Raw genomic sequence first — 262,267 nt, forward strand, 5'->3', positions numbered from 1 at the left:
TTAATTATCAGCTGGATGCAGAAACGACTGTTCTTTAGTTTGTCACATGGTCACAGTGAGCCGTTCAATCAGTCAGAAACAGAGCTTGTGTTTGTCAGTGTCCTCTGATTTCCTCTCAGGTCACTGGACTTCAGTTCCGGCACACCGACAACATCAACCACTGGAGAAATGCCATGCTGGAAGTCGGGCTGCCAACGGTAAATCTCACATGTGTTCGAGTTCATCACATCCCTCCATTGCTTCGTCTCTCTCCACACAAACGGTGTTTTTGTGATTCCTGTTTTATTCTGCAGATGTTTCATCCGGAGACGACAGATGTTTATGATAAGAAGAACATGCCGAGAGCCGTTTACTGTATTCACGCTCTCAGGTCAGAACGAGATCATTTATTCTTGACTATACGATGATGAATGTCAAACTCTCACGATGTGTTTTTCCTGCTGTTTGATGAATATTTGTCCTCTGGTCTCTTGTGTTAGTTTGTACTTGTTTCGTTTGGGTCTTGCCCCTCAAATCCACGACCTGTGTGGGAAGGTCAAATTTACAGGTAAACATCTCGTTGCATTTGTCACGGATAACATGTTAACATTAATGCTGGGATTTACAGGCCCGGATGAATCATGGAAAACTCTATAGTGAATATAGACCGTATATTTAATAAAATGTTTTTTAATATTCTTCAGAGGAGGAGATTAATAACATGAAACTGGAGCTGGATAAATACGGGATTCAGATGCCGGCGTTCAGCAAGATTGGAGGAATTCTGGCCAATGAGCTGTCCGTGGACGAGGCGGCAGGTGGGTGGAAGCGTTTGTGAAATTGTGTTGCAAGCGGCAATCCTCAGGGTCCAAGCACATATGCCCAGGACATGGCCAAAATAATGCAAATGGACATAATAGATGGCGTGGACACGGCTGTTTTTGTGTAAATAAAATTTCAAAAGAATTTTGTCACAGTTGCAAAATTAGCATTTCATCCGAATGACCACAGAAGAGGAAAATGAAGGACATGTGACCTAACTGAAGTCCACATGACCATAAGATGTGTGGACACTGATGAATTCAGAAACATGTTTTTATTCTAGCCCTTGCGGTTTGGGAAGTTATTAGAAAAAATGCAAATTGGCTCATTGTAGCGCCACCTTGTGGCCAATTCTCACTAAATTTGGTACACAGCCTTATATTGGCCAATAGTCAATCATGTAGATTGACTATTCCCAATGCAAGTTATTGGCTGATACATTTTGATTGGCTGCTGGTGGCCATTTTTATTGATTTGTCTAATTTTTGTAAGCACGTGACCCAAAGATGGTGGCCAAGTTTGAACTTTTTCTCTCAAATGGTTGCAGAGTTGTAAGGACTTTTTAGCTGTAGCATCCCCTATTGGCAAAATTGGACAAAACTGGGAATGCATCCTCAAAGTGTTCTGATGTCACAGTGTGCCAAATTCTGTCAAGTTTGGTCTTTGCGTTCAGACAATATGGGCCATTGAGTGAATCAGGGCCACGGCCAAATAATTAATTGACTAATATCTTCGAAATGATTTCGCAAACCAAATATCGTAAAATGAAAATAATTACAGGGAATTTAAAGCAAATCGGAGTTCACAAAATTATTTTTTCAGGTAATTTAAAATGTCGTAAAATGTTTCTTGACTGATACATAATTGGAGATTCATCATGACTCGAGGAATCGGAGGGAAATTGTTTTTTGATTCTAGCCATTAGGGTTATGAAGATAGGAGCCAAAACGTAAAAGTGCTTATTATAGCGCCACCTAGAGTCGGTTGGGTGTGTGTGTATGTGCCTGGGTAGTGGGGGGGATTTGGCATCATCCTGCCAAGTTTGGTGTCTCTAGGACTTGCAGTCTTTGCCACCCATATGGTTTTAGGGCAGAATAATAATAATAATAAGAAAAACAAGAATATCGGTACAAATGCAATTTGGACCCCTAATTATGTTGACCGTAACGCACATACAATGGGACAAGACATTGCTAAGATATTAAAGCTAATATACACACTGATTTGAAAGTATATGTCCTTACTCAAGGACACAATGGTGGTGGCTGTGGGGATCGAACCAGCAACCTTCTGCTTACCAGTTCTGTGCTTTAGCCCACTACGCCACCACCACTCTATATGTGCTTGATCTATACAGTTAATATCATCAGATGAGTTTTATTGGAGAATGTTAAGACTGTGGGGATTAAAATGTGTCTTACATGGACTGAAATATACTTGATCACATTTGTGCTTGTTTTGCACATCAAATAATGCTAAGAGCTCTGACAGGGGAGCGCTGCCCCATGTGTTTTGGTGGGATGAGTGGACATATGTGCTAACTGATATCAGGTCACTGGTATAGAGCTTAACTTAAAAGTGGAACGTGAGTTTATAAAATTGTCTCTGTTGAAAATGATGCCTGTGATAATTCATGAGCGTCTCTTCCCCGTTCAGTGCACGCCGCCGTGATCGCCATCAATGAAGCCGTGGATCGGGGTTGTGTTGAGGTGACCGCTCGGGCCCTGCGGAACCCCAACGCCATGCTGAACGCGATGCAGGAGGCGCTCATGCCCGTTTACCAGGAGATGCTGCGGCAGGCGCGGGCACAGAAAGCAGGGCGGGCATGGACGAATGTAAGAACATCAGATGAGCTCAAATGAAAGATCATCAGAGCCGGTGACGACGGCATAAATGAGTTTATTTGATGTGTTTTAGGGAAACGGATCAGGAGAGAAAGACATTTATGAAGAATATCTGACACAGCGAGAAATACAAGACTCCATTTACAGAGTGAACGGTGAGTAACAAGAGTTGAACATCATGTGATGCCAGTAACAGCTGATGACTGTAGACACATAGTGTACAGTCTGATAAAATCATTTATATTAAAGTGTGTGTGTGTGTGTGTGTGTGTGTGTGTGTCAGATTGTTGTCATCAGCTGGAAATCAACAGAAGTTGTAATGCCAACTGTGACCAAAAGATGGCTGTAGAGATTCACTTATTGATGCCAAGTGTGTGTGCGCGTGTGTGTGTGTGTGTTCAGCGTTGTGAGTGTGCTATTGTCTCAACCCATCATTTCTGTGTGTTTTGCACTGAGGATGTTTTATAGTATCACCCTTTAATTTCTGTGTTTTTTCTGCATTGTGGCTGATTTATTGATTTTAATTGACTAAAATTGATTAAAATTTTCTTTGTTTTATGGTATTTCCCATTAATTTTCTATGGTCACTCAATTTTGACCATCAATACCAAAAGTGGCACTTTTCTTCTTTTTTTTTTTTTTTTTACACGACCACTTAGACTTATCGAATCAAGCCCATTTTTGGTTTGTAGGTTCAGATGGGAAATAGAGGAAAAGTGTTGTACTGCTCCAATAAATGAGGAAAATGCGGGTCTGTGTATGTTTGAATCCAGGGCGTGCTGAGTGAATCCAGCCAGGTCTCCTTAGCAACCAAATTGGCCTGGTTGCTAGGGAGGGTAGAGGCACATGGGGTAACCAAATTGACCTGGTTGCTAGGGAGGGTAGAGGCACATGGGGTAACCTCCTCGTGGTCGCTATAATGTGGTTCTCGCTCTCGGTGGGGCGTGTGGTGAGTTGTGCGTGGATGCCGCGGAGAATAGTGTGAAGCCTCCACGCGCTACGTCTCCACGGTAACGCGCTCAACAAGTCACGTGATAAGCTGCGCGGATTGACGGTCTCAGACACGGAGGCAACTGAGATTCGTCCTCCGCCACCCGGATTGAGGCGAGTCACTACACCACCACGAGGACTTGGAGCACATTGGGAATTGGCCGTTACAGATTGGGGAGAAAATAATAAATAAATATGGAAAAATTATTTCGGTCAAAAATCACAGAATATCATTGGAGGGTTAAATTCGAGTAGATGCTATGCAACAAATACATCAAGACTTATGCCTGCTTTACAATTTAAATATCATAATTCTCACTGTAGTAAAGAGAATTTGGGGCAGAAATGTGTTTAATTGTCTTATATCTGTGTGTTTGCAGTGCGAGCAGCAGTTGAGCGTGCCGATGAGGCGTTAGACTGTGCTGATGCGCTGGCGCTGCTGTGTGCTCTGCAGGACACGAGTCTCGGGCTCAAAGGGCTGGTGAGAGATCATGCAGGCTGGTACCTCGAGCAACTCACTGCTGACAGGGAACAAAAAGCTCTGGTGAGACACAGGAGCAACATTTTGCTTTTATCATAATGGATTTACCTGCTAAAGTCTGTTATTCCTGTCGATTTGACCCGGTCTGTTGTGTGTTTGTCAGGATCTGGGATGTGTGGACCCTCTGGAGAAAGATGAATTACAGGAGGGCATCAGTGTGGCAAATGAGGATGCACAGCGAGATCGAACCAGTCAGTGACGCCTCTATAACTCACTAATGTGATGTCTGTGTGTTTGTCCATCTGTTTATCAAAGAAATGCCATTGTTCTGGTACTTTGTTCTCATTCTGTTCCATGGTATTATCATCTGACTGATATACCATCTCTGTACCATGGTACAGTACTTTAGTAAGGGTGAGCATGAGAAGTAATGTGTGTGTTTGTGTGTGTGTGCAGTGCAGCAAGCAGTGTTTAAAATAAATGAAGCGGTGCAGCGTGGAGAAGCTCGTCAGACCGTTCGGGCACTAATGAATCCAGACGCTCATCTGCCAGACGTGTTTCCGTTTGCAGCAGAACTTTACCAGAGAGAGCTGGCACCACTGCAGCGCCAGTGCCCACAGGTAACACACACACACACACACGCACCAGTGCCCACAGGTAACACACACACACGCACCAGTGCCCACGGGTTACACGCGTGCACATGCACCAGTGCCCACAGGTAACGCACACACTCTTTTATTCTTTATTGGCTTCCACCACGTGAGAAACACACATTATATATAAGGTATAAATGAACAATAGAACAGATTTAGTCTGTAAATAAATATTTCAAACTTGTTAAAGTGCAGCAAATGTGTTTATAATACAGATAACAGCGTCTTTACAGGAAACTGAACAAAACAACTAATGACCCGTCTGTGTTATCAGTGTCTCTCTCTCTCTCTGTCTCTCATAATCATAACTCAAGTGCTGATGGGCAAAAGACCAGGAATGTGTGTTCTCTCTTTAATGAAGCTGCTGTCTCCGCTGCCTATTCCTGTTTGGATCATTGTCTTGTATTAGACCTTATTCACAGCGGTGTCATCTTCACACATATTCAGTAGACAAAAAACTACAGACAAAATGAGTTGTGGGAAATCAGATGTGATGTTGGCGCTTCATACCGTGTGTGTCATTTGAAGACATGGTTGTCATTCCTGTGACCGATGACGCTGTTGTGAATGAGGTCAATATAAGGACTGAATAAAGCGTTCAGTGTGTGTTGTGTTGTGTTGTGTTGTGTTGTGTAGGGCGAGCTGCAGCAGGAAGAGTTGTTTGTTGCCGTGGAGATGCTGTCGGCTGTAGCTCTGGTTAATCAGGCTCTGGAGGTCCGAGACTTTGGGGCGTTCAACGTTACGCTGATCAGTCCTGCAGCTGGACTCGCTGACATCGAGGACAGTTTCATTCAGAGGTCTGACCTTTAACCCAGAAGAATCACTGAATCTACAGTCATTACATACACACACACGATGCTTTTAAACGCAGGTGTAGCAATTTTGCTTCATATGGTAAAAACAATAATGCATGGCTTGATGCTGAAATATCCTGTGTGTCTGTGTGTGTCTCTCTCTGTATGTGTGTGTGTGTGTGTGTCTGTGTGTGTCTCTCTCTGTATGTGTGTGTGTGTCTGTGTGTCTCTCTCTCTCTCTGTGTGTGTGTGTGTCTCTCTCTCTCTCTCTCTCTGTGTGTGTGTGTCTTCAGGTATTTTGAGGAGTTGTGTGGTCTGAAGAAGAGTGCTGGTAAATCTCTTCTCACCTGGAATGACCTGCAGACGGGAATCAACAGCGTCAATGCAACAGCTCAACAGGAACATGAACGTCAGTGTATACACACACATTTAAAATGACTTCTAGGAACTGTGTGTTATCTAATTAGTTTGTGCAGCATCAGTAAGTTTGTGTGTGTTGTATTGTACAGAAATCCTCACTATCGGACTGATCAATCAGGCTTTGAGCCGCAGTGACCCTCAGAAAACTCTCGCGGCACTGATGCTGCCCTCTAGTGGCCTGCAGGAGGTCCTGCCACTCAACGGCAGACGATACCACGACGTGCTGACCAGAGTGAAGTCGCGCAAGGCGGAGGTGTGCAGCAGTTTGTGTATCTCTTGTATATTACGCTCTATATGCCGTGAGGAGAAAACACTAATTTGCTGTGTGTGTGTGTGTGTGTGTGAGCTGAGCCGTGACCCTGGAGCTGAGCTCTGGTTGGCTCACATTCAGGAAGGTGTGAGACTGGCCAATCAGGATGCTCAGAAAGCGCTGAAGAGTGAGTAATAGCACAAACGCACATACTCATGATTGTGAGAGCTTCCCATAGACTTCTAGTGTTCTTTAATTCAATGTAATTTAATTGTAATGGTAACTGGTCTGCACTTATATAGCGCTTTACACTGTGTCCCAATCACACACACTCATACACCAATGGTGGCAGAGCTGCCATGCAAGGTGCTAGTCTGCCATTGGGGTTCAGTGTCTTGCCCAAGGACACTTCGGCACGTGGAGTCATGTGGGCCGGGAATCAAACCACCAACCCTGTGATTAGTGACCGACCCGCTGTACCACCGGACCCACAGCCGCCCCCATTACAAAACTAATTTTCCAAAATGAGCCAAATGACTCCATTAATGCTTGTGCTGTGTGCATTTAACATATTTTGTGTTCACGGTCAGAAGTGACCGGCCCACTAAGATTGTTTATAAATCTCAAATGGTATTATATGATCACAAGATACTGCATTACATCTTTTCACAACTACCTTTTTAGTAACTGTAACACGTTTTGTCTTTTTTGTTTTTTTACATATTTAAAAAAAAATAATATATATATTTTTTTTTGTATTGAAATGAGCTCATAGTTGGCTAGTGGGGGTCACTCCTGGCAGATAAAATTACAAATTAAAATAATGGGGTATCTGGGTATCTCAGCGAGTATTGATGCTGACTATCACACCTGGAGTCGTGAGTTTGAATCCAGGGCGTTCTGATTGACTCCAGTCAGGTCTCCTTAGCAACCAAATTGGCCCGGTTGCTAGGGAGGGTAGAGTCACATGGGGTAACCAAATTGGCCCGGTTGCTAGGGAGGGTAGAGTCACATGGGGTAACCAAATTGGCCCGGTTGCTAGGGAGGGTAGAGTCACATGGGGTAACCAAATTGGCCCGGTTGCTAGGGAGGGTAGAGTCACATGGGGTAACCAAATTGGCCCGGTTGCTAGGGAGGGTAGAGTCACATGGGGTAACCAAATTGGCCCGGTTGCTAGGGAGGGTAGAGTCACATGGGTAACCAAATTGGCCCGGTTGCTAGGGAGGGTAGAGTCACATGGGGTAACCAAATTGGTCCGGTTGTTAGGGAGGGTAGAGTCACATGGAGTAACCAAATTGTCCTGGTTGCTAGGGAGGGTAGAGTCACATGGGGTAACCTCCTCGTGGTCGCTATAATGTGGTTCTCGCTCTCGGTGGGGCGTGTGGTGAGTTGTGTGTGGATGCCGCGGAGAATAGCGTGAAGCCTCCACACGCGCTACATCTCCACGGTAACACTCAACAAGTCACGTGATAAGATGCGCGGATTGATGGTCTCAGACGCGGAGGCAACTGAGATTCGTCCTCTGCCACCCGGATTGAGGCGAGTCACTACACCACCACGAGGACTTGGAGTGCATTGGGAATTGGGCGTTACACATTGGGGAGAAACTACATGTGTGTATATATATGTTTACATGTGTATGTTTGCATTCTCTGTGCACTGGGAACACAAGGAGATTGTTATGTTGAATGAAAAACATGCTGCTAAATATCTCATGTTGTGTTCCACATTAGAAAATCATGCTTGATTAAATGATGTCAGTCTTTTAATTTGGGGTGAACAATCTCTTTAAGGTGTTCCTGTATTTGTGAGGTTATATTAGTATCGCATTGGTGTGTTTGTCCATGTGAATGTCTTCTAATCCTTCATCAATGTGTTGTTGCGCAGTGTGTCTGGGTCTAGCCGCGGTCAATCAGGCTGTTAAAGAGGGTAAAGCGTCTCAGACTCTGCGTGTGCTGCGTCTGCCAGAGGTGGCGCTGCGGAGCGTGGTGTCCGAATGTGCTGCGGGATACCAAACGGAGCTGAATGCCCTTCTCCGAGCCAAGACACTGGAGGGTCAGTCGCACGCAATGCAAACACGCAGAACTCAACACTGACGGGACGTTTTGTGCACATCTGCTGAATGCGACGCATGTGTTGTTCACTGTGATACACATAACGGAACCAAATTAACAAAACGCACACATAGCAAACAGAGTTGTGTTCTCCATCTATAATGCAATTTATACAGAAATGTGTGTGCGTGTGCGCAGGTGATAACAGGAGTGCATGGATGAGGACGAAACTGCCGGACGGAAGCTCTTATTTCTTTCACCTGCAGAAACTGGAGGGCAGCTGGGAGAGACCTCAGGGGTTCGTCCAGAACAGCACCTGCCTGACGCATGACGAGATACAGGTATTGTTCATATGCAGTGAGTAACCATCAGACGCTCCGTTGCGAGTGTGTTGTGCATGAGGATTGCTCTGTCTCCCCCTGCAGGCCGTGTGCAGTAGTGTAACTGCGGCTCGCAGCAGAGAGGTGCAGTGGAAGGCCAGTGAGACGCTGGTGCTGCAGCTGCAGGCGCGCATGCGAGGATTCCTGCTGCGACAGACGTTATCTGAGCGGCTGCACTTCCTCAACACACAGCTGCCCGCAGTCATCACTATACAGGTGAAACTTACCTGCACATTTAAAGGGATAGGACGCCACAAAATATAGGATTGACTCGCCCTCATGTGGCGCACCTAACCGTGGGTTATCCGGATTATTCCATTATTACTTGCAATGATTTCAATGAATTAAAGCTGTATGAACAAATGGAAATTAGTTTTTTTGGAGACGCACACACACACACACACACACACACACTCACTGAATTAAAATGCACAATCCAGAAATAACAACAGTCCCACAATGTAGAAGGGGTGGCACTGGTTTTGGGCGTGACGGATGTAAAAGTGGCACTTGCATGATTAGGGGAAAAGGATCCCAAACGCTTTGACCTCGGAGACATCCGTATGGTTTCATTAATGCTGTATGATCGATTGAATTAAGATTAAAGTCACGATATGAACCCACACAATTACTAAACTGCAGAAGGCTGCGTTTGATAAAACGATCTGCAGTCAGCGCTGCGGGAGCAAGCACTGCCCTCTAATTATTACGACTTGACTCTTCTTTAAATATTACGACTTTTCTCGTAATTTTGACATTTATTCTCAAAATATTATGACTTCATTTTCAAATTATTTCGACTTTTCTCGTAATTTTGACTTTTCTGGAAATATTATGATTTTATTGTTGTAATTTTGACTTTATTCTCAAAATATTACGACTTGATTCCCGTTATTTTGACTTTTCTTGAAATATTATGACTATTCTCGTAATTGACTTTGTTTTCATAATTTTGACTTTATTTTCAAAATATTACGGCTTTATTCTTGAATGCTGAGCTTATGTCCTACAAAAAATTATTAAAAAATAAATAAAAATTGCACTAAAATAGTTTTTCTCTCTTTAAAATATTGACACACTTGACAACTTCCATATGAATCTTATGTGCTTCTGAATCTTAAACATTATGTTTCTGTCCTTAATTAAGATTCACAGTCTTGTTAGAGTATTATACAACTACAAATCAACAAACAAGTACCACAGCTGTCATCTGTCACCTTGTGCTTACTGATAGGGCCATCTGGTGGCCGAGGTTGGTACCGCATGCTAATTGTTAGCTAGCAAGCCAAAAAAAAACAAACTTTTTTTTGTATTTATTTTTTGTGAGAGAGAGAGAAAATATTTTATAGAACATTATATATATATATATATATATATATATATATATATATATAAAGGCTCATGATGGCAACCAAATTGGCCCGGTTGCTAGGGAGGGTTGAGTCACATGGGGTAACCAAATTGGCCCGGTTGCTAGGTAGGGTAGAGTCACATGGGGTAACCTCCTCGTAGTCACTATAATGTGGTTCTCGCTCTCGGTGGGGCGTGTGGCGAGTTGTGCGTGGATACCGCGGAGAATAGCGTGAAGCCTCCACACGCGCTACGTCTCCATGGTAACGCGCTCAACAAGTCACGTGATAAGTCACGAGGGTTGGGCGTTCCAAATTGGGGAGAAAATAAAATAATGCAATAAAATAAAGGAAAAAGTCTAATGCATGTTAGTCTGGTCGTCACGTAACGATGTATATGTTTGTGTTGTCAGTCTCACTGGAGGCGTTACCTGCAGCAGAGAGAATACAGAAGCAGACTGCAGTATCTGTACCAAAATTGGAGAGCTGTCGTGAAGGTAACACAAGACTCCATCAGAACACTCGGTTAAGAGGGTAACGGGGTGTTTGGACTTGTGTTTGATCGCTCTTCTCTCTCAGATCCAGGCTGCGGTGAAGATGTGGCTCGCCCGCAGGAGATATCTCGCCCGACTCAACTGCTTCCGGAGAAACGTGAGGGCCACTTCTGTTTCCTCTAAGATTTCTCCGGTTGTGTTTGTGATTTTAAATGTTTGTGTTTCACTTATGTGTCAGGTTGGAGCCATAATCCGCATCCAGGCGTTCTTCAGAGCCAACCGGGCCCGTGAGGAGTACCGGCTACTGGGTCAGTCCCAGTCTACTGTCCAGCCTTTTGACTATATTTAATGTACATTTCAATATTTGTATGTATTTCTGCTCATTGATTAATGTGTGTCGTTCAGTTCACTCCAGCACGCCGCCGCTGTCTGTGGTGCGTAAGTTCGCTCACCTGCTGGAGTTGGGCGACAGTGACATCCGTCAGGAGGGGGAGCTGCTACGTCTCCGAGAAGAAGTCGTGAGGTCAATCCGAGCCAACAGACAGCTGGAGGCCGACCTGGACCTGATGGACCTGAAGATCGGACTGCTGGTCCGGAACAGAGTCACTCTGCAGGTCAGAACCGAATCGGTGCACCGAACTCCTCCCACAGTGGTGTGACGGGGGTCTGAATGTTCACAGACGGTTTACAGTCTCGAGTCTTTAGAACTTCTTTTTACCCCTGAACGAAGAACGAAGAGGAACTTCTCCGGAAGTGTATCAGGCCTTAAGGCTCAACATCTGTCTGTGTGTGTTTGTGTAGGAGGTGGTGTCTCACTGTAAGAAGCTCACTAAGAAGAATAAGGAGCAGTTGTGTGATATGATGGATCTGGACCGACACAAGGGCCTGAAATCAATGAGTAAAGAGAAGAGAGACAAACTAGAGGCCTATCAGCACCTGTTCTACATGCTACAGGTACACACTCACACGCAACCTCACACACTCACCCTCGCGCACACAAACAAACACACACATGTGCACCCTCGCTCACTCGCGCATACACACACACTCTCACCAACAAACAGACGCGTGCACATGCACACTCTCTCACACAAACACGCACGCACTCACACACACGCGCACCCTTGCTCACTAACTCGCACACACACTCACAAAAAGCAGACGCGTTCTCACACACACTCTCGCGCACACACAAACACGCTCTCTCACGCACTCACTCTCTCACACACACACACACTCTCTCTCACACACAAACACGCTCTCTCACGCACTCACTCTCTCACACACACACACACTCTCTCTCACGCACTCACCCTCACACACTCACCCTCGCGCACACAAACACACACACGTGCACCCTCGCTCACTCGCGCATACACACACACTCTCACCAACAAACAGACGCGTGCACATGCACACTCTCTCACACAAACACGCGCACTCACACACACGCGCACCCTTGCTCACTCGCGCGCACACACACTCACAAAAAGCAGACGCGTGCGCACACACACTCACAAAAAGCAGACGCGTTCTCACACACACTCTCGCGCACACACAAACACGCACTCACTCTCTCACGCACACACGCACTCACTCTCTCACACACACACACACACGCTCTCTCACGCACACACGCACTCACTCTCACACACACACACACACGCTCTCACACACACGCACTCACTCTCTCACACACACACACTCACTCTCTCACACACACGTGCACACTCGCGCGCACACACACACTCACCAACAAACAGACGCGTGCACACGCACTCACACACACTCGCGCGCACACAAACACACTCTCACACACATGCGCACCCTCGCTCGCGCACACACACACACTCCCAAAAACAGACGCACTCACACACTCACTCTCTCATGCGCACCCTCCCGCGCGCACGCACGCACTCTCTCACACACACACACACTCTCATTTTCTCTCTCTCACATGCACACACACACACTGCTTAATCATTGAAGAGTGTTTGTCAAAACACTTTAATGATAATTCATCTGAAAGTTGGTCAGTAATGTGTGTGTGTGTGTGTGTGTGTGTGTGTGTTTAGACTCAACCGCTGTATCTTGCTCAGCTGATCTTCTTGATGCCTCAGAATAAAAGCACCAGGTTCATGGAGACGGTCATCTTCACTCTCTTCAACTACGGCTCAGATTGCAGGGAGGCGTTCTTGCTGCTGCAGCTCTTCACTGCCGCACTTCGCCACGAGATCAAGTACGTGCTTAATCACTCACACACTGATCGCAGCAGACTAGGACTGGCCGATGGGACGATGTAACAGGATATCAACAATGTATTACAAATCTGCCGATTGTGACAATCATTAACAGATAATGATCGGTGAATAGCAAAACCATGGATCTGGGAAGTCACCAGATACACTATATGGACAAAAGCATTGGGCCACACCTCTTAATCACTGAATTCAGGTGCTTCATTCAGTCCCATTGCCACAGGTGTATAAAATCAAGCACCGAGCAATGCAGTCTGTCTTTACACACATTTGTGAACGAATGAGTCGTTCTGAAGAGCTCACTGAATTCGAGCGTGGTACTGTAATAGGACGCCACCGTTGCAACAAGTCAGTTCAGGAAATGTCTTCCCTCCTAGATATTCCACGATCAACTGTAAGTTGAATTATTGCAAAGTGGAAGTGTTTAGGAACCACAGCAACTCGGGCACGAAGTGGCAGACCACGTAAAGTTACAGAGCGGGGTCGCCGAGTGCTGAGGCGCAAAGGTCGCCAACACACTGCTGACTCAATAACTCCTCTGGCATTAACATCAGCACCATAACTGTGCACCAGGAGCATCATGGCATGGGTTTGCATGGTCGGGCAGCTGTATGCAAGCGTTACATCACCAAGCACAACCCCAAGCGTCGGATGGAGCGGTATAAAGGATGCCGCCGCCACTGGACTCTGGAGCAGTGGAAACGTGTTCTGTGCAGTGACTAATCACGCTTCTCTATCCGACAGTCTGATGGACGAGTCTGGGTTTGGCGAATGCCCAGAGAACATTTCCTTCCAGACTGCACTGTGCCAACTGTCAAGTTTGGTGGAGGAGGGATAATACTATGGGGTTGTTTTTCTGAGGGGAAATGTTAATGCCTCTGCTTATCAAGACATTTAGGAAAATTCGATGCTTCCAACTCTGTGGAAACAGTTTGGGGAAGGCCCTTTCCTGTTCCAGCATGACGGTGCCCCAGTGCCAAAGCAAGGTCCTTAAATGCATGGTTGTATGAGATTGGCGTGGAAGACACTGGCCCGCACAGAGCCCTGACCTCAACCCTATCTAACGCCTTTGGGATGGACTAGAACGGAGATTGCGAGACAGACCTTCTCGTCCAACATCAGTGTCTGACCTCACAAATGCTCTTCTGGAAGAATGGGCAAAAATTCCAACAGACACACTCCAAAATCTTGTAGAAAGCCTTGCGAGAAGAGTGGAAGCTGTTGTAGCTGCAAAGGGGGGACCGACTCGATATTAATGCCTGTGGATTTAGAACGGGATGTCATAAAAGCTCCTGTAGGTGTCCCAATACTTTTGTCCATATAGTGCATTTTAAACAGTAGCCCAGGGTGCTATCCACCAAATGCAACAAGGCTGAATTCAGCTGCATATTTGCAAGCTCCTCGTCCAAACGCAGGTATTTCATGAGCAGGTAAGTGTGCTCATCTACCCACAACAATGGTGGACGACCTGTAAGACGTCGCAGAGTAACACACAACAAGAAATGTGTTAAACACAGACGTGCTTTATTCTATTTTTAAGAATGGACAAAAGAAAAGTCGTCAATGCCCGTGTCTGATGTGCTGTTTGTTCAGAGGCGTGCAGCGCGAGCGTCTCGTGGAACATGTGCCTGTATCACTCTTTCAGTCATCTGAAAACGGTTTGCTAGAATAGTGTTGATGCCCTCAGACCATCTCAGGAGGTGCTGTGAGTTTAGTTCACTTTATTTCCATGGATCAGTTCACGCTTAACATGCATTGTGAACGCAACTCTGCAGGTTAACTAAAATATGTCTTTGTATTAAAGAAACAAAGACGAATATGATTAAATCATAAAATAATACAATACCATGTTTACCTTGATCCTACAATTTTGATATATATTATTCTAAGCAGCATTAACTGTCTAACGAAATGCAATAGAGACAAAAATTCAATAAGACCAATATCAGTTGCCTCCGCTTCTGAGTTGTCAGTTGTCAATCGGTGCATCTGATCATGTGACTCGTTGTGCATGACACCGCGGAGACTCACAGCATGTGGAGGCACATGCTACTCTCCACGATCCACACACAACTCACCACACGCCCCATTGAGAGAACCACTAATCACCACCACGAGGAGGTTACCCCATGTGACTCTACCCTCCCTAGCAACCGGCCCAATTTGGTTGCTTAGGAGACCTGATTGGAGTCACTTAGCACGCCCTGGATTTAAACTCACGACTCCAGGTGTGCTAGTCAGTGCCAATACTCGCTGAGATAATCAGACCCCCTCATGTTGACAGTAGAGTCTGGACCGGAGCCCTACAGCCATTGGTGTTGAAATGTTGTCAAGCTGTGGCTCAGACAGGTCGGCTGCTAATCGCAGAGTTAGTGGTTCGATTCCCGGCCCACATGACTCCACGTGCCGAAGTGTCCTTGGGCAAGACACTGAACCCCAAGTTGATCCCAATGGCAGACTAACACCTTACATGCAGCTCTGCCATCATTGGTGTGTGAATGGGTGAATGAGACGCAGTGTAAAGTGCTCTAGTAAACCTCTAAGTGCTCTAGTAAACTCTTAAAAGCGCTAAATAAGTGCAGAACGTTTACCATTTTACTTGTTAATGTGTCTTTGTTGTTTAGAATATGATGCCTCCCAAAGAGATGACCTGAAATGCAGATTTCAAACGGCATCTAGCCAATTCTTACTGAAAGCTCTTTGATTTGTCTAAATTGCAAGTAATGTACTAAAAGTAATTACCCTCATTGTAATGTAAGTGCTAGAATTTCAAATGTAATGCTACTCTGGCTAAATGTAATTAGATTACAGTAACTAATTTCTTTGTAATCATATATCACCCAACACTGCTTCATATCAATAGCAAAACACCCACAATCACACAACAGATAATGCAACACAAGCGAGCTGTGGTTAGTGTTTCGATGTTGAATATATCATGTGACTTCCTGCAGTGTGAAGGTGGACCGTCCACAGGAAGTGGTGACGGGAAGTCCTACTGTCATAAAGATGCTTGTGAGTTTCTACCGCCACGCTCGCGGTCAGAACGCGCTGAAGGACATCCTGGGCCCTGCGATTAGAGAAGTTCTGCAGGACCGAACGCTCAACATCCGGACCGACCCCATGGAGATCTACAAGACCTGGATAAACCAGACAGAGAGCCAGACGGGACAAAAGAGGTCAGGATAACACAGTCACACTCTCTCATACACACAAACTGGCTTGTGTAAATAATGTTGTGTGTCTTTCAGTTGTTTGCCGTATGAGGTGAGTGTTGAAGAGGCGTTGAGTCACTCTGAGGTTCAGCAGAGATTAGACATCTCCATCATCAACCTGAAGAGCCTGACTGATCGTGTGCTGAACGCCATCATCAGCAACATACACAAACTACCGTATGTATCTCACACACACACACACACACACACACCAGTGCCCCCGGGTTACACACACACACGCCAGTGCCCCCGGGTTACACACACACACGCCAGTGCCCCCGGGTTACACACACACACGCCAGTGCCCACGGGTTACACACACACACGCCAGTGCCCACGGGTTACACACACACACACCAGTGCCCACGGGTTACACACACACACACACACGCCAGTGCCCACGGGTTACACACACACACACACGCCAGTGCTCACGGGTTACACACACACACACACACACACGCCAGTGCCCACGGGTTACACACACAGACGCCAGTGCCCACGGGTTACACACACACACACACACACACACGCGCAGTGCCCACAGGTTACTTACACACACACACGCACACACACGCCAGTGCCCACAGGTTACTTACACACACACCAGTGCCCACAGGTTACTTACACACACACACACACCAGTGCCCACAGGTTTTACACTCTGCCAGTCACATACATGTTCTCTCTCACAGATTTTGTGTGTGTGTGTGCATGTTTTCTAAATCAGGTATGGTTTGCGTTACACTGCCAAAGTTCTGAGAGACGCCCTGCAGGAGAAGTTTCCTCAAGCCAGTGATGACGAGCTGTACAAGGTGATTTTTTTTTTTTTTTTTCTCCCCAGACTTTATCTCTACAAGACTGGTTTATCCAGCTCACTCCTGAGTTTCATCGTTCACCCACCATCTTTGGCAAACTTCAGGCATGCAGAAATGTTTTTATTGGTATGCAGCGGCTTCCATCATGAACACATACCGGTTTAATGTTTTCTGTATAGTAGACTCATGAACCGAGATGTTCAGCAGCTCCAATGATTCCTTCAATCTTTATCTGTCACTCTGGGGTTCATTATTACATCATTGAGCATTCTGCAGTGTCTAACTGTGGACAGATGAATATCTAACGGCCACTTCTAGTGAGAGTACCAATAGTACTAAATCATCTCCATTTATAGACAGTTTGTCTAACTGTGGACAGATGAATATCTAACGGCCACTTCTAGTGAGAGTACCTATAGTACTAAATCATCTCCATTTATAGACAGTTTGTCTAACTGTGGACAGATGAATATCTAATGGCCACTTCTAGAGAGAGTACCTATAGTACTAAATCATCTCCATTTATAGACAGTTTGTCTAACTGTGGACAGATGAATATCTAACGGCCACTTCTAGTGAGAGTACCTATAGTACTAAACCATCTCCATTTATAGACAGTTTGTCTAACTGTGGACAGATGAATATCTAACGGCCACTTCTAGTGAGAGTACCTATAGTACTAAATCACCTCCATTTATAGACAGTTTGTCTAACTGTTGACAGATGAATATCTAACGGCCACTTCTAGTGAGAGTACCTATAGTACTAAATCATCTCCATTTATAGACAGTTTGTCTAACTGTTGACAGATGAATATCTAACGGCCACTTCTAGAGAGAGTACCTATAGTACTAAATCACCTCCATTTATAGACAGTTTGTCTAACTGTTGACAGATGAATATCTAACGGCCACTTCTAGTGAGAGTACATATAGTACTAAATCATCTCCATTTATAGACAGTGTGTCTCACTGTGGACAGATGAATATCTAACGGTCACTTCTAGTGAGAGTACCTATAGTACTAAATCATCTCCATTTATAGACAGTGTGTCTAACTGTGGACAGATGAATATCTAACGGTCACTTCTAGAGAGAGTACCTATAGTACTCTCATTATGAATAATTATCTTTTGCTGCTCTCCTACTAATGGTGCGTTCACATACAATGCGATGCGAGCGTTTCACGTCGCGTGAATGACGGGACTCGAACACGCAAAATCACTTCATTCGGGTATTTGCGCAAGTTGAAAATCGCATGACGCGTTGTTGCAAATGTCCGGATGTCACTGACGTAGTAGCAGAAGAAATCTGGAAAAATGGATGAAAAAATGGTTGTAGCATTTGACAACGTCATACATGTGCAGAGACCGGACGAATTAAGACGTCGCTTGGACGGAAGTGAGCAAGGAAGTTGGACGACCTGGTAAGTTCTGAAAATATGCGCGTCTACTTGATTCCAGCTATTGGTTGAACTTTACTATGAACCAAGTCGTAGAAGCCCCTCCTCCTGTCCTTTTCCGGAAAAGAAGTGGGAATACTCGCGGGTTCGCGTTACTCGCGCTAACGCCAGTTTAAACACACATTTATAATCCAGCGGTCAAACTCACGCGAGGTGAATTTTCTTTGTGTTGTATGTGAACGCATCATAATACATTTACATTTTAATATATAGTGATATACTTATCAATGAACCGGTAACTGAAATATCTTCCATGAACCTTTATAGTGGGAAACATGTCTTGAGTATTGTACATTTGAGTCCTTGTTTTGCCGATTAGTAATGTTGAGGCCTTTTTTAAATGTAGTCAACAAATCTAACTTTGTTCCCTGGGAATGTATAACTCTTGTTTTTTTTACTCTACATCTACATTTATTTTTCTGTGTGTGTGTTCAGATCGTGGGTAATCTCATCTATTATCGATATATGAACCCTGCTGTGGTGGCACCAGACGGGTTTGATGTGGTGGAGTTTGGGGTCGGTTCTGCTCTGTCTGCGGGTCAGCGGCGGACACTGGGCTCCATCGCTCGGATCCTACAGCATAGCGCCGCGCTCAAACACTTCCACGGAGACTCCGACCACCTGCGTGCTCTCAATGAATACATCACACGCACTCATGGCAAATTCAGGTGAGTGTTTTATTTCAGAGGAACTCAAGACTGCCCACTTCCTGTCTCATCGCTCTTTTCTCTCTCGTGCTGCAGGAAGTTCCTGCAAGCTGCCTGTGACGTGCCTGAGCCTGAAGAACGCTTTAATATCGATGAATATTCAGAGACGCTGATCCTCAACCGACCCATCATCTACATCTCCATCAGTGAACTCATCAACACTCACAGGGTCAGTGGCTCTACATGCGTTCTGTTTATTTTAGTGCCGGTGTCACAGGTGTTCAGGCTGCAAAGAGGACTTGTGTTGGGTCACATGGTTTCGGGTGCATTTTCAGGCCTGTGCAGACCTGTAGTTCATTGTGCAGATTCAGAATGCTGTACGGTAGTATTACATAATTCTTATTTTTTATTTATTTGGAATACTCAGTTCCCACTAATAAGAAGGTCCTCGTGGTGGCGCGGTTACTTGCCTCAATCTGGGTTGCAAAGGACAAGTCTCAGCATCTGAGACCGTCAATCGGTGCATCTGATCATGTGACTCATTGTGCATGACACCGCGGAGACTCACAGCATGTGGAGGCACATGCTACTCTCCATGATCCACACACAACTCACCACACGCCCCATTGAGAGAACCACTAATCACCACCACGAGGAGGTTACCCCATGTGACTCTACCTTCCCTAGCAACTGGCCCAATTTGGTTGCTAAGGAGACCTGACTGGAGTCACTCAGCAGGCCCTGGATTCAAACTCACGACTCCAGGTGTGATAGTCAGCATCAATACTCGCCGAAATACCCAGACCCCCTGAAATGTGTTTTTAAATTAATTCTAAAGTTTCTGTTGTGTAATCGTAAAAAAACCCATTAAGAGCCGATGGAGACGGTCGGACTACGTATTTAAAAAAGCTAAGTTCACACCTCAAGGTGCTAGCGTGGTGATGCGGCATTTATTGCTTACCTCAGGATGTAAATACATTTTTTTTAAAGGATTAGTTCACCCAAAAATGAAAATTCAGTCATTATTTACTCACCCCTGTGTTGTTATAACCCTACATGTTGTGCTCAGTGATGTCATACAATGGCAGTTTATGGTGACACCTCTTCAAGCTTCAAAAGTATAATCCAGAAGTCTAATTAATTATTCATGAGACTCATGATTGTTATGAAAGCATAAGATAAGATTTGATGAGAAACTGAAATCTAATGTATTTAGTGTAATTGTAGCGTAAATCAAACTAACCTAGAGAGCTACAGGCAGCCACAGTCACAGCGTGTCCTAAACTGACGGCAAACAGCACACGATAAAAGGTATATTCTCTGTTAATCGTAGTGAACTGCCCATCCAGAAGTGAGAAACTACCATCAAAAACAATCAACACCCAAATTAAAGCTTGACTTAAATGAACATGTGAAATAGAGATTAAAAAAGACAAAAATATATTACTATTATGTAGTAATGTTTACAATAATTAAATAATATTTTATTAAAGCAATATCTCATATCTGTGATGTTCTGTTGTGCAGCTCTACATTTCACAAAAATATACCCAGTGTTTCAGATTTTGGATGAATTTTAAATCTATAGTCTGTATGTGCTGCACACTTCAAAGTGAAGATGTTCTGCAAGCATGCAGGGCGCTCATGATAGTGTTTTACTGCTGATTTTTGTTTTATGACTATGTTCATTTTACAGCGTGTATATAGTAATGAGTTGTAGAGGATTGTTAGTGCATACTTTATTTCCCTTATCTGTTTGAGTGAGCTGCTGGGTGTACAGACATTTCAAAATAAGAGTCCCCGGTGTTTTCTCAGCTTGTTATACGTAATAAGTCAGTTATTAATTAGTAAGAAATTTGGTTTCGTGTTGCCACTATGTCTTTTCCCATCACAGTACCTAAATGTTAAGAAAGGGGTCTGTGTATCTCAGCGAGTACTGACGCTGACTATCACACCTGGAGTCGTGAGTTTGAATCCAGGGTGTGCTGAGTGACTCCAGCCAGGTCTCCTTAGCAACCAAATTGGCCCGGTTGCTAGGGAGGATATAGTCACATGGGGTAACCTCCTCGTGGTCACTATAATGTGGTTCTCGCTCTCGGTGGGGCGTGTGGTGAGTTGTGCGCGGATGCCGTGGAGAATAGCGTGAAGTCTCCACACGCGCTACGTCTCCATGGTAACATGTTCACAAGATGCGCGGATTGACTGTCTCAGATGTGGAGGCAACTGAGATTCACTACGCCACCACGAGGACTTGGAGCACATTGGGAATTGGGCGTCCCAAATTGGGGATATGCACAACATCATGACCACTCTTGATGTTTTTGCTGAAATATTACACCTGCTGGTTACTTAAAATGTTCTGGAAAATTGTGCCTTAAAGACATTGGGAACCCTGGTGAAGCAACATGCAGTAATTGTTTCCAACAGTAGTATGCTACTTTGTCACATGACTTCATCACATTGCATGTTTAATTCAGCAAGAGTTTACTTGTCATCTCAGAAATGGTTTTATTCAGTTGTGTGTAAAAATGCAGGAAACCACAGTTTAATTTACCTCCAGCTCATTCATTGCACTTTAAATGGATGGTCGCATTAAGTACACAATATTCATGCTGTATACTACAGAAAAGTATGAGTATTATGTCATTCTTAAGTGTCTTGAGTCTCTTTTTGCCCCTGTAGTACACTCTTTCCTCATGATGCTTGTATATTTGAACTGGATTTGTGTTGTCGTTATAGCTGCTGCTGGAGCATCAGGATTCTCTGTGTCCGGATCCGTCTGATCCTCTCCAACAGCTGCTGCAGGATCTCGGCTCCGTGTCGTCTGTTCAGGATATAGTAGGTACGTCAACACTCATGACACAATGGCCTTGTTACAAACCGTAGTGAGCTGCTTACATAGACAGCATTTCTGGCATCAGAAGCGTCCTGACCTTGAGGCTGTTGCATACAATAGATATCTCCGAGTGCATTGCAGTAATCTCAGTGTGGCGAGTTGTGCGCGGATGCTGCGGAGAATAGCGTGAAGCCTCCACATGCACTACGTCTCCATGGTAACTCACTCAAGTCACATGATGAGATGCGCGGATTGACGGTCTCAGACGTGGAGGCAACTGGGATTCGTCCTCCGCCACCCGGATTGAGACGAGTCACTACGCCACCACGAGGACTTATGGTGCGTTCGCTTACAATGCAAAGCGAGCGTTTCGCCAGGTGGCGCGAAGGGCGTGACTCGAACACACGAAATTGCAAACGTTTTGTCGCGAAAGCCAATCCGCATTGAGATTGTCTGGATGTCACTAAAAGAAGAAATTTGGAAAATCGATGTAACGATGGTTGTAGCGGTGTGCGGGCACCCGGAATTGTGTGATACAACGTCATACATGTACAGAGACCGGACGAATAAAGACGTCGCTTGGAGGAAAGTAAGCGAGGAAGTTGCGCGTGAAAATATGCGCGTCTACTTGATTGCAGCTATTGGTTAAACGTTACTATGAACCAAGTCGTAGAAGCCCCTCCTCCTGTCCTTTTCCGGAAGAGAAGCGGGAATACTTGCGGGTTCGCGTTACTCGCACAAACGCCAGTTTAAACACACGTTTATAATCCAGCAGTCAAATTCACGCAAGTTAAACATTTTCTTTGCGTTGTATGTGAACGCACCATTAGAGCACATTGGGAATTGGGCATTCCAAATTGGGAGAAAAAGTGTGGGTTGCTCTCTGTATGAGCTGCTCATTGCCTGTACAGCTGAAGTTTCATTTACTGCCCCCTGGAGAAAACAGGTGGTACTTCAAGCTTGAATTGAGTCTTATTACAGTCCAGGAACATGATTGCGTACATTTTTTTTAATGCATAATTTATATTATTAATCGCACAAATTAACGACAGCACTAGTATATATAATTCAGCCCATGTAAGATTGTGCTTCGTTCAATCCAACCCTCGACTTTACGTAATTGACACCCCTGCCTTAGGATTTGAGCATGCAAAGTTTTTTCGGACGTGTTCAAATGTTCAAATATACCCTCAATTTTGGTCCCATCGGTCACACATCCTCTCCTCATGCAGGTTCGCAGTTTGAACTTTGGTATGCAGTGGTCACACGTTTGTTTCAAAGAGCTTGCGTTTCCAGTCTCCCGCGTTCTGATGCGTTTGAATGGGAGTGAATCGAGTGCAAAGTGTAGTGTGACCTCCTTTAAATCCAAAGTATACGGCTGTTTTTACGTGTATTAGCATATGCGTACAGGTCGTGTGACATTAATTTCATCATCAGCTGGCTACGCTAGCGGTGTACCTGTGCAGCCTGATGTTTTCTAACCACACGTACTCCATTGTACACGTGCCTAGAATTGTTTGCACTACTTAGTGAGTCCACTAGGAGGCGACACAGAGCTGGTACTTTCACGAGGTAATTCAAGACGAAATGGAAACACAAGTGAACTTCTGGAGACCCATGTCACCGAGCACTTGTGCGAGGAAGGGTTAGGAGATACCAACCGCTTGTTCACGCACACGGTCAAATGGAGTGTACTTTGAAAGGCTAGAGCACTAGACTGCACCCATATGCTAGCGTACGCATTAAAACCGAAGTATACTTTGGGCTTTTGAAGGTAGGTGATGAATGGGGTGTAAAACGGCTCCTCTCATCCACTCTGTTCTGATCATGAGTCGTGTGTCCGTACAGGAGAGGGGCATCTCAACCCTTCAGATCCAAACGTGGAACAGACTTTAGCCAAGATGGAAGTGTCTCTGACGCTCACCAGTAAGTTTGACGTCTTCAGAAATTCTGATGACAAACCTGACGCACGAGGAATCCTGCTGAGGTGAGATGAAACCGTTCAGATGGAGTTTTGATTTGCTTTGATGCTAATGAGTTATTCATTGAGTTTATTTCCTGTCTGATCATCAGTACGAAGCAGCTGATAATTGATGTGATCAGAACACAGCCGGGTGACACGCTTGGTGAGGTGCTGCAGATCTCCGCCTCCAGGGATCAGGTAGAGATAACCCCGCCCACACACGTACACCCATCACTTCATCCAATCCAATGTCTGAGATTAACATTATTATAAATGCACAATATCTTCCCCTTAGAGCTGATTTCCTGTGGTTTTCTATGTAATGTTTCATGTTGTGGAGCATTTTCAAAGCTTTTTTCATTATTCTTATTATTATTATTATTTAATAGAATCCAAATAATTATATGCTACAGAATAAGTCAGGCCTCAAACAGAAGTTCGGCTGAAAGGCCTCTGGGGTCAGTGATTGGGCCACTGCGGTATTGTCACTATATCTTACATATCTTTGAAAATAAGACCTTAAAGGGACAGTTCACCCAAAAATGGAAATTCTCAGTTCATTTACTCGCCCTCATGCCATCCCAGATGTGTGTGACTTTCTTTCTTCTGCAGAACACAAATGAAGATTTTTAGAAGAACATCTCAGTTCTGTAGGTCCATACAGTGTAAGTGAATGGTGACCAGAACTTAGAGCATTTACGTGTGTGTGTGTGTGTGTGTGTGTGTGTGTGTGTGTGTGTGTGTGTGTGTGTGTGTGTGTGTGTGTGTGTGTGTGTGTGTGTTAATTTAGGAGGTGCAGCACGGGTGGATGATGCATCAACGTGCTCAGAGAGATGCACGAACCCCAGAGAAGATGAAGAGGAACCAATCACTGATCGCCGACGGGAACCTGACGCTAGAGGAGAAAAAGAGAAAAATCCAGAGGAACCTAAGGAGACTCGAGTCCATGGGTGCCCTCACACCACCTGACACACACACACAAATACTGCAGCTCATCGCAAAGGTAACACAAATGACCAGATGTTTGTTAGCTAGGGTCTGTCTGTCTGTCTGTGCTCATGGGCCACGTGTTTGTGTTTGCAGGATATTCGTCATCAGCGTGTGTATCGTCAGAGGCGTCAGGCAGAGCTGGTTAAACTTAAACAGACTTTAAACAGTCTGCACTGCAAGAGCAGCTTCCACTCTGAACAGGTGGATTATTACAGTCAATACATCAACACCTGCCTGAAGAACCTCACAGCTAGGTACAACACACACACATACTACAGCCTGTGTTAACACTGTAACACTGGTTCAACTCTGAGTTTCTCTGAGGTACATCAAACTGATCAAATATTCATGTGTCATATGTTGTTGGAAAGCTCTCAAAGAGTAAAATACAACCAGACTATTTGTTTTATTCACAGACAAAAATATAGCAAGGAATAGCTAAATGTATGTCTTTGACATATATGTTACATGTAAAAAGGTGTTGCTTGTCTGCCGCATGGAAAAAAATGTCATGGAAAATATGTAAAAATATAAAATACCATTAGTTAGAGGAGGGGATTCCCATTAAAACGAGCCCACACACAACGTCATCAGATGCAAAGATCATTAGATAATACACACAAAGCTAAATGTGCACACAGCTACATAAAAACACATTAGCTTTCCTGGATCAGATGACTTCATCAGAAATGATCATCGCTGCAACCAGAGATGGAAGTCTTCCAAATATGGGCGGAGAGGATCCTGCACTGTAATTACATAAAGCCACCAGGAGATGGCAATGATGACTCAAATGGCACAGAATGAAACTGAACAAGATCTTGATACTCATAACTGCATGTCATTATTATCTTTCAGTCGAGTCCACACACAAGATAATCAGATGTATAGATCATTAGATAATCCACATGAAGCACAATGTTACATATGACCACCAGGAGATGGCGCCAAATACACGACACAGACTCAATGATGACTCAAATGACACAGAATGAAACTCATTCTGTGAAATCTCATGACTAAAATCATGTCTGCATGCTATGCAAACCTTTAGTCATTGTTGTGTTTGCATGTGTAATTATTACTAATGTACAATTATTATCTTTTATTTTTTTAACAGCAGTGTTTTTAGAGAGTCCCAGAATTGATCATACCCTATATAATTGTATTATTTTTTACGTTTTCTTTAAAAATAACTAACCCTCGACCCTCCTTGTTTATTTGCTTTGTTTGTTTGTTTTGTTTTTTCGCCCCCGAGTTATAAGCCTTTTATTTTGCGTATGCCACTGAAACAGGAAATCTTTATAAACCCCTTCAGAGCCTAAAGAGTTAAGTAACTTGGGTAACTCAAAGTAACTAAGGAAGTCATTTGTAGGTTTATTTGACCTAAAACACACTGACTCTAACTTAAACTAACTTCAGTCATTTCTGATGGTCAATTTTCCACTGAGATTAAAAAGTCTCCGTTGGTAAGTGTTTTAGCCCCTGTATGTGAGTGTTTGATGTCGTCTGTCTGTTTCACAGTAAAGTCAATGGGAAGAAGGTTTCAGAGAATAAAGGGAAGAAGAAGAAGGCGTCTGCTCTCACGTACACCGCAGCACGTCTGCATGAGAAAGGAGTTCTTCTGGAGATCGAAGACCTGCCCGTCACACAGTAGGACAAATACACAACACACAAAGCATTAACTAGAGAACTATATTACTAATACTAGAGTATTATTATTATAATAACCCTTTTTTTTACAACTGATACTAAAAGAAAAGTATAAAAACTTAAAATGCATCATGGGAATGTTATCCGAATATATGTTGTAATAACAATAACGTTAAAATAATCTTCTGTTCTTTAATTGTGCTTGTACAACGTTCTTGGTGTATATATAGCACCCTCAGAACCGCCCGTCTCGCATTTCTCCTTTTATTTGACATTTTTTAATCCAGCGCTTTGAACGTGTCGTCGTCTCCGCTCCCGAGGCGATATGTGAAGTGTCCAGTGGATGAACACGTCAGAATCTTGCCAGATGGTGAAAGGCATCAGTGTATCTCTCGCCTACTGTTTTATGAATACTGAGGATTTGTATAGTGCTTTTCACAACGCACATCATTTCTAAGCAACACACTGCCGGCGACATCGCGCACGACAGCGACTCCATCCCATTCATTTTCAATGAGAGCACAGCGACTTCCGGCGACACGAGCTGTCGCGACTAGATGTGAGCGTGGTTTCTCTACGAATATCATTGTTAAAATATGGATACTGTAGTAAAATCATGGAAAATGTATTGTCAGATCACAAAGCTTTTACTCAAAAGGTATTCCAAGGGAACGCAAAACATATTGCACGGAAACTATTCTGAGCGAACACATGTTTTTCCGAGGGAATGCAAAACTAAGTCCAAGGGATTACAAATTATTCTTGGGAAGCGCAAACTTTATCCAAAAGGAACGCAAAAGGTGTTCCGAGGAAATGCAGCCCTTATCCCGATGGAACGCAAACCTTATCCCGAAAATATTCTCACCCTGTCCTCTAATGGGCTCAGTAGAACATTGTATATACGTCTGTTAAAAAGATCTCCTTTACTAAAGATGATGTAACTGTGGTCGTGAATCTGATTGGTCATTACAGCATTCCAGACATATTAAAATACACATAAGGAATCATCTGCAGTCAGCTGGTTATCTTCTGACGGTTCACTGTGTGTCTGTCTGTAGGTTTAAAAATGTGATCTTTGACATCGTGCCTGGTGAGGAGGACGGAACATTCCTGGTGAAAGCTCGTTTTATGGGTGTGGATATGGAAAGATTTCCTCTTAAATATCAGGTGAGCCACAAACAGCATAACATCAGCGTACTACAACAACTAGTACACATCTTAAGACATCTTAGCATTTCAGACAAGGAAGTGAGACGCCGGAGCTCAACAGTATACAGATGTTTTAATACTGAAGGAAGGTTTCAAAAGAATAATGTCTGTCTGTCTGTCTGTCTGTCTGTCTGTCTGTCTGTCTGTGTAGGATCTGTTACAGTTACAATATGAAGGAGTTTCAGTGATGAAGATGTTTGATAAAGCCAAAGTCAACGTCAATCTCCTCATCTTCCTCCTCAACAAGAAATTCTTCAAAAAGTGACGTGTTGCATCACACTTTATCAGCACATCGCTCCCTTTCAGAAGGCAGCACTTCCTCGAACTCTTACCGAGAGGTGAAACAACAGGAAGTTCTGTAGCGCTTTGATTTTCCTACATTTCATATTTGAGTTATATGCCAATATTCCTGAAACACTCAAAACTACTTTATTTCTCGCTTTCCTAGAGTAAGCCGTCAAACCAGTGTAACATCTGTACCGTTTGAAATGCTGTTTGATATTCAACACTATATACACTACAGATAATCCCTCATTTATTTATATCAAGCATTATAGTAATTATGTGCATCACAGGACATTCTGAGAATAATATTTATATTCATTTACTCCGATCATTTAAAATGCTTTTTTTATTACGAAGGCATTTACAAGCACAAGAGTTGTCCCGTGTGGTTCAGCGGCGTGTGTGAGCTCTTATGCCGTTTTAAAGCTGTTTTACTACATTTTGGTTACAACATTTTCAAACTAATAGTTGTGTAAATATTTTCTGTCTCATTTTTCCTTCTAAAATGATCTTTTTCTGCTTTTTTTTCATCATATTTGTGTTTTCATGTCATCATAAATGTTCAGTCGCTCCACTACTGTGTGTAATCGTCAGTGTTCGTCATATCATGCTATTTGTGTTTTTATTAAAAGTTAATTTTTGCATGAATAAAAACTAAATTCTCTCCACAAATGTGTCTTTTATCTGATTATCTAATAATGTTCAACATTATTTAAACGGCTACTTTTTTGTATTAATATATAATGTAATAATAATGTCTCATCTTTGCGCCTCTAAAGCGTGTGTTGCCAAACTTTACCATCACGAGTGTGTGGCAAATCCTCTAAATTCATTAGTGAGAATAAAGAATTTAACATTATAAAGACCGATCAACATGGGGGAACCACTGACGCCACGCAAGAAGCGGACGTGTGAGCGTCGAGCTCTGCACACTTTTTATTATTATTCTCATGTTAATATCTGGTGAAATTCGTTACACATTTGCCCTTTGAGGTAAAACATGGCAAAGAAGTCAAAATCCTCCGGCTCTGGAGACATTAAAAGACACTCACGTGGTCCGGATGAAAGCCCCGACAGGCCAACAGACCGGGGACTCCATTTGGATGTCGCAACGGGAGAAGAGATCCAGCGTCAACTGTCCAACATGTCTGTGATCCTGACGAAGATTCTTGTTGGCTTGGAGGATCTCGCTGTAATACGTCGATCGATTACGGCGATGTAAATCAAATTCTCTGAGTTGGTTACAAGAGTGGCAGATGTTGAGAATTGAGTTGATTATCTGGAGTCAACGGAGGGGGATTTATCCGCTAACCCCGACCGAGATTTTGAGAATAGAAGCCGCAGAAATAACGTCCAAATTGTTGGAATTCCTGAGCTTGAGGGCAGTGATATGGTGAAATTCCTAGACGAGCTCACAGATTTCCGGCTCGGAGATCGGCTGAGGGAGATGGGCCTCGATCAATCCTGGCCAAATTTCTGAGATCATACGATAAAGATCTCGTGTTGCGCCAGGCAATGAGCAAAGGAAAACGTTCTTGTTCCCAGACTTTGCGAACGGAAGATCGCTTTTGCGCAGATGTTTCGAGCCACACTCAGAATAGACACCAAAGATGGTCGCAAGGTATATTTGTGCCCAAAACGAGCATTGTCGTTCATAAAAACAATGGGTGAGTAACCACTGGGTGTTTCCCTTGTGAATGGATGCACTTGCTGTTGAGTGACTTGATTGTCGGAGGAAGCTTTTCGGCTAATTTTGAACCCATCTGGTAGGGACTATACATTTTTTTCATCAGTCCATAAGAAGGATTAGAAATCCCTCATTTCATCTGTTGTTGACCGCTCAATTGGAAACATCTTGGTCTCAGATCACATCCTGCTGAGTTTAGAGGTGTTGCCACACATGGAGAAAAAGAAAAGTTGGTGCTTAAATGTTTGCCTTTTGCAAAATCCTGATTTCCAACAAATGTTAAAGGCTGAAATCAATTAGTATTACCAGACAGGTTCTTTTAAGGGGTTGGAGGTCGGCTGGAGCGCCCTCATTTCATGAGCGGTGCTCAGAGATGGGTGTTGGTGGTGACCTTTGAAGATGGGCCATTTAGAAGGCTGGGTAAATCAGATTTATAGAGAAATGGAGAAAATACCTGACATTATTGTATGTGTAAATATTAAATTTTATATATATATATATATTAGGTGAGTTGGGGATTGGGAGGGGGTGTTTGTTGGGTTTGGGGATTGCGAGGGGGGTGTTGGTTGGGGATTGGGAGGGTGTTTGTTGGGTTTGGGGATTGCGAGGGGGGTGTTGGTTGGGGATTGGGAGGGGTGTTTGTTGGGTTTGGGGATTACGAGGGGGTGTTGGTTGGGGATTGGGAGGGGTGTTTGTTGGGTTTGGGATCTGAGGGGTGTTGGTTGGGGATTGGGAGGGTGTGTTTGTTGGGTTTGGGGATTCGAGGGGTGTTGGCTGGGGATTGGGAGGGGTGTTTGTTGGGTTTGGGATGAGGGGTGTGGCTGGGGATTGGGAGGGGTGTTTGTTGGGTTTGGGGATTATGAGGGGGTGTTGGTTGGGGATTGGGAGCGGGTGTTTGTTGGGTTTGGGGATCATGAGGGGGTGTTGGTTGGGGATTGGAGGGGGTGTTTGTTGGGTTTGGGGATTGAGGGGGTGTTGGCTGGGGATTGGGAGGAGGTGTTGGTTGGGTTTGGGGATTGGGAGGGGGGTGTTGGTTGGGGATTGGGAGCGGGTGTTTGTTGGGTTTGGGGATTGCGAGGGGGGTGTTTGTTGGGTTTGGGGATTGCGAGGGGGTGTTGGTTGGGTTTGGGGATTGGGAGGGGTGTTTGTTGGTTTTTGGGGATTGGGTGGGGGTGTTTGTTGGGTTTGGGTATTGCGAGGGGGGTGTTGGTTGGGGATTGGGAGGGGGTGTTTGTTGGGTTTGGGGATTGCGAGGGGGGTGTTGGTTGGGTTTGGGGATTCATGAGGGGGTGTTGGTTGGGGATTGGGAGGGGTGTTTGTGGGATTTAAATGTTTGAATGATCCCATTTGATATATGAATCTATTTTTTTTTTATATCTTGTTTTGCTCTTGTATATACGTTTTGTGGAATTAATAAAAGATGTTACTTACAAAAAAAGACCAATCAACATGTAATCCTTTGTATGTTTTATGTTCAAGATGGAGCACAGGTAACATAAATCCATTGTGTTCAACTTTCTGAACGGTATTTAACTTTGATTTTATGTAGAAATCCCCACTGCCATGGATCAAGCTTATGACAATTACCCATTTATTGTATACACCCTGATATCATACATCACCCAGATGTCTTGATGTATGTTACATTGTTTGCTCATCTGCATGTGTACAAGACATACACTGTCAATATGACATTCAGCAGATGTTTACTAGATAAATACAAAACATCTCAGATGTATATGTGCCATCTGGTCACATGTTTATGGATAGTGTGACGCTTAAAAAAAAAACATTCCTTGCATATTTAAAGGCGGAGTTTCATGGAGTGATTCATGCCAAGAGAAATAACCAGATTAAACAAAATGAACATTTCAAAGACGAGAGGAACATCAACCTCAAGGTAAAACATTGTTTATATTAATGTTTATATATACTGCTGATTATTATACTGTTAATATGAGCAGATGGAAGTTATGGGGAAACTCTTATCTTGTTAAATCAACCTTATTTAGACTGATTTGATGTTGGGAATATTATTAGTGCTGGTCAATCATTAATAAAGTATCATATAAGCTAGTAAATAAATGTGTGTGTGTGTGTGTGTGTGTGTGTGTTAAACATGTTTGGTGAACTAGATTTGTGTGAGTATTTAAGCTTGATTAAAAACCAGGATTACACATTAACAGTTGGAAGCTGCTTTATCATCACAAATTAAAGCTTCACATTCTCCATTGAGTGTCACTGACATACAGCAACTTTAAACCTATAACGCTTAAACCTTTACTTAATTACCATCAATTACACAAAGACCATCTGTAGGCACTGTGTTGGGTGTGAGTGACACCTCCAGTAAATCTGGTTTATCCACTTAAACATTCCAGTGAACAATGACATCTGGTTCCTGGCCTGAATAATGATCTTACCCGTTGACTTACAGTGACACGTGGGACTGACGTGTATATTTCACTCTGTTTTTAAAGATGTCAAGAAGAGTTGAAGTGATCATAAACTCTCCGGTGCAACTGGAACAGTCTGCACCACCGGTGTACATCACCGAATCAAAGCCAGGTGACCATCCGGGCGTGCTCGGATTCCTGAAAATCAACCCAGCAGTTCTGGGGGTAAAACATGCACCATCCTTTACTACTCCTGTGGATTTTTGGGGACATGGTGAAACCATTTCATCTTCTCTTACAGTGGCTGGAGATTCTGGCAGGTGCTGTTGCGTTTGGACTCGTGTTTTGGAATTATGAACGTTGGCTTTTAATACCAGTTTCCTATGTAAGTCTACCATTGAGTGATGTTCACTAATGTATGTTTGGATCTCTTAGAAGTATAATGTATATTGCTTTGCCTCTCTGCAGTTACTTTTGACAGGATTAATAACAGCCACAGCTGCATGCACCCGCAATGCATGTCTGGTATGACTTTATGCATCTTATATTTAAACGTAGACAATATAAATCCCATTATAATCCCAATCAAAAGCCTCACCACAGTGTGGGTCATTATATATCAAATATTTAGTTTGCTCAGTGTTGCCCTCTGTGTTGGAATCATGTTTTATATGTTGTTCAGGTCATCGCCGCACAAGTTTTAAACCTGCTGAATATCTTCAGTGCTTTGGCTGTCCTCATGGTGTTCTTCCTCTTGTTCTATATAATGTTTACTATCCGTGTGGTAAGTGCTGAATAGTTCTCGTGATTTCAAATGAGCACCTTTTGTTTTCCTGTTATCAGTGTTCTGATACTTTCTAAGTTCAGTCCTTAAGTTGAGCTCAATCGACAGTGTTTGTGGTATAATGTGTGTTCCAGTGAGACACTTCCAATGCAAGTCAATGGGGTTTAATCTGTAACATTCAAGTACTGTTTCAACAGTATAGACACAAGACATAAACAATATGAATTTAGTGCCATTAAATCACTTATAAACCACATCTGCGTGAAGTTATAGATGATTTTACAACTTTGTTGCCATGACGATGTAACGCTGTAAACCATAAATGGCAATTTAAACAACTTTACAGCTGAAATAATATACAAGTTGTAACAGAATTATTAATGTAAATGCTTTTATAAAATTATAGCATCACTTTTCTGTCATTAAACCTTCTAAAAAATACTGATAACCACAATTTACTTTTCTTTAATAAAGCACAAATGTGTGTTCCAGTGAGACACTTACAATGCAAGTCAATGGGGTTTAATCTGTAAACATTAAAATACTGTTTCATGAGTGTAGACACAAGACATAAACAATATGTGTGTTAATATGATTTTACTGTCATTAAATCACTTATTAACCACATCTGTGTGAAGATATAGACAATTTATAACTCTGTTGCCATGACAACGTAACGCCTTAAACCCTAAAACGACCAATTTTAACTACTATTGTACTGCAAGTGCTTTTATAAAATTATAAGCTTCAAATTTCTGCCTTTTAGTGGCATTAGATGCACATGGTTTTTTTAGGCTAAGATCCTTGCCATTTTTGGGGATTTCCGCCTGGATTTGGCCTACCCAAATTAAAAAGCTTCCCATTCCCACATACTTTGGCCTAAATACACAGTTTTGGTGTCATTTTACAGGAAACCCTTTGAAGTTGCATAAAACACTGCTAATAATAAAAAAAAATTAAATATATGTTGTCTGAACAGTAATAACCCTCCTAAAAAAGAGGCGCTTTTTGATTTTTTTTAATATAAATTCATTTTTGAAAGTGTATAACTCAAGCCCTGTAAGCCCTAGCAGCAAGCAGACAGTTTTGGCTGTTTCCACTAGATGTCAGCAAATACCTGAAAAAGGAATTTTGTCTGTATCATGTTTTATTTAATATCTATTTCAATTTATTTGAAGGGAGGAATATTACCTTTTTTTGGTGTACTTTCCGCCTACCCAAATCTAAAGTCTCCCCATACCCATATACAGTGCTATAAATGCAAAATCCCAGTGTAATTTTACAGAAAACCCTTTGTCATTACATAAAACACTGTTGAAAGTGGTAAATATGCGCTCTGGTGTCTGGTGAGACGCGTCTGTGTGTTTTGGGCACGTAACCTACCCAGTGATCACTTCACAGTCTGGAGGCAATATCACAGCCCCTGATTGGTCTATTTGATCTTGAGAGACATTGCCGGAAAGCGGAGGGTCTAAGCTTTACGGCAATATATGCTTTATCCGGATCGGATGTTTACATATTTTCGTGGATTTTAAGATATTTTAAAGGTCATTATCCTCCTGAGGCCCGGTGATTCATTTGTGTGCAGGACAGCGAATACTCATTTTAAAATATCAGTAACAGTATAATCATTACTGTCACTTTTACTTCAATTTAGAGTCACTTTTCGCACAAGCCATTTTGAATAGATCGATATAAACATTAAAACCACTTTTTTCACAATAACCGCTAGATGGCGGCATAAACATGTGGCATGTATGTACTATAGTTTGTTTGTCTCGTCAGCTTAAACAGAGTGAAACAGGAGCTTCAAACATAGTGCATCATATTTAATACAAACGCTTTTATAGGGTTAAACCCTCCAAAAATTAGCCTCATTGACTTTGACATTGTAAGTGTCGCCGTGTCTTTTTTTTTTTTTTTTTTTTATAAATGGAGGACGAGTCAAAATCATCGTTGTGGTAATCAACATTATGCCACAAATTCTGTTGATTGAGCTAAACTTGCACCAAATCTGGAATATTCCTTTAAAAGTGGTTTAATTATGCTGTTTTATACTAATCTGCTCTAATCCGTGTAATGTATTAATCATTTCATGTGTTGTGTCAGTTCTGACTCGACGTATTATTGATGTTGATATTGATTGTTGTTCTAGTATTTAGCTCGTTCCATGGGCTCGGCGGACATTGCCTTTGTGGTCTGCAATATTCTGGCAGTCATTTTGTCTCTTATCATCTTCTCAACATCGTGCTGCTGGTGTAAATCGGTAAAACACAAACTGCTTTAAAATACACATTTTATCCGGTCCGGCTCCAGTTCCAAGGCATGAGGTTTGCCATGAGCAGTGCTAGGGAGTAATCTGTTTATGTAATCAGATTACAAAAAACGAGCACTTGTAATAGTTACTTTTATGATTACTTTTTGATTACCAATCATCCAGTGACACAAACTAGTGCGTAATTTATGGATTATCCTCCTACATTTTAAAAGAGCGGTCTGAGCCAGATGAAATATACATTCATGTTTGTACACGTATCTGTATATAATATACGTATGGTCTCTAAAGTACTTTAATAATTATTACGTGTATCATCTAGCCATATGTGCACATAGCTATGAAGATTGATGCAGTGAAAGTGCTTTATACAATCCACAGATGCATACAGCTTCAAAAGAGACTGTTGAACTATAGAGAACAAAATGCTGTTGCTAGCATCCGAAGGTGGAGACGCTATCTGAGGCTGACAAGCACAGTAATATGAACGTATTTCGCCTCACAGAGGACTGCGCAAAGAACGTGGGTTCATCAGAGAGTACATGGGAAATCCCTAACTGATCCTTTCAGCTGTCGTGATATGTATTCATCCGCTCAGATGAAGAGAAGCGCGCTAGTTTCACTATCTGACCAGTTTGTTGAGTCACCGGTGCAGATTAATTGCATCATCTCCATCTGAACGTTCTTACGTCAGCGTGTCCTGACCTCGTACGAACTCAAACCGGTAATCTTCTGATATGACAAAGCAATCAAAAGTTCCAACATTACAAATATAATTAATCATAGTGTCCAAAAACATCTCCAAACAAATAAAAGATAATAATTGTACATAAGAACTAATTACACATGCAAACACAACAATGACTAAAGGTTTGCATAGCATGCAGACATGATTTTAGTCATGAGATTTCACAGAATGAGTTTCATTCTGTGTCATTTGAGTCATCATTGAGTCTGTGTCGTGTATTTGGCGCCATCTCCTGGTGGTCATATGTAACATTGTGCTTCATGTGGATTATCTAATAATCTATACATCTGATTATCTTGTGTGTGGACTCGTTTGAAAGATAATCACAGACTCGAAATAATCATATGTGATATTTGATGTTCCGGTTATATTTTGTGAAGTTTTAAGAGAACACGCGGCATATAAGCAGCACCAACATAATTGTCAAAGACATGTATTGAGTCAAGTCACTTTATATGTTCAATGCTTTTTACAACATGTCGTTTCAAAGCAGCTTTACAGAAAATGAAACTGGGTAATAACTATTTGAAATAATTGATAGTCGATATATTCCATTATAAGATCGTAGTCCATCAATAGAGTTTCGTTGAGGTCTATCCTGAGTCCAAGGTTCAGGCAGTGGCATATGAAGCATCCCATGTCTTATGATTGGGTGGGCGAGACCCGCACTGGCACCTCCTGGAGCTGGGCCTTACACATTTCTCTTTATCTTAAGTAATGTCTTCAGATAATATAACTTGTGACCGCGTCATATTGGCGTGTCAATATGTTTGTTCTTTTGCCATATTTCAGAGAAAACGTCTCATGATCATTCAAATGAACACAGTGCCAGCTGCAGTGCCCAATGACACCGTGGACCATCCAGAACCAGTGTTAGTTGTGACATCACCGCCAGCTTATAGTCCAGTTCCATCTTCAGAACCACCAGCCTATGAGGTGCGTCTGTGGCAGAACTTTCTCTAGATTTGTATTCTTATTTAAATGAAACGTGGCCATGATGAATGCATCATTTTCAGCGGCTGTGTGTTTTGTTATACTGCAGGATGAAAGACGTTCATTGGTCACTGTACCTTCTGCTCCAGTGTGGACATCAAAGAGATGGAAAGAGGATCTGCATCGCAGCCGAAAACCCATCCAAGTGTAAAGAAAGAAATTGACGTCTAGACAAATACAATTTCTATGCTCTAAAATAGAGCTGCAATTCACTGTATTTTACAAGGCTCAGTTATCGGCATTAACATGATGGACCATCTCTGTTTGTACTAAGAGCGTCACTTTATGAATGTCATACTTTTATTGTACTTTCAAGTGCGGCTCGTTTACAGTGGCGGGTAGTGCAGCGCCCTCTGTTCAAAGCATAGAACCGTACTATAACCCACATAACAGGGAACAACTTTATTTTTAAGGTTTGGAACAATTGTTGTAAATATTAATGGAATGTTAATGGAGCATTTTCATGTTTCCACAACCACAATGTAACGTTTGGAAAATGTTTTAAGAACATAAATCTGTTAGCTGGGGAACTGCCAATAATGTAATTTGTTTGCCTGTAAATGTGTTCAAAATGCAGTCGTGTATTTAAAAGCATGGCTAGTGTAAGTTTTTGTCTTATTTTAGTAGCTGAAAGCTTCGTTACACAGTGTTTGATGTGGATATACGAGCATGTGGTGCAGAGATCTGCTGAACTCCACAGCGCCCCCTCAGTGTATCCAATGGAAATCTGTGGTCAAATACGGTACTGCAACGAGCCCTCATTGAGACCCATTGAAATAAATCTGCCCATAAACATAGTGCCAAACCAAAGGTAACTTTAGTATTAGTGCACGCCAGCCTGAACATGGCGAGCGCTATCGTTAAACACGTGTATAACGGCGTGTCGCTTCTATGGCAAATTCAAGCAGTGTAAGCTTCTATAGCAAATTCAAGACAAACTGACATCAAACAACTCAGAAAGACTCTCGAAACTCTCTGTGTTCAATTTCCTGTGACCTAAACATTATTATCATTATAAAGCATTTCGTTATTTAGTACTGTGGAAACGTGTAAATGTCACGTAGATATTCTGTTTCTCTCCCTCTCCTCACTTGAGTTCTTCAACAACAATTAATGTTATAAAATAACATTTGATTTAGATTTTGAACATTTTAAGATGAAGAATATTAGAATCAACATCATGTTCTAAGAGTGCCACCTTGTGGTGGAATAATGCAAGGACAACATTGTGTCAGCACGTTTGTGTTTGAATAATGAGTTGAATGGGTATCGGCTCCAGCGCTAGGCTGAAAGGTGGGCCATTGGACCCTCCGGTTGGGCCAAAACGTTGGAGGGGTGAGTGGGGGTGGGATGCCAAGGTGGACCAGTCTCACCCAGACCGCCCTGTGGAGTCGGGCCTGCACCTTAGCCATGCTGTCACCCAGTGGTAAGTTCAACTCTTGGCACTTCTCTAGAGCCCATTACTCTTAAATTAAATTCTTAAACTATATTTAATTTATACTTTTAAAGCGTGATGTGCAGTGAGACGATATATTCTTTCGACGTCACCGCTGTGTTCTGTCACTAGAGGTCAGTGTTCTCAACATCACATTTCAGAAAATATTCCAGTTCTATTTGTTGAACTTTAATATGGATTTTATCTCTGGACTTTTGTTACTGATGACTCTGAGCCCCTACGCTAAATATAACTTATTTTAAGCAACGCCAAATATGGAATTCCCAGCCAAATCATTTTTATTGATTCAATCAGACCATTAAATAATTGATTTGGCTCTGATATGATCAGTGTTGGGTTAGCTACTTAAAAATAGTAATCCACTACAAATTACTAGTTATTTATTTACAATCGTAATCGGATTACTTAACTAATTACTTCATTTACAAAAGTAATCACATTACTAATTACTTTACTTTTAAGTTTCTTTCTGAAACACATTTCCACACACGTTATATATACGCATAACCCTATAATGTACAGTAAATAAAATTTATTTATTTTTATTTTGGGGAGATTTTCTCCTCTTTTTGTCCTCAATTTTGGAACGCCCTATTCTAGAGCCCGAAGCCATTTGTTTTGAGAATAATGGCTGGCTGATGAAGTTATTGGCTGGCTAGCCGGCTCAGCCAAAACATACATGGCTGCTGCAGCCGCCAAACTTTTCATAGCTGCAAATGGCTGAAGCTGCCACTTCATGTCTACAGATGTCTATGTTATACTGATTTACTAGATCTCAATATTTCCAAGCAATGCATGGCTTACACTATATTTCTACAAAATGCAATACAATGTAATAAAGAAAACACCAGATTTTACTTTCACAACGTATGTACATATTTGCTATAGTGTTGGCGCAATCAATAGCCACTGTAACGTTTGTGAATAATGTCCCTGATGCTGTGAATGCACACTTGTCAAACTTCACGGAGTAACGTTATGCATATATTTATGACATGTACAGTAATTCGCTGTTCAACTTTATAGTTAAGGCGAGACACTACGGGTGAATAGGGTAAAATTTTAACTAGCAGATATCACCATGAAACTTTCCCAGTTGATTACTTACATTAAGATGAGAAAAAAATGTATTACAAGTTTTCTTTAATTTAATGTTTAAATATGCATATATTTTAAAAAACGAAATCTGAGTATTGGATAAAGCCAGGTTAAAATATTTTTTTCATTGTGTTCACATATTAGATAGGGAAAAAATTACAGAGGGATTTATGGATATCTACTTTTGTTATCCTGTAAATCAGAATATAATGATTTTCGACATGTTTTTTGGAATAAAATGTTATATATATCAGGCTAGGAATAATATATTTACAAATCCCTCTGTAAATGTCTTCATAATATAACAAGGTACTACTGAAGTGGAGATTTCGGACTTGGAGTATGAGAGAAAGGTCATTTTGAGAAAACGGCTTTAAAGATTTATCATCAGCCAATGAGATCGCGCATTCAGTCTTTTTACTTTCACGATTGGTTGCTGATAAAAAGGAAATGACCATATTTGGATCCAACAGTATTGTACAGAAGCGAGAGAGTTTCCTAACGGTGCATGTGATGAGAGGGTGAGTGACGGCAGAGATCGCGGAGAAGTATGTTGATTAAGAACGCAAACTTTTGTTGAATTTATGAGAAATCTACAGACGCAAACAGACGAAGTGTAGTAAAATAAAGACCTAAATGTGTATTTCGGACTTTTTTTCACCACAAGTCTGAAAGAAGACATGTTATTGAAGACAAAAATCCAAAAATCTCAAAATTGACCAGTAAAAAAAAAACGATGTTTTTGCCTGCCGTGTCTCGCCTTAATATAAACACACACTGTTATCAGTATTATTTTGGACAAAGTTTTGCACATTTCACTTCAATGTACACTGAAGCATGCGTCGTGAATTAGCAATGTGGAAACGGTGGTTTGTTACTGCAGTAATATCACGTTCAGTGCTATAAATCTCTCCGTTCCAGAATATTTGGTTCATAACATCAATCTTTGATTCAGGTGTTTGTGCAACCGTGCCCTGAAGATTTAACAAAAGTCTGGGTAGGCCTAAGGTAAGAAAAAAGTAAGTAGGAATTAGGAAAGTATGTGAGAAGTGAGATCAAAATTACCTTGCTTGCTTCTTTCCGCCATTTCACCTCCGTGCGAGAAAAACATGCATCGCTTCTTCTGTACGGAAAACGAGCAATTTTAATTGGTCGTCAATTCACTGTGAGTCTTTGTATCGTAGCAACGAGCACAAGACTGTGCTGTTATGAATCCAGTGGGAAAATAGATCTCGTGTATTGTTTATATATTTCGTGTGTGTATGTCTCTATGTGATAGAATTATTATTTGATGCAAATAATTCTAGCCGGCTCAGCCAAACTTTATCAGATGGCGGCTCAATTTGGCTTACGAAATTATTGGCTGGCCGCGGCTGAAATTCTAAATGGCGGCGCCTGGCGGCGGCTTCAGGGTCTACCCTATTCCCAATGCGCTCCAAGTCCTCGTGGTGGCGTAGTGACTCAATCCGGGTGGCGGAGGATGAATCTCAGTTGCCTCTGTGCATCTTATCACGTGACTTGTTGAGCGCATTACCATGGAGACGTAGCGCGTGTGGAGGCTTCACGCTATTCTCTGCAGCATCCAGGCACAACTCGCCACACGCCCCACCGAGAGCGAGAACCACATTATAGCGACCACGGGGAGGTTACCCCATGTGACTCTACCCTCCCTAGCAACCGGGCCAATTTGGTTGCTAAGGAGACCTGACTGGAGTCACTCAGCAAATAAAAAGTTATTTAATTAAAAGTCAGTAATCGGATTACAAGAATTCAAAATGTAACGCATTAGACTTTTTGTGACGGAAAAGTAATTCAATTACAGTAACTAATTACTCAGTAATTGGATTACATCCAACACCTGATCTGAGTCCATAATTCATTTGGGTTTCTTTGTCTTTGTTCCGGTGTTGTTCACAATGCTTTGGATTTTCATTCCTTTAATGTGATATTTACAGGGCACTAATTGTGCAATTAAACACACATTCTTACACTGATTATGCTTAATAAGCCGAGAACGCATGTGGTCATGTAAACACAATAAACAGCATTTCTTTATCGGTGTAAGGTGGTAAATGGTTCAGAATAAACTGATCAGGGGTCTGTGTATCTCAGCAAGTATTGACGCTGACGATCACACCTGGAGTAGCGAGTCTGAATTCAGGGCATGCTGGGTGACTCCAGGCAGGTCTCCTAGGCAACCAAATTGGCCCGGTTGCTAGGGATAGTAGAGTCACATGGGGTAACCAAATTGGCCGGTTGCTAGGGAGGGTAGAGTCACATGGAGTAACCAAATTTGCTGGTTGCTAGGGAGGGTAGAGTCACATGGGGTAACCTCCTCGTGGTCACTATAATGTGGTTCTCGCTCTCGGTGGGGCGTGTGGTGAGTTGTGTGTGGATGCTACTGGAGAATAGTGTGAAGCCTCCACACGCGCTACGTCTGCATGGTAACACGCTCAACAAGTCCCATGATAAGATGCGCGGATTGACGGTCTCAGACACGGAGGCAACTGAGATTCATCCTCCGCCACCCAGATTGAGGCGAGTCACTACACCACCACGAGGACTTACAGTGCATTGGGGATCAAATTTAAATAAGAATAAACTGATCAACACAGGTAGATTTTTGGCCACTATGCCAATTTCATGTGGCATGGCTTACCCAGTGTGCGCACATGTTGAGCGCATCATCACTCTTCAAAAGCAGAGAATAACACGCATGTAATCGCATGTAAACATGGTTTTCTTGCTTTGTCAGATTTTTTTAAATAAGTTGATTTTTGGGAGTAATCAGCGTATTGGCGTGCATGTAAACACGATTGGTTACATTTCTGGATACATTTTCCCACATCTGTATCACATAGTGTTCCTTCATTCTGTCTCTTCCAAAAAACACTTTAAGAAATGAAAATGTACCGATCCAAAACATAGGAGGCGTTTAATACAGACACCACAACATTTTACAAACGTCTTTCTTACAACACTTTTGAGTGGCTTTTGGGTGAGCGTTTAATAAATTAAAAAAAGCAAAAAACATCTGAAAAAATGGATTTAAAGACCCACAATTCACTATCAAATAATCGGGAATTGAACTGTTTACGTGAGTCGTAACTCGGACAAAACACAGATAAGATTGCGTACAGAAACTCTATAATGGAGCGTCAGAAAAGCCGATTAATGACTCGTTAAGTCACTTTAGGTACTGGCATAGAACGCATAATACCCAACACCCCTGGCGGTGGACGAAATGTCTTTGTTAATGTTTTGGGAAGCTACAGAGTCCTCACACTTGATTGTTGGGGAGTTTTCGGTTCCGGACTCGCCGTGAGACGTTCTCCTCCTCTTGCATACGACCGAGTAAATACTTGGTTCAGAGTCCAGAGGTTTCAGCGGCGCTGCGGTCTCCATCCAGCCCGCGGTTTGAGTAAACGCACGTTCCTCTCTGGATTTGTCTTTGTCAGGCGTTTGTTCATCGGTGAAGTCTGTGGGACTCGGTCTGGGTGACCATGGCAAGCCAGAGGGCATTTTTCTCGGGTAGGAGCCTCGTGACCCCCATCCCGCAGTCACGGATGCAAAAGCGGAGTCTGAATAGTAGCCAAGAGTGTGAGGGCTCTGCAGGGGTAAAGATTTGAAACTGTACGGCAGCAGGGAACTGGAATAATCGCCCTCGTATGCGGTCAGTTCTAACTTGCTGGCGCTAGTTTGTTGGACGGAAGTAACCAGCCACCTCTGTGTGGCACCAGCATCATCCACTTGAGGCGATAACATGCCGTTTGTTTGCGGCACTGTCCGTTCACCGTTGTAAAGGCGACTCGGAGTCAGATTGTTGACGAACTGGTCCTGCAGGAAGGGTTGCATGGCGTAGCGTGCGCTCGGGACGATCTGTTGAGTGCGAGGGGAATCTGTCGGCGATGGTGTAAGTCTTTCCCGCTCTGGAACAGTATAAATCCTGCAATGCAAACGTGGGTCAGTTTTAACAGTAAATAAATCACAAGTCAGTGACCACAAGAACGAGATGTACACTCACGAATCATAATTGTCTCTGAAACCCTTCGCAAAAGGATTGTGGTCAATCTTGAGTTGAGTGATCTGGAAAGAATAACACGGAAGTCAGCTGGAGTATATCGTGTTTCTGTGTTCTCGTATTTGTGTCTCTATTTAAGCTATAAAGAAAAGACGCACATCTGTGTTTTGATATGCCGTGACGGCGATGAACTGGTTCTCGGGAAAGGTGAAGATCTGAGTTTTGGGATCTCTTCCTGTGCCCTCGGTGCCATCATCTGATACTTCAACCACATGAAGCCTCGGCTGGTACTTGTGTAGAGACTGAAGGACGATCATCTGCTTATAAGACACACAGAGATGAAAATATGACATTCATGTCATGCGTGTGCATTTATAAGTGGGCGTTTCACAAAGCAAATATCCAATTATATGAACTTGGTCAGTGGCAAAAACAATATGCAGGTTTATACTTGGTAAACTCTCTTTTTAGAACAATAAATAAATAAATAAATAAATGGCACGTATAACTGTGTATGTACTGTATAATGTGCCACATCTGCACATAATTGATGCAAATATAAGCTACGTGTTTTGTAAAAGAGCGTTCCGGGTTTAATACATGTTAAACTCAATCGAAAGGATAATTTGGGTTGACACAAAAATTAATTACGACATTACGTGTCCATCCTATTCTTTAATAAAAGCACAAATGTGTGTTCCAGTGAGACTCTTACAATGGAAGTCAATGGGGGCATTTATTAGGGTTTAAAGGCAGGAATGTGACGTTTATAATTGTATAAAAGCACTTACATTAATTCCTCTGTTAAACTCATGTATTATTTGAGCTGTAACGTTGTTTAAATCACCGTTTTAGGGTTTGAAGTTGTTCAAATTGATTATAACTATCCACAGATGTGGTTATTAAGTGATTTAATGACAGTAAAATCACATTAACACACATATTGTTTTATACACAGTGAGTATTTGAACATTTACAGATTAAACCCCATTGACTTCCATTGTAAATGTAACCCAGATTTCTGCATTTGTTTTGTAAAGAAAAGTACAAAAAGTTGATTAATGCAGAAATATTATGCCACGAATGGTTTGGATGTTTCGTATCTTGTATTGAAGGTGGAATATTCCATCAGTAATTGTTCCACTTCACTCACTATAATATTTGAGCCGATTTTTAAGATGCATCCATTTCAATTTAATAACTAATTTCCATCAAATTGAAGTGAATAGTCTTGAAGAAAATGTCATTAATAAAACTTGCATTTTTTTTTGTAAAGATTTATGCATTTTATTTAGTTAAAAATAAGGCAATTCAATCAGATGGAAATGTGTTATTACATTTAAATGGATACTTCTTAAAAATCGGCTCAAATATTTTATATAGTGAGTGTTTCTTTAAATATCATGTGTGAGGATAGAGCTTAATAAAGCACAGGAGCTATAGATGCAACTTTATGCATGTAAACAATAAAAAATAAAAAATATTAAATGACATAAAAACAAGCAATTGTGCCTTGAGAAGCAAGATTTAAACAATTTACTCAAAAGGCAAAAAAATACAAATTTAAGCATGAACAATTGTCCTGCTCCCCTTAAAAGCACATCAATATGAATATGCAAAATTATGTTTGTAGCATCATCTTCACCTGTGCATTATTAGTATTTGCCCCCTTGTTGTTCGTGAGTTTCAGTTTCCCGAAATTAGTTTCTTGTCTCATCCAGTGCGCGCCGGTGTTCGGGGACTCGGGGTGAATGTAAATCTTATTTCCTGTCATAATAATACAAATTATTATTATTATTATTATTATTATTATTATTATTATTTGTATTATTATAAGTTAAATATATCAACGTTTTTTTTAATGCATTTTTATTTAATTTTAATTGTATTATTTGTATTTGTGTCGTCCTTACCTTGCATGTTATTGTCGGCTTTCCCACAGGTGACCCATTTCCCGCCTTGAAATCTCCAGTGGTTCGGATCAGCCACAACAATCTCCACAAACACATTATAATGCGTCGTCAAGCTCAATCCGGTTATATTGAAACTCAGAAACGGAAACATCCGCCTGTCCAGAAAATACAAGAAATTATCCAAATTATTCATGACCTCCAAATCGGTGTAAATGCATTCGTGTCTATTCGATTAAAAAACTCCTCAATTAAGTTACATTCAATAATAATATTACTCTTATATTTTATATATATATATATATATCAAACTATTATGGGATGTTTCCATCCAGCCTATATGTCAAATATACTCTCATGGTAAACATAACCTAACTTTTCTTTTCTTTAGTTCATTTAAACAGTTTCCCCCCAAACGGAATAATGTGATTAATTGGAATATCTCACCTGCCCTGTTTGGTGATGATCATTTCGGTTTGGTGCCGGTGGAATTTGAGCCACAGCGGCCGGTTGCAGAGGTACACCTGCGCTCTCAGTCCCGCTCCAGACAGAGACACGGAACCGATTCCCGACCCGGGACCTTGATACGAGTGGTAAGTGTTTCCAGAACCGTGTCCAAACTGATACCCCGTGCCGAACTCACTGCGTCCTGCACACAGAGACTGACAGAATCCCGTGGACGGCAGAACCGAACCGTAATGGAGCGACGTCGCGTACCGCGATCCATCCGAACCGGCGTACATGGATCCGGTCTGACTCGCGCAGGGGAACAAGGAGCACGGGCTGGAATTCTCCTGTGTGTGTTGGGATGCGCCCATCATGAAATATCGGTTCGAACCGAGTCCGTCTAATATGTACCGACCGGTACCGAGCAGCTCATCTTCACAAATGATCGGTGAAACGTTCCCGTCGTCCACATCTCCGTGTGAGGACAGCGCAGAACCGGATCCTTCTCCGGGCATCTCCACAGAGGCACACTTACCCCGGACACTTTAATGATGCTTTAATTATTTATCTTCCTTAAATTCACTTCTCAGCATCACTAGAAATGACAGAATGAATTTATACATGTCAATAATATGATATAAAGTTTAAACTGATGTTTCATTTCTTCTAAAGACATTACAAATAAATACCAGAGCAGTGAAGAGTCCATAGGTGTGAATTTATTACATTTAATAAAGTTATACCAGTTATAAAACGATAAGCGTTCACTTGCCGTTATAGATCGACTTTTCGTTTTCGGATCGATTCACGGGGCTCGATTTAGAAGTCAAACATTTTGCGAGTTAAAACAATTCCCTATATTACACTAAAATGAACCATAATGGTTTTTATAGCGTTTATTTATTTTATTTGTATTAATTAGGTATTTTTTAAAATCAGTAATTAGTTGTTTTTTTTATTTATAATTCATTTGTTGTTGTTGTTGTTTTTATAAATGTTTTAATCGTTAATTCGTTTTTTTTATTTAATCTTTTCATCATTAATTAGGTTTTTACTTTTTTTAAACATTACTTTGGTTTGATTTTTTTTTATAATGAATTACTTTTCTATTTGTATTATTATTATTTTTTTTTTTAGCATTAATTCGTTTTTATTATACTTTTATTTTTGTCATTAATTAGTTTTATTTTTTAGTTTTTTTAAATTATTATTATTTATTATTAATTATAGTTCAAATGGCACTTTCTATTTCCCAATTTTGTTCTGCGAAATGAAATGTTTAGATTGTATTTTATAAATCAATTATTTAATAACGTTTCGGTGAAATGTGCTGTGCGACTATATAACGGGTTAGTTACATTTACAGGTATTTTAATATTAATAATCATTCAATTAAAAACGTCCCCGTTCGTCGGACTTCACTGCGCATGTGTTTGATTAAAAACACCTTAATGTCAATCTAATAACATCCGATACATCATTGCGATTGAAATGTTCCTTCACAATAACATTGCTTTGGCACTGCTGACATTAGAGTTATAAAATGATTGAAGGAATATAGAATTATCCTATTTGTGTCATGTGAACAAACTCTATTTAGCATCCATTATTGCCCTTAATATGCTTAAACTGTATTGTTAATTAAAAGTTATGCTTATGTTCGACATTTATACACTTTGATGTCTAAAGAGCATCTACTGGTAAAAACAGACTGTCTTGACACGAATGACTTGTGAGAACTTTGTCCTTTTTATTGGAATAAAATGTGAAATAGTCTATTATAATTGTTTTTATTGTCGGATGTGGTGGAAGTCGCTAATAGGAATACATCCCATTAAAAAGGACATGAATGTCCATCTAATCCTCAAACACATGTGATGCCAAATCCATGATCGTCTCTCACGAGGATCTCGACACACTGTATCTGAATGGAAGACACATTGAAGCTTGTTTAAAGGCAGAAACAAAGTAAGAATGACTCACCAGTTTCATCTGCATGTCGTTCAGTTCAGTCCTGCATGTAGACTGAAGAGTCAATGGCAGTGATGTCGACAGAATGAAGAGCTGCTCGTGTTCTCCTGGTACAGGATGAGGGGTGAGTGAGATCTGACTGTGGGCATCTGACATGCTGCCAACTTTATTCGTGCAGCTCTCTGGAGCCCCCTACTGATGATGATGATGAGGATGGCAGTATTTACTCTGGAGGCTCAGAAGAGTCATGCTTCATGATGTGAGTAAAGCTACATTGTCTTACATGATCCTCCTAAAATACTTTGGATAAAAATAGTCACCAGTTGCTGACATACAGTAAATGTATAGAGCTATACAATGACTGTGGATAATATAGCCGAGATCATTTGCACCTGGGAGAATTTGATGAGGAAATCTGAAACTGAGAAGCACAAGACTTCCCCAAATATATCAGTTTGCTCTCCATCATCTCAGTGGTGTCTTGGAGAAGCCATTGATTCTGGTAGCCACAATGTAACATGTAACGTGATGTAGCATGACGTCAAGGTATTTGAAATACTAATTACTTTAAACATGAGCCACATTCATGAGCTCACGCTTATAATTCTGTCTTGTGTCTTTGACACTGTGTGCCCGTGTGATCTCTAAACAGACAACATGTGACTTAACTCTTGCTTTAGCAGCACAACCGTGACTCATTTCCCGTGTTACGTGAAGTTGTGACAAGAGTTTGACTCTGACCTGATGCATCTTTCACACTTTTTAAAGAGCCAATCAAACTTACCACATCTGTCGACTGGACTAACTGCACGACCAGTGAAATACTGCATACGTGATGTAATTAAACGCTTCAGACAGAAATTAAAAATAGAATTAAAGCATCTAATTAGCAACTGCTTTCATTTCCAGTCCAAAACAAAACACAAGCACATTTCCTTTCTTTCGGTGATTTATACAGTAACAGACAAACCGTTTGAGCTTTCTAGAATGATTATATTCACAGAAAGTCATTTCAGAAAGGGCAAACATATTTGGATGCTGGAGAAATATGTTTAAAGTTTCTGAGATGGCCAATTTAGCTCCCTGTGACTCAATGAGACATCCATTTGTAATCGCATGAAAACTGTTGACAATCGCTGAGGATCAATTACGTTTTATTTAATCAGTCGCCTAAACAGCACCATTGCATTAGTTCAATCGACAGCATTTGTGTCATAATGTTGATAACCACAGAAATACATTTCGACTCGTCCCTCCTTTTCTTTAAATGTGTGTTCCAGTGAGACACTTACAATGCAAGTCAATGGGGTTCAATCTGTCAACATTACAATACTATATAAGTGTAGCAACTAGACATAAACAATATGATTTTAGTGGGATAAAATCACTTACTAACCTTTACTCTGTAAAGTTATATCCAATTTGACAACGTTGTTGCCATGACGACGTAACAAGTAAACAGTGCTGGGTAGATGACTTCTGGATTTTAGTCTGGTACTGATCAACACCTGGAGTCGTGAGTTTGAATCTCAGGGTGTGCCGAGTGACTCCAGCCAGGTCTCCTTAGCAACCAAATTGGCCTGGTTGCTAGGGAGGGTAGAGTCACATGGGGTAACCTTCTCGTGGTGGTGATTAGTGGTTCTCTCAATGGGGCGTGTGGTGAGTTGTGTGTGGATCGGGGAGAGTAGCATGAGCCTCCACATGCTGTGAATCTCCGCGGTGTCACGCACAACGAGTCACGTGATCAGATGCGCGGATTGGCGGTCTCAGAAGCGAAGGCAAAGTGGATTGAGGCGAGTAACCGCGCCACCATGAGGACCTACTAAATAGTGGGAATTGGGCATTCCAAATTGGAATTTTTAGTAATGTAATCTCTTGGATTACGTTTTATAAAAACTTTCTTTATGGAGCAAAATATGAGAATTTCTATGATTGTTTTGTCTGTTTCTAAGTAAAAATAAAAAACGCTATAAATCTAAAAATGTTCATGCTCCAGCAATTTTGGAATTCCAAAGGCCATCCATATGTGATAACAGAACAGACCAGCTATATTTGGGAATTGTTACAGAAAAAAAAAAAATCATAAATGTGTATATATATATATATATAAAAATTGTCAAAAAAAACAAAAGTGCATTGATGTACATTCATTCATTTATGAAACGAAAACGAATTCATCTTCAGTGTAATTATGGCGGGAGGCTTGTATACGGTCTGTGGGTGCAATATAGAATTAAACATTTTAATTAGTTAAAAAGACAAGAGGGATCAATAATTATGCCTGATTAATAGGTAATCATGTAATCTATAAAAGTATTTGTAATCCCTTTTACAAATATTTTAAAATGTAATCTAGTTACAAGTACACCATTTTGTAATCTGATTACAAAATTCAGAATAAATGTAATCTGTTACTACCCAGCACTACATATAAACCTAAAAACCCTTAAACGACCATAAAAAAGATTCTTTACAGCTCAAATAAAACATGTTTTAACAGAAGTGCTTTTATAAAATTATAAGCTTCACATATCTGCCTTTAAACCCTCCAAAAATGTACCCCATTGACTTCCTGTCACAACATGAGAGAGGAGTGAAACGCAGAGAAATCAAATATAACAGTGTTTATTGATAGCAAAGAGATGCAGTCATGAGAAAATAATCCGGCACAGGGTGCAGCGGGGAGAGCAAAGGGAGATGACTGACTGAGGAAGGCGGAGATGATGGTGTGGAGGAATGACGGCCTGGAGACACCCGGGAGGAGAATGCCGGTGATGAGGCAAATGGGTGAGAAGGTGAGTATAGACCTTATTCATGCTAGTGCCATCTTTGATTGTTAATGGGGATCTTCAATGAGCTGCACTGCTGTTTAATGAGTCGTTCCACTGACGAAACATTGATAAAATATCTGTACAAGAACATTCAATATACAGTGAACTCAGAGAGTATTGACGATGACTATCACACCTGGAGTCACAAGTTCGAGTGACCCCAGCCATGTCTCCTAGGTAACCAAATTGGCCTGGTTGCTAGGGAGGGTAGAGTCTACGTGGGGTAACCAAATTGGCCTGGTTGCTAGGGACGGTAGAGTCACATAGGGTAACCAAATTGGCCCGGTTGCTAGGGAGGGTAGAGTCACATGGGGTAACCAAATTGGCCTGGTTGCTAGGGACGGTAGAGTCACATGGGGTAACCAAATTGGCCCGGTTGCTAGGGAGGGTAGAGTCACATGGGGTAACCAAATTGGCCTGGTTGCTAGGGACGGTAGAGTCACATGGGGTAACCAAATTGGCCTGGTTGCTAGGGACGGTAGAGTCACATGGGGTAACCAAATTGGCCCGGTTGCTAGGGAGGGTAGAGTCACATGGGGTAACCAAATTGGCCTGGTTGCTAGGGACGGTAGAGTCACATGGGGTAACCAAATTGGCCCGGTTGCTAGGGAGGGTAGAGTCACATGGGGTAACCAAATTGGCCTGGTTGCTAGGGAGGGTAGAGTCACATGGGGTAACCAAATTGGCCCGTTAAGGGAGGGTAGAGTCACATGGAGTAACCAAATTGGCCCGTTGCAAGGGAGGTAGAGTCACATGGGGTAACCAAATTGGCCCGGTTGCTAGGAGGGTAGAGTCACATGGAGTAACCAAATTGTCCGTTGCTAGGAGGGTAGAGTCACATGGGGTAACCAAATTGGCCCGGTTGCTAGGGAGTGTAGAGTCACATGGGGCAACCAAATTGTCCCTGTTGCTAGGGAGGGTAGAGTCACATGGGGTAACCTCCTCATGGTCACTATAATGTGGTTCTCGCTCTCGGTGGGGCGTGTGGTGATTTGTGCCTGGATGCCGTGGAGAATAGCGTGAAGCCTCCACACGCACTACGTCTCCACGGTAACACACTCAGCAAGTCACGTGATCAGATGCACGGATTGACGGTCTCAGACGCAACTGAGATTCATCCTCCGCCACCCAGACTGAGGTGAGTCACTACGCCACCACAAGGACTTACAGCGCACTGGGAATTGGCAGGAAATCAAAGAATAAAATTAAAGAAAATATATAGTGAACTTCAGACAACATGAGTTATGTAATATCAGATGTGCTCTAGGAGCTTTATACAGCTTTGTACCATTCGTGCCATTGAAGAGATGGTAAGTCTGTCCCTCACAGCCTCATTTTCATTCCCATTAAAAATCAAAGATGGCGCTACTGTGAATAAAGTCTAATAATCCACAGGAATATCAGTCCAGAGAGAAACGTAATCCACCAACAGGTAAATCCACACTGGAGAACTGGGCGAGAGACAATATTAGACAATCATAAGAAACTCACAAAACAATCTGGCGACCAACATGACACAAGAGGGAGAATATATAGACAGCGGGAATGGGAAACAGGTGGGAGTGTTACCTCATGAATGTTGCCAAGGGAACCAAATCACGCCAGCCACGCCGCAAGGCAAACACATGCGGAGAACAAAAACACACAGACACGCAGGAAAGACACTGATCCAATAACTGACCCACAGAGATCAATCGATCATAATCAACATTACGCCACAAATGCTGAAATATTACCCATGTGACAACTGTTAATCTCCTCAATACTGTGTGTATATGTGTAAGAGGATTCACCACTATTATCTTTGTGAGAGTCAGAGGAGAAGCTCTTTGACAGTGATGTGCAGTTCACTCGAGATACTGTAAACGATCATCAAAACATATTTATCCAGCTTTGATTGTGTGAAGACAAACAGCTGCATCAGTGTTCACGTGTGTTCAGTGTGCGAGACTGCAGACCAGGCCAGACTGTCACCTCACCTGCCTGAAACCTGCTGCCAGACATCTGGTTTGAGTTCCTCAGGTGTTGACCCGCGTCTGTGGGCGCATTTCCTGTGATGTCTCGGGCTCAGACACAGCTGGCACTTCATAACAGACCTCCAGACAACGAGTCTTCAATCTGGATGGGTTACACATTCGTGAGGTTTCTCAAATGTTCTCGCGTTCCCATGAACACTTTCACTGAAGAGACCAAATGAATCAATCCTTTATTTTGACCTTGCCTCGGGACGTTTGTATGTATGTGTATTTCTGATTTATATCTGAACATTTGGTGCCAGTTTAGTTCTAGTGTTTGAGAATGATCATTTGTGAATGTCCTGTCAACAGATTTACTGATGAGTTCTCAGAAGATTCATTCAAATAGAGATTAAAGAGAATAAATAACCAAAAATGTTTCAATGAAATGGAAAGCAACTCGAGTGGGTTCGTCTGATAAAAGGTCTCCAGTATTTGAGCAATGCCATCCACATTCTGTGCCAACAATCGGCTCATTTTATATATACATGAAACATTAAAAAAAAACTTCATCATGATTTCTGAGCAATTGTTTCCCCCTCTGAGACGTAGAAATACTGGTTTTTAATTTATTAAAAGTTTGAATGTATTACATATTTATCATAAATGAATTTAAATAACTTGCCATTAGTGGTCTGCATATTAAATGCACTTTGGAATTTGAATTGAGCTTAATAAATGAATAAATCATAGTTTCATTCTGTATGTTTGACATTGTGAAATGAAAGTCAACAGCCAAAAACAAGCTCTTGATTGAGTTAAAATGATGCTGTTGGTGCTAGACAGGTCCATAAACCGACGACAGGTTATAATGTGACTAACTCAAACTTAAAAAAGCAACATTTCCCGTGTTAATGATGTTGTGACAAGGTTTAGTCTTGGACTTGATGTGTTTTCATACACTGTTTCAAACAAACATTCTCCAGTGGATCTTTATGGGACTTTAAGTTCTGATTCAAGGGCCTGATTTGAGATTTAAGAGTTGTGAAAGTTTCATTTGATGTTCTTCATTTCTGGATTCTTTCTGAAGTTATTGAGGAACTCTTAAAAGGATCTCCTGTGACATCAGACTGTTATTCAGTCTAAAGAGTGTTGAGTGATGTCTTTGTCTTCGTCACCGAGTACTGACTCAAATCAGGGGAATCTCTGCTGAGCTTCTGATTTGCTGTTGGTTCTCATGTAGTGGGAGGTGTTAAAGAAAGGAGAATGATAATGATTGTGTTCCAACACTCCAGACACCCACAGATGTTGTACTGCAATGAGAAATATGAGTGGAGTTGTGAATGCGACCCCAGCAACACTTTGTCATGGGACTCTTGAGATTATTTAGGGGAAATATTTCCACATGTTTACATCTGTAGTGTTTCCGAATCCTTGTTATTTGATTTTTTACATCACTGCAAAAGTTTTTTTTTCTTGCTTTCCAGTAAAAATATGTAAACATGCCTAAAACAAGATAAATGTACCTTGAGTAAGATAAAAATCTTGAATTAATCATATTTTTCTCAGCCCATTTGCTGATCTTATGCGTAATTAATTACATTTGGCTGTAACCATATTTTTACTGCAGTAATATTGTTGTCCATCGTAACTATGGTTTTTGGCTGTAACCATATTTTTACTCTAGTAATATAGTAGTCCGTCGTAACTATGGTTTTTGGCTGTAACCATATTTTTACTCCAGTAATATTGTTGTCCATCGTAACTATGGTTTTTGGCTGTAACCATATTTTTACTCTAGTAATATAGCAGTCTGTCGTAACTATGGTTTTTGGCTGTAACCGTATTTTTACTCCAGTAATATTGTTGTCCATCGTAACTATGGTTTTTGGCTGTAACCATATTTTTACTCTAGTAATATAGTAGTCTGTCGTAACTATGGTTTTTGGCTGTAACCATATTTTTACTCCAGTAATATTGTTGTCCATCGTAACTATGGTTTTTGGCTGTAACCATATTTTTACTCCAGTAATATAGTAGTCTGTCGTAACTATGGTTTTTGGCTGTAACCATATTTTTACTCCAGTAATATAGTAGTCTGTCGTAACTATGGTTTTTGGCTGTAACCATATTTTTACTCCAGTAATATAGTAGTCTGTCGTAACTATGGTTTTTGGCTGTAACCATATTTTTACTCCAGTAATATAGTAGTCTGTCGTAACTATGGTTTTTGGCTGTAACCGTATTTTTACTGCAGTAATATTGTTGTCCATCGTAACCATGGTTTTTGGCTGTAACCATATTTTTACTCTAGTAATATAGTAGTCTGTCGTAACTATGGTTTTTGGCTGTAACCATATTTTTACTCCAGTAATATTGTTGTCCATCGTAACTATGGTTTTTGGCTGTAACCATATTTTTACTCTAGTAATATTGTTGTCCATCGTAACTATGGTTTTTGGCTGTAACCATATTTTTACTCTAGTAATATAGTAGTCTGTCGTAACTATGGTTTTTGGCTGTAACCATATTTTTACTCCAGTAATATAGTAGTCTGTCGTAACTATGGTTTTTGGCTGTAACCGTATTTTTACTCCAGTAATATAGTAGTCTGTCGTAACTATGGTTTTTGGCTGTAACCATATTTTTACTCTAGTAATATAGTAGTCTGTCGTAACTATGGTTTTTGGCTGTAACCATATTTTTACTCTAGTAATATAGTAGTCTGTCGTAACTATGGTTTTTGGCTGTAACCGTATTTTTACTGCAGTAATATTGTTGTCCATCGTAACCATGGTTTTTGGCTGTAACCATATTTTTACTCCAGTAATATTGTTGTCCATCGTAACTATGGTTTTTGGCTGTAACCATATTTTTACTCTAGTAATATAGTAGTCTGTCGTAACTATGGTTTTTGGCTGTAACCGTATTTTTACTGCAGTAATATTGTTGTCCATCGTAACCATGGTTTTTGGCTGTAACCATATTTTTACTCTAGTAATATAGTAGTCTGTCGTAACTATGGTTTTTGGCTGTAAACGTATTTTTACTGCAGTAATATTGTTGTCCATCGTAACCATGGTTTTTGGCTGTAACCATATTTTTACTCTAGTAATATAGTAGTCTGTCGTAACTATGGTTTTTGGCTGTAACCGTATTTTTACTGCAGTAATATTGTTGTCCATCGTAACCATGGTTTTTGGCTGTAACCATATTTTTACTCTAGTAATATAGTAGTCTGTCGTAACCATGGTTTTTGGCTGTAACCATATTTTTACTCTAGTAATATAGTAGTCTGTCGTAACCATGGTTTTTGGCTGTAACCATATTTTTACTCTAGTAATATAGTAGTCTGTCGTAACTATGGTTTTTGGCTGTAACCGTATTTTTACTCCAGTAATATAGTAGTCTGTCGTAACTATGGTTTTTGGCTGTAACCATATTTTTACTCTAGTAATATAGTAGTCTGTCCTAACCATGGTTTTTGGCTGTAACCATATTTTTACTCTAGTAATATAGTAGTCTGTCGTAACTATGGTTTTTGGCTGTAACCATATTTTTACTCCAGTAATATAGTAGTCTATCGTAACTATGGTTTTTGGCTGTAACCATATTTTTACTCTAGTAATATAGTAGTCTGTCGTAACCATGGTTTTTGGCTGTAACCATATTTTTACTCTAGTAATATAGTAGTCTGTCGTAACCATGGTTTTTGGCTGTAACCATATTTTTACTCTAGTAATATAGTAGTCTGTCGTAACTATGGTTTTTGGCTGTAACCGTATTTTTACTCCAGTAATATAGTAGTCTGTCGTAACTATGGTTTTTGGCTGTAACCATATTTTTACTGCAGTAATATTGTAGTCTGCTGTAACCATATTTTTATTATAGTAATATTGTAGTTCGTCATAACCATGGTAACCATATTGTTGACCGCTTTGTCATCTCAAACAACGTGAATTATTCTCAGTATCTGTGGAGTTTCCAAAGTATGAGCAGTCAGATTTATATATTCATTTAAAGTAAGCAGCTCGTCCACACTTTTGCAGCCTTCAGTGGTTTAATAATCGCACTAGGACATGTCACTTGGATTAATTGTCCATTTCAGTGTAAAAGGAGTAACAGTACACATTCAAAATTTGCATTTGAAAGCTGTTGTGTGTCAGTCATATTGTGCGCTGGTACCGGATAGAGTCGGTGCTCGGTACTGCAGAAACACTGGTATTGGTTCAGCTTTTTTTATTTTTTGTACTGACTTGGAACCAAAGCACCAGCACTTTTGATAACACTAGCACATAATAGTACACAAATAAAACAAATAACCATAAATGTTTATGTTGGCTATATATGGTAATATATATGGTATATTTGGAATATTACTACACTCATATTAGCTACCATACAACAGTTTATTGCATATTATGTTTATTGGTATAAATATATAGTAAATTATATAGTAAATTCACAGAATGCCCACCTCTTCAGACACCATTACACCACTGGTGGAAACCATATTTATATTATAGTCACATTTTAGGCCATAGTAACCACGTTTTTTGGCAAAAACCATATTTTTACTACAGTAATATCATAGACCATAGCAACCATTTTTTGGGGTGAAAAATATATTTTTTAGTAACTTTTAATAAGTAATTGTATTTTTATAGCGCTTTTGTCCTTGTTAATTGGCTGATGTTTTATTGTCTATTAATTGATAGTTGATATATTCCATTATAAGAGTGTAGTCCATCAATAGACCAAGGTGATGCAGGCAGAGATTAATGAGATGCATCGCAGTTCAACCGGCAGGTAATATCGGTGAGGTTCGGTGTGGTCCATCCTAAATCCAAGGTTCAGGCAGTGGCATATGAAGTATCCCATGTCTTATGGTTGGAGTTGGCATCAGTTCATCCTCTAAAGTCCCGTAATAGACTGAAGTGATGTCTGTATGGCACCGGCTGCATTTAGTCATCATCACTCAGAGACATGTAGCAGTGGAGCCTGACACCAAGCAGGAACGGAGCTGGAGCTGACCGGCTTCAGTAACCTCGGGATAATGGGGCTAATATGATCATATTTCTTGGTTTTAGTCAGCAATCTGGCTGCTGCATTTTGAACCAATTGAAGTTTGTTTATTGAACTTGCTGGACATCCTCTCAGTAATGCATTACAATAATCTAGTCTTGAGGTCATGAACGCATTAATTAGTTTTTCGGCATCAGCAACCGAGAGCATGTGCCGTAATTTAGCAATATTTCTGAGGTGGAAGAATGCTGTTCTACAAACATTTGTAATTTGATTTTCAAAGGACAGATTGGTATCAAATATAACACCTAAGTTCTTCGCTGTAGAAGATGATGTAACGGTACATCCATCCAGAGTCAAATTATATTTTAGCGGCTTGTTTTTAGAGGTTTTTGGTCCAATAATTAGAACCTCTGTTTTGTCAGAATTGAGTAGAAGGAAATTTCTGGCCATCCAATCTTTGATTTCATTGATATACTCTGCTAATTTAGAGAATTGTGAAATTTCATTGGGTATCATCGGCATAACAGTGGAATTTCCTGATAATATCTCCCAGGGGAAGCATATATAAGGAGAAAAGTAGAGGCCCTAAAACTGATCCCTGTGGCATGCCATACTTAACTTTAGTTTGATTTGACAATTCCTCATTTACACAGACAAAGTGGTAGTGGTCTGATAAAGAGGACCTAAACTGTGCTGTGGGGATATGGGCATGTTCATGTATCTGTCTGTGCAAGAGGGAGAGCGGTAAAGCTCGTCACCTGGGCAGTCATTATCTCTAACACCTGTGTCTTGTTAAAGTGATTGAGGAGGGAGACCTGAAAAGGCCAGCGGATGCATCAGTATGCAGAGAGTGACAAGAGAGAGACTGTTCCTGCATGTGTGAGAGAATTACGACTCGTTTGTGTGTATACTGGGCTACTAAGAGCCCTTTATGTTTTTGTGAGTGATGCCGAAGAGAAATAAAATACTCGCGTTGACTGTTTACTGCCTCCTGACTCCTCCATTGTTCAGATTATGAACTTGTATGAATGCTAATGCAAGTCCACTAATGCCAACATAATTCTCCAGCCTATTCAAGAGAATGTCGTGATCTATCGTGTCGAATGCAGCACTAAGATCTAAAAGCATGACGATCAGATGATAAGAGCAAGTCTCTTTGCAGTCTCTGTACAGTGATGAGGCCTAAATCATGACTGAAATTCTTTGTATATACTATTTCTCTGTAGAATTGATCATATTTGGGAGGATACTACCTTTTCTAGTATTTTTGACATAAACAGGAGATTTGAAATCGGTCTATAATTAGCAATTTCTCCAGGATCAAGTTATGGCTTCTTAATAAGCGGTTTGATAACTGCCATTTTAAAGTTTCTTGGGACATGTCCTAAGCATAGCGAGGAGTTAATGATATTAAGAAGAGGTTCTGAGATTACAGGAGATACCTCTTTTAAGAGCTTAGTTGGTATTGGATCTAACAAACATGTTGTGGCTTTTGATGTTTTGATACATTTGTTAGCTCTTCATGAACTATGACAGAGAAGGATTTAAGTTGCTCGCAAGTTCACACACTTCTTTAACATTATCTTTTTTTTTTTTTTGCCAAAATATTTTTATTAAGATTTCCTTCATGTAAATACAATCACAATCTTGTTAATACAAATTTGTCTATGCGAACATAATGACTGCATTACATGAATTTAAACCCATTAAAAGGCAAGAATTAAGCAGGAAAAAACTAATACAGTGAACACCGCTTCTCTCTTCAACATAGGTCATTAAGCATAAAAAAATAAAAACATAGTATAACATATAATCTTATCTCAAAGTATACATTCTTCCACTTTTATTTAAAGTGAGATTTAAACTTAAGCTTAAATTGTGGAACTACAGGCTTGTTTCAAAAGTCCAAAGAATCATCCATCAAATCTAAGTCCTTAATAAAGTCTATGAAAGGTCCCCAAATCCTATCGAATAAATATTGTTTAGATTTCCTAATGTATGTTATTCTCTCTAGAGGGAGGCTGGACATCATCTGCTTTAACCACTGGGTGGCGCTGGGTCTGTTCACATTCTTCCAAGACAAGGCTATACATTTCTTTGCAGACAACAAACTTATATTTATAAAAGTACATTCAGTTTTGCTATAATCATGTTTGTCTGGGTATAAAGCGATTAAAAACAATTTTGGATACAATACTATCTGTTTAGAGGTAATTTTTTTCAATTAAATTTTTTACCTCCTCCCAGAAGATTTTTATTTGCCTGCATTCCCACATGCAATGTATTAGAGTCCCTCTAGAGCCACACTTTATGCATACATCCGGTATATTATTAGTTGTACAGGTGTAATATATACGCGCATGAGCCATTTATATTGTAGCATTCTAAGACGGCTATTTATAGACATGGTATGGGTTTTAACACAAGCCAGAAATAATGCCTTTTCTCAATTTATTTTTAACCATCAACTTTTCCAGCGATGTAAGGGAAGGTTTACTTATATTATTTAACATTATCTTTAGTGATCGCCGACTGGCGAAGCCAGACATTGTTAGTGCCGACATGAATAATAATTTTAGACAATCTACATTTAGCATTAGCCAGCAATTGTACATTTTATCTGATGTCAGACGCTCTAGCACCAGAAATGCATTTAACAATAGTGGCTGGAGTCTCTCTTTCCACGTTCCTTACAGCAGAATCACTGATAACAAGGGCTCTTTCAACATGATTCTCAGTGGATCATCACTGTGTGGGGAGAATAGATTGGAAACCCTAGCAGGAATGGGAGAGTGGTGTCTCTTTGCTGAGCGAGTATGAAGCTGAGACTCACCCAAACGCCCTGCTGCGGTGGCTCTACAGCTGGAATCAAAGTGTGGATGTCGCTCGCTGTTCTACCCACATCCGAAACAGTTTCTACTGGCTTCTCTTTCTCACTGACCTCCACTAGTGCTCGGATGTGTGTCTCTAACTCAATAATTTTCTCCGTCAGCCTGACTAATTCCTTACATTTATCACATGTAAACCCCTCACTGCTGACGGAAGAAGCTATAGTAAACATGTGACATGCAATGCAGGAAGCAATAACATGAGCGGATGCCATGACTTACCGCAATCGTTTGTTGTTGTTGTTGTTGTTATGTTGTTCTTGAGCAGTGAAGGTTTGAGATCGATGTGCATCCCTCACGCAATTGTTTGCTGTTGTTGTGTTTGTTCCTGATCAGCAGATGTTTGAGATTGATGCAATCAACCATTTAAAAAAACAGAGGGGAAAACGAATGCATGCAGTCGAAATGCAAGGTGTAGACAAGCAGAAACAGAAAAGAAAATGGGTGCACGCAGTAATATACACACGGATGAAACGGTAGAAAAGGGGTCAAACAAAGCATGCAGTAAAATGGCAAAGGATAAAATGATGAGCGTAGAGGAATAACAATGCTAAGCAGGCTAGCAAGCTACAAACAAAGAGACTTCTGCAGTGTGCCGGTAGCCACTAAAGTAATATTATAGACCGTAGTTACCATGGTTGTTAGCAGAAACATATTTTTACTATAGTAATACTGTAATACCCACATAGTAACTAAGGTTTTAGTATAGTAATATTGTAGTTATGACTGCTGTAACTATAGTAAATCTTGTGAGTACTACAGTATGGCTTTACTGCAAATACCATGGTTAAACTATGCTAACTGTAGTAAAACTAGACAATCACTCTTTAAAAACATTTGTGCAAGCGTGTGACCCTGCATGGCATGTTTACAGTGTCTCAAATGTTTACTGGAATCGTGGCATCCTGTAAGTTTGTTCATGTCATTCAGTTATTGTGCGATCGGTGCGGCAGGACAGTCAGTGGGGAGTTTACTCAAATACTCACTTCCCCTGTGCTTTCTTTTGACACGTCTAAAGGGCCCTTTCTGTCGTTTTGCCACTCTTCCCTGTCGTTTCCAGGCGGGGTGGAAGAGCCTGTGACCTCGGCAACAGTCTTGGCAGCGTTGTTTTGGAACAGCAGAAGGGCCGAGTACAGAGAGCTGCCAGATACACAGCCATATGAACATGATACAAAGAACATAAATGGCCATTTCAGTCTGATTTTGGGCCTCTTTTAACATTTACCTTAGTATTGTAACACTTTGTTATGCAGTTTACTTCACACTGGGTTTAAACTTAAAGAAACCTTACTGACGTTTATCTAGAGATGCATAATTCCAGACAGCGATGTGAAAGAGAGAACCGGGTACATATTTGGACGCCAGAAGGTCAAGCCCCTCTTTGACTCTCCCTTTTCACCCCCCATGTCTATATTTATGGTGTGGTCCTGTCTCATGTACAGAACAACAGCAGGAGCGGAGCAGCACATTTGGTCCCCAGCATGGGGGCCGTTGGTAAGCCGACAGCGTTCCAGCTCTCCTGTCGAGCCTATCTTCTGTTTCTCTGTGAATATTCCGGCTTTCCTCATTTGCATCTGCTAATTACATCCTGTTAGCATCATTTTGTACTTGACGCCCCTCTAAAGCAAATAAATTAATACAGCTACTTGTAAAGAATACAATCATGATGTTAAAGATACTAATTGACTTCTGTAAGAGGAAACATTTCCCATGTTATCCGTGTATTCCCGAATGCTTTGTTTAATTAAATCTGGACACTTTGAGGATTAAATATTAATTACTCACCCCTGACCATCAGTTTCAAATCAAATGAAGTCTGCAGTTGTTACCTTGATTGCAACAGTCTGGTTCTGGAAGTAAAATCACATTAATTTTCTCCATAGAGGAATTGATTATTAACAATGACTGATAAACCTTTAATGACAGATAAAGACTGATAAAGTTCAGAAGTGGTTAATAGATGGAATATGCTTCTGTTGACGCCATTAATCTGCATAAATTCAACTTAATTTTTAAAACAATTGTGAAAATATCCACCAATCAGAGAATCGCAGCAAACAATGTGCATCAAAAGAGCTCTGCGGTGACCGCCCACTCCCATGATGCACTGTAAATGACACAATCGAGTCAAACTACTTACACATTTGCACATATATTTAGCACTAAAATGTAAATAGATTGTTTCTATAGTTCAATAGTGTTATTCCTTTTACACCATTTTTAATTCAATTTCATCATTTGCAATACTTCATGGGATTGTAGTTAATTCTCTCATTAACCTCGTGCGATCCCGTGTCCACATGCGTGGACGTTGTATTTTGACTTTGCTATACTCAACGCATAATTTAAATGAATAAAAACAAACTGAATATTGTTCACAAGACTCTAGACTGTCATTTAAAGAGTTTAACTTCTGCCATGACACAACAACATGTTGATTTCCGTGAATTGCAACAATGGGTGCAGCACCAACATAAGTGCCTCTGGTAAGAAATCTAAGAACAGTTTTGTCACTGAAACGTGTTTGGATGTAAAGAGGAGAGTCTCTAGTTTCGTTTGATATGCCGCTTTAAATAATATGTAAATTTTTTGCTCATCAGCGCACTGATAAACATGACGTCCACATATGAGGACAATGGAACTACATTTCCTCAAAAGTTGAAAAAACATGTTATTTTGAATAACTTTCAACTCAACACATCTGTGGGTCATTTCACTTCATTGCAATATATATATTGTTGTTTTATTTTTATCACTGTGCAATACGGTTCTATTAATTAACATTATTAAATGCATTCCTATATTTAATGTACATTATCACATTGAGAATAAATTAGTTAAAAACTGATAAATGTGTCTTTCAGAGGCTTTATATGGAGTTATAATGAAAATAAGCTGCGTTTCAAACTGATCTGAGACCAGTGCAGACAGACAGCACACTGGAGGTTAAGTCATGCACTAAATAGGGAGCAAGGGAGCATCCTATAGCTCTCCTATAACTGTTCTGAGACCAGTGCAGACAGACAGCACACTGGAGGTTAAGTCATGCACTAAATAGGGAGCAAGGGTGCATCCTATAGCTCTCCTATAACTGTTCTGAGACCAGTGCAGACAGACAGCACACTGGAGGTTAAGTCATGCACTAAATAGGGAGCAAGGGATTATCCTATAGCTCTCTATAATTGTTCTGAGACCAGTGCAGACAGACAGCACACTGGAGGTTAAGTCATGCACTAAATAGGGAGCAAGGGAGCATCCTATAGCTCTCTATAACTGTTCTGAGACCAGTGCAGACAGACAGCACACTGGAGGTTAAGTCATGCACTGAATAGGGAGCAAGGGAGCATCCTATAGCTCTCTATGCAGTTAAGTGCGTTCACTCCTAAAATCTGATCAAAAGTTCAGTTTCAGCTGCAGATGATGTTTGGATCACTCAACGTGTTTGACACACATGGGACGATGATCATCAGTGCATAGATTCAACATTTATAATGGATCATTTTACTTTAACATGATTGACAGTGATTGGATGATGCTGGACGTTACTGTAAATCTGAATTAATTATGATCATTTATGATGTCTGTAACATGAATAATGAACACTCCTGCAAACACCTGCACTCCTTGATAAAAAAAAAAATCAGACCTTCTATAGTTTAGTCCCGCTGTACACATATGTGGATATCAAGTTTTAGAAAAACTATTTGCTCTAGAAGTTATTATTATTATTATTATTATTATTATTATTATTATTATTAGCTTTTTTATTAGGTGCTACTAGTTACAAATCAAAAAGGGAAGCGAAAAATGTGCACTGCAGTCACACTCGGCTCTCAGGAGGTTAAATAAATCGATATAAACATTGAAACCAATTTTTCCACATATAACCACTAGATGGCGCCATAAACATGTGACATGTATATTCTATAGGTTGTTTGACTCGTCAGCTGGAACAGAGTGAAACAGGAGCCGTCAAGCGTTGTGTATAATATTTGATATAAACATCATTATAGGGTTAAAATGCTTTAAATGCAGCTCATCAGATCAAATCTGTTTCAGAAGGGCTAACATTAGACAATTGTATGTTTTATCTTTGCCTTGTTTTTCGTAAGTTTTCTGCTAAGACAAATCTACTCTATCAATGTTTTCAAAGTATAAAAGTATTTAAGTATTACATTTGTAGATTGATGGAAAATCATATATCATAATGCGCCTATTAGACGAGCAGTGACAGGAAACTCAAACTATACAAATCATTTCACTTTAGATGAGTTGAAGATGATGCATTCAGTTTATAATTGTCCTTGTCATGCTTCATTTTTTATTCCTGTTGTATTATTGCACTGCACCTCCAGAAATCGGATTAATTACCTCTGGATTAAGCTTGTGCCTGTAGATAAAGAGCTTACAAAATACCTTTGGGGAAAGTGATTAACAACAGAAACAATAAATCAATCAATGCATCAAATGAAGCTCGATTATATTCACCAGTGTGAGTATGAAGCTACAGACAGCAGGATGTGTGCTGGAATGCTAATATCTGAGAGAACTTGCGTTAAAAGGTTTTTAAAAAGTAACATCAGATTCGTTTTTGTGTGATGAATGAACCGGACGTTAAAGTCAAAACTCTTTTAACACGAGTGTTTTGACTCATTATTTCGGACAACATATGTAGCATAATGTGTTCTGTTTCACATTCTATTTAAAGACAAATCATAGGCAGCATATTGAATATACTGTAATAAACTATTACTCCATTATGAGCCAATGGATGGATAATCTATAGAAAATCAAGTTTATCAAATAGTTTATGATGTTTCCAGGAGTGTTGATTATTCATTGAGACGTTACATCATTAGCATAATTAATTCAGATTTACAGTAATGTCCAGCATCGTCCAATCACTGTCAATCATGTTCAAATAAAATGATCCATTATAAATGTTGAATCTATGAACTGATGATCATCGTCCCATGTGTGTCAAACATGTTGAGTGATCCAAACATGCTCCCTTGGTCCCTATTTAGTGCATGACTTAACCTCCAGTGTGCTGTCTGTCTGCACTGGTCTCAGAACAGTTATAGGAGAGCTATAGGATGCTCCCTTGGTCCCTATTTAAAGCATGACTTAACCTCCAGTGTGCTGTCTGTCTGCACTGGTCTCAGAACAGTTATAGGAGAGCTATAGGATGCGCCCTTGGTCCCTATTTAAAGCATGACTTAACCTCCAGTGTGCTGTCTGTCTGCACTGGTCTCAGAACAGTTATAAGAGAGCTATAGGATGCTCCCTTGCTCCCTAATTAGTGCATGACTTAACCTCCAGTGTGCTGTCTGTCCGCACTGGTCTCAGAACAGTTATAGGAGAGCTATAGGATGCTCCCTTGCTCCCTAATTAGTGCATGACTTAACCTCCAGTGTGCTGTCTGTCTGCACTGGTCTCAGAACAGTTATAGGAGAGCTATAGGATGCTCCCTTGGTCCCTATTTAGTGCATGACTTAACCTCCAGTGTGCTGTCTGTCTGCACTGATCTCAGAACAGTTATAAGAGAGCTATAGGATGCTCCCTTGGTCCCTATTTAGTGCATGACTTAACCTCCAGTGTGCTGTCTGTCTGCACTGGTCTCAGAACAGTTATAGGAGAGCTATAGGATGCTCCCTTGGTCCCTATTTAAAGCATGACTTAACCTCCAGTGTGCTGTCTGTGTGCACTGGTCTCAGAACAGTTATAGGAGAGCTATAGGATGCCCCCTTGCTCCCTATTTAGTGCATGACTTAACCTCCAGTGTGCTGTCTGTCTGCACTGGTCTCAGAACAGTTATAGAGAGCTATAGGATGCTCCCTTGGTCCCTATTTAGTGCATGACTTAACCTCCAGTGTGCTGTCTGTCTGCACTGATCTCAGAACAGTTATAAGAGAGCTATAGGATGCTCCCTTGGTCCCTATTTAGTGCATGACTTAACCTCCAGTGTGCTGTCTGTCTGCACTGGTCTCAGAACAGTTATAGGAGAGCTATAGGATGCTCCCTTGGTCCCTATTTAAAGCATGACTTAACCTCCAGTGTGCTGTCTGTGTGCACTGGTCTCAGAACAGTTATAGGAGAGCTATAGGATGCCCCCTTGCTCCCTATTTAGTGCATGACTTAACCTCCAGTGTGCTGTCTGTCTGCACTGGTCTCAGAACAGTTATAGAGAGCTATAGGATGCTCCCTTGGTCCCTATTTAGTGCATGACTTAACCTCCAGTGTGCTGTCTGTCTGCACTGATCTCAGAACAGTTATAAGAGAGCTATAGGATGCTCCCTTGGTCCCTATTTAGTGCATGACTTAACCTCCAGTGTGCTGTCTGTCTGCACTGGTCTCAGAACAGTTATAGGAGAGTTATAGGATGCTCCCTTGGTCCCTATTTAGTGCATGACTTAACCTCCAGTGTGCTGTCTGTCTGCACTGGTCTCAGAACAGTTATAGGAGAGCTATAGGATGCTCCCTTGGTCCCTATTTAAAGCATGACTTAACCTCCAGTGTGCTGTCTGTCTGCACTGGTCTCAGAACAGTTATAGGAGAGCTATAGGATGCTCCCTTGGTCCCTATTTAAAGCATGACTTAACCTCCAGTGTGCTGTCTGTCTGCACTGGTCTCAGAACAGTTATAGGAGAGCTATAGGATGCTCCCTTGGTCCCTATTTAAAGCATGACTTAACCTCCAGTGTGCTGTCTGTCTGCACTGGTCTCAGAACAGTTATAGGAGAGCTATAGGATGCCCCCTTGCTCCCTATTTAGTGCATGACTTAACCTCCAGTGTGCTGTCTGTCTGCACTGGTCTCAGAACAGTTATAGAGAGCTATAGGATGCTCCCTTGGACCCTATTTAGTGCATGACTTAACCTCCAGTGTGCTGTCTGTCTGCACTGATCTCAGAACAGTTATAAGAGAGCTATAGGATGCTCCCTTGGTACCTATTTAGTGCATGACTTAACCTGCAGTGTGCTGTCTGTCTGCACTGGTCTCAGAACAGTTATAGGAGAGCTATAGGATGCTCCCTTGGTCCCTATTTAGTGCATGACTTAACCTCCAGTGTGCTGTCTGTCTGCACTGGTCTCAGAACAGTTATAGGAGAGCTATAGGATGCCCCCTTGCTCCCTATTTAGTGAATAACTTAACCTCCAGTGTGCTGTCTGTCTGCACTGGTCTCAGAACAGTTATAGGAGAGCTATAGGATGCTCCCTTGCTCCCTATTTAGTGCATGACTTAACCTCCAGTGTGCTGTCTGTCTGCACTGATCTCAGAACAGTTATAGGAGAGCTATAGGATGCTCCCTTGGTCCCTATTTAGTGCATGACTTAACCTCCAGTGTGCTGTCTGTCTGCACTGATCTCAGAACAGTTATAAGAGAGCTATAGGATGCTCCCTTGCTCCCTATTTAGTGCATGACTTAACCTCCAGTGTGCTGTCTGTCTGCACTGGTCTCAGAACAGTTATAGGAGAGCTATAGGATGCTCCCTTGCTTCCTATTTAGTGCATGCCTCTGAAAGACACATTTATCAGTGTTTAACTCATTTATTCTCAATGTGATAATGTACAGATCATATAGGAATGCATTTAATAATGTTAATTAATAGAACTGTATTGTACAGTGATGATAAAATAAAATAACAAAATGTATATTAAAATGAAGTGAAATGATCCACAGATGTGTTGAGTTGAAAGTTATTCAAAATAACATGTTATTTCTACTTTTGAGGAAATGTAGTTCCAGTGTCCTCAAATGTGGACATCATGTTTATCAGTGCGCTGACGGGCGAACAATGAACATATTTTTTAAAGCGGCACATCAAACTAAACTAGAGACTCTCATCTTTACATCCAAAAATGTTTTAGTGACAAAACTTAAAGAGATTTCTTAGCAGAGGCACTTTTGTTGGTGCTGCACGCGTAGGAGCAATTCACTGAAATCAACGTCATGTTGTTGTGTCATGTGACTCGGTGCGGCAGAAGTTGAACCCTTAAATGACCGTCTAGAGTCTTATAAACAGTATTCAGTCGGTTTAAATTAATTTCAATTATGCATTGCATATAGCGAAGCCAAAATACAACATCCACGCATGTGGACGGGGGTCACACCAGGTTAAAATTGCTCTATTTTAAAAAAAACAGACTTGCATGAAAAGTGACTGTTATGTTGGGATAAACGACAGCTTATTTTAATAAAGTAAAAGTGACTAATGATGATATTGTTACTGATATTTTAAAACGAGTATTTGCTGAATATAAGCAACTTGTACTTGATTAAAATGTTGTATATTATTTTATTGAAAAAGCCAGTTGAAATCCACATATAAAATATGACACATGAGGCGTTTGAGGTATAGACACTTTATAAGATATATTTAAAGTGTGAACTAATATTTCTGTGTATCCTCTGTCATTATAAAGATTCATTATTTCACATTATTAGCTATTATGATGTCATCTCACCAGAAGTTCAAGACAATTTCCTTTTTTAAATTTCAATATAGTGTTTGGTGCATAAAACACATATGATTAAAATAGTTTATTGAAAAAATTATATTTTATTTTATATTGATGTGATACATTTCAATGCATATTTACAGAGAAGAACAGGAAGTTGTCATGGCCGAACTCTCAAATATTTGGTATCTCCGAAAAGCCCAGAGAGTCCTCTGATAATACCCCAAGATTTACCCCTGTACACAAACTTACATAACAAACGTCCTGCACAAAAATCAGGAGAGTGACCTTTAAAGCCTCATGTAGCAAATATGATACATTATACAAACGTGCAATTTAAAAACAGTTTAATGTAAAAAATAAATAAATACATTTTCTGAGAATTCTTTCATGTGTCAGGTTTTACAGTCTTGTTCTGGTCCATTGCTTAATTAATCAGTAAAATAAGTTAAACACATCATCATGATATGCAGATTTACATTCATTTTACAATGACATTTTAATTTTATAATCTCTCATTTTACCGCTATACTGAAATCTGAGTCTTGCATGGCAACTGTAAGTGACGTACAGTGCATTCAATGTATACATTTGATCAGTCCAGCAGGTTATTGTGTATGATGAATAACATGCCCTTGACCCGTTTGATTGATTTAATTATTCATTAATAATATATAATAATATAGTGGTTGTTAATTATATCATTACATGTTTACTTTCTGTACAAATCTAATGATGCATTTGTAATATATGACGAGGGGTTTCTCAGAGGAAGCTCTTCTTATAAATGTTCCTTTACTAAAGCCGTGTTGTGACGGATGTGTGAACACATTAATATGTTCGAGGTCGTCGTGTCCTTCCTCAAGGCCGTTAGTGGTCACTGTTGTTTTCTGTGTAGGCTCAGCTCTGTCAGAATCACTGGATCCTTCTCTCCTTTTATGTTTTTGGATATACTCGCCTCGTTCCATTGAACTCCCCGACAAATACTTGAAATAGAAAGTGACAGAGAAGACAAAGAAGAGTAAAACACGCGTGTTTCGCCTCTGAAAAGATGTGCCTTAGGCTTCACATTTTACAAGAACGATTGAAAAAGTGCACAGAGCTTTAGAGGGATAGTTTACTCACCCTGATGCTGTTCCAAACCCCTTTGATTTTCTTTCTTGCGTGGAACACACTAGAGTTTACATGCCGTTCTTTTCACAGAACGAGCATAAAATCAACATTAAAGTTGCCTGATCTCATGACAATTAAGTGACTGTATGTGATACATTTATTGCAGCAGTTCTGAGGTGAGGCACTAAAAGAGAGTTAAATGTTCGCTCAAACAGACAAAAGTTTTAATGTAAATGTTCTATATAGTTTTAAATCTACACACACTAAACTTTTGTTTTTTGCTACTTACATTTTGTATTATTGTTTTTCAAATATCTTGATTACACAATAAATAGAAAATAACTTAGTTTATAATAAATCTTCCATTCATTTTATTAAAAATATTTATACACAAATAAGAAAAACTAACATCTATACAAAATATAAAACACACATACACACACACACACACACACACACACACACACACACACACACACACACACACACACATACATACAAACATAAACACACATACAGACACAAACACACATGAACTTACACACACACACAAACATAAACATACATACAGACACAAACACACATGAACTTACACACACACACAAACATAAACATACATACAGACACACACACATACACAAACACCCAAACACACGCACAAATAGACACACAAACACATACATACAAACATAAACATACATACAGACACACTCACACACAACACACACATAAACACACAAACACACATAAACACGCACACAAACACACATTAACACACATATATATACACACATAAACAAACACACATACGCACACATAAACAAACACACATAAACACACACATATACACACAAACACACACACACACAGTCCATCTTGACCAGTATTGCTCAAAATGATTTAAGTGCAGTTTTAAAGAATATACAGTATATTTATATTTAAATATATTCATTATCTTATGCTTGCATGGTTCTTTGTGCTGAAAGCGAGTGAAATGTTCTCCCAAACAGATTTTAAAACACTGGAAAAAGTTTTTTCTTAATTTGTATTTTGTCTTGTTTCCAGAGAAATCTAACAAAAATGTGCAAACTTTCAATGTTTAAAACAAGAAAATAAATCTGCCAACGAGGTCAGAAAAATACATTTGTTTTACTTTTAAATGAAGTTTATTTTTATTACTGCATTGGCAAATTATCTTTTCAGCATAAACATCACAAAATGTAGTTCTCTGGAAACAACACTTAATATCTTGTGCTATTTTGCTTGTTAAGTAAATGTATCTTGTTCAAAAATATTTAGATATTTTAATAGAAAATGTTTTTTATTTGCTGTGCTCTGAGTTTAAAATAAAAAAACCTGAAGTCCCTACCCTGAACCCTGAACCCTAAACCCTGAACACTGAACCCTGAACCCTAAACCCTGAACCCTAAACCCTAAACCGTGAACCCTAAACCCTGAACCCTGAACACTGAAGCCTAAACCCTGAACACTGAAGCCTAAACCCTGAACACTGAAGCCTAAACCCTGAACCCTAAACCCTAAACCCTGAACCCTGAACCCTAAACCCTGAACCCTGAAGCCTAAACCCTGAACCCTGAAGCCTAAACCCTGAACCCTGAACCCTGAACCCTAAACCCTGAACCCTAAACCCTGAACCGTAAACCCTGAACCGTAAACCCTGAACCCTAAACCCTGAACCCTGAACCCTAAACCCTGAAGCCTAAACCCTGAACCCTGAACCCTAAACCCTGAACCATAAACCCTGAACCCTAAACCCTGAAGCCTAAACCCTGAAGCCTAAACCCTGAAGCCTGAACCCTGAACCCTAAACCCTGAACACTGAAGCCTAAACCCTGAACACTGAAGCCTAAACCCTGAACCCTGAACCCTAAACCCTGAACCCTAAACCCTGAAGCCTAAACCCTGAACCCTGAACACTGAAGCCTAAACCCTGAACACTGAAGCCTAAACCCTGAACACTGAAGCCTAAACCCTGAACCCTAAACCCTAAACCCTGAACCCTGAACCCTAAACCCTAAACCCTGAACCCTGAAGCCTAAACCCTGAACCCTGAAGCCTAAACCCTGAACCCTGAACCCTAAACCCTGAACCCTGAACCCTAAACCCTGAACCGTAAACCCTGAACCGTAAACCCTGAACCCTAAACCCTGAACCCTGAACACTGAAGCCTAAACCCTGAACACTGAAGCCTAAACCCTGAACACTGAAGCCTAAACCCTGAACCCTAAACCCTAAACCCTGAACCCTGAACCCTAAACCCTAAACCCTGAACACTGAAGCCTAAACCCTGAACCCTGAAGCCTAAACCCTGAACCCTGAACCCTGAACCCTAAACCCTGAACCCTAAACCCTGAACCGTAAACCCTGAACCGTAAACCCTGAACCCTAAACCCTGAACCCTGAACCCTAAACCCTGAAGCCTAAACCCTGAACCCTGAACCCTAAACCCTGAACCATAAACCCTGAACCCTAAACCCTGAAGCCTAAACCCTGAAGCCTAAACCCTGAAGCCTGAACCCTGAACCCTAAACCCTGAACCCTGAAGCCTAAACCCTGAACACTGAAGCCTAAACCCTGAACCCTGAACCCTAAACCCTGAACCCTAAACCCTGAAGCCTAAACCCTGAACCCTGAACACTGAAGCCTAAACCCTGAACACTGAAGCCTAAACCCTGAACACTGAAGCCTAAACCCTGAACCCTAAACCCTAAACCCTGAACCCTGAACCCTAAACCCTAAACCCTGAACCCTGAAGCCTAAACCCTGAACCCTGAAGCCTAAACCCTGAACCCTGAACCCTAAACCCTGAACCCTGAACCCTAAACCCTGAACCGTAAACCCTGAACCGTAAACCCTGAACCCTAAACCCTGAACCCTGAACCCTAAACCCTGAAGCCTAAACCCTGAACCCTGAACCCTAAACCCTGAACCCTAAACCCTGAAGCCTAAACCCTGAAGCCTAAACCCTGAAGCCTAAACCCTGAACCCTGAACCCTAAACCCTGAACCCTGAAGCCTAAACCCTGAACACTGAAGCCTAAACCCTGAACCCTGAACCCTGAACCCTAAACCCTGAACCCTAAACCCTAAACCCTGAACCCTAAACCCTGAACCCTGAACACTGAAGCCTAAACCCTGAACACTGAAGCCTAAACCCTGAACCCTGAACCCTAAACCCTGAACCCTGAACCCTAAACCCTAAACCCTGAACCCTGAACCCTAAACCCTAAACCCTGAACACTGAAGCCTAAACCCTGAACCCTAAACCCTGAACCCTGAACCCTAAACCCTGAAGCCTAAACCCTGAAGCCTAAACCCTGAAGCCTAAACCCTGAACCGTAAACCCTGAACCCTGAACCGTAAACCCTGAACCCTAAACCCTGAACCCTAAACCCTGAACCGTAAACCCTGAACCCTGAACCCTAAACCCTGAACCCTAAACCCTGAACCCTAAACCCTGAACCCTAAACCCTGAACCGTAAACCCTGAACCCTAAACCCTGAAGCCTAAACCCTGAACCCTAAACCCTGAACCCTAAACCCTGAAGCCTAAACCCTGAACCCTAAACCCTGAACACTGAAGCCTAAACCCTGAACCCTGAACCCTGAACCCTGAAGCCTAAACCCTGAAGCCTAAACCCTGAACCCTAAACCCTGAACCGTAAACCATGAACCGTAAACCATGAACCGTAAACCCTGAAGCCTAAACCCTGAAGCCTAAACCCTGAAGCCTAAACCCTGAACACTGAAGCCTAAACCCTGAACCCTGAACCCTGAACCCTAAACCCTGAACCCTGAACCCTAAACCCTGAACCCTAAACCCTGAACCCTAAACCCTGAACCCTAAACCCTGAAGCCTAAACCCTGAAGCCTAAACCCTGAACCCTGAAGCCTAAACCCTGAACCCTAAACCCTGAACCCTAAACCCTGAACCCTAAACCTGAACCCTGAACCCTGAACCCTAAACCCTGAAGCCTAAACCCTGAAGCCTAAACCCTGAACCCTGAACCCTAAACCCTGAACCCTGAAGCCTAAACCCTGAAGCCTAAACCCTGAAGCCTAAACCCTGAACCCTGAACCCTAAACCCTGAACCCTAAACCCTGAACCCTGAACCCTAAATCCTGAACCCTAAACCCTGAACCCTAAATCCTGAACCCTGAACCCTAAATCCTGAACCTGAACCCTGAACCTGAACCCTAAACCCTGAACCCTGAACCCTAAACCCTGAACCCTGAACCCTGAACCCTGAACCCTAAACCCTAAATCCTGAAGCCTAAACACTGAACCCTAAATCCTAAACCCTAAACCCTAAATCCTGAACCCTGAACCCTAAACCCTGAACTCTAAACCCTGAACCCTGAACCCTGAACCCTAAACCCTGAACCTTAAATCCTGAAGCCTAAACCCTGAACTCTAAACCCTGAACCTGAACCCTAAACCCTGAACCCTGAACCCTAAACCTAACCGATAGTGTCAGAAAAGCAAATGTGAGATGAAAAACAAACCAAGTCATTTTGTGTTGCTTCTATGACACTTTCAGCTCACATGTGGACTCGTGCTCTTCAGGACTCGTACCCGCTCCTTTACATCAGAAGTGCAATGCTCAATCAGTCGAGCTACTGCACAGTTTAATCACACTGAAAAAAGCTTGTGAATGTAGTTGATGATGTAATGACAAACGTTAAAATGAGTCACGCGCTACAGTAAAAGTGTTTACATGTCATAAGATAGCATTGTGTGAGGAACAGTCTTTATGAACTGATAATCTGACATTTTAGTCGTGATTTGTGTGAACGTGAATATTTTTTATTTTTTTGTTATAGCGCCTCTAGGGTTGCGAGTCTTACAATGAGCTATTTAAAAATAATTTTGTGAAAATGTAGTTGTCATGACTGATGTGTGCATTTTACATTCCCCTTTTTGATGTATTACTAGTAACCCCTAAGAAATATGCAAAACATATCCAAATAGTTTTCCTAAAAATGAAGGTCCTCATATGTGTTCTCCCAAAGACATTCTTCGCTGTGATCAGCGCCATGTTGTTTGGTCACATGACTCCGTGTGTTGAAGGTTTAACCCTTTACCGACAGCACAGAGTCTCCTGAACTGAGATCAGTCGGTTTAAATGAAATTAAATGATGCGTTGCGTAAAGCGAAGCCAAAATTCAACGTCCACGCATGTGTACGCGGGGTCATAAGAGGTTAATTCTCATTCGCCTGTGAGAATTAATGTTGGTATTAGTAACATGGATGTGAAGTTTAGAGCCAAAAGATTATCAGCGAAAACTATTCATCACACACAGTTACTGTATGACATATTGACGACATTTATGATGCTTTAATGCTGAGCGTGACAGACGTGTCACTATGATCAGCTGTTGTATGGAAAAGAGCCGCATGAAGATTCCACTTAATTTCTTCTTTTGAGTTCACAGAAGGTCATACGGGTTTGGAACTACATTACGGTGAGTAAATAATGACGGAATGATAACTATTCCTTTATCAAAGTCCAGGTTTTAAAACGATACGAAATGATTAATAAGCAGAAATGTTTGTTTGCAGCGTGATGGGTTTATACACACATGACCTGTTATTAATCCAGACACACTAATGCTTTTATTCACTGTCATCTAAACACCAGCAAAATCACCAAGCACAGACACATGAAAAGGATGAAACACTAATAGATACGGCCGTCGTGTGGCTTCCTGTCATTAGAGCTGCGATTTCTTTTGTCTCTACGATGCTTTCGGTTCTGCCTTTTGTCTGCTCGCAGCTGTTGAACAAAAGTGTTTCTTCACAGAAGGTCCAAACTTTTCTGATCTGTAATTAACCGTCCCGAGCACTCTGCCCGAGCATAAAGGCTGTAGAGCAGAGAGGATATTTACAGTTAGACAAAAATAATGAAATATATCAGAGCAAATACGAAAATGGATTCTGAGATCCCATTGAAAGCAGCGCACTGTTCTTCATCATCTTCTGCGCTCTTCATCCTCCGAGCGAGCTCTTGGTGTGTAATGAAGAGAAACTGTGATATGTGTTACGTAGAGCAGATCCTTCTCTCTTAATGAACACAGAAAACACAGCGTCTGAATGGAGCGACTCTTTTCTTCTGTGTCTTGTAGGACCTCCAGACGCCCGCTGAAGGAGATTCTGCCTCTTATTAAAGCACATAAAGCAACGGCACAGAAAGCAATTTTGTTCGATCCTTTTCTCCTGGTGGCTTCTGCCACTTTTCTTATGGAGGGGCTTTTATGGAGCTCATAATTATTTCGGTGAGTACCCTCCAGCACAAACCCGGGAGTCTTTGTATCTTTTTGACATTTTTGGGAGAAAATGGAAGTCGTATTAACATTTCTGCCATTTCTATTTTCAACGAGACAAGTTTTTAACTCGGCACATGGCGTGTCTGCTTCACTAAAGTAGCAAAGTCGTATTCTTTTGATGTGTTATTAGGATTTGTACTATTTAGTATTTAGAACTGTTATTTAAAAGACACACTATCTAATGCATAATGTATGGCGAAATACATGTAATTATAAATGATTTGATGTATCGATCCAGTATTTTACACTGAAGTCAATACATTAAGTTATTATGTAACACATTTGCCATTTGTACTGTTGAACAGTTTCAACAGATTTGTAACTAGTTGCACCTCCTTAACAAGCAAAAATTCTAGAGCAAATAGTTTTGCTATAAATGTTTGTCCTCATATGTGGACAGCGGGACAAAGTTGTGAAATTTTAAATAACACTAAACTATAGAAAGTTTCCAGGAGTGTTGATTATTCATTGAGATGTTACATCATTAGCATAATTTATTCAGATTTACAGTAACGTCCAGCATCATCCAATCACTGTCAATCATGTTCAAATAAAATGATCCATTATCAATGTTGAATCTATGAACTGATGATCATCGTCCCATGTGTGTCAAACATGTTGAGTGATCCAAACATCATCTGCAGCTGAAACTGAACTTTTGATCAGATTTTAGGAGTGAACGCACTTAACTGCATAGAGAGCTATAGAATGCTCCCTTGCTCCCTATTTAGTGCACGACTTAACCTCCAGTGTGCTGTCTGTCTGCACTGGTCTCAGAACAGTTATAGAGAGCTATAGGATGCTCCCTTGCTCCCTATTTAGTGCACGACTTAACCTCCAGTGTGCTGTCTGTCTGCACTGCTCTCAAAACAGTTATAGGAGAGATATAGGATGCTCCCTTGCTCCCTATTTAGTGCATGACTTAACCTCCAGTGTGCTGTCTGTCTGCACTGCTCTCAAAACAGTTATAGGAGAGATATAGGATGCTCCCTTGCTCCCTATTTAGTGCATGACTTAACCTCCAGTGTGCTGTCTGTCTGCACTGGTCTCAGAACAGTTATAGAGAGCTATAGGATGCTCCCTTGCTCCCTATTTAGTGCATGACTTAACCTCCAGTGTGCTGTCTGTCTGCACTGCTCTCAAAACAGTTATAGGAGAGCTAAAGTATGCTCCCTATTTAGTGCATGACTTAACCTCCAGTGTGCTGTCTGTCTGCACTGGTCTCAGAACAGTTTTATTTTCATCATAACTCCATATAAAGCCTCTGAAAGACACATTTATCAGTTTTTAACTCATTTATTCTCAATGTGATAATGTACAGATCATATAGGAATGCATTTAATAATGTTAATTAATAGAACTGTATTGTACAGTGATGATAAAATAAAATAACAAAATGTATATTAAAATGAAGTGAAATGATCCACAGATGTGTTGAGTTGAAAGTTATTGAAAATAACATGTTATTTCTACTTTTGAGGAAATGTAGTTCCAGTGTCCTCATATGTGGACATCATGTTTATCAGTGCGCTGACGAGCAAAAGATTTACGTATTTTTTAAAGCGGCACATCAGATGAAACTAGAAACTCTCATCTTTACACCCAAACACGTTTCAGTGACAAAACTTAAGAGATTTCTTAACAGAGGCAGTTATGTTGGTGCTGCACGTGTAGAAGCGCTTCACAGAATTAGACGTCATGTTGTTGTGTCATGTGATTCGGTGCAGCAGAAGTTGAACCCTTAAATGAAAGTCTAGAGTCTTGTGAACAGAATTCAGTCGGTTCAGTCGCATGTGGAGGAGAGGTTGCACAAGTTTAAACGTGATGCAGAATTTACAGCTTCTTTCATACTCAATGAACCACAAGTATTTATTTGTTTTATTTTGTGTCTTTTGGGGGAAAAGGATCCTGAACCCCAAAATGATACATAAGCTGTCTCTCTAAAGAATGGCGTAGGAAGAAAAAGATGGAGACTTTTCCTGAAGTCTCCAGATTTTTCTCCAGAGAAAAAGGTCCCAGAAATCATTCAGAGTTTCAGAAGAGGTCTCAGCAATGTCTCAAACTGTGCTCACATTTTGCGAGATACCAAAGAGTGCAATCAAGAGTCACGAGATCTCAACGTGAACTCAAACATTTCTCTTTAAATTCGCCGGAGATCAAATGATCTGAGCTGTGCTATCCACATTCATATGTAATAACTTGAACACATGAAACATAAAGAAGGGAAACGACAGATGCAATTTTCCTGGAAACAGGTATTACACTTGATATTAGATATTCCTGGTGAAGCTACAATTTTTTTAGCATTTGGAAAAGCAAGACGCCTTCAGGGAACCGATGTTGTTTCACTGTTGAACAAACCTGACGTGTCTCGGGTCTTGAGAATGAGTGTAGAAGGACCCAAGGCCCCAGTGTCAACATTACTGGAGGTTTCATGTTGAAATCAGGGATCTTATGCCCAGGAGTTACACCACATACCTGCCAACCGTGATGTAACGTGACCTGTGAAGATCTGTTCTTAAAAATTCACTCAGGTTAAAAAACAAGAACGATGACATCAGCGCTATCGGAGAATACAACTGTTACACTAATTCTGCTCTTGACCGTTTGATTGTGTAAAACCATGTTAGAAATGTACATATTTATAACGTAAGTTCAAGTTAAAGCACAAAGTGCTGCACAATCTTTTACAAACATTAATAACAGAATTAAATAGAACTAATAAAATGTTCTTTTTTCAAACGACATTATAGGCTAAAGAGAAAAAAAGTGTCTTCAATCTAGATTTAAATATAGGCAATGAGGAAGAAGACCTAACGACAAATGGGAATGCGTTCCACAACCTGGGGGCCGCAACAACAAACGCCCGAGCACCCTTAGTTTTCAGACGGGAACGAGGAACAGAGAGGAGAACTGATTTGATTATTGAACAGACCTAGGTGCAGAATGTAGATGAAGTAAATCAGCAATGTACTGAGGGGATAAACCATGCAAGGCCTTTGTGGCAGGGCGGAGGACGGGTCGTGATCCTACACACCCGGTACCGTATTAGACTAATCAAGCCTCCGAGAGGGATAAAGGTCGACTGCAGAGGATCGTGCGGGAGAGAGAGATTGTTAACGGACATGTCTGTCATGTGTGTGTTTGTCTTTAAGTTTATCATTAAAACTATTATTTATATTGGCAAGCTGGTTCTCGCCGCCTCCTTTCCATTGATCACGTTACACTGGTGCTGAAACCAGGGAAGGAGGAGGGATACGCCGCAGTAGAGTTCTTGCCGCTACCGTCCACCCCAACGGAGCAGCCGCGCCCATCTGCCGGGGGACGAGGAGCCCAGCCGCCTGGAAGAGGATGATGGCCGCCGACCGCGAGGGGAGAAGGGGCTCCTAACCGACTGCCTGGAGTGGTCAGGGCCGCTGCCAGGGGCGCAGGAGTCACCTACCGGCCGCTGAAAAGCAGCAGGGTTGGAGACCGCCGACCGTGAGCGGGGAGGGGCTCGCTGCCGACCGCCTGGAGTGGATGAACCGCTGCCAGGGGCGGGGGAGACCCCTTCTGTTCTCCGAGAAAGCGGTGGGGCGTTCCGTCCGCCAGGGGCTGGAGATCTGCCTCTGATCTGCCAGGAGAGGCATGGCTGTCGTCCGTTGGAGGGTGGAGGAGTGGCTGAGGAACAAGCTGCGGCGTATCGGAGAACTGGCAAGTAAGAGTTTTGTTTTTTTCATGTCTCTCTCTCTCTCCTCTCTCTCTCTCTCTCTCACTGCCGCTCCACGTTGGCCTTTTCCCTCTCTTTTAAATTTTACAGTGTTTTTTGGGGGGGTACTACACTGTTACAGGAAGTACCCCCCCCAGTTTAATAATTTCTGTTTCCCTCCCCTCGTCCAGGTAGACGGGGATGACCTTCCGGCAGACGGGGCTTTTCCCCCAGGGAAAGGGTGGGGGTGGGGGGGTGTACGTCATGCCGGGGGCTCCCCAGCCTGAGAGAATGAGGGAGGAATGTGGCAAGGCGGAGGGTGGGGCCGGGTCGCGATCCTACACATTATTTTAAACTATTATTTATATTGTCAAGCCGGTTCTCGCCTCCTCCTTTCCATTGATCCCTTTACAGCCTTATTAAACACACAGCACAACCTTGACATTAACTCTGTAACTAACTGGATGCCAATGTAGGGAAGCGAGAACTGGGGTGATATGCTCTCTTTTCTTGGTACCCGTTAGAAGTCTAGCTGCTGCATTTTGGACTACTTGCAAGATTAAATAGTGTGTCATCAGCATAACAATTATAGGCTATACTGTACTTCTGAAAGATGGAGCCTAAAGGAAGCACATAAAGAGAAAAAGCAGAGGACCCAACACAGAGCCTTGTGGGACGCCACATGTGAGCAGTGTTGGGGAAGAGAAGTGATTATCAATACTGATAGAAAAAGTTATTTCCTTCAGATATGATGAAAACCAGTTTAATGCCACTCCCTGGATGCCAACCACCTTCTCAAGACGATATAAAAGAATGGAGTGATCGATGAGGTTAGAAGGATTAAAATGGCCCCGTTGCCAGAATCCAGGGAGACTAAAATATAATTGGTCACCTTTAATAGTGCAGTCTCAGTACTGTGCAGTGACCGAAAGCCTGATTGAAATTGGTCAAATATGTTGAAGGTGGTTAGATAAGAATAGAGCTGCGAATAAACCACCTTTTCCAAGATTCTGGACAGGCAAGTTTGTAATAGGCCTATAATTCTTAAAAGCTGTAGGGTGAAGGTTAGGTTTTTTCAGCAAAGGCTGAACTACAGCATGTTTAAAGCTGGCAGGGACTGCTCCATTTCTCAAAGAACTGTTAGTTATGGCCAGCATAATGGAGGCAACAGTACTAAAAACATCTTTGAGAAGCCATGATGGTGTGACATCAATGGGAGAATTAGTAGGTTTCAGGTGACTAAAAGAACTGGAAGGCAGCGTGGGTTCAGAGTGAATCGTAACTGGGCCCATGACATGTGTTCTAATGTCCTGAATTTTGTCAATAAAAAATTCAAGAACCTTTCCACAGCGTTACTTAATTTGCATTAATGTGTATAACACAAAATATCACTTTTAAGGTGAACTTAGAGTGATACATGAAGTAAAAGAATAATTGTCTTTGGCTTAAAAATCCATAAAATTAAGATTTGAACTGAGGTTGTGGGGAATACCCATAATTTAAGCATGTGTATTTGGTCAAAAAGAACTTATGTGGGCATTTAATTAGTTGTTATAAAGAAGTCATGGAGATTTTCAGTCAGCATTAGGGTGATTAGTGTTCCCTTAGGTTAACCCTTTAAGCTCGGATGCCGAGATAAAAAAAACAATCAAACGTCAAAATATTAATAACTACACTGTTTACCCACACAAAATAGGTATTGTTTGAAAGCTTATAATGGATGTAGACATTATGACCAAAACTGAACAAGTGCTTTGAAATTTGCAGACAAATCAGAAGTGTTACGTTTTATCATTTAATGCACATATTATTATAATCAGTAAAAACATCAAACTGAAATAATCATGTGTTATATGTTGCTGAAAAGCTCTCAAAGAGTAAAATACAACCAGATTATTTGTTTTACTCGCAGACAATAATATAGCGAGTAACAGCTAAATAGATGTCTTAGACAGTTATGTTGGTGTTGCTTATTTACATTTATGCATTTGGCAAATGCTTTTATCCAAAGCGACTTACAGTGCACTTATTACAGGGACAATCCCCCCGGAGCAACCTGGAGTTAAGTGTCTTACTCAAGGACACAATGGTGGTGACTGTGGGGCTTGAACCAGCAACCTTCTGATTACCAGATTACCAGTTATGTGCTTTAGACCACTACACCAGCACCACTGCTTATTTGTCATGTTTTTGCTTATAACTTCACGAAAAATAAAAGGAATATTAAGTGTCACATATGATTATTTAGAGTCTGTGATTATCGTTCAATCAAGTCCACACACAAGATAATCAGATGTAAAGATCACTAGATAATCCACATGAAGCACAATGTTACATATGACCACCAGGAGATGGCGCCAAATACACGACACAGACTCAATGATGACTCAAATGACACAGAATGAAACTCATTCTGTGAAATCTCATGACTAAAATCATGTGTGCATGCTATGCAAACCTTTAGTCATTGTTGTGTTTGCATGTGTAATTAGTTCTTATGTACAATTATTATCTTTTATTTGTTTGGAGATGTTTTTGGACACTATGATCAATTATATTTGTAATGTTGGAACTTTTGATTGCTTTGGCGAATCAACACAAACATTTTCTGAGATACAGTCGACATGATTGGGAACAAAACAAAAGTTTTTCAGGGCGACCTTATTTACAACCAGATATATATAATGTCAAATAAGAAAAAAGTACATTTTTGACTCATTTTTGTTTTTTCAGCAGTTTCTCAGGCCGAGAGTTTCAGAATGTATCATACTCTATATCATAAAAAAACATTTTCTTTACAATGGCACCAAACACTTGAACCTCCCTTTTTTTTTTGGTCAAGTTAAATTAAATTTAAATGATATTAATTTTAATTTGAAACAACATGTTATTGATTGTTAACTCTTATTCACGTGACACCTTTTTAAGTAAATAAAGTGGAATGAAATATTACATTTGTGTATATCTAACAGGTTTTCTAGTTGTACTGACTTAATATGATCATAAGTTGAATTTACTTAAAATAAATAATGCAGAAATGCAACAAGTGTATTTGAAGTAAATTCAACACATCATTTTTACATTGTAATTATGTTGTTTCTTAATCCAAATAATCACCCTCCATGTTAAATATAGCATAATAAAACGAGATATGTTGTTAGTTTTAGTTATATTTGATCTCATAAAGAATAAAACTACCATTGAATGTGATTTTATTGACAAATCAGACAATCGCTGTAGTCGTTATGTAGCAACTTATCAACATCAGTGTTTAAATCCCACAGCGGTTTCAGGTGAAATTTACTGTGTGTTGTAGAACAAATGTGAAAGTATCTTAAAGTAATGTTGTTAACCACAGACCTTGCTCTGCTTTTCTAAGAACCCTTTGGAAATTCCCAAGGGACCCAAGACTCAAATACTAATTCTCAATGAGTTTTAGGAGGACTATGTTGAACAGGGATGGGGCTTTAAAGTCAGATTAGTCCTCTAGCAATCATATATTACATATAAACTAGCTTGTTGAGTTAGCATGGTGTGCTCACCCAAACCTTTATTCCCACCCCCTTCCGCTTGATTACTCATAATGTCATTTTAATTATAACTGCGGTGTCAAAGGCTTTTGCTCTCATGAAAAGTGAGCCCAGATTGGCACTGTCGAAGCTGCTCTCTTGGTTGAGAGGAAATGCATCTGACATCACCGGGACGCCAGCGCCGGCCAGAGACCAGATAAACAAAAGCTGCTGCTCTTTATAAAGCACGTGAACATGGCGCGGATGCTCATGAAGAGCTAGCGTGCAGCTAGCGCAGGAAGCATTTATGTTTACATTAGCCCTGACTGGTGTGTGTACAGTGTGTTTCTGATCATAGTGCTGCTGTATATTAGTTATTTACTCAAGCAGAGTGACTTTTAAACGGTCATTTCTGTGTCATGAGAATTTGCCTAAATAATGAGTGTGCTCAAACAGACTCCTTACATCCCACCCCCAATTCTTCATTAGTCAAACCTGTAGTCCCGCCTCTAATTCACTTCATTGGTTGAGTCATGGTGTCATGTTCGACCCCTCAAACAAACAGATTGCAATTCTGTTCCGTGCTGCTATTGGCACATAAATCGCACACTATTTATTTTCTTAATGCATGTGTCTGATTTAGGCTACGTTATTCCAAATAAGAAAAATATTTGTTGTGGGTCTGGGTATCTCAGCGAGTATTGACGCTGACTATCACACCTGGAGTCGTGAGTTTGAATCCAGGGTGTGCTGAGTGACTCCAGTCAGGTCTCCTTAGCAACCAAATTGGGCCGGTTGCTAGGGAGGGTAGAGTCACATGGGGTAATCTCCTCGTGGTCACTATAATGTGGTTCTCGCTCTCGGTGGGGCGTGTGGTGAGTTGTGCGTGGATGCCGCGGAGAATAGCGTGAAGCCTCCACATGCGCTACGTCTCCATGGTAACGCGCTCAACAAGTCACGTGATAAGATGCGCGGATTGATGTTCTCAGACGCGGAGGCAACTGAGATTCGTCCTATGCCACCACGAGGACTTTGAGCGCATTGGGAATTGGGTGTTCCGAATTGGGAAGAAAAAAAAAACATTCTCTGAAAAATAGCCTAAATATCGAACGCAGTTTTGCTACTCAAGTAAATGTATCTTGTTTTAAGGACTTTTTGATATTTTTACAAAAAAACAATATGTAATTCTCATTAAGAATAAACATTTTGCAGTACATCTTTGGGTCTTATTAGAGAAAATAAGTTCTGTTCAACGTGTATTTCATCACTGAATTTATTGTAAATATAGTCACGCCTTGTAACAGATGCATGTAAAGGCAAGAAATAGCATTTTAGCTTAGCATAAAGCTAAATGTTCAATTTAAACAAGGTTAATTACCACAGAGTAAACAACAACATCCTTTTCTGATCGTATGTGGATTCTGTTCATATAATGAGCCAGAAAATATATTATTTGTAGCTTTCTATACAATGTTAAAGACAGGATTAGTTAGCATTTCTTGTAAAAATGCCTTAATCACTTAAAAAAGGCATTTAATCTTAAAAATACCCAAACTGCATAAAAACAATGACAAGGCATGTAATCGTGTATTTATTGGATTTATGTTTCTAACTGTTTTTTTGTTAAACTGCGAAAACATGGCATATATGTAACACCAACATAACTGTCTAAGACATATATTTAGCTGTTACTCGCTATATTTTTGTCTGTGAGTAAAACAAATATACTGGTTGTATTTTACTCTTTAAGAGCTTTCCAACAACATATGACATATGAATATTTGATCAGTTTTTACTGATTACAATAATATGTACAGTGCAATTTTGTTTATAAATGATCAAAACGGAACATTTCTGATTTGTCTGCAAACTTCAAAGCACTTGTTCAGTTTTGGGCATAATGCCTGCATGCATTGGAAAGTAGAGAGAGCTTCTAAGCTTTCAAACGATGAAGGAGGACAAGAGTCAGCTACCTCCGCGTCTGAGACCATCAATCGGCGCATCTGATCACGTGACTCATTTTGTATGACACCGCGGAGACTCACAGCATGTGGAGGCTCATGGTACTCTCCACGATCCACACACAACTCACCACACGCCCCATTGAGAGAACCACTAATCACCACCACGAGGAGGTTACCCCATGTGACTCTACCCTCCCTAGCAACTGGGACAATTTGGTTGCCTAGGAGACCTGACTTGAGTCACTCACCACACCCTGGATTCAAGCTCTCGACTCCAGGTGTGATAGTCAGCGTCAATACTTGCTGAGATACACACCCCTTAGACTGTAGATATTCATATTTTGAGAATTTGTTTTCCTCAAAAGCTTAAAGGGTTCAATATTTAACAAATAAAATTGCAAAAAGATTCACACGAATGATATTTGGTAAGTTAAGACTTATTTCAGATAGACGTGATAATAAAGTGGCTGGAGTAGCTCAGTCAGCAATAGAACGAGAGCTCGTCTTGCTCCACAATGGACTCTTGCAGTGTACACAACATCACTGATTATAATGGGAGTGATTTGCTTTAGGCAAGACATGGCGCTCGGGTCCAGTGTGTTTAAACATCTTACACTTTTAAAAAGAACTAAGTTGTTTAAAGTGTTTTGTTTGATTCTAGCTTAATTCGCCATTTGCGGAGTCACTGGTGCCCCCTTCAAATAAATAACTAAAATATATTAAATAGATGATGCTCCTGAGCTCTACATATGAGACATTTCACAGCAGAAGAACTGTGTTCAGTTATCGTGCTGTATCCCGTGACACTAGCAGTGCGGGCTTCTGTTCCTTTAACATTTAGCAGCGGGGTTCCCGAACGCTCACCACAGACAGTTGGAGTGGCCGCAGTTGGCCGTTCGGTGAGGCATAGTGTAAGAGGTTTTAACTCTGCTAACCTTCCTCTGCCAGGACCACAGAGCCCTGCTGATGGGGTATATTGGACTGGTGGGTTGCATCACAGGCTTTGGCAAATGTCTGATGAGATGAGGATGTGATGATATTAAATTCTCCATTGCGTGCAGCCTCATGGAGTCAGCTGAAGTAAATAAACACAAAGGTGTACCGCCTCGGACAGGTGTCGGAGAGCTGCTCACACTGAGAGAGACACTTGACTTTTGGTGGCACACTACTAAGGGTCCAAAGGGGCAGGTGAGCCTTTGCTAATTAGGCATGACACACACCGATTCTCTCCTGGAAACACACTGTCAAAAACGCAGAATAATCAGGAAAATGTGATCTCATCTTCATCATAGTCACAAATATAAACAAACACAATGTGCTTAAGCTAACAACACACACACAATTATAATCTTTCATGTCTTTATTGAACACATCCCGTTAAACATTCACAGTGCTGTGGAATAATTAAGTGAACCCTTGGAGTTAATAACTGATCGATTGTCCTTTGGCAGCAATAACCTCAATCAAGCCTTTCCGATAGATGCGGATTCGACCTGCACAACATTCAGAAGGAATTCTGGATAATTCTTCCTTACAGAACTGCTTCAGTTCAGACATATTCTTAGGATGTCTGGTGTCTATATTAAGCTCATTCCACAGCATCTCTATTGGGTTAAGGTCTGGGCTCTGACTGGGACACTCCAAAAGGTGCATTTTCTTTTTTTGAAGCCATAAGCTATACGTAGTGCTGCATGTTCTTACCAAACAATTCAACCTCAGTTTCATCAGTTCACAAAACATTTTCCCAGTAGTGTTGTGGAGTGTCAAACTGGTCTTTGGCAAACTTCAGATGCGCAGCAATGTCTTTATTGGAAAGCAGTGGCTTCCTTCATGTTGTCCTGCCATGAACACCATACCGGTTTAATGTTTTCCATATAGTAGACTCATGAACAGAGATGTTCACCAATTCCAATGATTCCTTCAAGTCTTTATCTGTCACTCTAGGGTTCTTCTTTACCTCATTGAGCATTCTGCATTGTTCCCTTTGACTCATCTTGACTGGACGGCCACTTCTAGTGAGAGTACCTATAGTACTAAATCATCTCCATTTATAGACAGTTTGTGTAACTGTGGACAGATGAATATCTAACGGCCACTTCTAGTGAGAGTACCTATAGTACTAAATCATCTCCATTTATAGACAGTTTGTCTAACTATGGACAAATGAATATCTAAACTCTTCCAGATAACTTTATAACCGTTGGTCTTCTGAAATCTTTTTTTTGTGAGGCATTGGTCCACATCAGCAGATGCTTCTTGTGAATAGCAAACTCGATGTTTTAGTGCTTTTTATAAGTCAAAGTAGCTCTAATCTCGTTTCATTAATTGGATGCCATGTTTGCCAACTCCAGACTCTAATTAGCTTTTGTTGACATCATTAGCCTAGGGGTTCACTTACTTTTTCCAACCTACAGTGTGATTGTTTGAATGATGTATAGAGTGTGTACAAGAACAACACAATGATTGTGTTATTATTAAAAAAGATTGTGTTTGTTTATTATTGAAACTCAGATAAAGATCAAACCAGGTTTTAAGACAAATTTATACATAAATTCAGCTGTCAGCACACAAATCAGTGATCGACTCTGCCCTCTTAAACATCTATGACGATGTGATCTTTGTCAGGTTTGTTGAAAACAGCAGTCGGATATCTGATGTTATTTAACTCTGCATCATCTGCTTACAAGCTGCTAAAAACATCAAAGTCCCCTTGAACATTTCTGACGAGCGCAGTTTTCTTTCCTGTGATGCCGTATTTCCTATTGAAACAGGAAGTTGGGACGAGATCTTTCAAAGTCACTTTTTAAAATTAGCCAATAACCTTTTCTGGGTTCCATACAAGTTAAACTTAATCGACAGCATTTGTGGCATAATGTTGATTTTGACTTAAAAATGCACAAATCGAGGTTACAGTGAGACACTTACAATGGAAGTCAATGGGGCCGATCCGTAAATGTTAAAATACCCACTGTTTCAAACGTTTTTACACAAGAGTTAATTTAGGTGCTTTTATGAAATTATAATCTTCACATTTCTGTCTTTAAACCCTCCAAACATTGGCCCCATTGACTTCCATTGTAAGTGTCTCACTGTATCCTCGATTTGTGCATGTGCTTTTTTTTTTAAAGAAAAGGAGGGACGAGTCAAAAATTTTTGTGCAAATCAAAATGCAACACAAATGCTGTCGATTGAGCTTAACTTGTATTAAACTCGGAATATTCCTTTAATCTAAGATTTGATGTTTACTAGTGAAAGTCGGGTGGTTTTTGGGCAGTGGCGGGCCGTGCATTTACAGTCTAGGCCTTCAGTGTGATTCATGCCATTAAGAAAACACAGTTTCACAATGAATAAGACACCCTATGCCTTCGGGCATCATATATTATGTCGCAACTAACTAATAATACCAACTGACATTTTAAAAGCACGTCCACACACGAAAACCAGAACTTGAAACACTTACTGTTCAATCAAGCCTAATTTTAACTGCAGCATGACTGTGAAATGAATGTCTCCTGAACAGACATTCAAAATCATAATTTTTCTTATGAATCTACCAAGGAGGTCTATAATACCTGGATAAATCTAATTACATTTGTGATTTAAATGTTGCTTGTAATACATTTTGTTTCGAGTGTACACGGTTCTGCTGCGTTCCATTCAAGCTGCATGTGGGATATTTCCTACTCGATATCTCCGACCATAAATGCATCCCATTCCCCGATATTTGGAACTGCTGTCTCCTAGCAACCCAACTGATAAACAATGCTGCAGCGCTATGTCTCCTAGCAACCCAACTGATAAACAATGCTGCAGCGCTATGTCTCCTAGCAACTCAACTGATAAACAATGCTGCAGCGCTATGTCTCCTAGCAACCCAACTGATAAACAATGTGCAGCGCTATGTCTCCTAGCAACTCAACTGATAAACAATGCTGCAGCGCTATGTCTCCTAGCAACTCAACTGATAAACAATGCTGCAGCGCTATGTCTCCTAGCAACCCAACTGATAAACAGTGCTGCAGCGCTATGTCTCCTAGCAACCCAACTGATAAACAGTGCTGCAGCGCTATGTCTCCTAGCAACCCAACTGATAAACAGTGCTGCAGCGCTATGTCTCCTAGCAACCCAACTGATAAACAGTGCTGCAGCGCTATGTCTCCTAGCAACCCAACTGATAAACAGTGCTGCAGCGCTATGTCTCATTCAGACATTCAAAATCATAATTTTTCGTATTAATCTACCAAGGAGGTCTATAATACCTGGATAAATCTATCTAATTACATTTGTGATTTAAATGTTGCTTGTAATACATTTCGTTTGGGGGTTCGCGGGCCTTTTCTGCAAATCACGGCACCGATTTGTGGTCCGTTCTGCATAAAGGGGCGGCTCATTTCAGCTTATCGCAGCCCATTCGGCACGTTTCGCGGCTGACACACCATCCTGCTTGGTTCTCCCCATGGCCAGTCCGCCCCTGATCGGCCCCAAAATGTGTCGACCCACCGGGAAAATGCCCGGTATGCCAGATTACCAATAAATTAAGTATGCAAAGTGAGTGCCTTCACTCAAAAAACAGCTCTTTGGCTGAACTTGATTCAATCGTGGACAGAGGTTTCACGAATTACTATATAATGTCAACACAAACACTTTGTGTAGAAAGACTCTAGATGAAGAGACGTGTCAATGTAACTCAATTAAACCTCTTTTATTTCTTCATGTTCTAACTAGTGAAACTGAATGTTAGCTTGCTAATACATGCTAATTAGTTAGAGTGTTTCTGGTCTTACGCGTGGTAAATCATTGTAATGCATGACTTCTCTTTCATTCTTCTTCATGCTTACACATGTGTACATGTGTATATTGTTTGTTTGCTAATGTTTGTAATGGGATTGATTGTGGCTGTACGTTCATTTGTGCTTGTGGTTCGGACTGTCTGATGGCTTTAACTGCATCACAGGTGTAACAGCAGTGACACAAAGTCTTAGATGTTTCTGCCTTTAAACTTCATATGTGGTTTCAACTCGTGTGGGAAAATCAACACCAAAGACGTACAAACATCTACAACAGACATTCAGCGATAGACGTGTGGTACAACTTACCTTTACCGTTGCAAAACTGCATTACACATGAAACGTGTTGTGTGAGAATTACACAGTCATGGCAGGTAACACAGTAAACAGTGAGTGGTGGCTTTCACTTGAATCTATAGGCTATAGTTTTTTCCACTATTATAGAAACACATTTTCATATGCATAGCTTATTGCTCATTTCTACTTTTTTATCTTGTTGCCTTAAAATTAAAGCTGCTGTAAGATATGACTGAAATAAGTGTTGTAAGGTATCTCGCCGGACTCTGTGGCAGCTCTAGACTCTAAACAACAAACAAAAGTCAATGACGTTTCTTCGCTGTCAATCATTTTGCCCGTTCTCATAGTATTGAAGTATCAGAGACATGGCCATTTTTATGCCATGTTGTTCATAACAGTTGCCAGTTGAGGGCGCTGTTTCACTGCTGTTATTTTTAACAATTGTTTCTGCTCTTAATAAAGCTCATTTGATATTTGTGCAGGGGAGGGTTTTGGAAAGGGGGCGTGGCTAATTCAACAGCTCAGATTGTGGGAATTCTAGAACGGATAAAAAGTCGCTTACGGAACCTTTAAGGGGAAGAATTTCAAATTAGTAATGAATTCATGAAAATACAGGTGAAAACACAGGTGAGTTCTTACACTGCAACATATGAAGCTTCATATATTTGAATTTGTGATGAAAACTTAATAAAGTGCTTACAAAGACTGTCCATCTGATGTGACATAATATTTCATATTCATGAATAAATTTGAGTGCATTAAAATCTAATTTGCACTGTAAAACATCATAATCTTTATCAATATCTAAACATCATTTAAACAAGACAGATTTACCTGAGAGGAGGAATTTCACAAAATATTAAGACTGTATATTAAATATAAGCTATAACAATATTTTGTTTTGTTCCATTGGCAGATTATTTCACTTGTTTTAATGATAAACGTCACTACATTTATTATTTAACGATGTGGTGTATGGAAAATGAATGAAGGCTTTGTTCATAAATGTTTGATTTATTATATATATAAAAGATTGAATGAATCAATAAGTATCCTGTATGCATCCTGAATGAGTAATATTAATTGTTTATTGTTCCAATATGACATTTTTATTTTAACTTAATTTCCATGACGGTCAATGCATATCACATATAGCCTAGTGTTTTGCGTTAAGATATATATTTCCAAAATTATTTTACTGACTTTTTGATTTACCAAAGAATTTTTAATCAACGGTTTTAACCAACACTTGCCTTACTTTGTTGTGTTTAACTTTAAAATTCGCCTTTCCACTGTTTCTATCATCCAACGATCTCTTTTATGCCGTGTGTAGTTCCGTTCTAGCGGTAGAGAACTACAATTCCCAAGATGCTGTTTTCCGCTGTTGAAGACGTCAGCGGAAGTGGAACGGTCTTCTGTAAATCACGCTACGCAGAGTCACATTGAACATTGATAAATGTTTGTAACTTTATATTGACTGGCGTTTGATCATTAATACATTTCAGACAGTATCGGGATAAAGAAAGTACTGCACTCTGTGTATGTCTGAACATTATAACTTGCATCACAATGTAAAGTTGATGTTTTGAAATTGTTTACACGTGACAGTTAGTTGTCAGTAGCTAGTTGAACATTACAGAGTTCTTTTTTTTATTTTTTATTAATGCTCAAAACAGTACAGTAAAAAGTAACAGTCAACAACAAAATACATAAAAAAAATATACATAAAAAAAAAAAAAAAGTTGGGGGTGCACATAATATAAATATTATGATATATATAAAATATATTAACAAATTATGAGAATTACATGACGGTCACATCTGTTTTCTTTTTTTCCTTTTTCTCCTTTTTCCCCTCCCTTTTTTCTATCTTTTTTCTTCTCTTTCTCTTTAAATGTTTTCCTCTTTTTCCAAAAAACCATGTATTAAGCATAGTCAATTTTGCACAATCATAGGATACAGAATGACAAAAAAAAATAAAAAAAAAAAATAAATAAATAAATAAAAAAATAAAAATAAATAAATAAACAAATAAAATAAAAAATAAAACGGCAGAGATATAACTCATGGTACATGAAGGATCTCATCATATTTTTTCAGAAAAGACGTACATTTTCTATTATCGATTGTTCTTAGTGATTTGATTAAATATTTGACTTCACAAAGGAAATCATTAAAAGTAGGAATTTTCTTACGAAACCTTTGCTTGTGAAAGTAAAATTTTGCCACAAGGATAAACATTACAGAGTTCTTTAGTGGTATTTGGTGCATCAGCTTCGTCAGCATGTTGAATTGACGTCATAAAAATACTATGACGTAAAGAGGATAGTCATATAGATTAATGGTTCATATTCCGACGTAATCACACCTGGTGGTTTGGATGTTTCAAAACACACGGAATGGTTAAAATGGCTTGTAAAAATCATCATGCATCAAAGAGTTAAATTATTATTACTATATAATGAAATGAACATTCATTTTACAATGCTGTAATATCACTGTCAATCATTTGCATCGATTCTGTGATGTCCTGCTGCATTACTGTGATCAGTTTGGGGTATTTTAATTATATTAATGTTTTTGTCATTTGTTTTGACTTTACAGAGGAGCCTCGTTTGAGACATGGAGAGAGATGTGCTGATCCTGAAGATGATGCATGAGAAAGCCAAAGCGAGAGGTGTCCAGCACGTCGATGGTATGAACCTGACCAATCTACAGATTTAATCAAATGACCGCATGCAAAATAAATGGTCACATTTTCACTTTTGATTGAAATCTTCCCCTTACTGGGTTAACATTCACATAACACCAATCAAACAAACCCTAAATGAAGTTGTAAGGTATTTATACATCATGGTTGTTTTAGTTGTACCGCCTTTAATGTACGCTGATTTTAATTAACCCCTTAAACTCTGGTGCATTTTGGCAATTTTTCACACTCAAATGTAAAAGCTCACCATTCACACATCCTGTGGACTAATTGCAAAATATTGGTAATATATATAACTGCCCATATATATATATATATAAAGACTATTCTAATTATTCATAAATAATGTTGTATGTTTAATTAATATTATCCTTGATAAACAGAACTAAACTTTTTTTGTCGTATCTTTGTAAGCATGTAATTCTGGTTCTGTTCACTCACTTTGAAAAGTCTAATTTTATTCCACTAGATGGCAGAAATCACTAGAAACAATAATCACAATCCATCACAATGTACAGATGTGAACTGTAGGGGGCGCTCTAACACATTTTACCCCTCACAGATGTGAAATGTAGGGGGCGCTCTAACACATTATACCCCTCACAGATGTGAACTGTAGGGGGCGCTCTAACACATTATACCCCTCACAGATGTGAACTGTAGGTGGTGCTCTAACACATTATACCCCTCACAGATGTGAACTGTAGGGGCGCTCTAACACATTATACCCCTCACAGATGTGAACTGTAGGTGGCTCTAACACATTTTACCCCTCACAGATGTGAACTGTAGGGGGCTCTAACACATTTTACCCCTCACAGATGTGAACTGTAGGGGGCTCTAACACATTTTACCCCTCACAGATGTGAACTGTAGGGGGCTCTAACACATTTTACCCCTCACAGATGTGAACTGTAGGGGGCTCTAACACATTTTACCCCTCACAGATGTGAACTGTAGGGGGCTAACACATTTACCCTCACAGATTGAACTGTAGGGCTTAACACATTATACCCCTCACAGATGTGCTCATCCATAGACATTCAGTCTAATGTTCAGTTCAAGCAACACCCTCATTATTACATTGAATATCTCGGCCTCTGAGTGGACTACAAGCTCAATCTAGGGGTCATTAGAAAGCCGAGATCCTCCCCTTAGCGAAGCTATAACATAGTCGATAACAGATTTTCTGAATGTTTTTACATCCTTTTCTTGCTGGATGGCATTTTTTGACTGGACCTCTAAGATATAGCATTGGATTATTCACACAAGCAAACTCACAGACATGTAAACAATGGCTCATATTTTAGAGAGCTTCCTAATATAAAAACAGATATAAAGTATTGGTGTAAGCTAATTGGTGCTTACAGCAGCAGTTATCGGAGCATAAACGAGACGTTTATATTTGATGACTTACAGAAATCATATTTCACTTTGTGATTCTTTTGAACATCTTTCGAACTGTTTTATTAGTGCAACACAATAAACTGCACATTCACATTCCTGAGAACGAGAGCTTTCATTTGATATATGACTTGTCCATTTATGTGCCATGTGAAGGTCTTTTATTTTTATATAAATATCCCCACTACCCCATTACCTCTAGGGGGTGCCAATTTTCAACGCAAAGCCTTATTTTGTCATTTTAAGTAACATAAATACAAAAGTGATAGTTATCTTTGAGATGTTCAGATTGTAAGATTTAAAATAATTCCTCACGTGACTGACTGACCGTATACGGCGACTTTAACGCTTTAAAGCGTACATTTTTTCAGGATATAGCGCCCCCATTTGGAAACGCCGACGGGTCCATAGAGTTTAATGGGTTTAATGAAAAAATAGATTAGAAGATGAACCTCATTACTGCATTACAGTTAGGAAAATCTAATGAGCATCACCATTGAGAATAAAGAGAATTAAAAACAAGTGTGTCCAGATGCATTACAGTCATGTGAATTTTGAGAGACGAGTTTCATTGGGGTGAAATACGAGCTTGAGTTTTGTGAGAATCTGAGGACACAGGCTGCTTTTACATGTTGCATAGGAACATCATCAATTTAATGAGTGTTGTGAAACTAAATGCAGTTAATTATTAAAGGTTTACTGCCTTATGTTGTGGTTGACTGACTCAAGGTGCATTATGGGATGTTAGTTATCAGTTACTGCTGTGAGCCGCTCATGACCCCTGCACACATTCACCCTGCACATGTCGAAGGCTCTCATGACATCATCACTCGGGTGAAGAGCGCTGGGGTTTACTCAAATATCAATGAGTGTAACCTCAATGTGTAGCCATGCAGGTGACAGGAAATTGGTGACAGGTCATCATAAGAGATCACACCTGTCACTGAACATAGTGAGCTGCTTGGCTGTCTACTATCTTCATTGTCAGTTATCTTTTAACTTGAGCAGTTGATTAACATTTTTAATTGAATTAATTACATGGTATGCCGATCAATTGATCGCATATGTAGATATTTGCTTAGAAACTTTCACTTACTGCCCCCTGGAGAAAACAGGTGCTACTACAAGCTTGAATTGCTCACTGTAAGGTCCGGGGACATGATTACTTGCGTTATTGCTTTTAATGCGTAACTTTTTATATAAATAATCGCACTGAATTAACGCGTTAAATTGACAGCCGTACTTTTAACCCTTTAAGCTTTGAATGCATTTTTAAAGATTTCCTGTTTTAGTGGCATGCACAAAATTAAAGGCTTATAACAAAAAATTAAAATAAATAAAAATTAAGATGGTCAATTGCTAAGAAACTGCTGAGAAAAAAAAGTGACTGTTTCTTATTTTTCTGATTTTACATTATATATCTCTGGGGGTAAATAAAGTGGCTCCGAAAAACTGCTTTTGTTTTGTTCACAATCATGTTAACTGTATCTGAGACTAATATTGTGTTGATACGACAAATCAATCAAAAGTTACAACATTACAAATATAATTGATTATAGTGTCCAGAAACATCTCCAAACAAATAAAAGATAATAATTGTACACAACAGTGACTAAAGGTTTGCTCTCTCACCACTGCATGCAGGCATGAGTAACAAGATCTTATTCAGTTTCATTCTGTGTCATCATTGAATATGTGTCATGTATTTGGCGCCATCTCCTGGTGGCCATATGTAATTACAGTGCAGGATCCTCTCTGCCCATATTTGGAAGACTTCCATCTCTGGTTGCAGCGATGATGAAGTCATCTGATCAAGGTAAGCTAATGTGTTTTTATGTAGCTGTGTATTATCGAATGATCTTTGCATGACAATGAGCAAAGTGCACACCACACACTGGTGGTGAGGAGAGGAAATGTAGCCAATTCAGGGATGGAGATTATTAGGAGGTCATGATAGATAGGGGCCAATGGGGGAATTTGGCCAGGACTCCAGGGTTACACCCCTACTCTTTACGAGAAGTGTCCTGGGATTTTTAATGACCCCCGAGAGTCAGGACCTCGGTTTAACGTCTCATCCGATGGACGGTGCTTTTTTACAGTATAGTGTCCCCGTCACTATACTGGGGCATTAGGACCCACACAGACCATTGGGTGAGCACCCCCTGCTGGCCTCCCTAATACCTCTTCCAGCAGCAACCTTGGTTTTCCCCAGGAGGTCTCCCATCCAGGTACTGGCTAGGCTCAACCCTGCTTAGCTTTAGTGGGCAACCACTAAAAAAGCATGGTTCCCAAAAAGCATGTCTGCAAATTCTAGGCAAAGGGGACTACTTTGAAGATGCTAAAATATAACATAGTTTTGATTTATTTTAAAAAAAAATTAGTGACATCATAATTCCCATAGTTCAATTTATGTTATTCCATATTTTTGATGACTTTATTATTATTCTAAAATGTGAGAAAAACAATTAGAGTGTTTCTAAATTTTTGTCAAAGACATACCTTAATTTCTGGACTATTGAGCGCACCTGAATATAAGCCGCACCCACTGAATTTAAAAAAAATATTATTTTGAACAAAAATAAGCCGCACCTGTCTATAAGCCGCAGGTGCCTACCGGTACATTGAAAGAAATTAACTTTACTCAGGCTTTAACGAAACACAGCTTGTAACAAAAATAAATATTCTTTAACGAAACACGGTGTGGCAGCGGGGGCGTGGTCAAGCGCCCGTTCGGGAGAGAAAAGCGGTAAGGGCGCTTACATCAAGTGCTGAAAACTGTCACACTGGGCCAGTGTGACAGTTTTCCCAAGAAAGACATGTGAAGCAGGGCACTTGACGTTCTAGGTAAGGCTTTTAATGGCCACGGCAATGTTTACAATCAATTTTATAAAGTTCCTCAATTCTTGGACATCTATGCGCCAACACTAGACTGACGTGTGTCTGTCTGTCACTCACTCTCTCACTCACTCTCTCTCTCTCTGCTGCCTTTTTATGCCGCTCTCCCCACACTTACTGAAATTAGACACAGGTGTTAGACATTAGCTCAGGTGTAAGCGCCCTTACCGCTTTTCTCTCCCGGACGGGCGCTTGACCACGCCCCCGCTGCCACTCACGGCTTGTAACAAAAAATTAGCAGTAAACAGTAGCCTAGCAAGAAAGTCATTGGTCACTATCTTCCTCGTCCTGTGCACATGAAACCACTGAAGTCATCTCCTTCGGTGTCGGCGTTGAATAGACTCAGCTTTAGTTGTCTTTTTGCACTGAGTCAATTCCTCACGCTGCTGTTTCCAACGTCTCCTGTGCAGCAGGTCTATTTCCTTTTCCAACAGCCAGATCAATCGCCTTCAACTTGAAAGCAGCATCATATGCGTTTCTCCATGTCTTTGCCATGATGAGGGTGACAAAATGACTACCGTAATCAGAATGATGGGAAGTTTGAGCGTGCTCGATTTAATCTAAACAGTAAACAAAAAAGTTGTTTGACCTTAACCCGTTCGGCAATTTCATTGGTCTAATGAAAGCTTCACGCCGCCAAAAAACTGAGCACGTCACAGAATGTTTTTTTATTTTTTTTTAAATAAAATTTGAAAGCAGGAAAAATCCATATATTAGCCGCGTCGTTGTTTCAGCCGCGAGGTTCAAAGCGTGGGAAAAAAGTTGCGGCTTGTAGTCCGGAAATTACGGTACATTTAGCTGTTACTCGCTATATTTTTGTCTGTGAGTAAACAAATGGGCTGGTTGTATTTGACTCTTTGAGAGCTTTCCAACAACATATGACACATGAATATTTGAGCATATTTTGTCTCTAATTGTAACGCGGGATTTTCTGTGTAATGATGGTCATTTTCACTATCGCAGCTACATCAGGCGGATTAACGGTATAAATCCACGTAAACATTCAAGTTAATCGCCGCCATTCACGTGATCGACAACTGGAGCGTGAACGGACAGCATTTCTGCTCATGCACAGCGAGTTACTCTGGGTGTGCCCGTGTGAGATGTGCGGGCATGAGGCAGTCGTGGTGATGAGAGTGGCTGTGTCCTCGTTCACTCATTCACTATTCCCTATATAGTGAACAGCAGTTAGTGCACTATATCTCAGCAGTAAGGGACTGAAATGAGTGAATTCGGACGAGAGTGTTTGAGCTCTGGGGCCGGTGCAGAAACATCACATATGAAATTATAAAATACTCGGGCCTTAATAGTTATTCTTATTAAATAATATATGAATACAATAAATCTTCATTGTGTTTGTCATTTTTATATATAATGTGTGTTAATATAAAGAGGTTTACTCTTTACATTTGATCTAATAAAGTGTATCTGTATGTTTTGTCTCTCTATATGTTATTATGTTATTTTAATCCAGTAATAATTTGTCAAAAAGTAATTTAATACATTCAGCATGAAATAAAACATTACAGGAGTGAAGCAAGCAGTAAACTCAGCTTGTACATCTTCCCCGTGGTGCACTGTGGGAAATGAACCGTCATTGAGAGTACTTGAAATGTACACTTGAAATTAGAGTGCATTGTGGGTAAGAATGGGTGAACAAAAGTAGGGAACGAGTGGCTCACTCATAGTTCAGACACTCCTACAAAATAGCGTACAATTGAACTATACTATATAGTGGATAGGGGGCGATCAGGGTTGGTGCCCTACGTAGGCTGCATGCTCTGCGTTTAGGGAGCGGCGGTACTTCTGTACAGAACTAACGATCTAAATACTTATGACTCTGAAAACTGTAACTACACTGAAATAAGAATCCACACAGGACTTTAAAAGCTGTGAAATAGTGAAAGAAGGCATTAATAAAGCATGCTCTTGCTTTGGTTTATATTTCAGCATTATATATAATGTCCTTGTGAGGCATTTTCATGTTTTCACTGAAATAATTACTATAAATGTTTCCAAACATCTCTTCTTATTGACAAATTCATCCAGATCTGACAAGAGCCCTTAAAGGGAGAGTTCACCCAAAAATTACAATTATCATTATTTACGCACCCTCATGCAACCCCAGATGTGTGAGACTTACTTTCATCTGCTGAACTTAAATTAAGATTTCTTTAGAAGAATGTCTCTGTAGGTCCATACAATGCAAGTGAATGGATGGCAACATTTTACAGCTAAACAAACAAACACAAGTCAGTATAAAAGTATTCCATAAGACTGCAGTGGTTAAATCAGTATCTTCAGAAGTGATGTGAAACGGATCACCTTCACTTTCTTCTGGTGTTTTTGGTGATTCACATTCTTCTCTGCATATCGCCCCCTGCTGTCTATGTGCACACCTACACCTATCACATCACTAATGAAGACATGGATTAAACCACTGGAGTCTTATGGATTACTTTTATGCTGACTTTATGTGCTTTTTGGAGCTTCCACATTTGGGCCTACAGAGCTGAAATATTCTTTTAAAAATCTTCATTTGTGTTCTGCAGAAGAAATGAAGTCATACACATCTGGGATATTTTGGGGTAAACTATCTCTTTATAGTGATAGCCATAATTTAATATTCTGTCATCATTTCTCTACACTCATGTTGTTCCAAACATTTACATTTATGCATTTGGCAGACGCTTGTATCCAAAGTGACTTACAGAGCCCTTATTACAGGGACAATCCCCCCGGAGCAACCTGGAGTTAAGTGTCTTGCTCATGGACACAATGGTGGTGACTGTGGGGATCAAACCAGCAACCTTCTGATTACCAATGTATTATACAGTGCACTTATTACAGGGACAATCCCCCCGGAGCAACCTGGAGTTAAGTGCCTTACTCAAGGGCACAATGGTGGTGGCTGTGGGGATCAAACCAGCAACCTTCTGATTACCAGTTATGTGCTTTAGCCCACTATGCCACCACCACTCCGAACCAGTGTGAGTCTTTGTATTATGTGTCACCATTCATTTTCATTATATATATATATATATATATATATATATATATATATATATATATAAAAACATTCACTGAAAGTAAATAGTGACTCAGACAAACATTCTGTTATTGTGTCGCATGGAAGAAAGAAAGTCATACGGGTTTGGAACAACATGATGGTGAATGATGACAGAATTTCCATTAATAATAATAATAATAATAATTCTGTAATACATGTTTAATGTGTATTATGTAATGGAATATAGGGGAGTAAACGTCTATTATATCATTTGTGAAAGTAACGAGTTACTCACTACTTGAGTACTCTTTTATTGGATACTTTCTTACTCTTACTCAAGTAATGATTTACGTTAGTACTTTTACTTCTACTTGAGTAATTATATTTTTGTAATATATAATTGTACTTTTACTTAAGTACATTTTTTGGCTACTCTACCCAGCTCTGTTTCTGGGTCACTAATGAAATGAGTGACATTGATCATATAAAACTTTAAACAGACTGTCAGATGTTCTTGATTTACTGAAGCACACAAGATGCTCTTGTTCAAATCATGCTGGATAACGTGAACCACAGGAAGTCTGAAATTTGTGTAAACTAAAATAATTCCTTTTAGAATAGAAGAATGCAAAATAGCAACATTTTCATGAGTGATTTCAGGCTTTTGAACCTCTGAATATTGGTGAAATAATCCACTTTTGTGCGCAGTGCATAATAACTAGAGGTTCTTCTAGCTGCTCACACTTGTTGTAACACATCGTGTGATTGTGATAGTTTGTCATGTATTGTCTGTCTCTCCGCACCTGCAGTGTCATGTGTGATGGTGTTGTGGAAACCCCCATGCAGAAGTTTGCTCGTTGATTTCACACCTCCACCCGCGCAGCGCTAAGACGGGTGCATTGTGTGCGTGTTCTCGTGTGCAGGGGCCGCTCCTTACACATAACGTGACAGTGGTTTCTGTAGTTTGACAGAGACCACAGTGTACAGGAGAACTGGCTGCATATTTGAAATCAATTTAGTGTTAATAGTGTGAGAGCGTTTTGGGCCAGTGCTGTCACTTCATTCTTCATTCTGTGCATGATATACCTCTGAAACCTTTGACGGCATTAATTCTTATTATTCATCCACCTGTTTGTCATATAGAGACACTTTACACCATCCCGTCAATGTTACATGTATCAAATCCTGCCCTATATTTTTCTCATTGAATATCTGGTTAATTTGAATGTATGTGGAATGTTCAAGTGAAACATTGTTGCAAATTCTGCTTATTTAAATATTTAACCAGGGGAAGTGATTTAACTGGCTAACAGAGATGACAGAGCAGCAGATTGTAAGAGTTACAAATGATAAACATATCAGTAATGTGTTGAATTAAATGCCATTATTTTTCAGTAAATTATATATATTTTTAATTTAAACTATGTTATAACAAAAATGGGATTTATGTTGTGACTATAAAAATCCAGAATAAATCAAAACTATTATATTTTACCTAGAATTTGCAGACATGAACTCTTGACATCTTCTCCAGCAGATGAGGTTTCATCCTGGGATGATTTTTAAACAGTTCCCATCTATGCCTGACACTTATAGGATGCTTTTCTTTATTATTCGGACAAAGTCATCCATTTCAAAACTTCAAACTTTTTTTTTTTTAGTTTTGCAATGAAATAAATTCATATTTTGGCACAATTATATTTTTGTCTAAAAATAGCTGGCGGGCTTCTCCCTTAGAGATAGGGTGAGGAGCTCAGTCATCCGTGAGGAGCTCGGAGTAGAGCCGCTGCTCCTTTGCGTTGAAAGGAGTCAGTTGAGGTGGTTTGGGCATCTGGTAAGGATGCCCCCTGGCCGCCTCCCTAGGGAGGTGTTTCAGGCACGTCCAGCTGGGAGGAGGCCTCGGGGAAGACCCAGGATTAGGTGGAGAGATTACATCTCCACACTGGCCTGGGAACGCCTCGGGGTCCCCCAGTCAGAGCTGGTTAATGTGGCTCGGGATAGGGAAGTTTGGGGCCCCCTGCTGGAGCAGCTGCCCCCGCGACCCGACTTAGGATAAGCGGTTGAAGATGGATGGATGGATGGATGGATATTGTTGTCTACAAAACGAATTTGAAACATTTAAGCAAACGCCTTCAGATCAAAAGGTTTTTAATATCATGAGAAACATTTCAGTCAAGTGACCCCAAACATTTGAACAGCAGTGTGTGTGTATATATACAGCTCTGGAACAATTAAGAGACTATTATATTAAAATGACCAGTTTCTCTGGATTTCATATTTATAGATATGAGTAAAATGAATGTTATGAAGTAGATCTGCACGATTTGGACAAAAAGTCATATTGCGATTTGAACTGCGATTATGAAGGTGATGTTTTCCACATGGAGGTTTTCACACTTGAGCCCTCTTAAACAGCCAAACTGGGACCGTTTTTCAGTTCCACCACAAACAAATAAATATATACGGTGAAACAAAGTCTTCTTCATATCCAAATGTTACCGTCCACCGTGTCTGTGTTTTTGTCCATTTTGTGACGGGATCTCAGCACACTAATCATCATCATTAGTTTTTGAAACGGTCATCTTGAATATTAGAGATGCTCCAATCAGGATTTTAACATCTGATATTCATCTCATCAATCGATGTTGATCATTTCACTTTTATCCGCAGCTGTCAACACTGGATATATGTAAACTTCTGCTCAATGTCACTGTTAACTACATTTCCCTGATGGTAAAACCAGTTGTTGCTGTCAAAAATAATGTTGATTGATTGAATAATTCAGTATAAACAAAATATAATTTTTAAATATAAACGTTACTCTTTATTCTAGGCCTTAAAAACTAGTAGTCTTATACAAACTATTCTTTACTGTATATAAGATAAAGAATGTGGCTTAATGTCAAACTGAAGTTGAACTGATAACCCATTGGTGTGATTAAATTTAAAGTGAACATTTTGGTTAGTTAGTCACCATTTAATTTAATGATTTGTATTCATTATATTTAATTTAGCAATGCATTATATTATAGTAACTCAATATTTAATATAGATGTATTATATGTATGTTCCTTCCTTTTCATTGTGTTTGATGTTGGTAATATTAGTTCCGCTTTCACTTGTTTCCGCAGGGACGGTAATAAGTGCGACACACGCTCTCGTGAGAGGTAAACAAATGACGGGAGACTGAAGAGATGTTTCTGGACTCTACAGGTGTTGCTGTTAATGCTGTTTCCTCAGCAATCATTTAATAAAGATGTTTGAATTATACCAATCTTGTATTCTGCATTATTATTATGATACATTTACATTTATGCATTTGGCAGACGCTTTTATCCAAAGTGACTTACAGTGCACTTATTACAGGGACAATCCCCCCGGAGCAACCTGGAGTTAAGTGTCTTACTCAAGGACACAATGGTGGTGACTGTGGGGATCGAACCAGCAACCTTCTGATTACCAGTTATGTGCTTTAGACCATTACACCACCACCACTCTATACTGGTGCCTTGCGGAGACGGAGATGCTGCTACCGCAGATAATAATAAAAAACGCTTCACGCAGGACGCGCCAGTTTAGTGTAAATAAAGCATTTAGCACACGTAAGCAAACGGAACCGAACTCAGAACACTTCTGTTACTGTAAGCATGAGAGAGAGATGTGGAGCACAGAACCGCTCTGAAAACACTGTAACAATCACTAATTTAATATAGACTGGACTGAGCAGCGCAAATATGCTTTGAAGGGAGCAGAATATTTATTTATTTAATTAAATCGCAGCCCTTTGCAATTTAATAATCGTATAATGTCCTATTATGAAGCACCCCCAGATCATCACTGATCCTCCACCTGGTCGTCTAATGGTTAGACGGAGACCTGGAGAGGCACTCAAGACACGGTGTCTTGCACCCACTGTGAAATTTGGTGGAGGATCGGTGATGATCTGGGGATGCTTCAGCAAGGCTGGAATCGGGCAGGTTCGTCTTTGTGAAGGACGCATGAATCAAGCCACGTTCAAGGTTATCCTGGAAGAAAACTTGCTTCCTTCTGCTATGACAATGTTCCCCAACTTTGAGGATTGTTGTCTCCAGCAGGACAATGCTTCATGCCACACAGCGGGTCAATCAAGGTGTGGATGGAGGAGCACCGGATCAAAACCCTGTCATGGCCAGCCCAATCTCCAGACCTGAACCCCATTGAAAACCTCTGGAATGTGATCAAGAGGAAGATGGACGGCCACAACCCATCAAACAAAGCCGAGATGCTTGAATTTTTGCACACGGAGTGGCATAAAGTCACCCAACAGCAATGTGAAAGACTGGCAGAGGGCATACCAAGACCCTTTGCTATGACACTTGTAATTGATCTCCGGTGCATCCCATTTCTCTGGATCATCTTTGAGATGTTTCCACACTTTGATTGGAGTCCACCTGTGGCAAATTAAATTGATTGGACATGATTTGGAAAGTAGCAAAATATATAGCTATCCTTAATGAAAACCTGGTCCAGAACGTTCAGAACCTCAGACTGGGCCGAAGGTTCAGATTCCAACAGGACAATGACCCAAAGACAACACAAGAGTGGCTTTGGGACAACTCTGTGAATGTCCTTGAGTGTCCCAGCCAGAGCCTGGACTTGAACCCAATCGAACATCTCTGGAGAGACCTGAAAATGACGGTCCACCAACGGTTCCCATCCAACCTGACAGAGCTGGAGAGTATCTGCAAAGAAGAATGGCAGAAAATCCCCAAATCCAGGTGTGCAAAGATGGTCGCATCATATCCAAAAAGACTCGAGCCTGTAATCGCTGCCAAAGGTGCTTCAACTAAGTACTGAGTTAAGGGTCTGAATACTTATGCCAATGTGATATTTCAGTTTATTCTTTATAATAAATGTGCAAAGTTATCAAAAATCAGTCTTTGTCATTTGCTGATTAGATAATTGCATGAATAAGAAGGTGTACAGGTGCACCTCATATAGTTTTCGGTGAGTCTATATATGTGTACATTCTAATGAAAAAAATAAATATTGCAAGTGAAAATCTGAGCTACACTGGGACAGCTGGACCAGGAGATAAAACATATTAGTGAGCCTAGCAGTACACTCTGTAGGTATCCTAGTTAGTGCACATTATACCCTGCTTCTGAATGACCTATCAGGCTTTATTTAATTTGAAAATCAAGACTGTATTTTGAATGCAGGGAAGAAGATTGAGTTTTGAATATCTTATTTATAATCATGTGAGAATTAATTGACTTTGTAGCTCGCTCTGCTCTCCACTCATCCATAAGAAACAATGATATGGAGTCATCGTGCTGTGAGCTGAATTACACTGTGAAAACACCACACTATTAATCTGTTTTACATGTTTTTACCCTCCAAACATCATCAGGATTATTACTTTGATTAACACCATTGTGGATCATTTAAATAGATGGTTACCTATTTGGTCAATGAGAAAAAAAGCCATGTCAATGCATTTTCTATTTTCAAATATTTGTAGTGAATCGTCTTTTAACGTTGTTAAAATAAGTGTTTATTAAATGCAGCAATTTTGTGTACATGATATTTGCTATGAATAAATAGTCTTATGCACCGTTCTCTCTAGATATCCGTATCAGAATTGACCATCACTGTCAGTTTTTGAATGTTCAATTTAATGAAAATTCACTAAAAATATTTGAAATAAAAGATATTGTCAAAGTTGTTGGAAGAACTTACGATTTTTCTTAATCGACCGCTCAACAGTTACTGACTGGCTTATTGGATTTTGGATAAAATAATAAAATGTGTATACATACAGTTGAAGACAGACGTTTACATACACCTCAGCCAAATACATTTATACTCAGTTTTTCAATTCCTGACATTTAATTGTGGAAAAATGTCCCTGTCTTAAGTCAGTTTGGATCACTACTTTATTTTAAGAATGTGAAATGTCAGAATAATGGTTTACAGACACTTTGTCAGTATTTGGCAGCATTGCCTTTAAATTGTTTAACTTGGGTCAAATGTTTTGGGTATCCTTAGACAAGCTTCTCACAATAAGTTGCTGAAATTTTGTCCCATTCCTCCAGACAGAACTGGTGTAACTGAGTCAGGTTTGTTGGCCTTGGATTGAGGTCAGGACTTTGTGATGGCCACTCCAATACTTTGACTTTCTTGTCCTTGAGCCATTTTGCCACAACTTGAGGTGTGCTTGGGGTCATTGTCCATTTGGAAGACCCATTTGTGACCGAGCTTTAACTTCCTGTCTGATGTCTTGAGATGTTGCTTCAATATATCCACATAATGTTCCTTCCTCATGATGTCATCATCTATTTAGTGAAGTGCACCCGTCCCTCCTGCAGCACCCCCACAACATGATGCTGCACCCCCATGCTTCACTGTTGGGATGCTGTTCTTCACCCTTTTCCCTCCAAACATAACGATGGTCATTATGGACAAACAGTTCAATTATTGTTTCATCAGACCAGAGGACATTTCTCCTAAAGTCAGATCTTTGTCCCCATGTGCACCTGCAAACTGTAGTCTGGCTTGTTTATGGTGGTTTTGGAGCAGCGGCTTCTTCCTTGCTGAGCACCTTTCAGGTGATGTCCATATAGGACTGGTTTTGCTGTGGATCTAGATACTCGTCCACCTGTTTCCTCCAGCATCTTGACAAGGTCCTTTGCTGTTGTTCTGGGATTGATTTGCACTTTTCACACAAACTACGTTCATCTCTAGGAGACAGAATGCGTCTCCTTCCTGAGCGGTGTGATGACTGTGTGGTCACATGGTGTTTATACTTGTGTACTATTGATTGTACAGATGAACGTGGCGCCTTCAGGTGTTTGGAAATTGCTCCCAAGGATGATCCAGACTTTTGGAGGTCCACAAGAGTTTTCTGAGGTCTTGGCTGATTTCTTTTAATTGTCCCGTGATGTCAATCAAAGAAGCACTAAGTTTGAAGGTAGGCCTTAAAATACATCCACAGGTACACCTCCAATTCATTACAACTCCTATCAGAAGCTAACTGGCTAATTGTCTAAAGGCTTGACACAATTTTCTGGAATTTTCCAAGCTGCTTAAAGGCACAGTTAACTTAGTGTATGTAAACTTCTGACCCACTGAAATTGTGATTATAGTCAATTAAAAGTGACACAATCGGTCTGTAAACCATTGTTGTAAAAATGACTTTACATATATGTAAACTTCTGACCTAATATCAATTGTTACTTTCTCTGTGCCATATATATATATATATACGTATATATATATATATATCATTTTTTAATTTTATTTTATTACAATTTTAATGAAGTAAACCAATTCCTTGTTTATATACTTATATACGATACATGTGCTCATGATGCCTGTTGGGTTTGATGTAGGTTATGTCAACATTGTCAGCTGAAAGTGGAACAATGGTATCAGATTAGTGAAGTGTGTTTGAAAGTCTGTAATGTTTACTGTGGGTTTCATGGAAATGTCCATTGGTGCTTCATGTTTATGCATCAGAAGCGTTCAGTGTGATGAGCTTTATATGTATTAGATTAGTTTCAGGGTTGTGCTTCCTAGAATTGCTTTTGTTCTGTGTCTTCTGCATACAGATGACAGACAATAATCAGTCATATATGCGTAATTAGAATAATTTTGGATGGAAGCTTTGAATCGAGGGAAAGAGGGATGTAATTAACGCTTGACAGAAGACCCTCGTAACAGCGCGAGACATCAAACCCTTCAACACCCTTTTCACACGATCACACCAAACAAACAGCTTCTTTTCATCATTAGTTTTATTTCAATAACCGATCTTTCAAATGAATCCATTACAGTGTCTCAAACACACGTTCATCAACTTTAACATTATGCAGGTACGCAAACATTTTGTGTTCAAGGCCGTTCAGATGGAACGCGTTCTTGTGCTTAAAATCCCCGTTAAAAGCATGACAATGAATATAACGGAACGCAGGTGTCTCGAGATGAGTTATTAAAAGTTTTATGTTCTTTTAACCTGACACAGTGTCTAAAAACATGGCAGATACACCGATGTTAGTCTAGCACAGGTCAGGGGCTGTTCAATCGGACTACGAGCACAGGTCAGGGGCTGTTCAATCAGATGAAACACAACAGACTGGAACCGATTTTGAGGATCTCGAGACACACAAGTTGAACATCTTGCCTGACAAAGCATTTAAACATTAAATCATAATCTGAGAAAGGCTTATAAGAGAGCAAGACCTCCACCAACTGTAAGGGGCTGTTCACACCCCTTTCTGTTAAACTGTATTTGCTGCGGTATAATCTCACCCCTTTATTTCCGTGTGTGTTTGTTCTGTATTGTGGCTGATTTATAGATTTTATTTGACAAATACAAAATTAAAAAAAAGCTGTTTTGTAATATTTCCCATTCAATCGATCAGTGACTGCGAACAGTAAAGATGTCGCTTTTTTTTTCAGACCATTTATCCAATCACGTCTGTATTGCTCAGATAAAGAAAACCATTTTTATTTCATCGGGAAAATGTATTTCGATCAAACAATACAGGAATGTTGAGTCAACCTGCTGCTTTACAATTGGATGCTGCTTGTGTTATAATGCATTATATATATTTTAAGGTACAACTATGAATTGGGGAAAGTCTTATAATGTGTTATAACTGTTGTATAAACCTGCATGGCATGATGGTCCGTTGAGAGGTGTGATTGTTCTCTGGCCTCTCCGGGACATGTTTGTGTTATCTTTGTGCACTTTCAATGTTTTAGGTTTTGAGGGAGAAAAAATAAGAACAAAGAAGGCCTCAAATGTTCTGTTGTTCATGAACAGAATTCAGCGACTGCTGCAAAGACGCTGGGCTGTTCATGTGTTCAATGTCATGAAGAAAACGCTGCGCCGGAAGACTCTGACACAACCGTGAGTCTCCACATCACAACACACACACTTTAAAGCTGAAGTGTGTAAAGTTTTGTGTTAAAATACTTTCTTCTATCCCGGCTTAATACGCAGAGACTGTAAGTGAGCTGTTTGTAGGTCGTTTCTCAAAAACTGTTGCACTAGTCAAATGAATGTTTATTTTGAGTGACGGGTCCAGCCCAACATTGACTCCTCCCATGATGTGTAAGTTTGGGGGCGGGACTATCTGTTCATGTGAGCGTATTCAGAAAGCTGTTTGAAAACAGTGTTTATTATTGCAGTTCTGTTCAGTGTTGCACAATTAATGACACACTTCAGCCTTTTATTTGTTCATTACTGGATTTTCACAATTCATTTTATAGAGATTAATATCACGAAGAGCAATTTGTAGCTAATTAAATATTTCTATAAATAACAATTCAATAACAATATTTCCATAACAGCTAAATGCAGTTTAAATAGTTTTAGATTGTGTTTGCATGCCATGCAATTTCACAGTATTTAAATCCAAACTTTTGCTGGATATGGTATTAAAGTTTTTCAAATACGTATACAAACAAAGAAAGATTGCATTTTTAATTAGATTTTTCCCTAATTTGAAACAGCCCATTCCCAATGCGCTGTACATTTACAGTTATGCATTTGGCAGACGCTTTTATCCAAAGCGACTTACAGAGCTGTTATTAAAGGGACAATCCCCCCGGAGCAACCTGGAGTTAAGTGTCTTACTCAAGGACACAATGGTGGTGACTGTGGGGATCGAACCAGCAACCTTCTGATTAACAGCCCTGTGCTTTAGCAACTACACCGCCACCACCACCGCTGTAAGTCCTCGTGGTGGTGTAGTGACTCGCCTCAATCCGGGTGGCGGAGGACGAATCACAGTTGCCTCCGCGTCTGAGACCGTGAATCCGCGCATCTTATCACGTGACTTGTTGAGCGCGTTACCATGTAGACGTAGCGCATAGCGCTTCACGCTATTCTCCACGGCATCCACGCACAACTCACCACACGCCCCACCGAGAGCGTGAACCACATTATAGCGACCACAAGGAGGTTACCCCATGTGACTCTTCCCTCCCTAGCAACCGTGCCAATTTGGTTGCTAAGGAGACCTGACTGGAGTCACTCACCCCGAGAGCGAGAACCACATTATAGCGACCACGAGGAGTTTACCCCATGTGACTCTACCCTCCCTAGCAACCAGTCCAATTTGGTTGCTAAGGAGACCTGACTGGAGTCACTCACCCCCCCCGAGAGCGAGAACCACATTATAGCGACCACGAGGAGGTTACCCCATGTGACTCTACCCTCCTTAGCAACCGGGCCAATTTGGTTGCTAAGGAGACCTGACTGGAGTCACTCAGCACGCCCTGGATTCAAACTCACGACTCCAGGTGTGATAGTCAACGTCAATACTCGCTGAGATACCCAGATGCCTGAAAGATCGCATTTCTAAGAATGTGGCTAATGTGTTTCAGTCAAAGTTAGCGTTATGGAAATGAACCATGGTTTTACTACAGGACCCATACATGAAAATGTTACCATTGTAAATATAACGTTGTATTATAGTAAACCTGTAGAAACCATGTTTGCTTGTTTTCTGTCAGAATTTAATATTTTTTGTTATTATAGTTTTGGCTTTTAATATAGACATCATGCTTCAAATATTTCTTCTGTTGTAAAACTTTAAAAAAAATCTTTTTTGACTATACATATAAAACTAGTTCTCCTATTGCGTTCGGTCGCACTTGATTCAGTAGAGGCAAATCTTAATTTTGAAATATATCAGTTTTTCGTACAAGAACCAAACTTTGTGACGTGCTCAAGACTACCAGAATAAATCTGATTAAAAAAAATCAGATTTTTAGAATAAATAATTTAAGAGATATAACCATTTTTATAAAACTGTTACATAGTTTACGTTCCCTGGTCAATTGTGTTTAAAAGCATTGTATACATGTACAGATGTTGTGTTGTTGTTTTGATGTTGTTTGGTTGGAAAACATTTATTTGTTTGTGTAGATTGTGACTTTTGAGTTGTTTTCTGCATTAATGAGTATTTAATTAATTAATTAATATGGAAGTTAATAGAAAAAAATACAAAAAATTCCCAATTTAAATATTTCTATAAATTAAAAACAATGTTACATTGAAATTAAATTTCAAATAAACCTTGATTAAAAAAAATATGTCTTCACATGTATCACACTGGTTTAGCTGTAGTTAATGTATATTTTGAAATGTTAATGAATATCAAAACGTTTTTATGTCAAAAATATAGATCTTATTTAGTCCTTGATGAAAAAAAAAGATTGGATTATAACTGATTTATAAAATTAAAACTCCACCGGGTCAAAACTGACCTGCAAATGCTCCGTATTGTAATGATATGATCTGTGCATTAATGATCCGGCGTTCTTTGAGGAGTGTAAACGGGAGAATATTACAGAGAAACTGGAATATGAGTGGACTGGGATTCCAGTCGAGCAGCAGGAAACAGGAGCTGCCCAGCAGCATGGAGAGGGACGTTCAGGACGGTGATGTACAACAGGAAGTTGTGCTGCTGATGAAAGTCATTCTGGCCGACAGACAAGACAGACCGCTGTTGCTCGTTCTCTGTATCTGTGGCTTTCCTCCTCTTTATATTCATGATTAGCTCATAGAAATCATCACTAGCACATAAACCTAATCAAAATTCATAGAGAATGTTTTGAATCACAGTATTGTTCCCCCGGCCCGACTCTGGGGAATTACTGCCACATAATGTAAAAACAAATGATGTTTTTGTTTTAAAATACAACCCGAAAGTTACTTGCTGTGTTTGTTGTTTGGATTTACAATGATTTTATGCTTTAATGTTATTCAACCCCTCAAAATTCTACAAAGTGTGTAATAGTTAAAAAAGTGCAAGTACAAAGATTTAAGCACAGTTGTGGCACCTTTGCTAAATATGAGTAAAGAAGGCTGTGAAAAATATGTCTATTGTTTATGCTTGGCCACAATTATTTGCACCCCTAAAAATCGTTATGAGTAAAATATATCTGATGTATATTCCCATTCATATTTTGGTGCACCTGGGTGACTAGGAACATGAAATTGTTCAGCCATGACTTCCTGTTTCACAGTGGTATTAATATGAGGTAACACACAAGCCAAATTCTCTTAGTCATCCATCAGTGGTTTAGACTGAAGTATATACTTCTGATGTGCGGCAAAAGGTTGTTGACCTACACAAAATGGGAAGTGGGTATATGAAAATAGTTAGCAGAAATCAGTTGGGTTAGACAGTCACCAAAAATACAATCAGACGTCACCTATGTGACCACAAGTTGTGTTTGGGAGGGTTTCCAGAAAAAAGCCTCTGCGCTCATCCAACAACAAACTCAAACGTTTCCAGTTTGCCAGACACTCCTGGAACTTCAAATGGGATGGGTTCTGTGGTCAGATTAAACAACAAAAAGAGCTTTTTGGCAGCAAACACTAGAGATGAAGTACCCAATGCCCACGGTTAAATGTGGTGCTGGAACTTTAATGTAGTGGGGCTGTTTTTCTACCAGATGTCCTGGACATCTTGTTCAGATACGTGGCATCATGGACTCTATCATATACCAACAGATCCTAAATCCAAACCTGACTGCCTCAGCCAGAAAGCCTACAATGGGTTGGATCTTTCAGCAGGACAATGATCCAAATCAAACATCAAAATCAACACAAAAATGGTTCACTGACCACAAATCAAGGTTCTGCCATGGCCCTCCCAAAGCCCGGACCTGAACCACATAGAGACCCCTGTGGGGCGACCTGAAGAGCAGAGTCCACCAGCATGCACCTGTGAATTTGAAGAGATTCTGCATGGAGGAATGGTATCAGATCCCTTGTAAGGTGTTCTCCAACCTCATTATGCATTATAGGAGAAGACTCAGAGCTGTTGTCTTGGCAAAGGGAGGCTGCACAGAGTATTGACTACAAGGATGCCAAAAATTGTGCCACACACATATAATTGACAATATATTTGATATCCATTAAAAGACATTGTGGCAGGGCGGAGGGCAGGGCCGGGTCGTGATCCTACACACCCGGTCCCGTATTAGACTACAGTCCACCCCAACGGAGCTGCCGCGGCCATCTGCCGGGGGACGAGGAGCCCAGCCGCGTGAAAGGGGACGATGGCTGTCGACCGCGAGGGGAGAAGGGGCTCCTAACAGACCGCCTGGAGCGGGCAGGGCCTCTGCCAGGGGCGCAGGAGCCGCCTACCGGCCACTGAAGCAGGGAGGGGCTCACTGCCGACCGCCTGGAGGGTGAGAACCGCTGCCAGGGGCGAGGGAGACCCCTTCTGTTCCCTGAGAACGCAGCGGGGCTTTCCGTCTGGCAGGGGCTCGAGGTCTGCCTCTGATCCGCCCGGAGAGGCAGCGACTATCGTCCGATAGAGGGTGGAGGAGTGGCAGAGGAACAAGCTGCAGCGTATCGGAGAACTGGCAAGTAAGAGTTTTTTTTTTCATCTCTCTCTCTCTCTCACTGTCGCTCTACGTTGGCCTTTTCCCTCTTTTAAATTTTACAGTTTTTTAGGGGGAACTACACTGTTACAGGAAGTACCCCCCCAAGTTTAATTATCTCTGTTTCCCTCTGCTTGTCCCCTCCCTCGTCCAGGTAGATGGGGATGACCTGCCGGCAGACTAGCCTTAAAGCACGCCCTCCCCCACGGAAAGAGGGGGGGTGTACGTCATGCCGGGGGCTCCCCAGTCTGAGAGAACGAGGGAGGAATGTGGCAGGGCGGGTCGTGATCCTACACACCCGGTCCCGTATTAGGCTAATTAAGCCACCGTGAGGGATAAGGCCGACTGCAGAGGATCGTGCGGGAGAGAGAGATCGTTAGCGGACATGTCCCTCATGTGTGTGTTTATGTTGTCTTTTAAGTTTATCATTAAAAATATTATTTATATTATCAAGCCGGTTCTTGTCTCCTCCTTTCCATTGATCCCTTTACAGACATATTTTTGTAAATATTTTGAATTAAAAATCAAAAGGATAAACAACAAACATATTTTTCACAGACTTCTTTGCTTATATTTACCAAGGAGGCCACAACTGTTTATACATAGCGAAGATGGACCCATATAATGTTTCTACACGTGTACGTAATTGCTGCATATTTCCCTTCATGAATACAAAATCAAGCAGTGATATTAAAAAATGATTTTCAGAAATCTTGTCATTTTTTCATCATGAGATTTGTGGATTGTACAGATGCTGCTGACGTTGTTACCTGGATTCCCAGACCATGTTAATGTTTATGTAATAACCAGGGGTTACATTGCAAACACAAGCAGTGAAACAGCATCTATAAATCAACCTCCCCTTGACAGATCCATTAATGTTATGTCATTTTTTGCTATAATGGCATCATTTCCGCTTGTTTACATCTTTCATTTAGCAGTAAATAAAAATGTTGACATGAATTAATTTATTGCATATTTACAAACAGCTTTCAGGAGTGATACTCCTATAAAATAATCCACTGTACATTGCATTTGGTTCACATATCTGTTGCAGTTCAACTGAACATGTCTCATGTAAAATCAGGTCAGAAGTGTCTGTGAAGCTTGTCAAATGCATTACAAGTGACACTAAAGATTTGTTTCCACACATATAACTGCCTAGCCTGTCTCGTGATTAATAATTGGTAATAGTGAGAGATTACTGGATTTTGTGCTTATGTCTGTATAAACAAGACGATGTTGATACAAACACAAAACATTTGACTTGTGATCTTCCTCATGAACATATTCAGACATACTGCACATCATTATTAGCGTCTGTGGCAAACATATCTTAATATTTCAATCAGGTCTCAATTTTGGTCATATTTTCTTTGATGGTCTGTACGAAACAAGTCCGAGGAAATGCGTTGTGAGTTACGCCTTGATTTCGAACAGGGTTCCCACGTGATCTTTTTGACTTCATTTGTGATTACGGAGGTTGATATCGAGATTGCACATCTGAGAATTACTTTTATACAAACATTTACATGGAATCTTCTCTAGTGAACAAATTGTATTAATTATTCACACACAGACACACAAACTCATATATAAAGATCAGCCACAACATTAAAAGCACCTGCCTAATATTGTGTAGGTCCCCTCGTGCCACCAAAACAGAGCACATCCAGTGATGGTCAGTTCTGTGTACTGATAAAGTCTACAGTAACTCAGGTAACCACTCTGTACAACTGAAGAATAGCATGTCAGAATGCTGCTCTGAGATGCGGGTTGGCGCTGTTTTGGCGGGACAAGGGGGACCCACACAATATTAGGCAGGTGCTTTAAAGGTTGTGGCTGATCGGTGTGTATATATATATATATATATATATATATTAGGGCTGTCAATCGATTACATGGTGTCCCGATTAATTAATCGCGATTAATCGCCTATACAAATATTTGCTGAGAAAGACCCTCATATAACAATAATTCAATATATAATGATGAAATAATGATACATAGTTATTGATACAAACCATAGACTGTAAAAAAAGATGGCCGACACCCTTCGCTCTTTTCCATTGGTGAGAACTGAAGCCGCCAGTGTCCCGATATGGCGCTGACATCTTGGGACTTGAGTCTGCGCAGTTGCGATTTCGGGACCAGAAGTAAAGCCGCGAAACCAAGGCCCCGCCCTCACTCTCGCTGAATCAATCACAAGCACACGCCCTGCACTTTTGACTTATGACGGTGTGAAATAATTAATTATAGAAATTTAGATATTAAATTTAAAGCTCCAATCTCCTCAGTCCTCCGAAGATCCCGAAAAAAAGTCAGTTGGTGCTTCAGTGACTACTTCACTCAGAGAACCTGTCAATCACAGCTGTCAATCATGATGTCACAGCAGCGTTTTTATAGCATCAAATAACTAAAAACAAACTTCTTTTGAAAACAAACACTTGAAATGACATCAACGTGATAGAAACGACAGTAAATGACAGAAACTATCTTTGGAAAAAAGATATGTGAAGTGTAATTTAATTGTTTAGTTGGTCTCATGTCCCGTTGAATAACATGGGGAGGCGGGGTTTATGACCTATACTAGGACCAGTCACCAGGGGCTGATCGAGACGCTTTGGCTTCACTTTTGAGGGCTTGTGCGGCACAGTTGATACAAACACAAAACATTTGAAAGAAATATATATATATATATATATATATATATATATATATATATATATATATATATATATATATATATATATATATAATTCAAATGCATTACATTCTTGTAGCAGAAGAGTTCATCATTGATAAGACAAAAAGCGTCTTTAAAATACTATGTATTGTTTACTACCATATTATTGATCATAAGTCAATCATTGACACACAGTTCACAGTAATCCATTACAAAGTGAATTTATCAATCAGAGATTTATTATGAGGGCTTGTTTAAGGACCCGTCAATGTACACCTGCGTCAGACATGCTAGTGTAGCGTCTCGAGTGTGTCGCGTCATAAACATACATTTTTAGGTCACTGTGTCGAGTTAAATATAGTTTAATACTCAATCTTTAAACACATCTTGAGATCTATTAGTTCAGATTTGTGCTCCATCAAGTGTTTGAACGCAAGAATGTAACTCATGTTTGTGTTGTTCTGCTGAAGTGTTTCTTCACTGTATAAACTGTGTGTTGCTCACACAGCTGAAGTTTCACTTACTGCCCCCTGGAGTAAACAGGTGGTACTACAAGCATTTCTCAGGAATCTTCCTTATACGGAAGCGATTAATTGCATAAATTGTTTTAACGCATTATTTTTAATAACATTAATCGCACTGAATTAACGCGTTAAATCGACAGCCCTAATATATATATATATATACACATATAGATATTCACAAAATACATTTTCATTAGTTCAGATTTGATTGATTTACATGACTACCAACCCTGGAATTTTTTATTTAAATATGTCCAACTATTTCAAGATTTACCTTGACTGTGGAAACCCTGTTTAGAAGAAGAAAAAAAGACCAGTGATTAAAAAACACCTGCTCCCACAGATAACGACAACCTAATGTATTTACTAAATCAAAATGCTAAAACAATGATTCAAATGAAAACATTTGTAATCCAAGGGCTTAAACAGCCGTGTAGTTATAAGCATAAACGCATGCCAGCAGTGATGAAACCACCATTTGAACATTTTCATCTTTCGGTACGAGGACTCTTCAAACTGAACAAAACTCTGGACTACTAACATTTCAGAAATTCCTCTTTATACGTTCAGAATACAAGACATAATCCATTTAAGTTACTTATATAATTGACTGAGACGCTGACGAGATAACCTACCTGACCTACAACCATCTGTCACAGAAACACTCGACCGAAGAGATGAACAGAAGCTTATAGGAGTTACCAAAGGCGATCACAAGGAGTGGCTATAGTGAAATCACACATATATGTTGGACAAAGCTCTCGGAGTGGAATTGATGCAGGAAAACACACATTCATCCATTCATAAATACACACAAACATCCACCTCTCAGGTCTTTCCCACTCAAGTTATCTACATCGGCCCGGAGAGAGACATCTGTTTACCGTGACCGGGGGTCAGAGGTCAGTACGCTCGAGGTATATCATCATCCGTGACCTGGGGTCCAAAGAGGGGACGCTGTTTAAGGCAGGTTAGGTGTCGTGTGGTGGAGCAGGGACTGTGGATCAATTTGGAGGGGCCCAATCAGCGGTGGAGCTCTTCGACTTTGAGGTGTCCCAGAACTGTGCGTCACTCGGTCTCGGGTTGCCGGGGAACGACCACGAGCTATCATCTAGTGATCCCATTCGCTGAGGGGGAAGCAGCGGGCTGCCTGAGCTGCCCAATGGCACTGGACGAGGCAGGGACCAAGGGTCATTCGAACAGTTCTCCTGTAGGCCGTCCGGAGCATGAGACCCCGAACTGGAGGGCAGTGGAGGTGCGCTGGGTGGCCGCGGCATCATCATCATTACTCTCGTCGGCTCTGTGTTCCGCTCCACGTCATCCAGACACTGAACTGGAACAGTTGAAGCAGCTGAAATTGACATCCTCTGTATTTATAAGACATTTGAGAAACTTGCAACTCTCTATTTAGGACACTATGGCTCTTTTCCAAACCCTAGTAAGCTGACTAGTGCCTACATAGACAGCAGACTTCTAACGGTCATTCTTACACCTGTCTTTGGCTGCGTTTATGCACTAGACGGATGTCTTTGGCTGCGTTTATGCACTAGACGGATGTCTTTGGCTGCGTTTATGCACTAGACGGATGTCTTTGACTACGTTTATGCACCAGACGGATGTCTTTGACTACGTTTATGCACTAGACGGATGTCTTTGACTGGTTTTATGCACCAGATGGATGTCTTTGACTGGTTTTATACACCAGACGGATGTCTTTGACTGGTTTTATACACCAGACGGATGTCTTTGACTGGTTTTATGCACCAGACGGATGTCTTTGACTGGTTTTATGCACCAGACGGATGTCTTTGACTGCGTTTATGCACCAGACGGATGTCTTTGACTGTTTCTGTGTCTCTCGCTGTTTTTTAGCATCTGAGATAATGAGCTCTGTATTTATGAGGCCATGTTTCAGTTACAAAGAGGTTTAACATTTAAAAATGCACCAAAATAAACAAACCATTTAAATATTTATTGCGTCAAAAAAAAAAATATTTTGTCCCTAATAAAGTTTGTTCAACATTAGTGTACTTATTCACCCTTTAAGCTCTTACGGTGTTTTTAATTTTGGGTATGCCACTGAAACAGGAAATCTTTAAAGATTATACCTCGACAATTATATAGATGATCGGGGTTTGGGTATCTCAGAGAGTATTGACGCTGACTATCACACCTGGAGTCGTGAGTTTGAATCCAGGGCGTGCTGAGTGACTCCAGTCAGGTCTCCTTAGCAACCAAATTGGCCTGGTTGCTAAGGAGGGTAGAGTCACATGGGGTAACCTCCTCATGGTCGCTATACTGTGGTTCTCGCTCTCGGTGGGGCATGTGGCAAGTTGTGCGTGGATGCCGCGGAGAATAGCATGAAGCCTCCACATGCGCTACATCTCCACGGTAACACGCTCAACAAGCTGCTTGATAAGATGCGTGGATTGACAGTCTCAGACGCGAAGCCAACTGAGATTCATCCTCCACCACCCGGATTGAGGCGAGTCACTACACCACTACTTTGAGCAAACTGGGGAGAAAAAGGGGAGAACATAAATAAATAAATGATATAGATGAAACTCTCAGCTTAAGAAACTGCTAAAAAAAGAAGCAAAAAAAAAAAGTACTTTTTTTCTTATATTTCTGGTTTGACATTATATATCTTTGGGTGTAAATAAGGTGGCTTTGAAAAACGGATACGGCAAAGCAATCAAAAGTTCCAACATTACAAATATAATTGATCATAGTGTCCAAAAGCCTCTCCAAACAAATAAAAGATAATAATTGTACATAAGAACTAATTACACATGCAAACACAACAATGACTAAAGGTTTGCATAGCATGCAGACATGATTTTAGTCATGAGATTTCACAGAATGAGTTTCATTCTGTGTCATTTGAGTCATCATTGAGTCTGTGTCGTGTATTTGGCGCCATCTCCTGGTGGTCATATGTAACATTGTGCTTCATGTGGATTATCTAATGATCTCTACATCTGATTATCTTGTGTGTGGACTCGATTGAAAGATAATCACAGACTCTAAATAATCATATGTGAGATTTTATATTGTATTTATATTTTGTGAAGTTATAAGTGAAAATGCGGCATATAAGCCACACCAACATAATTGTCAAAGACATATATTTAGCTATGTACTTAAAACATCTTAATGGTCCTAAAAGTAAACTTAAATCTTAAGTTCGATTTTGGGGTCAAATATGACCTGGACATGTTTCGTTAGATTCAATACGGGTATAAAGTTTGATATCAAACCAAATCACCACAGAGTGCAGAATACTATTTTTACCTGCACAGATGGGCTTCTGCTGGTAACATAAACATCCCGTGCATTAGTGTGTACAGTGTACGTCTCAAGGGAAGGTGATTCGTACGGTTCACTAGGTTTCTTTTATATCTCTGTTTCTCATCTGAAGAAATGAGGAGGGTTCATTTGAAAACTGATTATGCCGTTCATCTCTCAGGGGAATATATGGACTCTCACACGTGGCCGCCCACCCGTCGCAGCTGCACACAGATTCACTGAGATACACATGCAGCTCTTCCTCCTTATTTTAACACTCGTTCTCATTTGCACCTCCTGCTTATCCTGTTACCTGCTGTGAATACTAACACTCCTGTCTGTGCACCTACAAAATACAGATTTATTTCATATTGATATTCTTTCAAATAATATTAAGCAGTGAATCATTTACACATCACCTGATACATGTCAAAGAAATATCGAATTCTGATGAGTTCATTTCTATACAGCCTTTACATGATGACATTAATAATCCAATAAAACAAGCTGACTGGTTACCTGTAAAATTAGAGCTATGTAATGAGTTATGGATATGCATAATTCAGGGATGCACTGATATGGGAATTTTGGCCGATAATCGATAATTCATTATAGTTGGAGGCCGATAACTGATACATTTACCGATAAATCTAAATCTTGATATAAATCTACATTTTGTGTGCCTGATTACAACAAAAAAGGCCCACCTTAAAATGAAACGTGTACAGTGAATAACTTTTATTAACTGCAGAAAAGAAGGCAACATAAGTTTTTATAAAAATTATTATAATTTGAACCAGTTTAACACTTTGAGCTCCTGCCGGCGGGCCCACGAGAAACCAATAATAATAGTGAATATATTAATAACCGCAGTCTTGACCAACATAAAATATGTATCGTTTGAAAGTTTAGAAGCTGTACTTTCCAATGCATGTTGATATTATAACCAAAACTGAACAAGTGCTTTAAAATCTGCAGATAAATCAGAAATGTTACGTTTTTATCATTTTCTGCACATATTATCGTAATCAATAAAAACATCAAACTGATCAAATATTCATGTGTCATATGTTGTTGTAAAGCCCTCAAAGAGTAAAATACAACCCGACTATTTGTTTTACTCACAGACAAAAATATAGTGAGTAACAGCTAAATGTATGTCTTTGACAATTATGTTGGTGTTGCATATATGCCACGTTTTCTAGTATAACTTCAAGTAAAATAAAAAGAACATGACAAGTAACATATGATTATTTAGAGTCTGTGATTATCTTTCAAACGAGTCCACACACAAGATAATCAGATATATAGATCATTAGATAATCCACATGAAGCACAATGTTACATATGACCACCAGGAGATGGCGCCAAATACACGACACAGACTCAATGATGCCTCAAATGACACAGAATGAAACTCATTCTGTGAAATCTCATGACTAAAATCATGTCTGCATGCTATGCAAACCTTTAGTCATTGTTGTGTTTGCATGTGTAATTAGTTCTTATGTACAATTATTATCTTTTATTTGTTTGGAGATGTTTTTGGACACTATGATCAATTATATTTGTAATGTTGTAACTTTTGATTGATTTGTCGAATCAACACAAACATATTCTCAGATACAGTCGACATGATTGGGAACAAAACAAAAGCAGTTTTTCAGAGCCGCCTTATTTACACTCAGAGATATAATGTCAAATTGGAAAAATATTAAATATTTTGCTTACCAAAATTCCAGTAGTGTCTTAGGCTGAAAGTCTCAGAATGTATCAGGTCTCAGGTTTCTTTGCAATGATACCAAACACTCGACCCTCCTTGTGTTTTTATTTATTGTTTTGTTTTTTGTCAAGTTATAAGCCTTTAATTTTGCGTATGTCACTGAAACAGGAAATCTTTAAAAATACCTTCAGAGCTTAAAGGGTTAATAAAGAAATTGTACATTCCTGTAGAGAACTTTCTTTCGTAAAAATATAAACCAAAAAAGAAAAGGATCTCGTTGCAAATGTGACCGTGCCGTTTTAGAAAATTAGCATTTTATTTATCAGCTTTAATATTAAGAGGTAAAAGGAATTCCCTAATTTGCCTGGTGTGTACTAGCGCTGGGTGATTTAGCTGAGAATCTTAAATGTTTATATATTTCAATATTTTACATTATTTAAAATACAGTAAAATACAGTATAAATGTAATTGCAAGTTTTATTATATATATATATATATATATCGACAACAGAAGCTTGGACATCCTGCATAACATCTAATTTTGTGTTCCACAGAAAAAGGGAAATAAAGCGGGTGTGGAACGACATGAGGGTGAGTAAATGATGACCATTTTCATTCCTGTAAACCTCATGTCTTTTTATATCAGATAATTACAGATGCGACCATGAGGTTGGAGCCCCAGAACTGAAATCCTAATTTTACTTTGAAAGACACACCGGTATCTAATAGGGAATATATCTGTTCTTATTAGTGACAACAGGTCAGACTTTCTCAATTCCTCTTTTTATAACAGTGAGAATACTGTGTTGATGAACTGGTGCGTGTTGCTGGCATTGTCGACTCACCTCGTCTGAGAGCAGGCAGAGGTCTCTCTCGTAACTTCCTCACCAGGTCAGACTGCGATCGAACGGCTGAACGCAAACGTGCCGCTTCACCGAGCACGTCCTGACACGACTGTACAATGGCCAGCATCCTGATGACAGTTCAAAACAGTTTGATCAGTTCATTGGGAAAACACTAAAGAGAGTCATTACATGAAAACTCCAGCCATGTAAAACCCCCCTGAAACTATTCAATATCAGTCAGTATATGAGAGTAACTGAACGAGGAGTTCAGTATAACTATCCCAATGGTGACCTCTAATGGTTGCATTCAGCACTGACACAAACACAGCTGAGAGAAAGCTTTCATTAATGGATACCTGGAGTCTGTCAACAGATCGTGCGTTTGCTCATCATGAAGTTCACAGTTTTCAGAGACGTCCTGTGAAGAAAACGAAGGCTATCAAGGGAGCAGCATGAGTGATATACACGTTCATAGGGATGCATAATATATCGGTCAGACAGTTTTTAATCACTGCATCAGTCTGAGATTTTCCCCATGCAAACATTTTATGGCAGCTTTTAAAACGGCTCGCTGATATATCGGTGCTGAGAGTTGCTTTTTTTGATACTATCGTTTATGGGCAAAATCGATTGTTGCAGATATTGTTTTTATTCCTCTGTGGTCAAAACCCCTCATGTGGTGAATATATACAGCGCCTTGCAAAAGTATTCAGACCCCTGACCAATTATATCATATTACTAAATTACTAATGGTGCAATGAAATGTAATTCATTAAACTCAAAATCAATTATTGTTAGGTATCATTGGTTTTATGTTGGGATTACATTTACATTTACATTTATTCATTTGGCAGACGCTTTTATCCAAAGCGACTTACAGAAGAGGAAAAACATCAGCGAATCATCTTAGGGAGACAGTGGTACAAAAAAAGTGCCACATTACAAAGTTTCACTATCATCATAATAGTATACAAAACAGATTTAAGTGCAACAAGAAATGTAAATATATATATATATATTTTTTTTTTTTAATTTTATTTTTTTTTTATTGACCGGTTAAGTGCTTTTGGAAAAGATGTGTTTTTAGCCGTTTTTTGAAGATAGAGAATGAGTTAGCTTCCCGGATTGAGTTGGGAAGGTCATTCCACCACCGTGGTATGATGAAACTGAAAGTCCGGGAAAGTGTTTTTGTGCCTCTTTGTTTTGGTACGACAAGGCGACGTTCCTTAGCCGACCGCAGGCTTCTGGTGGGAACGTAGCTTCCCACCAGAAGTGGGATTAGTGTTGTCAAACGTACTGGTACTTCGGTACCAAGTCGATACTAAAATAAAAACGAGGTAACGGTACCAGTGTTTCCGCAGTACCGGTAGTACCGAGCACCGAATCTATCCGGTACCAGCGCACAGTATCACTGACACACGACAGCTTTAATATGCTCACAGGCTTATTTTGAACATGTACTCTGTTACTTCTTGTACACTGAAAATTGACAATTAATCAACTTACATTCGTGGCATGCCCTAGCATGATTTATTAGCAGCTAAAGGCTGTAATCTTACTGTGGAAGAGATGTGTATGTAAGGCTGACATCAAGAGGTCGTAAAAGTCAAAGAACTCTCACACAGAAGAACATCTTCACCGGAGTCAACACATCCTACTGAGCAAGGACAATAAAACACAAATCTCACATCTGACCTCTACCTAACCTCAGGCCAATTTAGGCACAAACATCTGCCCCCCACCCCTCCTCATCTACATGCAACAAAATATAATATGTGATGTATACAAATAATGTAACTAGTGGAACATGTTTGGTATCATTTAAAATGTCTCAGTGCGTCTGGTATAGTGCTCTTATTCCCAGGTTTGTAAAACTTAATGACAACAAAGTTATAAGGTCTTTGCCAAATGCTTTATAATTCTGGAGGTCTGTCCCCATCCCTGCTTGTATGTTAATGAGGTCTGTCCCCAGGACTTCCAAACCTAACCACTCCCAAAATTCCCTTGTTCATGGTTTGGGTATTTAAGGAGATGTGACACATTGTTCATGGTTCGCTGTAGTCAGACGATCCCACACAGTTTACTGTGTGTAGTTTACATCAGGTCATTGCAATTTGAATTTCTTATGTTCTGATAAAATGTCTAAATTTGACTTATCACTGTCTAATTGGAATTGATGAATGTATTATGTCACCTGGTAAATAAATTGTTACATTTGAGTTTATTCTGACCGTGAGATCCGCATTCACGGCCGGCGTGAGACAGGAATCTGAATGAACGAGCACAATATAAAATAGTGTTAAATATGATGATTCAATGTTAAATCAAATTTAATAATAATAACTAAGATTAGAATATTAATATATCCATAGAAACTTTTATAATTGGAGTCAGATAAAATAAACGAGGATCTTAAAATGAATAATGTAGTTATGTCAAGTCAAGTCAAGTCAAGTGGTTTTTATTGTCGTTTCAACCATATACAGTTAGTACAGTACACAGCAAAACGAGACAACGTTCCTCCAGGACCATGGTGCTACATAAAAACAACATAGGACCACATGAGACTACACAACGAAATAATACCTATATAAACTACCTATATATACCTATATAAAGTGCACGTGCATACATGTGCAAAAAGTACAGGACAGTACAACAAATTACTGACAATGAACAGGACAATAGACAGTGCAGCGCCGACCAGTACTCAGTAGTGCAAAAGATGACAGTTTCTAAAATGTAAACATAACATACTATGAGATAATGTTCTATGCACATAGCAGTTATTGAGGTAGCAGACAGTTATAAAGTGACAGTTATTAAAGTGCAACTCAGGACAAGTGTGTGTCAAACCAGTCTCTGAGTATTGAGAAGTCTGATGGCTTGGGGGAAGAAGCTGTTACACAGTCTGGCTGTGAGGGCCCGAATGCTTCGGTACCTCTTGCCAGATGGGAGGAGGGTAAAGAGTTTGTGTGAGGGGTGTGTGGGGTCGTCCACAATGCCGGTTGCTTTGCGGATACAGTGTTTTTTGTAAATGTCTTTGATGGAGGGAAGAGAGACCCCAATGATCTTCTCAGCTGTCCTCACTATCCCCTGCAGGGCTTTGCGGTCCGAAACGGTGCAAGTCCCAAACCAGGCAGTGATGCAGCTGCTCAGGATGCTCTCAATAGTCCCTCTATAGAATGTAGTGAGGATGGGGGTTGGGAGATGTGCTTTCCTCAGCCTTCGAAGAAAGTAGAGACGCTGCTGGGCTTTCTTGGTGATAGAGCTGGTGTTGAGGGACCAGGTGAGGTTCTCCGCCAGGTGAACACCAAGAAATTTGGTGCTCTTGACGATCTCCACAGAGGAGCCATCGATGTTCAGCGGAGTGTGTTCACCTTGTGCTCTCCTAAAGTCAACAACCATCTCTTTTGTTTTGTCGACATTCAGGGACAGGTTGTTGGCTCTACACCAGTTCGTCAGCCGCTGCACCTCCTCTCTGTATGCTGACTCGTTGTTCTTGCTGATGAGACCCACCACGGTCGTGTCATCGGCGAACTTGATGATGTGATTCGAGCTGTGCATTGCTGCACAGTCGTGAGTCAGCAGAGTGAACAGCAGTGGACTGAGCACACAGCCCTGGGGGCCCCAGTGCTCAGTGTGGTGGTGGTGGAGATGCTGTTCCCGATCCGGACTGACTGAGGTCTCCCAGTCAGGAAGTCCAGGATCCAGTTGCAGAGGGAGGTGTCCAGGCCCAGCAGGTTCAGCTTTCCAATCAGGTGCTGGGGAATGATTGTGTTGAATGCTGAGCTGAAATCTATGAACAGCATTCGAACGTATGAGTCCTTATTGTCTAGGTGGGTGAGGGCCAGATGGAGGGTTGTGGTGATGGCATCGTCCGCTGAACGGTTTGAACGATACGCAAACTGCAGTGGGTCTAGTGAGGGGGACAGCTGGGTCTTAATCTGCCTCATGACGAGCCTCTCGAAGCACTTCATGATGATGGGTGTAAGTGCGACGGGACGGTAGTCGTTGAGGCAGGACACTGAAGACTTCTTTGGCATGGGGATGATGGTGGTGGCCTTGAAGCACGTTGGAACAACGGCGCTGCTCAGAGAGATGTTGAAGATGTCGGTAAGAACATCTGCTAGCTGGTCTGCACATCCTCTGAGCACTCTGCCAGGAATGTTGTCTGGTCCAGCAGCCTTCCGTGGGTTGACTCTACGTAGAGTTTTCCTCACTTCTGCCGTGGTAAGACAGAGCACCTGGTCGCTGGGAGGAGGGGTGAACTTCCTCGCCATCACGCCGTTCTGCACTTCAAACCGAGCGTAGAAGTCGCTCAGCGCATCTGGAAGGGAGGCATCTTTGTCACAGGCAACTGATGTTGTCCTGTAGTTGGTGATGGCCTGGATGCCCTGCCACATGCCGCGTGTCACCGCTGTCCTGGAAGTGACTGTGGATTCTCTGGGCGCATGCGCGCTTTGCCTCTCTGATTGCCCGTGACAGTTTGGCCCTAGCTGTTCTTAGGGCTGCCTTATCGCCTGCTCTGAAGGCGGAGTCTCGGACCTCAGCAGCGTGCGCACCTCCGCAGTCATCCACGGCTTCTGGTTGGAGCGTGTGGTGATGGTCTTGAGAAAGTGACATCATCAATGCACTTGCTGATGTAGCTGGTCACTGATGCTGTGTATTCCTCCAAGTTGGTAGAATCGCCATATGTTGCAGCCTCCCTGAACATGTGCCAGTCAGTACACTCAAAACAGTCCTGAAGAGCAGAGATGGCTCCTGCTGGCCAGGTTTTCACCTGCTTCTGAAGCGGTTTTGTGCGCCTGACTAGCCGGTCTGTATGCTGGAATTAACATAACAGAGATGTGGTCTGAGTAGCCGAGGTGGGGGCGGGCTCCGCCCGCACGCGCCTGGGATGTTTGTGTAAACAAGATCAAGCCGTTCGCCTCTCGTTGCAAAGTCCACATACTGATGGAATTTAGGGAGCACTGTCTTGAGATTTGCATGGTTGAAATCTCCGGCGACAATAAACAGTCCGTCGGGGTGAGCGTTCTGCAGTTCACTCATAGCCCCATACAGTTCACAGAGCGCTTCCTTAGCGTTAGCGCTGGGGAATGTAAACCCGGTTATGCAAACAGTGGTGAATTCCCGTGGTAGATAAAAAGGTCTGCATCTAACAGTCACAAGCTCCAACAGCGATGAACAGTAACTAGAGACTAACATAGAGTTCTTGCACCATTCCGTGTTGATGTAAACACACAAGCCACCACCGCGAGTCTTACCGCGAGAGAGCTGTATTTCTGTCGGCACTAAACGCAGGCGAGCCCGCTCTAGCTGAATGGCGGCATCCGAACTCTGTCGCTGAGCCACGTCTCCGTGAAAACAAAGACGCAGCAGTCTCTAAACTCACGCTGCATAGCCTGCTGGAGTCGGATATAGTCCAGTTTATTGTCCAGGGAGCAAACATTTGAGAGCAGGATAGACGGGAGAGCCGGCCGGCTAGGGTTTGTTTTTAGCCTAGCATGGACCCCCGCCTCTTTCCGCGCTTCCGCTTTCGCACACCGCTTACGACGTCCTCTCCCCGGCCACCGGCATCAGGCGACGCCGAGGGCTGGAGGCCTGGTCTCCGCAGCAAGCCGAGTATGCGTAGCGCCTCCTGCAGGTCATCATGCAGCTTGGTTTTTGCATGAGTCTTATATTTGAGTAGTGTCTGGCGATGGTAGACACGAACACTGGTTGCTCCGATGTCCATGTGTTGCAAAAGTCGGGCTTTTTTAACAAAAATAGCACCATTGTGGATCCGGAGTGGCCGCTGCGTGCTACCGCGCCGCCATCTTGGATCATCTGAGTAATTGGAATTAAATAACTTAAACTGAACGCGCACGATAAGACAGAACACGCAGGAGACCTTCATCCATGCTGTTGGAAGCCGCCATTGGACCAATAGGTGGACCCCTTACATGTACGTTAAATAAATCCAACCTCTCGTCCACTAGAAACTCCACAGACACTGAGAATCATTCATGTTGTATAAGATGACAAAGCAGAGCACTTATCCATTGTGAATCATATCAAATATATATTTATATAATTAAAATCACAGCATCTAATTTCAGCTCCGCTTTATTTATATCGCATTTATAACAACAGTTAACCAAAGTGCGTCACAGTAATGACCACATACACAAACACCAGTCATGTAAAATACAAACACTCCACAACTGTGTCCTACATTTCACTCATCACACATAAAGGACAGTTTAAAGAGATTTCAGACGTGACTTAAAAGTCTTCAATGATCACTGCAGTTGCAAACTGTTTATCCAGAAAAGTGAAGCTTCCGGCAAAAACACTTTTCATAATAAAAGCACGATTCAAAATAAAATCTAGATGCCTGAAATTTTAAAAAATTGAATAAAAATAGGGTTCAACTTAATAGTAAAATGTAATATTCTCTGTAATAATAATAATCAAAGTATCACAAGCAAGACTAAATAAAAGAAAATAAAAATAAAGAATAAAAGTTTGGCAAAACAAAATGCAATGACATGTTAAAAAGATTTAAGAACATATTGATTAGACACCATTTTGATGATTAAATTAAATTAAACTTAAAAAAATAATAATGTTCTGGAAAGTTCTGGAAAATAATAATAATTTTTAAAATAATTAAATATAAATAAACTGGTGTGTTCAATAGCACATTATCATATTAGCATATTTTTGCTGTGGTATTGAAACTGGTATCGGTACAGACTACTGACATTTTGGTGCCATGACAACACTAGTTGGGATAAATATATATATAAAAATATAAAAACCTGAAATATCTTGCTTGCATAAGTATTCATCCCCTGTGCTGTGGAAGCTGCCAGGTTATTTAATATGTTAAATAAATTGTCCTATCGAGGACACAATTACTTTACCATTGGCACCTGTGAAACATCACAGTTGCATCCATTGTGCATTCCACATTAGTAATAAGCATGCATAGATTAGGGAAAGGGTACCAAATAATATCCAAATGTTTGGATATCCCAGTGAAGTGGAAGCTGTGCCACACCACACGGGCACTGCCAAGACAAGGCCTCAAAACTCAGCACTAACAAAAAGGAGACTTGTGAGAGAAGCCACAGAGAGGCCAACAATCACTTTGAAGGAGCTCCAGAGATCAGAGGTTGGGAGTGGCGTAATGCTGCACCAGTCATCCATATCAACAGCACTGCATAACGCTGGCCTGTATGGGAGGGTGGCAAGAAAGAAGCCGTTACTCAAAAAGTGCCATCTGAAAGCACTTCTGGAGTTTGTGAGTGACCCAGCTGCGATGTGGGAGGAGGTTTTGTGGTCAGATGAGACCAAAGCTTTTTGGCTCTATGCGCTATGTGTGGCCCAAACCTAACACTATGCCTCAAGACAGCCCATCCAGGGCTGGACTGGTAATCTGACATACCGGGCATTTTCCCGGTGGGGCGACGCACTTTGGGGCCGATCGGGCGGACTGGCCATCTGGAGAACAGAGTTGGGCGTGAAATTGGCCGAATGGGCCGCGATAAGCTAAAACGAGCCGCTACGTTATGCAGAAAAGGACAGCGACCCCCACTGTCCTTGCAGCCGGGTCACATCAGTAGGGACTGGGCATCTTGTTAGAATTGAAGGAAGAATAGATGCAGCAAATACAGGGAAATACTGCAAGAGAACCTGCTTCAGTCCACTAATAACCTGAAGCTTGGGAGGAAATTCACCTTTGATCACAAACACAAGGCCAAAGCAACATTGGAGTGGCTCAAGAACAGCAAGACAAATGTCCTACAGTGGCCCAATCAATCAAAGTCCTGATCTCAATCCTATTGAGAACCTGTGGCACTATTTGATAATTGCCGTCCACAAGCGTCCCCCAACCAACCTGAACAACCTGAAGCAAATCTGCCGAGAAGAACGGGCCAAAAGCACTTTGTTACGGTGTGTAAAGCTGGTACATCTGTACCCCAAAACACTTAAAGCAGTTATTGCAGCAAAACCTGGCTCGACCCAATATTAATGTGTGGGGGTTGAATACTTATGCAAGCAAGATATTTCAGTTTTGTATTTTTCATAAAAATATTTCCCAACAAAAAGACAATGTCACCTTACAATAATTGATTTTGAGTTTCAGTGTTTTAAAATAAAATATCAATCGTAATGAAATTTGAGAGAATTGGTCAGGGGTCTGAATACTTTTGCCTGGCACCGTAAACTGCAAAAAACTTAATTTGATGAATATTTACAAATAGATCATTGTGATGGAGCCAAGAGAGCAACATTTCAAAATAAATGTTTTTTTGACTTGTTTATAATTAAAAGTCATGCACAAAACTTCATTTATTTTTTTCTGGATATTATTGGGATTTTGGTTGCACAACAAACACGCATCTGGGATTTTAGATTCTTGTTGCCTCGATGTCTGTGCCTGTCACATAAGGAAAGACGAAGAACATTTTGTAACATTCAGTCAATCGGTTATCATACTTTTCATCCACCTTAGTTATCAGAATCAAGTTGAGTTTTGTTTAAAAACAAGCTAATCGTATAGATTTAGCAAGACACTTGCTAACACGATGCTAACAGGGTGTTGTGGGTCTGCAAAGATGTTCTTAATGGTTATCAGCCATGACACTGAATATCCACACGCATGACAAAAGGTCAGAGGTTGTGACTCACGTGTCCAGCGGTCCTGCAGAGTTTGTGCAGCGTGTCGTTTTCTAACTGTAATCTCTCGATCTGCTCCTCCAATGACACGATCTTCGTTTCACTGTTGCTTCTGTCCACATGCCAGTTATCTGCAGTGATGTTCAGACTTCTCATCACTATGAGAGAAGAGGCATGTCAACAACACTTTTATTAAAACATAAAAAATGCTGCACAAATCATTCGTGAAGCCAACTATGTTTATTTCACTCTTTGTTTAGATTTAAACATGCAATGATTAGTATGTTTATCATAGTTTAATATTGCAAGTCTGTATCTGACAGCTGAAAGAGTCAAATCTATAAAAACAATTTAATATTATATAAAAATGTGTTTATTTATTTTTTGCCATAACGACCAGCTCTATCTGATTACGTGCACGCACGCACGCACACGCACACACACACACACTCACGCACAAACGCACACTCACGCACACACGCAGACACACCGAGTAAGAGGGTATTTTGCGATTTTTGCCTCCAAAATTCATATCACAACAATTTGTGTCACTGTCCCGTGCGTTCCTCTTTTGTGGTCCAGAACGGTTTACACTGCCTGACCGCACGCAAGCTCTTTTTATTTTATTTTTTTTTACAGGGTTTTTAACCAAGTTTAAAGTCTAGTGTTTCTTTTTGGCTCAATATTTTCTTGTGCGGACTCTTGTAGTGTCATGAAATATAAAGAGTACCTTGACTCGTCTCCATTTCTGATTTCAGCTGCAACAGTTCGAGCTCTTTGGCTTGTAGCTGCTCTGTCAGAATTCGCTCCAACTCAACTTTCTCTTTTTTCTGGAAGACAATGCAAAACAATATGTTGATTGAGTATACAAAGAAGACTGTGAGTATCAATCTAGAGGAGGATGAATATCGAAGTACCACTTTATTCAGCTCCATCTGTAAATCTTCCTTCTCTATATAGATGCCGCGGTAAGCACTGAAAGCTTTGTTCATATAATGCGGTCCTTCTGAGGGAGGGGCTTCAGGTCGGAAATGCTAGAACACATCAATAAAAATGAGCTATAACACATCAATACATCACACAGAAAGTTCTGATAGACACAATAACATCTGATCTTACTAGACATTCATTCAAGTCAAAAATGACTATTCAGACACTTTACAGCTCCAATAATCATAATAATAAATAGATTGATAAGTTTGTAGACAAACTTTATGTTGGCTTAGAAAAAATTGGAACAATTGCATTGTTAGCATATTGCTGGGTATTGCTACCATGTTTTAGCATGTAGTTAGGTGTTCCTAGTATGTTGCAAGATGTTGCTAGCATTTATTATTAGCATATTTTAATATGTAGCTAGGTGTTGCTAACATGTTTTAACATTTTGCTAGGCATTGCTAGAATGTTGCTCGCATGATTTAACACGTAGTTACACATTGCTATCATGTTGATAAGACTTTTCTAACACACTTTAACATGTAGCTAGGTATTTCTAGCATGTTGCTAGGTGTAACAAGCCTGTTTCAATGTGTAGCTAGGCATTGATAACATGCTACTAACATGTTGCTAGGCAATGTTAGCTTGTTGTTACCATGTTTTAGCATGTAGCCAGGCAATGCTAACATGTTGCTAACATTTTTAACATGCTACTAGGCACTGTTAACATGTTTTAGCATGTAGCTGGGCATTACTAACATGTTTAAGCATGTAGCTAGGCATTACTAACATGATTAAACATGTAGCTAAGCAATGCTAGCATGTTTAAACATGTAGCTAGGCAATGCTAGAAAGTTGCTAGCATGTTTAATCATGTAGCTAGGCATTACTAGCATGATTAAACATGTAGCTAAGCAATGATAGCATGTTTAAACATGTAGCTAGGCAATGCTAGAAAGTTGCTAGCATGTTTAAGCATGTAGCTAGTCATTTCTAGCATGATTAAGCATGTAGCTAAGCAATGCTAGTATGTTTAAACATGTAGCTAGGCAATGCTAGCATGTTTAAACATGTAGCTAGGCAATGCTAGAAAGTTGCTAGCATGTTTAAGCATGTAGCTAGGCATTAGCTTTTTAGATAGATAGACAAGAAAGTGTGATAGATTGAAAAGAAGGACTGATAGATAGTAAAAAAAAAAAAAAAAGAGTAATAGATTGATAGACAGACAGATAGTTGGAGTTTGAATTCAACTATTGAAAGTCAATGAGATTTTGTTTATTTTAATTGCATGTTGTGGGGAAACTATAAATTCGATCACTTAGAAAAGTAATAGCAACCAGAGTCAGAGCAGTCTAAAGGTCTTGGGAACGTTTGGTGAATGCAGACTGAAAGCTCTAGGACGAGTTAAGCCCGGTGCACACTGATGATTCTGGCCACGATTCTGCCGTCTCAAGACAATTTTCGGGTATCCTAAATGATTTCTGTCCTCGAAGGGCAAAATTGGTAATCTTCCAAAAATGTTTAGTATGACATGCTCACCGACGGCCGATTAATAGCATTTGTGATGATTTTTAGACTCCGATGAATGTTCTGGCAGTTTCAGAAATGTAGCATCACATTTGTATAGTGTGACTGCCATTACGACAGCCAGATGAGATAGTGTGCTCCTCTCTCGCCCCAATTCACTTGGAAAGAAACCTGCTCCGCGTCTGCACCATAGCAACATGTGTTATCACTCTACTCCAGCTCAATGTTTATCTTCTTTTCACTTTCTATAAAAAGTTTTTATATATAAATAAGCAGAAAATACTTGGAGAAAAGTGTAACACTTTATAAAAGCATTATTCCCCGAATTAAATACAGAGCTTACAAAACGAAAATAAATAACATTTCTTTACAACGTTATTTTAATTACTATTTTACTTTTAATAAATTTACTTTAATCGTCTGTAAACTTCTTGAACCTCCAATTTTATTAAAAAAAAAGAACAATTTATATTGGTAAGTATTTATGGGACGTTTTAATCCAAATCAGCCAATACAAATGTATACAATTATAGAAATCTATGTCATGTTTGTGCATTGTCCATAGGTAATTTGCAAGCGTGATATATTATAAGTTTATATGAACTTTTGAAATTTTGCATGGCTTATACATTTACTAATCTAAAAGATCACCTGTAACTCCCCAATAACTCCCCTATAACTCCCCTATAACCCACCAATAAACCACCAATAACCCACCCATAACCCACCAATAACCCACCAATAACCCACCAATAACTCCCCTATAACCCACCAATAACTCACCAATAACCCACCAATAACTCCCCTATAACCCACCTATAACCCACCAATAACTCCCCTATAACCCACCAATAACCCACATATAACACACATATAACACACCTATAACCCACCTATAACCCACCTATAACCCACATATAACCCACCAATAACTCCCCTATAACCCACCTATAACCCACCAATAATCCACATAACACACCTATAACCCACATATAACCCACCAATAACTCCCCTATAACCCACCTATAACCCACCAATAACCCACCAATAACTCCCCTATAACCCACCAATAACCCACATATAACACACATATAACACACCTATAACCCACATATAACCCACCAATAACTCCCCTATAACCCACCTATAACCCACCAATAATCCACATATAACACACCTATAACCCACCAATAACCCACCAATAACTCCCCTATAACCCACCAATAACCCACATATAACCCACCAATAACCCACCTATAACACACATATAACCCACCTATAACCCACCAATAACCCACATATAACCCACATATAACCCACCTATAACCCACATATAACCCACCAGTAACTCACCAGTAACTCACCTGTAACCCACCAATAACCCACCTATAACCCACCAATAACTCACCAATAACTCCCCTATAACCCACCTATAACCCACCAATAACCCACCAATAACTCCCCTATAACCCACCAATAACCCACATATAACACACATATAACCCACCTATAACCCACCTATAACCCACCTATAACACACATATAACCCACCAATAACCCACCTATAACACACATATAACCCACCTATAACCCATCTATAACTCACCTGTAACCCACCAATAACCCACCTATAACCCACATATAACCCACCTATAACCCACCAATAACTCAATTATAACTCACCTGTAACCCACATATAACCCACCAATAACTCCCCTATAACCCACCAATAACTCCCCTATAACCCACCAATAACCCACCAATAACTCAATTATAACTCACCTGTAACCCACCAATAACCCACCAATAACTCACCTATAACCCACCAATAACTCCCCTATAACCCACCAATAACCCACCAATAACTCCCCTATAACCCACCAATAACCCACCAATAACCCACATATAACACACCTATAACCCACATATAACCCACCAATAACTCCCCTATAACCCACCTATAACCCACCAATAATCCACATATAACACACCTATAACCCACCAATAACCCACCAATAACTCCCCTATAACCCACCAATAACCCACATATAACCCACCAATAACCCACCTATAACACACCTATAACCCACCAATAACCCACCTATAACCCACCTATAACCCACCTATAACCCACCTATAACCCACCAGTAACTCACCTGTAACCCACCAATAACTCCCCTATAACCCACCAATAACCCACCAATAACTCACCTGTAACCCACCAATAACCCACCAATAACTCACCTATAACCCACCAATAACTCCCCTATAACCCACCAATAACCCACCAATAACTCCCCTATAACCCACCAATAACCCACCAATAACCCACCAATAACCCACCAATAACTCCCCTATAACCCACCAATAACCCACATATAACCCACATATAACCCACCAATAACCCACCTGTAACCCACCTGTAACCCACCTATAACCCACCTATAACCCACCAATAACCCACCAATAACCCACCTATAACCCACCAATAACCCACCAATAACCCACCTGTAACCCACCAATAACCCACCAATAACTCACCTATAACCCACCAATAACTCCCCTATAACCCACCAATAACCCACCAATAACCCACCAATAACTCCCCTATAACCCACCAATAACCCACATATAACCCACCAATAACCCACATATAACCCACCTGTAACCCACCTATAACTCACCTATAACTCACCTATAACCCACCTGTAACCCACCTATAACCCACCAATAACTCACCTGTAACCCACCTGTAACCCACCTGTAACCCACCTGTAACCCACCTATAACCCACCAATAACTCCCCTATAACCCACCAATAACCCACATATAACACACCTATAACCCACCTATAACCCACCAATAATCCACATATAACACACCTATAACCCACCAATAACTCCCCTATAACCCACATATAACCCACCAATAACCCACCTATAACACACATATAACCCACCTATAACCCACCTATAACCCACATATAACCCACCAGTAACTCACCTGTAACCCACCAATAACCCACCTATAACCCACCAATAACTCACCAATAACTCCCCTATAACCCACCTATAACCCACCAATAACCCACCAATAACTCCCCTATAACCCACCAATAACCCACATATAACACACATATAACCCACCTATAACACACATATAACCCACCTATAACACACATATAACCCACCTATAACACACATATAACCCACCAATAACCCACCTATAACACACATATAACACACATATAACCCACCTATAACCCACCTATAACTCACCTGTAACCCACCAATAACCCACCTATAACCCACATATAACCCACCTATAACCCACCAATAACTCAATTATAACTCACCTGTAACCCACCAATAACCCACCAATAACTCACCTATAACCCACCAATAACTCCCCTATAACCCACCAATAACCCACCAATAACTCCCCTATAACCCACCAATAACCCACATATAACCCACATATAACCCACCAATAACCCACCTATAACCCACCTGTAACTCACCTGTAACCCACCTATAACCCACCTATAACCCACCAATAACCCACCAATAACTCACCTGTAACCCACCAATAACCCACCAATAACTCACCTATAACCCACCAATAACTCCCCTATAACCCACCAATAACCCACCAATAACCCACCAATAACTCCCCTATAACCCACCTATAACCCACCAATAACCCACCAATAACTCCCCTATAACCCACCAATAACCCACATATAACCCACATATAACCCACCTGTAACCCACCTATAACTCACCTATAACTCACCTGTAACCCACCTATAACCCACCAATAACCCACCTATAACCCACCAATAACTCACCTGTAACCCACATATAACTCACCTGTAACCCACCTATAACCCACCAATAACTCACCTGTAACCCACCTGTAACCCACCTGTAACCCACCTGTAACCCACCAATAACTCACCTGTAACCCACCTGTAACCCACCTGTAACCCATCAATAACCCACCAATAACTCACCTATAACTCACCTGTAACCCACCTGTAACCCACCTGTAACCCACCAATAACTCACCTATAACCCACCTGTAACCCACCTATAACCCACCAATAACTCACCTATAACCCACCTGTAACTCACCTATAACCCACCAATAACTCACCTATAACCCACCAATAACTCACCTATAACCCACCAATAACTCACCTATAACCCACGCTCCTCCGGGTAAATCTCGCCGTTTCCCTTCTATTCATTGTAAACAATCTATACACTTCTATTATATTAACGATCACATTCAACGATCGGGGCGATTGGGACCACCGATGTGTATCGTACAGTCTGACATAATGTTGCAATCTCAATGCGTTCATATCGTACAGTCTAACAAGTAGCAATCTTAAAGGATTGTAAGTAACCTACGGTATATAGCAGGCTTAAGTGTCTAACATTTTAGTCTCAGAAGTCAGAATAATATGTTTATTTAGAACAGTATTTTTCAATACCACATAGTAAGTTCCTTAACAAAAAAAAAACAAGCTTCACGTGTCTGTTTTTAAACTCGACAGTGGGGAAACGTTGTCCCCATAGACTTCCACAGTAATGGTGTTTTTAACCTGTAAGACATGATTTAACCGACCTTGTCCTCGAGCTGTTTAACTCTTCTTTTGAGCAGAGCGTTCTCTTTCTCCGTGTCTCGTAATCTCTTCTTGATGTCCTCGTATGCTGTGACCAGGGCGAAGTGAGACGCCACCGACTCATCACCGGCGCACACAGACACGGGGCTCTCGGTCGGGCCGTATGCCGTCTCATGCTTCAGGATACAGATGTCATCATCCACAGTGGGGGAATCCATACCAGAGCTGCCAAACAACACATCATAAACACATACAATAATTAGTGTCAAACGGATGTACAGTATATGAGCCAGGCTGATTAATCACATGATATTTGCTATTCTGAGATTATCGGCAGCCTTGAAAAATCTTTCAATTTAAATGTCCATATATGTTTATGTTTACATGCAGCTTATATTAAGAGCTCATATTAATCAATAGACTACATGGCATATTTGTATTTTTACAAATATTCATTTACCACAAAGCAGGACCATTTAAAATGAACAAGTGAAGACAATAATGTTAAACAAGATAATGATACAGATGATAATGTTGCATTAATAACATTCATTGTTAATTGTTCATAATTAAGGTGCAATTAAATATTTGTCCTGATTCAAAAAACAAACACAAAATATTTTATGCATGACAGAATCGACAATAATATTCATTATTATTATTATAATTTATTGATAGCAATACAGAATGAATTAAAACATTATTATAATGATTGCTATGACCTATCTATAAATAAGCTGTTTTATAATATTATTGATAGTGTCTAGATGACACTTTTATTATCTAAATATTGTTGTTTTTTTAAATACATTTAGCTAGCATGAACTAACAATGAACAATAATCATTTTGAATCTTAGTTAATAATAATTTCTACTCATGCATTTTACATTACAAGTTGTGTATGTTAACATTAATTAATGCATTATAAACTTACATGAACAAGAAATCAATTATAGTATTTTGATGTATATTATATTATAATTATTCATGATACCTAATGCATGTACTACTGTTAACAAATATAATTTTGTAGTGTTACAAAAAAATTAAATAAATATTTTAGATTGTAGGACTCGTTTTTAAAATCGAAACAGAAAGCAGCTTTAGTGTGACATAAATGCGCAAAAAGCAAAATGATGAATGTCGAGTGAAATTAAGTTTTTAATCCCACATTTATGGGATTAAAAAAACCACTAAAATGATTATTTACATTATCTGAGAAGAATAATCATATGAGTCCTCAAGTAAAGCAGCAGATGTTCTTGTCAGCACACAAAGCAACAAGCTGTCACGTCAAACTCCAGCCAATCATCACTTTCATTTGTAAACAAACAAACAAACATGTGCGTTGTTTCAATATGATGGTTTTGTGTTAAAGATGTTGTCAAATATGAGGCTGAATATTGTGCTCCCTATCTAGTGTACTATGAGGTGTCACACTTACCAGACAGCAGTCAGATTGGACAGCAGAGGGGAATATAAATATAAACCATGATAGAGAGTAAAAACACGGTGATTTAGAGAGAAGACAGTAAAAGCACGACAAAATAAAGCAGCAACACACAAACACACACTGCAGGAAGTGAACCTCTATGACGATTGTACTTCCGGCGGAAATACGACTGTCTTGCAATCCGCTTCTATTTAACCCTTGTGCGTCAATTTAAAAAAGTTACTCAGAGGACTTTAGAGGACACAAATGTCCGCGTCAAAAAACTGCCACAATAACACTATATATTAATATTATTTTCCGCTTTCTATTAGTACATTTTTTAACCAACATCAGTCCTGATCATAACTACCAAATATTCATTCATTTAAGGATTTTAACCCTTACAATGCCAGTTTGTTTACATAAAATTAACATTGTTTATATTAACAATTATATATATATATATATATATATATATATATATATATATATATATATATATATATATATATATATACATTCATATACTAAATGCTAAGGGAATTTTTTGGGGGATTATCACAGTCTGGGATATGTCAATCATTAGGAACAACATTGATTGTGATGCATTATTATATAAAAAAATAACAAACTCACACTCAGGACCTTAGGGAACAAAAAAAATCCACATCAAAATACTGCCATAAAAATACTATATATTATTTTCCACTTTCACTGACTTTTAACCAACATCAGTTCTGATCATAACTACCAAATATTCGTTCATTTTCAGGATTTTAACCCTTTAAATGCCAGTTTGTTTATATAATGCCACTGTTGTTTTTTCACACACACACACACACACACACACACACACACACACACACACACACACACACACACACACACACACACACACAATTCTATCTGTATCATGTATTCAGTTGTCCTGCAGGTCTCTATAATACAGTGAACAGTGAATAGGGGAAAAGATTGTATTTGCTCCATAGGATAAACATGAGGAAATGTGGCGCCATCTGGTGGAAAATATTATAAATTTATATTTTGAAGTCAGGGCTCCAGAATGAAAGCATATCATAGAAATCATGATTTTATGCTTTAATGGCACAGGGATCAAATATTGCAGTTTTAATGGGTTTCAATGGGGACATTTGTGTCCTGAAGGTCTTGAATGTAACTATTGTGTCCACAGTGTATTATAGATGTATTATAGGAACTGAGGTTGAAATATAAAAATTCCCCCCAAAATACACAAAATGTATGCTGTTGGCATTAACACAAAAATGTCCCGAAGGTCACACAAGGGTTAAATGAATGGGAGAAAGTGGAAAGCTCAACCAAGAAGCTCTGAGCACCCAACAGTCAACAGATGTAGGAAGGAGATTTTGGTCTTTCTCCATTCAAGTAGATAGAGGCTGCAATGCCATGACTGGAAATATCCTCCCGAGAGGACGTCCCCAAGATGGCCGACAGTGACTTGCTGGAAAGACTTTAATGATTTTATTTTCCAGTCTCTTCTGATTGGTCAACTGCTCCAGTCTCTTCTGATCGGTCAACTGCTCCAGTCTCTTCTGATTGGTCAACTGATCCAGTCTGCTCTGATTGGTCAACTGGTCCAGTCTCTTCTGATTGGTGAACTGGTCCAGTCTGCTCTGACTGGTCAACTGGTCCAGTCTCCTCTGATCGGTGAACTGATCCAGTCTCTTCTGATCGGTCAACTGGTCCAGTCTCTTCTGATCGGTGAACTGGTCCAGTCTCTTCTGATCGGTGAACTGGTCCAGTCTGCTCTGATTGGTCAACTGGTCCAGTCTCTTCTGATTGGTGAACTGGTCCAGTCTGCTCTGATTGGTCAACTGGTCCAGTCTCTTCTGATTGGCCAACTGGTCCAGTCTGCTCTGATTGTCAACTGGTCCATTCTGCTCTGATTGGTGAACTGGTCCAGTCTGCTCTGATTGGTCAACTGGTCCAGTCTCTTCTGATTGGTCAACTGGTCCAGTCTGCTCTGATTGGTCAACTGGTCCAGTCTCTTCTGATTGGTCAACTGGTCCAGTCTGCTCTGATTGGTCAACTGGTCCAGTCTCTTCTGATTGGTCAACTGGTCCAGTCTCTTCTGATTGGTCAACTGGTCCAGTCTGCTCTGATTGGTCAACTGGTCCCGTCTCTTCTGATTGGTCAACTGGTCCAGTCTGCTCTGATTGGTCAACTGCTCCAGTCTCTTCTGATTGGTCAACTGGTCCAGTCTGCTCTGACTGGTCAACTGGTCCAGTCTCTTCTGATTGGTGAACTGGTCCAGTCTGCTCTGATTGGTCAACTGGTCCAGTCTCCTCTGATCGGTGAACTGGTCCAGTCTCTTCTGATTGGTCAACTGGTCCAGTCTGCTCTGATTGGTCAACTGGTCCAGTCTCCTCTGATCGGTGAACTGGTCCAGTCTGCTCTGATTGGTCAACTGGTCCAGTCTCTTCTGATCGGTGAACTGGTCCAGTCTGCTCTGATTGGTCAACTGGTCCAGTCTCCTCTGATCGGTGAACTGGTCCAGTCTCTTCTGATCGGTCAACTGGTCCAGTCTGCTCTGATCGATGAACTGGTCCAGTCTGCTCTGATCGGTCAACTGGTCCAGTCTCTTCTGATTGGTGAACTGGTCCAGTCTGCTCTGATCGGTCAACTGGTCCAGTCTCTTCTGATTGGTCAACTGGTCCAGTCTGCTCTGATTGTTAACTGGTCCATTCTGCTCTGATTGGTCAACTGGTCCAGTCTGCTCTGATTGGTCAACTGGTCCAGTCTCTTCTGATTGGTGAACTGGTCCAGTCTGCTCTGATTGGTCAACTGGTCCAGTCTCTTCTGATTGGTCAACTGGTCCAGTCTGCTCTGATTGTCAACTGCTCCAGTCTGCTCTGATTGGTCAACTGGTCCAGTCTGCTCTGATTGGTCAACTGGTCCAGTCTCTTCTGATTGGTGAACTGGTCCAGTCTGCTCTGATTGGTCAACTGGTCCAGTCTCTTCTGATTGGTCAACTGGTCCAGTCTGCTCTGATTGTCAACTGGTCCATTCTGCTCTGATTGGTCAACTGGTCCAGTCTGCTCTGATTGGTCAACTGGTCCAGTCTCTTCTGATTGGTCAACTGGTCCATTCTGCTCTGATTGGTCAACTGGTCCAGTCTGCTCTGATTTGTCAACTGGTCCAGTCTCTTCTGATCAGTCAACTGGTCAGTCTCTTCTGATCAGTCAACTGGTCCAGTCTCTTCTGATCGGTCAACTGGTCCAGTCTCTTCTGATCAGTCAACTGGTCAGTCTCTTCTGATCAGTCAACTGGTCCAGTCTCTTCTGATCAGTCAACTGGTCCAGTCTCTTCTGATCGGTCAACTGGTCCATTCTGCTCTGATTGGTCAACTGGTCCAGTCTGCTCTGATTTGTCAACTGGTCCAGTCTCTTCTGATCAGTCAACTGGTCAGTCTCTTCTGATCAGTCAACTGGTCCAGTCTCTTCTGATCAGTCAACTGGTCCAGTCTCTTCTGATCGGTCAACTGGTCCAGTCTGCTCTGATTGGTCAACTGGTCCAGTCTCTTCTGATCGGTCAACTGGTCCAGTCTGCTCTGATTGGTCAACTGGTCCAGTCTCTTCTGATTGGTCAACTGGTCCAGTCTCTTCTGATCGGTCAACTGGTCCAGTCTCTCGAGAAGCAATGGCGTTTGAGCACGTTTACATGCACGATCTTACACCGATTATGCTTAATAAACTGACAACGTGTGTGATCATATAAACGTGTTAAACAGCATTCCTTTATCGATGTAAGGTCATAAACAGCATAAGAATAAGCTGATTGACACGGGTAGATTTTTGCAGGGCCATTTCTAGCTATAAGTGGTATAAGTGGCCCCTTAGGGACCCTGAGCCACCAGGTTGGTAGGTTGTTTTTTTTTTGTCATTCTTGGGTGGGTCTGGATCCGGGACGGCGCCCAATCAAGACTTCGCTCAGGACCCCCATATGCTCAGAAATGGCCCTGTGTGCATATGAACGCGCTCCTTGCCATAAAACCTTGCAAGAAACATCTTAATAACACAATTATGAATATGTGCAAGCACCAATCAGATTTGAGAGCTCTGGCGGAGGGGAACTTACATTTTGGCTTGCTTCTCAAAGTTTCATTGTAGGTCTGTCTTCAGAGGTTTCTATGTTATCATTTGAGATGAATTTCTCTATGGACAATTAATGGACTTTTACTGTTGCACTCTCTTATGATGTCACAATACAAGTATTCAACTGTGTAACAGCACGTTCTCGAATAGAGGGTCATATTCCCGTTTTGATTTACATGAGATCTCCTCGTTGTTCAGGTGCTGCTGACATCAAGACTGTGAGAATAAAGAAGTGGAGCGTTTGACCCAGTGTTCAGAAATGTGGGACCAAAACATCTCAACACCAGAAGTATGATTTAAAACCTTCACGCTCTTGCTAACAGGGAAGCCAAAAAGGCAAGTTGAGCTTGAGAAGATCTCCGAAAGTTTTTTCTTGCCAGACATTGGGCAGGAGAAACGGGCACGAGAAGAAGTGACCTCATGGCGTGTTGGTGTCAGAGCACCCATCAATTGTCCAGAGCTCAAAAATCACTTACGAGACCGTGTGACCGGTGCAATCGCCGACCGCTCCACCGCCCCTCCAATGCCTCATTTACCTGGCAAACACTGGACTTTGCCACAACGCCGTGCCACTGCACCTCGCCTTAGTCCATTTCAATCCGTGCCCCAATCAAGCTCTCAGACAGGTGTATGAAGACGGGAACCTATAGGCTCACCGTCTATTGAGTTAAAGATGGTTTGGCATGAAATGATTAGACCCTTATTAGACCCGTATACATATCTAAAACTCATTTAAAACAAGGTACGTTTACTTGAGGATGTGTTTGCAGAGAATGTTGAATATTATCATGAATATACGACTCACATCTTATCAGTAACCTTATAAAAGCTGTTTTATTCTACACGGAGAGGGTTCACACATGGGGGCGGTCATGTTAGAGTCACATGACATGAATCTCAGTAACCGTCCTGTTATTGGACACTTTCACTCATTGATTAAAGTAATCACGGCTGAATTAAAGTAATCATAGCTATATTTCTACAATTAGAGGTTATTTAAAAGATGCTTTTGTCCTCTTTATTTTGTTAGTAGGCACATGTTTAATACAATCTCTTAACTCGAGGCACAAGCTGAATTGTCGGTTAAGAGCTGATGGTTCATCGCTGCAGTAGTTGCTAGATTAGTCGTGGATTATCAAATGAATCATTAGTTGCAGCCCTAATGAGAACATACTGTAACCACTAGGTGGAGCTGCTCACAAAGTCAGCAAACCTCATTTACAAGCAGGTTTCTCAACACATGTTATATTGAATGACTGTGATGATCACGAGACACACACACAGGTGTCACACAGGTGTCTGATATATACGCCATCCTCACAAGGCAGGTGTGTATACATGCATACCTGTTGATAGGTCAGTATGGACTGTGTGTTTTATTTAATTCTCATTTAAGTTGGCAAATGAAAGAGCGATACCTAACAAGATAATCCGAATAAGTCATGATGCAAGAGCAATGCTTTTTATTAGACATATCAAGGTTTACAAATGCAATGCCAGCACTGCATGAGAAACACAGATGCATACAATAGTTTTGACTACTTTACATAGTTCGAACAACTTATTTAAATACAGTACAAAAATACAGTCATTTGTAGCAAAATCGCACCCATCCATCCGTCATTATCACGTTCTTTCTCGTCAATGCTCTGATTGCTGGACACAAATCAATTAGTAGTATGACATGTAAACATCGGCCCTCTATTAAGTGCATTTTAAAGTGAAGACACGGAGTATCTGACAATGCACAAAGTGACTTTTCCAGGTTAAATAGTCCATGTCCAGGAGTGAATTTATGTGCCACTCTAGACACTTCAAACCACCATTACAGATCTTGAGTTATGCTTTTCAGCATTGTCAGTGTTGTCAGATTTCACTCAGGGGACATTGACTTGTGCAGTTACTGAAAATAGCAACTCCAAACGGTAATCCTGCCCCAACCTGTTTTACTGATCCACCTGTAACCGTTTCAGTTAGGAGTCAAGTTACGGCAGTTTCAGAGCTGGAAATCTTCGTTGCAATGAAGCTGTGTTTGCCAACACCTTTGGCCATGCAGGGAAGAGTCTTGATTTCTCTTCACATGAAGGACCACACCTCCAGATCCTGAATGGTGAAGTCATGATGGAGTGAGAGCGGCTGGTTGTAGAAAGTGTTGCATGAATAACTCGAGCCGTGATACAGGTCAGCATCCAACCACAGGCCAAAGTGTCCACTGAACACACAAACAACATGATCATTAGATAAATCCATCCGTGTGCTTTTACCAATTATCAGTAAAGGATTAGTTCACCCAAAAATGAAAACTGAGTCATTGTTTACTCACCCCTGTGTTGTTATAACCCTACATGTTGTGCTCAGTGATGTCATACAATGGCACAAAAGAACACAAAAGTATCATTCAGAAGTCTAATTAATTATTAATGAGCTCATGATTGTTATTAAAGCATACGATAAGATTTGATGAGAAACTGAAATCTAATGTATTATTTAGTGTAAATGTTCACTGTTGATCTCCTGTGTGTGTTTATGATCGGACACGAGAGCAACAGTTCACGCACCCCTCACGACATTGGGGCATTCAAGCAAAAACTCGTTTTGTTTATCTAAAAACAGTGATAGTGACAGAACACAACACCACTGCACACAAAACAGAGAACAGAAATTACTAAACATGTCGGAAGAGTTTGTAGTCCAAGAATTGATTCATTTCTATGCTCAGCCTTATTTTTTTGGACAGTTTTTGGACCTGTGCCTGTTCACAGCAGACAGAGTTACCCACAAAACTGTCACTCGTCATGGCTAGGTTAGGACAAAAACTCTGATTAACATATACCTTTTATCCAGAATATACCTTTTATATGTCGTTTTCTGTCCGGTTAGGACACGGTATGACTTTGGCTGCCTGTAGCTCTCCTCTAAAAATAAGGCTGGGCATAGAAATGCATCAATTCTTGGACTACAAACTCTTCAGACATGTTCAGTAAGTTCTGTTCTGTGTTTTGTGTGCAGTTGTGTTCTGTTGTCACTATCGCTGTTTTTAGATAAACACAACGAGTTTTCTCTTGAACGCCCCCAATGTCACGAGGGGTGCGTGAACTGTTGCTCTCGTGTCCTATCATGAACACACACAGGAGATCAATGGTCAGTGAACATTTACACTAAATAACACATTATATTTCAGTTTCTCGTCAAATCTTATCATATACTTTCATAATAATCGTGAGCTCATGAATAATTAATTAGACTTCTGAATGATACTGTTGTGTTCTTTTGAAGCTTGAAGAGGTGGTCACCATAAACTGCCATTGTGACATTACTGAGCACAACATGTAGGGTCATAACAACACAAGGGTGAGTAAATAATGACAGAATTTTCATTTTAGGGTGAACTAATCCTTTAATACAAAAAGGACTTGGGACTTAAATTAATAGTTTACCCAAAAATGTATATTCTGTCATCATTTCATACTGTCAAGCTTCAAAACAGACAAAATACACCATAAAAGTAGTCCAAACGACTTGTATTTCAAGTCTTCTGCAGTCATACGATAGCTTTATCTTAATTTTAAGCCATTAAAAGTGATCATTTTGGTATATTTCTCACATAATGGACTACTTGGATTATTGCACAAGAGCCTATTTTTAAGACACCTTTATTGTCTGTTTTGGATCTTGAAATAAACTGTTAATCACCATCTACTTTCAGTATATGGAAAAGACCAGCATGAACATTCTGCCGAATATCTTTGTGTTTCACGTAAGAAAGAATGTCATACAGGGTTGGAACAACGTGAAGGTGAGTAAATGATGACAAAGCTCAAATCTCTGGCTGAACTATACCTTTAATGTCACGCAACAACAGTGATACTTACCCTCCGCCTCCCATCTGGAGCGAGTCGAGGAATCCTCGGACAAAGTAGGAATTTTCTCCACTCCAGCGGAATATCTGCATGAACACAACCCGTTTGAGAACCGCTGACATTACAGCTATTTAACAAACTCAGAGTGACTGAAACAACATTTACCTGAAACTCCGGACAGAAGCTGTACAGGAACGTTTCTCCGGTGCCGTAACAGTAGCTGCTCACTTTGAAGGGGTCGGAAGAGAACGCTCCAAAAACCTGAAAACGATTGATTGATTCATGATTTAGCACATGTCCAGAGTCATGCATGTGCATCGATGACACACTTCTCATCTTACCTGGTTGTTCGTATCCTTGATGACCAGAAGAACAGGTCTGTCTACGTCTGCCATGTGTCTGTACAGCGTGTTCAAACTGATGCCGTGCTCCGCCGTGCTATACAGCAATTTCCACGGATACTCTTGAGTCCGCGCCGGAATGTGATTCATCAGCTGTGAAGATCAAGATGCTCATATAAATATATAGAAATAACGAAGAAACGACATCTTATGCATTCGATCAGTCCATGCATCATGCATCAATGCATGATGGACCAGATGAACGCTAAATGAAAAGTTGAAGAACTTACTCGTTCAAGATGATGCTCCTGCAGAATTTGACTTTGGACTGTTAAAACTGGCAGCAGATCGTCAGATAAAGGGTCTGTGGAGCTACAGAGACTCAGACGACGCTTGTGCGGGTTCACAGTGATGATCTGAATGACACAAAGACACACGGAAAGCATCGTTAACAGTAATCAATCAACGACCAATGAACAGATGATCCACTTGAAACCTTCAAAGCTTTGAAAATCAGTCCAAAAATAGCAACGTGTTCCCTTATTTCCCAAGCGTGACTTAATAATGCATTCAGGTTAATTAAGTTATATTAAACCGTATCAACACATGAGCCTCTGTATTCTGGCTTCAAACTTAAAAGCGTTTATTTCATGCATGAGATGCAGAGATTTTCATGCACTGTCACTGAATTCCTCAAAGACAAGCTCACCTCTACAAAAGGCTCCTCGGACATTTTGGCAAAGTATAAAACCTTCATGCTCTCTGGTAGTGCTCTCATGTCTACTGAGGGTGTTTCTGGAGCGTCTGAAAGTGTCTTGACTCTGTTTGAGTCCTCAGACGCTCTCTGTCTGCTTATATAGAGCTTCCTGCCTCTCTTCCCGTCAGTTCAACCCTAGAGACTTTTCATTTTATTTCCAGCAGAACGCAACATAAAAGAGGAAGTCTTGCCAAATATGGTATGTTAGGACAGTAAACGGTGCGTTTGCAGCCTCATGGCACATAAATGATTGTGTTCCTGGAGAATGACTGAAATGTGTTTCTCAGTCAGATTAAATAGAGAGCAAAATGAGACTTTTGCTAAAGTCTTCTGCTTCTGAGCGATCTAACATGCATCTGCACATCTGCGCTGAGATCTCATCAATGTCTCAAACTGTGCTCAGATATCTCATTACATTCTTCCAAGTCCAAATGATCTATCCACAACTCATTTAGGCGACTCCAAAGACCGTGATTGGCTCATTGGTATCTATTTATCTATCCAAATATTTTTATGGTATAGAGCATTTTTTAAGCAACTATAATATCTGTTTAGTCTGTGTTTAATTTGAGGAAATTGGTGTTATCTAGTTCTTGATCTCATAAAAGATGGCATTTAAAGAATTACATAATTACACAATAATTATGTAAAAAATACAGTAAAAATATAAAAAAAACTTTACAGAACAACCTGTGAAATGTTTGTAATTTACACGGTCACGCTGGCACTTAGATTTACAGTAAAAAATTTCATAAACATGCATTCTGAAACTGTAAAACTCTGTTTACTTTATAAGATATTTGTCAATCACTGTAGCAACTCCAGAAGGGCTCATGAGGACAGTAATGATCAATAAACACAAACACTGAACATCATCAGAGTAACACATGTGAGATTTCAATAATACAGTAAACATCAGATATAACACAGACACCCCGTGTGAGTCACTGATATTACACATGAGGAACACTATTCCCATCAAATATAAAGAATGGAACGGGTCACACAGGGAATTCTGGGAACGCCCGATTATTGTTTTTTTACTGTCATTTTTACAATAATTTACTGTAAATAGTGCATTTACTCAATTGTTCTTTTTAACATTAATTATACAGGAAAATCTTATTTTATACATCTAAAAAACATTTGATTGTAAAATCTACTGTATTGTCTTATAAAATATATTAAAACATTTGACTGTATATTTTATAGTTAATATTTGTTAATCAATTAACATTTTATTTCTGTCGCATTTGTACAGTATTTTACTGTTACAGACATCTTTTACTATTTTGACTATTTTGAATGAAGTTACTGTTGCCCTCTAAAGTTGTCAATAACAAACATTTACTGTAAGTGGTGCTAATGAAACAAATTAAAATGTCACATTTTGGAATCATAAATCTAAACTTTGGCTTCGTGTACGACTAACTCAAAATGACAAGTACACAATTGCAGCCGTGTGGAATACCCATAAACCCTTGCGCTTGAATACACGATGTTTGTTTGGTCAAAACATGAGAACAGGAAGGTGATTAATGTTACCTCTGTTAAACCTCTGCTATAAAGTCTGTTATATTTAAGCCGTTCATCTTTACTCACTTGTACTTGCAGATTTCTGTGCACTTAAAAGTACTGAGTAGAGTCCAGTGTGCCGAACGGCTAACCTAGAGTCCAGTCATAATACCCCTTATATGGTACAAGACATGCAATAACCCAATAATTCAATCAAATCAACGATACTTTAATCATAGATGAGTTCAGATTACTTGAGCCAATAAGTACGTTTACTTAAAAAAAAGCATCGAAACTGATTGCCTAAGTAAGGTCAATTAATTAGATTTTACTACTCAAACATACATTTCCTAAAGAAAATAACGAACTGAGCTCAAATAGTTGTTGCAACAAAATATGCAAAAGCTGTAATAAATGTGTTACGTCACATCAGGGACGGATTATGACTTGCAAAGGCCCTGGGGCCAATTATCTCCAAGGGCCCCCTCCGCCCAAACGTTGTTCTGTGGGGGTGGGGGTGGGGTCGATATTCATGGCCAAAAGGGTTATCAAGCAGGAGGTGTCACCAAACTAGATCACATAGCCTTAAACCCCAGGGCACACCCGGGCAGTCAAGGGCCCCCTGGTAGTCAAGGGCCCCTGGGCACTAGCCCCATTGGCCCAGTCAGTAATCTGTCCCTGCATCACATTAAAAGGAAACGAATCACCGTTTCCATTATAGGCCCTTTTTTGCCAAGTCCTGCCCATTTGAGAGCTTGAACAAACATCATATAAAGCAGCCAGTCTTCCATTCAAAAGCCAAATGTCCAAGAGAGCGCAACAGTCTGGTTCCGGAAGTAAAAATGCGATTTATTTTTTCCCCAAAGGCGATAACTTATAAACCTTTACAATCAGACCTACTGTGAGCTACCATGAAGCCACTCGTCCACGTTATTACAATGTGTCAAAAAATGATGTTTAATAGCAAATTCCTGGTGAAGAACTACACTACCCATGATCCTCTAGAGAAAGATCCACCAATCAGAGACTCAAAGGGTGCCAATCGCCAACTCCCATGATGCATTGTGAATGATGCAGTCAAGTCTCCCTACACTTTCAATCATATATCTGAATAGTTTGCGGCAATATTACTTCTGTAGTTATTATCGACAAGTTTAAATAAAAATGTTACATATTCTTAAACTTACCTGCCAGTTCTTGGAGGCGGGATTCTTGAGTAAACTGTCAATCACAGTCAGTGTATCCCTGTGGACCTTCACTAAGCTCGTCTTTCTGCTGTGTTTACTGTAGATGCTCTCTGGAGACCACTCAACGAAGAACGTGTACAAATGATCGACTCTACAATAAACAGAAGCATACTCGGAGTTATGAACTGTAATCTGTAATCGATTGAAAATGAGCTTAAAATGGAGAATTGAGCACACTTTCCTCTGCCAGATAATATTTACAGGCTGTTATGCACAGTTTGATGGAGTGAGTATCATGGGCAGCGCTAGGGGTGGGCTATGTGTCTTAAGCCCGAAATGATTTTTTATTATCTCGTAGAAATGTCAAAAGTGCCAGTACTTCGGTATCAAGTCGATAGTTAAGAATGAATATATTTGAATATTAATTAATATGCATAAGTAATGAGTATCAAGTGGTTAGTTAAGAATGAATATATTTGAATATTAATTAATATGCATAAGTAATGAGTATCAAGTGGTTAGTTAAGAATGAATATATTTGAATATTAATTAATATGCATAAGTAATGAGTATCAAGTGGTTAGTTAAGAATGAATATATTTGAATATTAATTAATATGCATAAGTAATGAGTATCAAGTGGTTAGTTAAGAATGAATATATTTGAATATTAATTAATATGCATAAGTTATGAGTATCAAGTGGTTAGTTAAGAATGAATATATTTGAATATTAATTAATATGCATAAGTTATGAGTATCAAGTTGTTAGTTAAGAATGAATATATTTGAATATTAATTAATATGCATAAGTAATGAGTATCAAGTGGTTAGTTAAGAATCAATATATTTGAATATTAATTAATATGCATAAGTAATGAGTATCAAGTGGTTAGTTAAGAATGAATATATTTGAATATTAATTAATATGCATAAGTTATGAGTATCAAGTCGTTAGTTAAGAATGAATATTGCCAAATGCATAAATGTAAATGAAATGTAAATGTAAATTCCATAACAAAATTAAATATTAACAAAATAAATACATAAATAAGTTTTATTAATTTAATTTTAGTTGAAAATGACACAATTCTAAGTTAATCTTTAAAAAAATAAAGCAGCTTCTTTGATTGATTGATTGATTGATTGATTGATTGATTTTTTTCATTTGAATTCTATTCCCTTAAATCCACATGTTTCGATTTGGAATTTAGATTCAACACTGTGATTGAATCAAAGCCACTTACTCTCCTACGCTGTATACGACACCCATGTTGATCAGAGGATGCAGGAGTGTGTCGTAGTGCTGGAGACTGAAATCCACACAGACTCACTCGCCTCCGCTTCGTTTTATACCCACATCTGAGCTGAGATAAGCTTCTTTCACCAAAACCCTCCCAAAGTTCCTTTAAGGTCCACCATCATTTCACAACTGGGTCAGGAAGACCACTGAGTGACATATTAACTTCAAATGAGTCTTCTGTGCTGCTGACTGGAGTTCAATAAGTTACTGTGTCACTTCAGATCTGGAAATTTGCTGCTAAAGAGATAAAGTATCTGAACATCAGCGCTTTCTTACATAAACGTGAATAAAGGCACTGTGAAATCATACTTTACCCTATCTACTTACTTAACAAACATGGCTGGTCTTGAACGATTCACCACTGCATGTCATAAGATAAAAATGTTTGTGTAAATAATCTTTAAGTTGAATGTGCTAATTTGCTCCAACTCTGAAACCACTTTCCTTTTAGCTGAAATCCTCCTCAGTCACCTAATAGAGACACTTTACACCAGCCAATCAATTTCTAATGAATAATTAAATATCCCTTTTCACTCAGGACATGTTTCGGATTATGAAAGCGTATCATGTTGACTTTAATGTAAATGTGTTTTCTGTATTATTGCAATATCACATTTGTACTAGTATATAGGTCATATATAGTGCAAAGTGCATATATAGTGTGCATATATAGTGTACATATATAGTACATATATAGTGTACATATATAGTGCATATATAGTGCATATATAGTGTGCATATATAGTGCATATATAGTGCATATATAGTGTGCATATATAGTGCATATATAGTGTGCATATATAGTGTGCATATATAGTGTACATATATAGTGTACATATATAGTGTGCATATATAGTGCATATATAGTGTACATATATAGTGTACATATATAGTGTGCATATATAGTGCATATATAGTGTACATATATAGTGTGCATATATAGTGTACATATATAGTGTGCATATATAGTGCATATATAGTGTACATATATAGTGTACATATATAGTGTGCATATATAGTGCATATATAGTGTACATATATAGTGTACATATATAGTGTGCATATATAGTGCATATATAGTGTACATATATAGTGCATATATAGTGCATATATAGTGTGCATATATAGTGTGCATATATAGTGTGCATATATAGTGTGCAGATATAGTGCATATATAGTGCATATATAGTGCATATATAGTGTACATATATAGTGTGCATATATAGTGTACATATATAGTGTGCATATATAGTGTGCATATATAGTGCATATATAGTGCATATATAGTGTGCATATATAGTGCATATATAGTGTGCATATATAGTGCATATATAGTGTGCATATATATAGTGCATATATAGTTGTCACCCTCACAAGAAGAGACAGTCACAATGTAAGTCAAAAACTGCTTTTATTAAATAAAGAGCAGGCGAAGGTACAGTAGGGATATTCCAGAGGGAGAAAGGTTGAGGTAAGCGTAGGGTCGAGAGCCGGGGACTCAAAGTGGAGTAAAGGGGCAAATCCGGGAGAGAGTGGTCAACGAGAGTGGGGAGGTCGAAGCCGGGAAACAGGATCAGAGAAACTAGACGGGACTAGGGGGGAGCAAAAGACAGGGGAACAAGGGGAGCTGGCAAGCTAAGAGGAAGACAAGAGGAGGTCAAAACTAGACGAGACTAGCGGGGGGCAAAGACACGGGAAACTAAATACAATAACCAACAGGAGTGAGACGAACGGGTTGTGAAATATATAGGGGCGAGTGCAGGTGTAAACAATGATAGGTGATGAGACGAGTGCAGGTGAAACTAATGTGGTGACTGAGAGCGGGCGCAGGTGTACATAATGTTCTGGCCATTGGGAGCGGGCATGTGAGCCCGAGGGGGGAGATAGTGTACGAGCGTGTGAGCTCGTAGGAGCAAAACGGGCATGGTAGCCCGAGGGAGCAAAACGAGCGAGGAAGCTCGAGGGGGCGGAGCGAGGGAGCGGGGTTCGTGACAATAGTGTACATATATAGTGCATATATAGTGCTTACATAGTGTGCATATATAGTGTGCATATATAGTGCTTACATAGTGTGCATATATAGTGTGCATATATATAGTGCATATATAGTGTGCATGTATAGTGTGCATATATAGTGCATATATAGTGTGCATATATAGTGCTTACATAGTGTGCATATATAGTGTGCATATATAGCGTGCCTATATAGTGCATATGTAGTGTGCAAATATAGTGCATATATAGTGTGCATATACAGTATAGTGCATGTATAATGTGCATATATATTGTGCAGACTACCAGCCCCTGAACGATTCGATGGCAGTTCTGAGAGGTGTAGAGGTTTCATTACTCAGTGTACCCTGGTCTTGCAGCTCCAGCCCAGCAGCTTTCCCGCTGAAAGTAGTAAAGTGGCCTACATCATAACCCTTCTCATAGGCAAGGCATTGGACTGGGCCTCAGCCTTGTGGGACCAAAAATCTCCACTTACTACCGATAGTCAAGACTTCATTTCTGAGATGAAGAGAGTTTTCCTTCACCCAGCTAGTAAGGGAGATGTGGATCGTCTAATTCTTGGCTTCCCATGGCTGACCACTCACAACCCACACATTGACTGGTCCTGAGGGGTTGTTAGAACCTGGGGAACCAACTGCCATGTCTCTGACTCCGCCTTCTGCTGTGTCCCCAATCTACTAAGAGCATTCCCGGAACCTTCGCCAGATATCTCCAGGCGGAGTTGTACCTCTGCTCCCGAGACCCAGTCCACTGAAGTCTTGGCTCCTCTCAAGATGGAGCTGGTGAAACCCAAGTCTTTAACGCATCTTCCCGAGTTATCCCGAGTACCCTCGGAGTATGCGGACCTCCATGAAGTCTTCAGTAAAGACAGAGCTGCCTCATTGCCCCCTCATAGACCTTATGATTGTGCTATAGAGTTGCTTCATTGTACCTGCCCACCTCGTGGAAGGCTCTACTCTCTCTCTGGCCTGAAAGATTAGCCATGGAAAAATACCTCAAGGAATCTCCTGACAGTGGGTTCATCCACCCTTCCACCTCACCTGGGATGTGGAAGGATGGCAGCCTCCGACCCTGCATAGACTACCGAGGTCTAAACCGTATCGCTATCAAGAACCGGTACCCTCTCCCCCTCATGTCCACAGCTTTTGAGATCCTGCAGGGTGCCACCATCTTTACCAAACTAGACCTCCGGAATTGTTCGAATCCATGAGGGAGATGAGTGGAAGACAGCTTTCATGGATTCTTGGGTTCAACTATCAGGGAGTTAGCTCAGTGGTAGAACACCAAACACTTGAGCACTGCAGACCTGGGTATGATCCCTGTCTACGGCAGCCTCGCTACATTTTGTGTGTGTGTGTGTGTGTGTGTGTGCGTGTGTGTGTGTTTAAATAAATATTGTGCTGTCAGTCGATTACAATTTTAATCGCAATTAATCACATACATTTTTAGACTTAATCCAGATTTTAATCCCACAGTTTTAGAAAATGCTGACTCTAAATATACTTATTTTCCTGTCAATATGTATTCATTTCCTTCTTAGGAAAAAAAGCAAAACATTATGTAACAATATAATGTTTTATGAACATTATCCAAACAAAACCTTCCACAGTATAAAGATAGAAATGCACTAAAATATCACCAATTCAAGTAACATGAAACGTTTCATAAAGTGGGAGTTTGACTAACTGAAAGAACTAGTCTGTACATATGTTGCATATTCATTACAATGTGCATTAAATCTCTTCAACGCTCATCCTCCACAATATTAATCTGCCGACTGTGACGATCCGCTTTATTATTTAATGTATTTCAGCTTTTAATGAGACTCAGACTTGTTATTACTGTCTCCAGACAGTTACACCACATGACATTTTTTTACTTAAAACCCCCAAAAACATCAAAATGACTCTGAACTCACAAACATGTTCATCACAGAAGAGGTGTGCTCAAGACATTGTTTTGTGTGAATTGAGTTTGTAATGTACTTTTTTGGAATCATTTTTTTGACGTGGACATAAAAATTAGTATTGCATCATTGACTGTAACAGACACAGACATGTTAAATCGACTCATTGACATGTGTAGCGTGACACTACAGGAGAATACGTCAGTGTGTCTGTTCGACTAAACAGAAAGTTTTTGTGCAGTCTGGCTTTGGTATTTGCAGGAAATGATGCTAGACAGAACTTGTCGTAGCATTTCCCATGGGAAATCCTTATCGAGGATATTTTACTCTGCCTCCACTGGATGCAATACTGCATCATATAAGCCCAACGGGAGCCCTGTATGTAAACAACAATGTGTTTGTTGTTTCCAGATAACTGGGGACTTTCAGCAAACCCTCACAAATGAGCTGACGGGAAACATGAAATGCCTTCTGACGTCATGCAATGTTAATATTGAGATCTTGACGTAATTAAAAATAATCTCAACAAAAGTATTCTTGAGAAAACAAGACAGAAGATAGTAGTAACACATGGCCTCTAACAGTTATAGTGTGCATATATAGTGTGCATATATAGTGTGCATATATAGTGTGCATATATAGTGTACATATATAGTGTGCATATATAGTGTGCATATATAGTACATATATAGTGCATATATAGTGTACATATATAGTGGATATATAGTGCATATATAGTGTGCATATATAGTGCATATATAGTGTGCATATATAGTGTACATATATAGTGCATATATATAGTGTACATATATAGTGCATATATAGTGCATATATAGTGTACATATATAGTGCATATATAGTGTACATATATAGTGCATATATAGTGCATATATAGTGTACATATATAGTGCATATATAGTGTACATATATAGTGCATATATAGTGTACATATATAGTGCATATATAGTGTACATATATAGTGCATATATAGTGTACATATATAGTGTACATATATAGTGCATATATAGTGTACATATATAGTGCATATATAGTGTACATATATAGTGCATATATAGTGTACATATATAGTGCATATATAGTGTACATATATAGTGCATATATAGTGTACATATATAGTGCATATATAGTGTACATATATAGTGCATATATAGTGCATATATAGTGTACATATATAGTGCATATATAGTGTACATATATAGTGCATATATAGTGTACATATATAGTGCATATATAGTGTACATATATAGTGCATATATAGTGTACATATATAGTGCATATATAGTGTACATATATAGTGCATATATAGTGTACATATATAGTGCATATATAGTGTACATATATAGTGTACATATATAGTGCATATATAGTGTACATATATAGTGCATATATAGTGTACATATATAGTGCATATATAGTGTACATATATAGTGCATATATAGTGTACATATATAGTGCATATATAGTGTACATATATAGTGCATATATAGTGTACATATATAGTGCATATATAGTGTACATATATAGTGCATATATAGTGCATATATAGTGTACATATATAGTGCATATATAGTGTACATATATAGTGCATATATAGTGTACATATATAGTGCATATATAGTGTACATATATAGTGCATATATAGTGTACATATATAGTGCATATATAGTGTACATATATAGTGCATATATAGTGCATATATAGTGTACATATATAGTGCATATATAGTGTACATATATAGTGCATATATAGTGTACATATATAGTGCATATATAGTGTACATATATAGTGCATATATAGTGTACATATATAGTGCACATATAGTGCATATATAGTGTACATATATAGTGCATATATAGTGTACATATATAGTGCATATATAGTGTACATATATAGTGCATATATAGTGTACATATATAGTGTGCATATATAGTGCATATATAGTGTGCATATATAGTGTACATATATAGTGCATATATAGTGCATATATAGTGTACATATATAGTGCATATATAGTGTACATATATAGTGCATATAGAGTGCATATATAGTGTGCATATACAGTTATAACACATTATAAGACTTCCTTATTCATAGTTATACTTTAGCGTATAATGCATTATAAAGGCATTATAAATGTATTATAAACTTCTCGTAAATAATTGTAACTACAGTTATAACACATTATAAGACTTCCTTATTCATAGTTATATTTTAGAGTATAATGCATTATAAAGGCATTATAAATGTATTATTAACTTCTTGTAAATAATTGTAACTACAGTTATAACACATTATAAGACTTCATTATTCATAGTTATTCTTTATCTTTAGTGCATATATAGTGTACATATATAGTGCATATATAGTGTACATATATAGTGCATATATAGTGTACATATATAGTGCATATATAGTGTACATATATAGTGCATATATAGTGTACATATATAGTGCATATATAGTGTACATATATAGTGCATATATAGTGTACATATATAGTGCATATATAGTGTACATATATAGTGCATATATAGTGTACATATATAGTGCATATATAGTAGTACATATATAGTGCATATATAGTGTACATATATAGTGCATATATAGTGCATATATAGTGTACATATATAGTGCATATATAGTGTACATATATAGTGCATATATAGTGTACATATATAGTGCATATATAGTGCATATATAGTGCATATATAGTGCATATATAGTGTACATATATAGTGCACATATAGTGCATATATAGTGTACATATATAGTGCATATATAGTGTACATATATAGTGCATATATAGTGTACATATATAGTGCATATATAGTGTACATATATAGTGTGCATATATAGTGCATATATAGTGTGCATATATAGTGTACATATATAGTGCATATATAGTGCATATATAGTGTGCATATATAGTGTACATATATAGTGCATATATAGTGCATATAGAGTGCATATATAGTGTGCATATACAGTTATAACACATTATAAGACTTCCTTATTCATAGTTATACTTTAGCGTATAATGCATTATAAAGGCATTATAAATGTATTATAAACTTCTCGTAAATAATTGTAACTACAGTTATAACACATTATAAGACTTCCTTATTCATAGTTATATTTTAGAGTATAATGCATTATAAAGGCATTATAAATGTATTATTAACTTCTTGTAAATAATTGTAACTACAGTTATAACACATTATAAGACTTCATTATTCATAGTTATATTTTAGAGTATAATGCATTATAAAGGCATTATAAATGTATTATTAACTTCTCGTAAATAATTGTAACTACAGTTATAACACTTTATAAGACTTCATTATTTATAGTTATATTTTAGAGTATAACGCATTATAAAGGCATTATAAATGTATTATTAACTTCTCATAAATAATTGTATCTACAGTTATAACACATTATAAGACTAAATTATTCATAGTTATACTTTAGAGTATAATGCATTATAAAGGCATTATAAATGTATTATAAACTTCTCGTAAATAATTGTAACTACAGTTATAACACATTATAAGACTTCCTTATTCATAGTTATACTTTAGAGTATAATGCATTATAAAGGCATTATAAATTTATTATTAACTTCTCGTAAATAATTGTATCTACAGTTATAACACATTATAAGACTTCCTTATTCATAGTTATACTTTAGAGTATAATGCATTATAAAGGCATTATAAATGTATTATTAACTTCTCGTAAAAATTGTATCTACAGTTATAACACTTTATAAGACTTCATTATTTATAGTTATATTTTAGAGTATAACGCATTATAAAGGCATTATAAATGTATTATTAACTTCTCGTAAATAATTGTAACTACAGTTATAACACATTATAAGACTTCCTTATTCATAGTTATTCTTTAGAGTATAATGCATTATAAAGGCATTATAAATGTATTATGAACTTCTCGTAAATAATTTTAACTACAGTTATAACACATTATAACACTTCCTTATTCATAGTTATACTTTAGAGTATAATGCATTATAAAGGCATTATAAATGTATTATTACCTTCTCGTAAATAATTGTAACTACAGTTATAACACATTATAAGACTTATTCATAGTTATACTTTAGAGTATAATGCATTATAAAGGCATTATAAATGTATTATTAACGTCTCGTAAATAATTGTAACTACAGTTATAACACATTATAAGACTTCATTATTCATAGTTATATTTTAGAGTATAATGCGTTATAACACAAGCACATCCGATGTTAACACAGCAGAAGTTAATACAGTTAATGATATAAGTGATGTATAATGTAAACAGTTAAAAGGTTTTATGATCATATTATAAGCGTAAAGTTACAAAAGCAACATCTAATAAACAGCCATAATGTTGTAACACACAATACATCACAAGTCAAACTTATATTATGGAAGTGATTTATTCAATAAGTCTCCAAATAAGATGCACAAACATTAAAGTTTATTGAGTTCAGTATAGAATCAGATTGATTGATTCATTTTTTTATTCTTGGGTGTGCGATCAACGCACAGTATTTCTGTGTATATTCATATATGCAGGCTGCTCTGTCATTATAAAGATCTAATTGATGTCATTACACGTCTAAACCAAATCTCCTTTTTTTTTTCTCCTTTTATAAAAGCACCAAAATACCCCATAACTGCATAAAAAGTTGTAAATAATCTTCAAGGTACTAAAAGCACATTTCCTGTGCAAAACAATAGGCAACTCCGTATGTTTGCATCTGCCTTTAACATTACTTTAAAATACTCAAGGGACAAACCCAGAACATATATCACATATACATGAAGGTAAAGGACTGAATGTATGCATGTTATTTTGAAAATGAAAAAAATGTATTTATTCACTATATACTGATATATATATATATATATACTATATATATATATATATATATATATATATATATATATACATTTTAAAAATCCTAAAACTATCTCTTTATTTCCAGCTATTTCAAGACTTTTGAAAGCCCTTGTGATCATATTGTGTCTCTGTAACATAATCGTCATTTGCTTTGTGTAATGTGTAAGAGTAATGCGATGCATTGAGTAAAGGGGTGTAAAACACTCTTTTAAGGGTGCAATTGCTCCGTTGAAACGGTCACTGACCTACTTTGTGACACTCTACAGGATAACCGGCTTCAAACAGGTTGTCTCTTTCCGCCTGTGGTGAGAACACATTTGACAAATTTCCCCAGTAACGCAGATGAAAGGAAACATTGGTTAACATCACTTTCCTCTTTTAAACCATCAAATGTCAATCCATTGTTTTGGACATAAAACATTACAATTATTAAGTTGTGTACGTTTATAACATTTAAATAACCTAAATGAAATAACGACTTTTTGGTGAATAAACTAGCATGATCACAGAGCATCATGAATGTATGGCCGTGTGGTTTTATCAAAGGCATTCTTCTTTAGGATCATTTGCTCACTGACAGGCGATGTCTGTTTCTAAAAGGTGATTGGCTGTTTCACCCGTGAGGCGGGACTTCTGCTTCTACGTGAGCCATATTGGGCGTTCAAATGTCTTCAAGATTGATATTTTAAAGCATTTTTAATTTGTTAAATTATGCAGTATTTGAGACGCTGAATCAGATTCGAGGCAAATGATTATAACAGTCACTTCATTTAATAGCGATTACACACCTGCTGACATCAGTGTAAGCGAACATAACTGCTTATAACATTGAGGTACGGGTAGGGTTAATATTAGGTCATGGTAGGGGTGAGGTTTAGGTTAACAGTGTAACTACAGATGTAATTAAACGCAGGTACTTTAAATGACGACCCACGAGAGCGAGAACCACATTATAGTGACCACGAGGAGGTTACCCCATGTGACTCTACCCTCCCTAGCAACCGGCCCAATTTGGTTGCTAAGGAGACCTGACTGGAGTCACTCAGCACGCCCTGGATTCAAACTCACGACTCCAGGTGTGATAGTCAGCATCAATACTCGCTGAGATACACAGAACCCCTCTTCCATTTCTCACAAGCAACAAAAAAATAAAAAATTCCACATACGAGGACAGCGGGACTAAGTCATGAAATTTTGAATAACACCAAATCTATTGAAAGTCAGATTGTTAAAATCAAATTGTTTATTATGTTTCCAGGAGTGTCTCCTGAACTGAGATCAGTCAGTTTAAATGAATTTAACCTACGCATTGCGTATAGCAAAGCCAAAATACAACGTCCACTCATGTGTACGTGTGGTCGAGCGAGGTTATGATTAATTACTTTAAAATCATTAATTTACTTTTAAATCATCTTTAATATTATGACTAAACTGTTTTATTATTATTCAGTATCAATAACATTGAACTGGACCTTGATATCATATTTATTTATTTATTTATTTATTTGATGGTCATAACGTTCATTTTCAATCTTTATTGTTCTCGAAAGGGCACTTCAGGTAGGCAGCAGCCAGAAACACAATAAACATGATCTGATGAGCTATTTATAAAAGTAATTAGTGCGGGAATAAAATCATTGGGTACTGTCCAAACCTCTTCCCAAAAAAGATGAAAAAATATAACAATGAATGCGAATGAGAGCGATGCCAAGACCAGGCAACTTGCCATTGTGATGTCACTTTTGTCTTTACTGGATTTCGTGATGTGTTTGAATGTGAGCCCAGATTACGGGAAAGCTCTGGGAACAACATCTGTGTAAAAGACGTTATTGTGTTTAGACCTACTTGTGAATTCGACCCTTCATAATATATTTATGTATTTATTTATTTGTATATATCTGTTGGGTAAACAAAAAAATATTCTACTACAAGACAGTTTAAAACTAGTTGTTTGAGATAAACATCCGCTGCTCAAGAATTTGGATAGTTAGATTTTTTATATAGCCAATGTGACAACTTGCCCCGATCTCCCTTATATCAGGGATATAGGTGCGTAACAGTGCACACGCTTTAACTTGCATGAATGTATGTATGCATCAGGTCCTCACTGAATATATTTAAAACATTTCTGACATGAAATGAATGTCTGTTCATCACTCTAAGTGCTGCATCGTCCTGTAAGGTCAAAGGTTAACAGGTTACATTGTGCTGCCCATGCAGAAAGTGTAGTGGGTTTAACACGTAGCATTTACACAAGTCTGGCATGAGCACAGCGCTAAAGCATGCTCACTTCAATCATTTATAGACTGTTCACTCAAGGGTTAGTACAGTATTATATCATCTCAGAACTTGACCTGGAAATCACGAACCAGTTCTAATGGCTCATACAATGGAAAGTGGATTTTTCAGAATATTCCCATTATGCATAGGTGTAGAGGTGGGCACACACACACAACAACAGTGTTTCCAACCGTGTGGGTGATGCTACATTCAAGATGTTCCTTTACGAGATTTTGGTGACCTGATTTTGTGGCGCTCATCTTGTTTCCTGTCTCAAGCGTGGGGGGGGATTGGGGGTTAAACTGTACTTTCACAATAGTGTGTTTTTAAAAGAGCTGCATGATCTCATTCTGAGAGCAATTTTAAAAATAGAGACCCTTCTTGAACTCTCACAGTTGAATGAGTTAAAGATCAGAATATTGCTATAAGAGCGCATTAACTGACGCAGCACAGAAAGTTCAAATTCTATTTGACAAATTCAACATTTCTGGTTGATCATGATTACTGGATAGTGATTTTTAAATTGTGAAATGAATATTCACAACAGACTTTTCCAGGCCTGGAAATTCCCTAATATTTGCAGGTTTTTCCACAACTGTGGGAACCCTCTATTAGAAGTAGAGCTATAGATCGGTTTTACCAATTGACACCTCTTGAGGATTTGCTGTATCGTTCATCATTTAAAATATGCATCCATATATGTATCCTCACTTCAATGCATATTTTGATAATATATATAAATATTTAGATCAAGTGTTTTAAATGAAAGCAAGTGTATGCAAAGAAAAATGTGACTATATGGAAACGTCCACTGTCAGCACATTCGCTAACTACATTTCCGTCCAAGGGTTATTTTTGCGACAAAAGGTGTAGCGCATCAAAACCGATATAGAGGATGGAAATGCAAATTAATCAGTAAAATTTCACGTAATAGTGTCTACATAATATTTTTCCGTTTAACTCTAGCGCATAAACTCTATGTTGATACTTCAAATGTTGCAAAAAACTGGTTTGGAAACACTTTGTCGAGAAAATTGGCATTAACGCAAAAACGTAGGGTCACATGACACAATTTACCCCATGTTAATCATGACAACAAGGTTGTGACAGGGCGGAGGGCGGGGTCGTGATCCTACACACCCGGTCCCGTATTAGGCTAATCAAGCCACCGTGAGGGATAAAGGTCGACTGCAGGGGATCGTGCGGGAGAGAGAGATCGTTTACGGACATGTCCGTCATGTGTGTGTTTGTGTCCTTGTTTTAAGTTTACCAATTAAACTATTATTTATATTGTCAAGCCGGTTCTCGCTCCTCCTTTCCATTGATCCCTTTACAAAGGTATACATCCTTGAGAGCCAATTTATTGTGTGTGAAGCATTTCTATCAGAAAGACTCGCAGACTTGAGTCTTTAAGATTACATTTATTTGATGATTATGAAACATGAAGCGGTCAGAAGAGGTTGAACTCTGAACTGTCAGATCCTGCTGGAGATAGGAGGCAGGGGCGAGGAACCTACCCCAAAAGAGAGAAATAAAATACTACCCCCAAAAGAGAAGATCCGGTCAGGTTACGAACCAGGTCTCGTGTTTGCCGTTCAATCCGGAGAAGAGAAAAGGAGATGTAACAACCTAGAATTGACACTTGGCATGAAACACACAATATCCCTGGCACGGTTGTGCAATACCTTTGCAATAGGATGAGCCGTGCTTGTGTTTACTGATGGCGCTTATGATAGAGGGGCATAATGTGAGTGATATCCTTGCTGGAGGACAATCAGTTTAATTTTGAGCCCTCCGACAAGGCGCCTGTAGTTGTGCAGAATCTTTGCCAAAAGATAAAAGTAATATGAGACCCTACAATAAGGGCGACGTTGTTGTGCTGTACCTTTTGCTGAAAGATAAACAACATTGATTATGAACTCTCTGACGAGGGCGGATGTTGTTTCAAATATCTTTGCCAGAAAATGAACACCGTAGCTTAAAGCCCTATGATAAGGGTGACGATGTTGTGCAATACCTTTTGTTGAAAGAAAACCTAACTTGGTTATGAGCCCTGTGGCAAGGGCAGGCGTAGTTTGATGGTTATCTTTGCCAAAAGATGAACAACATAGCATAAAGACATACGATAATGGCAACGTTGTCATGCAATACCCGTTGTATAAAGATATACCACGTTGATTATGGGCCCTCTGATTAGGGCGGGCGTTGTTTGATGTTTATCTGTGGCAAAAGGCGAACAACATAGCATAAAGCCATACGATAATGTCCTGCAATAGTTGTTGAAAGAAAAACAATGTTACGCATGAGCCCTTCGATAAGGGCGAGCTAGGCTTGTGCAGTACCCATGCAAAGGAAAACCATACTTGGGACTGTGGAAGCCCTGGTGAAGAGGGTGGATATGGCTATATGGTGTCATTGCAGGACAATATACACGCTTGAATTTGATGATTGTGTGAGAAGAGATGTTGATGAACAGTAAGAGCCCCCGACCGCCAGCAGATTGGTATGAAAACTTGATGATCGAGAGTTGAGCATATGTGATATTTGAGGGTTGGGTCAAATAAATTTCTGATAGGATGAGGAAGACCAGTGGCTGACCATCTTCATTGTGGGTTCTGATAGTCCTTGATCATGTTACGATGGCAGATGAAGGAAGACGAGGAGTGGGGTCTAAATGCGGTTCTTTTATTTAAATCAAAGTGAAGACAAAATACACAGGAACTAAAGAAAACATCCACGGGGGGACAAAACTGAAACTAAAACATGAAAACATCGGGGGGTACACAAACTGATAAAACACGGCAAGACAGGTAAGGCAGGCAAGACAACAAGATCCAGGCATCTACAAACATCAAACAATGACCGAACAGAGACTGAACAAACAACCAGGGTTTAAATACAGAAAGGAACAAACAAGGGAATGAGGGACACCTGGGGAAACAATCAGGGAAGGAGGAACAATCAGGGGAAAACCAATCATAAAAAGAAACTACAAAGGACTACAAAACCAAACAGGAAACAGGAACTAAACTAAACTTCAACATAAAAGCACAAAAACAAAAAGACATCTGTGAACATGACAGATCAGCAGCCATTGTGGCTGCACCAATTTTGAATGAGTGCCCCGAGAGACTCGGGGAGGGGACCGCAATATTTGAGGGATCAGATGCAAAATGTGAACTAGTTTGCTGTATATACTGTGGCGGTGGCGGGACAGGAGGAGCCAGAGATTATAGATATCGTACATTATTCCAATAGTTGACAATTATGTTAGTGTTGCTCATATGCCACGTGTTTGCTGATAACTTCACAAAAAATATCACATATGATTATTTAGAGTCAGTGATTATCTTTCAATCGAGTCCACACACAAGATAATCAGATGTAAAGATCACTAGATAATCCACATGAAGCACAATGTTACATATGACCACCAGGAGATGGCGCCAAATACACGACACAGACTCAATGATGACTCAAATGACACAGAATGAAACTCATTCTGTGAAATCTCATGACTAAAATCATGTCTGCATGCTATGCAAACCTTTAGTCATTGTTGTGTTTGCATGTGTAATTAGTTCTTATGTACAATTATTATCTTTTATTTGTTTGGAGATGTTTTTGGACACTATGATCAATTATATTTGTAATGTTGGAACTTTTGATTGCTTTGGCGCATCAATACAAACATATTCTCAGATGCAGTTGACATGATTGGGAACAAAACAAAAACAGTTTTTCGGAGCCGCCTTATTTACACCCAGAGATATATAATCATATCAGAAAAATAAGAAAAAATTAAAATATTTGGCTAAAAAAACAAATTTTTAGCCTAAGAGTTCAGAATGTATCATAATCTATATCACAATTTTTTTTTTCTTTACAGTGATACCAAACACTTGTTTTTTTTTTTGTCAAGTTATAAGCCTTAATTTAGGGTATGCCACTGAAACAGGAAATCTTTAAAAACATCTTCAGAGTTTAAAGAGTTAAAAACTATTGGCTATTAATCTGTTATCTGCCTTTTCCAGCACCTTAGTTATCGGTATCACCAAAATCCACTATTGGTCGACCTCTTCCCTCTATACTGCATTATACAGGCATTGTGGGATGCAATTTTTGTACCTGTATATTTGACATTTCCTAACTGTAAAGTACGGTATATACCATTAGTTGATAATCCGTTAAAGTACCAACTATATTAAGTTCTTAAAATTACTTTGTACCACCATAATATTACAAGAGGTACATAGAAGTCAGGTTTTTCCAGTTGCACTTTACATTCTTTCCCCATTAAAATAAAGAATATATTTTTCAAGGGCTACACCTTGTGGCATTTCTCTGGAATTACTTGCAAGCTTTACTAAAGTTCTGGAAGGTCTGTGATGCAAGAAATAACAAATGCTCCATGCGGTTAAGCTCTCCTGACTAATCCAACTAACTCCAGAACTAAAGCACAGTCGTCTTTAATCTCAAAGGAATTTGAAAAACACATGTACAAAATTGAACAGTTTTTAAAATGACATTTGAAAATGGAAGTTATTCATTTTGGCAGATGCTTTTATCCAAAGTGACTTACAGAGCAGTTATTACAGGGACAATCCCCCCGGAGCAACCTGGAGTTAAGTGTCTTACTCAAGGATACAATGGTGGTGACTGTGGGGATCAAACCAGCAACCTTCTGATTACCAATGTATTATACAGAGCACTTATTACAGGGACAATCCCCCGGAGCAACCTGGAGTTAAGTGTCTTACTCAAGGATACAATGGTGGTGACTGTGGGGATCAAACCAGCAACCTTCTGATTACCAATGTATTATACAGAGCACTTATTACAGGGACAATCCCCCCGGAGCAACCTGGAGTTAAGTGTCTTACTCAAGGATACAATGGTGGTGACTGTGGGGATCAAACCAGCAACCTTCTGATTACCAATGTATTATACAGAGCCCTTATTACAGGGACAATCCCCCCGGAGCAACCTGGAGTTAAGTGTCTTACTCAAGGACACAATGGTGGTGACTGTGGGGATCAAACCAGCAACCTTCTGAGTACCAATGTATTATACAGAGCACTTATTACAGGGACAATCCCCCCGGAGCAACCTGGAGTTAAGTGTCTTACTCAAGGACACAATGGTGGTGACTGTGGGGATCAAACCAGCAACCTTCTGAGTACCAATGTATTATACAGTGCACTTATTACAGGGACAATCCCCCCGGAGCAACCTGGAGTTAAGTGCCTTACTCAAGGACACAATGGTGGTGACTGTGGGGATCAAACCAGCAACCTTCTGAGTACCAATGTATTATACAGTGCACTTATTACAGGGACAATCCCCCCGGAGCAACCTGGAGTTAAGTGTCTTACTCAAGGACACAATGGTGGTAACTGTGGGGATCAAACCAGCAACCTTCTGAGTACCAATGTATTATACAGTGCACTTATTACAGGGACAATCCCCCCGGAGCAACCTGGAGTTAAGTGCCTTACTCAAGGACACAATGGTGGTGACTGTGGGGATCAAACCAGCAACCTTCTGAGTACCAATGTATTATACAGTGCACTTATTACAGGGACAATCCCCCCGGAGCAACCTGGAGTTAAGTGTCTTACTCAAGGACACAATGGTGGTGACTGTGGGGATCAAACCAGCAACCTTCTGATTACCAATGTATTATACAGAGCACTTATTACAGGGACAATCCCCCCGGAGCAACCTGGAGTTAAGTGTCTTACTCAAGGACACAATAGTGGTGACTGTGGGGATCGAACCAGCAACCTTCTGATTACCAATGTATTATACAGAGCCCTTATTACAGGGACAATCCCCCCGGAGCAACCTGGAGTTAAGTGTCTTACTCAAGAACACAATGGTGGTGACTGTGGGGATCTTACCAGCAACCTTCTGAGTACCAATGTATTATACAGTGCACTTATTACAGGGACAATCCCCCTGGAGCAACCTGGAGTTAAGTGTCTTACTCAAGAACACAATGGTGGTGACTGTGGGGATCTTACCAGCAACCTTCTGAGTACCAATGTATTATACAGTGCACTTATTACAGGGACAATCCCCCTGGAGCAACCTGGAGTTAAGTGTCTTACTCAAGGACACAATGGTGGTGACTGTGGGGATCTTACCAGCAACCTTCTGAGTACCAATGTATTATACAGTGCACTTATTACAGGGACAATCCCCCTGGAGCAACCTGGAGTTAAGTGTCTTACTCAAGGACACAATGGTGGTGACTGTGGGGATCAAACCAGCAACCTTCTGAGTACCAATGTATTATACAGTGCACTTATTACAGGGACAATCCCCCCGGAGCAACCTGGAGTTAAGTGCCTTACTCAAGGACACAATGGTGGTGGCTGTGGGGATCAAACCAGCAACCTTCTGATTACCAGTTATGTGCTTTAGCCCACTACGCCACCACCACTTATTCTTTATTATATTTTGCACAGATTGTGTACGCTCATTTAGGAAGGGGTCTGTTCGAGCATGCTGGGATAATCCGCAGAAGTTAAAAGAACCGGAAATATGCCACATGCTATTAATAAATTGCGTGTTGAACCTGCCAAACTAATTACTCAAATTTCCTTGTTGACCCTCTAATTAGGCTCCCTGTGTTTCGAAGTAAAAAGTCATCATTCTTTTCTTGTCTTAGAAGGTAATTATGTTTTTGAAACTGTGAATCAATACATCATATTATATTCTTTTAAAACCTCAGGAACTTAAAATGAGACTTTTGTGGCAAAATGACTCTCAAACTGTTTTAAACATTCAAGTTCAGGGGTTCTCAAACTTTTTAATGACAAGGACCCCAAATATTATGTTTCCCTTGCAAGGGCCCCACTTTCTTAAATATAAAGGCAGCTACAGTATAATTTATTTAGTACATAATTATCACATTTATACTATTTGAGAAAAACATTAGACACGATTTACACAACATGTTGTTTCCGAAATTAAATTATTGGCCCTATTATTGGGGAGTCATATCACAAAAAAGTTTATGCTTTAAACGTTAAAGTCAGAGATAACATCACTTCTGCATTTGTTACTTAAAATAACAAAATAAGGCCTTAAAACATTTGCGCAAAAATGTGTGCCCCCTAGAGGCAACAGGGTGTAGGATCACAACCCGGCCCCGCCCTCCGCCCTGCCACATTCTTCCGTCGTTCTCTCAGGCTGGGGAGCCCCCGGCCTGACGTACACACCCCCCCCCCCTCTTTCCGTGGGGGAGGGCGTGCTTTAAGTCTAGTCTGCCGGCAGGTCATCCCCGTCTACCTGGACGAGGGAGGGGACAAGGGGAGGGAAACAGAAATGATTAAAATGGGGGGGGGGGTACTTCCTTTAACAGTGTAGTTTCCCCCCCCCAAAAAACCCTGTAAAATTTAAAAGAGGGAAAAGGTCAACGCAGAGTGACAGTGAGAGAGAGAGAGAAGAGACAGAGAGAGAGAGGAGAGAGAGATGAAAAAAAAACTCTTACTCGCCAGTTCTCTGATACGCCGCAGCTTGTTCCTCGGCCACTCCTCCACCCTCTATCGGACGACAGCCGCGCCTCTCCGGGTGGATCAGAGGCAGACCTCGAGCCCCTGGCGGACGGAACGCCCCGCTGCATTCTCAGGGAACAGAAGGGGTCTCCCCCGCCCCTGACAGCGGTTCTCTCGCTCCAGTCGGTCGGTTAGGAGCCCCTTCTCCCCTCGCGGCTGCTCCGTTGGGGTGGACGGTAGTGGCGAGAACTCTACTACGGCGTATCCCTCCTCCTTCCCGGGCCTCGGCACCAGTGTAAAGGGATCAATGGAAAGGAGGAGACGAGAACCGGCTTTCCAATATAAATAATAGTGTAATGATAAACTTAAAAGACAAACACACACGACGGACATGTCCGTTAACGATCTCTCTCTCCCGCACAATCCTTCTCAGTCGACCTTTATCCCTCACGGAGGCTTAATTAGCCTAATACGGGACCAGGTGTGTAGGATCACGACCCGCCCTGCCCTCTGCCCTGCCACAACATCAATAAGGTATTTTTAAGTGGTTGTAAGACGTCATGCTTGAAGTTATACTGTATATTGTACACATGCATAAAATACAATGTAACACACACATTCGATGCTAATTTTGAGATATTACGAAAAACGAAAAACACTTGAAAACATAAAAGGTTAAAATACATCAGAAACAAAAAATATATGTTGATCAAACACATGTACAGACACCCATGAATAAAATAAATAAATGTATACTGGACTCTATTCAATAAACTGTAATGTTTGGAGACTTTTTTAATATAGTTTGACTTGTGATGTATTGTATGTTATAAGTTTATGGCTGTTTATTAGAAGATTTTCTAATTTTTACAACTAATAATACAATCATAAAGCCTTTTAACTGTTTACATTATACATCACTTATATCATTAACTGTATTAACTTCTGCTGTGATAACATCGGATGTTGCTTGTGTTATAACGCATTATACTCTAAAGTATAACTATGAATAAGGAAGTGTTATAATGTGTTATAACTGTAGTTACAATTATTTACGAGAAGTTAATAATACATTTATAATGCCTTTATAATGCATTATATTCTAAAGTATAACTATAAATAATGAAGTCTTATAATGTGTTATAACTGTAGTTAAAATTATTTAAGAGAAGTTCATAATACATTTATAATGCCTTTATAATGCATTATACGCTAAAGTATAACTATGAATAATGAAGTCTTATAATGTGTTATAACTGTAGATACAATTATTCACGAGAAGTTCATAATACAGTTATAATGCCTTTATAACGCATTATACGCTAAAGTATAACTATGAATAAGGAAGTCTTATAATGTGTTATAACTGTAGATGCAATTATTCACGAGAAGTTCATAATGCATTTATAATGCCTTTATAACGCATTATAGTCTAAAGTATAACTATGAATAAGGAAGTCTTATAATGTGTTATAACTGTAGTTAAAATTATTTACGAGAAGTTTATAATACATTTATAATGCTTTTATAATTCATTATACTCTAAAGTATAACTATGAATAAGGAAGTCTTATAATGTGTTATAACTGTAGTTACAATTATTTATGAGAAGTTCATAATGCATTTATAATGCCTTTATAATGCATTATACTCTAAAGTATAACTATGAATAAGGAAGTCTTATAATGTGTTATAACTGTAGTTAAAATTATTTACGAGAAGTTCATAATACATTTATAATGCCTTTATAATGCATTATACTCTAAAGTATAACTATGAATAAGGAAGTGTTATAATGTGTTATAACTGTAGTTACAATTATTTACGAGAAGTTAATAATACATTTATAATGCCTTTATAATGCATTATATTCTAAAGTATAACTATAAATAATGAAGTCTTATAATGTGTTATAACTGTAGTTAAAATTATTTAAGAGAAGTTCATAATACATTTATAATGTCTTTATAATGCATTATACGCTAAAGTATAACTATGAATAAGGAAGTCTTATAATGTGTTATAACTGTAGATACAATTATTCACGAGAAGTTCATAATACATTTATAATGCCTTTATAACGCATTATACGCTAAAGTATAACTATGAATAATGAAGTCTTATAATGTGTTATAACTGTAGATACAATTATTCACGAGAAGTTCATAATACAGTTATAATGCCTTTATAACGCATTATACGCTAAAGTATAACTATGAATAAGGAAGTCTTATAATGTGTTATAACTGTAGATGCAGTTATTCACGAGAAGTTCATAATGCATTTATAATGCCTTTATAATGCATTATACTCTAAAGTATAACTATGAATAAGGAAGTCTTATAATGTGTTATAACTGTAGTTACAATTATTTACGAGAAGTTAATAATACATTTATAATGCCTTTATAATGCATTATATTCTAAAGTATAACTATAAATAATGAAGTCTTATAATGTGTTATAACTGTAGTTAAAATTATTTAAGAGAAGTTCATAATACATTTATAATGTCTTTATAATGCATTATACGCTAAAGTATAACTATGAATAAGGAAGTCTTATAATGTGTTATAACTGTAGATACAATTATTCACGAGAAGTTAATAATACATTTATAATGCCTTTATAACACATTATACGCTAAAGTATAACTATGAACAAGGAAGTCTTATAATGTGTTATAACTGTAGATGCAATTATTCACAAGAAGTTCATAATGCATTTATAATGCCTTTATAACGCATTATACTCTAAAGTATAACTATGAATAAGGAAGTCTTATAATGTGTTATAACTGTAGTTAAAATTATTTACGAGAAGTTTATAATACATTTATAATGATTTTATAATGCATTATACTCTAAAGTATAACTATGAATAAGGAAGTCTTATAATGTGTTATAACGGTAGATACAATTATTTATGAGAAGTTCATAATACATTTATAATGCTTTTATAATGCATTATACTCTAAAGTATAACTATGAATAATGAAGTCTTATAATGTGTTATAACTGTAGTTACAATTATTTACGAGACGTTTATAATACATTTATAATGCCTTTATAATGCATTATACTCTAAAGTATAACTATGAATAAGGAAGTCTTATAATGTGTTATAACTGTAGTTCAAATTATTTACGAGAAGTTTATAATACATTTATAATGCCTTTATAACACATTATACGCTAAAGTATAACTATGAATAAGGAAGTCTTATAATGTGTTATAACTGTAGATGCAATTATTCACAAGAAGTTCATAATGCATTTATAATGCCTTTATAACGCATTATACTCTAAAGTATAACTATGAATAAGGAAGTCTTATAATGTGTTATAACTGTAGTTAAAATTATTTACTGAGAAGTTTATAATACATTTATAATGATTTTATAATGCATTATACTCTAAAGTATAACTATGAATAAGGAAGTCTTATAATGTGTTATAACGGTAGATACAATTATTTATGAGAAGTTCATAATACATTTATAATGCTTTTATAATGCATTATACTCTAAAGTATAACTATGAATAATGAAGTCTTATAATGTGTTATAACTGTAGTTACAATTATTTACTGAGAAGTTTATAATACATTTATAATGCCTTTATAATGCATTATACTCTAAAGTATAACTATGAATAAGGAAGTCTTATAATGTGTTATAACTGTAGTTCAAATTATTTACGAGAAGTTTATAATACATTTATAATGCCTTTATAATGCATTATACTCTAAAGTATAACTATGAATAAGGAAGTCTTATAATGTGTTATATCTGTAGTTACAATTATTTACGAGAAGTTAATAATACATTTATAATGGCTTTATAATGCATTATACTCTAAAGTATAACTATGAATAAGGAAGTCTTATAATGTGTTATATCTGTAGTTACAATTATTTACGAGAAGTTAATAATACATTTATAATGCCTTTATAATGCATTAGAAATATGAGCTTCATAGAATTGTTGTTCTAGTGATTTCTGCCATCTAGTGGAATAAAGGAGACTTCTCAAAGTGAACAGAATCAGAATTACATTTTTACAAAGTTATGTCTGTTTATCATAAGATTATAAAGAAAGATAATATGCAAAAATGCACCAGAGTTTAAGGGGTTAATATTGGTTATTATTAGTAATAATAATTATAGTTTCAAAGTAGCCTTATAATCCCAAGAAAGATACAACATGTACATTATGCAGAGTATGTGTATGTTCACACTTTTTAATGAACAGTACGTTGCAAGGAATGAGACTTGAACACTTTCAAACTATTTGCAGATTTTGTGTGTTATACAGGTTGTAAATTGTCGTGTTTGAACCCCCCTGCTGTAGTCTGTTCTTCTGACACTGAGCTCTCTGTATTACTCAATGTTTGAGCTTTGGAATGTCCCTCAGCTGATCTTCCATATGAAACTCAGCGTGAGCTTTAGGGATTGTGTTTGTCAGCGAGAGAATTCATTTGGGCAGTAACAAGCTGTTTTTTCCATGCAAAGCAGACATTGGTGACCTTATCTCGACAGGAGGTGCCCTGTGATGAAAACTATTTAACCACACGTTTCTGGAGAAAGCCATTGAGAGGTCCGGAAGCTCTTCCTTCTAAAGCAATTCATTTTGAAATGGTAGGTTATTAAACTTTTCTTTAAACATCTTAAAATGGGAGATTCTGTCATTCTTGTGCTGATTATGTGTGTTTGCTCTCAACAGATGAACTTCGTTACGTTTGTTTGTCTGCTTCTGTGGACGACGGTGTCTTCTTTCAGATATGATGAGTTGAAACAGTATGTGGACACCCATGAAGAGGACTTTATAGAGGTATTATTTGGGTCTTATGATATGATACTCTCTGATAATTCCATTGATATTTGTCACCTGACATGGGTTTTTAATAGCCGATACTGATACTTTTAAATAGGCCAAATATCTGACGATGAATTGGCCTGTAAATAACTGATATCCACATAAGCAGACAGTGAGACTCTTCTGTGATTTATTCATTTCTGAGTGAGCAGATGAAGAAACCAAAGATACTTAGAAAGATCCAAATGGACAGAACTTCCTCTGTAATGTCAGCGTTACTGTTGCATGTAATCACTGTAAGACTGTTATGCAATCATTTGCACTTTACAGCATGTGTTTGTGTATTTAACCTCTAGATAAGAGCAGTACTGCACACAATCTCTTTGATCGTTTAGTGTGTCAGCACTGATTGATTCACTGTTTCGACGACGTGCAATGCACAAAAACATTTTGTTTGAGTTTGTAGGGCCTCGTTCAGATTTGGAGAATGTTCTTTGCAATTCCTACTTTTTTATCGAGGTTGCAAACAAGACACAGAATTGTAAAATTACAGCTGTAAGTGTTATTTTTAATAACAAATATGTATCATAAATATCTGCACACACATTCAATTACATTCACACCATTTTGACCAATTTTCACGACCTTTCCACACTGTAAAAAATAGCTGTAAATGTCCATCCATCCATCTTCAACCGCTTATCCGAAGTCGGGTCGCGGGGGTAGCTGCTCCAGCAGGGGGCCCCAAACTTCCCTATCCCGAGCCACATTAACCATCTCTGACTGGGGGACCCCGAGGCGTTCCCAGGCCAGTGTGGAGATGTAATCTCTCCACCTAATCCTGGGTCTTCTCCGAGGCCTCCTCCCAGCTGGACGTGCCTGAAACACCTCCCATGGAAGGCGGCCAGGGGGCATCCTTACCAGATGCCCAAACCACCTCAACTGACTCCTTTCGACGCAAAGGAGCAGCGGCTCTACTCCGAGCTCCTCACGGATGACTGACTCACCCTATCTCTAAGGGAGAAGCCCGCCACCCTTCTGAGGAAGCCCATTTCGGCCGCTTGTACTCGCGACCTAGTTCTTTCGGTCATGACCCAGCCTTCATGACCATAGGTGAGGGTAGGAATGAAAATTGACCGGTAGATCGAGAGCTTTGCCTTCCATCTCTTATCGTGCGATAGAGTGAGTGCAACACCGCCCCCGCTGCCATGATTTTCCGGCCAACCTCCCGCTCCATTGTCCCCTCACTCGTGAACAAGACCCCGAGGTACTTGAACTCCTTCACGTGGGGCAAAACCTCCTTCCCTACCCGGAGTCCGCACTGCACCTGTTTCCTGCTGAGAACCATGGCCTCAGCTGTAAATGTATGATTCTTAAATACAATAGTTTGCAAGAAAACCCAGTTGCATTCTGGGAGATCAAGAGCCGGCTCACTGTGACTAGTTTTAAGGTAAACAGCTGGGAAACATTCAAAATCACGATACCATCTTGGCGAAAGCTAGTGGCATTTTGAAACGTGTATTTTAATGCACGAAAATAAAAACTTGTGTGGCGCATGGTTAGTGTTCATGATGCGTTACATCTTAGCCGTTAGCCTAGTGGTGGCATAAACGGGCACTAAGTCACAACTTACGCACTACTAAATATTTGAGCGTTGCACCATTAAACTCAGTTATAACGTAACCCTACGTATGAACTATTTACGGAAGACTCCGACCAGGAGTAGCAGATTAAATCAAATAGGCTCATTTAATGACATCATTGAGCTCATGTTTTGAGTGACAGACTTCAATCATTTCCACATGTTTGATGATGTTGACATTTACTAGAGAGAAATGGGGCAGTTTTCAGGATGAGTCACCCGGTGTCAAGTTTCAACTTTCAATATATATATATATATATATGATATTAAAATGAATATATGTTTGTTTCCAGCCTGTTGTATTACTATTGATTTATCACCCTTTATTCATTTATACACAGTTCCTATTGTTATTTACACAGGGCAAATATACTATTCATCAAATGTAGCTCCTTTTATTACATATCATATTTTAATGGGGATATAATTTATTACAGCGGACATTTATGTGACATCAACATCAACCATAACAAGATCAGATTGAAGTTCACGGCTTTTGAACACTTCTGCAGGCTGTTTACTGGATCAATGCAAGTAAAAGTCATGTGATGTGACTACGCATCACTTTCAGGGGCGACAATAAACATAACAATTCTCAAGAGCAATTTTTGAAGGGGACATCAATAATACAGGCAAAATTGTACTTGCAAGGATACGTGTACACCGAGGAAAGCCTCACTACTATTATTAGTGTAGCACGGAGACCGTTCCATTATCCTTCTTCTCAAAGTTTCTTTCTGGTTTAATGATAAAGCTGACTAAACTGACCAAACAATTCTTCAAAACCAAACTTTTATTTATTTATATATCACATTTAATAGCAACGTTGTTGCTGCACAGTTATAATTAAAACATACATACGGTGTGTTTCTCAGAGACGCAATTACAGCGCTGTGGCTTAGTTTTTAATTATTTTCGTTGGTAAAATGGAGATAAAACAGGCAATATGGTGTCTAACGTGTACATCACTTAATATTAACTTCCAACCAAAGCACTGTGAGGCAAGGGAGGGGGACTCAAAATGTTTAAAAGGTTTTTTTGTTGTTGCCCCGTTTGCATTTGTATTATTTTATTTCTTAAACAATTATTTTAAGAATATATCATTATATTATTTACAATACACATATTTTAATGATATTTTAGGGGGAGACAACCCTCAGATGGGGGTGGTCCTGACCCCCCCCCCGACCCCCGCGATTTCCACCTATGATCACTTTACAGAGAGTTTATGACCTGCTAGTTTTAAGTCTTGCATTAAGAACAAGAGGTGCAAATTAAGCACTGACTTATTTACAGCAAATATTTGCCCAACCCGCATGTTCGTTCTTTGTTTCAGACCCTGAGACGGTGGGTCGCTGTAGAAAGTGACTCCAGTGACGTCACGAAGAGATCCGACTTGCACAGGATGATGGACATGACGGCAGAGAAACTGCGCCTCATCGGAGGACATGTGGAAATGGTGGACATCGGATTGCAGACGGTCAGAAAACGAGTTCACGCTCGTGATCAGTCAATGTTCTCCATTTCTTAAGTTTAGAGTGTTAAATAACGATTAATGCCAGTGTCAGTTCCCCCAAAACAACCCAAGCGTCATGTGATCTGTTCTTTTCACCTGTCCTACAGTTGACCAATGGAAGCACCATCGCGCTGCCCAAAGTGGTGACAGCTCAGTTTGGTAACGATTCTAGTAAATACACCGTTTGTGTTTATGGTCACGTGGACGTCCAGCCGGCCAAGAAAGAGGACGGATGGGCAACAGACCCTTACGAACTGACCGACATCTATGGTAACCCTCTTACTCAGTTATTGCAGTTATTGTTTCACTGGAGGTTTAATGGTTCTCTGGCAAATATTCATACGTAATATTTCCTCGCAGGAAATCTATATGGAAGAGGAGCATCTGACAACAAAGCGCCAGTGTTGGCCTGGATCCATACAGTGGAGGTCTACAGAGCCCTCAACATTGTAAGAGATGCTGAGATACAGAAACATTATAATGTATCCATCACAACGGGTTGCCATTCAGTCAATAAGTGATAACTGAACTCTCTGTTCTTCAGGAGCTGCCTGTGAATGTTAAATTCATCATTGAAGGCATGGAAGAGACCGGATCTAACGGTTTGGATGCCATGATTGTGGCTCAGAAAGACTCATTCTTCACAGATGTAGATTACATCATCATCTCTGACTGTGGTTGGCTCAGTAGACGACCAGCGCTGACATACGGCACCAGAGGAAACTGCTACTTCTTTGCTCAGGTATTCAGATATGTGTGTATTATGATGATGGCAAACACTTTTAGTTGTTAAGAGGTTATTAAGCACCTGCTACAAGCATCGAGTCTGAAGTCAGTCAAGCTTACATGGGATTCGCTAAGCAAGATGTGGTTTACAAAAGGACTTTTTGGCGTGACAGACTAACAGACAGAAGGCAGCAGTTAGCCTCAGTTTACACATTTCAATTCTTAAAGCTCTTTGTTATGGTTTTTATAAATGGTCACATGAAAAGATAAATTATAATACAATAATTCAAAGTCAGTGATTCAGTACATAGTCATGAGGCTGCCTGCGTGAGAAGGGGTTAAACATGCAGTTCAAAGAATCAGACACTCAGTACAAAGAATCGAATATTCAATTCAAAGAATCAGATGCTGAAATTAAAGAATCAGATTCTCTGTTCAAAGAATCAAATACTCTGTTCAAAGATTCAGATGCTCAATTTAAAGAATCAAATACTCTGTTCAAAGATTCAGATGCTCAATTTAAAGAATCAAATACTCTGTTCAAAGATTCAGATGTTCAGTTCAAAGAATCAGATTCTCTGTTCAATGAATCAAATACTCTGTTCAAAGATTCAGATGTTCAGTTCAAAGAATCAAATACTCTATTCAAAGATTCAGATGTTCAGTTCAAAGAATCAGATTATCTGTTCAAAGAATCAAATACTCTGTTCAAAGAATCAGATGTTCAGTTCAAAGAATCAAATACTCTGTTCAAAGAATCAGATGTTCAGTTCAAAGAATCAGATTCTCTGTTCAAAGAATCAAATACTCTGTTCAAAGATTCAGATGTTCAGTTCAAAGAATCAGATTCTCTGTTCAAAGATTCAGATTCTCTGTTCAAAGAATCAAATATTTTCATAGTTCATGGATTAATTTGCTCAATTAAAAGAATCAGATGCTCGTTTCAAATGATCAGATTCTCAAAAACTGTTAACCGTCACATACTTGTGTTTATTTTTGACTCTTGCAGGTGGAGGGACCGAAGCAGGACTTACACTCTGGTGTTTATGGAGGCACAGTGATTGAACCAATGACAGACCTGATCGGCATCTTAGGTGCTCATTAAACCCGTCTGCTCTTTATGATTTGATATGACCACAGCTGATGTTCTACATTACATTCACAGACAAACTCATCAGCCCGAGTGGGACGATCCTGATCCCTGGCATAAGAGAAGCTGTCGCGCATCTTTCTGACGAGGAATGGAAGATGTATCAAGACATTGAATTTGACGTGGAGAACTACAAGGAAAAGATCGGCGTCAGTGAGCTCATGTACAGCAACAAGGTACAGAACAAGAGATCAGATCAAGGGGAAAGGCTTAAAGGGAAAGTTCTGTCATCATTTACACACTCTAATGTTGTTCCAAACCCATATTGCATTCTATCATCTGTGGAACACAAAAGAAGAACTTTTGAAGAATGTTCACACAACTTTTTCCAATACGACCATTTTCATTTTTGATGAATTATTCCGTTAATACAGCTAGCCGCACTTTATTTTGGAATCCACGAAAATATATTGTTGATGTTTTTTCACCCCCCTTTTAAGGTCGACCTGCTCGCCCATCGCTGGCGTCACCCAACTGTGTCTATCCATGGCATAGAGGGGGCGTTCTCTGCACCCGGCACTAAGACTGTCATACCGGCCAAAGTTACGGCTAAGTTTTCCATTCGCCAGGTACCGAATATGGATCCAGCCATGGTTGAAAAACAGGTAAAATCAGCTTATTTTAAGATGTAGACGCGGCTGCTCACATTATTTATCCGTTATTAAAAAGAGTTTAACATGTTCTTTTTAACACAGGTGACAGATTATCTCCATTCTGTGTTTGCCAAACGAAAGAGTCCCAATAAACTCAATGTCAGCATGGTTATTGGAGCCAAGCCTTGGTTAGCTGATATCAACCATCCACTGTATGAAGCCGGAAAAGCAGCGGTCAAGAGAGGTTTCATATTATACACTTACAGTACACCATATAATTCACTGCCACTGTCACGGGAATTATCAGACATGCATTAGAGAACAACAGATGTCAAAATTATTTTAATAGCATTATACAAATAATTGTTTAATTTAAAAACATACTGTATGGGGTCTGTGTATCTGAGCGAGTATCGACGCTGACTATCACACCTGGAGTCGTGAGTTTGAATCCAGGGAGTGATGAGTGACTCCAATCAGGTCTCCTTAGCAACCAAATTGGCCCGGTTGCTAGGGAGGGTCTGGGTATCTCAGTGAGTATTGACGCTGACTATCACACCTGGAGTCGTGAGTTTGAATCCAGCGTGTGCTGAGTGACTCCAGCCAGGTCTCCTTAGCAACCAAATTGGCCCGGTTGCTAGGGAGGGTCTGGGTATCTCAGCGAGTATTGATGCTGACTAGCACACCTGGAGTCGTGAGTTTGAATCCAGGGAGTGATGAGTGACTCCAATCAGGTCTCCTTAGCAACCAAATTGGCCCGGTTGCTAGGGAGGGTCTGGGTATCTCAGTGAGTATTGACGCTGACTATCACACCTGGAGTCGTGAGTTTGAATCCAGCGTGTGCTGAGTGACTCCAGCCAGGTCTCCTTAGCAACCAAATTGGCCCGGTTGCTAGGGAGGGTCTGGGTATCTCGGCGAGTATTGATGCTGACTAGCACACCTGGAGTCGTGAGTTTGAATCCAGGGAGTGATGAGTGACTCCAGCCAGGTCTCCTTAGCAACCAAATTGGACGGTTGCTAGGGGGGGTAGAGTCACATGGGGTAACCTCCTCATGGTCGCTATAATGTGGTTCTCGCTCTCGGTGGGGCGTGTGGTGAGTTGTGCATGGATGCCGTGGAGAATAGTGTGAAGCCTCCACACACGCTACGTCTCCACGGTAATGCATTCAACAAGCTACGTTGCTAAGGCAACTGAGATTCGTCCTCCGCCACCGGATTGAGGTGACACTATGCCACTACAAGGACTTGGGGTGCATTGGGAATTGGGCGTTACAATTTGGGGAGAAAATAAATACAATTTGCCCTCTATCAGAACCCAAAAATCACATTTGTTGATAAATCATGATACTTGTGGTTAATGTAACTAAATGACCAAACCTCTACTCTTCTGTAGTTTTTGATGTAGAGCCTGACCTGATCCGTGAGGGAGGCACGATTCCCGTCGCCAGAACTTTTCAGGATGAGACGGGCAAGAGCATCATCATGCTCCCCATCGGCGGCTTCGACGACGGCCTTCATTCGCAGAATGAGAAGATAAGCAGGTAAATGTGTTTCTCTTTAGTCAGTGGGACTCCATATCTTTACTCACGCAATCCATAGCTTAATTCTATTTTTAATATTTTTGTGTTATCTTTCAGGTACAACTACATTGAGGGAACCAAACTGTTTATTGCCTACTTGAATGAAGTGTCCCAGATCAAGAAGCTTTAATCAGATGAATCAGTGTTTCACATCCTAAACTGTAATTTGTAACCTTCAAATATCACCATTTTGTATTGGTTGAAATATCTGCCCTGTATTTCCCCCTTTTATTGCATCTTCTGTCTGTGGAGCTGGCAACATTTGTGTGACTGGCATATATTAATTAAAGAAATGTTTTGCAATGCATATGCAGTGTTTGTATTTATATAATATCTCTGTGATTAACTCATGAGCGTTCATTTACTCATCAAGACAGAATCAGATGACTTTTATTTTGTAATTGTACGCTGCTGGTAAAACAGGAAATGCCTTGACAGCGTGAGAGTTGCCAGATGTTCATTAATCAGACCTTTCCCTCCATCATAAACTAATTTCTCATAGTCTCTATAAATAGAATTTTCATTTCATTTATTTAGAAAATAAAGTTGTACTACAGAGAGGGCGGGAAATGTTTTCTGATATAGTTTTGGAATCTTTTGCAATAAATATACCATGGTTTTACTAAAGTAACCATATTTTAACCTTGATATCTGTAGAAAAGCCAAAGTAATAATACAGGAAAATGAAAACTATGGTAATGAAATATCATAATTTTGTGATTATTATGGTTTTACTAGAAATTCCATGGTATTTTAACCATGGTTCATATATGTTAAATCTGTTTCTAGAAGGTGATTGGCTCTTTTATCCATAAGGCGGGACTTTCGTTGCTACATCCATCAGAATTGATCCAACAAGGATCAATTGTGCCACAATTCTGCGTGCACAAAATTATATTTTGAGCGCACAAGAAAATGTTCTACGTGCGCAAGATGATATTTTAAACATGCAAAAAGGTATTTTTCATGCAGAGTGGGTAGGAGGAGAAGAATTATGAGCAAATTTACATTCAAATATACTTTATTCAAGTGCAAAATAGATTTTCATTTGCTCAAAATGAATTTATCTTTGCAAGAAGAAACATTTCTTTACAAAACTGAGTTCAAGTGCGTTATTTTTTTGCACACTGAAAATATCATCTTGTGTGAGCAGAATTTTTTTGGCACACAAAATGTCTTGCGCATGCAAAATAACTCTTTGTGTGCTCAAAATATCTTGCATGTGCACAAAAAAATGTTTGCACTCAAAACATAATCTTGCGCATGCAAAATAACTCTTTATATGCTTAAAATGTCATCTTGTGCATGCAGAAAATGTTTTTGCACTCAGAATATCTTGCATGTGCAAAATAACTCTTTGTGCATTCAAAATATCATCTTGCACATGTAAAAAAAAAAACTGTGTGCTCAAAGTATCTTGTGTGTGCAGAATTTTTTTGCCACTCAAAATATCAGCTTGCGTGTGCAAATAACTCTCTGTACGCTCAAAATTTAATCTTGCACGCACATTTTTGTTTGCTCAAATATAATTTTGTGCGTGCAGAATTGTGGCACATATATAACTCCATACCACGTTAGCATAACGCAGCGGTCCCGTTCAGATTATATGGTGGTACACTGGCGAGGAGACAAGAGGCCGTTCTTTTTGCATGAAGTTCTATGGAGGAGATGCTTCCCAATGCTGAATAAACTGCTTTTTGGAGGAAATCACTCATAAATTAATTAACTGACCGCCTATGAACCAATCTTCAACATATTGTACACTAAAAAATAATTTGGAGTGAACTATGTGTGGCGTTAATACGATAAAATTGCTGTTTTATAAGAGAAGACGCTGACAATTTTGCGACATGTATGTATCAGTTTACGGGACTCCCAGTTCATTTGTATAGCATCCGCAAACGGTGACTTACTGTCGTAACACGCAAGCTAAAATGATAAAAGATCTCTCGTAAAACAATAATAACCATAGGTTTCATTTTCCTATATTATTAATATTATTTTACGACGACTATAAAGGTTAAAATATGGTTACTGTATTAAACCCACTGATAATAAGCTTTTTGTTTCAAAATAATTATAATAATAAATAGTTCTGTGTCGTAACTGAATATGAAACGGCGCATTTAACGACAACTGGCAACCCGATCAGTCAAGGAAGCGTGTTTGTTATGTAGCTTAGAAATCCCACCAGCGTTTAACAACTACTAGTAATCTGTGAACGGAATACTTTAATCAGCGCAACAGTATCGAATTGAATTAATCAAACTAGTGTTCGGTTTTCATCGTGAACATCGAGTTATCTGCGCACATAAGATCAGGCCAGACTGCACAGGTGAGGTGACTCAAACTAACTAATAAACAAGCTGACTTTGTTTATGTTTTGGTCAACTGCATCAAATCAGACAGTCAAACTAATCATGTGCATGAATGATAGTTTTAGCATAAATAAAACACGTGATTTATGTAGCTGAAATTGAGATTATTTGGCCTGCTTGGTCAAATACACAACATATTTACACGACATATTTGAAACTGCATGCAGGTAGTGTGTCATGCTTTTATTTATTACCATCAAACACAATATCAAAGTCCACTTGAAGGTTGATTAAGGCCAAGATCTGATGATCTTTATTCCAGGACATCTGATAATATGTGTTTTAACAGGTTGTAGTCAGTCATGCCCCAAACTGAATGATAACCCACATTTACTGTAAATATTGTGATTGTTTGGGGGGGTTCTGTCCTGTTAATACATTGTTTTTGGTTTCTATTATAGTTGCTTGGCCTCTCAGTGAGGCTTGGATCGCACACATGATCGGAGATCTTTGGCATCTGGATCCATGACGTGCTGTGAGACCATGTCCCTACGGAACGTCACTAGTGATCTTCTGCACAGGCAGATCAGGGTGACAAAAATGCATTTTATTTTTGAAAAAATACCACAACACAATGCTGTCATTCTGTCTTTAGTTTCTGATGATTCTGACATTATTTTCTCACACTCATGTCAGTCCAAACCTGTTGTTTTCTCTGTGGAACTCAAAAGGAGATATTTTGAAGAATCGTCAGGCAGCTCTTTTCCATACAATGACAGTGTATAGTGACCATGACTGTTAAGCTCCAATAAGAAAAGATAACATAGTTTAAAGTAGTCCATATGGCTTACAGACTATTTTCCAAGTCTTCTGAAGTGATCTGATACATTTGTGTAAGGAAAAGACCCAAATTTATGTCGTTATTTACTGAAAATCTTCCCCTTTGCTACAGCTCTTAAATCTCAATCTCCATTTTGCATATTCAACTTACTGTGCCACGTTCAGTTATGACATTCACAGGAAACTGCTAGTTTTGCGATTAATAATATTCTCATGTGTTTTGACCCGTTTGTGTAGGAGAACCGGTCCCTGGACTTCCAGAGACACTATCATGTGACCGATCCCTTGGTAAAGAGACTAGGACTGGAGGCAGAACTACAGGTGACTTTTTATGAACACATGAATATGTTAATATTTTAGGGCTGTTCAATATTGCAAGTAAATGTTGTGTTCATTTAGTTAAAAGTGGTTGTTAACTAGATTTCTATTTACATTAAACATTTTGTATCTACTTGGCAGCATTGGCTTGAAATTGGTTTAAATGACTCCTTTGGGGGGATGCATTCAGATATGTTGTACATTCATATACAGTGGCAAGAAAGTATGTGAACCCTTTGGAATTAGCTGGTTTTCTGCATAAGTTGGTTATACAATGTGATCTCATCTTCATCAAAGTCACAAGTGTAGACAAACAATAATGTGCTTAAGATAACAGCACACAAACAATTATAATCTTTCATGTCTTGATTGAACTCGTCCCATTAAACATTCACAGTGCAGGTTGGAAAAAGTATGTGAACCCCTAGGCTACTGATGCCAACAAAGCTAATTAGAGTCTGGAGTTGGCTATCCTGGCATCCAATTAATGAAATGAGATTGGAGGTATGGGTTAGAGCTACTTTGACTTTTAAAAAACACTCAAACATTTTGAGTTTGCTATTCACAACATCTGCTGACGTGGACCAATGCCTCGCAAAAAAGATCTGAGAAGACCTACGATCAAGAACTGTTGATTTGCATAAAGCTGGAAAGGGTTACAGAGTTATCTGGAAGAGTTTAGATATTCATCTGTCCACAGTTAGACAAACTGTCTATAAATGGAGATGATTTAGTACTATAGGTACTCTCACTAGAAGTGGCCGTTAGATATTCATCTGTCCACAGTGAGACAAACTGTCTATAAATGGAGATGATTTAGTACTATAGGTACTCTCACTAGAAGTGGCCGTTAGATATTCATCTGTGGACAGTTAGACAAACTGTCTATAAATGGAGATGATTTAGTACTATAGATACTCTCACTAGAAGTGGCCGTTAGATATTAATCTGTTCACAGTTAGACAAACTGTCTATAAATGGAGATGATTTAGTACTATAGGTACTCTCACTAGAAGTGGCCGTTAGATATTCATCTGTTCACAGTTAGACAAACCGACTATAAATGGAGATGATTTAATACTATAGGTACTCTCACTAGAAGTGGCCGTTAGATATTCATCTGTTCACAGTTAGACAAACCGACTATAAATGGAGATGATTTAATACTATAGATACTCTCACTAGAAGTGACCGTTAGATATTCATCCGTCCACAGTGAGACAAACTGTCTATAAATGGAGATGATTTAGTACTATAGGTACTCTCACTAGAAGTGGCCGTTAGATATTCATCTGTTCACAGTTAGACAAACTGTCTATAAATGGAGATGATTTAGTACTATAGGTACTCTCACTAGAAGTGGCCGTTAGATATTCATCTGTCCACAGTTAGACAAACTGTCTATAAATGGAGATGATTTAGTACTATAGGTACTCTCTCTAGAAGTGGCCGTTAGATATTCATCTGTCCACAGTTAGACTAACTGTCTATAAATAGAGATGATTTAGTACTATAGGTACTCTCTCTAGAAGTGGCCGTTAGATATTCATCTGTTCACAGTTAGACAAACTGTCTATAAATGGAGATGATTTAGTACTATAGGTACTCTCACTAGAAGTGGCCGTTAGATATTCATCCGTCCACAGTTAGACAAACTGTCTATAAATGGAGATGATTTAGTACTATAGGTACTCTCACTAGAAGTGGCCGTTAGATATTCATCCGTTCACAGTTAGACAAAGTGTCTATAAATGGAGATGATTTAGTACTATAGGTACTCTCACTAGAAGTGACCGTTAGATATTCATCCGTGCACAGTTAGACAAACTGTGTCTATAAATGGAGATGATTTAGTACTATAGGTACTCTCACTAGAAGTGGCAGTTAGATATTCATCCATCCACAGTGAGACAAACTGTCTATAAATGGAGATGATATAGTACTATAGGTACTCTCACTAGAAGTGGCCGTTAGATATTCATCCGTCCACAGTTAGACAAACTGTCTATAAATGGAGATGATTTAGTACTATAGGTACTCTCACTAGAAGTGGCCGTTAGATATTCATCCGTCCACAGTTAGACAAACTGTCTATAAATGGAGATGATTTAGTACTATAGGTACTCTCACTAGAAGTGGCCGTTAGATATTCATCCGTTCACAGTTAGACAAAGTGTCTATAAATGGAGATGATTTAGTACTATAGGTACTCTCACTAGAAGTGACCGTTAGATATTCATCCGTGCACAGTTAGACAAACTGTGTCTATAAATGGAGATGATTTAGTACTATAGGTACTCTCACTAGAAGTGGCAGTTAGATATTCATCCGTCCACAGTTAGACAAACTGTCTAAAAATGGAGATGATTTAGTACTATAGGTACTCTCACTAGAAGTGGCCGTTAGATATTCATCCGTCCACAGTGAGACAAACTGTCTATAAATGGAGATGATTTAGTACTATAGGTACTCTCACTAGAAGTGGCAGTTAGATATTCATCCGTCCACAGTGAGACAAACTGTCTATAAATGGAGATGATTTAGTACTATAGGTACTCTCACTAGAAGTGGCAGTTAGATATTCATCCATCCACAGTTAGACAAACTGTCTAAAAATGGAGATGATTTAGTACTATAGGTACTCTCACTAGAAGTGGCCGTTAGATATTCATCCGTCCACAGTTAGACAAACTGTCTATAAATGGAGATGATTTAGTACTATAGGTACTCTCACTAGAAGTGACCGTTAGATATTCATCCGTTCACAGTTAGACAAACTGTCAATAAATGGAGATGATTTAGTACTATAGGTACTCTCACTAGAAGTGGCAGTTAGATATTCATCCGTCCACAGTGAGACAAACTGTCTATAAATGGAGATGATTTAGTACTATAGGTACTCTCACTAGAAGTGGCAGTTAGATATTCATCCGTCCACAGTTAGACAAACTGTCTAAAAATGGAGATGATTTAGTACTATAGGTACTCTCACTAGAAGTGGCCGTTAGATATTCATCCGTCCACAGTTAGACAAACTGTCTATAAATGGAGATGATTTAGTACTATAGGTACTCTCACTAGAAGTGACCGTTAGATATTCATCCGTTCACAGTTAGACAAACTGTCTATAAATGGAGATGATTTAGTACTATAGGTACTCTCACTAGAAGTGACCGTTAGATATTCATCTGTTCACAGTTAGACAAACTGTGTCTATAAATGGAGATGATTTAGTACTATAGGTACTCTCACTAGAAGTGGCAGTTAGATATTCATCCGTCCACAGTGAGACAAACTGTCTATAAATGGAGATGATTTAGTACTATAGGTACTCTCACTAGAAGTGGCAGTTAGATATTCATCCATCCACAGTTAGACAAACTGTCTAAAAATGGAGATGATTTAGTACTATAGGTACTCTCACTAGAAGTGGCCGTTAGATATTCATCCGTCCACAGTTAGACAAACTGTCTATAAATGGAGATGATTTAGTACTATAGGTACTCTCACTAGAAGTGACCGTTAGATATTCATCCGTTCACAGTTAGACAAACTGTCAATAAATGGAGATGATTTAGTACTATAGGTACTCTCTCTAGAAGTGACCGTTAGATATTCATCTGTCCACAGTTAGACAAACTGTCTATAAATGGAGATGATTTAGTACTATAGGTACTCTCACTAGAAGTGACCGTTAGATATTCATCTGTCCACAGTTAGACAAACTGTCTATAAATGGAGATGATTTAGTACTATAGGTACTCTCACTAGAAGTGACCGTTAGATATTCATCCGTCCACAGTTAGACAAACTGTCTATAAATGGAGATGATTTAGTACTATAGGTACTCTCACTAGAAGTGACCGTTAGATATTCATCCGTTCACAGTTAGACAAACTGTCAATAAATGGAGATGATTTAGTACTATAGGTACTCTCAATAAAAGTGGCCGTTAGATATTCATCCGTCCACAGTGAGACAAACTGTCTATAATTGGAGATGATTTAGTACTATAGGTACTCTCACTAGAAGTGGCCGTTAGATATTCATCTGTCCACAGTTAGACAAACTGTCTATAAATGGAGGTGATTTAGTACTATAGGTACTCTCACTAGAAGTGGCCGTTAGATATTCATCTGTCCACAGTGAGACAAACTGTCTATAAATGGAGATGATTTAGTACTATAGGTACTCTCACTAGAAGTGGCCGTTAGATATTCATCTGTCCACAGTTAGACAAACTGTCTATAAATGGAGGTGGTTTAGTACTATAGGTACTCTCACTAGAAGTGGCCGTTAGATATTCATCTGTCCACAGTGAGACAAACTGTCTATAAATGGAGATGATTTAGTACTATATGTACTTTCACTAGAAGTGGCCGTTAGATATTCATCTGTCCACAGTTAGACAAACTGTCTATAAATGGAGGTGATTTAGTACTATAGGTACTCTCACTAGAAGTGGCCGTTAGATATTCATCTGTCCACAGTGAGACAAACTGTCTATAAATGGAGGTGGTTTAGTACTATAGGTACTCTCACTAGAAGTGGCCGTTAGATATTCATCTGTCCACAGTGAGACAAACTGTCTATAAATGGAGATGGTTTAGTACTATAGGTACTCTCACTAGAAGTGGCCGTTAGATATTCATCTGTCCACAGTTAGACAAACTGTCTATAAATGGAGGTGGTTTAGTACTATAGGTACTCTCACTAGAATTGGCCGTTAGATATTCATCTGTCCACAGTGAGACAAACTGTCTATAAATGGAGATGATTTAGTACTATAGGTACTCTCACTAGAAGTGGCCGTTAGATATTCATCTGTCCACAGTTAGACAAACTGTCTATAAATGGAGATGGTTTAGTACTATAGGTACTCTCTCTCTAGAAGTGGCCGTTAGATATTCATCCGTCCACAGTTAAACAAACTGTCTATAAATGGAGATGATTTAGTAATATAGGTACTCTCACTAGAAGTGGCCGTTAGATATTCATCCATCCACAGTGAGACAAACTGTCTATAAATGGAGATGATTTAGTACGATTGGTACTCTCACTAGAAGTGGCCGTTAGATATTCATCCATCCACAGTGAGACAAACTGTCTATAAATGGAGATGATTTAGTACTATAGGTACTCTCTCTAGAAGTGACCGTTAGATATTCATCCATCCACAGTGAGACAAACTGTCTATAATTGGAGATGATTTAGTACTATAGGTACTCTCACTAGAAGTGGCCGTTAGATATTCATCTGTCCACAGTGAGACAAGCTGTCTGTAAATGGAGATGATTTAGTACTATAGATACTCTCACTAGAAGTGGCCGTTAGATATTTATCCGTCCACAGTTAGACAAACTGTCTATAAATGGAGATGATTTAGTACTATAGGTATTCTCACTAGAAGTGGCCGTTAGATATTCATCTGTCCACAGTTAGACAAACTGTCTATAAATGGAGGTGATTTAGTTCTATAGGTACTCTCACTAGAAGTGGCCGTTAGATATTCATCTGTCCACAGTTAGACAAACTGTCTATAAATGGAGGTGATTTAGTTCTATAGGTACTCTCACTAGAAGTGGCCGTTAGATATTCATCTGTCCACAGTTAGACAAACTGTCTATAAATGGAGGTGATTTAGTACTATAGGTATTCTCACTAGAAGTGGCCGTTAGAAATTCATCTGTCCACAGTTAGACAAACTGTCTATAAATGGAGATGATTTAGTACTATAGGTATTCTCACTAGAAGTGGCCGTTAGAAATTCATCTGTCCACAGTTAGACAAACTAGGGACAATGACCCTAAACACTGAAGTAAATCCACCAGAGCCCAATAGTGATGCTGTGGAATGAGCTTAATATAGACACCAGACATCCTAAGAATATGTCTGAACTGAAGCAGTTCTGTAAGGAAGAATGATCCAGAAATCCTTCTGAACGTTGTGCAGGTCTGATCCGCATCTACCGGAAATGCTTGATTGAGGTTATTGCTGCCAGAGGTGGTTATAAAATCCAAGGGTTCACTTACTTTTTCCACAGCACTGTGAATGTTTAGTGGGATGTGTTCAATAAAGACATGAAAGATCACATTTTATATCCAGCTAATTCCACATACTTTTTCTTGCCGCTGTACAGTATATATTGAACATCATCAAAATGCTGAAAAAGACATTGTGTGTGTTTTCAGGGTCACTCGGGGTGTGTGAACTGTCTGGAGTGGAACGAGAGGGGAGAGTGAGTGCTTTGAATCTCAGTGTGTTTTATGTGATTGGATCTCTATACTCATTCTGTAATCGTTCTTTGTGTTTAGTCTTCTGGCATCAGGATCAGATGATCAGCACGCTATCATCTGGGATCCATTCAGACACAAGAAGCTCGTCACAATGCACACAGGACATGCTGCCAACATCTTCTCTGTGAAGGTGAACTTCAGACCTAAGCACTAAAGTCACAGATAAATTTAGGACCGTAAGTGTTCATTATCTATATCTGATTTTGTCTGTTTACAGTTTCTGCCTCACTCCGAGGACCGAATCTTAATCACTGGAGCTGCAGATACCAAGGTGCACGTCCACGACATCACAGCTAAAGAAACCATACACATGTTCTCAGATCACACGAACAGGGTCAAACGAATCGCCACGGCGCCCCTGTGGCCCAACATGTTCTGGAGCGCCGCTGAAGACGGGGTCATCAGGTAGGTTGTGCATCTGCCTCAGATGCCACGCCCAGGTTCCACGCCCAGGTTCACATGGCACGTACAAACAAAATTGTGTTTGGTCACTTAACATGTTGGTCAGACAGTCTTTTCCTGTCTAAAGGAAGTCACACAAAGCGTGTTTTTTTCTGTGCGGAAGATTTTTACTAGGAACTGGGTTCCCAATGGCACAATTAACACTGTTTTCCACCAGAAACTATGGTTATTATAGTCTGCAGTATCAGTAGCACTTTATTATAAGGTTACACTTGTTAATGCACAAGGTATCATGAACCTACAATGAACAATATATTTATTCTTTGATAATGTTTGTAATAGAAATACAGTTGTTCATTGTTATTTTGTTAGTTCATGCTGCATTAATGTGAACATATACAACTTTTGATTTGAACAATGTGTTCGTCTATGTTGAATTTAACAGTAAACAAGATTAATAAATGCTGTGAAAGTATTATTCTTTGGTAGTTCATGTTAACTTATGTTGTTTACTAATGTTAACAAGTGTATCCTTATTTTAAAGTGTTACCACAATATTACTATAGTAAAACCATAGTTAAACTATGGTATTTGCATTAGTAAAACCAAAAACGTGCTGCGAGGGGAACGCAAACCTTACTGGGGGGGGGAACGCAAACCTTACTGGGAGGGAACGCAAACCTTACTGGGAGGGAACGCAAACCTCACTGGGAGGGAACGCAAACCTCACTGGGAGGGAACGCAAAACCTCACTGGGAGGGAACGCAAAACTCACTGGGTGGGAACGCAAAACTCACTAGGAGGGAACGCAAAACTCACTGGGAGGGAACGCAAAACTCACTAGGAGGGAACGCAAAACTATTTTGAGGGGAACGCAAAACTCACTGGGAGGGAACGCAAAACTATTTTGAGGGGAACGCAAAACTCACTGGGAGGGAACGCAAAACTATTTTGAGGGGAACGCAAAACTCACTGGGAGGGAACGCAAACCTTACTGGGAGGGAACGCAAAACTATTTTGAGGAGAACGCAAAACTCACTGGGAGGGAACGCAAAACTATTTTGAGGGGAACGCAAAACTCACTGGGAGGGAACGCAAAACTATTTTGAGGGAACGCAAAACTATTTTGAGGGAACGCAAACCTTACTGGGAGGGAACGCAAAACTATTTTGAGGGGAACGCAAAACTCACTGGGAGGGAACGCAAAACTATTTTGAGAGGAACGCAAAACTATTTTGAGGGAACGCAAACCTTACTGTTAGGGAACGCAAAACTCACTGGGAGGGAACGCAAAACTATTTTGAGGGAACGCAAAACTATTTTGAGGGAACGCAAACCTTACTGGGAGGGAACGCAAAACTATTTTGAGGGAACGCAAAACTCACTGGGAGGGAACGCAAAACTATTTTGAGAGGAACGCAAAACTATTTTGAGGGAACGCAAACCTTACTGTTAGGGAACGCAAAACTCACTGGGAGGGAACGCAAAACTATTTTGAGGGGAAAGCAAAACTCACTAGGAGGGAACACAAAACTATTTTGAGGGAACGCAAAACTCACTGGGAGGGAACGCAAAACTCACTGGGAGGGAACGCAAAACTCACTGGGAGGGAACGCAAAACTATTTTGAGGTAACGCAAACCTTACTGGGAGGGAACGCAAAACTATTTTGAGGTAACGCAAACCTTACTGGGAGGGAACGCAAAACTATTTTGAGGGAACGCAAACCTTACTGGGAGGGAACGCAAAACTATTTTGAGGGAACGCAAACCTTACTGGGAGGGAACGCAAAACTATTTTGAGGGAACGCAAACCTTACTGGGAGGGAACGCAAAACTCACTGGGAGGGAACGCAAAACTATTTTGAGGGAACGCAAAACTCACTGGGAGGGAACGCAAAACTCACTGAGAGGGAACACAAAACTAACTGGGAGGGAACGCAAACCTTACTGGGAGGGAGCGCAAAACTATTTTGAGGGAACGCAAACCTTACTGGGAGGGAACGCAAAACTCACTGGGAGGGAACGCAAAACTCACTGAGAGGGAACACAAAACTAACTGGGAGGGAACGCAAACCTTACTGGGAGGGAATGCAAAACTATTTTGAGGGAACGCAAAACTCACTGGGAGGGAATGCAAAACTCACTGAGAGGGAAACCTTTCTCGCCCTGTCCTCTAAGGGGCTCCATAGAATATTGTCCGAGCAGGAAAACAAAATAAATATGTTTGTAGAACAGTGCCGCCTACTGTACAGGGGTTATTTTGTTTTTCACTTTATTAGTTGCGGTCTTGGTGTGAATAGAACTTTTGACTGTTGTTCTGGCAAATTTATCACAAATTTGTTGTGAATAGACCTTAAGTGTGCCATTATTATCCAGAGTGGACCCTTTTATCAGACTATGTTGCGTGTGTCCACCTTATTTAGCTGTGTAAATATAGTCATGGTATTTTCTTTCACCCTCTGTACCTGTAGGCGGTCTCAGAGGGGATAGAAACAAGTCACATATTCACCACTTATGAGAAAAAGCTTATATGCCCTTGAAAAGCATGTTCCACCCGCTTCAGATGTTGTGTTGGCTGCAGGGTGGTATCGCCCATCAGGCGGCTCGCACATGCCCAGGCATGTGCTCCAAATTGGGGAGAAAATAAAAACAAATAGTCTGGTTGTATTTTACTCTTTGAGAGCTTTCGAATGGCAAACAAACTGAAATATGACGTCAAAACATGTTTTTATTTAATCTGTTTTTTCCCCGTCTCTGCAGGCAGTATGACTTGAGAGAGAGCGGCAAGCGCTCTGAGGTTTTAATCGACCTGACGGAGTTCTGCGGGCAGCTTGTTGAAGCCAAATGTCTCGCTATCAACCCACGTGACAACAACTACATGGCTGTGGGAGCCAACGGGCCCTTTGTTCGGCTTTATGACATTAGAATGATCCACAATCACAGGTGAGTTTATTAGAATAAAGAAACATTGCTCCTACTCGTGTTGTTCCAAACCGGTACGTCTTTCTTCTGTGAAACACAAAATTAAATGAGAAACCAAATGTCTGAGCTGCTCTTGCATACAGTGAAAGTGATTGTGATTCATGCTACCAAGCTCCAAAAAGAACAAAACAAAGCACAGTTTCATTAACCATTTTAGCTCTGAAGGTGTTTTGAAAGATTTTCTGTTTCAATGATATTTTTGACCAAATTTAAGGCCTTTAACTCGTCAAGGAGGGTTGAGTGTTTGGTATCATTGTAAATAAAACTTTTCACGTTTTTTTATGATATAGATTATGATACATTCTGAAACTCTGAGCCTGAGAAACTGCTGAAAAAACAATTTAGCCAAAAATGTACTTTTTTCTTATTTAACATTATATATCTCTGGTTGTAAATAAGGCGGCTCCGAAAAGCTTTTTTGTTTGCAATCATGTCGACTGTATCTGAGAGAAAGTTTATGTTGATACGACAAATCAATCAAAAGTTCCAACATTACAAATATAATGTGATCATAGTGTCCAAAAACATCTCCAAACAAATAAAAGATAATAATTGTACATAAGAACTAATCACACATGCAAACACAACAATGACTAAAGGTTTGCATAGCATGCAGACATGATTTTACTCATGAGATTTCACAGAATGAGTTTCATTCTGTGTCATTTGAGTCATCATTGAGTCTGTGTCGTGTATTTGGCGCCATCTCCTGGTGGTCATATGTAACATTGTGCTTCATGTGGATTATCTAATGATCTATATATCTGATTATCTTGTGTGTGGACTCGATTGAAAGATAATCACAGACTCTAAATAATCATATGTCATATTTGATGTTCTGTTTATTTTTTGTGAATTTATAAGTGAAAATGCGGCATGTAAGAAACATAAAAATAATTGTCAAAGACATAGACTTCGCTATTACTTGCAATTTGTTTGTCTGTGAGTAAAACAAATAGGCTGGTTGTATGGGGGTCTGGGTATCTCCGTGAGTGAAGATGTTGACTACCACCCCTGGAGTTCGCAAATTCAAATCCAGTCAGGACTCCTAAGCAACCAAATTGGGCCGGTTGCTAGGGAGGGTAGAGTCACATGGGGTAACCAAATTGGCCCGGTTGCTAGGGAGGGTAGAGTCACATGGGGTAACCTCCTCGTGGTCGCTATAATGTGGTTCTCACTCTCAGCGGGGCGTGTGGTGAGTTGTAGCGTGGATGCACGCGGAGCAATAGCGTGCAAGACTCCACATGCGCATTGACGGTCTCGCATGAGGTAACTGAGCTCAACCAAGTCACCCGACTGAGTCGAGATCACTGCGCACTATGACGGTCTCAGAGCGCATTGGGAATTGGGCGTTACAAATTGGGGAGAAAATATAAACAAATAGTCGGGTTGTATTTTACTCTTTGAGAGCTTTCGAATGGCACATGACTATTTGATCAGTTTGATGTTTTTACTGATTGCAATATCTTGTGCAGTTCAGTTATTTTTATAAAACATCAAAACAGAACATTTCTGATTTGTCTGCAAATTTCAAAACACTTGTTCAGTTTTGGTCATAATGCATACCAAAACTGAACAATAGGGATCGTTTTAATGCGTGCAAATACCTATTTTGTGTTGGTCAAGATTGTAGTTATTAATATCTTGACTCTTATTTTTTCCTCATGTGCTCATCCGATCTTAAAGGGTTAAAGTAGTCAATACAACTTGTGTACTATATTTTTTAATCTTTTGAAGTCATGTGAAGTTTGTGTGAGGAACAGACCCAAATTTACAAACTATAGGGGGCGCTATATCGTGAAAAAAGTTTATGTTTAAAACATTAAAGTCTATATGTAAGTCAGGCATATGAGGTAACATTCAAATCCTGAACTTTTCGGAGAACACCATCACTTCTGCATTTATGTTACTTAAAATAACAAAAGGCCTCAAAACATTCGCATTGAAAATCGGCGCCCTCTAGAGGTAACGGGGTAGAAGTATTTATAAAAAAGTCATTCACATGGCACCTAACTAGACAAGTCATATATCAAATGAAAGCTCTCATTCTCAGGAATGCGACTGTATAGTTTATTCTGTTTCCCTAATACCACAGGTCTAAAGAATCACAAAGTGCAATATGATTTCTGTAAGTCATCAAATACAAACGTCTTTTTATGCTCCGATAACTGCTGCTGTAAGTGCCAAATAGCCAAAAACTTTATATCTGCTTTTACTTAGGACGTTCTCTAAAAATGAGCAATTTTTTACTAGTCTGTGAGCTTGCTAAGCTGAATAATTCAATGTTATATCTTAGTGGAGTGGTGGTGGCTTAGTGGGCTAAAGCACAAAACTGGTAATCAGAAGGTTGCTGGTTTGATCCCCACAGTCACCACCATTGTGTCCTTGAGTAAGACACTTAACTCCAGGTTGCTCCGGGGGGATTGTCCCTGTAATAAGTGCACTGTAAGTCGCTTTGGATAAAAGCATCTGCCAAATGCGTAAATGTAAATGTAGATGTCAGAACAAAATATGCCATCCAGAAGAAAAGGCATGCAAACAAATAATCAGAAAATATGTTTTTGTCTATTGATGATAAAATGTTTTGTATCATCATTGCAAAGAAAAGGATCTCAGCTTTCTAATGACACCTAGATTGAGCTTGTAGTCCACTCAGAGGACGAGATATTCAATGAAATAATGAGGGTGTTGCTTGAACTGAACATTAGACTGAATGTCTATGGACGAGCACATCTGTGAGGGGTATAATGTGTTAGAGCGCCCCCTACAGTTCACATCTGTGAGGGGTATAATGTGTTAGAGCGCCCCCTACAGTTCACATCTGTGAGGGGTATAATGTGTTAGAGCGCCCCCTACAGTTCACATCTGTGAGGGGTATAATGTGTTAGAGCCCCCTACAGTTCACATCTGTGAGGGGTAAAATGTGTTAGGCGCCCCTACAGTTCACATCTGTGAGGGGTATAATGTGTTAGAGCGCCCCTACAGTTCACATCTGTGAGGGGTATAATGTGTTAGAGCGCCCCTACAGTTCACATCTGTGAGGGGTAAAATGTGTTAGAGCGCCCCTACAGTTCACATCTGTGAGGGGTAAAATGTGTTAGAGCGCCCCTACAGTTCACATCTGTGAGGGGTAAATGTGTTAGAGCGCCCCTACAGTTCACATCTGTGAGGGGTATAATGTGTTAGAGCGCCCCTACAGTTCACATCTGTGAGGGGTATAATGTGTTAGAGCGCCCCTACAGTTCACATCTGTGAGGGGTATAATGTGTTAGAGCGCCCCTACAGTTCACATCTGTGAGGGGTATAATGTGTTAGAGCGCCCCTACAGTTCACATCTGTGAGGGGTATAATGTGTTAGAGCGCCCCCTACAGTTCACATCTGTGAGGGGTATAATGTGTTAGAGCGCCACCTACAGTTCACATCTGTGAGGGGTATAATGTGTTAGAGCGCCCCCTACAGTTCACATCTGTGAGGGGTTAAATGTGTTAGAGCGCCCTCTACAGTTCACATCTGTGTGAATAGTGAGTTTTTAAAAATTGCGCGTGAAAAATTGTGGGCGCCAGTCCAAAAATGCACTAGAGTTTAAAGGGTTAAGATACTTTTAAAATTATTTATTGTCCTTTTTTTGGAGATTGGCAAGAAAAACGACCATCCACTTTCATTGTATGGAAAAGAGCAACTTTGGAATTCTGCTTCCCGGAAGAAAGTCGTACAAGTTTCGGGAGAAGTCTTGTTTTAAATATAATGTTATTTTCTCTGTTTCCTCTTTTAGGAAATCTCTAAGTCAGACTTCCTCAACCGGAGTTCATACTTTTTGTGACAATCGGAAATCGATTCCGGACGGGGCAGGACAGTACTATGTGGCAGGTTTGAAGTCAGCCGTGCTGTTCGAGTCCTGCGTGGAACGTTTTACTGAACTACGTTTTGTGGCTCTATTCTTATCTGCTTTTACAGGCATGTATTTCTCTCTTTGAAGGTCATTTACCTGTCAAACTTCCTGACTATAATAACAGATTAAGAGTTCTGGTGGCAACTTATGTGACCTTCAGTCCTGACGGTACGGAGCTACTGGTTAACATGGGCGGAGAACAGGTGATCAACTTCAAGAGTGTTTTGTAATGATCTTATAATGCTGAAGATGACATTTTAAAGTCCATTGCCGATAAACATTCATGCAATGTTGTTTCCTTTTCAGGTTTATTTATTCGATTTGACGTTCAAACAAAAACCATACACATTTCTGCTGCCCAAAAAGTGCCACTCATCATCAGGTAAGAAGCCGATATTATTATTGACAAATGTGTCATTCAGGAATATGAAGTCTTGTAGTTAATTACTGGCATCGTGTTGCACTGTTGTGCTCTTGGTTAATGTTTGTTTATGGTGCGCAGAGGTACAGAATGGCAAAACCACCAACGGATTGTCTAATGGAATTCACCTTCCTGCCAGTCGCCTCCGACTGACTCACGGCAAACTTTACAGGTAATAACAATTCATCTTTCCCTTATCCAGGGTAGGGACGGACATGAGTACTCGAGGACTCAGAAGTGACCGCACTGATATTCGTATCTTCATGAGTTATGCTAACTGTTGCTGTGTGTGTGTGTGTGTGTGTGTGTGTGTGTCAGTGGATCAGGTGATCTTCCTCCTTACCTGGAGAGAATCAAGCAGCAGGCGAATGACTCGTTCGCTCGGCAGCAGTGGACTCAATCCATACAGCTGTACAGTCTGGGCATCCATGAGGACGGCCAAAACGCCATGCTGTACGGGAACCGCGCCGCCGCCTACATGAAGCGCAAATGGTGTGTTAATGCTTTTGAGACAAACTGGCTTCAGAGAGACTCGATGATGACTCAAATGACACAGAATGAAACTCATTCTGTGAAATCTCATGACTAAAATCATGTCTGCATGCTATGCAAACCTTTAGTCATTGTTGTGTTTGCATGTGTAATTAGTTCTTATGTACAATTAAGCGAGATGCAACGCAACAAATAAGAGTACGCAGGTGTCTCGAGATGCTTTTTTAAAAAATGTTTGTTTTATTACTTGGCATGGCATCTTAAAAATGTTGCGTTCCTGCATGAGATGCTAAAAAGCTCTAAATGTGTGCTACATTAAGAACGAAAACTAAATAAAAATCATAGAGAAAATTACTAGATTTATTGGAATAATGTCCCAAAATCCACATATGTGGACATCATGTTTATCAGCTCGCTGATGCGAGAAACATTTACGTATTTTTTAAAGCGGCATATCAAATGAAACTAGAGACTCTCCTCTTTACATCCAAACATGTTTCAGTGACAAAACTTAAAGAGATTTATTACCAGAGGCACTTATGTTGGCGCTGCGCCCGTAGGAGCGCTTCACGGAAATCAACGTCATGTTGTTGTGTCATGTGACTCGGTGCGGCAGAAGTTGATCCCTTAAATGACCATCTAGACTCTTGTGAACAGTATTCAGTCTGTTTAAATTCAATACAATTATGCATTGCATATAGCGGAGCTAAAATACAACGTCCACGCATGTGGACGTGGGGGTCGCACGTAGCCGTTTAAAAAAAATAAAAAATGCGAATGTAATAAAAACTAGTGAAATTTTCAAAACTATAATAACATTGCAAATACATCCGTCTACCGCATGTTTACTGTACATGAGTTAACAATAAAATAACAATACAACGGTTTTGGTGAACAGCCCCTAATGATGTGAAATACATCTTATAAATGTTAGGTTTAGACTCATTGGACAAGCGTATGTTCAAAGCAGTCTAGTGGCTTGTTGTTTTATTATTTGAATGTATGTTGTGTTTGTGATTTTTGTCTCTGCAGGGACGGTGATCACTATGACGCACTGCGAGACTGTCTCAAGGCCCTGTCACTCAACCCCAGTCATCTGAAAGCACACTTCCGTTTAGCTCGCTGTCTATTTGAACTCAAATACATCGCGGAGGCGCTGGAGTGTCTAGACGACTTCAAAGGGAAGTTTCCGGATCAAGCGCACAGCAATGCATGTGATGCGCTGGACAAGGACATTAAAGCAGCGCTCTTCTCAAAAACAGACTCTTGTACGTTCTTTACAAACTCTTGATTCTCAACTGGAGTCCAAGTGTTTCTCCTCCCTTTTAGAAGCTTATAAGTCTATTTATTTTGCTAATCTAACTATAATTGATGATATGTTCAGTTGCATTTTATTGTGTGCATGAAGTGTGTTTTCCCTGCCGTTCGTGGCCCGATCAGGACAGAACTGTGGTTTATATTTGGGTGGTGACACACCCGTTGAGAAGCGCTGCTTTACAATAACTCTTGTGTTTAGTTTGAATGCATGTGAATAATCAAACCTGTCTCAATATTATCCATTTATCTGATGCAGCTGAAGATAAAAAGGGGAACAGCTCGATCCGCTTCCATAACTTCAGCCGGAAAGAGTCGATCCCTGAAGATGAGATCGTCCTGAGAGAGAGAAGCCTGGATTATAAACATCGCTACTGTGGTCACTGCAACACCACCACTGACATCAAGGAAGCCAACTTCTTTGGAAGGTCAGTCTGCTCTTCTTATAGTGGATTGAATAAGACTGATACTGATTCTGAACTTCTTCTAGATCTATCTGTCTGTCTTTCTGTCTGTGTGTCTGTGACATTCTGTGTGTCTGTCTGTCAATCTGTCTTTCTGTATATGTGTGTCTGTTAATCTGTCAGTCTTTCTGTTTGTGTGTCTATCTGTCAATCTGTCTGTATATCTGTCTGTCTGTCTTTCTGTCTGTCTTTTTGTCTGTCAATATGTCTTTCTGTATGTGTGTCTATCTGTCTGTTGGTATACGTGTCTGTCTGTCAATCTGCCTGTCTGTCTGTCTTTCTGTTTGTGTGTCTCTGTGTCTGTATGTTTGTCTATGTGTCTGTCTGTCTTTTGTCTGTCTTTTGTCTGTCAATCTGTCTTTCTGTATATGTATCTATTTGTCTGTTGGTATACGTGTCTGTCTGTTAATCTGTCAGTCTTTCTGTTTGTATCTGTCTGTCTGTCTATCTGTCAATCTGCTTGTCTGTCTGTCTGTATTTCTGTTTGTTTGACTATGTGTCTGTCTGTTGGTATACGTGTCTGTCTGGTAATCTGTCTGTCTGTTTGTGTGTCTGTCTGTCTTTTTGTCTGTCTATCTGTGTGTGTGTGTGTGTGTGTGTGTGTGTGTGTGTGTCTATCTGTCTGTTGGTATGCGTGTCTGTCTGTTAATCTGTCGCTCTTTCTGTGTGTCTATCTGTCAATCTGTCTGTGTCTGTCTGTCTGTCTTTGTGTATCAATCTGTCTCTCTGTCTGTGTCTGTATGTTTGTCTATGTGTCTATCTGTCTGTCTTTTTGTCTGTCAATTTGTCTTTCTGTATGTGTGTCTATCTGTCTGTTGGTATGCATGTCTGTCTGTTAATCTGTCGTTCTTTCTGTTTGTGTGTCTGTCTGTCAATCTGTCTGTCTGTCTATCTAGCAATCTGTGTATCTGTCTATCAATCTGTCTGTCAATCTGTCTCACTGTGTCTGTCAGTATATCTGTCTGTCTGTCTAACTTCAACTGTCATAGCAACCACCAAAACACACTAGTAACTCTGTATCATTTACCCAGAATACAGCAGCAGTTGCGATACAATGTGTGTAATTTTGTCAGTATTTCCTCTCCGCAGTAAAAGTCAGTACATAGTGAGCGGCTCTGACGACGGCTCATTTTTCATCTGGGAGAAAGAGACGACAAACCTGGTGCGGATCTTACAGGGAGACGAGTCTATAGTGAACTGCCTACAGCCGCATCCCAGTTTCTGTTTCCTGGCAACCAGCGGCATCGATCCAGTGGTGCGACTGTGGAGCCCCAGACCAGAGGTAGCGCATCACTGCCATGTGTCATTAGTTTTGAGGGAATAATGAATTTTCAGTTAAGTTGGTATAAATTGAAGCAACATTCTGTGCGTCCCAATGATTTGAATGTGTTTTGATCCAGTCGGAAAGTGAGAATTGCCGTGTGGTGGAGGACATGGACGGAGCAGCGCAGGCCAACCAGCGGCGCATGAATGCCGACCCGCTGGAGGTCATGCTGTTGAACATGGGCTACCGCATCACGGGTCTGAACAGCAGAGGAGACGAGGGCTCTGATGAAGAGGACAGCTCAGATGGGCAGGTGCAATGCCGATCCAGCTAGGAGGACACAGTCTTCCATCACGCACCCATCCCGCTGGAGAAGAGGGGAAAGCATCTTACATATTTACTCTTCAATTTCAGTTTGTGAACATTAATTTTGTCGCTTGCACTCTATGCACTGGCCGCATGGACAGTAGATGTTTGGAGAGGAGGAGGCCCATGACGAGGATGAGGTGCGCTTCAAATGCCCCTCATTAAACCGAAGTTAAGTCAAAGCACTTACAGATCAATGTCTGTAAAACATAGCGCGCTACAGTCAGGTTAAAGCTTGTTTCCAAAGTTGCAAAGCGCTCTGTTTTCTTTCTAATACAGGGCTTGCTGCTGGACGCTGTTGGCCACGATATTTTGTTCTCATTCTCATTTTCTTTCTTTTCCGAATGGACTTGATAATCGTTACGAGCGTCAGAGGACAGTCAAGTGTGTTATCGTTCAATAAAGTATGTTTGTACGACTGCGGCACTTTCATTTGGAATATATTCTGGAAAAATAAACAGTGTTTGTGTTCGATCTAGACTTGCGTTTTCAATGTTTGTGGATCCTCTGGTTCGCTGGGACTGAAGATGTTTTGTTGTTAACGTTTATTGTAATATATTGTTAATTGGATTGTATGTTTTTACGTTTTATCTTCACTAGCAGATGGAAGGCCGACCGTTGCTTTTTATCTTCATAGATAAACCCGAGAAGAGATCATTAAACATTATACAGGAATAAACAAACACATAAAGACAGACTCTACACAAAGATTTTAACGCACATAAAAAGATGCTGACGTTTGCTTTATTGCATTGATATGCGCATTAAATATGGCCTATAACAAACACATCAATAAATAAAGATCATAATTTAGCTTAGCAAACATATCTAATGTAATTAAGACCACTAGGGCCTTATTACATAATCTGAAACCTTTGTAATAGCGGCGTGTTAGCGATACAAGATGGCAAGTCCATACTTACTGAAATGACTTCATATAAATGGTCTTCTAACACAACACCATACAGATTATTTTGGGATATGTGTCGTCATGTTGCTTCTTTTTTTTTTCTTGAGATTTCAGTACAGTTTAGTGCAACATCCATCCATCCATCCCAATCCATCCATCCATCCCAATCCATCCCAATCCATCCATCCATCCCAATCCATCCCAATCAATCCATCCATCCATCCCAATCATCCCAATCAATCCATCCATCCCAATCAATCCATCCCAATCAATCCATCCATCCATCCCAATCCATCCATCCATCCATCCCCATCCATCCCAATCAATCCATCCATCCATCCCAATCCATCCATCCATCCCAATCCATCCATCCCCATCCATCCCAATCAATCCATCCATCCCAATCAATCAATCAATCCATCCATTCATCCCAATCCATCCATCCCAATCAATCAATCCATCCAAATCCATCCATCCATCCCAATCAATCAATCCATCCATCCCAATCAATCCATCCCCATCCATCCATCCAAATCATCCATCCATCCAAATCAATCCATCCATCCATCCCCATCCATCCCCATCCATCCCAATCAATCCATCCATCCCAATCAATCCATCCCAATCAATCCATCCATCCATCCCAATCCATCCATCCCAATCAATCCATCCATCCATCCCCATCCATCCCAATCAATCCATCCATCCATCCCAATCCATCCATCCCAATCAATCCATTCATCCCAATCCATCCATCCCAATCAATCAATCCATCCAAATCCATCCATCCATCCCAATCAATCAATCCATCCATCCATCCCCATCCATCCCAATCCATCCATCCCAATCAATCCATCCCCATCCATCCATCCAAATCATCCATCCATCCAAATCAATCCATCCATCCATCCCAATCAATCCATCCATCCATCCCAGTCCATCCATCCATCCAAATCATCCATCCAAATCAATCAATCCATCCATCCATCCAAATCATCCATCCCAATCAATCCATCCAAAGAGGCCCTGTTCTGGTGCTGACAGTATGTTCTAGATGAGTCACCTGCTTCTGATGTACAGTAATACATGACAATAAATATGACAAGATATTCATAAAATGAGACGTAAAATGGGTGAATCTCTTGAAAGCTATCAAGAATATGACCTAATATGGCTCAATGACATTTTGGCCTCTATTTTTGCAGCGCTACATGCTATGACCATGCTCTACGTCTTATCAAATTTTCATGACAGTGCTAATTCTAATCACAATTTTCGTGCCAGTGGTCATTGGTGGGAGTGTTTGTGCTGTGGGTATATTGTATGGTAATTCATTGGCATTTATTACTTATACTATGTTTATATATACAGTTGTATTTATGATCTAATGTGTATTGGTATTTTCCCACCTGTTGTCGTAGAGTGATTTATTAGTCAATGCAAAAGCGGGCAGTGGAAGTTGTTGTTGGATAACTGGTAGAGCATGGCGCTAGCAACGCCAAGATCATGGGGTCGATTTACAGGGAACACGCGAATTGATCAAATGTATGTGCGCTGTAAGTTGCTTTGGATAAATGCGTCTGGCAAATGCATAAATGTATGATTTGTTTGACCAGTTTGTTATTTTGATTATATTTTAATTTAGTTTCCATTCTTCTAATTCATTGCACACGCGTCGTTGCACACGCATCACATGGGGTAACCTCCTCGTGGTGGTGATTAGTGGTTCTCTCAATGGGGCGTGTGGTGAGTTGTGTGTGGATCGTGGAGAGTAGCATGAGCCTCCACATGCTGTGAGTCTCCGCGGTGTCATGCACAACGAGTCACGTGATCAGATTGATCGGATTGAGGTGAGTAAACGCGCCACCATGAGGACATACTAAGTAGTGGGAATTGGGCATTCCAAATAGAGAGGGAAAAAAAGGATAAAAAATAAATAAATACAACAACAACAACAAGGGATAAAAACATTATTTCTCTGGGTGCCGGCACACGTGGGGGTAAAAGGTAATGAACTAGCAGATGAAATGGCTAAACAGGCATTAAAGTATCCAATAATAGATATTAATGCACCACTAAGTAAAGCGGAAATGAAAGGATTAATTATATATTATAATAAGAGACAGTACAAAGGAGGTGGCAAGAAATGTGGACCCATAAGAGAAAGAGAAGACATCTATATGGAATTACAAAAGAGGTAGGAAATAAGAGTAGTTGCAAAAGAAGGGATGACAGTAAATTCACGACTCACGCTCCATTGAACCAGTTACTATTTAAGATAGGAAAGCGTAACAATGTACCGTGCAATACTCCATTCCAGTAGGTGGCGGAAATGCGCCTAAGCTGGTTTGCCAACCGCCATAAAATCCGAAGAAGACTCGTTGGCTCTCGTGACGCATCAATGACGTCACCGCGGGCCGACTGTGATGGCGGATGTCAGGGAAATAGACACGATGAAAAGTAAACATTTCCAGGGAAGTTTCGAGAAAATCGACAAAGAAATGAGCCGCTATCCGTTCTGTATCGTGTGGACACCTATTCCAGTGCTGTCGTGAGTTGCGGTCTGATATGACATAAATATATAATAAAGTACTGATGAAGATGATGTTAGCATGTGTGCTAATAGCTGATGACATGACCAAATATGACAGAAAACAACAATATACGCGATTTGGTGTAAAAACTTGGATATTATTAAACCCTTCTGCGACATGCGGGACATTTTTGTCTTTTTCATTTTTGTTTATTCGATCATTCTGGTTGTGTTAATGCCAACGGCTTAAATGAGAGTATTTTTGGGGGAATTTTAATATTTTAACATCAGTTCCTTTAATATATCTATAACACACTGTGTACACAAAATACTTACACTCGGGACCTTCAGGACAGAAATAACCTCATTGAAACCCATTAAAACTGCAATATTTGATCCCAGTGCCATTGAAGTATAAAATCATGAATTATATGATATTACGCTTTCATTCTGGAGCCCTGACTTCAGAATTTACATTTTTAACATTTTCCACCTGATGGCACAATCTTTCTCATGTTTAGCCTATGGAGCAAATACATGCTTTTCTCCTATTCTCTCGTTGCTATATTATAGAGCAAACAGATTTATTTTTGCCCTGAGTGTTTTTGTTTTATCTGACATTGCAAACAAATAATAATAATAATAATGCATCAAAATCATTGTTGCTAATCATTGACATATCCCAGACTGTGATAATCCCCCCCCCCCCAAAAAAAAAAATTCCCCTTAGCATTTAAGATATATAAAAAAAAAACTACAGTGGAATTATGTAAATAAACTGGCATTTAAATGGTTAAAATCCTAAAAATAATTGAATATTTGGTAGTTATGATCAGGACTGATGTTGGTTAAAAAAAATGGACTCATTGAAAGTGGAAATTAATATTAATATCTAATATTATTATGACGTTATTTTGACGTTGACATTTTTGTTCTGGACTGATGTGTTTTAGGATATTATTTATGCACATTTCAGTGGATTTCTGATCTGGTTTCACTCATCTGTATGTATGTTGTCATGGTAATTATTCATTTTAAAAACGAGCATCTAATGTTGAATTATTGTTTGGTGTTTTCAGGTGGTTTCTGCCGTTCATTGGCCACATGGGCATCTGTACTTCCACCGGTGTGATCAGAGATTTTGCCGGGCCGTACTTTGTATCAGTGAGTGTATATGTGATTATTGAGCTTTAACTGTATATTTAGCCTTTATTCACTGACTGTTTTTATTCGTATCTCATGTAGGAGGACAACATGGCTTTTGGAAAACCAACAAAGTGAGTTATTATAATTTGCACTAAACAAGACTCAAAGATTATGTTATAAATTGAGTATTACTGGTTTAATGTCTTGTGTGTGTGGTTTCAGATACTGGAAGCTGGATAAGAATAAAGTTTACGGTGGTGGAGTGAACACCTGGGACACTGCTGTACATGAAGCATCTGAAGAATACAAAACCAGAATGGTAAAATTGTTTCTATCGAAACTGATGTAGATGAATCGGATATTGATCAAACGGATCCGATTTCATCCCTTGCAAATTTATAGTGTGGACAGTCTAACCAAAACCAAACGTATCTGAATTATTTGATCTAATTCATTTATTTCTAATTCTGAATTTTGATTATAGTATTTTTGAACTGTTTTTGAACTGACATGATTCTATCCCTTCTTTTGTGATGTCACAACGTTACAGCACAATCTGTGTTGTGATAACTGTCACTCTCACGTTGCCATGGCGCTGAATCTCATGCACTACAACAATCGCTCCTCGTGGAACATGGTCAACCTCTGCGTACTTTCCTTTATACACAGCAAACATGTCAGGTGAGTCTGTTTACTTCATATAACGGTAATACAAGAATAAAGGAGGGCACGACATGATGCATATGTTAAACTGTTCAAAAATACAATTAATACAAAACAAAGTTGATTCATATTTTAAAAAATGTGTCCACCATATCAAAGTCATGTGGTGTAACCTTCATATAGGTTACCTTTGTGTTGACAAAAACCATAAAACAGAGAGGACCACTTTAGTCCATCGTGACTATGTGTGGAGTTAAAAAAAAACAGTGTATCATTCATTTTCATGTTATGGTAACATTTTGTTCAGGGTATGTGGTGTAACCCTGAGAAATCGTCTTGATATTTTTGACCCAAAACATAAAAATATAATTTTTTCAATTTGCCATTTTTATCACATGACATTTAAAAAAGGGAAATTGTAAAAGTTTTTCCGCTGGGTCTCAGCATCTTATGGTGTGATGACATCATAATGTTAATGCTTGTAATGTAAAATAATGAGATCTTTACAATGACAGAGCAGGCTGCATATATGAAAATACACAGAAATATTAGTTCACACTTATATATATGATCAAATGAAAATGTCCGAATTTTTAAAACTCTGTGATGTTTTTTGTTTTTAGAGATATACCTCAAAAGTCTGTTGTATCATATTTGATACGTGGATTTCAAAGGGGATTTTTCAATAAAATAATATACAAAATTTTAGCCAAGCACAAGTTGCTTATTCAGCAAATACTCGTTTTAAAATATCAGTAACAATATCATCATTAGTCACTTTTAATTTATTAAAATAAGCTGTCGTTTATCCCAACATAAGAGTCACTTTTCATTTCAAATAAATCGATATAAACATTGAAACCACTTTTTCCACATATAACCACTAGATGGCGCCATAAACATGTGACATGTATATTCTGTAGGTTGTTTGACTCGTCAGCTGGAACTGAGAGTGAAACTGGAGCCGTCAAGCGTTGTGTATCTTATTTGTTGTGTTTATTTTACTTGGATTGAAAAAACAAGAACACCATTTTCTCTTCGTCGAAGAGAAAGAAAAGTTACGCCAAACGAAGGTATCTTAGAAGGCAGCATAATTGCACTGTTTTTAATTATGTGGTCTACTGTTGGAACAGTTGGTAGTGCACCTAAATAGCTGCCTTAAAATGCTGTCTAGGTAGTCAGCTCACTAGGTTTCGAAACCTTCTTTCGGCGCTGGTTTTGACCATGTGATATCTGTAGGTTACTGTGTCCTCACCTGTGACTGAATGATGTATGGCATGTCAGCACTCCTCCACTGGGACACATGTAGAGGACACAAACACACACACAATGAGGGATTTTCCAGGAGAGAAAGAGAGACAGTAGATCTCTGCTTTGCCTTTTCTCCCCAATGTGGAACGCCCAATTCCCAATGCGCTCTAAGTCCTCGTGGTGGCGTAGTGACTCGCCTCAATCCGGGTGGCGGAGGACGAATCTCAGTTGCCTTTGTGTCTGAGACAGTCAATCCGCGCATCTTATCGCGTGACTTGTTGAGCGCGTTGCCACGGACACGTAGCCCGTGTGAAGGCTTCACACTATTCTCTGCAGCATCCACGCTCAACTCGCCACACGCCCCACCGAGAGCGAGAACCACATTATAGTGACCACGAGGAGTTACCCCATGTGACTCTACCCTCCCTAGCAACCAGGCCAATTTGGTTGCTAAGGAGACCTGTCTGGAGTCACTCAGCACGCCCTGAATTCAAACTAGCGACTCCAGCGGTGATAGTCAGCGGCAATACTCGCTGAACACACACTGTGATCCTCACTTCTTTTGCGTTTCATGGAAAAAATCTAATAAAATCATTACAGGTTTGGGCGACACAAGGGTGAGTAAATGATGACAGAATTATCATTACAGTGTTGTGTGATGCGTGTCTGAAATGTTGTTATTACTATGATGCTAAACTCGATGGTGTTTGCTCCTGATCGTCTCACAGCTTTGTGGGGTTTCTGAAGACCTGGCTACCTTTCCTGATGATCTGTGGGATCATAGTCACCATCGCCCTCGCCGTCAACCTGCGATGACCGACATCACATGACAGCACCTCGGAGAATGTTGGGCGGCCGAACACGTGCCTCAAGACCAGTTTAAGCTACAAGAAGCAAATCAAATCGTATTGCTGAAGCAGAACTTTATATTACTTTTTAATGGCACAGATTCAGACGGCACTGTGAATAGTCTCTTATTTGCATCTGATGACATCGACACATGAAGACTATCATTACCATGGTAAATAAGTGCATTACAGGGATTTTTCCATCACTGCTTAGAAACAAATAGTTTTGTATTTGTAATATCATATCATACACTTCAACTAATTCCTACCGACAAATGGTAATGAATGAAACATTGATTTCATGCAATTTCCCGCCAAAACGGTCGCAAGTAGTGACATCACTACCTGATGTGGTTAATATAGAGAAATTATTATTTACTTATTTTTTGTTTATTTCAAAGATGTTTGCATTTAATTCACTGTCAGTTAAACATAACTTGAAATGTCAAGTTTTGGGCTCATAACTCTTTTCAATCGAGTAAAGTCAACTTATTAGGGTTTTCAGTTTTGTGCATCATTTAAGTATTTAAACGTTGCAGGATGTTTACAGGTATAGATTGTTTTGTTTTATGACAGTCTGTAAATATGGTTCAGTTTATGTCTGCATTTATACTCTTTGATCAAATAAAAAAGTATATCCATAATCTTTGTTCTCATTTTTATAGAGAGTATAAATATAGTTGTTGTAAAAATAGTATACAGTCTATACGTCATCTGGGTTTATTCAATGTTAACCTCGTGTGACCCCGCGTCCACATGCGTGGATGTTGTATTTTGGCTTCGCTATACGCAACGCATATTTTAATTTAATCTGAATTCTGTTCACAAGACTCTAGACTTTCATTTAAAGGTTAAACATCTGCTGCACAGAGTCACATGACACAACAACATGATGTTAATTTCAGTGAAGTGCTCCTATGGGCGCAGCGCCAACATAAGTGCCTCTGGTAAGAAATATCTTTAAGTTTTGTCACTGAAACGTGTTTGGGTGTAAAGAGGAGAGTCTCTAGTTTTGTTTGATATGCCACTTTAAAAAATACATGAATTTTTTGCAAATCAGCGCACTGATAAACATGATGTCCACATATGAGGACACTGGCACCACATTTCCTCAAAAGTATATTATCTGTACATTATTACATTGAGAATGAATGAGTTCATCTATAAACTGATAAATGTGTCTTTCAGAGGCTTTATATGGAGTTATGATAATAATAAACTGCATTTCAAACTGTTCTGAGACCAGTGCAGACAGACAGCACACTGGAGGTTAAGTCATGCACTAAATAGGGAGCAAGGGAGCCTCCTATAGCTCTCCTATAACTGTTCTGAGACCAGTGCAGACAGACAGCACACTGGAGGTTAAGTCATGCACTAAATAGGGAGCAAGGGAGCCTCCTATAGCTCTCTATAACTGTTCTGAGACCAGTGCAGACAGACAGCACACTGGAGGTTAAGTCATGCACTAAATGGGGAGCAAGGGAGCCTCCTATAGCTCTCCTATAACTGTTCTGAGATCAGTTCAGACAGACAGCACACTGGAGGTTAAGTCATGCACTAAATAGGGAGCAAGGGAGCATCCTATAGCTCTCCTATAACTGTTCTGTGACCAGTGCAGACAGACAGCACACTGGAGGTTAAGTCATGCACTAAATAGGGAGCAAGGGAGCATCCTATAGCTCTCTATAACTGTTCTGAGACCAGTGCAGACAGACAGCACACTGGAGGTTAAGTCGTGCACTAAATAGGGAGCAAGGGAGCATCCTATATCTCTCCTATAACTGTTCTGAGACCAGTGCAGACAGACAGCACACTGGAGGTTAAGTCGTGCACTAAATAGGGAGCAAGGGAGCATCCTATAGCTCTCCTATAACTGTTCTGAGACCAGTGCAGACAGACAGCACACTGGAGGTTAAGTCATGCACTAAATAGGGAGCAAGGGAGCATCGTATAGCTCTCCTATAACTGTTCTGAGACCAGTGCAGACAGACAGCACACTGGAGGTTAAGTCATGCACTAAATAGGGAGCAAGGGAGCATCCTATAGCTCTCCTATGACTGTTCTGAGACCAGTGCAGACAGACAGCACACTGGAGGTTAAGTCATGCACTAAATAGGGAGCAAGGGAGCATCCTATAGCTCTCTATAACTGTTCTGAGACCAGTGCAGACAGACAGCACACTGGAGGTTAAGTCATGCACTAAATAGGGAGCAAGGGAGCATCCTATAGCTCTCTATAACTGTTCTGAGACCAGTGCAGACAGACAGCACACTGGAGGTTAAGTCATGCACTAAATAGGGAGCAAGGGAGCATCCTATAGCTCTCCTATAACTGTTCTGTGACCAGCGCAGACAGACAGCACACTGGAGGTTAAGTCATGCACTAAATAGGGAGCAAGGGAGCATCCTATAGCTCTCCTATAACTGTTCTGTGACCAGTGCAGACAGACAGCACACTGGAGGTTAAGTCATGCACTAAATAGGGAGCAAGGGATCATCCTATAGCTCTCTATAACTGTTCTGAGACCAGTGCAGACAGACAGCACACTGGAGGTTAAGTCATGCACTAAATAGGGAGCAAGGGAGCATCCTATAGCTCTCCTTTAACTGTTCTGAGACCAGCGCAGACAGACAGCACACTGGAGGTTAAGTCATGCACTAAATAGGGAGCAAGGGAGCATCCTATAGCTCTCTATAACTGTTCTGAGACCAGTGCAGACAGACAGCACACTGGAGGTTAAGTCATGCACTAAATAGGGAGCAAGGGAGCATCCTATAGCTCTCTATAACTGTTCTGAGACCAGTGCAGACAGACAGCATACTGGAGGTTAAGTCATGCACTAAATAGGGAGCAAGGGAGCATCCTATAGCTCTCTATAACTGTTCTGAGACCAGTGCAGACAGACAGCACACTGGAGGTTAAGTCATTCACTAACTAGGGAGCAAGGGATCATCCTATAGCTCTCCTATAACTGTTCTGAGACCAGTGCAGACAGACAGCACACTGGAGGTTAAGTCATGCACTAAATAGGGAGCAAGGGATCATCCTATAGCTCTCCTATAACTGTTCTGAGACCAGTGCAGACAGACAGCACACTGGAGGTTAAGTCATGCACTAAATAGGGAGCAAGGGAGCATCCTATAGCTCTCTTATAACTGTTCTGAGACCAGTGCAGACAGACAGCACACTGGAGGTTAAGTCATGCACTAAATAGGGAGCAAGGGAGCATCCTATAGCTCTCCTATAACTGTTCTGAGACCAGTGCAGACAGACAGCACACTGGAGGTTAAGTTTTCCTTAAATTAAAATAACGTTGTTTTTCCAGTCCTAAACGAAACTCACATTTCACATATTATGATTGAACACCGCAAATTTATATTTTACATTTTCGACATGCTTTATTTATTTATTTTGGTCGGTAGATCTTGATATTACACAGAACATTTATTATAATATTAATGCAAAACAATAAATTAATAAACATGATTAATTATAAGTATAACATTGTTTTATATGCAGTATATATATATATATAAACCGATGGTTGATATCAGCGATCTTTCGTGCATCCCTACAGATAATATTTGAATCATTTATTTTGGCTTTAATACAATTACAATATAAAAATTAATTACTTAAATTGCATTTATAATAGCAAACTTACATTTTACAGAGTTTTTCTCTGGTCTTTAGATACACAAGTACATGGCGACCTTTATATATTTTAGGACGGGGTCTTTCGTGAGGTGATTGTCACATTCGGGGGTCCTTTGCAATTAAAACGCTTGAAAACCACTGTTTCGGTTAACTGATGTGCACACCTATAAACTGTGTTTAATTACACAATATTTACTCCATTATATCTGCCAGTGACGATCACCTCACAATGGCCAAATATCAATGAATCGATCTGTTTGCTTCATATAACGGCATGTAACTACATGAGTCCGTTCTTTTCCAAAACCTAGTGAGCTGTCTCCGTAAGCAGCGTTTTAAGGCCCCTTAGAAGGCAGCTGCCTGTGTAGGCTGTAGTCAACAAGGCAGCTCGTAGGAGTGCATGTGTGAACTGATGACTGTAATTGGTCAACAGCACTTCTTCATCTGCATCTCTGCTTTTGGCAAACTAGTATTTTAGCATGTAACAAATGTTACTGACATATTTAACTACGATAACACTATACAATCACATTTATATACTTGAGCACAGCATATTACATCAAGTAAATCTGAATTTAAGTGAAATTCAAGTGTCTTGTTGAGATAAACAAGCATGAAGGACATTTATATAACATGAAGTAAACATACAATTTTACATGTTTCATGTAATCCAATTTATTTATTATTTATCTGCAGCTGATGTCATTGAAATATAATCTGATAATTCTTATAAGTATATATAAATATATATATATATATAATAATATTTTTTTATTGAATATTGATGGAGCAAAATAATAAAAAAAATGTGTCTATATTTTTAAGTAAAATGCAGTTAAAAAAAAAAAAAAAAAAGGTAGTGCAAGTAGGTATAGCAGCAGGCCGGAGACCTCCAAAATAGGGCGTGGCTACTCCAAACAGGGGCGTCACGGTTAATGTTAGGGGAGGGTTTAGGAAAGGGGCTCACGCCCCTTCTCCTCACATGACCCCTGGGGGGGGGGGTATAGTGATATCATGTAGATACTGGGACAACAGTTATGAGGACACATTTGTAAACGGCAAGATGCTTCTTTTTTTGAGTAACAAAGTTGTTAATTTCAATCTTTTGATTTAATCACTTTGAGCAAAACTGAAAATGGTAAATAAGTATTTTGTCTCAAAATAAATACATGCATATATTTGCAACATTAAAAAAAACATTAAAAATGAGATTAAATTCAAAATCAAACTTGAGACATCACACGCAAAGATCTCATGGATCAGGCATGTTTTCAGTGTAAAGTCACAAAGAAATAAAAGGAGAAAAATCACTGGAGCATTTGGAGATATTGACCTGCGATTAATGATAAAATCACACCTATAGATTAAACACTGTCCCTATCGCAAATGTCAATAATTGATACTAGATCAAGAAAACCTGTTAAAAGTCAAATTCAAGTGTGTTGTTTAGTTTAAGCATGATGTTTTGGGCTAATTATCAAGCATGAATTACATTTATAGTATTAAGTAAAAAAAAATAATATATATATATTTTTTTTTTCACACACAATTATTATTATTATTATTATTATTATTATTATTATTTAACAACATGCTACTACATTATGGGAACATGTTTAATATATTGTCATCTCAGCAGCTCATCTCAACTAATGTCATTGAGGGGGAAAAAATCTGATAATTATTTCTAAATTCTATGAGACTAAAAATAATCAAAAGTGTTTTTTTATTGATTATTTTTTCCTACTAATCGTGATAAAAATGCGGATGCACGCGTGTATGTCACGATGTATCTTAGAATACAGAAACGAAACAGAAATCATTGCAGCGGTTCAGCAGCACATCCGGTCGGAGCCGTGACGTCACGCTTACCTGTCAGGTGGGCGTTAGATTTACCTGTAGCCGCAGGTAAAATACGATACACGGCAGGAATGAATCTCACCAACCGAAGCTTTACTGTGAGCCGATTCTGAGAGTGTTTCGCGACGAAATCTCAACATTTCTCTCGATTTCAGTCAATGAATCAAAGCACAGATCGATGAGGAGGACGTTATAAGGCGTCAAAGGGAATTTATTTCACTCTCGGACGACTTCCGCGATCCTGCGCTCAAAACACTGAAGCGAGTCTATGCGGTAAGTGTGACTCCCTGCTCGACTTCAGGCTTGTGCTGATTTTCTAAGGTCTGCAACCCTTTAAAATGACCTAAAGTAGATTCATATGGTTTTTATTAGCCATAATATGCAGTCGAGTACAGTTAGAGGCCATTAAGACTCAATGGGGTGATTATATTAGTAAAGTACCAACATGTCAATACAAGCAACACGTATCAGGCCATCTGATTAAACCCCCAAAATAAAGTGTTTGGGACTGGACTGAGTGTTCCTCACAGGCATGCATCATGTCCAACTTGTTGAGCAACCTCCAAAGTACTGATGTATCCACATATTAATCCAACGCCACATAAGAAAGCACATATTCAGGGTTTGGTGGGATTAAATATGGGCTAGAAAAGTAATTGACACCCATATCAGTCAATATTGGTGCGCATGAGTCCCTGTCAATGTTTATGGCGGCTATATTGCCCCGCAAGAAAACCACTGTAAAAAAATGTCCGTATTTTTAACGGTAAAAGACTCAAAAATGCTACAGTAAAAATAACGTTAATTGGTAAACGGGCAGTTACCTTAATATATATGGTAAACATGACAATATATTTAAAAAGACAATGCATGTAATTTTACAGTACAGTGTTGTAAAAAATCAGGTAAAAAGTAAAATTTTACCTTATAATTAACAATAAAAATGTATATTATGTTTAACAAGAGAGTATTGACGCTGACTATCATCCCTGGAGTCGTGAGTTTGAATCCAGGGTGTGCTGAGTGACTCCAGCCAGGTCTCCTTAGCAACCAAATTGGCCCAGTTGCTAGGGAGGGTAGAGTCACATGGGGTAACCTCCTCGTGGTTGCTATAATGTGGTTCTCGCTCTCGGTGGGGCGTGCTGAGTGACTCCAGTCAGGTCTCCTTAGCAACCAAATTGGCCCGGTTGCTAGGGAGGGTAGAGTCACATGGGGTAACCTCCTCGTGGTCACTATAATGTGGTTCTCGCTCTCGGTGGGGCGTGTGGCGAGTGACTCCAGTCAGGTCTCCTTAGCAACCAAATTGGCCCGGTTGCTAGGGAGGGTAGAGTCACATGGGGTAACCTCCTCGTGGTCACTATAATGTGGTTCTCGCTCTCGGTGGGGCGTGTGGGGAGTTGTGCGTGGATGCCGCGGAGAATAGCGTGAAGCCTCCACACGCGCTATGTCTCCACGGTAATGCGCTCGACAAGCCATGCGATAAGACGCGGATGCAACTGAGGTCCTCCGCCGTCACCCGGATTGAGGCGAGTCACTGCACCACCACGAGGACTCATGGTGCGTTCACATACAATGCGGAGCGAGCATTTTGCGCACCGCGATAACATACAAAGTCAATGCAAAAATTTAAATAGATCACGCCAGGCGGCACGAATGAAGCGAATGGCGCGACTCGAACACGCGATGTCGCTTAATTCGCGTATAGAGATCCGCATGACTCGTTGTCGTGAAAGCCAATCAGCATTGAGATTGTCCGGATGTCACTGACGTAGTAGCAGAAGAAATCTGGAAAAATGGACGAAACGATTCGGAGTTGTATAACACAACGTCATACATGTACAGAGACCGGACGAAATGAAGACATCACTTGGAGGAAAGTGAGCGAGGAAGTTGCGCATGAAAATATGCGCGTCTACTTGATTCCAGCTACTGGTCGTACTTTACTATGAACCGTCGTAGAAGCCCCTCCTCCTGTCCTTTTCCGGAAGAGAAGCGGGAATACTCGTGGGTTCGCATTACTCGCACAAACGCTAGTTTAAACGCACATTTATAATCCAGCGGTCAAACTCGAAGGCGAAGATTTTCTTCGTGTTGTATGTGAACACCGTTAGAGCAAATTGGGGAGAATAAGGGGAGAGAATAATATTTAATAATATAAACAGTAATGCACCGTAAAATATACAGGCATCAAAATGACATCCCGTAAAGCCTGAAGCGTGGTTACCTTTCTGGCAACCAAAGCGTTTTTTAACACCTTTCAGTACAGCTCTTGGTGTTGTCAATGACTTCAAGGATGTCCTCATACTCTCTGACTTTGATTAATGACTCATGACAATTGGCTGTTTTACCTACTATCCATATCCGGCATTCACTGTTTCAATGGCATGTTGCTCGCTGAGAATTGGTGTTTAAATTCAGAGAAAACGCATCTCAGTAGACAAATAACCCAAACCAGAGCCAAACACTGATTCGCATGAAAGGTGAAGTCACAAGGGAGTGTATTTCCAATGCATGTCAAAATTTGATGATTGAGTAATTCAACAACTAGGGTGACGTGTGATAGTGAGATCAAGATTTAGTTTTTTTATTGTGCAAAATAATCCTCAAACGACTATGCCGCTGATCTGCTCTATGACTGATGCTCACATGTGCTAGACTTGCATTAATAACCCATTCTGTGTCATCAGCTCACACTTAAGAGGTTTGAAATGCTTCAACACATGCAAACACATGTATATACAGTATATCAGTGGTCTAATGCTGATGATGAACCGTATGTTTCATTTGATGTTTGTGTTATATCTCCAGTGCAATGAACGTATAATAAGGAATTCCTTGAAGCCCCAAAATCAACCAGTTTTGTCATCATTTACTCCGCCTCATGCCATTCCAAACCTGTATGACTTCCTTCCTTCCAGGGAACAAAAAAGGAGATTTTGCTGTTTTTGAAATGTTGGTTTATACCGTCAAGCTCAGAAAAACCCAGTCTTTTGATGTAATACAATAGCTTTGTGTGAGAAGTCGTTGTTCCACGGATATGTTCCCCTCTGGCATGCGAGAACCGGTGGGATTTGGTGTCAATGACCCATCCATAGACACCTTTGTTTAACTGAACACAAACGTTAAAGAGATTATCAGTTCTTATATGACTTTCAGTGGGCGTAAAAATGTTTGTCTTTTGTGGAAAATGTCCTTTAAATGTAATCAATATTTCGTCATGTCATATATATTAATTTCAGTCAATTTTACTCATATTAAAGTTGGGAATAATGCATGCATCAAACTCAATATCTGAAATTCAATATAATGTTTTGAAAAATGTATAAACTACTTACAATTATTGAAACATGTATCAAACATATTAAAGAGGAACATGCTTATTATGTAACATTAAACTACAATTTATTAAACTACTTTTAAGTTATTCCGTTGTGGATTATTCATGTTTAGACACGTAGCGAGTTTTTAAGGAGACGGCGTCTTCACGATGCAAGATACACATTCTGATTAGCATGCAACTTAGTTTAAGTTTAGCTGTTCGTTCGCTTCATTGTCTGTGCAGATGTATGTTGTAATATTTAGTAGATGTTGTGGAAATATTGATTAGTGTCAGTGTGGAGCGGAAGGGAGCAGGGCCAGGCTAGAATGTCGCACGCCCGGTCCCCAATCGGCCGATTGGGGACCGGCGCATGGTATTCCGACCTGGCCCCGCCCCCCTCTGCTCCACAGTCATGTATGAATAGGGTATGTTTTAATTATTTAATTAACCCGTTAGTTAGGTGTTCACTTTTTTTTAGCTCAAGCAGGGAAATCCCCAATATTATTTAAATGAATTCTTTCTACTTGTTCATTCTTTGTTGATTTTCTCCCCAATGTGGAACGCCCAATTCCCAAATGCACGCTAAGTCCTCGTGGTGGCGTAGTGCCTCCGCTTCTGAGACCGTCAATCCGTGCATTTTATCACGTGCCTTGTTGAGTGCATTACCATGGAGATGTAGCGCATGTGGAGGCTTCACGCTATTCTCCGCGGCATCCACTCACAACATACCACACGCCCCACCGAGAGCGAGAACCACATTATAGGGAGCACGAGGAGGTTACCCCATGTGACTCTACCCTCCCTAGCAACTGGGCCAATTTGGTTGCTAAGGAGACCTGGCTGGAGTCACTCAGCACGCCCTGGATACAAACTAGCGACTCCAGGTGTGATAGTCAGCGTCAATGCTCGCTGAGATACCCAGACCCCAACTTTTTCTTTCTTTAGCCTCCGGAGACCCGAGCGTCACTGTTGTGTGCATTTTCCATTCCCCTTTTTGATTTGTAACTAGTAGCACCTAAAGGCCCAAACATGCGCTACGCAAGTAGGTGAACGCAGACACACCTTGCTACGCAACCTCCATTTCATGCGTCGTTGCATTGTGATATGTGTCAGCACTCAATTCATAACACAACGCAAGTACGCGCTGCATTCTCCGTGTTGCCGCAAGGACTTTCGATCAACAACTGTCCTGCAGACTCGGGCAGCAATTTCAGTTGGATCTTTTTTCGAAAATATATACGACTTTTTGCCCCCAGTCCATTCAAATGAACTTGTTTTTTCTCCGTGTCTCTCCCCCCTCCTCAACTATCAACTCATCTACCTCATCCGGGCTGCATCCGAAAGATTGGCAGCTGACTTGCTGCCTAATCAGTTAATGGCTTCACTGGCAGCTGCTTTAAATGAATGGAAATCCACAAGGAAATGGTCTCAGAACAGTTAGAAATGCACCTTATTTTCATCCTATCTCCATATAAAGCCTCTGAAACACACATTTATCATCTTTTGCATGAATATATTTATTCTCAATACGATAATGTACAGACAGTGAATATTGGATATTTTAACTGAAACAGAGCACACAGTCCATGAATGTGGTCATTGTGTTTATCAGTGTGCCGCTTCGCAATAAAGCGCTCAAATATTAAAAATGGCATATCGGATGAAAGTAGAGACTCTAATCTTTTGATTCAAACAGGTTTCAGTGTAAAAACATAATTGAGTTTCTTACCAGATGCAGTTTTGTTGGCGTTTCTCCCAAAGACAAACTCCGCTGTGGTCAGCACCATGTTGTTTGGTCACATGACTCCGTGCGTTGAAAGTTTAACCCTGTTATGACAGCACAGAGTTTCCTGAACTGAGATCAATCGGTTTAAATGAAAATAAATGATGTGTTGCGTATAGGGAAGCTAAAATACAACGTCCACGCATGTGTACTCAAGGTTGCACAAGGTTAAAAAACAGTTGCAATGTCTTGCAATATAATTTTTTCTCATCATTTCTTTGGTCAACTGTTTAATTAAAACCGCTTGATTATCGTCACAAGACGTCTTCGTCAACAAACATTTAGTTGACAAGATTAACTGCTTTTATGGTGCTGTTTTGTCTGCCTACCATCTCATTTTGTGTTTCACTGAAGAAAGAAAATAATGCAAGGTCCGAGTGACAAAAGAGTGAGTAAATGATGACAAAATGACATTTTTTGGGCGAACTATTCCTTTAACTCTGATTTTGGGTACCGCTTACACAAGATGCAATGCTTTGTGAGTTTCTCTGCACTAAGAATATATGCATTCCTGCAGGTCCTGAATGTGGTGAGTTATGCCTGGCCACAGCACAGGAACACATCACAAGATGCGTCCTCACAGCTCGAGCCGTTCGAGGGCTGATGGCTACAGGCAAAGCCGCACCATGCAAGACACGTACAAAGAGCACTACAGTGAGCAGCCTCGAAGCGTGGATGCACAATTTCCCCGTAAAACCCATCCTCACTACGCCAATGGCCGAGCTTCAGAAACCCTGGGCTTCATACCGGGCTCTGCAGACTCGCCGCAGGGCACTCAAGCCTGTGGTTCTTGTGCCTCCCTTGGCTGGAGCGGTTGTAAAGCTCTACTGTGTTGCATTCTCACCTGTGGGCTCTACGGGTCTCGCAAACCTTGTCTGCCGCCCAACGAGAGCTCCACTGATAACCCGCTGAAAGCCGAGCCAGAGCCACGGAAGCCCAACGGTCTGGCGCTGTCCAACCCAACATGTGGCGTTGAACCCAGCAAGCCGAGGCAGCTCCCCAGCTCTAACAGCTTCAGGTATCAAGACGTCTGCATCGGCGGGAAAAAGGTGGAGTACACCGTCAACTCGGAGTCACATCCGCGACGGACCAGGAGAGGGAAGGGGGATAACCAGAGGCCAATCAGCAACACCAGCATATACTCAAGAGACGAATTGGATCTCGATGACCTGGATGATGGTGGCACCGATATCGACTCGCTGATCACTAAAAAGCTTCTGGAACTTTATAAAATGCACCAGATCGAGCAGCTGGCCAAGTGCACGTCCGAATTGTCCTTCTCTCGTAAAACCAACGAGATCAGCGACCTGATCAACAGCATCGCTCAGGACTATAACTTAGAAGAGCAGGAAGCCGAGTGTCGGTTGGTGCACGGCGTCATTCGCATCAGCACCCGCCATAAGACAAATAAAGGTAAAGGCAAAGACAATAAACCGCAGGATGCGATACAGCATGCTAACGGTAGGAGCGATGGAACGCTGCCTGATAGTGGCAATGAGACCATGACCCTCACCTTTAGTGATGGTAAGATGTCTTCCAAGTCTCTTGATTTAGGCAGGGTTACATGTCAATAGAGCTCAACAGTGCCAGCTCGCTCTTTCAGCCATATTGGTTCTGGAATTATTTTTCCCATTCGTTTTCTCCATTGGGATTTCATTAAATCCTTCTTGAATGCGTTGTGAGTCATGAACCAATCCAACCAGCTATGAGGTGAATCACAACATTACTAACATTCATTTGAAGCGAAAAGGCATTTGAAAATCAGACTAAAGATACAAGACTGTGTATTTATCGTCTTTAATGAGGAACTACAATCCTGTGAAGCATTGTGCAGTATATAAATCATATATTTAGATTTTAGTGTGACATATTGAGATACAGACAATTATAATAATATTAACTCTCTGTTGAGTTGGTAGTGGTTTGTTTTTCATCAAATTAAATTAATAAATATAATTTTTTTTAAACGGCTCACAATAATTCGGCAAAATAATTCCACTATGGAAATGAATGGGAATGTACTTCTGGAACCAGACTGTTGCACTCTACTAGAGGTCGACCGATGGTGGATTTTGCAGATACCGATAACTAAGGTGGTGGAAAAGGTTGATAACCGATTAATCGGCCGATAGATTTTAAAAATTGATTTCTTGAAGGATTAAAGATTTCTTAGTCTTTCCGTGCTATAACGGGCACAGAAAATGAGTAAAATCCCAAAAGCAGTTTATTATGCAACCAAAATTGCATCCAATAATAACCAGAAAAATCTTGATTTGGTGAGTAATGTTGGACTTTTAACTATAACCAAACCCAAAACACGAAGCCCAAAACACACTGGGACTCTATTACAAAGCTTTATATGTTAGTATTTAACAAATTAAGCTTTTTATAGCTTGTATACTTATCATAGGTTTATTGATGAGGAATAATTAAAAAAACTAAAGAGGGGGCCTGGGTAGCTCAGTGGTAATTAATGGGTAGCGCTAGTTCGAATCCCAGGTGACTACAGTCAGGTCTCCTTAGCAACCAAATTGGGCCGGTTGCTAGGGAGGGTAGAGTCACATGGGATAACCTCCTCGTGGTCACTATAATGTGGTTCTCGCTCTCGGTGGGGCGCAGGCTGAGTGACTCCAGTCAGGTCGCCATAGCAACCAAATTGGCCCGGTTGCTAGGGAGGGTAGAGTCACATGGGGGTAACCACCTCATGGTCCCTATAATGTGGTTCTCGTTCTCGGTGGGGCGCAGGCTGAGTGACTCCAGTCAGGTCGCCATAGCAACCAAATTGGCCCGGTTGCTAGCGAGGGTAGAGTCACATGGGGGTAACCACCTCATGGTCCCTATAATGTGGTTCTCGCTCTCGGTGGGGCGTGTGGTGAGTTGTGCGTGGATGCCGCGGAGAATAGCGTGAAGCCTCCACACGCGCTACGTCTCCACGGTAACACACTCAACAAGTCATGTGATAAGATGCGCGGATTGACGGTCTCAGACGCGGAGGCAACTGAGATTCGTCCTCCGCCACCCGGATTGAGGCGAGTCACTACACCACCACGAGGACTTTGGGTACATCGGGAATTGGGCGTTCCAAATTGGGAGAAAAAAAGGGGAGAAACTCTCGGCAGATTTTGCCAATAATCAATAGTTCCAAAACGATTTAATCAGTAAAACCAATATATCGGTCTACCTCTACACTCTACGGTACTTGACTAAAGTTTGAATGCATACTGACAATATTTAATTTCTCTCGAAGTGGAACCCGAGATGCAAGTGTCAGAATCGACGACCTCAGATCTGCTCGCCCGAAATATTCAAAATGAAATGAGAGGATACAGCGGGAAAAGTAAGTGTCAACATAATTTTTTCCCCTCATAATTTCTGATGCAATGTATTTTTTACACATTAAGCAGACAGATAGTTAAAAAAACAACTGGCAATGCATTCGAGATATATACGTTTTTATGCTCCCTGGGAATCGAACCCACAACTTTGCCATTGCTAGTGCTGCTAAGGTGTTCCAGTGACAGCTACAGGTTCTCATATCACCCCGCGGTGCCACATCAACCCTGTCTTGGGGTATGAACTTTGTGGAATGTCACCCTATGGATGGGGTATTCTTTCGCTCCGGTGTCCTATTGTAATTTCCAAATATTTTCTCACTCTTTCTCTACTTTCCAACTGGCATTCCTGGCTTTGATCCGCCCTCTAAAGACTAAATACCCACTCATCCCCTTTGACTGTGAATACTGAAGCTCCTCATCTCACCTTACAAATGGTTTTGAGGGGCCTTCGCTCGCCTCTAAGCAGTTTATTCAGTATTCCACCATATCAGTTCACATCTACTGGTGCTCAAATAATGGTGGTGCTCTCAACTTGTGTGACGGTCTCACTTTTCTGTGAAATGTTTGTCCTATTGTGGTGTATTTTTACAAGTGAGATGTTTGAACACTTAAAGGGATAGTTCACCCCAAAAATGGAGACGCCTGCCATGATTCACCCAACCTCATGCCGTTCACCTGTATTCCTTTCTTCTGTCAACACAAGTGATGTTAGTCAGAATGTTAAGGACTCAAAATTTCTCTTCTTGTGCTCTACAAAAGAGGAAACTCAAACAGGTTTTGAATGACAATAATTTTCTATTTTATGTACTTATTTATTTTTAATATTGACATTTTCATGCTTGTGTCTTTTATGCCCGTGGTTATAATTTGGTCAATTATTGGCTGATAAATGTCGATGGCTGATACTTCAGTGCATCCCTACTTTTAATATCTATCCATCCATCTTCAACCGCTTATCCGAAGTTGGGTCGCGGGGGGAGCAGCTCAAGCAGGGGGCGCCAAACTTCCCTATCCCGAGCCACATTAACCAGCTCTGACTAGGGGACATTTACATTTACGCATTTGGCAGACGCTTTTATCCAAAGAGACTTACAGTGCAATTATTACAGGGACAATTCCCCCGGAACAACCTGGAGTTAAGTGTCTTGCTCAAGGAAACAATGGTGGTGGCTGTGGGGTTAGAACCAGTGACCTTCTGATTAACAGCCCTGTGCTTTAGCCACTACGCCACCACCACTCTCGGGGACCCCGAGGCGTTCCCAGGCCAGTGTGGAGATGTAATCTCTCCACCTAGTCCTGGGTCTTCCACGAGGCCTCCTCCCAGCTGGATGTGCCTGAAACACCTCCCTAGGGAGTCGCCCAGGGGGCATCCTTACCAGATGTCCAACCACCTCAACTGGCTCCTTTCGACGCAAAGGAGCAGCGGCTCTACTCCGAGCTCCTCACGGATGACTGAGCTCCTCATCTCTAAGGGAGAAGCCCGCCACCCTTCTGAGGAAGCCCATTTCGGCCGCTTGTACTCGTGACCTAGTTCTTTCGGTCAAGACCCAGCCTTCATGACCATAGGTGAGGGTAGGAACGGAAATTGACCGGTAGATCGAGAGCTTTGCCTTCTGGCTCAGCTCTCTTTTCATGACAACGGTGCGATAGAGCGAGTGCAATACCGCCCCCGCTGCCCCGCTGTCCCGGCCAACCTCCCGCTCCATTGTCCCCTCACTTGTGAACAAGACCCCAAGGTACTTGAACTCCTTCACTTGGGGCAATGCCTCCTTCCCTACCCGGAGTACGCACTGCACCGGTTTCCTGCTGAGAACCATGGCCTCAGATTTAGAGGTGCTAATCCTCATCCTTTAATATCAATATTAAAAAATATATTTCTGAAATTTTTGGTTTTTAGTTTATTTTACTGCTATTGAGCTGTTCAGCCGTGACATCAATTTGGCAAACCCGGAAGGCGCCTTGAGTTCCCTCAGGAATTTCACCCATGAAAAGGTTTTTAACTCAGTTAAAATGGATCTTACGTTTTGTTCCTACTGTTTTAACTACAGGTTTTCGGCATGACAATAGCCATAAAAGCCTGCATGACCTTAAAGAGCACCTATTATGGTTTTTAAACGTGCCTAATTTTAATTCTAATCTCCTCCTTTCAGAGAGCATACTCTGCTCTGATTGGTCCGTTCTAAAGCATTCATTCTAAACTCCTCCTTTCAGAGAGCATACTCTGCTCTGATTGGTCCGTTCTAAGCTTTCATTCTAAACTCCTCCTTTCAGAGAGCATACTCTGCTCTGATTGGTCAGATGTCCCAGTCTGTTGTGATTGGTCTACCTCTTAGTGTAGTGTTTGAGGGCGTGTCAAAGCTGTTCACAAGCAGCCAATGAAGACCAGAGGCGGGTTTTGTTATCAAATGACAGGTTAGTACAGGAAGTATGTCTGGAATTACTAATGACTCGTTTCAGGTGTTCATAATCGATTCTTTCTTTTGGGAGTCAATAGCTAATATCTGTGGTGCACTTTGATTTGTGAAACTTTGCAGACTTTTTTACATTCACAAACAGCGATATAACAAACTACATGAACGGTCATATCTGAAAAACCATAATGGGTGCTCTTTAAGAAACAAACAAACCCTCAGGAATTTCCTATGGGTTTTTAGAAAAGGGAAATTAAAATTACGAGTATGAAAAGATCTGCGGTGAAAAACTTCACGTTTGGTTCTAGAACATAAATTACACACGGTTGTTGATTTTGATGCATCGCTATTTAAACTGGTGATACCAATAAAAACCCATTGCTTAAGAAGGACGTCAATATTCGAACATTTCATAAAGCATGTACCTCACATGCTGATGGTAGCTGTAGTCCTTAATTAGCATTGTGATAGCAACATGCATGTGTAAAATGTTGTGCAAGCACGTATCTCTCCGCTCGCACACGGATTTACATTTATTCATTTTGCACATGATTTTATCCAAAGCGACTTACAAAATGAGGAATCCACTCGCAGTTTGGGGATATGAGCAAATCAAATTACAAATAAACTGTCAACTAAGAACATCTGTCGCAACTCACATCCAACGACTTTCATCTCAGTGGAAACTTTCAACCGGCAGGTAATATCGGTGAGGTTCGGTGAGGTTCGGTGAGGTCTATCCTAAATCCAAGGTTCAGATAATGGCATATGAAGTATCCCAAGTCTTATGGTTGGAGTTGGCATCAGTTCATCCTCCTGAAGTCCATCATAATAGACATCGTAAGAGACACGTAGCAGTGGAGTCCAACATGAAGCAGGAATGGTGCTGGATCCAGCCGGTTCTGGTGACCTCGGTTGAGACAGGGAAACAAATAGAATAATATTAGCGTAGATGCCATTCAATTTATTGCAGAGATATAAATCATGATCACTGTTTCTGGTTCTGGCAGACTAAACTAAAGCAGCCTAATAGGATAAAACAGAGAGGTGGAAGAATGCTGTTCTACAAACATTGGTAATTCGATTTTCAAAGGACAGATTGGTATCAAATATAACACCTAAGTTCTTCTTTTAGTCATTTAGCAGATGCTCTTATCCAAAGTGACTTACAAATGAGACACATTCAATGTTAAACATATGCCGTTTAGGACTGCCAAGAGGATTAATGATGCCAGCACAGACATTAAGTGCATGTTGAGTTCAGTGGAAAGTACAATTAGTGGGGGTTGGTTAAGTGCTCGCAGAACGGATGTGTTTTCAGCTGGTTCTTGAATGTTGAGAAGGTAACTCGCTGTAGAAGATGACGTAACCGTACATCCATCAAGAGTCAAATTATATTTTAGCATCTTGTTTTTAGAGGTCTTTGGTCCAAGAATTAGTACCTCTGTTTTGTCGGAATTGAGTTGAAGGAAATATCTGGCCATCCAATCTTTGATTTCATTGATACACTCTGCTAATTTGGAGACTTGTGAAATCTCATTGAGTTTTGAAGAAATATAAAGTTGGGTATCGTCAGCATAACAGTAGAAACATATTCCACGATTACTGATATCTCCCAGGGGAAACATATAGAAGGAGAAAAACAGAGGCCCTAAAACTGATCCCTGTGGTACTCCATGCTTTTGTTAGTTTTGATAATTCCTCATTTATATAGACAAAATGCAACTCCACAAATGCCAACATAATTCTCCAGCCTATTCAAGAGAATGTCGTGATGTATCATGTCGAATGCAGCACTAAGATCTAAAAGCAATAGAAGAGAAATGCAGCCGCGATCAGATGATAAGAGTCATGTGTAACTCTGATAAGTGCAGTCTCTGTACTGTGATGAGGCCTAAATCCTGACTGAAATTGTTCATATATACTATTTCTCTGAAGATATGAACATAGTTGGGAGGACTCTATCTGTCTTGGTGATACAGTCTCTATGTGTTGTAGTTTATGTGACCTGTGTGACGTCCCAAGGCAGCTAGCAGACGTTCAGATTATCCAGTTTGTCTGCTTCCTGACCTGGACCCCAGTTAGGCAAATACTATCATTATTAAGACTATGAGCCAAATTACTAAAGCGGAGAGCGGCACCTTCCCTGGAGGGATGGAGTCTGTCTCTCTTTAGCAGGTCAGGTCTACCCCAAAAACTCTTCCAATTGTCTATAAATCCTATTTTATTCTGCAGACACCACTCAGACATCCAGCCATTCAGTGACACTAATCTACTATAAACCTCGTCACCACGACGAGCAGGGAGGGGACCAGATCATATTACAGTGTCTGACATCGTTTTTGCAAGTTCACACAGTCCTTTAACATTATCTTTAATGATCTCCGACTGGCGAAGCCGGACATCATTAGTGCTGACATGAATAACAATTTTAGAAAATCTACATTTAGCATTAGCCAGCACTTGTTTATTTGATCTGATGTCAGACGCTCTGGCACCGGAAATGCATTTAACAATGGTGGCTGGAGTCTCTATTTCCACATTCCTTACAATAGAATCACCGATAACAAGGTCTCTTTCAACATGATTCTCAGTTGGTGCATCACTGAGTGGGGAGAATCGATTGGAAACCCTAACAGTAATGGGAGAGTGGCGTCTCTTTGCTGAGCGAGTATGCCGCCAAGACGTCACCTAAATGCCTGCATCTACCCGCATCCGAAACAGTATCTACTGGGTTCTCTTTCTCACTAGCATTCGGATGCATGCCCCTAACTCATTAATCTTCTCCATCAGCCTGACTAATTCCTTACATGTTAATCCCTCACTGCTAATGGAAGAAGCTATAGTAAACATGTGGCATGCAATGCAGGAAGAAATAACATGAGCGGATACCATGACTTACCTCAGTTGTTTATTGTTGTTGTTATGGTTGTTCTTGAGCGGTGAGGGTTTGAGATTGATGTGGTTCCTGATAAGCAGATGTTTGAGATTGATGCATTAATCTGTGTGAAACACAGAGGAGAAAACGAATGCAAGATGTAGACAAGCGAAAAAAAAATTGCACACGGTAAAATACACGCAGTTGAAACAGTAGAAAAGTGGAAAAACTAAGCATGCGGTAAAATGCCTAAGGATAAAACGATGAATGTATCAGAATAAGTGTTGCTAAACAGGCTAGCAAGCTACAAATACAGACTTGTCCCAGTGCATACAACTGTATTATATATATATATACAATAGTGAAAACAACGACATTAAAACACTGTCTGAACAGCACGCGCAGCTCCTCATGAACTGGGAAAATTTGCGCTGATATTCGCATCGCTCGGATACTATTACACATTAACACATATGGTGAAGTGCGGTGTTAATTATTAAACGTCTGATGCTTACTGCCAAGTGCATCCAATATGGCGCAATTTATTTAGAAAAACTGCGACCCTCCATAGACTGATCGATGGGCGGATATTTGGTTGCGTTACTATTCGGAGCCGGATGTGGCGACTCGCGGACTGTGATGAAGGCCTCTTGTTTATCACTTCCGCCATGGAGAATACTTACGCATGCGCATTAGCGAGTTGATTGACATGCAACGTCTGTATCTAAATGGGGATTGGCTCTCTTGACTAAGACGGGACTTCCTTTCTACATGGAGTGGTGGTGGTGTAGTGGGCTAAAGCACTGAACTGGTAATCAGGAGGTTGCTGGTTTGATCCCCACAGTCACCACCATTGTGTCCTTGAGTAAGACACTTAACTCCAGGTTGCTCCGGGGGGATTGTCCCTGTAATAAGTGCACTGTATAATACATTGGTACTCAGAAGGTTGCTGGTTTGATCCCCACAGTCACCACCATTGTGTCCTTGAGTAAGGCACTTAACTCCAGGTTGCTCCGGGGGGATTGTCCCTGTAATAAGTGCTCTGTATAATACATTGGTACTCAGAAGGTTGCTGGTTCGATCCCCACAGTCACCACCATTGTGTCCTTGAGTAAGACACTTAACTCCAGGTTGCTCCAGGGGGATTGTCCCTGTAATAAGTGCTCTGTATAATACATTGGTACTCAGAAGGTTGCTGGTTTGATCCCCACAGTCACCACCATTGTGTCCTTGAGTAAGGCACTTAACTCCAGGTTGCTCCGGGGGGGATTGTCCCTATAATAAGGGCTCTGTAAGTCACTTTGGATAAAAGCGTCTGCCAAATGCGTAAATGTAAATGTACATCCGTTGACCGTTGGGCTCTCCGAGCTCCTTGGTTGAGAAGTGGTCCGTCTCTGCTAAATAATCTCTGACTGAAAAGTATCACTTATAACATTTGTTGAATGCAGAATTATACTCCGTAAGCAGTTTGAAAGCTTGCAATAATTAAAAATGTTTTTTTCCTCCACAGATTTTTGCTCCAGCTCAGCCACGGATTCATCAGGAGTGCCGTTATTGCACTAACACCCCTTGCTGTTTCCTCTCCAATATTAATTCCTACTTAGTGTTCACTGTGCTCCTCCCGTATTTCAGTGAAAGCAGTGGTTGTGCTGAGGAGACTCTGTGTTTGTCTGAATGGCCAAAGACTGCGGTCAACCACGCATGTTCTGTTGCGGTCCTATAGAGTGTCTAATGTTAAACATGGGAGCCTGTTGCAAAAACAAATGTTGTAGGTGGACTTGATGGGTTTCTTCCTACTGCACTCACCAGAAGCCATATGATTAGTTACAAAAGGGACAAGTGTCCTGACCAACTCATTGCCATCTGGTATTTCTTTGTGTTCTTTGTCCTATATGTGGCGATGTATCCGGCGAGGGGGTTTGGTTTAAGCACTGATTAATGGCAACGATGAGACGCTATGCTGTTGCTATAGATCAGACCGCTTTACTGTGGCAGCCCGTCCTGCATGTGTCAACTCAGAATATTTTGTATTCCAATGTTGCTATTTTTCTGAAATATGTAATGCAAGTTAATGTTGTTTTGGTACTGCTCACTTTATGACAAGACTGTGGAATTTTTGTCAATGTTTTTAAATAAAGATTCTTTTCTTTTTTATCTAAATAAAATGGAAACTTCCCTGTTTTTTTGTTCTTTGAACCATTACACGGTACCTGCATCCTTTTGTGTTTGATATAGCGTGCATGTCAACTTTTACAACACAGTTTGAGCTGCATTGCATCAAACATATTTACACTTGTACGTGTTAACCACAATAAGTCTCTCTCGCTCTTTCCTGTGCATTATTTTTCTCGGAAGGCTGCGTCGGTGTCTCCTCCCTGTTTCCCTCGGGTCACTGTGCTGTGAACCTGTTTGGCTGGTTTGACAGAAGAAAGGAAATAATATCCTAGTGTTTGTTGGAGTTGTACATTGCGGAGGAGGGGCAAAACTCCAGTGAAAATTCCCCTCGCAACTGTCCCCTTTATGACACCATGCGGCCTGTCGTCACACTGTTTTACTTTCAGGATATGCCAAATAATGTTGATGGTCATTTAATGGAAGATATCCAGGATAAACGTTCTGTCAGACATGTTTTCATAATGCCGTCTGTTAATATAAGTGATCTTGAAGTGAAGTTGTAGCACTTTGCATTGTAACATTTCACATTAATATTCATTGTGTGTAAAGAGAACAAATTATTTGCATTATCAGTTTTGATTTTTCACGTGAAGTTCGTAATAGTCCCCTCTATATTTGTCTTTACATTTACTATCTTGATGTATTTTAGGCTTTCTTGACGGACGGCCCATTCTGTATATCCTTTTGATATATTAACCAAGCTATTGAACCAGTTCATCGTTGTTTACAAAATGTAATAAAATTATTTCTTTTTTCATTTGTGGTTTTGGTGGTCACTCCATTGTATGCATGTTTGGGAGGATTACTTTTGAAATGTATTCCACTACAGATTACAGAATACATGCTGTAAAATGTAATTTGTAATGTAATCCGTTGGATTACTCAAGATGAGTAACGTAATCTAAATACTTTGGATTACTTCGTCAGCACTGGTAGATTTGTTTCACTTGTTTTGACTATAAAAACTGAATATACACGTTAAAAATACATTCTCTGAAAAACCCAAATATCTTGTGCAGTTTCTAAAACAAGAGAAATCAAACTGATCCTGTTTTAAGGATTTTTAGATATTTTTACAGGAAAACAATAAAAAAATGATCATCAAGAATATGATCGAACGTGAACGTTCTTGATAATAAACATGATGGTGTCTGGTCACATGTGCGTGTAAAATGGCTAGAAACAACATTTTAGCTTAGCATAGAGCTAACAGTTTACACAAGGTTTATTTCTATTTCTTCTGCTCCAAACTTACTCAAACGTACTTCTCTGTCTGCTCGTATGAATGTAACACATCATAAGAAAGTTCAAAAGCACTTTGGATCATTTCTATGTATAAATGTTTCCATCTGAAAGGACTAAATATTAAATGAAACAAATGACAATAAAATGCAAAGAAATGTCTCCAGTATTCAAAATACTTTTTGAATGTAACTGTGTCCTAAATGCAAATGTATTGTAACTGTAGTGGAGTACAGTAACTAATATTTGTATTTTAAATATGTAATCCTGTTACATGTAGTCTGTTACTCCCCAACCCTGATTCTCTGTATGTAGCATTTCATCCTTGACGTTACAATGAAACAAAGGCTGTTTTCAGAATAACATGCTACTTTTCTACTTGTACTATTTCTGCAACATGTAGTATGTGTACTGAAGACACTTTGGACACTTTCACATACCCGTGACCTTACATTACTATTTTGATCAATAAACTGAAGCACGAGCACAAGTGTAGGTACTTCAGCTTGTTGGGTTTTGTGTTGGCATTGATCATCACCAGAGGGCACCACAGTACACACAAGCGTTCCAGACTGGCCTATCACATATTTGCATACTTCTAATCTGTCCTGTGTGTGATCTTGTGAGAAACTCTTCACTTCAGCACACATTCAACATTACAGAAAACTGAAGTTGGTAAATCAACGGATGGGTTTCTTTACACAGTGTGCACGATTATTAGGCAAGAGAGTATTCGGATCTTATCATTATTTTCATGCACATTTTTTATCTCCAAACCATATAAACTTACTGGATTCAATCATTTTCAGGTGGTATTTGTGTAATGAGGGGGGTGTGGCGAAAGTGACTGACACCTTATATGAAGGTGTGCATCATTAGTCGACTGTGGCACAGGTGGTAGACCGGGTCGGCTGCTAATCTCAGGGTTGGCGAGTCCTTGGGCAAGACACTGAACCCCAAGTTGCACGCAATGGCAGGTTAGCGCCTTACATGCAGCTCTGCCACCATTGGTGTGTGAGTGGGTGATTGGGACACAGTTTAAAGTGCTTTGGTAATCTCTAAGGTTAAAAAAGCGCTATACAAGTGCAGACCATTTACCATTATTAGGCAGCTTCATTACGTCAGGTAAAATGGGTCAAAAAAGAGATTTAACTGGCACTGAAAAGTCAAATATTGTAAAGTGCCTTTCAGACACTCTTGAAATAGCCAAACTATTGAGGCGTGACCACCGGACAATCAAACGCTTTGTTGCGAATTGTCAACTGGGTCAAAAGACTTGAGAAGAATTAAACGTGAAGCTACCAGGAACCCATTATCCTCCAGTGCCACCATACTCCAGAACTGTACCCTACCTGGAGTGCCCAGAAGTACAATGTGCCAACTGCTCCGAGACATGGGCACAGTCAAGAAGACTGAAACACGACCGCCACTGAATATATTCACAAGCTGAAGCATCGAGACCTTTTCAAAGGTTTAATGGACGGATGAATTGAGAGTGACTCTTGATGGACCAGACGGACGGGATCACTAATGGGCACAGGGCACCACTTGGAGGGGGTACTGGGATGGGCTGCTATCATTAAGAATGAGGTAGTTGGACCTTTGGAGTTGAAGATGGACTGAAACTCAACTCTCAAACCTACGGCCAGTTTCTGGAAAGTACTTTCTTCAAGCAGTGATACAGGAAGGTCATGATCTTTATGTGGGACAATCCATCACATGCATCCAAGTACTCCACTGCTTGGCTAGCCAGCAAGGGCCTCAAAGATGCCCAAATAATGACTTTGGGCCCCTTCCTCACCTGAGAACGTGTGGGCCCTTCTCAAACGTGAAGACAATACGCCTCTTTGAACAGCGTTTGGGAGGCTGCGGTTGCTGTTGTTGCACCCAGGGGCGGAGCCAGAAGGGGGTGGCCAGTGGTGGCCAGGCAGGGGCAAGTGATCAGTCTGTGGTGGCACAGAAATGTTCGGGCAGCATTTTTATATCGTTGGACTGTGTGTGTGTGTGAGTGTGTGTGTGTGTGTGTGTGTGTGGTGGGAAGTGCTGAGTGGGTACAATGACACCTGGGATGGAGAGGTGCGGCGACCTTGGTGTGCGAACATGTTAAGTTTGTACAGGGATGATTTCACCTCTAAAGAACTAAATTGTGCTCGTTGGATGTATATATGTATATATGGGGTATTTCTACCAGCTGAGAACAAACAAAGAGTTAATAAAATGTGTAAAGGAGTCAAAACAGCATCAGAAATTCCTCCGTTGCACACACAGATGAAGATATGCTGACGGCGGTTCCGACTCCTGTCCCGAACTGTAATGGGCAACATCGCTCCTGTGATGAAAAGAACCAGGTGTGCTTGAGGTCAGTATTAGGCAAATCACTTACTGTCTTTGGTCCATGTTGCGTTCATATATCAATCGAACCCTACCATCGGTCCGCTTGTTTGGTGCACATGAAGGTTCGGGTGGCAGCATCACACTTGTTCAAATGAACCGCACTAACAGAGCAATCACACCAGAGATCGTTTTAATCGAACCAAACCTGCCAGGAGTGAACACCCCCTTAGTGTGGATCAGCGGGCCTCTCGGAAGACCTTGCCTTCATGAAAGCGGGCATCTAGGTATACAGAAAATCTGTATACTCATTGTACCACAATCTGTGAACCGCGTCACTTGCTTTTACTGCAATCGTCCCTCCTTTTCTTTTTCACTGAAATCGAGATTACAGTGAGACACTTCCAATGGAAGTCAATGGAGCCAAATTTTGCAGGGTTTAATCGCAGAAATATTAAGCTTAAAAATTTATAAAAGCATTTATATTAATTCTTCCGTCAAAACGTTTTTGAGTCGTTTTGTGTTTAAATTGCATTTTTTACGTTTTTTAGGGTTAATGCTGTCACATCATTTCAACAAAGTTCTAAAATTGTATATAACTTTACACAGACGCGGTTGGTAAGTGATTTTATCACACTGTTTACACCTTGTGACTATTATTTTAACGTTTACAGATTAAACCCCATTGACTTGTATTGGAAGTGTCTCACTGGAACACACATTTGTGCTTTATTAAAGGAGGGACGAGTCGAAATGTATTTTTGTGGTAATCAGTATTATGACACAAATGCTGACTGCTCAGGAAAAACTCGGACTGAACCCGGAAAATTCCTTTTTGTAAATTTTTTGGATTTTCTCCCCAATTTGGAACGCCTAGTTCCCAATGCTCTCTAATGGTGCGTTCACATACAACGTGAATCGAGCGTTTAGTGTGGCGTAATGACATACACAGTCAATGCAAAGACACAAATAGGCACAAATTCGTGGTGGGCGTTGCGAATGAAGCGAATGGCGCGAAGTGAAAACGCGAAATCGCTTAATTCGCGTGTTCGCACGAATTGAAATTTTTGTCGAATTCAAACACAAATTCACGCCTTTTATCACGTGACTTGTTGAGCGTGTTACCATGGAGACGTAGTGCGTGTGTAGGCTTCACACTATTCTCCGCGGCATCCACGCACAACTCACCACACGCCCCACCGAGAGCGAGAACCACATTATAGTGACCACGAGGAGGTTACCCCATGTGACTCTACCCTCCCTAGCAACCGGGCCAATTTGGTTGCTAAGGAGACCTGACTGGAGTCACCTGACCTGGAAAATTCCTTTAAGTCTCCAAATACGTTTTGGGAGCACTGTTTATTTTTATATCGCATCTGCTGTAAACTGTGAGTTGTAACGTTTCTCGTAACCCAAAACAACATAGTAACTCCGATAAACAATATTGTATTGTTGGGAACTTAATAGTCTAAAAATTGACTGAATAAATCAACAGGCAGATATATTCATTTATCTCTTTTATAAATACATGACAAACATTTTATTTTTACATTTATTTCCAACTGTTTGAACATTCAAAATCTTGTCCTCAAACGCAGATTCCTCAAACAGCTTTCTCACAGAGACGAAACACAAACCCCCTCCTTCAGTGTGGAGATATTTTAAAGAGAGCTCTTTTTCTAACATCAAGAAATACATTTTTACGATCAATTCCCATACAAAAGCAACCGTGTGTCTGACAGAAGGCACAAATACACCCAAATAGCATGTTACAAAGGTGCAGTAATGTCATTTAGGCGTGTAAACAATAAAAAGTCTGTAACTGTTTAAATATTTCTGGCATAACCCTGTTTTTCCACAAACACTGGAGAAAAGAATATTCTATCGAAAGTCCAAAGTCACGTGGTCCACGAGTTCCTGGGTCACTACCGGCTGAACAGCATGTCGACCAACAAGTCCAGAAGATCCGCTTGACCAATGACCGGCCGAAAGAACAGTTCTGTGATGAGGCTAGGGGTGATGGTCTTTAAAGTGGACGCGGTGAGAAGGATACGTGCAAAGCGCCCTCTGTCCTGTGGAGGAAGAGGAACCAGAACCTCCTTCAGGGCATGTTGAGCTTCATATTGCAGACCCTCGACGAACACCGCTGCCTTCAGGCCCGGCACATCTGCAGAAGCAAAGAAAAAACATTTTCCATTTAGAAAGTTCCAGAAGTTATGAAACTTCATAAAGTCTTGTGTACATTTCTATGGTGAGCAGGGATGGATAATGACTTGCAAAGGCCCTGGAGCCAATTATCTCCAAGGGCCCCCCCCTCCACCCAAAAATAGTTGAGTTGGGGGGGGGTTAGTTGTTCATGCCCAAAGCAGGGGGGGGTCACCAGACTATATCGCGCAGCCTTAAAGGCAGTGGCAGTGGTATTGGGGCAGTGGTGGCTCAGTGGTTGAGGCTCAGGGTTACTGACCAGAAGGTCAGGGGGTTCAAGCCCCAGCACCACCCAGATGCCACTGTTGGGCCCTTGAGCAAGGCACTTAACTCCAGGTTGCTCCAGTGGGATTGTCCCTGTTAGTAAGTCGCTTTGGATAAAAGCGTCTGCCAAATGCATAAATATAAATATAATATATAATATAAAGCCCAGGGCACCCCTGGGTACTCAAGGGCCCCCTGATGGTTAAGGGCCCCTGGGCACAGGTCCCATTGGCCCGGTCGGTAATCTGTCCCTGAGGGTGAGTTATTGGTTATTTCATCGGCTCTCGTCCTATTGGCTAATGACAAATAATGTTGTCTGACGTGATAAAAATGAGAAATCACTTTCTCAAAAATATAATAATAATAATAATAATAAATAAATTAAAAACATTTATAGCATTTTATAAAAACAAAACAATTTGTTTTACTTTAAAAATGTAATGTGGTGTAACCATCAAGAAAAAGATCACATAACTTTGATTGTAGCTTAAAAATAAATACATAAAAAATTAAAACATATTTTTCAAAGTGAATTTATGAGTCAAGTTTAAATAGGGTAACTCCGTTTGACCAAAATGTGCCTTTAATTTTTTTTTTTATAAAAATAAAAAAAATAATATTTAATGATATGACCAAAACACATTTTTTTGGGGTTAGGTGCACTTTTTTTTTTTTTACAAAACGGCACAAATATGAATCATATTTAAAATAACATTGTTTCACTGCTTATTTTTTGAAGAAATAATAATAATAATAAGATTATTCAGCACTACTCATGCCAACATTTCTTTTTCAAGTATTTCAGCTTTTATTAAAACTTTAATAAACTTGATTTAATCAAACTATTAAACTATATTTGTGACTTTAAGCCCCAGAACAAACATCAAAATGACTTTGAACTCAATAATTAATAACACGTTCATCATAGAACATGACCCTAAGCCGTTGACTGTGGACCGTTATGTTAGAGGTCACTATGTAGATTGGTTTTGATTAAGGAAAACCTACCAGGATTGAATATGACGGTCCCTTTCAGATATGCGTACTCCTTTGGGCTTAAATCCAGACTGCAGAACGTCTCGAGGCACGACGTGAGCGTTTGGACTCCAGCGAGCGTGGGTTGCTCTCGCTCCGAGATCGCCGCGTCTTGGTCGTTGAGAAGAATTCTCTGCAGCATGCTGGGCGCCGGAGAGTCGTCGATCTCAAAGCGGAATCTGTCCTGGGCTAGACCCAGAATGAAAAGCGGCGCCCAGCAGTTCTGCAGCAGGGACAGCTGGTCTCTGGGCGGGAGTTGCTGGAACGCAAGCAAACTCCTCATGAAGTGCATCGTCTTAACCAGAACGCCCGAAGCCTCCTGACACGTCTCGCCAGGGGTCTTCAGACAAACTCTCCTACGTTTCTCGCAGTTGCACGTGTGAGGAACCCGGTCGTGGTTGGGCTCGTTTTGAGCGGGCTCGCCTCGGCTGAGAATGTTGAAGAGGATGGCGTTTGACTGTCCGGAGCCGTCTGAACAATCACATTCATAATCCATGTTTCAATGTGTGACACACTCTGTATCTTCTAGAACTCAAACTCAACCTGTGAGATCCACACATCACTGACACGGCTCCTATTTATACTGACTGGTTAAACTCTTGAACCTTGACCTGTCAAACTACATCAACAACTCCCTTGATCTGTTCAGCACTTGAGTACATGTTTATAAGGCCCATTCAATGCAAACCAACGGCAGCTTGGGATATCACTGAGGTGAGTCACTATTATCTCAGTTGAAGTCATTACACCAGGCTGTACCAAGCAACCAAGGACTTGGAAGTTTTATGGTCCCTATCATTACAAATGGAAAAAAGAAAGAGGCCATTGAACTTTGAAGACATCTCGACTTTTGAGTGATTGCTCACTTCCTGAGTCACAGTGCTTAAACAAATAACAGATTAGAGCACCACACAGACATTACGGTGAATGCTTTGGTATAAAAATACAGATTGCTCTTTTTGCACCAAACAAGAAGTCAATTTATCTGACCCGTCTTTATCGCAGATGCTTTTAGAGAAATTCCTTCAGAGTTCATTGACATGTTTTTCTGTAACGTAATGACCCGGTGTGATTTGGCCTGGTTTATTATCTCGGCAGTGCCTAGCACACAGAACTTAAACAGATAAGATGATACTATATTACTTTCAATCAAATCATCAAGTAGCTACTCGTGCACTTCCGCTTGCTTTCCGATTAGGTGCATTTACCAATGCCACTTACCGAAAATACTTTTAGATGTCGGTGAAGCCAGTAACACAGTAGCTGCCAATACGTTGTCATTAAACAGACTGAAATACATTGAATGACTCCAACAATTCGCTCAATTTATTGATTGGTCTCTGCGTGTATAATTGCTTAAAGCCAGACTTGTTTACTGTATTAACTTTGCAATTCAGCAGAACGAATTCCTCACTGAGTGTCAACAACTACAACATACAACGGACTAGAAAAAAATCAGCATGAATTTGAGAATGTGTCTCTTTTGCTTTAACCCTAGAATGCACGATTCCAAAAACATACTCGAATGCATAAAGGGGGTCAAAGTGACCCATATTGTTTTCAATGGAATCTTATTTATATATTTATTTACACGTTTTCAAGACGAAACTAACCAACTTGCTCTATTAGCTAGCTAGCTGATTTAAAATAACATTTAAAGTATCTAATTGTCAATGCTTCAAAAACGTCTCTGTCATAAATTGATCATGTGACGTCAAAACGACATCTATTTTCCGCCATTTAGAATTTATTCGAAAAACGTTATTTTTTTAACTCATCGTATACGTACGACAGATTTGGATGGAATTTGTTGTGTATCATCTTGAGACACTGGGGACAAAAATGTATTGAAAGCTTTCTAATAGACCAAACTGTTTTCGAATAGCGCTTCAACGAATTCAACGGCGAGAACGCCAAAATGGATGTGAGGCTGTATCTTCGCAACGCTTCGCCGTATTGACACGAAACTTGGTATGTGTCATAGCCATCATGACTTGAGGGTACCTGCACAGTTTCAGCACAGCGCCACCTAGTGGTCAGGAGATACGAGAAACGGCTATTTTTGCGTATAACTTCTGAATAATAACGTAAAATCATGAGACTGGTCTCTTTGGATTCCTTGTAGCACAACGAGTCGATTGATACTCAAATTTTCTATGTCTGCGATTTTGGCCGTTGCCATTTTGAATTGTCGTAAAAGGCTGTATTTAACAAACGCATTGGCATCCCATTCTGAAACTTGGTATGCATCATCAGCACTATGCCCTGAGGGTACCTCTAAAATTTGGGCCCAGCGCCACCTTGTGGTCAAAAGCGGACTAAATATTTAAAAATGCTTTTAACGTTTGATTAATTTGACTTATCGTCTTGACCCTGCTCTCTTTAGATTCCTTCGGTCACGCCGAATACGCTTATACCAAATCTGCCATGGCCGGCCGTACTTCCTGTCCGCCACTTTTTCGAACTCCTCCTAGGCCGCGAGTCCGATTTGCATTAAATGTGTCATGTATCATCTAGGGACACTCATAACAAAAAAGTATCAAAAGCTTTTCGATAAACGAAACGGTTCTCGAATAGCACACCAATGGATTTGATGGCAAGTCGACAAAAAAACATCCGAGGCTGTGTCTCTGCAGCGCTTTGGCATATATTCATGAAACTTTGTGTGTGACATAATGACCCAACCCTGACCTCACTATATAAATTTGAGGACAGCGCCACCTATTTTTCAAAAGTTATAAATTATTGTATTGCAATATAAGCAATTATATTCGTTTTTTTATGGCGCTTTTCTTACAGTTGTAAACAAGTGTGCCGCACAAGCCCTCAAAAGTGAAGCCAAAACGTCTCGATCGCCCCCGGTGGCTGGTCCTAGTATAGGTCATAAACCCCGCCTCCCCATGTTATTCAACGGGACGTGAGACCAACTAAACAATTCAATTACACTTCACATATCTTTTTTCCAAAGGTAGTTTCTGTCATTTACTGTCGTTTCTATCACGTTGATGTCATTTCAAGTGTTTGTTTTCAAAATAAGTTTGTTTTTAGTTATTTGATGCTATAAAAACGCTGCTGTGACATCATGATTGACAGCTGTGATTGACAGGTTCTCTGAGTGAAGTAGTCACTGAAGCACCAACGGACTTTTTTTCGGGATCTTCGGAGGACTGAGGAGATTGGAGCTTTAAATTTAATATCTACATTTCTATAATTAATTATTTCACATCGTCATAAGTCAAAAGTGCAGGGGCGTGTGCTTGCGATTGATTCGGCGAGAGATTTCGCGGCTTTACTTCCTGCTCACTACTGTGCAGGTCTGGTCCCGAAATCGCAACTGCGCAGACTCAAGTCCCAAGATGTCAGCGCCATATCGGGACACTGGCGGCTTCAGTTCTCAACAATGGAAAAGAGCGAAGGGGCGTCGGCCATCTTTTTTTACAGTCTATGGTTGGTAATCAGTGATGTCCAATCATGCTTCCTTACATGCAGTTGGTGTGATAAGCCCCATAATTAGGGCCAAGCACCGCCTAGTGGTCAAAACTATATTACTTCAAATAACCTTCGTACTACTTGGTTTAAAATGATGATTTTGGACTAATTTAATTATTCGCCCATGCTAGCTTAGCTGCTTACTCTGCTGTATCAATGCTTGGCCCACAGTTTTACATTGTTGTTTAGAGATGAAGAGTTTACATGAACTTCAGCAGGATTTGGAGCACATCACATCTGTCGGAAACAGTGACTTTATCATGTGTGTGTGATAAGAAGAGTATTTATTGAACGCCGAGATAGTCTGAGACAGACACTGAGGACAGCATCTTATCACCAGTGTGATTGTAAAACTCAAAAAAGAAAAAGAAGAAATATCATTCATGCCAGACAAAAGAGACGAGGTATAATATCTGGTAATTAAATACATGTATTGTACTTGCTCTTGTTTCGATTGGACTCTAATTTGCTGATGAATACTGATTAAAGATGCAAATCTTTTGATTGAGTTCTGATTAAATGTAAGATTTTAATGCATAAATAATTGATAAATGCGATTACGGTATGTGTCTATACAGATAAAATATTCCCATTAAATTATTCATTAAAATAAAATATTTTCCCATTAAGTCAACAAGCTCCAAAATATATAGAAAATATATATTGATCATTTTTAAGTGTTTCATTTGAAAATAAATGCTATTTTTACCCATCGGTCTCTAATCCTCAGAGAGGGTTCAAAGGATTTGACTTTGATTATACAGCTGTCAAGGGTTACTTGTCTATCCCATAAATGTATAAAGTTACTCTACACTTCTAATGTAAAGCATTTAAGACATGACACAACCTTGACCCAAAACTATTGCGACAGAGAACAGTATGTGAACATCGACGCCAACAGAATCAAGCGAAGACGGTTGATGGTTCATGATCTTTTAGATTCACATTGTCTGTCATAATCGAATTATTTCTGATTGTATTACTTGGCATGAAACTCTGTAAGTAATGCTAATTGCAATGCTAATTGGTGCATGTGCTTGTCAATGACAGCACCTTGAATCTATTTATATCTGGAGCTTTATGGTGGTCATAAGAATCACGGCTGTAAAGTTGAAGGCCGGGTCGAGGAGAGAACATTGCTGAACCTCTTCAACAGTTGATCTGGTTTATTTCAGGCCTGATAATCCCATTGAACATTAATTCTAGCAACATTGTGAATATCGCAACGATTTTATATACATTCGGTCATTGACATTGATTTGATACATTTGATTGATTATAAAGTATCGATAAATAAGATACCGATGTTGTATCGAGAGGAACGATCCCCACATTAAAATATCGATCCTGGGTTGTTTTTAACTAGTTATTTTATTATTTATTTACCATGAAAAATTAAGACTACACTGCTCTGGGTATCTCAGCGAGTATTGACGCCGAATATCACCGCTGGAGTCGTGAGTTTGAATCCAGGGCATGCTGAATGACTCCGGTCTGGACTCCTTAGCAACCAAATTGGCCCGGTTGCTAGGGAGGGTAGAGTCACATGGGGTAACCTCCTCATGGTCGCTATAATGTGGTTCTGGCTCGGTGGGGTGTGGTGAGTGACTCCAGTCAGGTCTCCTTAGCAACCAATTGGCCGGTTGCTAGGAGGTAGAGTCACATGGGGTAACCTCCTGGTCGCTATAATGTGGTTCCGCTCGGTGGGCGTGGTGAGTTGTGCGTGGATGCCGCGGAGAATAGCGTGAAGCCTCCACACGCGCTACATCTCCACGGTAACGCCGCGCTCAACAAGTCACGTGATAAGATGCGCGGATTGACGGTCTCAGATGCGGAGGCAACTGAGATTCGTCCTCCGCCACCCGGATTGAGGCGAGTCACTACGCCACCACGAGGACTTGGAGCGCATTGGGAATTCCAAATTGGGAGAAAAAGGGGAAACAAAAAAAAATAAATAAATAAATAAATCAATGCTGATTGCGACACTCAATTGACTGATGATGATCGACAATATCGGGAAATGTAAAATACAAAGTTCTGGGAAGTCAGTAAATATATTAAACAGTAGTCCAGGGTGTGAAACTAGCACCCGCCAACCACGACAAGGCTGAATTCAGTTCTCAAGCTCCTCGTCCAAATGTATTTCATGCGCGGGTCGTTTTGCTCATCATCCCGTAACATGCGGGCGACCTGTAAGACATCTCGGATTGACACATGACAAGAAATGCTGTTAGACACAAAGACGTGCGCTTGAAGAAACTTTATTATATTTTTAAGGACAGACATTTTTCATTGACGTATACTTGCGTGATGGCAAATGTGGACGTTGGAGATGGTGAAAGGATTTGTGGAGCTGGTTGCAGGGCCCAAGCCTTTGTGAGGCCCTAAGCAGAAATTGATTTGGGGGCCCCTCGGTGCCGCCAGTAAATATAAAGACAGACAGGAAGTGATCAGGTCAAAAGATCAAGTACTGTGTTCTTGAGCAGGGATTGATTACCGACTGGGCAAATGGGGCCCTTGACCACCAGGGGGTGGGGCTTTAAGGTTGTGCAATCTAGTTTGGTGATCCCCCTGCTCGAAAACCCTTTTGGGCATGAACAACTTTCACCCTAACACTAAATGTATATATAAATGTATATATATACAGCTCTGGAAAAAAATTAAGAGATCACTGGAAAATGATCATTTTCTCTGGATTTACCATTTTTAGGTATGTGTTTGAGTAAAATGAACATTTTTGTTTAATTCTATAAAGTACTGACAACATTTCTCCCAAATTCCAAATAAAAATATTGTCATTTACAGCATTTATTTGCAGAAAATGACAACTAAGTAAATCAGTTATTTAGACCCTGTCTGTATTTGTGGTAAATAAAACAGCGCGACATGCAACGAATTGAAAATAATCTTTGTCCTACAGCTTCTGTTTGAGTGTCAGATGATGTTCCTTTAGCGCTAATTCTCGTGTGCCATCGCAAACAGAGATGAAACATACCGTAAAGCATGAATCTGGACGTCAGACCATTTAAAACTTGCGCATAAGGATTGTTGTTATGACTGATTGGACTGTAGACGCACTCGTCTCTGATTGGCCATTGCCGTTTCATTGCTCAACGCACGCGTCTGTGATTGGTTAGAACCTTAACCGCTGTAAAAACATGTACTAAGTATAAACCACGCAACAGGAGTTACTTAAATGGAAAAATCTTCAGTTTTCACGATTACATAAATGTGACAGACGTAATCGCCATTAGTTTTTCGATTAATAAAATATATTTACGTTTAGCAGGGAAATAAAGTTACAGTGCAAATTATAGTTACTCCTTGTGCATTAGATGCTGGAAATGTCCCGCCCTTACTGAAAAGCGGAAGTAGAAACAGTTCCATCCTGCACAAGTATTTGCTAATACAGCCTTATCAATTTTATTTCATTTTGAAGCTTCTGATTATTTTTTATGTTCATGGTAACCAAATAAATAATATCTCAAGTTTAAAAACATTCTTTTAGAATCTATATTTTTTCACAGCTCACGATTCACACATCCTGTGGAATAATTGCAAACAAATTGGTCTCACTTTTCAAAGAACCCCCAAATAACAAAATAAAACACTCTGATTATTCAAAAATAATAATGTATGTGTTTATAGTCTTATGATAAACAAACCATTTTGTTGTCCTAACTTTGTAAACATGTAATTCTGGTTGTGTTCACTCTCTCTCACTTTGAAAAGTCTCATTTTATTCCACTAGATGGCAGAAATCACTAGAAACAATAATCACATTCCATCACAATATACAGATGTGAACTGTAGGTGGCGCTCTAACACATTATACCCCTCACAGATGTGAACTGTAGGTGGCGCTCTAACACATTATACCCATCACAGATGTGAACTGTAGGGGGCGCTCTAACACATTATACCCCTCACAGATGTGAACTGTAGGGGGCGCGCTAACACATTTTACCCCTCACAGATGTGAACTGTAGGGGGCTCTAACACATTATACCCCTCACAGATGTGAACTGTAGGGGCGCTAACACATTATACCCCTCACAGATGTGAACTGTAGGGGGCTCTAACACATTATACCCCTCACAGATGTGAACTGTAGGGGCGCTCTAACACATTATACCCCTCACAGATGTGAACTGTAGGGGGCTCTAACACATTATACCCCTCACAGATGTGAACTGTAGGGGCTCTAACACATTATACCCCTCACAGATGTGAACTGTAGGGGCGCTCTAACACATTATACCCCTCACAGATGTGAACTGTAGGGGCGCTAACACATTTTACCCCTCACAGATGTGAACTGTAGGGGGCTCTAACACATTATACCCCTCACAGATGTGAACTGTAGGGGCGCTAACACATTATACCCCTCACAGATGTGAACTGTAGGGGGCTCTAACACATTATACCCCTCACAGATGTGAACTGTAGGGGGCTCTAACACATTATACCCCTCACAGATGTGAACTGTAGGGGGCGCTCTAACACATTATACCCCTCACAGATGTGAACTGTAGGGGGCGCTCTAACACATTATACCCCTCACAGATGTGAACTGTAGGGGGCGCTCTAACACATTATACCCCTCACAGATGTGCTCATCCATAGACATTCAGTCTAATGTTCAGTTCAAGCAACACTCTCATTATTTCATTGAATATCTCGGCCTCTGAGTGGACTACAAGCTCAATATAGGTTTTTTATACCTTATATCGTTTGAAAGCTTTAATATGCCCACTGTTTTGCGATCTGAATGACGTTGTTACAGTATCACCACCATGTAAATTAAATTGTCATCTATTAATACAATATTGATAATAAAACGTATTAAATCAACTAGCTTCGATGTCTTGAGGTCTCCGCTACTCTGGTGAAACGTCGGCGTTGTTTGAGCCCACACGAGTCTCTCTGTAATTCACAGGCTGGAGCTGTCAATCAAACCAGATCAAAGGCTCCATGGCCTCTCTAATATGCACATGTGCGGTTTCAGTCAATAGATCCAGCCAATGGATTGCCATTCAAGATTTGATTGACAGGTCATGTAGCCATTGGTATGTTTCTATGGTTACAGGGGTTGGCCTTGCTCATTCCAGAACGGTGACATCATCCTGCTGTTGATAATTTCTCCCAACTCAATCGTTTATTCTCAATTTTTAGAGTAGGTGCAACAAATAACACAAAATGACAATTAAATGACATTTTTGGCCTTTCTAAAATATTCAGTGACCAATATATCCACCCTTCTATCAATAATGGCCACGAGCCGTCCATCCATTGCTTGATCTGTTCACGATCAACTTCCGCTGAAGCAGCAACCGCAGCCTCCCAAACGCTGTTCAAAGAGGCGTATTGTCTTCACGCTTTGAGAAGGGCCCACACGTTCTCAGGTGAGGAAGGGGCCCAAAGTCATTATTTGGGCATCTTTGAGGCCCTTGCTGGCTAGCCAAGCAGTGGAGTACTTGGATGCATGTGATGGATTGTCCCACATAAAGATCATGACCTTCCTGTATCACTGCTTGAAGAAAGTACTTTCCAGAAACTGGCCGTAGGTTTGAGAGTTGAGTTTCAGTCCATCTTCAACTCGAAAAGGTCCAACTACCTCATCCTTAATGATAGCAGCCCATCCCAGTACCCCCTCCAAGTGGTGCCCTGTGCCCATTAGTGATCCCGTCCGTCTGGTCCATCAAGAGTCACTCTCAATTCATCCGTCCATTAAACCTTTGAAAAGGTCTCGATGCTTCAGCTTGTGAATATATTCAGTGGCGGTCGTGTTTCAGTCTTCTTGACCGTGCCCATGTCTCGGAGCAGTTGGCACATTGTACTTCTGGGCACTCCAGGTAGGGTATGGTTCTGGAGTATGGTGGCACTGGAGGATAATGGGTTCCTGGTAGCTTCACGTTTAATTCTTCTCAAGTCTTTTGACCCAGTTGACAATTCGCAACAAAGCGTTTGATTGTCCGGTGGTCACGCCTCAATAGTTTGGCTATTTCAAGAGTGTCTGAAAGGCACTTTACAATATTTGACTTTTCAGTGCCAGTTAAATCTCTTTTTTGACCCATTTTACCTGACGTAATGAAGCTGCCTAATAATGATGCACACCTTCTTATAAGGTGTCAGTCACTTTGGCCACACCCCCCTCATTACACAAATACACACCACCTGAAAATGGTTGAATCCAATCAGCATTCAAGCTTATATGGTTTGGAGATGCTCTCTTGCCTAATAATCGTGCACAGTGTATTTAACTCGGATAGCACTATACATTGTGTATGTTTGTCAGTATTCTGTGCACACAAACACTTCCATGTTTAATGTACAGCCCATTAACCGTTGATTAATCCAATAGTATTAAACATGATCAATTACATTTGTACAGTCTTGCTGAGAACCTCAAAAACACGTCCACATTTCACCCCAACATCTGAGAAATTAAATATATAAATATATATAAAACATGTGATCTTTGGAGTGAAATATAACCCGGACGTGTTTCAGGAGATTCAGACTGATGCAATGGTTGAAAACACGTCCATCACTTCTGACACAATCAATAAAACAAACAATGATAAATGTTTCATGTTTTATTTATTCAAGAAGTTTAATCCAAATGTACTTTCTCCAAATGTTCATCCATCAACAGCAAGAACACACGGACATCGAGCGTTCAGTTAAAAGGAATAAAAATTAAGGAATGTTTTGGAATTTTCAAAATTAAAAGTTTTCCTTTTTTTTTTTTTTCTCTTTCTCTCCCTCTCTCAATATAATCAAGGTGAAGATTGTGTTTCTTGACCTGGCAAAATATTTGTGTGAATTTGTATTTTATTTTATTTTTCCTGTTTTAAGTTTTTTTTTTCTCAATATTTGTGATTATTTTTCCAATATTTTCCCGTCTTGGTGAAGTCATGTCCGTAATCGTTCTGAAAACAAAAATAGGGATGTTAAAGACAATAATCCAAATCAAACACTCTTTAACGACATAAACCAGCATTCAAATGTCACCTGGTCTTAAACGGGTGGCACAGCAGGACTGGGCACTGATTTCTGGGCAGCTTCTTTGGCCTGGTGAGCCTGTAGCACAGCAACGGCTTCATCCACCTGGAACAGATACAGTTACTTAATAACTGATGATTCCAACATAACAGATCAAATAATGTCAAATGTTCATGAAAAATGACAATTCTGCCACACAAGGCATAAAAATGAACCTTTAACCCGTAATGCATGCTAATAACACACTTACATATTAGCATTTACATCTATCAAAAATGGATGTACAAACACCCAGACAGCATCACATTAACAAACATTTCTATGGAATATATTTTGATGCTTTATTTTTCATAGATCAAAGAAATAATGCAACAAATGTAGAACAGGATTAATTATATTCCACACTGAAGTTTCAACACACATTGAGCTACACAATCTCCACACGTGTTTGTTCTCAGGCACTTACTGAGTCTAAACAGACGCACAGTTTACATCATTTCATTAGTACACCCAAATGACATTAATCATATCATACTGTTCATGTGTTAAACTTGCTATAGTTTACACTTCAGTGATGTTTCCAGTGTCAAACGTAAATCAAGTCAATCACTGAAACAACAGCGCCACCTTGAGGAACAAAGTCAAAGCACTAAAAAGTCGGACGAAGGGGACGAGGATTTCAGGCAAATGACAAATATATTTTCTAAAAGCCATTTCATATTATTAAGGGCGAGGTGATAGAATTACACCTTTTAATTATTATTTTTATTGGCTTTCTGAAAGTGTTTTCCATGACTGAAAAGACAAGGGACATGTCAGAAATAACCTATTTTATGAGACAAAGATTGTCTTTACACAAGGGGGCGCTAGACTGAGTCCTCCATTGATCTGCACTCAAATCTCAGAACCTTTTACATCTCATGTCATCTTTCTCTCTGGAAATTAATTAAAACTGATTATTGCAAGGATTCATACTTGTTAAATCAACCTATAAAATATATATTTTAAATCCTCCAGCAACACTTGATTGTGATTGGCCCATTCTGAACAGCGCTGACAAAAGTAACAGGTGTCACGTGACAGCGCCATCTATGCGCTGCTTCAGCAGTCGTCGGTCATGTTCTCCCAAAATAAAAACATTTCATTTATTAAATGATTTCAGCAATGTGTTTTACCAGTGCTAAAAAAGCACTTTTTAAGCACCTCTTGGTGAAAATAAATGCTAGTCACATTCCTGATAATGAGAGCTTTCATTTGATATATGACATGTCCGTTTATGTGCCATGTGAACGACTTATTTTCATATAGATACACACACACTTCGACCCATTACCTCTAGGGGGCGCCATTCTTCAACGTGAATGTTTTGAGGCCTTATTTTGTTATTTTAAGTTACACAAATGCAGAAGTGATGTTTATCAATGAAAAGTTGAGATTCTAAGCTTTAAAATGATACCTCACATGACCTGACTTATGTATATGTGGACTTTAACATTTTTCGTGACATTGCCCCCTTTTGGACTCGCCGGCGGTTTTAAACCCATTAAGAATTTTTGCATTGACACTTTCATGACAATTAAGCACATTTTACAAGGATTAGAATCACCATTGAGCATTTCAATGCAAAATCTCTTAACAGTCCTATAAGTAAGCTTTATTTAAACAAAAGTACACGCTTCTGACATGTTTAGTGAGATTCACACGAACAGTGTCCATATGAGTCACAGTTACACAGCTGTACCTAAACCAATCCAAAGACATGATACTAAACACTGTTTGTGGGTTAAATCAGATGTGGTGTGATGCGATCATGTGACCCCTGACCTTTGACCGCAGTGACTCTGGTGACTCCAGCATGTGCAGCAGCTCAGAGTTGTCGATCTCCAGCAACATTCCAGTGATTTTTCCTGCCAGACTGGGATGCATGTTCTGAATGAGCGGGAACAGGCGCTCACCTGAGACGAGAGAAACACGTGAGTTGTCTCATAACGTCCGCCATGTTGCGTGCCATAGAAGATAAACCCTGCTTAGCGAAACAATCAATACTCTTATATTTAGAGTTTAGAAAGACACTCACCCAGCATCTGCTTCTGTTCCTGTGGCAGGGCGGCAGCCAGCATGGACGCAGTCAGCGGCTCCTGACCCTGAACATGGACCGCAGACTGGAGAGGGGGGCACATTTTTATAGATTTTTAGTAAACCACAAATTCTAAAGACACTGAGCCCAGTTTACAGCTGGTATTATGATCCATGACAACTAACATTTTGAGTGAACTGTCCCTTCAACAGAACATCTTTTGTGTTGGGTTTGGAACAACATGAGGTGATAAATTAATATCTGTGTGAACACATTTAAAGGGACAGTTCACCCAAAAATGACTTCACCCTCATACCATCCCAGATGTGACTGACTTTCTTCTGCAGAACACAAATGAAGATATTTCAGCTCTGTAGGTCCATACAATGCAAGTGAATGGTGACCAGAACTTTGAAGCCCAAAAAAGCACATAAAGGCAGCATAAAAGCAGTCCAGCGGTTTAATCCATGTCTCTAGAAGACATATGACAGGTGTGGGTGAGAAACAGATCAATCTAAGTCCTTTTATAATAAATCTAAATCTCCACTTTCACATCTGAAAGTCACATGTGGTGTCCATTTAGTTTCACTTTCAGATGTGAAAGTGAAAGTGGAGATTTAGAGTAAAAATGGACTTAATCGTTTACCCGTTTCTCATCCACACCAATCATATTCCTTCAGAAGACATGGCTTAAACCACTGGAGTCTTATGGATTACTTTTATGCTGCATTTCTGTGCTTTTTAGAGCTTCAAAGTTCTGGTCACCATTCACTTACATTGTGTAGACCAACAGAGCGGAGATGTTCTTCTAAAAATCTTCATTTGTGTTCTGCAGAAGAAAAAAAGTCACACACATCTGGGATGGCATGAGGGCGAGTAAATGACAGAATTTGTATCTTTAGCCCCATTCGGACGGGACTACTTTTCCCTGAGGAGGTCAGTGTTTCTCTCATACCTGCTGCATGGGCACTTGCTGTTGTGTGGGCATGTGCTGCTGTGGGTTGCGGACTCCAGGGGCATACTTGTACTGCGGCATTCTCACTGGAGCTGTACCTGTCGCTGCGCCCCCCGCTGGAGGACGAGGACCAATAGCGTGAGAGTCTGACGGGAAAACAGACAACTTAGACATGTCAACACTGGATGCATGTTTCTAGAATGCATTACTGCAGGGCCGTTCACTCACTCATGCGTTGCGAGGTGATCATGCGGGGCATCTGGTTGGATGGGGGCCGCACTGCACCGAAAGTCTGTGGACGGGGCGCTGAACTCCTGATCGCGTTGGGCATGTTCTGGAAATCTGCAATGAAGAATAAATTAAACGGCTGTGACGGTCTACGGGATGAGTTATGGGAGGAAACGTAGGCAGAGGTACTCACGCTGAGGGCGGACTCCCGGTGACGTCCAGCGAGGGCTGGGGCGGAGCTGTGCGAGCTGACTGGCGGGGTAGTACGCGGCACGGTTCTGAGGCTGTAACACAAACATGACATGCATTGAGAGCTCAGTCGAAACAAGGCCACACGCTTCCTCTCAAGGAATATGACAACAGCACGTTTTACATAACCGGACACGGACGTCTGACCTGTGGAATGGCAGCCATGAAGTACCCGGATGGTGGCGTGGGCTGGTAGGGGTTGAGGACGGGGTTCGGCACGGCTCTGACGGTCGCCATCCTCTGCATGTACTGGCTGGTGAGGTGGGCCTGACGCTCCTCTTTCCTCTGCGCCAGGGCCACGTACAGCGGCTTGGTGGCGACGATACGTCCGTTCATTTCGGTCACCGCTTTAGTGGCTTCTTCAGGAGAAGAGAAACAAACGAATCCAAAACCTTTGCTGCGGCCGCCCTCCATCATCACCTGAAGGAAACGATAGGACAGGTGTATTTCAGTGACTCGTGAGACTCGTGAGACCAGAAACGTTTAGTAAATAAACTCGTTTATACCTTGGCGCTTGTGATGGTGCCAAATGGAGCGAATTCTTTACGCAGACGCTCGTCGTCCAAGCCGTCGTCCAGATTTTTAACGTATAGATTCACTCCCTGTTGAACAAGACGAACACCAGTGAGATCATTCAAACACGATATTAAACAGCACTCGGGACACATTCAGCAGTATTGCATATTTTGACAAGATTATTAAGAAATCTGCATCATAACAATGAAACTTACGACAAGAATAAAATAACGTTGAAAGATATTAATGCACAATGTTAAAAGTCTTATATTTCTATTCATCAAACAATCGTTTCTGCTCTAAAGTGACGTCCGTTAGATCAGGCCATGCCCACGACTGGTGACTGACTCCGCCCTATTATCATAGCTCCTCCCCTGAGTGATGTACACACAGTGCTGGAGCAGATGCAGTGAAGAGTAATGTCTCATAAGTGTTCTGTACTTCATGTACTCCCGGCATCAGAGACACTGACGACGCAGTGGACAAGCTGGACTGTAATCGGGCATACCGGGCATTTTCCCGGTGGGCCGACGCAATTTGGGGCTGATCAGGGGCGGACTGGTGATTGGGAGAACTGAGTGGACCGGTGGGTCTGCTGCAAAACGAGCCTTGATAAGCTAAAATGATCCGCCGCGTTATGCAGAACAGACCACAAACCGGTGCCGCGTTATGCAGAAAAGGACAGCGAACACCCCCCGCTCAACTTTTGGGCAGTTGCTGTGTAACATCCCGGGACGATTTCTCTTCCGAGTTCTGTCTGAATTCCGGCATTTACTCTGTCAGTCATATCGGTTCTGATTAGTTGTTGCTATAGTAACCGAAGCAGGAGCTCTAAATGCACAGCCTCTTCCTGAAAGGGGGCGGGGAGCAGCAGCTCATTTGCATTTAAAGAGACACACACATGATATCAGTCTGTTTGCGATTCCACCCAAAAAGAGGCGTTTATAACATGATATAATAAATGATCCGTGAGCTGAAACTTCACACACATTCTGGAGACACATGAGACTTATATTACATACTATAAAAAGGGGCAGAATACGTTTGCTTTAAGGCTTTAAAACTATATGAATGACTTAAATTATTATGTTTTAAATATCAAAATATTTCTAAATACTTAAAACATGTCTCTTTTTGGTCAATTTTACATTGTTTTGGAATGCATTAATAATAAACACCAATAAACACATTTTATTATATTTATATTATAGTATGCAATATTAAAACCTTTGTCCTAATTTCTTCACTTTCACATGTTATTTTAACCCTATACTATCATGTATCCTATATGAATCATAACGTTTGACGGCTCCTGTTTCACTCTGTTCCAGCTGACGAGTCAAACAACCTACAGAATATACACGTCACATGTTTATGGCGCCATCTGGTGGTTATATGTGGGAAAATTGGTTTTAATGTTTTTAATCAGTCAGTTAAATAATGGCGGTGGACTTGCAGGATGTTGGGATAAATAACAGCTTATATAAATGTTCAAGATAACATTTTAATGAAAGTTTTTGACATGCTAAATAAAACTAGCCTATCGTATGTTTCAAAGCGCTATGTTTATGTTAATAAATGACTGTGGACATGATTAGGCCTTACGTGTTAAATATGACATATGTTATACATTTATGATATTATTGTTTTGTCCTCTTGAAGACTAAAAATTTTACTTTAATCACTTTAAAATCTATAAGATAATTATTATATTTGTTTTTCGAGGGCAGAAATGCATCTCAGATTTCAAATATGACATGCCGTAATAGACATAAATGATCTAATAAATACAAAGTATGAATGTATATGATATATAAGCCTCGACATTACCAGGCACCATGTTTACATCTTTCAAAATCCTTAAACTTTATGTCCAGGTTAAAACACCATTTTGACTCTTTTGCGATATTCTCGTCCGGTCGGCTGCTGGTCACGTTACCTGATAGCGGGTCATGCGGTCCTGCTTCATCTGCTCAAATTTGCGCTTGAGTTCTGTCTGTCGTTCTCCTTTCTTCTGAGCGCGGCCCACGTACACCTGCTTCCCGTTCAGCTCTTTCCCGTTCATCTCATCCACAGCCTGATGACCGGAGGAAAGCACGTCAAAACCAACGAACACCAAACCTTAAAGATTTCAGACATCGTCACATTCACTCACTCTCTGGGCGTCCTCGTGCCGCTCGAAGCTGACGAATCCAAAGCCTCTCGATTTGCCGCTGTCATCGGTCATGACGCGAATGCTCAACGCTGGACCTGAAATAACACGCAAAATATCAAAGATACAATTCAACTCGCCGAGTCAACATCCTTCCACCGGCAAAATACTCACCAAACTTTCCGAATATCTCCTTCAGCTTCTCATCGTCCATGTCCTCTCCGAAGTTCTTGATGTAAACGTTGGTGAACTCTTTGGCGCGGGCGCCCATCTCCACCTCACGCTCCTTGCGAGACTTGAAGCGACCGACAAACCTTTAATGTTAAAAAACAAAATCCTTAATTATTCAGATCTTGAGTGACCGACTAAGCGGGTGTTTTCCTCACAGCTGTGTTATTGTAGTGTAATACAGTAGTTTACAGTAAGTTACCATTAATACCATTTTTAATTGATCATGATAAAATACATTTTCCCATTACTGACTTTTTGGTGCAATACAGTAATGAGAATTATAATGGAAATAAAACATTTCCAAAAATGTGTTTCCCTTTTTTCCCCAATCTGTAACGCCCAATTCCCAGTGCGCTGTAAGTCCTCGTGGTGGTGTAGAGACTCAATCCGGGTGGCAGAGGACGAATCTCAGTTGCCTCCGCGTCTGAGACCGTCAATCCTGCGCATCTTATCACGTGACTTGAGCGCGTTACCATGGAGACGTAGCGCGTGTGGAGGCTTCACGCTATTCTCCGCGGCATCCACGCACAACTCACCACACATCCCACCGAGAGCAAGAACCACATTATAGCGACCACGAGGAGGTTACCCCATGTGACTCTACCCTCCCTAGCAACCGGGCCAATTTGGTTACCCCATGTGACTCTACCCTCCCTAGCAACCGGGCCAATTTGGTTACCCCATGTGACTCTACCCTCCCTAGCAACCGGGCCAATTTGGTTACCCCATGTGACTCTACCCTCCCTAGCAACCGGGCCAATTTGGTTACCCCATGTGACTCTACCCTCCCTAGCAACCGGGCCAATTTGGTTACCCCATGTGACTCCTACCCTCCCTAGCAACCGGGCCAATTTGGTTACCCCATGTGACTCTACCCCTCCCTAGCAACCCGGGCCAATTTGGTTACCCCATGTGACTCTACCCTCCCTAGCAACCAGGCCAATTTGGTTACCCCATGTGACTCTACCCTCCCTAGCAACCGGGCCAATTTGGTTACCCCATGTGACTCTACCCTCCCTAGCAACCGGCCCAATTTGGTTACCCCATGTGACTCTACCCTCCCTAGCAACCGGGCCAATTTGGTTACCCCATGTGACTCTACCCTCCCTAGCAACCGGCCCAATTTGGTTGCTTAGGGGACCTGACTGGAGTCACTCAACACACCCTGGATTCAAACGCGCGACTCCAGGTGTGATAATGGGCTTTTCCACTGCACGGTACAAATTTACTCTACTCGCTTTTTAGGGGTTTTCCACTGCGGATAGAATCTGGTACATGGTACTTGGTTTAGTACCATCTCTGTCGAGGTTCCAAGCGAGCCGAGTCGATACTAAATGTGACGTCAAAATCCTGCAGAATCATCACTACCAGTCACTGGAATTGCAACACGGGACATCATCCCGCTAGTTTTAAAGTTAGCAACAGCCGTATCATTTGTTCAAACGACTTTCGAAATGTGAAAAAATAAATGGCTGTGCGCAAAACCACGCTGTGGTCCATAAACTAGGTGCAGACGGTCTACTCGTTAGCGAACGAATGAAACAGTATCTCAGCGGTTAGCCACAAACGGCTACCATCGGACCTACCACACAGAACCATCAAGGAAAAGTGGTTCGACCAAATGGATGCTATCTAAACCGGCGAGCAACGGGAGGGAGAGTCGCGCTGGACTGGCGTTGATCCACGCTAGAGAATGGTACGTTTTGTTATGTTAATCCCTATAATCCTCTAATCCCGCCCTCGTTGAGGCGGCACTAAACTGCAGTGGAAATGCAAGCTCAGAAAAGTGAAGCGAGTCGAGTCGAACCGTAATGTGCCGTGGAAAAGTGCCAAAAGTCAGCGTCTTTACCACCGAGCTGCCCAGGCCCCCCTAAAGAAAAACTATTCATTTAGATTTTGGGGTGACCCAATGATTTGCCACTTCACACCAACAGCCACATAATGATGCAGTTAATCAAAACACACATACAATATTTTCAGACGTGCAACATGAACTCTGATTCCCTTTTTAAAGTCACTTACACTTTGCGATCATTGAGCAACATGCCGTTCATTTTCTCAATGGCCCTCTCTGCAGCCTCGTGGGTCTCAAAGTGCACAAATCCGTATCCTTTAGATCCATTCTCATCACAAACCACCTTCAGAACAACACCGAGCACAAGCATCAAACGGTTAAAGCTCATGTTAATGAACAGAACTGCTGTAAACGTGCACCACACCCCCACGTCACCGCAAAACACGTCTTCGTTACCTTGCAGGAGAGGATGTTTCCGAAGGCGGAGAATGTATCGTAAAGCGCCTTGTTGTCAATGGACTTGTCCAGGTTCTTGATGAAGATGTTCCCGACGCCACTCTTGCGCAGCGAGGGGTCCCGCTGGGACCACATGATCCGTAGGGGTCTGCCCTTGATCACGTCGAAGTTCATGGTGTCCAAAGCGCGCTCGGCTGAAACAGGACGGAGTTTACAAACATTAGTTTTACAGTATCTGGTTATGACTAGTGAACTTTAATCCTGACAACACTGTAAATACTTGTAATAAGTGAAAAAATCAATTATTTGAACTCCTTTAATCTGGGCCAGCAGCGTTCAGAAGCTTTTTATTTGACGACAGAGGTGGACAATACACTGTTACCACTGATCGAATTTATTATTGCATTTCTACAGCCATATTAGCATCAAACGCATCTTATGGCAAGTTTAATGTCGTTTAAACCACTTAAGATATTACAACATTGCAATAGAAACAATATAAGAGAGACACCTCTACTGGCATTAAAAGCAGGACGGTCTAGAAAAATATACTTCTGGTAAATCACATCTTCCAGAAATCACACAAAAGGCGATTCTACACTTTTCAATAAACTACAAAATATTTGAGAAGTTGTTGATTTAAGCATGTACATTGTATCGGTTTAACATCGGTTTGGGTCGCTGCCATTGTTTGCCAGATCTCTCTCGTAAAAGATATTCAAATCTCAATGGGACCAAATTGGTTACGATTAAAAATAAAAACACTTGTGTAAGTCTTGAATGACCGATACGACCCCCAATGGCGCGTTTATTTCAAAAGAAAAGGATTACATTTATAACAGCATTGGCCATATAAATCGTTATGAACGCCCCTCGTCCCACATTAGATGTGAAAATATGTAGGTCTATTAATTTGGATACAAACACACGTACGAACGCATAGAAACACACAAACACATACACAATCACACACACAAACGCATACAATCACACACACGGGTACACTTACAATCACACACAAACGCATACAATCACACTCACATACAATCACACACACACATACAATCACACTCAGGTACACATACAATCACACTCAGGTACACATACAATCACACTCAGGTACACATACAATCACACTCAGGTACACATACAATCACACACACATACACAAACACATACAATCACACTCAGGTACACATACAATCACACTCAGGTACACATACAATCACACACACATACACAAACACATACAATCACACTCAGGTACACATACAATCACACTCAGGTACACATACAATCACACTCAGGTACACATACAATCACACACACATACACAAACACATACAATCACACTCAGGTACACATACAATCACACTCAGGTACACATACAATCACACTCAGGTACACATACAATCACACACACATACACAAACACATACAATCACACTCAGGTACACATACAATCACACTCAGGTACACATACAATCACACACACATACACAAACACATACAATCACACTCAGGTACACATACAATCACACTCAGGTACACATACAATCACACACACATACAATCACACACACACATACAATCACACTCAGGTACACATACAATCACACACACAATCACACTCAGGTACACAAACACATACAATCACACTCAGGTACACATACAATCACACACACACACGGGTACACATACAATCACACTCAGGTACACATACAATCACACACACACATACAATCACACTCAGGTACACATACAATCACACTCAGGTACACAAACACATACAATCACACTCAGGTACACATACAATCACACACACACACACACACACATACAATCACACTCAGTACACACACAATCACACTCAGGTACACAAACACATACAATCACACTCAGGTACACATACAATCACACACACACACACATACAAACACATACAATCACACTCAGGTACACATACAAT

At 40.1% G+C, this 262,267-nt stretch overlaps 11 protein-coding genes and 2 long non-coding RNA genes across 16 annotated transcripts in view; 7 read left to right on the forward strand and 6 right to left on the reverse strand.

Moving 5' to 3' along the window:
* Positions 1-28,510, forward strand: part of iqgap3 (IQ motif containing GTPase activating protein 3) — a 29,948-nt gene extending 1,438 nt beyond the window's left edge. The window contains exons 4-38 of the mRNA XM_052143805.1: positions 120-197; positions 294-370; positions 480-547; positions 684-797; positions 2,458-2,636; positions 2,719-2,800; positions 4,016-4,179; positions 4,280-4,367; positions 4,573-4,736; positions 5,409-5,569; positions 5,860-5,975; positions 6,076-6,239; positions 6,333-6,423; positions 8,124-8,291; positions 8,489-8,631; positions 8,716-8,886; positions 10,433-10,516; positions 10,599-10,670; positions 10,752-10,821; positions 10,919-11,127; positions 11,315-11,467; positions 12,589-12,752; positions 15,726-15,950; positions 16,023-16,163; positions 16,717-16,801; positions 18,701-18,933; positions 19,009-19,141; positions 21,652-21,754; positions 23,597-23,735; positions 23,822-23,909; positions 24,502-24,714; positions 24,795-24,955; positions 26,226-26,354; positions 27,413-27,521; positions 27,715-28,510. Coding sequence (XP_051999765.1) covers positions 120-197; positions 294-370; positions 480-547; positions 684-797; positions 2,458-2,636; positions 2,719-2,800; positions 4,016-4,179; positions 4,280-4,367; positions 4,573-4,736; positions 5,409-5,569; positions 5,860-5,975; positions 6,076-6,239; positions 6,333-6,423; positions 8,124-8,291; positions 8,489-8,631; positions 8,716-8,886; positions 10,433-10,516; positions 10,599-10,670; positions 10,752-10,821; positions 10,919-11,127; positions 11,315-11,467; positions 12,589-12,752; positions 15,726-15,950; positions 16,023-16,163; positions 16,717-16,801; positions 18,701-18,933; positions 19,009-19,141; positions 21,652-21,754; positions 23,597-23,735; positions 23,822-23,909; positions 24,502-24,714; positions 24,795-24,955; positions 26,226-26,354; positions 27,413-27,521; positions 27,715-27,828 — 4,653 coding nt within the window. The 3' untranslated portion in view covers positions 27,829-28,510. The remainder of the gene's footprint in view (positions 1-119; positions 198-293; positions 371-479; positions 548-683; positions 798-2,457; positions 2,637-2,718; positions 2,801-4,015; positions 4,180-4,279; positions 4,368-4,572; positions 4,737-5,408; positions 5,570-5,859; positions 5,976-6,075; positions 6,240-6,332; positions 6,424-8,123; positions 8,292-8,488; positions 8,632-8,715; positions 8,887-10,432; positions 10,517-10,598; positions 10,671-10,751; positions 10,822-10,918; positions 11,128-11,314; positions 11,468-12,588; positions 12,753-15,725; positions 15,951-16,022; positions 16,164-16,716; positions 16,802-18,700; positions 18,934-19,008; positions 19,142-21,651; positions 21,755-23,596; positions 23,736-23,821; positions 23,910-24,501; positions 24,715-24,794; positions 24,956-26,225; positions 26,355-27,412; positions 27,522-27,714) is intronic.
* Positions 28,511-29,424: 914 nt separating this feature from the next.
* Positions 29,425-37,596, forward strand: LOC127656119 (uncharacterized). Its single transcript, XM_052144302.1, has 9 exons — positions 29,425-29,469; positions 31,346-31,435; positions 32,016-32,156; positions 32,233-32,316; positions 32,400-32,456; positions 32,614-32,715; positions 34,871-34,981; positions 36,531-36,674; positions 36,781-37,596. The coding sequence occupies exons 1-9, from the start codon at positions 29,425-29,427 to the stop codon at positions 36,880-36,882; spliced, it is 876 nt and encodes a 291-aa protein (XP_052000262.1). The 3' UTR covers positions 36,883-37,596.
* Positions 37,597-42,201: 4,605 nt separating this feature from the next.
* eomesb (eomesodermin homolog b) lies at positions 42,202-47,764 on the reverse strand. Its single transcript, XM_052144424.1, has 7 exons — positions 47,647-47,764; positions 45,664-46,258; positions 45,220-45,374; positions 44,952-45,073; positions 43,465-43,623; positions 43,310-43,371; positions 42,202-43,231 (listed from the first exon to the last, which is right to left on the reverse strand). Exons 2-7 carry the CDS (start codon positions 46,176-46,178, stop codon positions 42,478-42,480), a joined length of 1,767 nt encoding a protein of 588 aa, XP_052000384.1. The 5' UTR covers positions 46,179-46,258; positions 47,647-47,764; the 3' UTR covers positions 42,202-42,477.
* A 68,936-nt stretch (positions 47,765-116,700) lies between these two features.
* On the reverse strand, positions 116,701-140,327 carry azi2 (5-azacytidine induced 2). 2 transcript variants are annotated; one of them, XM_052143897.1, is made up of 8 exons: positions 140,190-140,327; positions 138,747-138,969; positions 132,566-132,682; positions 132,379-132,478; positions 131,661-131,806; positions 123,335-123,396; positions 122,979-123,106; positions 116,701-118,455 (listed from the first exon to the last, which is right to left on the reverse strand). In XM_052143897.1, the coding sequence occupies exons 2-8, from the start codon at positions 138,960-138,962 to the stop codon at positions 118,127-118,129; spliced, it is 1,098 nt and encodes a 365-aa protein (XP_051999857.1). In that variant the 5' UTR covers positions 138,963-138,969; positions 140,190-140,327; the 3' UTR covers positions 116,701-118,126. The 2 variants fall into 2 exon arrangements, with proteins under 2 accessions (XP_051999857.1, XP_051999856.1); XM_052143896.1 differs by having other exon boundaries at positions 116,701-118,473.
* A 5,436-nt stretch (positions 140,328-145,763) lies between these two features.
* LOC127655871 (nuclear receptor coactivator 7) lies at positions 145,764-153,271 on the reverse strand. 2 transcript variants are annotated; one of them, XM_052143898.1, is made up of 7 exons: positions 153,216-153,271; positions 151,971-152,121; positions 148,802-148,927; positions 148,512-148,664; positions 148,336-148,431; positions 148,183-148,256; positions 145,764-146,522 (listed from the first exon to the last, which is right to left on the reverse strand). In XM_052143898.1, the coding sequence occupies exons 1-7, from the start codon at positions 153,239-153,241 to the stop codon at positions 146,387-146,389; spliced, it is 762 nt and encodes a 253-aa protein (XP_051999858.1). In that variant the 5' UTR covers positions 153,242-153,271; the 3' UTR covers positions 145,764-146,386. The 2 variants fall into 2 exon arrangements, with proteins under 2 accessions (XP_051999858.1, XP_051999859.1); XM_052143899.1 differs by lacking the exons at positions 151,971-152,121; positions 153,216-153,271 and adding an exon at positions 149,221-149,351.
* Positions 153,272-169,369: 16,098 nt separating this feature from the next.
* Positions 169,370-170,723, reverse strand: LOC127655872 (uncharacterized). The gene is made up of 3 exons (XR_007972107.1): positions 170,620-170,723; positions 169,821-170,127; positions 169,370-169,697 (listed from the first exon to the last, which is right to left on the reverse strand). It is a non-coding gene; the product is annotated as an uncharacterized LOC127655872 (long non-coding RNA).
* A 5,583-nt stretch (positions 170,724-176,306) lies between these two features.
* On the forward strand, positions 176,307-184,246 carry cndp1 (carnosine dipeptidase 1). The gene is made up of 12 exons (XM_052143895.1): positions 176,307-176,543; positions 176,629-176,736; positions 179,700-179,843; positions 179,987-180,149; positions 180,240-180,328; positions 180,424-180,621; positions 181,615-181,699; positions 181,771-181,931; positions 182,196-182,360; positions 182,451-182,592; positions 183,742-183,889; positions 183,986-184,246. Exons 1-12 carry the CDS (start codon positions 176,541-176,543, stop codon positions 184,056-184,058), a joined length of 1,479 nt encoding a protein of 492 aa, XP_051999855.1. The 5' UTR covers positions 176,307-176,540; the 3' UTR covers positions 184,059-184,246.
* A 1,813-nt stretch (positions 184,247-186,059) lies between these two features.
* Positions 186,060-205,791, forward strand: wdtc1 (WD and tetratricopeptide repeats 1). The gene is made up of 16 exons (XM_052143309.1): positions 186,060-186,263; positions 186,708-186,837; positions 187,324-187,407; positions 193,596-193,642; positions 193,719-193,830; positions 193,918-194,105; positions 196,864-197,046; positions 200,859-200,953; positions 201,063-201,178; positions 201,282-201,357; positions 201,478-201,568; positions 201,715-201,888; positions 202,921-203,156; positions 203,462-203,630; positions 204,756-204,948; positions 205,067-205,791. The coding sequence occupies exons 2-16, from the start codon at positions 186,772-186,774 to the stop codon at positions 205,262-205,264; spliced, it is 2,028 nt and encodes a 675-aa protein (XP_051999269.1). The 5' UTR covers positions 186,060-186,263; positions 186,708-186,771; the 3' UTR covers positions 205,265-205,791.
* On the forward strand, positions 188,084-191,653 carry LOC127655470 (uncharacterized). 2 transcript variants are annotated; one of them, XR_007972047.1, is made up of 3 exons: positions 188,084-188,146; positions 188,577-188,834; positions 191,421-191,653. It is a non-coding gene; the product is annotated as an uncharacterized LOC127655470 (long non-coding RNA). The 2 variants fall into 2 exon arrangements; XR_007972048.1 differs by lacking the exon at positions 188,084-188,146 and adding an exon at positions 188,355-188,404 and having other exon boundaries at positions 188,663-188,834.
* A 2,799-nt stretch (positions 205,792-208,590) lies between the features above and the next one.
* On the forward strand, positions 208,591-213,285 carry tmem222a (transmembrane protein 222a). Its single transcript, XM_052144137.1, has 6 exons — positions 208,591-208,757; positions 209,819-209,903; positions 209,985-210,016; positions 210,108-210,204; positions 210,436-210,566; positions 212,528-213,285. The coding sequence occupies exons 1-6, from the start codon at positions 208,633-208,635 to the stop codon at positions 212,613-212,615; spliced, it is 558 nt and encodes a 185-aa protein (XP_052000097.1). The 5' UTR covers positions 208,591-208,632; the 3' UTR covers positions 212,616-213,285.
* A 4,928-nt stretch (positions 213,286-218,213) lies between these two features.
* On the forward strand, positions 218,214-234,773 carry LOC127655756 (keratinocyte differentiation factor 1-like). Its single transcript, XM_052143730.1, has 4 exons — positions 218,214-218,437; positions 223,784-224,790; positions 226,514-226,603; positions 233,401-234,773. The coding sequence occupies exons 2-4, from the start codon at positions 223,803-223,805 to the stop codon at positions 233,451-233,453; spliced, it is 1,131 nt and encodes a 376-aa protein (XP_051999690.1). The 5' UTR covers positions 218,214-218,437; positions 223,784-223,802; the 3' UTR covers positions 233,454-234,773.
* A 4,458-nt stretch (positions 234,774-239,231) lies between these two features.
* LOC127655761 (nuclear receptor subfamily 0 group B member 2-like) lies at positions 239,232-241,674 on the reverse strand. The gene is made up of 2 exons (XM_052143736.1): positions 241,116-241,674; positions 239,232-239,805 (listed from the first exon to the last, which is right to left on the reverse strand). Exons 1-2 carry the CDS (start codon positions 241,636-241,638, stop codon positions 239,564-239,566), a joined length of 765 nt encoding a protein of 254 aa, XP_051999696.1. The 5' UTR covers positions 241,639-241,674; the 3' UTR covers positions 239,232-239,563.
* Positions 241,675-251,217: 9,543 nt separating this feature from the next.
* Positions 251,218-262,267, reverse strand: part of pabpc1a (poly(A) binding protein, cytoplasmic 1a) — a 15,127-nt gene continuing 4,077 nt past the window's right edge. The window contains exons 2-15 of the mRNA XM_052143704.1: positions 260,299-260,492; positions 260,070-260,185; positions 257,991-258,130; positions 257,820-257,914; positions 257,604-257,741; positions 255,655-255,750; positions 255,296-255,568; positions 255,093-255,183; positions 254,900-255,013; positions 254,672-254,817; positions 253,717-253,801; positions 253,464-253,594; positions 251,649-251,744; positions 251,218-251,566 (exon numbers count right to left, since the gene is read on the reverse strand). Coding sequence (XP_051999664.1) covers positions 251,655-251,744; positions 253,464-253,594; positions 253,717-253,801; positions 254,672-254,817; positions 254,900-255,013; positions 255,093-255,183; positions 255,296-255,568; positions 255,655-255,750; positions 257,604-257,741; positions 257,820-257,914; positions 257,991-258,130; positions 260,070-260,185; positions 260,299-260,492 — 1,709 coding nt within the window. The 3' untranslated portion in view covers positions 251,218-251,566; positions 251,649-251,654. The remainder of the gene's footprint in view (positions 251,567-251,648; positions 251,745-253,463; positions 253,595-253,716; positions 253,802-254,671; positions 254,818-254,899; positions 255,014-255,092; positions 255,184-255,295; positions 255,569-255,654; positions 255,751-257,603; positions 257,742-257,819; positions 257,915-257,990; positions 258,131-260,069; positions 260,186-260,298; positions 260,493-262,267) is intronic.

This window comes from Xyrauchen texanus, chromosome 15 (assembly GCF_025860055.1).
Source record: "Xyrauchen texanus isolate HMW12.3.18 chromosome 15, RBS_HiC_50CHRs, whole genome shotgun sequence".
Lineage (NCBI taxonomy): Eukaryota > Metazoa > Chordata > Actinopteri > Cypriniformes > Catostomidae > Xyrauchen > Xyrauchen texanus.

Excerpts from the sequence above, each read along its gene's own strand:
- LOC127656119 (XM_052144302.1), top strand. The coding sequence starts at position 29,425 with ATGTTTCGAGCCACACTCAGAATAGACACCAAAGATGGTCGCAAG. Across the intron at positions 31,436-32,015 it reads AGAGGAACATCAACCTCAAG|ATGTCAAGAAGAGTTGAAGT; the intron begins GTAAAACATTGT and ends CTGTTTTTAAAG. Across the intron at positions 32,317-32,399 it reads TTTTAATACCAGTTTCCTAT|TTACTTTTGACAGGATTAAT; the intron begins GTAAGTCTACCA and ends GCCTCTCTGCAG.
- eomesb (XM_052144424.1), bottom strand. The coding sequence starts at position 46,178 with ATGCCCGGAGAAGGATCCGGTTCTGCGCTGTCCTCACACGGAGATGTG. Across the intron at positions 45,074-45,219 it reads AGCCGACAATAACATGCAAG|GAAATAAGATTTACATTCAC; the intron begins GTAAGGACGACA and ends TTATTATGACAG. Across the intron at positions 43,372-43,464 it reads CGGCATATCAAAACACAGAT|ATCACTCAACTCAAGATTGA; the intron begins GTGCGTCTTTTC and ends TATTCTTTCCAG.
- azi2 (XM_052143896.1), bottom strand. The coding sequence starts at position 138,962 with ATGGATTCCCCCACTGTGGATGATGACATCTGTATCCTGAAGCATGAG. Across the intron at positions 123,107-123,334 it reads GATCTGTTGACAGACTCCAG|GATGCTGGCCATTGTACAGT; the intron begins GTATCCATTAAT and ends AACTGTCATCAG. Across the intron at positions 118,474-122,978 it reads TCTGCCTGCTCTCAGACGAG|CTGCTTCAACTGTTCCAGTT; the intron begins GTGAGTCGACAA and ends TGTCAATTTCAG.
- LOC127655871 (XM_052143898.1), bottom strand. The coding sequence starts at position 153,241 with ATGGGTGTCGTATACAGCGTAGGAGA. Across the intron at positions 148,928-151,970 it reads CCGCCTCCAAGAACTGGCAG|ATCATCACTGTGAACCCGCA; the intron begins GTAAGTTTAAGA and ends TGTGTCATTCAG. Across the intron at positions 148,257-148,335 it reads GCTTCTGTCCGGAGTTTCAG|ATATTCCGCTGGAGTGGAGA; the intron begins GTAAATGTTGTT and ends GTGTTCATGCAG.
- cndp1 (XM_052143895.1), top strand. Across the intron at positions 176,737-179,699 it reads ATGAAGAGGACTTTATAGAG|ACCCTGAGACGGTGGGTCGC; the intron begins GTATTATTTGGG and ends TCTTTGTTTCAG. Across the intron at positions 180,622-181,614 it reads ACTGCTACTTCTTTGCTCAG|GTGGAGGGACCGAAGCAGGA; the intron begins GTATTCAGATAT and ends TGACTCTTGCAG.
- wdtc1 (XM_052143309.1), top strand. The coding sequence starts at position 186,772 with ATGACGTGCTGTGAGACCATGTCCCTACGGAACGTCACTAGTGATCTT. Across the intron at positions 200,954-201,062 it reads AGGACAGTACTATGTGGCAG|GTCATTTACCTGTCAAACTT; the intron begins GTTTGAAGTCAG and ends CTCTCTTTGAAG. Across the intron at positions 203,157-203,461 it reads CTTCTCAAAAACAGACTCTT|CTGAAGATAAAAAGGGGAAC; the intron begins GTACGTTCTTTA and ends TATCTGATGCAG.
- tmem222a (XM_052144137.1), top strand. The coding sequence starts at position 208,633 with ATGGCGGATGTCAGGGAAATAGACACGATGAAAAGTAAACATTTCCAG. Across the intron at positions 208,758-209,818 it reads ACACCTATTCCAGTGCTGTC|GTGGTTTCTGCCGTTCATTG; the intron begins GTGAGTTGCGGT and ends TGGTGTTTTCAG. Across the intron at positions 210,017-210,107 it reads GCTTTTGGAAAACCAACAAA|ATACTGGAAGCTGGATAAGA; the intron begins GTGAGTTATTAT and ends GTGTGGTTTCAG.
- LOC127655756 (XM_052143730.1), top strand. The coding sequence starts at position 223,803 with ATGCCTGGCCACAGCACAGGAACACATCACAAGATGCGTCCTCACAGC. Across the intron at positions 224,791-226,513 it reads GACCCTCACCTTTAGTGATG|TGGAACCCGAGATGCAAGTG; the intron begins GTAAGATGTCTT and ends TTTCTCTCGAAG. Across the intron at positions 226,604-233,400 it reads GAGAGGATACAGCGGGAAAA|ATTTTTGCTCCAGCTCAGCC; the intron begins GTAAGTGTCAAC and ends TTTCCTCCACAG.
- LOC127655761 (XM_052143736.1), bottom strand. The coding sequence starts at position 241,638 with ATGGATTATGAATGTGATTGTTCAGACGGCTCCGGACAGTCAAACGCC. Across the intron at positions 239,806-241,115 it reads GACCGTCATATTCAATCCTG|ATGTGCCGGGCCTGAAGGCA; the intron begins GTAGGTTTTCCT and ends TTGCTTCTGCAG.